Source organism: Tachypleus tridentatus, chromosome 1 (assembly GCF_004210375.1).
Source record: "Tachypleus tridentatus isolate NWPU-2018 chromosome 1, ASM421037v1, whole genome shotgun sequence".
Lineage (NCBI taxonomy): Eukaryota > Metazoa > Arthropoda > Merostomata > Xiphosura > Limulidae > Tachypleus > Tachypleus tridentatus.
In genome coordinates this window covers 76,548,272-76,830,964 of record NC_134825.1, presented here as the reverse complement: position 1 = coordinate 76,830,964, position 282,693 = coordinate 76,548,272, and the positions used below count along the sequence as shown (strand labels likewise).

The window sequence follows — 282,693 nt, the reverse complement described above, 5'->3', positions numbered from 1 at the left end:
CTCGATGGGTATCTGGACTAGCTGCCCCTAATTTAGCAGTGTAAGACTAGAGGGAAGGCAACAAGACATCGCCACCCACCGCTAACTCTTGGGCTACTTTTTACCAACGAATAGTGGGATTTACCGATACATTATAACGCTCCCACCGCTGAAAGGGTGAACATGTTTAGTGCAATGGAGATTCGAACCCACGACCCTCAGATTACAAGTTGACTACCTTAACCACCGGGCCATCTTCATCAGAATATTAGGTCTGCCGACAGACTCTAGAATAACAGGAAAAGTAAAGTACCAACAAAAGTAATGCAAATGTAATATATAAAGCTACGTGAATTTTTTGTTTTTTTAATGAGACATTTAAACAATTGGCGAGATAGTGCAATGAAGTATCAACTTTTACAATGTTTTTAAACTAGTGAAGAATAATATTGGCTATCGTAATGAATTTTAAAGTGGTTAAAGCCTGAAGCAATGAAATCACTATGCTTAAAATTTGTGATAAGAATCATGTTAAATCGTGTTTGTGTAAACCTTTTATATATACACATCTGAAAGGTGTAAGGAGATCTAACATTGTTCATTGCCTATTTATTCTATGCCTGAATTCATTAGGATTGAACCGTGATGACAGTAAGACTAAAATAAACTATATATTCCATTATCAGGCCAGGTGATTAAGGCACCCGACTCGTAGTCTGGGGGTCGCTGTTTCGAATCCCCGTCACACCAAACATGCTTGCCCTTTCAGCCGTGGGGGCATTATAAAGTGACAGTTAATCCCACTGTTCGTTGGTAAAATAGTAGACCAAGAGTTGGTGATGGGTGGTGATGAATAGCTGCTTTTGATCTAGTCTTACACTGCTAAATTAGCTAGCGCAGATAGCTCTCGTGTAACTTAGTGCAAAATTTAAACCAAACCATAATCTATCAAGATATATGATGTGTCACAAACAAGAACAAAATCTGAAGCTAAGATATAAAACTGCCATTAACAGTTCGTAATTAACAAGACTGAAATTATAACTAAAATTAAAAATTTTGCTAATGAGAATTTATAAACAATTCAAATTATTCTTATTATAAGAAAAAAGCTCTAGTTACTCATGCAGTTCAGATTTTAAAATATTTCCTACAACTTTTTGATTTTTATTAAAGTACAAAACTTATGTTTCATGGTAATAGTTGCACAAGTAACACTGTTGAATAAAATATTTAATTTCGTACAAGTACTTTACAACATAAGAAATATTGAAAGAACGAAGTATGAGGAGATCTAAAAATTTGTTTTCTTAGCAAATTTAGGTTTAGCATGCATACAGTCTTCTGAGTATCGAATCCACTAGAAACTATTTCGTGGGGTCAAATGTTTGTTTTGAATTTCAAGCAAAGCTTCATGAGGGCTATCTGCGCTAGCCGCCCTTAATTTAGCAGTGTAAGACTAGAGGGAAGGCAGCTAGTCATCACCACCCGCCGCCATCTCTTGGGCTATTTTTTTTACCAACGAATAGTGAGATTGACCGTCTCTTATAACGCCCCCACGGCTGAAAGGGTGAACATGTTTGGTGTGATGAGAATTCGAACCCGCGACCCTCAGGTTACGAGTTGAGTGCTTTAACCAATTGGCCATGGCGGGCCAGGTGTCAAGTGACTGGTACATTCTGTGGATCTGAGTGTCCACAGTTCATGTATCGTTGTCTGCAAGATCGTCATCCACCGTTTGAGACTGACAGGCATATTCGATTACACTATGTAACAAAATTTTTAGTTTTTCTTGTTCCTGGGCAGAAAATGTTATTTCCCAATTGCTTATGCCTAAAGTAAATGGAAAGACCTAATTTTCTCTTCAAACTTTGATTTTGTGACGTGGGAGCGTATAAGGAAAACATGATTGGAGACAAAATTTGGGGGCTAATAAGTGAAAGTGATCTACATTACAGTCGCAAATCTCGAAAAACTACTCACTTCTAAAAATTTTTGTTCATTTTTGTACAACTTTAGTATAAATACATGTAAATCTTGATTCATATGTTGTTTTATTCAGACCTTATTTAAATGAAAATGTGCAAATTTACCCGTTTTTACATAGAAAATAGGTTTATTTCTAAATTTCATAATTCAGGTCACAAAAGCAAAATTTGAAGGGAATAATGGCCATTTTCTGTACTTTTACAACATAAGCAATTATGAAATAACACACACTATCCAAGAAAAAAATTGTTACTTAGTCAAGAGTGCGGGTGTTTCCTCCCCCTCTGTAGTCTGTCAGTTCGAAATTAAAACACGGGTAGCGCAAATACTTTTGCATAGTTTATCTCTAGTGTTCGAAAGAAAACATTTGCGGAGAAACATTTATGCTGAACTAAACGGACTTCCATATTTTGACCTGCTTGGAGCACGGATCGACCTCGTGGGAAAGTTCTAGAGTTCTAAGTTGATGAGTCTATCGTACGAATTTGAACCAGTTGATGAGTCTGGTTCAAATTCATAGGATACCACGAACTATTCTCCGTTCTTCAAGCTGTGGGTACGTTAAGCGAGTAACAATCATTTCCATAATAGGGGATATGCTGGGAAGTTTGGTGCTGTTGACTGGCTGTTCTTCCCTCTGATCAGAAAGTAGTTTGAAATGAGGAGCGGTGGCGGATAGCCTTAGCAGCTTTGCCATAAATGCAAATTAGAAATCGGTTGGTTTATTATATTAAAATAAGTCTGTTCCAATACATAATCAGAATAGTCTATGGTCCATCAACTGCAACCATCTGATAAAGTTTTTAAAATATTTTTTCAACATGGTACAAATGTTCCTCAAAAATATAGTTGTGTGAAGTTTTCATCGTGATGGATGCAAAAATATGAAGGGGTTGGGGGAAGGAAGGGTCGCTGGGTGATCCAAGCTAAAATTACTGATATTTTATAAGGAAGGGTCGCTGGGTGATCCAAGCTAAAATTACTGATATTTTATACCTTATAGCTTCCTGAAACAGAGAGGAGCATTATATGAAAATTGTTATTAAAGTGCAAAATGTCTGGCAGGGATTTTTGTCAAATGCTAGTGAAAGGGGTAAATAATGAAGTTATGAATTGAAGAACTGTAAAAAGGAACACTTTGATAAAGGCTTATTGGAAGACAAATTAGAACATTTGATAGAAAGTGTGCTAATTTGCAAGTAGGATGAGAGCTTTGTTCGTTACAAGAAGAAGCTGACGTGAAGAAGATTCTGCATTGATTTCAGATAGGTTCAGTGGCCCAGCATGGTCAGGTGGTTAAGACGCTTGATTCGTAATCTGAGGGTTCGAATTCCCCATCACACCAAACATGCTTTCAGCTGTGGGGTCATTATAATATTACGGTCAATTCCACTATTCGTAGGTATATGAATGATTCATGAATTGGCTGCGGGTGATGATGACTAGCTGCCTTCGTTCGAATTTTACATTGTTAATTAGGGACGGCGAGCGCAGATGGTCCTCGTGTACCTTTGCGCGAAATTAAAAAGAAACGAAAAACAAACACATGAGTTCAGAAGATTCACATGATATCAAATAATCATTAGATCTCCAGATATTTTCATACGTCTTAAGGTTGGCCAAGGTGAAAACGTTTGCGTTTTGGTTATAAGAAGGCGACTGGTAAATATTTTAGAAAGTGATGAATGTATCTGTGAGGTTTTCCCTGCAATACATGCTTACTCGCGTTGTGATTTTGGAAGTGCACAAAGAAAAGATCACACAATTTAGAACATTAAATAGATTCATAATATGCTTTGTGATTCTCTACACATATATGATGAATTATTTGATAAATTGTAGCATTTTACATGCTTAATATATAATAAGAACTCAGGAATTTTTGTCATAACCAAGTAGCAGTTTGAGCTATTCTTACACGCGTTTAAACCTACCCCAGATTACCAATACCAGCTTATGACCGTGTAGTCTTAGCATTATTCCACTTTACACTAGACCGTTGAAAACGTATATAATAAGAGTTTATTATTAAACATTTGTTGGAAATGGTTGGCATTTATCTGATGATAAACTTCAGACTAAATGGGCAGTTGGATACCTTCTACCAAAAGGGTTGTCTGGTTTAACAGATAGAATCTGACTAGAAAAATACGCAGAAGATGGCAATAAATATTTGAAAATTATTTTTTTTAGGTTTTAATTTTGAAAACAGATCTCACGATAGCTTTTTTTTGTAATGAATTTTATAAGAGTATCCGTAATAGGACTTGTAATGTTTTAATCTTTTTTATTTTTTGAGTTAAAAATTGATAAGGATTGAAATCCATTGTTATAACTTAATTTTGTTTGTTGAAAGATACCACGATACTATTGTATGTTTAAACTGTACATCATAATTAACGATAATGAATAACATTTAACTTAATTATTTAGAAATAAATTGTATTTTGCGATTTTTAATTAATTGTAGCTGTGATATTCTTTTCTTAGGTGTATTTTTAGTCATGCTGTTGAATACTGTATCAAGAGAAATATGACGTCTATTAGTTATACAAATATCTTTTTTCAACAACTGTAAACATCATTTCATGTATAAAAGAGGAGATTGGGTTGTAAGTTTTAGTCTAGACAACAAAAGAGTTGAAACATAGATTTGTTGAGACGACAACATTCATAGGTTCATTCGTACTGGTTGCAGGGATTTCCATTAATTTTTACGCAGCTTCGTACATGATACGCAATTAAGGTAAATTATGTTCCAAATAAAACTGGATTTCATTACAAATATAAATTTATATGGTTAATCCTAAGGTAATACTTGTGTTTTATTAAATGCTTATCTTATAAAAAATTATCCAAGTATCTATAAACTCCCCCTCTCACCCTACTACACCCACCAAAAGCCAATAATGAGACAATATGGGAATAACAGACAAAGACCAAATGAATACGAAATAATCACAAAACAATCTTCATTAGGGATGTTGAAAGGTCCCATCATTCTTTATCAGTTTCATTTGTTACAGTTAGTAGACTTATGAATTTGTTGTTGTTTTTTAATTCCTTTGCAATATACGTACTTTTATCACTCGCATAGTGTTTATATTACAAACATTTATAAATGTTGAAACTATTTTGAAAGTGCCATCTTGTAACTGGAAATTGTTTTAATATGTAAAGTACGTTACCAGGATAAACAACTTACTTAATTAGCAGCTGACTACAACATAGCGATGGCCTTGATTGTTTTAAAATCCAACGTAAATGTTACAGCTAAATTTACAGTACAAACAATACGACTTTTATCTGGTTGATCATTTATTAACTCCAAAATTACACTATGCTGACAAAAATATGAATACTGACATTTACAATTTCAGTGTTGTAACGGAAAAGAGATAATTATATTATTAATCCTGACAACTCATATTATAACGTGATCGGTGTCTTGTTTGTTTGTTTTGGAATTTCGCACAAAGCTACTCGAGGGCTATCTGTGCTAGCCGTCCCTAATTTAGCAGTGTAAGACTAGAGGGAAGGCAGCTAGTCATCACCACCCACCGCCAACTCTTGGGCTACTCTTTTACCAACGAATAGTGGGATTGACCGTCACATTATACACCCCCCACGGCTGGGAGGGCGAGCATGTTTAGCGCGACGCGGGCGCGAACCCGCGACCCTCAGATTACGAGTCGCACGCCTTACGCGCTTGGCCATGCCAGGCCATGATCGGTGTCAAAAGGTAACTCAAGAACTTTTATCGTTCGGTGTTAAAAACTAACTGTAGAACTTTTACAACAAATCCTTAAATATTACGAATTTATATCCTCAAAGATGACATAGGATGAACAAAAAGTATCCTTATATCTATCTGATATATATAAACAGATATCATAACTAATCATTCATTCATATATGTATATTAATCTATACTTTCTTTCATGTCTGTTCATGTTTAATTCAGTCACATACACTGGTCCGGTATGGCCAGGTGGTTAAGGCACTTGACTCGTAATCTGAGGGTCGCGGGTTCGAATCCCCCGTCACACCAAACATGCTCGTCCTTTCAGCCGTGGGAGCGTTATAATATGATGGTCAATCCCACTATTCGTTGGTAAATGAGAAGCCCAAGAGTTGGCGGTGGGTGGTAATGACTATCTGCCTTCCCTCTAGTCTTACACTGCAAAATTAGGGACGGTTAGCGAAGATAACCTTCGAATAGCTTTGTGTGAAACACCAAACAAACCAAAAATCAATTACATGTACTATACATTAATTGCGATTATCTAATACAGATAAAGTAATTATTTTATCTATGATACATTACTCAAAAGGAATCCAACATCAGTGAACTTTAATAAATCACTTGCATGTTTCAATAGCATTTTTTTTAAATAATCATTCCATGAATGATAAAGATTAAATATGGATCTTAATAAAAAAGACCCTGTAATGAGATCACTTTCATTATATTGCCCCACCCTAGTGGAGCAAGTCCACAAGCTTATATACTGAAACTTGGGCTGCGATACCCGTGATGAGTGGAGCACAGATATCCCATTATGCAGGCTTGTGCTTTACGGGAACAAACTAAGATGTCGATTCTTCCTTTAATGGTTTCTTTATCATTCGGTTATTTTTCTTATTTTCCTTGTTCAGTGGTGCCCAAAGTCTTTTAGTCTCTGGCTTCCTTGATGTGAATAAAAAAGGTTAGAGGTCTCCAACTTCTAACTTTAGCATGGTGATTGAAAGACAGTGCCGTAGTAAAAACAACACATCCTTTTGACATTGAATTAATTCAACATAATTTTTATCGCCTCAGAAGTCATCTTGACTCTTCAATGGCACAACTGTATGTCTACGGACTTCCATCTCTAGAAACTGGTTTCGATACCCGTGGTGGACGAAGCACAGATAGTCCATTGTGTAGCCTTGTATTAAATTTAAAACAAACAAAAATACTAGTCATCCCTTTAAATTTAGCAGACTTACTATACTAATAGTTTATACCTTATTATTTGTTTGTTTGTACTTTCGAAAAGAGCTATCTGTGCTAGCTGTTCCTATTTTACCAACAAATAGTGGGATTGATCGTACATTATAACACCTGAAAGGGCAAGCATGTTTGGTGTGAAGGGGAGACAAACCTGCGACCCTCAGATTACGAATAGAGTGCCTTCACTAGCAGACCATGCCAGACTTTCACCTTATTAATTGGCTTACTTGTAATGCGTTTTTCACTATATATTTTGTTTTACCAATTTCATTTTATTATCCTATCGATCATCATATTACCCGTATTAGTTGTTGTTTACTTCTCTTTCACTAACCTATTTATTTTATTATTTTCACAAAACACACCCTGGCCAAGCGCGTAAGGCGTGCGACTCGTAATCCGAGGGTCGCGGGTTCGTGCCCGCGTCGCGCTAAACATGCTCGCCCTCCTAGCCGTGGGGGTGTATAATGTGACGGTCAATCCCACTATTCGTTGGTAAAAGAGTAGCCCAAGAGTTGGCGGTGGGTGGTGATGACTAGCTGCCTTCCCTCTAGTCTTACACTGCAAAATTAGGGACGGCTAGCACAGATAGCCCTCGAGTAGCTTTGTGCGAAATTCCAAAAACAAAACAAAACACACCCAATTCGTGATGACGAGAAACCTACTTGAAGTAAAAATGTATCTCATGGCGGCTGATGTGGGTAATAAAACTTTTATTAAAATAAAGTATAGAACAGCGTTTCTTAGGTCATCTTCAAGTTTGCAACTGACCGTTGCTGGGCGTGTGTCATAGGGAAGAGAGTATAAACGGGTATGGGATTGTAGGGGGCGTCGCAATATATTCAAGGTTATTAATTAGTATGGGTGTAAAGGTACAGCACTTCATCAGCATCAACAAATTTCCTCCAAAAACCGTTGAAAAAATTACATACACACACTTAGATCAACAACAAACAAACAATAATAAGTCCCAAGAAACAACAAACTATAAAACTTTACACTATTGCACATCATATATTCCCGCTTTCAGTAAAAAAATAACCAACATTTGGAAAAAAAAAACTTATAACAAAACACAACATACTAGTAAACACCAAATTTATTCAAAAACCAGGTACAAAACTAAAGTCCATACTATGTAAAAACTATACTGACAAACACAACACCAACATTATTTATAAAATACAATACAACAACTACCACGACTTATATATTGGAGAAACAAGCAGAGAAATTGAAACCAAATTCGAAGAACATAAAAAGCACCTTCATACGTTTTTGAACTCTGCAAGTCAAATAAACACAACATAACCATAGAAACATCCAGATACTAAGTAGGGAAACAAATATAAACAAACGCAAAATCAAAGAAGCCATACTTATACAGCAACTAAAACTAAAATTAACCAATATAAAGGAACATCTTCATCTTCATGCTTATACTAATTAATAACCTAACATCTGACTGCAACGCCCCCTATAACCCTGTACCCGTTTACACTCTTCCTCCCTAAGACGCCCCCTACTAGTACAGCGGTAAATCTACGGATTTACAACGCTAAAATCAGGGGTTCGGTTCCCCTCGGTGTGCTCAGCAGATAGCCCGATGTGGTTTCGTTATAAGAAAACATAAACACGTAAACCTCCCTAAGACATGTGCCGGCAACGGTCAGTTGCAAACTCTCTTTGTTAACCTAAAGATGGCCTAAGGTGGTCGAAACGTTGTTCTCTACCATATTTTAATAAATGTTCTAACACCCATACCAGCCGTCTTAAGATACATTAATATACACCTAATTCTAAGCATCTCCTTAATCATCTGTTTTATTTTATTATTTTCTCCTCTTCAGAATCCTTTTAAACCTTTACGTTTCATGCCTATCTTAATCACCAGATTAATTTCATTAGTTTACAGTCATCGAATTAATAACCCTTAATCCCTAACTTTTAACCTTCACTTCATCATCAAACTAGCTATGTCTATTATCTCAAAGCTGGGTGTGGCTAGTTGTTAGCTGCCAGACCATCAATTTCAGAGAGCTCGTTGCAGTAAGGTGTATTATGAATAACAGTGAATTACCTCTATTTTATTACACAAGCCTATATACAAGAAATACAACAAGTATTTTCTCAACCATAGCCTTGTTTTTAAGATTCTCCTAATTATTAGATCACTTTATTTATATCCTTATCATCAAATTATTTTATTTTCGTTTCAGTCTTTAGCTTACTGTTATGTTTGTTTTAAAAATTCTCCTGATTATCCGGTTAACTTTATTATTTTATGCTATATTTTGTCTTTTTTATTGCTACTTTTAATGGATCAATAGTATTTATTTGTATTTGCTAGAATGTTTAATTTATTTAATATTATTATTTCTAATTTTTATTATAGAGATTATTTTGCTTGGCTAGACTAATATATGAATTCAGGACTAACCTAAATTTCTTAAGCTGGCCGAACTTCGTGAGATGTTACTGGGTTTACGGCAGAAAATGTCGTTAACAGCGAGGGTACTCAACTGATGGAATGACAAGTTCTAATTTTTATAATGCATGAGAAAAGCGTATTTAGTTAGTTACACTCATTATCAAGTTGATTCTTAGTTTCGTCCTAAGTAGGCTGCCGGCTCTAATAGGAAAAATAACGTTATTTTACTATTAAATCATTTAACATCATATTTTTACTTCACCTCAATTATAAAATTATTTTATTCATTTTCCAAAAATGATTATTTTTCATTAATTTCCAATCATTACGCCAAGTTTATTATCCATCCATTCATAATATAATTTAAATATTTTCACAGTTATAAGTTTGTACTTTGTTGTTTTTTTTTATTTCGTGCAAAGCTACACGAGGACTATCTGCGCTAGCCGTCCCTAATTTTGCAGTGAAGGACTAGAGAAAAGACAGCTACTCATCACCATCCACCACCAGCTCTCGGCTTCTCTTTTACCAACGAAATGCGGTATTGATTGTACATTATAACGTTCCCCTGGTTGAAAGGGTGAGCATGTTTGGTGTGACGGGGATTCGAGCGTTCGATCCTCAGAATGCGAGTCGAGTGCTCTAACCATCTGGCCATTGGGTTTTGTTTTCATGTTCTCTCAATGATTCATTACTTTTCTAATCGGGTGTGGCTTAACGACTACTTTACCTGGCCACAGTTCAGAAGATTTAAGGTACGAACAACGATGTGCAGGTGAACACGCTCTACACCTTCAACTATGGCAGTCCATATCGTTTATTCGGTTAAAATTAGGCGGAGGGTTCTAGTGACTGGTTGCCCTTTCTTTAGTTAGCTTCGAAATTAGGGCCATGTCTGGACAAGAAGAAAGAAGTCTCTAACCGAGTCGATTATCTAACGTGTCGTATGAGGTGTCATTCATGTTGAAAACATCAGTTATGATGGCTTCTTTGAATATTATTATAATATTCACTCAGTAATTACCTGCTTGATATATTGATATTAAAGAGAAAACTTCTGTTCAGTTTTCACAGTTCAGGAGTTTTATAAGTGTTAAAGAGCATACCAAAAAATTGGAGATAATGGTTACACTAGAGCTTGTCTGTTCTCCCGTTTCCATCGTGAGGATTGGTTTGTTTTGAATTTCGCACAAAGCAACACGAGGGCTATCTGCGCAAGCCGTCCTTAATTTAGTAGTGTAAGACTAGAGAGAAGGCAGCTAGTCATCACCACCCACCGCCAACTCTTGGGCTCCTCTTCTACCAACGAATAGTGGGATTGACTGTAACATTATAACGCCCTCACGGCTGAAAGGGCGAGCATGTTTGGTGTGACGGAGATTCGAACCCGCGGCCCTCAGATTAGGGGTCGAGTACGTTAACCACCTGACTATGCCAGGCTCCATCGTGAGGGCAGTGGAGTAGCTACCATGTATACTTATTATTATTAATTATTTCACGATTTTTTAAAGATATATATATTTATATAATATATAAACTAAAACATAAAGAAATATAAAAGTAATGTCTTCTCGTTAATACATTTAAATGTCATTGCAATATGTCACAGGTTATATTACTATCAAACAGCGAATAAAATTTGTAACAACGAATCAGGGCTTATGACATTTTTAAAAATTCTGTTTCCCTTGTTATTGCTAACACTTGTATTGGAAACAGATTCGCATATCATTCTATAAAAGAAATAAATAAAGAAAACTCACAGCGTATACTTTATTCATGGATGCAGTTGTTTATATAAATATGAATCTCATTCTGAAGTATCTATATTATATCTCATGCTGAAAACCCACATAAATATTAAGATAAATAATTCGTTATAACCTGGATTAAACAACGAAGAAAAGTTAAAGTTCAACAGAAAATGATGCAGTTTTTAAATAATAAATTTGAAAGCAAACCACGTGTCGTTGGTGAAACTGTAACGTTACACCACGTCTTCTACTTAATTGAAAGAGTCGCTGACGGTGATAACAAATATTGGAGTGAATATGCGTATACCAAGTTCTGTTTTCTCTTATTGCATCACATATGCTAGTGCCGTTATACATAACTGACACTAAGTCCTTTCAACAGGCCAGTAAAGTGGGCGACAGTTGCCGCCGATACGTCTGGCCTTGAATTGAAATTCTGTTTTTCATCAATGTAGTTGGCCGCAGTTTATGAAGCAACCACATTACCTGTAGTCTTTGCATTCTACAATAAAACAGTGAAAATGTGAAAGGAAATGTACTAGAAGTGTATTTAAAAGTAAGAAAGAAAATAACAAGAGCAGAGAGACCTTCGTCGTTTGACATGCTTATAATCCAATTTACTACAATAACCAAAGTATAATTATGAAAGTATTTGTGTATATAGAAAAGAACGCAACAAACAGTTGTCAAGAAGAATTTGTTTATAATATGTACTGAAAGTGAATAGTGTTTACGTCAAAGTTTACTTATGAGTTTCCCCGTCATACCAAACATGCTCGCCCCTTCAGGCGTGGAGGTGTTATAATGTGACGGTCAATCACACTATTCGTTGGTAAAATACTTGCCCAAGAGTGGGCAGTGGGTGGTGATGACTAGCTGCTTTCCCTCTAGTCTAACTACTAAATGAGGGACGGCTAGTGCGGATAGGCCTCGAGTAGCTTTGCGCGAAATTTAAAACAAACAAACACGAGTTTCATACTTTTTCACACTGTGACAACGAGTATATTACCATTGAATACCTTGATTTTTTAGAGAAACTTTTCAACATGATAGTTCGATAATCATGTTGTTAATTACATTGTTTTCATTCTATTTATTAAGGTAAAGCGGAGACAGAGACTAATGTATAATTATTTATATGATAATTTTAGGATACGTCGAGTCAGGAATTAAACTATGGTTTTGTTACAACAGTTACTTACATTTGTCTCACCACTTATTGCAACTTGTACCTAATAATGGTATGAACCTGAATAACAGCCATTAGACATCATGGTATAAGGTGTAAAAGATACTGGACAGTGTCTTTGGGAATGTTTTCCCATTTAGTTATTAATATTATCATAATTCATGGAGCGATGCTGGAAGAGGATCATGATGCCAAATATTTATTTCATTCTCATCTCACAGATGTTCAGTTGTCCATGGGAGATGCTTGAAGTATCTGTTATATTCTTCAAATTATGCACGCAGAAGTGGGGTATGATGGATGGAAACAATGCCATCTTGGAAGAAGCTGTTCTCATCAGTATATACATGAAGTATCATTAAATTAACTTGATCAGAAATTATGCTAAGGTAACCTATGATATTCATTCTGCTGTCTAATGGTACCAAAAGTTTAGGGTAGGCCAAAAATATGTACCCCATACCATGACTTCACCACCAAAGGCCTGGATAGTTAAAACCACATAAAGAAGTTGAGCTATTATGGCTTTCTCCAGAATTGTCTGCAACCAAGTGTACAAAAAACGGTAAAGCCACAGCCCTCTACTACAGCAGACATTTTATTCACTTTTCGTCATTGCTGATAAACTCGAATAACCAATATTTTATACCAACCTACTTGTAAAACTGTCTTAACCACTGTGAGATTTGGTAGAAGTGCACTCACAACCATATCTCTTTTGAATCCAGACGATACATTTGCCTTTATCTATATCTGTTACACGGACTACAAACGCGCTTACCCTAATAAATTATATCGCTGTAGAGCCATATCACGTCATCAACCAAATTTGCATCTGCAGCTCAGTTCATGCTCAAGTATGAAAGGATGCATAGGTCTTAACAAAAGGGTCAGGATATGTATTAAATTGATAAATATTTTTTTATAAATCTGACAACATTAAGATGTACTGAGACAGAAACTAAAATATGTTTATGTAAGTTTTATGTTCATTTACAAAATACACCGTTAATTATGTGTTCTATGAAACTCACAACTTTAGGAAGCATCAAAATAGAGACTAAACAATGATTTTAACCATGATGGTTACGTGCATAACAGATTGTAAAAATATTGATGAATCTGACAAGTTTAAGGTCTATCGAAATGTAGAATAAAATATCGTCAGCATGTCATGATGGGTGCATCTATAATGAAACAAGTATTTGTGGGGTACGAATATATCATACGTTTCTATTTGTAACATTAATTTTGAATTTACGCTTTGTTTTGTATATGTACATGATTCACAAAAAATGATCTAGAAAGCTGTTAAGTTGGGTGACTTGGTTCTTTCGTTATTCTCAAGTTCATAATACCTGTTCTGTCCAGAAATGATATTGCTACATTTAATGGTAGTTTTTGTAACATCTTGAGGTTACAGCTTCAGCTATGATTGAATAATAATTACCAATAATATGATAAGTACTTGTCGTTTTGAATAATTAAACAATTTGTAACAAGATTTTGAAGAATAAGCTACTTGGGAAAATCTAGTAAAAGTGATAGTTTGTTGTTTGTTTTTATGTTTTGAGTTTTGTACAAATCTGTTTTAGGTCTTTGTGTGATATCTATTCCCAGTTTTGAAGTGATAGACTAGAGGAAAGGCAGCTAGTCAACACCACCCACTGTAAGTCTTGCGTCACTCTTTATTTAAAAAAATGATATTGATCATATTATAATGCCCCCACGGTTGAAAGAGTAAGCACGTTTGGTGACAGAACTCGAGCCTGTGAGAGATAAATTGCGATTCAAGTACCCAAACCACCAGGTTATTCCAGGTTCCAATCCATTGTATCATAAAGTGATACATAAATTTGGTTTGCATTTAATGTTTCCATAAATTTTGTGCATTTTGTATTTCACTTTTTGTCTAATCTCATTATTTAGTTATTCAATGATTGAGCATTATTTTGGAACCAGAATATTAATGAAAAATGCTGTTAATAAGTAGATCAAGGACCTTGGGGTCGAGCAGAACCAGTGGACGAGATGTCGAACACACCTCAGCATTTTTTCGTCCTAGAGTAAGGGCCTATCACATGTAAATATTGGTACCTTACCTTACAATGCCCACAATATTAAGGGAATCTCCATCATGGGATGGATAGTAAATAGTGAACGAGAGCATCTGTTCATGATCATGGTTTCCCATAAGCAACAAGTAAACGGATCACTCTGCCAACATTAAAAAAACAACAAAGAAGTGTTTCAGGCAGTGACTATTTACAATGACTGGACTCCAAAACAGGGTGTAGAATATCCGGTTCTGAGCTTAGACACTTTGGCTCAAGACTTTGTCGAGTGCTTAAATGAGTAGGAATTCTGTAACTGTTAAGACTGTGCTTACGTAATTATTCCAGATATTTGACCCAGTAGAGAATAAAGCAATCCATGAGGCTGAAATTAAGGGTCAAAATAGGGTATCACGGAAAGCTTTGCCATTATATACACCATCTGCACCGTGTGTATGGTTATGCTTACACTATGGTGGCCTCGTCGGATCATGACAAGTTTATTGAAGGGATACTCAATGAAATGATGCACTATCACCTGGGTATGAGTTATCTTTTTACCTTTTTTGAGTTAATATCTGGTATAGTGTGGTACAAAACAGTTTCTTTAATCATACCACTTTAAAAAGAGGAATAAACTTATAACAGTAGCTGCAGTGACTTCACCTTAGGTAAATCATTTTACACAGATGCCAAAATCCCAATAGGTTTGAAGACAGCTGGGAGACAACCCACCACCTATCTTGGTGTTGCATTGCAACCAAATTGGTATCCAGTGAGTGAGCATGACTGTCTTGATTTTCATATGTTTTTATGGTTATATTCTGCAACCTATACTGTCAATGCCTCCACTGAGGTATCAATCTGGGAGAAAAAAGTGAAGCATCTCCTTTGCTTGTGGAATACTGAGTCAGTTTTGAATGAACTGCCTATGTTACAGAGATAGAAAGATAGAGAAAGTTATCAATTTTGAACTATGATGTAACAGGTACAGAAGAGTGAACAACAAGCAGTGAATATTACTGCTACAACTCTGGAAAACTAATGTATCGCGAGTCAAACATGATCTATAGGTAAGGAGTATTGCAAACAATTGTAGCAAAAGTTTGTTAATCGGTCAGCTCTTCTTTCTCGTGATTACGTGTGTCTTGGTATGTGCATAAAACAGTAAGAAATAGAGTTCTTGGTTAATGCAGGAGTAGTATGAAAAATTGAAGACCTTGCACTATATTAATGCATCCTTGGACCAGTCAACAGGTACTTCATTCTTGAAACTTGATGTGAATGGAGAGATCATGCTTCCACTATGTCCAAGAGGTTTCACTTACAGAACAAAGCAATTGTCGACAACCATGATTCTGACATTGTAATTCTTGAAATGAATGTAGTGTAATTTTATCCATAAGTTTTGCCTGTGTAAGTAGCGAACTTATGTTCTGTGGTATAGTTAGCTGATGCCACCTAGACTGACTCAAGGAAACGTGGACTACATAAGCATATGTGGTGTTCGAAGTTAAAGTATCCCATGTACACACGTAGTGTTCCATGGTTTACTTAGACAATTTTTAGTGCATCTATGTATAAAACTCACACATGAAATAGACTGTGTTCTGTTCATTAAACAAGCAGCTTTAGTTTAGAAAATTATTTAACTGGGATGGGATGAAGTCCCAGTATTTTGAAATTAAGAATGTTGGCTATTCAGTTGCACACCGAAATGGCGATAAGCATATTAATATGAAACTAAGAGATGCTAGAATTATTACCAGGGCTGCATCCATTGTGCCATATTCAAGAGTAAATGCATTAATACCAATGCTTTCGATATCGCTAGTTGAAAAGTTAGTGTAGTAGCAGAAACTCAGTGATTTGTTGGTGAAATATTGTAATGAATTTATGGAACTTGGTGGCCATATGAATGAAACAGGAGTCACACAAAATGACGTACATATCATTGTGTGTGTGTGTGTATTTTCGTATAGCAAAGCTACATCGGACTATCTGCTAAGTTCACCGAGAGGAATCGGACCCCTGATTTTAGCGTTGTAAATCCGTAGACTTACCGCTGTGCCAGTGGGAGACAGATATCATTGATGAAAACTTTATTAACTAATCAAACAGATATTCAAATAACACGTTATTAAGATCTTACAATCTTCTTAGGGTGATTGTCATGTAGATGAAAGGTATTCCAGGTTTTGCCTTGATTTTAAATAGGTGAATGCTTTTCCATTACTATAAACAGATGGATTTTTGTATAAGTTGCCTATTGGTTGAATATGTCAGATCTCTCGTTGAGATACTGCCATGTCAAACTGGATGATGAATGCAGAGCTATGACTGCTATTAGCATGAAAAATGACTTATACTAGTCAAGATCATGCCATTCAGCCTGTGTTATGCAGCCACAACTTTTTAAACAAATGGAACTTACACTGAAGAGGCTCCATCTGTGCGAGTAATATCTTGGTTTTTGGTTTCATGTTTGAATCTGTAGCTGAGAACCTTAAATTATATCACAGTAGATAAAAAGGACAGTCTTGAAACTGGAATCAGGAAAATGTGTGTTTATGTACGTGGAAGTGAAACTTCTCAGCCATACTATGGATAGAGAAGGAACCTCTATGGACCCATCTAAAACAGCCGTTTTATGATATTTCCCTCAATCTGTGACCAAATAAGAAATTTACAGTTTCAAGTTGTGTTACCAGCAGTTCATAGCCGTATTCAACAAGATTGTCTTACTATTATCAATTATAAGCAAACATTTCAGTTCCTGAATTATGTTTAGTCGAAGACTCAGTTGGCATATCTATAAAACGATTGTGAATTTCTGCTAGAAACTGATTACAATGATAACAAACTCAAAACAGTGTTGTCAGACTTGCAGGATGGAATAAAATTGTAATCATGCACATTAGTCATATGTTTATGGATCCTGAATACAGATACTGTATGAAAAAGAAAGGGCTGCTTATGGTTTTAATATTTGTGAAACACTTCTAGCATTATTTGTAAGGTAGAAACTGAAGTAGTTGATGAGCTTTATAAACCTTAATGACGTATATTTTAACCATACGTTATCACCTAGGCCTGATAGTGAGACGCTGTCCATTCATTGAATGTCTTAATCTTGGATACAAAGTGTGAGTTGAGATCAATTCTGCTGTAGTGTCACAAGCCATGGAGTAGGATATTTTACTAGTGAATGTAAATTACAATTAATACTTTGGAAGATTAAGTAAGAGCAACTGAAATACCCAAATCTCTTTGTTGTACTGCAAGATAATGTGTGATTAACTCAATTTGAGAAATTTAGCAAGGATGCATGTTATCTACATGTAGCGTGTACAAGCAGTTACAAGTGCAAGAAGGCATGCTGTACTGTTGTCATTAACCAACAAGAAAGGGTTCTCAGTCTCCGTTACAGTTAAGGATCCTTAGAGCTTTGAAGAATGATATTCTACAGACTTTGTGTAATAAAAACACTAGATGGGACTAAGATGTTACACATATTTGTGGTAACATTCATTTACTAATTATTATGTCCATCCATATGAAGGTTGTGATATTCAATGTGAGCACTGTACAGTGTGTGCAATCCAGAGAAGAATCTGGTCTTAATATGGTAAACTCCAGCTATTCTCTGCAGAGAATAATCCTAGATACTGTTGGTCCTGTCCTGGAGACAGAATAAGGTCACCTGTATATATTCATGATCACCAACTACTTTATGAAGTGGGTCGAGATTAATGCACTGGTGGGGCACTGGATAGACAGTTAGGAGAATCTACAGAGGTCTACACTAATCTTGGAGCAAGCTTTCACAGCCAACCATTCTCTGAGTTATGTTGAGCGTGGTGAACATGCACAGTTCACCTTACAGGGCCCTAGTTTGATGTTTAGTAAAATGTGTGATACGTTAACAATACATTTGCTAAGTTTGTTAATCTTGATTGAACTGATTGGGAAAACATTTATCCTACATCATGATGGCATACTCCACAAATGTACAGAGATTAATAAATTGTTCACAAAGATGCTCATGTTTGGCCAAAACATTTTGCTTCTTGTAGATGTGATATTAGCACCTAGAGCAAATTTCATACAATATCCACATTAATATCTGGAAAGATTTAGGTCTGCATCAGTTTATGTGAATGAACCTGTTCTTAACAGCTAGAAAGGGTCATCTTAAAACATAAATGGTTCTAAAATAAGACAACAAAGGAACAAGTGTACGAAAATGGAGACTGTGTGAGCCATTGTATATTATAGCAGCAAGGAAAACTTTTGTGCTCTGATGAGTTGGTCCAGTAGCATAGGTATTACAACAGATGAATAGCACATGCAAGTGCATAGTAAGTACACATTAATCAATTGCATCCTCTATAAGTAGCCACCAAGAAGAGATAGTCGAGTCAAATGAAAGTGAAATAACAGTTTTAAACTCACACTGACTCTAAGTTTGAAGAGGAAAGAGTTGAAAGAACTTATCTGGTTATTTAGGATGAGTCAGATGAATAATCAGTTATCAAGAGGCAAGACTTAACTGTGAAGGCCTATGAAACCACTGTTCACAATCTCCTAATCAATACGTATAGGATTAAATTTAACCTTCAACAGCTAGAATAATGATGGGCTTGAGGAGTTGTGACTGACAGAAAGTGGCTATGCTTACTTTCCAAACTATCAAATGGCGTTCACTGTACAATGTATGCATTACAATATGTGATTTCTACTTGATTACCACAAAGTTTCCAGTTGGACCTAGTATACGTAATGTACAACTGTAATGTACGTAATGTATTTTGTACAACTGGAGATAGCTAGCAGTTGAAAAGTACAAAATCGGATAAGGAATTTTGATTTCTATATTATTGGGTGATATTGTAAGGTACAGTGTATGCACTACATTATATGTTTGCCACTAGACTATCTGAAGTTAGGATGGTTTGTTGATTGTAAGATCAATTATACTGAAAGGGCTTTGCAGTCATTACTTTCTGAGTGATTGAGTAGACTTCACCATAAGAAATATTCTTAGGATATGGTTTGATAACTGCTCATGCCGATAAATGTAATATCCAGTGCACTAACACTTTGTACAACTGAAGACGATAACTTTGAGTTCGAAATCTCAGTTGAAGGAAACCTTGCTTCCTGAGCAACCAAGTGATTTTTTTCAAGGTAAAGTATCTGAGCTATTTCCAAGAATTACTCACTTGATCCAGCTGAATAGCAAGAGTTACACTAAAAATATCATATAATTTTAGATCTTTTCCAGTACATCTGAAAGGCTCGTATCTTCTGCATGTACTGTGAGGGAGCTTTTTTCATCAGAGTAAATATTGATATATACATATTTATATATACTATAATAACAGCTTAAATATTAATCCTGACATATAAGAGCTCCAACTGAAAAATCTTAGTTTAGGTGAATACTATTAGTGATTATTTATTTTTCGATGTCTCTAAAGAAAAACGTGAGTTTGATAATTCATAGGTGGCAACTCTTTGGTAAACCACAACTAATGAACAATAGTTTCTGAAAGTAATCTAAAAAGTTACAAAGTAATGTGAGTAGAAAATGAAGTTTGTTTGTTAAAAAAATTTATCGTGTGTGATGACATGCAAAGGGAATTATGTTTATGTTGTCTCACGTGGGTGAAGAAACATTATATAAATTCATTCATGAGTATTGTCTAACATAAATGGATGTCTTGTCAAATGAACACAAGTATTAAACCACATATGAATGAACTAAAATATTTTACATGGATTTTGTGATACCAGATTAACTGTAAGTTACTATTTGAACATACAGTTTATACGTTATTTTCATTAACACTTCTGAGAAAATGTTTCCATTTAAACATTGAAATATTCGAAAAGAAGCGAATTTTTATTACAGAATGAGAGGAACGAGAGACTATGTCTGAAATGAAACTTCCACGTGAGCCCCATTGGTATCACGCAGAACATCAAGGCGGTAGATGATTTCGTTCCAAACATTAAGCATGTCTTGCATGATGGAAGCCAATGTCTCTTCAATTCAGTGTCTTAATTTTGTGATGTTATGAGAAATCTGCAAACATTTAATCCCCAGTGTGGCGGTACCCCATCTTGCTGAAAGATTACATGGAGCTGCTTATCGTCAAGCTGTGGTGTAACCTACGCTTCAAGAATATCTAGGTAATTTTTAGCTTTCACATTATTCTCATGAAATTAAAATGGTCCAATCACACGGTTATGAGAGAGAGCACACCAAACGTTTATCTTGAGACTGTCACGTTCGTGTTCAATAAATTCATGCGGATTTTTCTGTTTCCCGTATGCAAAAATTGTGTCTGTTGACTTTACTGGACAGATGGAGTGTCACTTTATCACTGAAAAAGACATTGTAAAAAAAAAAATGCTTATCTTCATCAATACAGTCAAGAATGTGGATGTTCTACGAAACACAGAAACATGTTCTTGAGTTGTTTTATTAATTGCTCAAAACCGTTTTAAAATAGGTCATATAATAGAGAATTTATAAAGGCCAATAAAGGAGTGAATACTTTATGGACACCCGGTATATACACGGGATTGTCTATTCACCCAAGAGCTGGAATTTAAGGCTAATCCTTAGACTTCCCATGATGGATTAATGTTTGATGTGGCAGGACTCCTGGATGAAGATGTTTTGCTCAATATCACATCTCATGCAAGAGACCTCACTGCATCAACCATTGGGCTAACCTTAATATTCTCTTGGCTAAGAAAACTCCTTTCAACCATGGACTATTTGATGAAGACAAGGACTACAATGGATGTCCCAGTACAAATACTACAGAAGTCAGGAAGCACGAAAACATTGATAGAATGTTGCCTTCATGTAACTCAAAAGCCAAGGACATCCCCTAAAATTCTGATTGTATCAACAAAGCAGGCGTTAAAGTGGATATATCGACAGTGGAAACTTATCCTGAGGTGTTCAATCAGGTGATGTTTAATAATGGCAAGAACTTTAGATCACAAAGCCATAGAAGTCCACCCAAGAGTTGAAGTTAGCTTAAATGATGGCCAAATGCTGAGAGGGGGAGGGAATATATCTATCTAGCTGTTGACATTCGACAGGCGTACAATCAATGACAGGAGTGATTCCAGGTACCAGCTAGCTATAGTGATCTTGACTTCACCATCATCAACAATGTCATGGATCTTTAGTGTAAGTGGCAGGGCTTACACTTCAATAGTTGGCCAACAAGACCACAGACAAGATGAATTATGGGGTAACAAAGCCATCATCAGCCAACCAACATCCAACTAAAATGTTATAAGGATTGCCTCAATATTCAATAGCAACCAGGGCTGATATGTTGATGACTCAACCCACCACCATTACAACAGCTCTGACAGTGATGCAAATCCAGTCTCTCAAACAGTATTGTCAAGAAATAGTAGAAACTGGAGGAAGACTCAATGGTGCCTTAACAGCTAGAGTACTACTTTGGATTTAAACAGTCTGGAACAGGATCTTGAATAGTAAGCAGCTTGAGAGAATCCAGTGAAATCAGTAGTCTGTGCTATCATAAAAATAAGTATACATACTGTGCTTAGCATTTGACTAAGGATTGGAGACTTCGTATTTCACACTGTGAATAGTCTCATTATTTCATTTAATATCATAACTCAGTCATTCAGAGATTTACTATTGTTTTTAAGTGGGTATTTTGACTGAATATCCTGTTATTGAGTGGACTTATCCATTTGCTCGAAGGTTAACTCGCTTATACCTGAAAATACTACATGTGTATTTATGGCTCACATCTTTAAGGATATACCGAAACAAGGGATAAATAAATTCCCGTTAGAAATTTATTAACATATAGAATATAAATATCGGTAAAGATTAAAAGTTATTAATGAGAAATACAAAATGTTTATCGCAACACAATACACGTATTAAAATAAAATATCACAGTTAAAAAGGAGGCTATGATTAAATATTTTAGTTACTTAGCATCCAAAATATTTCACAATATATTTTGTATGATAAAAATTAAAATAATATAATTAAATTTAACATACTTGTGAAATAGGTATTGATTAACTATAAAGATATTGAACAAAACTGGAGTAATAAAATGAATCATTGGTGTTTTTCATTTGAAAGGTGTTTAAATAACATGCTAATAATTGTTGTTCCCAATCTGGACACATTAACTAATTAAATTTCATAAAATAAAACATCAAAGAATGAATGTTATCAATCGATATCAAAATTTCATACTGAATTTTATAAACTTTTTTTATTTAGAGATGATTAATAAAACTGAATTTTATACTAAATAACGAGTATTACTATCGTGGGTGTGATGAAAGCTCTTAGGTTAATTTTAATATTTGTTGCATTGTATTGCTATTGTATTTATATTGTATAGTATGTGTAAAAATAATAATAAATTTAAAAAAAGATATAAATAGTTGTACATTGCTGTGAGTGCATGTATAATAAAGCGATCGTGTATATAAATGTGGCATATCTAGGGACAAAAAAGGTTTGTTTGTTTTTGAATTTCGCGCAAAGCTACATGAGGGCTATTTACGCTAGCTGTCTCTAATTTATCAATGTAAGACTAGAGGGAACGTAGTTAGTCGTCGTCATCCACCGCCAACTCTTGGGCTACTCTTTTATCAACGAATAGTGAGATTGACCAGAACATTATAACGCACTCACGGGTGAGAGGGCAAGCATGTTTGATGTGACGGGGATTCAAACTCGCTATTCTCTAATTACGAGACGAGCTTCCTAACCACCTGGCCATGCCGGGCCTATAAAGAAGGTGTAAAATATAGTTATAAGTTGAAATGATTACATATATAATAAGTTGTTAAGTTTGTTATAAAACGGAAAGTTCCAAGAAGTACTGAAACATTAGCTTAAGTGTAAGTTACAATTATTTCTTACATAAAGAGATGTTGACTCGTTTCGTGTGTCATAAGTATAACGTCTCTCGGGAGATACCGAAACAAGGTCTAAAGTATAGCTGTAAACTGTAATGGTTACATACATAATGACTTGTTAAGTTATACTTATGACCTCTCTATGGCAGTGGTTTTCATTCGTTTTCGTCCGCAGACCTCTCGCCGGGTCAGAAAATCCCGTGCATCATGTACCGATCCTACCCTACCTGTTTTGTTCTCTAGCATTACGCGTCAGTGACTTGCATTTTGTACCAGCCTACGAGTAACTTGAAGGACCTATCGGAACACACTTTAAGAACTCTAGAATGACACCAAAGCAAAGGCTAAAATACATATATCTAAGCTGTACTGGTTATATTTATACATTTTGAAAAGTGTGCTTATAATAATTTGACAATTTCAATGCACGTATTCTGAGGCAATAATATGATGAATTTATAAATGTGACAGTTTTAGATTATACTGAATCATGAATTGGTCTGGGGCTATTGTCGTAATGGTTATTTATATATTAAATTGTTAAGTGCGTTTATAAATTTGATAAACCTAAAGATATACCGAGACAATGACTAAAGAACATTTAAAATTATTTGTGGTTATTTAAATGATAGATTTCTAAGCACGTTTCTAAAGTTAAATTAACGTATACTGAGACCTCGACAAACTACAAGTGATGATGGTGAAATATACATTAGTACGTGTAAAACATGGATGAATCTGATTAACATTCACGTAACCGAGTAATGAACATTTTAAATACAAAAATGTATCAATACCTACATTATGAAAAAGTATGAAATGAAAAAAAAAGAAAACCGTAAGAGTCTTGAAATTTTAAACAACGAACGTATGAAATGGTAAAGGTTTGAGCTAATACTTTCATGTTATTATTCGGTTCTTCTCGGTGGATTCAGCAAATAGCCCCATGTGGCTTTGCTATAATAACACACATACACACACACACTCATGCTATTAATTTAAAAACTTATTTGACTTCTTGCTTTGTTGATCAATATGCATTTCTCTTCACGTTCTACAGTTTTATCTGACATATTAAAGACACTTTCCCATTTGGCTTGTGTTAAAACATCTTTAGCGAGTTTTGGTTCCTTTGCGAGATTTATGATAGTTGTAAAAAGACCTTGAGAATATCTGAATGTTTTATAAATTTATGTTTTTTTTTATATCACATTATGGCTTATGAATCCGAAAAAAAAATCTGTTTCGAACCAATATATATTTACGTATATAAACGAAAGGGTTGTTATCTTGTAGAAACGTTCGTTTTACAAATTTTGAAGAACAGGCCTTCTCAAAGGTTCATAGAGGCTCAGGCTTCTTCTATCTTTTGGGGGCCCCTAGCTGTAGTACAAATAAAAAAAAATAATGATACATGAAAACAAAACAAGACAATCATTAGCTCAGAAGAAAAGTGAAACGGAATTTGAATATTTAATTTATATACATCATTTGAAACTCTAATATGAGAGTGTGCATGTGTGTGTCACATTTTGGTCTGATTGGGAGACATAAAAATAAGTCGCGAAACTTAACAAACATAAAAAAAATAATAAGTGTCTGAATTTGAGGTCCACTTTGAGCTTTAGGCCCGGACCAAGTGATCCTCCCTCAAACTGGCCTTATGAAGAGATTGAACTGTTTAATTGTGACCTGATTTTAATTTAAAGAATGAATTTTCAGTAATGAAAGGCTTTTGTGTTTCTTATATTTTGTAAGCTGTGCATATAGATACAGTTCATATCTTTACATGAGCGATAAACTTGTGAAAAGAAACGAGCAGCTAAAAGTTTATGATAATATATTAAAATCTCAAGGCATAAAATATATATCTATTCAATTAATAACTGTGATTAACGTTTATATAAAGTTGGATTTCTGAAATTAAAGGTCTCAATCATGAAACGAAAAATATGATACTAGTTTGCTACGTATTGCATCGTACGCCGATTAGTCTTAAAAATGCAAAGGAAGAAAAACGAGGCCAATGACTCCTTCCCCACTCACTTCTGGCGGAATTTCCTTAGCATTATCTAACCGTCTGACTAATGGGTCAAATACAGTATATACAGTTGAGTAGGACTGGAAAACACGTGTTTAAAATTCCTCTACTTTCTCGAATATTTATCACTAATTGAAATTTTCAGATACTGTACTTGTTTAATTTAGGATAAAAAATTAATTCTGGTTCGTTTCGCGTCTATTAAAGTGTCAGTTTTATGAAGAAATTTCGATCTTAATTAACTGATGGTGTCTGAAAGTTTTTGCTTTTGCGTTTGCCCAAAAACACATTGAGAAATAAATTGTTTTACTCAAGTTCAAACGATATACAAAACGATAAACTTGAGGAGAGGGGGTATTCATCTATAGACATGTTTATTTTTCTTGTATCTTGTATATGTGTTTTTGACAAGACGTGTACGGTCGGATGCTTTATAAAGATGCAACACTGTATTGACAATGAATAATCTTAAAGTTTGAGCCCCCCATCCAAAAAAAAAAAAAAGTAAATGTGTCACATCTTGCTTGTGCCTAACGTAGCTATATAAACTCTTAAAGTTCATTTTGAATATTTGGATCTGATACATATTTATAATATAAATAATGTCAACAATTTAATGTCTAGATGAAATAGTTCTTCCAGCAAACTCTTCTCTTACACAAAGTTGGGGGAAGACCACATTTAAAAAATATCTCTGTCCTAGTTATTTCTAATAGCATTAAGATAAGATCATAAAAAAAGAGACACGGCTGTTTCTCTTGCAGGACTTCGTTACACAAAACCCAAGGTATTAAACTGTTGAACTGTGACCTGATTTTAATATAACAAACGTGTTTTTTTAGTGATAAAATAATTTCTTGTTACGTTTTGTTCCAAATGTTTTGATACAATCGAAAAGACTTACTTTTTATGAATGTGCTACAATCACATGACTGCATTCAACCAGAGATTGAATACAACGTGATCTGTAAAGTGAATGTTAAAATTCAGTGAAAAACACGTTTTCATGTTATTTTGTAAACCGTGTATTTTTTATTTCTTGGCAAAATTAAATACAAAAAATTACCCATCGTGTTATAAGTGTCTATAAAGTTTTTCACTTTTCTGGCAAAAACATCTCTTCGTTCAATATACAGTTTTTCTGGGGATGGGACAAAACTGTCTTAATATCACTGAAACATGTTTGTGTATATTTGAACTACAACAAGGCAGTCTTATTTTAATCCATTTAAGGGACATCTTTCATTGTTTTTTGGCCTTCAATGTTCAGCGGTATTACAGAAAGCTTACGATACTTAAAATCGTGTTCGATACCTACGGTGGGAAGAGCGCAGATAGTCCATTGTGTAGCTTTCTTCTTAGCAAAGAAAGAATCAACAAACATTACTTTTTACTTCACTAGATAAAATATTAAATGCCAGCACTTCGTTACCACATTTCATGTATTTCTAGTGTGATAATATTGTCTGTTGTTACATACGGTAGCACCAAATGTTATCATATAACATCCATGGTTAAGAGCGAACCTTTAAAAATAAAATTTTCAAAATGTCCTGTGATGCTTTAAAAGCCTATATGTGTGTGCTTATTGTCAAGCAGTACCGAAGAAGCTCAGTTAATAATAAAACTTTAATACTTTTCTAGTTTTTTTTATGGCCTTTCTCATGCTCACCCTTGCAGCCGTGGGGGCGTTATGTTACGGTCAATCCCAGTATTCGTTGGTAAAAGCGTAGCCTAAGAGTTGGCGGTGGGAGGTGATGATTAGCTGCTTTTCTTCTAGTCTTACATTTCTAAATTAGGGACGGCTAGCGCAGATAGCCCTCGAGTAGTTATGCGCGAAATTAAAAACAAACAAACAATCTTGTTGGAGCAACCTTTTTAACTTACAACTTTAACTATGTTCACAAAGAACCTAACATCAGTTACATGTACTGTTCTGATGTGTTTTTTTATGTTTATAACATGTTACTGCGTCTCTGTCTTAATATCAGTAGGAGGAAATTCTGTGATTTTACAGAATTATAATTTGTTTTGGTGTTGCCTCTACGTACAGCTGAATCACAGAATAACATACGGTGCTGTTATATCACTCGTATACCAATGTATCGTTTCATTATTTTACATGTGTTATTAAATATGACCTTTCACCCGGTAATACATCATGTTTAGATATTTGGCCAAATATTTTTAAACGCTTAATAATACATGAATGCAGATGGTTCTTTATAACTTTGTAGATATAATACAATAGTTATATACCACAGTTATAGTTACCTCCATCGATCAACTAAAATCACCAAGTAGTCAAACGTGACCGTGAGCAACCGAGAAAGCAACAGTCAAGTAAGAGGTAACTGGTAAATAAAGATATTTATGAATCAGATGCATTTCTAGTATCTTTATATCATTAAGAATAAAATAGGTTATTGGATACATCATGCCGAAAAAAACAACGAAAGAAATCAATACAAAAGCTGTAACGAGTAAAAAGCCACAGTAATACTGTGTAGAAAATAAGTTTGTTCAGTTACCTGGGATCTTACATCAGCACATTCGAGATTGCCGTTCCTGGGACAGTATTCCATTAGGTCATTAGCGAACTAAGTGTCCAATAAAATTTTATCTAAGCTTATCTAACATCTAACTGATATTCATTATATTTTTAAAGCTTGACTGTTGATTTACAGACGTTTTGAGGAGTGAAATTTGATGAATATTGGGAAAAATAAAAGTAGTTCCAATATTAAGATAATTTTAACTCAACTACTTGATTTTATATCTGGGTATTAAGAAAAAAACCTGTTCCAACTCCTTTCGTAAATCTACACGAGCGTAAAAAAGCAAAAATGTCTGTTACAATGGATATTATTCATATATATATATATATATATATACAGTCGTCTATGAAGTGTTTCGTATAATCTTAGAACCTTCTCGATTATGCCTATAACATGAGATAATTAAAATCAAACAATCATGGAATTAAAGTTTTCAACTTGAGTGACACCTTATGTGCACATAAGTAGAGACCCATAGGTTTCAGGTACATTCGTCTCTAATTCTGTACTAATGATTAAAGGAATGACAGCAAGCCAACAGCACCCATTGCTATATGGCTCTTTGAACCCAATAATTGGATTAACTGTCACTCTTACAACGCTGAAAGTAAAAAATGTATTTAACAGCACAACATTTCGAACCACGAACCATTCGAATCACAGACGGTAACGCTTACGTTATATTCATGTCCGGCTCCACAGTAGACATAGAGAATCATGTTTCAGACTACTGTATTGAAAAAAACAGTAGTCTTCGATCACTTAAGATAACGTATTTTTTAATGCAATACCAGTTTTGAGCATGTCAAGATTAACAAAAATTATATTTAGACAAACATACATAAGTATTAAGTCTCCAGAGGGCGTTATTCATTATTCGACTGATTTTAAAATAATAACTTGAGTAGTAACTAAGTGGCCCCCCAGTGGCTCAGCAGTATGTCAGCGGACTTACAACGCTAAAAACCGGGTTTCGATACCCGTGTTAGGCAGAGCACCGATAGCCCAGTGAGTAGCTTTGTGCTTGATTCAAAACATCAACGACAACTAAGTGAATATGGTCACCCTTGCAAGACATAAAATAAACTAACGTAGGATCTGAAATTGCTTTAGACTTTATTATTCTTATTTGTATATAAGATTCTCTACGTTTACAGTCTTTAATGAGAATTTGATTTATATCAGTTATTATTTCAATAATTTCAAAATGTTGATAGAGGTTCATGTATGTATTCAACTATGAATTTTATCTATATTAAAAATCTTAACTAAAGTTTGCATGAATTTATTTATCTTGTTTAATATATTTCATATTTTAATCATTTTTCTTCATGTCTATACATTAAATCCCAAGCTATTTTATTTAGTAACATTTATATCTGATGTTTGTTTTGTTTTCGAATTTTGCGCAAAGCTACACGAAGCTATCTGCGCCAGCAGTTCCTAATTTAACAGTGTAAGATTAGAGGGGAGGGAACTAGTCATCACCGTCCACCGCCAACTCTTGAGATACTCTTATACCAACGAATAGTGGGATTGATCAACACATTACAATGCACCCACAGATGAAAGGGCGAGCATGTTTGATACGACGGGGGAATTCGAACCCGCGACCCTCAGATTACGATTCGAGTGCCTAACTACCTGGCGATGCTGGGCCCGAAAATGAAAAACATAAATTATATATGTCAGTTTTCTTCACACTCAAACGTATATGTGTGTGTTATTATCTAGCTTACAACAAGAAAAAGTAGGAGAATAGATAACACAGTTAAGAGCCGCACAAACATAACGAGAGAAATGAACGTGGGTTGGAAACCACTAACAAAATACAGGGCATAGAGTCCGCACATGCACTTGACCGGTCTTAATGTATAGGCTTGCCCGAGTGGTAAACATAGAGTTACAGAACAGACGTTCAATGCATACTAATAATTACCCAGAAGCCTTCACTCAGAATAAATAAACTAGGCCAGCTGTGTTAGAAATAAATATGATTAATATTGCATGAAATATTTCTTTAGAAACAAGTATATATACTGTATTGAGATACCACAAAATTTTTAGCATTGTTTAGTAAGTAATTTTTAATGTGGTTTTTCAGGTAGGAAATATATCCTTCAATTTTAATAGTCGTCGTGAGACGAACGTAAAGTTTGCTTGTTTGTAGTTAAGCATGTGTGTGTGATTTCTCATAGGAAAGCCGCATCAGGCTATCTGCTGAGTTCACCGAAGGGAATCGAACCTCTGATTTTAGCGTTGTAAATCCGTAGATTTATCGCTGTGCTAACGGGGGACGCTTAAGCACAAAGCTACATAATTGTTGGGCTATGCCCACCACCGTCATGAATCTAAAGAACTCTGTTTTTTTGTTTTCGTATTTAATAATCCAACACAACTTTCGTTTAAAACAAATTAAAATGTACTGATATTTGTAAAGCTATTCCCTCACAGCAATTTCATGTCTTATATAATTACGAAAACATGAAAAGTCGTTACAGAGTTGTACACTAAAAACACGAGTGGAGTTCTTCGCCATCTGGTGACAAATAAGCTATATTTTAAATGTTATTATTTTATACATACTCTATCATTATTAATCTTTTCCATGCTCGTGGTACACCTGAAAGAAGAAGTAAAGTCCTTTAAGGACTATAGAGACAGTGAAAATATTGATTTAATTTGCCCCTTTATACAAACAGTTTCTTTTCGATCAGTGAAGCTGCCCCAACATTTATAACATTTATAACTTTTCATACAGGCAATTTCCTTCGAGTAAGTAAAATAATCTAACCTCTAATAGTTATTGGAAAACATTCATGACCATTTAATCTTGAAACAGGTAACAAAATCTTAATGTAAGTTTAAATCATTTCCTACTGTTTATTTCCGTCTGATGAGAAAAACATCGAATGATGAGAAATATTCATGAAAATTAAAAACCGCACAGAATGAACAGATCTACACACATACATACACTGCTGGCCAAAATGTTAAGGCCAATGAACATAAAAAAAAAATATGCATTTTGCGTTGTTAAACTCAACCACTTATTTGAGTAAAGCTTCGAAAGATGAAAATAAGAAAAGGGAAAATAAAAATAAAAAAAAAGTCCTAAACAGGGTAGGAAATGCCCAACAAGAGGTCTCAGTTGGGAGTTGCACGGCCGTCATTGTGAATAACTTCAAACATTCGCATTGGCATGGTCGATATAAGCGTTTGCAGAAGGCTGGCTGGAATTGTATTCCAAGTATTGAAGATGGCTTCACGAAGATCATGCACTGTTTGAAAGTGACGTCCATTTCTATAGACATTCTTTGCTATCCACCCCCAAACATTTTCAATGGGGTTCAGTTCGGGCGAACACGCTGGATGGTCCAAAAGAATCACATTATTCGCCATGAAAAAGTCTTTTATCCTGCGGGCATTGTGGATTGCAGCGTTTTTCTGCTGAAAGATCCAGTCATTTCCACACAAGCGAGGGCCTTTAGTCAATAAGGATGCTCTCTCCAACATGCCAATGTAGCCAGCTGCTGTTTGACACCCATGTATAACCTGAAGCTCTATTGTTCCGTGGAAGGAGGAAGCACCCCAGATCATGATGGAACCTCCTCCACTGTGTCGTGTAGAAAGTGTCTCCGGTGGGTTATCCTTATCGTGTCAGTAACGTTGGAAGCCATCTGGACTATCCAGGATAATGTTTTTCTCATCAGAGAACAAAACCTTCGTCCACTTTTCTACGTCATATGTTTGGTGCTTCTCAGCAATGTTTAACCGAGCTGTTTCGTGTATGGAAGGAGGCGTAGCCTTTGAAGACGTTTACGGTTTTTAAAGCATGTCTCTCGTAGATGCCGTCTTATTTTCTTGAGCTGCATTCTGCGTCCGTAAGGGCCTTAATCTGGTTCGACGATCATCTCGTATCTTGCCGGACAACCCGTCGAATCCTTCTGCTCAACGCCGGCAAAATGTTCTTGGGCCGACCACTTGAAATTCTCGTTCCATATCCTTCAGGATCTTTTAAGAAATTTGCAACAGCAGTTTTACTACGCCCAATCTCACAAGCGATGGCACGTTGAAAGAGACCTTGCTTTTGCAGCTCGACAATTCTGCCACGTTCAAACTCTGTCAATTATTTAGCCTTTGCGATGCTTTTACCCAATGTAACACAGGAGATGTTATTGGGAGATGTTGACAACGCTAATGCTTGAACACAAGTGACTAAATTTCGTTACGGGTTTACCGATTAACGCTTCGTTACAGTATGGTCTTAAACTTTTGACCAGCCGGTATTTAGGCTAATTTCATAGTGTTCACATTATTCCTATTAAATGCTAAAAATGTTTTTTATTTTTATTTTCTCTTTTCTTATTTTCATCTTTCGAAGCTTTACTCAAATAAGTGGTTGGGTCTAAGAATGCAAAATTCATATTTTTTCTTTATGTTCGTTGACCTTAAGATTTTGGCTGGCAGTGATATTATATGGATTTACATGCAAAGAGAGTACTATGTCTTGGAATTTCAGATAATTTGATAGGTATTTTTTATTGTGTTTGACGAAAAGTTTATTATCGCAAAATGAACTATATATTTCCACGCACACAACGAAAACATTCAGAAAGAGATCTTTGACTAAGTGTACATCGAACACAGAACAGTAAAAACCAACAGAATAAACACAGTTACGTGAACAGCACGTACAATGACTTATTGTAACAATACAAAGAGTACTATGTGTTGTATTTAAGATCTTACTGTAACAACAGTATAATAAATATTCTCACCGGCTTCGAATTTCTCATTTATTAGGTGCTTGAGAACAGGAAACATAATGAACAAAGACTGACGGGATTGCGTTACACCATGTTCTTGATAGGTGAAACCCCATCTTAGTGCTGAATTCTATATTTCAATAAAAGGATGAAATTTTTGTAATGTCCATTTGTGTTTCTCTACCCCCTCCTTATTTCAAGGCCTTCCTCGGCTCAAACTATAAAAATTAACTTCTAACGAATCTAAGAGTCTTATTGACACAGTTGTAACTTCCACGAGTCACTTCTTTAGATGGGTCTGGCATGGCCTAGCGCATTAAGGCGTGCGCTTCGTAATCTGAGGGTTGCGGGTTCGCGCCCGAGTCGCGCCAAACATGCTCGCCCTTTCAGCCGTGGGGCGTTATAATGTGACGGTCAATCCCACTATTCGTTGGTAAAAGAGTAGCCCAAGAGTTGGTGGTGGGTGGTGATGACTAGCTGCCTTCCCTCTAGTCTTACACTGCTAAATTAGGGACGGCTAGCACAGATAGCCCTCGTGTAGCTTTGTGCGAAATTCCAAAACAAACAAACGCTTCTTTAGCAATACATTATGACAATTTACATCTTGCACAACCAGAGAAAACTTTTATGGCTATAATACCTACAGTTGTGAAGCATAGTCTGTTGGTATAGTAACTGATACAATAATGTGTCACAATCACATTGATAATACTTTTAATTATATTGTTGATTATTGGCCTGATGTAAGTTTCCAGTAGTAAAAGGTTACAAATAGTATTTCAACCATACTCTCGAGGCCTTTCGCTCAGTACCACAGATCATCAGAGTGGGTGGATTAGAACATTCACATTATTTTGAAATTTGTCTAGTAATTCAAATGTTGGAGAGTTGCGATGGTAGAAGTATAAGCCAACCATTTAGCAACTTAAATTGTTGGACAATTTAAAACGAGATTGTGAAGATAGGCATTTAGGTCACAATTTAGAAAATAAACTGCTGTAGAGTTGTAAAGATAAAATATATAAATTCATCAGTAGATTGAAGGATTGCATGTTGAATGTTTGAATGCACATTTTAACATTTCAGGTTCATGGATACTTCAAAATATAATGATTTAAAGCAACCAGTTAAAAATCAAAGTTGCTAGACAATTATAAAGATGGACGTAAAACCTACCTGTAACTCATAAAATTTGTAGTCATATGAAAAACAATACAAAATCATGACTACAGTTGAGTTATTCTAATGGTTATATGATATACATATATATCAAATGTTGTCGCGATAACTAAAGATAAGACAAATAACTTCGTGACTTGATATATCTTAAGTCTACCAAAAATATCACATTGTTTTACCCGTTTTCAATCGATCCGTAATCCGAGGGTTGTGGGTTCGAATTCCCGTCACACCAAACATGTTAGCCCTTTCAGCCGCGGGAGCATTATAATGTTACAGCCAATCCCACTATTCGTTGGTAAAAGAGTAGCCCAAGAGTTGGCAGTGGGTGGTGGTGACTAGCTGCTTTCCATCTAGTCTTATACTGCTAAATTAGGGACGGCAAGCGCAGATAGCCCTCGTGTAGCTTTGCGCGAAAGTCAAACCAAACCCTTTTGTAACTACTATGAGGCCTGGCATGGCCAAGCGCGTAAGGCGTGCGACGCGTAATCCGAGGGTCGCGGGTTCGCGCCCGCGTCGCGCTAAACATGCTCGCCCTCCCAGTTGTGGGGGCGTATAATGTGACGGTCAATCCCACTATTCGTTGGTAAAAGAGTAGCCCAAGAGTTGGCGGTGGGTGGTGATGACTAGCTGCCTTCCCTCTAGTCTTACACTGCTAAATTAGGAACGGCTAGCACAGATAGCCCTCGAGTAGCTTTGTGCGAAATTTCAAAAAACCAAACTTAACAACTATGATATTTACTTTACATTATTGTACAGGTGTTGTGCATCTAGTTATCGACTCTCTGATTTAAAGAGTTTGTAAACTTATTTTATACTTTACCTTAGATAATGGTCACCTATTGCAAAGCTTGTTCCATTGACGCTTGTATCTGTTTGGTCCTGTTTCTTTGTTGATTCTCTTGAGCGAGGTTATGTTAACTGCTAGGAGAACACAGATACATGTACAAGTTAGTATGATATTGGGATGGGTTCTCCTGAATACGTTCATTTGGAATTATCGTTGATGTAAGTGTTCTGACGATTACACTATAGGATTGACATAAAAACGAGGTATCTACACGATTCCTGATCTCTCTTTCTCTCTTGTGATCCTGTTGTAAACAGATTTAGTTCATGAATTCCACCCCAATTAACGTGTTCAACATGATAGTGGTTGACGAGAAAGTTCCCTCCAATATCCTCCCAGTCCATCTCAGTCAACCTGGGAGAAGCTGGCGCCGAACATGCTTCCCGAAAGGGCTTTCATTCAATATAAAAACTCATAGCTAAGACGGACAAAGAGTTTGCTTGTAGATAAGCACAGAGCTACACAATGGGCTATCTGTGCTCTGCCCAACACGGATTTCAAAACCCGGTTTTTAGCGTTGTAAGTCCATAGGCGTACCTCTGTGCCACTTGGCAGGGGACAAAAAGAAAAAAAATATTAAAATTATGTTTATATTTTTAGTATACGAGTTTCAAATTCATGTTTGAACATGAAAGTTCGAATCCATTGTAATCAAACCGTAACTTATGGAATAACTACATAGTGTATAGCTAACAGTTTAGCTCGAAAACACGTATTGATTGTCTCGTAATTTAGTATGTTTTTATCTACGAACTCAGTGTATAAAACATTACAGAACCTTCACGTAGACTTATTGCTTGTAATTTTTGTTATATAAAAATCAACTTTTCTCCAGAAATCACTTTGACTTATAAAAGATGTACAAAGACCATGGCAGATGCAAAGACACTTTTTGAAGAGATGGCGAATGATGCAAGATTTTCAACCAGAGACTGAAATTTGTCGAAGGTATAAGAAATCCAGGTTTGAAACTGTTAAACACAAGTACAGATGTAAATGGTTTTGAGTAAGCACTTATACCTTGAGATGGAGGATCATAAAGATAGTTGTTTAAATTAACCTCTAAACAGTCAAATTGTTTTAAGATTGTAACAATAAACTTTCAATACAATCACATAACATCTATAACTGTTAGTATCTTGTAACAATAAAGGGTTAACTTACTCTTTAATGTCACAGATGTCCGGAGAATTGAAAGATAAATTTTTAAATTCGTCACAACTCAAATGTTACGAAGATAGACGTTCAAATGAACTACTTAAAAGCTAAAAATACTAGGCGATTGTTAAGATATACAGTTAGAACTGTGTCATATAATATATAACTCTACTAGACGATCATCAAAATTAACCTTTAAGAGTCAGCCATTTAACTGCTGAAAGACTGTATAATAGCCGCTTAAATAAATCGTTTAACAGTTAAAACTACTGAAAGGTAATAAATAAAGACGCCGAAGTCCTCCGTTTGATAGTTTAACCCGCTTGTGGATTCTAATGGTAAGTTTTTAATTAACCATTCAAATCTAAAACTGTTAGAAAATTGTAAAGACAGACAACAGAGTCGATCATTCAAGAGATAATTCTGCTGAAGAGTAATAAAATGAATACACTGAAGTTAACAATATAAAAGCTAAATCTGATAAGGAATATTTAAGATAGGGTCTTATGTCCATCATTTAACACCCTACTAATGAAAAATAGTAAAGATAGGGTCTTATGTCCATCATTTAACACCCTACTCATGAAAGATAGGGTGTCCAAAACACCCTACTAATGTAAAGATAGGGTTTTATGTCCTTCATTTAACACCCTACTCATGAAAAATAGTAAAGATAGGGTTTATGTCCATCATTTAACACCCTACTAATGAAAAAAGTAGTAAAGATAGGGTTTTATGTCCATCATTTAACACCCTACTAATGAAAAATAGTAAAGATAGGGTTTTATGTCCATCATTTAACACCCTACTAATGAAAAATAGTAAAGATAGGGTTTTATGTCCATCATTTAACACCCTACTAATGAAAAATAGTAAAGATAGGGTTTTATGTCCATCATTTAACACCCTACTAATGAAGAATAGTAAAGGTGGAGTTTTACGTCCATCATTTAACACCGTACTGATGAAGAATATTAAAGATAGAGTTTCGTGTCCGTCATTGAACACCCTACCGATGAAGAATATTAAAGATAGAGTTTCGTGTCCGTCATTTAACACTCTACTGATGAAGAATATTAAAGACAGAGTTTTATGTCCATCATTTAACATCTAAACTGCTAAACATCTAAACTGTGTGTGAAAGATAAAACTTCACTCCACCATTTAACAAGTATAAGATTCTAATGATAGACTTTTAAGTAAACCGTAGAACAGGTAGAATCACTGAAGAAATCAAGAATTTCAAAACTTCAGAGAATGCGCACTTTTGTTGGTTTATTTTACCTAATAAATCTCTCAAGTTTAATTTCATTTCAAGGTTTACAAGGTTTAATCAATACAAAGCTAAAAGACAATAAACATACGAATGTACATCGTGTCCATATAAGGCAAACGAGTACAGGTAACTTGTTCTCTTACTCGTTGTCCTTCGTAATGCAAGTATCGCTGTTGAGGCCTTGTGGAAGGTCTCCTAGTTTTTACTTACACTTGATATGCATGACACGCCTCACCTGAAGAGTGAGTCACCTAACGGCAAGAGAAACCAGATTAGGAAACATTGTTTTTATTTGGTTTTGTCAATGAACCCATTTAAAAAGAAGCTGGTGTGTACATATGACTATAAAAGGTATTAAGAGTGTTTTTGATTTTAGTACGTAAACCAAAGTAGAAATGATGATGCGATTCTTAAAGTCTGGAAGAACAGTGAACTTACACATGTAGCATATAGCTGCCATAGATCTAATAATGGCCCGGCATGGCCAAGTGGGTTAAGGTGCTCAACTCGTAATCTAAGGGTCGTTGGTTCGAACCCCTATCGCACCAAACATGCTTGCCCTTTCAGCCGTGGGGGCGTTATAATATGAGGGTCAATTTTACTATTTGTTGGTGGTGGGTGATGATGACTAGCTGCCCTCCCGCTATTCTTACACTGCTAAATTAGGGACGGCTAGCGCAGATAGCCCTCGAGTAGCTTTGCGCGAAATTCAAAAACAAAATCATAAAATATAATGAAATCATCTGCACCGTTATTTAATAATGTGGAAAAACCTTTTCATAAAACGTTTTGGTTAAAATTCTGCCTAAACATTTCAGTTTGGCTTAACACTTTACCAAGTTTGTTACAACAGCAGCAAATTATTTCATGCTGCTATATTTTTCTCGCCACAGAATGGCATGAAATAAAACCTATCTATTCATGGTGTTTCAAAGCAGTCTATTTTGATCATATTAGAGCTAAATATTATTATTGGAGTTAATTTCTAAAGAAAAGGAGAGGGCGGAAGCTGTGCTTTCTAAGTAAGGGTTTGTTTGTTTATTGAATTTCTCGCGAAACTACACGTGGGCTAGCCGTTCCAAATTTTGAAGTTATAGACTAGAGAAGAGGCAGCTAGTCAGCATTACCCACCACCAACGCTGAGACTATACTTTATCAACAAAAAGTGGGATTGACCATACATTATAACGCCAATGCAGTTGAAAGAGCAAGCATTGGTGATGGATTCGAACTGCAAGCCGCAGATAGTGAATTGAGTACCCCATCCACTAAGTTGTGCTCCACTTAAAGTAGATTAAAATGTTTTCCTATGTGAAGTTTGTCCTGAGAATTAACTTCCTATCTGACTAGGTGTAACTTAACATAAGCATGCAAACTGACTCAGGAACTTCAATGCTATGTTCGTTATTGTAACAGCACGTGATTTCCGTTGCATAAAATTTCATTACAGTTTTGAAAGGGAATTCAAATGTCTAAGAGCTACTCGTTTGTTACATAGTTTAAGACTGTTATTGTTGTTACTTTTGGAAATGTAATGCACAAGTTTGGAGTTCTATGAAAGTAAAAACTACGATGCGTTAGAATTTCAATAATTCTTTATAATTAGTTATTTTGTCTATTTTACGTAATGTAATATCTATGGTGAATATCTAATAAAACTTCACAGAGTAAGAACACATCGTTAGTTTACTCCTTAGTTTTTAGTAAGTAGTGTTATAGCTCAAACTCAGTTTCATTTTGGAATTATTGTAATGCACTTTCTTACTGAGTGCCAATCTTTACCAAGATGGTCAGTGAAGACCACTTCTTCCATACTTAGGTTCATATCTAATAATATAATACGTATGAAGATTAATAATACGTAAAATAAAAGTACCGTATCGTCTACCGAACCCAATAACATCGATGAAGCCTAGGCATTACACCAAAGTCGACAAGAGTTATAGATATCAGCTCTACTACCTAGGCATTACACCAAAGTCGACAAGAGTTATAGATATCAGCTCTACCACCGCCATTACACCAAAGTCGACAAGACCTATAGATATCAACTCTACTACCTAGGCATTACACCAAAGTCGACAAGAGCTATAGATATCAACTCTACTACATAGGCATTACACCAAAGTCGACAAGAATTATAGATATCAGCTCTACCACCACCATTACACCAAAGTCGACAAGAGTTATAGATATCAGCTCCACCACCGCCATTACACCAAAGTCGACAAGAGCTATAGATATCAACTCTACTACCTAGGCATTACACCAAAGTCGACAAGAGTTATAGGTATCAACTCTACTACCGGTACAATAGGATCTTTTAAACTCACGTTTACCAAGATAATAACATCCGTGAGAATCTTGTCTTCTGTTCTATTAAATTAATTTCAAACTTAAAATTATTGTCCCCTTTTGTTTATGAAGTTCCACGTCGATAGGGCTCATCTCAAATTGTCTACTTTATGTAAATTCTGAGTACAAGCTTTAAAAAAATATTTCCTGAGCTGCTGTGGCAGATGTAAGTGTTTGAAAGACACGATGAGAAAAATAATACTTCTCCATCTACCTTTTAAAGGTAAGCATAATAAACTTTCGATCAAATATAACATGAAATAAAGCTCTTGATGCGGTGTTCCAGTATTCTTTTTTTGTTTATCTAAACTAACATGATGAGTCAAAAAAGTTTCACGAGTAATATAATTTACACACAAATGATATGTTTTAAATCTGACTTCATCCTGGGGAAGCCACAATGAATGCCTTTATGCTGATATTATAATTTTTTATGCTTATAAATTATAAAAGAAACTGTTTACTGCACTGCGTTAGGTGTTTTGTTTCCCTTGGAATCTTGCGCAACAAGAGTACTTGTACAACACCCTCGGGAACAAATGCACAGTGGGCAGCTTTGATTTGTGATAAAGTTGCACAAGTGTGTTAATCGATAGTCTATGTTGGTGATTTATATTCGTCGTTGACAGGTCATTTTGACCAGCAATCGTGCACGTGTACTGTACGTGTAGGATTAAAATTTTGTGTAGCTCAGTTTAAAAATAAGTTTGTGAATACTTCGTATCCTCTTTCCCTGATGTGAGACGAATGCGTACAAATGTATAATACTAAACGCCCAAGCCAAAGAAACAATAAGGCTTTTAGGCTTAAAAACAAATAAAAAGTAATTAAGACCAATTATGACTACATTCAAACAATATGTGAATATGATGTACATTCAAAAGATCATATTAGTCTATAAAAACTACTATAAAGTTATGTATGGATATATAAAATATACTAAATGGATTCAAATAATCATGGTATTATGTGCAATAAATAAATCGCAAAGTAGAATAATGTATATTAAAACGATTACAAGGCTAGTATTATTTGTCTGTGGAGGAGCATAATGTGAATTAGACATATTACAGGATAGATGTCACATGTATTAAACGCATTACGATGCGGTATAATATGCATTTAAACAAACTGCATGGCTAGTGTTATATGCAGTTTGTGAAATAACATGTCATGTTTTATAATAGGACTGATGGTCGTAACATTGCACTAAATGGATCTAAGAACAGTATAAAGTGCATTAGACATACAAAAAGGTTATTTTATTGCTCTAAATAATTCAAATGACAGTATGATGTGCATTAAACATACAGCAAAGTTAGTTTTATTGCACTAAACAGTTCAAAGAGCAGCACAATATGCAGTAAACATACAGCAAGGTTAGTTTCATTGCACTAAATAGTTCAAAGAGCAGCACAATATGCAGTAAACATACAGCAAGGTTAGTTTCATTGCACTAAACAGTTCAAAGAGCAGCATAATATGCAGTAAACATACAGCAAGGTTAGTTTCATTGCACTAAACAGTTCAAAGAGCAGCAGAATATGCAGTAAACATACAGCAAGGTTAGTTTCATTGAACTAAATAATTCAAAGGGTAGCATAATATGCAGTAAACAGACTGCAGTATACTGTGTATTAAATAGATCGCAGACTCAATTTCATGTGTATTAAATATATCACATTGTTGTACAGTGTGCATTAGATTAGTTGTAGATTTACTTTCGTATTCATTATATCATGCTGCAACAGATGTACATTAAATAGATTGTAAGATCATTGTCATGTGCATTATAAAGATACAGGGGTTAATTAATGCCATATAAATTAAATGCATGTGAACAGGGTTTATGGCATGCATAAACAGATGTGAGGCTACTATCACTTGCATTAAATGGTTGTAATGGGACAGTATGCTGCATATTAAATAAGCTGAAAAGCTAGAGTAATAACAAACGCAAAATAAGACATTGTTTTTTCTCCTTTAGCTGTTTTCTGAAGGGACAGTGATAAGTCTTTGGGTGGACATAGCAAACAGCCCGATGTGGCTTTGCTATAAACACACACATACTCTTTTAGTTATGTTTTTGTAAAACTAAAATGTTTTAACTGAGCTGGCACTGTATTAGACAAACGATACCGTGTTAACATGCTATTATACGAACGTTTTCTTTTGAAAGTGAAGTAAATACGCCCTGAGTTTTTGTGCTGACTACATGTAATTTGAAATACACAGTTCTCTCTCAAGTGTTTTGCTGATGCTTTTCGACCTAGATGAACTTGCGATTATGTTTAATAGGGATCTCCTGAATTTGGGTTCCCCAAAACACGCTCTAACATTTTATTTATAGCTGGGCTCACAGCTCTTCAGACAAGGACAGCTGTGTCAGGAATCCTGTTACATTCCGCAAGGACTAAAAAAAAAAAACAGCAGCAGTAAGACAAACATAAGGTTCGTGTAGAGCACGATACAGAGAGGGTTTATATTTCAGTGCTAATTCTGATTAGCTGGCCACTCCAATCCTCTTTTATTTTCAGCGTTCGCAATTAAAAAGCTCACAGGGTTTATAACTATATTATATAGTTTCTTAAAAACTCACAGGGTTTATAACTATATAATATAGTTTCTTAAAAACTCACAGGGTTTATAACTATATAATATAGTTTCTTAAAAACTCACAGGGTTTATAACTATATAATATAGTTTCTTAACAACTCACAGGGTTTATAACTATATTATATAGTTTGTTAAAAACTCACAGGGTCTATAACTATATTATATAGTTTGTTAAAACTCACAGGGTCTATAACTATATTATATAGTTTGTTAAAAACTCACAGGGTCTATAACTATATTATATAGTTTGTTAAAAACTCACAGGGTCTATAACTATATTATATAGTTTGTTAAAAACTCACAGGGTCTATAACTATATTATATAGTTTGTTAAAAACTCACACGGTCTATAACTATATTATATAGTTTGTTAAAAACTCACAGGGTCTATAACTATATTATATAGTTTCTTAAAAACTCACAGGGTCTATAACTATATTATATAGTTTCTTAAAAACTCACAGGGTTTATAACTATATAATATAGTTTCTTAAAAACTCACAGGGTTTATAACTATATTATATAGTTTGTTAAAAACTTACAGGGTCTATAACTATATTATATAGTTTCTTAAAACTCACAGGGTCTATAACTATATTATATAGTTTGTTAAAAACTCACAGGGTCTATAACTATATTATATAGTTTGTTAAAACTCACAGGGTCTATAACTATATTATATAGTTTCTTAAAACTCACAGGGTCTATAACTATATTATATAGTTTCTTAAAACTCACAGGGTCTATAACTATATTATATAGTTTCTTAAAACTCACAGGGTCTATAACTATATTATATAGTTTCTTAAAACTCACAGGGTTTATAACTATATAATATAGTTTCTTAAAAACTCACAGGGTTTATAACTATATTATATAGTTTGTTAAAAACTTACAGGGTCTCTAACTATATTATATAGTTTCTTAAAAACTCACAGTGTCTATAACTATATTATATAGTTTGTTAAAAACTCACAGGGTCTATAACTATATTATATAGTTTGTTAAAAACTCACAGGGTTTATAACTATATAATATAGTTTCTTAAAAACTCACAGGGTTTATAACTATATAATATAGTTTCTTAAAACTCACAGGGTTTATAACTATATAATATAGTTTCTTAACAACTCACAGGGTTTATAACTATATTATATAGTTTGTTAAAACTCACAGGGTCTATAACTATATTATATAGTTTGTTAAAAACTCACAGGGTCTATAACTATATTATATAGTTTGTTAAAAACTCACAGGGTTTATAACTATATAATATAGTTTCTTAAAAACTCACAGGGTTTATAACTATATAATATAGTTTCTTAAAAACTCACAGGGTTTATAACTATATAATATAGTTTCTTAACAACTCACAGGGTTTATAACTATATTATATAGTTTGTTAAAAACTCACAGGGTCTATAACTATATTATATAGTTTGTTAAAAACTCACAGGGTCTATAACTATATTATATAGTTTGTTAAAAACTCACAGGGTCTATAACTATATTATATAGTTTGTTAAAAACTCACAGGGTCTATAACTATATTATATAGTTTGTTAAAAACTCACAGGGTCTATAACTATATTATATAGTTTGTTAAAAACTCACACGGTCTATAACTATATTATATAGTTTGTTAAAAACTCACAGGGTCTATAACTATATTATATAGTTTCTTAAAAACTCACAGGGTCTATAACTATATTATATAGTTTCTTAAAAACTCACAGGGTCTATAACTATATTATATAGTTTCTTAAAAACTCACAGGGTTTATAACTATATAATATAGTTTCTTAAAAACTCACAGGGTTTATAACTATATTATATAGTTTGTTAAAAACTTACAGGGTCTATAACTATATTATATAGTTTCTTAAAAACTCACAGGGTCTATAACTATATTATATAGTTTGTTAAAAACTCACAGGGTCTATAACTATATTATATAGTTTGTTAAAAACTCACAGGGTCTATAACTATATTATATAGTTTCTTAAAAACTCACAGGGTCTATAACTATATTATATAGTTTCTTAAAAACTCACAGGGTCTATAACTATATTATATAGTTTCTTAAAAACTCACAGGGTCTATAACTATATTATATAGTTTCTTAAAAACTCACAGGGTTTATAACTATATAATATAGTTTCTTAAAAACTCACAGGGTTTATAACTATATTATATAGTTTGTTAAAAACTTACAGGGTCTATAACTATATTATATAGTTTCTTAAAAACTCACAGTGTCTATAACTATATTATATAGTTTGTTAAAAACTCACAGGGTCTATAACTATATTATATAGTTTGTTAAAAACTCACAGGGTTTATAACTATATAATATAGTTTCTTAAAAACTCACAGGGTTTATAACTATATAATATAGTTTCTTAAAACTCACAGGGTTTATAACTATATAATATAGTTTCTTAACAACTCACAGGGTTTATAACTATATTATATAGTTTGTTAAAACTCACAGGGTCTATAACTATATTATATAGTTTGTTAAAACTCACAGGGTCTATAACTATATTATATAGTTTGTTAAAACTCACAGGGTCTATAACTATATTATATAGTTTGTTAAAACTCACAGGGTCTATAACTATATTATATAGTTTGTTAAAACTCACAGGGTCTATAACTATATTATATAGTTTGTTAAAAACTCACACGGTCTATAACTATATTATATAGTTTGTTAAAACTCACAGGGTCTATAACTATATTATATAGTTTCTTAAAACTCACAGGGTCTATAACTATATTATATAGTTTCTTAAAACTCACAGGGTCTATAACTATATTATATAGTTTCTTAAAACTCACAGGGTTTATAACTATATAATATAGTTTCTTAAAACTCACAGGGTTTATAACTATATTATATAGTTTGTTAAAACTTACAGGGTCTATAACTATATTATATAGTTTCTTAAAACTCACAGGGTCTATAACTATATTATATAGTTTGTTAAAACTCACAGGGTCTATAACTATATTATATAGTTTGTTAAAACTCACAGGGTCTATAACTATATTATATAGTTTCTTAAAACTCACAGGGTCTATAACTATATTATATAGTTTCTTAAAACTCACAGGGTCTATAACTATATTATATAGTTTCTTAAAACTCACAGGGTCTATAACTATATTATATAGTTTCTTAAAACTCACAGGGTTTATAACTATATAATATAGTTTCTTAAAAACTCACAGGGTTTATAACTATATTATATAGTTTGTTAAAAACTTACAGGGTCTATAACTATATTATATAGTTTCTTAAAAACTCACAGTGTCTATAACTATATTATATAGTTTGTTAAAAACTCACAGGGTCTATAACTATATTATATAGTTTGTTAAAAACTCACAGGGTCTATAACTATATTATATAGTTTCTTAAAAACTCACAGGGTTTATAACTATATAATATAGTTTCTTAAAAACTCACAGGGTTTATAACTATATTATATAGTTTGTTAAAAACTCACAGGGTCTATAATTTTGTTATATAGTTTTTTTTAATATAAACTTCAACGTTGCTCGAGATTATGTCGTCCAGCTCTGTGTTGTTGTTTCAAGTTAAGCACAAAGCTACACAATGGGCTATTTGTAGTCTGCCCACCATAGGTATTTAAATTAGGTTTCTAGTGTTGTAATTCCACAGACATACAGCAGTGCCACTAGAGGGGGAAGGTGCGTAACAGATACGGATCATGTTTGATATAAAATATTAATCTTCTTGTGTACTCCCAACAAAATTAAGTTAAAACACGCGAGTGATCAAAATGTAAGTTTAAACAATAAGCTGCATGCATGGTTAATAAATTATACACACATATATATACATGTATGAATAATATAAAGTTACCCCGTGATGTTTTTGACAACACAAGTTTACAGTTATATCTATTAGGTAAGGAAGGAAATTACCGCCTTCAATGAAAGAAGTTATAATAGTGAAGAGAAGGTTTAGTTGATTTTTTTAAATATCGTTTAATAACAAGCCCTCTACTCTGCAGGTTTTGATTGTTCATTTATTCCAAGTGACTTTCTTTCGTCATCTAAATGAAGGCCGGGAACAGTTAGTTTAAATAAGTCTCATGGTAGATCAGCAGTAAGTTTATGGATTTACATTGTCCTCGGTGTTTGATTCTCCTCGGTAGACACAGTAGAAGACCTAATGCGGCTTTATTCTCAAACAGAAATACATTTAAGGAAAGAACAAAACAATAATCACGTTGTTTTATTACTAATGGTTGTTTGTCTTGTACATTCACAAGGCTACCTGTACAAGCTGTCCCTCATTTTAAACTAGTAGCCTGTACCAACTCTTGGATAGGTTATCACTCTTATAATTCATTCATAGTTCCAAACTGAGTAGCGCGAATTTGCAGAAATGTGACGCAAACCATACGTTCTAGGATACGTAGTTCGACTTGCAACTAATTTTACGTACATATCCTAGGCCTAAGGATATTTCATAGTATCTACTAAAAGAAAACAGAAAATATCCGTAAACGTATTTTTCGTTACGAAACCAAATATAAATGTAATTATAGTAATCATTAACGAGAAAAAGCCATCAACATTTACAACAAATTATAAGCTGTACAGTAAACAAAATTTGATTAATTATATCGTTTTTATTGTTCTGAGCTACTTTCCGACGTGAAATTCTGCATCTATTATTTAAGTTACTAGTAGTAGCACAGGTGTGTAACTTGTTATTATATGCATAAAAATCTCTATAATAGCAATCGGAAATTCTTGGAAAAACAGTAAATTCATGTTGTGGTAAAGCTAAATAAAATAAAGCGAAAGCGAGAGAAGGTGGGATTAAATAGAAAAGAAAGAATGAAACTGTCGATAATTAAAAATAGATAAAACTTGTAGAATCAAAGAAAGAAAAAACAGTTGATATTAACGTAAAACCTTATAAATTAAAAACAGTGACGACATAGTTAAAATTAAAATTAAAACTGAAAATAAATCCAGATGTAGAAGCAGAAACTGTAGGTTTATAAAAAAAATGAAAGAAAGAAATGGTAAAGTCAAAACAAAGGAGTTAAACTAGAAAGAAATGTAGGTAGAGAGAGTTAAAGTGTTGCTTGAGAAAAGTCGTCATTTATAATGAAAACTGAAAAACGACAAACATTTTGAAAATTTTAAAATATGGATTAGATGGTAGCAGGTACGTGGCACCATCTTATACTATGGGACTTAAAATACTTGAATTTTATAGTATACCTTGCGAACCTATCCTCTTGACTTGTACATTACACCTTAAGGACTTAGTGTTTTTCACTTAAGCAATACCTTTTGAGAATTTACCGGTATCCGTCTGAAAATAGTTACAGGAAAGGACCTGGCATTTATAATGTATGCAATACCCTTCCATCTTTGTACTCTGTAGTATATCTTAAGGTCTTAGTCTTTTTTGGCTTATACAATATATTTTGAAGACCTAGCATTTTAAATTAATACGGTATATTTTAAAGGTACCTCAGGAATCTCAATAAAGTAACAATATATTATTTGTTTAGTATTACTTATTGAAAATCTAGAATTGTTAGTCTATAGAGCACATAACGTATGTATAGAACTTAGCTTTATTGGTCCACGAAGCAAATCTTAAGAACATTCTCTGATCTGTGCAATAAATCTGATAGCCTACCTAATCATTTTTGGCCCATACAGTATGTCTTGACGTTCTGTTATTCTTGGTCTATAAAGCTCATATTGAACATATAGAATTCATGGTACATAGATTAAACAGTTATAGCATAGGATTTGGGAACAATACAGTGCATTTCGAGAGACTAGCATTCTTCGTTTCTGCAGTACATTTTGTGAGCCTATCTTTATTGTTTTGCATAATATACTTTAAAAATAAAAGTAAAGTGGCATAAATATTGGCGTAATCATTTTTCGTCTAGATACTACACTTTGAAAACTTGTCTTTATTGATTTAGGCCCGACATGGCCAGGTTGGTTAAGGCGTTCGACTCGTAATCTGAGGTCACGGGTTTGAATCCCTGTCGCACCAAACATGCTCGCCCTTTCAGCCGTGGGAGCGTTATAATGTGACTGTCAATCCCATTATTCATTGGTAAAAGAGTAGCCCAAGAGTTGGCAGTGGGTGGTAATGACTAGCTGTCTTCCCTCTAGTCTTACACTGCAAAATTAGGGACGGCTAGCGCAGATAGCCCTCGAGTAGCTTTGCGCGAACTTCAGAAACAAACAAATAAACTTTATTGATTTAAATAGTACAACTAGTAGAGCTAGCATTCAAGACATAGTATCATTGATCTAACTTACTTCGTGAAAGCAATAACCTTTGGAACTTGGTATTGATTTAAACAGTAAAACTGAAGTATCTAGCATTATTGGTTTAAATAGAACAAATAGGTGATATAAAGTTCTTGGGTTATAATTGTAACGAGTTTACTGTTATACATTGATTTAAATATCTACATTTGTTTCAGTTTAATACATGTAACGTATGTTGCTAAATGTGTATTGTGCAAGTACCGCTTGTTTTATAAATCTGTAGAAGGTTTTCGAGTGTAAGAATTAACAATACACGTTTTACAGAAACACAAGCATATCTTTGAATATTATTGAACTTTCGAGAATCTCGCCCAATGTGTATGAAAGTTAGCCAGATGTCCAGAGACAGTTTTAAAATATTGTTGGTCTGCTACAGTCAGCATACTATAAGACTCTGAAGCTAAAATTGTGATAAATACTTATTAATCGAAAAACTACAGATAATTGACAAGGACATTTCGAGCATTACGCATTTTCAACTTCAGAAAATTAACTTCTGACGTTAGAATTTTTATGAGGATACTACATTTCTATCTTCCTCTGTAAAAAGTAAGCTTGTAAACCGCGTTAGGCCAACCAAGAACAGAGCTAGCTAGCTAGTATTCCCATCAAGTAAAGTGTATCTCTGTATCAACATAAAATTAATTTGCTCGTCGTGGACCTAGGCCGTCGATAAAATATTCAGTTCCAAATCAGGTAAAAGACTGAATATTGTTTGTAAGTTTGTAAAAATTTTGTACATAAATAATTATTTATAATAACTATTTGTAACAACCGTTATTATAAATTGTATTGTTTGTTTGTTTTGTATATTAAAATACATGTATGTTAAAAAAGAAAATTGTGTGTGTCAATCTTGTTGACAAATATAATACATTTAACACATATTGACATTTAATTAGCTACTAAGTTGAAATTTTCAGTTATTTGAAATCGTAATACGTAACGTACGTAACATAATAAATCGGAGACTCGTCCGCGATAAATTACAATCACAGCATAATATTCCTTGAAGATCTATCATTTTATTACCATAGTATATCTTTACGGCATAGTATTTCAGGTCTGTACTTGTTATAATGAATATTTTTTGCAAAAGTAAGTTTTTGGTCTACATGCTACATGCAGAGAATGTGATATTTACGGTCTATGCAGGATTGTAGCAGTAATGAGATACAAACCACAGAACCGCAATCCAGCCTACTAACTACTGGATCGCGACTTTATGTCTGCGCTTAATTATTGTTTGTTTTGTTTTGTTTTTGAGTTTCGCGCAAAGCTACTCGAGGGCTAACTGCGCTAGCCGTTCCTAATTTAGCAGTGTAAGACTAGAGGAAAGACAGCTAGTCATCACCACCCACCGCCAACTCTTGGGCTACTCTTTTACCAATGAATGGTGTGATTGACCGTTACATTATAACGCCCCCACGGCTGGGAGGGCGAGCATGTTTGGTGCGACCGGGATTCGAACCCGCGACCCTCGGATTACGAGTCGAACGCCTTAACACGCTTGGCCATGCCGGGCCCACGCTTAATTATCAGCGCCACAAAAATTGACAAAATACTTTTAGTTATCAGTGAAACAACAGGATACACCAAGTTCATGAACAGTCACTAAAATATTCAACAGAATACATCCTGCAAACTAGTACACATTGTAAAATGTTTTCTGTATGTTAAGATATGTACTTATACGTCACTTATGCGTGCAATATAGCTCTTGAAATCATATTTGCGTCACAAAGTCACGTACGTTAATTTCCGTTGATAACTTAATGTCCTCTTTCTTAAGTTATAAGGGTGAATATCATATGGCTGTTTGCTTTCTTTCTACTCTAACCCTAAGATTGGAGCAACGATTGTGTTACGTAGCATTTTCGTCTGTACAGTTGCTCAACTTCCGGTTTCTGATATATATATATATATATACGTGTGTAATTTCCGTGAACTGTGCTTCTTTTGGAATTATTCTCATGCATAGTTTCATCAATAACGTTTCTTGGAATGCATACTTAGGTGATATTGGATCTGTTTCGTTAGACTGTTACAGTGACGTTTGCGGTTGGTTTTAGTGGGGTGTCTGTAAATAGGAGCCTTCAATTGTTATGTGGAAAAATCTAATTATTCAAAAATGTTATGAAAAAAAAAGTAAAATATAGACACACATAACAAAGACCAGTTGCGAAAGTATAAAAGAGCTCCGCCCCATAAAAATAACTGGGCCGCTTATATTTAATTCGCTACAATTATAGGGTTGTTTGTTTTTTTTGCTCGCAACTCCAGGGGCATATTTATGCCACTAATAAAAAATATCACAGTGAGACATAACTTGTTGACTCCACAATTATGGAACTAAAATGGAGTTGAGATCTTAATAAAAGTCTATTTTCTAACACTTTAATCTAGGTTTGTTTGTTAAACGCAAAATTACATAGTGGGCTAGTTTTGCTGTGCCCACCACGGGTATCGAAACCTGATTTTCTTTGTCACAAGTCTAGAGACTTATTTTTAAACCACTATAATTCTCAAGTAAGCGAACATTAACAGGATATAGCACAGTCTTAATTGGAAGTGAATTTTTATGCTTTGGTCAACTTGAAACTTTATTGTCTTTTAAGCAGTAGAAATTTCCAATATGTGTTGTGAGAAAAAATGAGCTCAAAGAAATCTATCTTTCATTTTTAAAAACAATTTGTCTCAGAAGTCGAGGGTTCGAATCCCTGTCGCACCAAACATGCTCGCCCTCCCAGCCGTGGGGGCGTATAATGTGACAGTCAATCCCATTATTCGTTGGTAAAAGAGTAGCCCAAGAGTTGGCAGTGGGTGGTGATGACTAGCTGCCTTCCCTATAGTCTTACACTGCTAAATTAGAGACGGTTATCGCAGATAGTCCTCGAGTAGCTTTGCATGAAATTAGAAAAAAAGCAAGCTCAGAGAAAGAATGCTGGCCATTTATCTTTTGAAGAAAAAAAAAACAGTAAGAAAAACTAATATTAACACTACCATTGTGGGTTCCAACCGAATACGAGAAAAATAAGTCTATATTTTTTTCCTGTTATATAGTCTACAATAAATACTCTACATGGTCTATAACTCGCCTAATTCTTTTTATTGTATAATTGCCTCTTCTCTCTTAGTGTAAATAAGGAAAAAAACCAACACTTCGTAACTTATTAACATTTTTAACGTTCTCAGCGTCCCAACCATCTCTATAAAGCTCCCTCAAGCAGCAGGTTACTATTAATCCATCATAGTTTATAATTACGATTTTTGAAGATAATTAAAAACATGTCAGTAGTACTTAATTTTAATAATGCTTTATATAAAATATTAAGTTTATGATTTAGAATAAAGCTACTTCTGTTTTTTGTGATTTAACACAATAAAATATGTTAATGTAGGCGGCGCTTTCTAAATTACTTATGATAAAATTGATTTTTAACTGTACACATAGGCTGACAGCTAAGATGATATAATTAACATATTAGCTACCATGTAACACATCTACATTCGTAATTCGGTTTATTAAGCAGTTAGTAACGGTAATATTAAACCAACAAGGTGATACTTACAATGTGATATTCGTACGGCCATTTAAAATAAGTCCATAAAACTACAAAAACATTTTTTCATTCTTTTGGTAATGTGTAATATGTGTGCTAGTTACTAGATGGCACTTGATATAAGTATTGCGGTAGTTTGCTTACTTCTGTATTTCTCCAGCGTGTGTAGATTGCATTATTATTACTTTAACGCATAGCTTGTGTTATGTGTTATAATTTATCTCGGATGATTCTCTGGTTTATTATGTTACGTACGTTACGTATTACGATTTCAAATAGCCGGAAATTATAATTTCAATTTAGCAGTTAATCTAATGTCGATATGTATTAAGTCTGTGATATTTGCCAACAAGACTGATACACACAATTTCCTTTCTTAACACAAATATATTTTAATATAAATTAATAATACAATTGATAATAGGGATTATTACAAATAATGGTTATTATACAATAGTTTTACAAAGTTACAAACAACATTCAGTCTTCCATCTGGTCTGGAACTTATCTTTTATCGATGCTTCATGGAGAGCGAATTAATTTTAATTTATATGCAAACGTTTTACAAATTTACAATGTGGCCTGGCATGGCCAAGCGCGTAAGGCGTGCGACTCGTAATCCGAGGGTCGCGGGTTCGCGCCCGCGTCGCGCCAAACATGCTCGCCCTCCCAGCCGTGGGGGTGTATAATGTTACGGTCAATCCCACTATTCGTTGGTAAAAGAGTAGCCCAAGAGTTGGCGGTGGGTGGTGATGACTAGCTGCCTTCCCTCTAGTCTTACACTGCTAAATTAGGGACGGCTAGCACAGATAGCCCTTGAGTAGCTTTGTGCGAAATTCCAAAACAAACAAACAAATTTACAAACAATATTAAGTCCATTATCCGTTTTGAAACTGAATACTTTGTCCATAGTTCACGAGGTGCAAGTTTCTTTTATTTTGGCCTGGCATGGCCAAGCACGTAAGGCGTGCGACTCATAATCTGAGGGTCGCGGATTCGCATCCCAGTCGCGCCAAACATGCTCGCCCTTTCAGCCGTGGTGGCATATAATGTGACGGTCAATCCCACTATTCGTTGGTAAAAGAGTAGCCCAAGATTTGGCGGTGGGTGGTGATGACTAGCTGCCTTCCCTCTAGTCTTACACTGCTAAATTAGGGACGGCTAGCACAGATAGCCCTCGAGTAGCTTTGTGCGAAATTCCAAAACAAACAAACAAACAAAAAATTCTTTTATCTATATATTGATATATAGATACACTTCACTTAACGGGAATGCTAGCTAGCTCTTTTCTTCACACGTGAGTTTTTTCTCAACGAAAAATATATAATTTCATCGTAGAAATACTAACGTCCGAAGCAAACTCAGTGAAGTTTGTAATGTTCGAAATATATTAACATTCCTGGTCAAATATCTGTAGTTTTCTTATTAATAAGCGTTTGTCACAATTATAGCTCCCGAGGCTTATAGCGACCAAACAATATTCCTAAACTGTTTCTAGGTGAAGTTCTAGAAAGCTCATTTTGCCCAACAATATTCGAAGATACTCTAGTGCTTTCGTAAAACATATATTGTTGATTTGTACTATCGAGAATCTTCCAAATCTTTAGGGAACCGGCAGGACTTACACAATAGACATTGTTACATACATTTCTAAATATATATTAAACTAAAGCAAGCATGGATATTAAAATAATATTAAATCCGTTACATTTTTTGATGTAAATTTAAGTTTTTACGTAGTAAGTCTCACAAAAATATAGCTTTTGTTCACATATTTTCATGGAAACTTAAGTAATTCAAACAAATTCAATATTACACTAGTTAAAACCACTCTATATCAGTAAATGAGCGATTGCTGGCACCATGGAGAGAACTTCTGTAACTTAATCACCCACAAGCAATTGTTAGGCTGTTAAATTACAAAAATAATTTAGAAAAAGACATAGGCAAAGTTTAAATAGCTCCTAAAAGTGGTAAAAAGTATGAGAACACTAAATATATGATTTTATGTGTAGTATAATTTTGCAAAACGTGAACTCCCCAGGTGTTATCAACTTCTATTTAGAGAATCAAATGTGTTTTTCACAGTTTGATGTTCTTTATGCAACATTTAGTTGAAGCCAACTACCAAAACTGGAAGTGTGAAAACACTGGACATGGGAAAGAGGTGACAAGAGCTTTGAAGGGAGAGCCAAAAACTTGTGATAACTATAGGTACAAAATTTGTTTGTGTTTTGTATAAAGAGAAATCCTCAAGTTCAATTGGCCCGGCATGGCCTAGCGCGTAAGGCGTGCGACTCGTAACGCGGGTTCGCGCCCGCGTCGCGCTAAACATGCTCGCCCTCCCAGCCGTGGGGGCGTATAATGTGACGGTCAATCCCACTATTCGTTGGTTAAAAAAAAAAAGAGTAGCCCAAGAGTTGGCGGTGGGTGGTGATGACTAGCTGCCTTGAATTTTTGAATTTCGCGCCAAGCTACACGAGGGCTATCTGCGCTAGCTGTCCCTAATTTAGCAGTGTAAGACTAGAGGGAAGGCAGCTAGGCCCTTATAATAGTAAATATAAAATTAAAATTGCATTCGTAAGGAAAACGTAAAACTAAATAAAGAAGGTTTGTCAGTATCTTTTGACGTAATAACGCTGTTTAGAAAGTTCCAGTGGAATGTTATCAAGTACTCTAAGAATAAATTGTTAAAAAATAAAATCCAGCAGCTGAAATTATAGATGTACTTAATTTAATTGGCCCGGCATGGGCAAGCCTGTTAAGGCATTTGACTCGTAATCCGAGGGTTGCGGGTTCGAATCCCGGTCGCACCAAACATGCTCGCCCTTTCAGCTGTGTGTACGTTATAATGTGACGGTCAATCCCACTATTCGTTGGTAAAAGAGTAGCCCAAGATTTGGCGGTGGGTGGTGATGACTAGCTGCCTTCCCTATAGTCTTACGCTGCTAAATTAGGGACGGCTAGCACAGATAGCCCTCGTGTAGCTTGGCGCGAAATTCAAAAATTCAAGGCAGCTAGTCATCACCACCCACCGCCAACTCTTGGGCTACTCTTTTACCAACGAAAAGTGGGATTGACCGTCACATTATACGCCCCCACGGCTGGGAGGGCGAGCATGTTTAGCGCGACGCGGGCGCGAACCCGCGACCCTCGGATTACGAGTCGCACGCCTTACGCGCTTGGCCATGCCGGGCCGCGCAGATAGTCCTCGAGTAGCTTTGAGCGAAATTCAAAACAAACAAGCACTTAATTTAACAAAGGTACGTGTGCAAGATCCATTTTTCGAGTTATCAATAATGTTTATAACGAAAATGAAGGGTTTGCTGTGGGATCGCCACTTTCACCGTTGTTATGTGACTTGTATATGGATGTATTTGAAAGCAAGGCCAGAAATGGTGCAAAATGTAAAACTCATATTTGGATAAGATATGTAGATGATACATTGTTGGTGTGGAGATATGGTAATAAGACATTAGTTGATTTTCGTACTATTTGAATAATATAGAACCATCTAAACAATTTACTTATGAAACTGAGAAAAATAATAACTTGCTTTTCTTAGATGTATTAAAAAAAAAGGAATGCACAAAGTAATCAAGGAACATCTATTTTCCGGAATCCATTTTCTGTTCTTATGTTTCCACATTGTGAATCATGTTATAGTAGATCACAAAACATATCTGTGTTTTACATTTATCTTCACAGAATTTTAAAGATTTATACTAAACAAGAAGACTTAAAAATGAGTTATTGTTAATGAAATTTCTCGCAGGTGAAGGAGAAATTAACCCAAGTATTGTAGATAGAGCTGTTAAAAAATTCACTATGTGGTAATAACCCATCAAAGTATTACTTTAAAATCCAGTTATGAATAAATTAAAAAGGAAGCTTTAATTTTGCCACATATTCCAAGTTTAACTGATAATTTGTTTAAAGCGTTTAGAAAACAATATTTTATTCTATTTTGAAATAGATTAACATGATAAAGTTTGTTTGTTTATAGTTAAGCAAAAAGCTACACAATGGGTTATCTGTGCTCTGCCCACCACGAGTATCAAAACGCGGATTTTGCAAGTCTGCAGACATGTCGTTGTACCACTGGGGAGCAATGAAAAATTAGAGTTGTTCGTGACTGAAGAGCAGCACTGTGGGTAATAATATCAGTTCTACCGTACGACTGATGTTCAATTGAACCTTCAGGACATCAGTAGCCTGCATAAAATCACGATGATAATCAAGCTTAGAATGGTTGCTTAAAGTATCACCAAAGTTTACACAATTATTAAATGATTTGCTGAGGACTACTGTTTAATCACACCAACTAGGTAAGAAGAATGGTAGTAGAAAGACCACAAAAATGCCATATAAATTTGATCTGTATAATAACCATTGGTATCTTTTAAACCAAGATATTTTAAACTTGAGGAAAGGTGGTAGGAAAAACGTTTTGTGGTGCTACATACTTATAAAGATAAGAATACTTGTCAGCGTTTGATAGGTAACTCGTAGCCTGGCAGTTTTCATAAAGTTATTTTGTTCGAGGCAATACATTTTCATCATGAATGCGTTACTTTGTGACTACAGAAATAGCATGGAAAATCTCCGATTAATTCGTGATTATTATAATGCAGTGTAATGATGATGGTGCAGGAAGAGTGGAGTTGTCAATATTTGATTCAGTTTGAGGCTTAAATATACCAGTTAGTTATCATTAATGTTATCACAACAAAAATAAATCTCAGTAGTGTCAACCTCACTAGATTCACATTCATCGCTAGTACCAGAGCCATGGTATGCATCTGTATGAGTATTCATGGATTAATCACAAACTTTGTAATTTAAAACACCAGATGTATGCATGACACAACACAAGATAGTTATTCTAATTGCATATCAAATGCTGTAGTAGCTACTAAAGCAACAAAGGTAGGTAGTACTGTAACTTAATCATCATGTCAAGCTTACAAATTGTTTATTGTGTAGTCTCGCAAGCCAAACTATTAACCGTATAGAAGAAAATTTCCAAATGTGTTTACAATTAATACAGTTCTCAACTTTTTCTTCCACAAAAACAAAAAAACTACAAAAGTGCTTAAATCTCAAACTCACAATAACTTTATAGTTCCATTTCTGTGACATGACGAAGCTTGCCTGTGCTCAAAATCCCATGTGGAAGTTAGACATACACAATTGTTTCATTTTAAGTTTAATTCATGCATTATGAAATTGATAGATTATACAGCGATGGTGTCATATTTACTTACTTCCAGAAGAGAGAGTTTATGGTAAGTTTGTTTATGTAATTGTTTAGGAATCATACGCTGTTTACCATATATGTTCAATTCCTATTAGTTAGCGATTGCTATACTGCTGCGTCATATTACTAAAGCTTTTTTAATTAAGTATTATTGTTTTAATTAAGTATTATTGCATCAGAATATCCCTTATTGGGAGGAATGTTCAAGACCTTTTACGAGATAAAAATACGCATCGAAAGATTATTATTTAGACCTTGACTGCGTGATTATGAGTTCAGTGATAAAAAGCATATAATAGCAATTTTTAGGTGAAGTTATCGCAGACTGTATTGTAACAACAAAATAAAGAAGAATACGGCTCTGGGGTTCCAATTACAAAATATCAACAAAAGCCACTGTGTGTGACTATTTCAAGCCAAAAAATCCTAATGTTGCACCAGAAGAATGTATACTATGAAGAAAACGTTAAATACTACAAGCAGCTTCACTTTCACTATACAAGTATGACATTTTACATCACAAAAATAGTGGGTTTGACTGAACCCCTCTTGAGTACCTGCAATAAGCCACTGAAATGAACCACAGATGCTTATCTAGGACTACTAGCTCATACCTACTCTGTGCACAGAGAGCTCATGAATAAGCTGTGAGGCCATAACCACTTACAAAATGAACAAAATTCACTAGCTTCCCTAATGCCTTGAGCATTAAAACTTGTGTTTAAGAGCACTGCAAAATCCATAAATAGAGTAATGGATCCTAATACCTAAAGTTTTCTTCCACTGAATGGGTTTGAATTTGAGAGCAACTTGCACTCTCTGAAAATGACAACCCCAAAAAGTGGTATATGTAGTAGCATAGTATTGGTCTGTTCAAACTTTAGCTCTTATCATTATTACCAGGTTTTAATCAGTAATCAGTGCAAGTTGGTAAGACACAAACACTTAAAATTATATACATGTATATATAATATAATGAAATAGTTATTAAGATCATGAATACATCTCTTTTTTTTTTGAGATTTTCAACTCTGAGTTGAAGCAGTATTCTGAATTTATATACAAAATAATTATCATAAATTTGATTAGTTTTATTGCAACTGTCCTATTTAATTATTTTTTAAGATCAATGTTTTTCTTACGTTGAGATAATCAAACAAATTATATGTTTTTCTATATATTTACTCACTATAATTTTGTCATTCATAAAAGCAAGAAAGTTGGTGTTTGTTATTGAGCAGGAAGCTACACAAAGGGATATCTGTGCACTACCCAACATGTGTATCAAAACATGGTTTCTTGTTGTATAAGTTTGCTGACATACCACTGCACTACTGGGGAGCCAGAAGCAAAAGAAAAAATGTACCTGTATTTCTGTATGTTGTTTTATAACATACTACAATACATAAATATAACATTAACTGTCTTTTCTGATTAGAGATTTAAGTTCAGATTTAGAAATAAAGTCAACAAAATATAAATTGTAATTCTAAACTCAATCCTTTAATTTATTTTTTTATGTAAATATAGTTGTGCTTTGAAGTACACTGAAGGTGTTTTTGCTCTTAGCTGTTGTACAATAGTATTATTTCACTATTATTAATAGATTTGGTAATCTGTGATGAGGTAAATTGGAGAGGCATAACATTTTCTACTTTTGAATGGGTTCTTTTAAATTATTTAGTAAAAATAATGCCAAGTATGGTTCACACACTGATAAGGAATTAATTTATTTCTTCAATAATGTTTGCTACAGGCCACATATGCTTTGATGTATTTTGTAGACCTAGAATCATAAACAAACATTTCATCATAAACTCTTAGACTATTTCAGTCCTAATACATTAAAAATATTTCTTTTATTAATAACAAATACTGACTAACTAATTTGATTAGCTTATTGGGAAAAAACAAACATGCTCCACACTTTGTGCCACAGGTGCATTGTAAGAGTAATGGTCGAATACTACCATTTGATTAAAATAGCCCCAAGTGTTTAAAATATGTAATCCCTCTAACCTATCAATTAAAATTAAGAACAGCCAGTGAAGGTAGCTTTTATGTAGCTTTGCATAAATATTTAGAGTTAAATAAATTTCATATTATATAATTAGACAAGATAGTTAAAAACAGAAGAATAGATATAATCCATGATTTTTAAGTGGTTCGAGAGAAATGATATGATACATTGTCTTTAATTTATTTCTGGAATGTAGGAACATAACTTCAAGAATTTTTTTGGTATAATGTTTCAGAGCATCTTTCTTCCTTGAATGTACTTAATATTGTAAATAAGTACAAAGTCTTCAGAACTATTAAGTTATATATGTGATCTAGTGAAAACATGAAAAGTAAATATATTGTCATATCTATTTGCATATTTGAATAAAACAATATAAAATAAATAAGGGTACAATCTGAGGTAAAGTGCCTTCAACACCCAAATAAAAAACAAACCTGTTAATAACACTTCAGCCAAGGGCTGACATCACAGAGTTTCGGTCAGTGTTTTATTTTATTTAAACATCAGGAACAAAAATTCTGGATTTCTTATCTGTAACAAACAGAAAAATAAATACTTTTATTTTGAAATTTTAAAATAAAAACAAAGTTTGTATTGCTTCTCGTTTTTGCACATATTTTAAAATAATTTAAATTCTGCAAAGATTTTTCCCCATCACACATTTCACAAATTCTTTGCCAATTGTACATATGTAATTTTATTAGCCTATTTCAAAGCTGTGAAAGCATTAATTTTAGAAGTTATGACACAATTTTGATATTTTTGTTTGAAAATACCTTAAGAACATTTCTGAATTTTAGTGCCATTAAATCAATTTGAAAACATTCTTTCTGCTAGAACTTTTAATGCAGATTTATGTGGCATGGGATATTAATATAGAAGCCACTATAGAACAATACAATTTTATATATGTTTTTACCTTAGAATAAAGAGTATTTACTTTTTTTTTCAAAATTTTAATGTTTTGTTTCTACAATTATCACACACACACATATATATACACTTTAAATACTACTTGAATAAAAAGACAGAGTTAGGAATAAAAGTGCTTTTTTTTGTTGCTACTGTTTTTAAATTTCACACAAAGCTATACAAGGATTATCTGCACTAGCCATCTGTAATTTAACAGTGTAAGAATAGACGGAAAGCAGCTAGTCATCACCACCCATTGTCAACTCTTAAGCAAATAGGGGACCAAATGTCACATTATAACCCCCCACTGCTGAAAGGGCAGGCATGTTTGGTGGGATGGGGATTCAAACCTATGACCCTCAGCTTGTGAGTCAAGCATCTGGACTTCAAGAATAAAAGAGATAAGCCATGACTTCAAAGGCACATAGTAAAGGTTTTAATTATTTTGAACATGATTGACATATCCAAGTATGTTTAAAATTAAACAGTTTCTCTAAATATACTTTTTTGTAAATTTTAACTTCTTTGTCTTTTTCTGAATTGAATATTTTCCTTTCTCGAGTACATTATCAAAATCTATGATTCAGTCTTTAGGATTTACTTCACACAAGAAACAACCTCTATTTTCAGCTATTAACATTTTTATTTTTGTGTATTTATGAACAACAATTTTTACTTATGTTTTCAATAATTACATCAGTTTCTTCATTTTCCACTAAATGAACTAAAGACAAAGCTTTTCTTTATAACTGCAGTTACATGCTCTTCATAAGAGTTAGTAATATAAATACACATTAATCACTCTTCGTAAGAGTTAGTACTATAAATACACATTAATCATTCAGTTTTTTAAAGCCAAATGCATATCTAAACATGCATACAATTAATAAATCTGAGTTAACAACTATTCTTATTTTACAACATTTCCAACTTTTATTGTTGAGTTGTACTTATTTAAAAGGTATTATAATTAACACGTTTAAACTCATAAGCTATGTTTTTTTACTTAATAGAGCAGTTTGAAATGTAAAACTTATGTTGTTTTTCTATGTATAACAACAAAAATTTACTTATATATTTGTTACCTAATCTTTAAAACAATGTGATTGAGATGATAAACCAAATTTTCAACTTACAAAAAGTAACCAAAGAATAAACAATTCAGTTCTTTGTGACATCTACAAACACAACCACTTAACCTTGAATTTTGAATATTGATAGCTACAAGAAATATTGTTATTAAAAATTAATGTGAGAAAAGCATATAATATATATACACACACAAACACACACATACACCAAGACACATGCATGCAAAAGGTGAAAAGTTATAATAAAAGTTAAACATCTATAATACTGGAATGTACCTGTTTAACACAGATGAACTCAAATTTCAATATATATATATTATTTCTACAAATGTGATTGTTTTCTGGTTATTTAAAATTACTTCACTTGTGACTAGAGTTGGGTCCTGCCAAACCATTTTCTAAGAACTAAGAGGGAAAACATGAGAAAGATAGTCACTTAAGAATTTAAAATGCCAGTCTCAGGAACATCAAGATGTAGATATTGGGCAACAAAGACTCTGAAGATTTTGTTAAGGTTGTTTATAGTTGGATGATGCAGGTGCTCTCGGTCATCAATATCCCGATGCCAAATATATGGAAAAGGACTTGGGATCAAATGTACAACAGAAACACCTAAGGAAAAATAAAATTGTGACATAATCTACAAAGTCAAATATTCTACTAGTAAATGTTATAAAAACGTACTTCAATAAAATGTAGACATAGCTAGAGTGAGTTAAAATAGCTATGACTTCCTAATCAGTGATTTTTACTAGGATTCTTTAGAATAATATATTCCCAATTTGATGAAACATCTTAATGACATAAATGATAATGAACTAAAGTGTGGCTGTTTCTGGCTCTGGAATATTCTTATAAGTTGAACAAAGATAAAAGATACTGAATAAAGCTTTTAAAGACAGATTTTATAAACAGATTACACATTACATAAAGGAAAACATATTAAATATCACTTTGGAACACTTCAAAATATTCTTTCAAAAAAGTGAGAAACTATATATATTTTGAAGCTAATTTCCAGAATTTATCTAAGTATTCCATTGTGGTTTTGAAGTTATTTCAAAATTTACAAGTAGTTATTGTTTAACATTTTTTAAGTCAGCAACTGTAATATTGATGAGTTATATAGTTTGTTGTGTGACCAAGAGAAATAAGTATACTGAAGCCTGATACAACACCTAGAGTGACATTTGCTATATTATCACTTTATGCTCTTGTAAAAACACTTACTACATTTTCCAGTAAGTCATATATTCTTTAATACATTAGTAAAACGAAAACATATTGTTGCTTAGAGTTGATAATTTACATTTTTTAGTATAAATTATTCCTTATTTATGGAAAACAAAATAAAATGTTTTCAAATACTGCAAAAGCCATCATTAAGGTTTATAAAATTTAAGCTAATACTAAAACAAACTATTGAATAATTTCTGCTAAACTTCAGTTTAGTTGAATGACATAGAAAATTAATATATTATTATTGTTTGAGGTACACTTTTTGAATATTAGAATGTTTATCTTTGATTTGTGACAGTACATACAAGTTTTAATATCTTAATGTTACTGTTATTTGGTGGTGTGATTAGTTTTCTACTGTGTTGTAGTAGAAATTCTAATTTGTAAAATAACTGCATACCATTCAATAAATTGGAAAGATAATTTTTTTTTTAAATCAACTTTAATGAAGACATTTTCCATCTCAGCAACATCATATTCGTTACAACACACAAAAATAAACCCCCTGAAATGAATTCATTGAATAATTTCCTGTTAATATTTCAAATGATTAAAATAATAAACTTATCTTACCTCTTTCTAAAAATGGGATATGATCATCTTGTACAAAAGAAAACAAGTTTATGTTTTTGAAATAACTTGTAGCTAACTGTGAAGATAAAACTTCAAGTTCTTTCATGTCATTTAGACGATTTTCTGCAAGAAAAAACTAAATTAGTAAAATTAAGGCAAAAAGAACTAGAAATGCAGTATATACAATGTGAATGTTAAAAACAAACACTGAAAACATATGACAGAAGAACAGAAACTGACAATTTGATGTCAAAAATGACATTGATATCAAAGATGTAAAACCATTGTTGAGTTTTACTGCACAAAACATCTCAAAAAATGTTTGCTGTCAAACTGCTTTAAAAGTTATTATTCTTTGTATAATTGGATATTATACTGTTTAGAAGCAATGAAGATATATATAACAACTGCATTAAAGTAAAACTTAAGGAATTAGAAATAACACAATTTGAACACATTTGTAGCAGTACCTAACAGATAATTAAATTGTTTATATAGGTTTTACTGTATTTTCTGTGTGCTATGAAAATGACCATGGAGATAAATATATAGATATACTCATGCATGTGGAAAAACAAGGGAGTTATATCCACACATACACTACACTACATTTAAAATTCAGATACTAAAGGGTTAAATAATCTCAAATAATACCTATGTGATACTTCAGCTAAGTCTGTTGTGTATCTTTTGACATGTCACTTTCACCTAATATCTAAAATGCTTATGTCTATAAAAGATAAAATTTGTCTTTACTTAGTAATTATTATGTAAAAGGTAATATTTGTCTTTACTTAATAATTATTATGTAAAAGGTAATATTTCTCTTTATTTACTAGTGATTATGTAAAAGGTAATGCTTGTCTTTACTGACTAATGATTATGTAAAAGGTAATGCTTGCCTTTACTTACTAATGATTATGTAAAAGGTAATGCTTGCCTTTACTTACTAATGATTATGTAAAAGGTAATGCTTGTCTTTACTAACTAATGATTATGTGAAAGGTAATATTTGTCTTTACTTACTAATGATCATGTAAAAGGTAATAGTTGGCTAATGTTAGTCCAATATTTATAGAAGGTGATAAACATTGTCCAGGCAATTTTAGACCAGTTAATCTTACATGAGTAGTTGGAAAGTTTTTGTAGAGTGTGATTAAAGATGTATTGCATTGTCACTTAAAGTAGTTTTATACAGTGTTGTAGAGCCAGTATGGATTCACTAAGTTAAAATCTTGTTCAACAAATCTTCTGATATTCTTTAAGATGTTACTGCAAGAGTTGATGAAGGAAATACTGTGTATTTGATTGAGCTTTATTTTCAGAAAGCATTTGTTGAGATGTCTCATAAAAGACTAGTTTAAAAGAAATTAAATCTATGGGTATGGAGAGAAATGTAATTACACTGGATAGAAAACTGGCTGGAGAGTAGAGATAAATAAAGTTGGATCTGACTGGATTACAGTAACAGACTCAGTGCCTCAAGACTCTGTACTGGATCTTTTGTTGTTTGTGATTTATATCACTGATACTGACTCTAAAATGACTAACAAAATTTTGAAGTTTGAGATGACATTAAGATTTTGGTGTGGCTAACTGTATCAGAGATGCTGCAGAGTTACAGAGAGATTTAGATCATTTGATGCATTGGGTCAGTATGTGGCAGATGATGTTTAGCTATCTAAAATGTAAAGTGATGCATACAGGTTTTCATAGTAACAATTATTGTTATAATTTAAATGGGAATGCAGTAAACACTGTGGTAAGAAAAAGATCTTGGTGTCATGACATCACTCATGTCATCTCAACAGTGTAGCTAACAATAAGGCTAATAGAATGTTAAGAAGCATCAATAGAAATACTGAACACAAAACAAGGAACATAACTGTTTTACTGTATAGATCACTTGTAAGGTCTTATTCAGATTACTGTGTACAATTTTGAGCTCCCTTCCTCAAGAATGACATTGAATTGCTGGAGAAAGTTTACAAAAGAACCACTAAAATAATACTTGGTATGGAGCAGTTATCTTATGAGAAGAGCCTAAAATTTCTAAGCTTGTTTTCTCTGGAGAGTTGAAAGGTCAGAAAGGATTTGATTGAGGTGTTTAAGATTATTAAGTGTATAGATAACATAGAACCATAAAACGTTTTCATGCTTAATGTTTAACAATAAAAACAATAGGATAACAGGTCATAAATTGAAATTTTGGCAGCATAGGAGTCTTCTGCAGTTTAGACAGTATTACTTTTCAAACAGAGTGGTTAGCTTTTGGAATGAGCACATTGAAGGGTTGTGAAGGCAGAATATTTAACTGAGTTCAAGAACAGATTAGATGAATACATGACTAGTAAAGAATGGTTAGAGTTAGGAGCTTGAGTCCCTTTAAAATTTTATGAACTTAAAAGTGTACATGAGTAACTCACTTATCTGTTCAAAATGTCGTGGTATTTAGTAATTTACTGCTTTTCAAATGAAACTAAAGACTGCTTATAAAAGGTTTTCAATTATGAATTATTATAATATAAATTCCTTAAAGACATATTTGACTTATATTAATAGTGAAGCAGCTATCTAATAGTACACAAGAAATTTTAGGATTAAAGAAAACGTCATAAAGATGAAAAGAAATAAAGAAATGTGTACAACGATTGCACGAAAAGTACTTCACTTGTGGTTGATACTTATCAAGAGATAGGCTTAAAATGGTCATGTTTGTCACAAATGTTATCTAATATTTTGGATATTTCAAGACCCTTTTAAATGTACAGAAAAGACATTTAATTTTCTCCTGCTAACTATACTTCTGATATCAAGAGTAAAACCAAAGCTTATTATTTTTAACAGTTATATGAAGATTTGTACACTTGACTGGGAAAAAAAAACTTTAGGAGTAAATGAGTTTCCACAGCAAAATTACTTATTTGAAAATACTCATATATATAAATTACTTATGTCCAAAAATAACTGTATTTGTTCAGTCCTACTAAATTTGGTTCACAATAAGAAAATTATTAAACTAAGCTACAGTTCTTTTAAATTTCAATTTTAAAAATATTAAAACTTAGAAGTATACAAAGTCTTTAGTGAAGAACATTGAGCACAAGCTTCAAAAATACTCTTTACAATATATAAGTATGCAAACAGAACATAAAGGCATAACCACAATAATGTAATTAAAATGAGTGTACTTGAATTATACACATTTTCTCATATTTTAAAGTAATGTTTGAAAACTAGTGATATTTTGAAATACATTTAATTAATTGATGCACCACTTATTTTAGACTTTAACAGCACACAAAATTTTCCCATAAGAAAATTGATTCTGTACCAAGTCAGAAGAGTTGCAAATGTTTTAAGCAATACAAACTTTGATGAAACAAATCTCTTAAGTTTTGACATATTGTTAGCATCTGGAAAATCCAATGGGAGTGGGACAACTGCCACTGTATAAATGCCAGTGAGATAACTGCTAGAAAAGAACACATGCCACCTTTTATATGGTTAACTTTTGACTAAATAGGCCATGCACACCAAACTAGCTTTGATTAGCTATTAGCTCAGCCATTAATTAAATTGCACTTCACTCCAGTAATATTGATTTCAGATAGCTTCAAAAACAACAAAAACTTATGTAATTAAAAGTCCCATCAAATAATTGGCATCTAATGTTTCTTTCTGATACTGTACACAAGTGTAAGAAAGTGTAGCTGTTTTTTTCTTTTATATTAATTTCAAAATATACTTATACAAAATTAAATTATACAGTTACTAATTTCTGAACAAAATTAGTGGAGGCAGGTATAGCTTCTTTAAATCCATGCCTGCTCATACAACAATAGAAATTAGAAACATAACACAGTATAAAAGAGATATACACAGTATTTAACATGTGCATAGCCAATGAGTTTCAATGATATTTTGAATCAAAACCTCTGGCTTAATGAAACAGTTCTCATCTGAGTAAATTTTTAAAATTCACATATTTTGAAAACATTTTACTCATCTTGATTATCAAGACTCAGTGAGCTGAGAATTAGACACCTTAAGAGGTTGACATTACTTTTACAGGACTTTACTTACAATCAGAAGTGTTGTGCTAACTTTTAGAGTGCCAAAATTTACCAGACATGTGATGTCACCATCAGGATAAAAACATCATTTTCAAAACTGGAATTAAACCTTGCTTTCATTTTCACCCTTTTCAACACATTTTCCCAAAAGAAGGAAACTATGCCACCTTTTATAATTTTCTTTTGTCATTGGATGTGTTTTCAGCTATACTGTCTGAATACTGAAATTTTATCTTCCATTTAAGTTATTACTTATTTGTTTTGGATGCATGAACACTATGGAATTTCTTTATTGTAATTCACTGTGTACTTGTATCCAAAATACTAAACACACTACTAAGGTTAAACAGAAGAAAAGCCAGTTTTGTTAGGTAACATAGAGAGATCTTTATAAAAAAATATCTTATAGAAATTTTTGGCTTATTTTGTAACTATTGCAGGTAAGTCGATCACACAAGCAGTGAAAATGCCACAAATCAGTCTACTATACAAGCAAATTTTCACAAACACTGTAAACACTAGACAACAATTAAAAATTGAAATTTTAATATACTGCAACTACCTGAAATGTGGAAGCAACAATATGATCAAACTACATAAAGACTGGAGTCTGATAACTTGACAGTATTATTCCAGTTTTATAAAGCATGGAGTTTAAACACATGCCAACATGGTTCCAATCTCAAGAAGCTTGGAGTTTTGAAAAATAAGTTAAAACTTTATGATATCTGGAATTTAAAATCTTGACAGCATGATTTCAAGCTCAAAAATCTGAAGTTTGAAGATTTGGCACATTTCAAACCCATGTAACCTGAAGATTGAAGACTTGAAAACCTGTTTCAGCTCCCAAACCCTAGATTTTGAAGGCATGAAGCCTGGAATTTGAAAATTTGGTTCCAGTTTAATGAAATCTAGAGTTTGATTATTTTACACGTTTATATTCCCTGTCAGTAGATTTTGAAAATTAGATAACATGATACAACCTCAAGAAGCCTCGACAAAGAAGACTTGACTACAAGGTTTAAAGGTCTGGATGCTTTGATTTGGAAAACATAACAGTATGTTCCAAACTCATGAAGATGACATAAAACTTCTTTTTTAAAACATCAAAAACAGGAACTTATCAGATACTTACCAAAACTCAATCAGGGTAAATATCTGTTTATACATGTTATATGGAATCTTATGAAGATTTTACAGGAAAAGGGAACACGGAAGAAAAAAAAATAGATGCTACTCTTATAAACAAATTAATCTAAGTACATAAAAAGACAACTGTTGACAGATGTAAAGCACTATAGCAGTTTGCCATAGCATAAATACAATAATGTTCCTAAATTTCAACATGTAATTGTTACAACTGTACAAGTTTCTGTCTTGAAGTTAAAACAGCTATTGAGTATCCAACAAATATTAAACTTATTCCTAACACATCAGTAGCATTTTAAACAGAGCATTTGTTTAGATTAAAGCTGGGTGATTAATTTGGTAATAAATTAATTTATGGCCCAATTGATCAGTTATGTTTATTCCTTCTAGTTAACAATTCAACAACAGGAAAGGTTGATTGCAGGTGCTGCCAGCTAGTTGCCTTCCCTCAAATTAGTAGTTCAATAATAACAAAATAACATTTATGGGAGATACTGCCACAAATATGACTCTCTCTAGTCAGCAGTTCTTTATCAGAAAATAGTTAACAGAATGTGCTACTAGACATTAACAATCCTTCTAGGCAGCAGTATGAAAACAAGAAAAGTTGGCAGCAGGTAACAGTTCAAAATAGTTTTAGTAACTGCCACACAAAAAGCAAATTTAGTGGCAATATTTCTATTACATAGGTAGTTAAGATAATAAAAAATACTAACTTCAATTAGTTGATCATTTATGTTACAATCAATTTAATTGTAATTTTGATTATTTGGCTACATAACAATCAATGTCATCATAATTTCAATTAACCAACTGTTGGAATAATAGGAAATACTTATTTTTATTAATCAATTTAATCAGAATTTGTATTTGTTGATTAAATTATGTGACACTAATTGATGTAATCAATGCTTTTAGATAATTCATTATATCAATTAATTAATTAATTAATTAACCCAACTGTGCTTTAGATCTATGAAATTTCAAGTTCGAGCCTATTTAAACATAACGAATTAAGTCCAGGTCGTGTCAGAAATGTTATCAGCAGAATATATGTTATAGGCATTACTGTTCTTTTTGGACAAAGAAAATGGAAACTGAAAAATAATTCAAACCATTCACAAAACAGGTTCCTATTAATTACAGAAGACAGTTTAATATTTACTAAGGGGATATCATTTTTGCTCTTATGGAAAGAACAACTGCCATTTAACCTGTATACATGTATATGTATTTCTATAAATAGGCAAATCTCACAAGAGAACATTAGTAATTGCCTTCATTCCAGCTAAACTGTGTTATGCTAATGGCCTAAAACTTGTTTGTTTCAATGAGACTTTGAATCAAAATCTCTGACTTAATGAAAGAGTTGTCATCTAAGTGAAATTTTAAGATTCACATATTTTGAAAACATTTTGCTCATCTTGATTACCAAGACTTAGTGAGCTGAGAATTAAACACCTTAAGAGGTTGACATTATTCTTACAGGACCTTACTTACAGTCAGTAGTGTTGTGCTAAATTTTAAGTGTCAAATCCCCTGCCAAAATTTACCAGACATGTGTGATGTCACTATTAGGATAAAGATCTCTTTTTCAAAACCTAATTACCATTTTTGTGAGACCAATCTAAGTAAAATAAACATATGCTGCACTAATTATTTAATGTGCTTCACATTTTTTAATGTCGTATTTGTGCGTCTTAATAAACACACAACATATGACACAAATATTTTACCACTTTAATACTCTACCACCTGTTCTTGAACTAAAGCAGTCACAAGATGCTTAATGCTAACTCATGAGAAAGAGTGACAGTGTGTGCTAGACTGCCTGAAAAATCTCTAACAGTGAACAAGGGGATCACAAACAAATGCTCCAATATACACCAGCAGCACTAACACCTTGCTTGCAAGTTACCATATAATTATACTAGAAGGTGAGGAATTTGACAAACATAGTTATTTATATATGAATACTTTCTGATACACTCACCAATGTTGACTAGCTGCTTGTACAAACTATATGTGTCTTCAAAGTAGCTGTAGAAACGTGGGTTTTCTACTCCCACAAGATCCAGTAGCACTAAAGCATGCTAGAAAAACAGAAAGAAACTTAAGTTATAGCAGCTCTCTTATTAAGACATCAAACTCAAAACAGGTTTGTTTTTTTTTACTTCAGCTTGTAATAAGTTTGACCTAAAATTAGTTAGTTATTATCGAAATTAAATAAAATTACATTTTAAGTTGTGGCATAGAGGCAATACAACTATTTTCCATTCTGTTTAGTTCTCAACCTTTACAGTTGCATTATATTCCTCATTGATGTGCACTTAATAAAAGTGATACAATAAACAAGATTTAATATTCTTCTGTAAAATTTTTGTCCAGGATTTCTAAAAGCCAACAGAACATATCTCTGATATGTACACATATTGTGCATTTACTACTCCTTTATCTGATACAGTTTATCACAATTTTCAGTGTGCTTCACAGTTTACTCTTAATTTAATATAAAATATCAGTCAAGTTTTTCTTCTTGTTTATTTACAGGACTAAACAAGTCACTCCAGTTGTCAGTGATGTTTTCCTTTGGAGAAGATCACTATAGTATGAACAATACTGTGAAAAGAAGCAGTGGTCTGTTCTGAAGATGAACCACATAATTACCAAGGGGTAAGAAAGACACTCCCTGTTAACATGAGAGTAGCTCTCAATGACATGGATGATGAATACACCTAAGAAGAGAGAACGTTACATATATATCGTCTTTATTTGTTTAAATATAATGAACTAGCATTATTTCTTGTTGCTAAGCTCCTGAAAGAAATTGCCTTTTGAGACAGATTGCTATTGGATCTTTAGATCCCAGCCAAGGCAAAATTATTGCCCAGCCCTGAATCGGGTTGTTTTACATTAATATTTAAGTGATATTTGCTTGTTGGGCTAGGGCCTGGCTTGCTTCTCTGGTGCTACCTTTGTTTCACTCCCTCCTATCTCACCCATGAATTTTATAATGCCCAACTGCACTTTAACACCTTAAATAAGTAAAAATTAAATACAGGCAAAATTCCAAGCACAGTTAAATAATCTTTCACATGAGGGGATGAAGAGGAACCGCAATGTTCCTGATCACCCTTGTTGGGGAGAGAATTCTTGAGACTTCTCTCTCTCTAAACTAAACCCCTGACAAGTTTGTTTGCATTTAGCCTGTATTATATATATCTTTAAGATAAGCTTTTTTTTGTACTTATAATTTTAATGTATCATAACTTAGACCTAGCATTACTGTAGCATAACAGAGCTAGAGTTACCCTGGTGAGACAGAGTGTAAATAAAGCTCTTTTCCTTTCTCCAGTTTACCACAAGCACTTGTTAAAGAGTTAAACTTGTCTTTGTCTATAATAAAGATTGCGCTTGTTTATAACTCTGTTTCCAGTCTCTTTTTATGTGTAGAGGCTCATTCAAAGGCAGATAAAATACAGGCACTAATTTGTAATAGAGTACCTGATGAATCCTCCCACTTTTGTAATTCCTGTAGACTACTCTATGGGAAATCAAGGCAAACTGAGAATACACACATCCACCTTGTTATATTATAAAAGCATAGGAAGAAACTTTAAGCACTTACTATTCTGTCGAGCTGTGTGGCATAATTCTTACTACAATGTTGGTATTCATCAGGAAATGGTTGATGGTTTAACAATTCAGCTAGATGTCGGGAACCATATAGAGAATCAGATTTACTCCACTGTTTCAAGGCCTCCTCTCCATCAAAAAAAATAAACTGAAGAGTCAGGTCTTTATTCTAATAAGAAGAAGCACAAAAATAATTAACTGTAGATATTATTAACATTAAATATTTGGTTCAAGAATTTTTAGAAGAGAACATACATTGTATAGTTTGATATTAGAGAAAGAAAAAAATGTTCTGAAATTCATTTTTGAAAGTAGCATTACCAGTGAGTTCAAATATGAAAATTTTCTCTTGTACTTCAGAGCCATGTATAATGCATCCAATTTTCACTTCCTTTAGAATGCCTATAACCATGTAATTACCAACAAATCAAACTTTCGTGAACATAGATAACAAAGGCAAAAACAAGTAGTCAATAAATTTCCCACACTAATATCTAAACATACGTAATAATAAAAGATAAGAAATAATAAACCTTTTTTCTTTGTTGTTTCAACTGCTTATCAAGGACTTGAGCCAAGTGAATCATCATTGTACAGGGAACTGCAGAATCAGTGGCCCCTACAAATGTATACTCTCTGTTGTACTTTGAGTCATAATGACAGGCAAGCACCAACTTTTCACAAGCACCAGGATCAAGTGTACTCATGATGTTTGAAAAATGTTTTTTACCAAATGGTGTTGGTGCAATAAAGTTGTCTTCTTCAACATCCCAGTCTAGGGATTTCATGGTTTCAATGATAAACTACAAAAGAAAATGGTATAGAGAAAAACATACCACTAAATAACCAAAACAAAAAACAGCATAATTATTGATGAAACTTTGTAGAATGGACGGCAACTGCCTGTTGTGGAGACAAGTGTAGAGGGCGACGTTTTGAAAGTCTTCCACAACAGGCAAAGTTTCATCATGAATACTCTGTCTAAACAATCTATGAAAGCATTATTATTATATTTTACCTTTCATAATAACAATTATTTAAAAACTGAAATTTAAAAAGGAATTTACTTTTGAAGGTATTTAATATTCTGTCTGACCAATTCATTGTTGTTTGTACATGTTTTTTTCCAATACTTCCCACAAATCTGGATATCACATCATATTTAGACATTCAAGAAATTTCTATACATCATTATCACTATGTTATGTCAAAAACTCACTCTAACAAACAACTAAACTAAAATATTAAAAACAGTGTACAACAATATAATTTTAGAATGAGGTTTAAGTGAAACTCAAAAATTGAGTTTTATATAGAGAACTATTTGATAATTTAAAGGCCTTTGGTGTATAAAGCAAAAACTAAGTCTTATTATGCTTTAGTAAATACTTTCAATCAAAACATCATATAACTCAAGTTTCATAATGTAGACAACAACTAAACATAATCAAAACTTTACACAAGTTCACATTTCTACCTTGGATCTAGTTGGCTTTTCTCTAATCATTTTACCAAATATTTGTTCAATTATCTAATTTAATTAAAGGGGATTAAAAAATGTTTGATTTTGTTAAGTATATAATTGGAAACACAAAAGCCTAGATACTGAACCTGTAATTAGCAAAACTCACCAATAGAAACAAAAGTGCAATCTTTGACTTCTAATTTACATTATTCAAACCTAATAATTTAGTCTCTAAAAGATATTTAATTGTTTTTAGCTAATTTTGGCCTATCTCATCAAATATTAAGCAAATTATTTTCATAAGAGATATCGGTTATCAATTATTAGATATTTTGTATTTAGGATAATTATTACTAAAATTTTATTGAATGGTTGTCAACCTTTGTAACAAATTTGGTTTACCTCATCAAATTCATCTTTCAAAAACAAACCTTCACATTCAGGTAAAAAAAAATAAAAGTATAATAAGACTACTTACAATTTCAATGTCTTTTTTCATTTCAGAATGTACACTAAAATTTTTTTATGGTGTCTAGTGTAAAGAAATATCCATGATACCAATGTCGTAATGCTGCTTTCCAGTCATTCCCTTTTTCTTTTGACCAACAAACTCAATAGCCAGAATCCATTAATTTGTAAACATTTTTATGCATTCATTATCCTTTCATTTTAAAGGTTGGATCAAATTTTCTACTTGCCTTCTTTACTTCCTTGTGACCTGGAGTTCCTGGAACTCTGGGAATTAACAAAACATCTAGGGTAGTGTTGAAGTTTGTATAATAAACAGGGTTATTTTGAGTCAACGTGTGTATTGCTGAATCGGAGAGATTTTTTGATTCATGGTGCCACTAGTAGAATAATAACAATAAAAAAAATCAGTACTTTTACAAATATTAAAACATCGTAGAAATAATAAAATCAGAGTTTCAATCCTGGTTGCTTTTGAGTCCACTAACTTTTTGAAATCCTTTTACACAAATCAAACTGTTAATTCTTATTAAAACAATTATTTTACATCACTATTAATAAATACTTTTCCAACTCATTACTTGTGATTTTTTTTCAAAATTTTTTTGGAATGTTTGGCACAAAACAACAATAAACTATTTACTTATAAAACTAAATAGAGCTAATAGGTGCTTAGGAAATTTAAGACAGGCTGAATAATTAAAAGTGAATATTTTTAATTTAAATATTATAAACAACATGGAATAAAATTATTAACAATATTTTATGCTCAATAATATAAAATAATACAAAAGACATGTCACTTTAATTAATACAAAAATGAAAAACAGAAGTATTAAGAATACTACATACTCAGTAGTGTAAGAACTGCAAGATGTATTATTGAAACCTAGTTACAAATGTCTATTCACTAAAATCTCTTTGATTCAGATCTGTTTCATTCTGTATTATATAGTAAATGCTTAGGTCTTTATCATAATGGGTCTTCTCACACATATTGTTAAAGTGTATACAAATATTGTAATAATTCCCATCACTCAGTTTAATATTTGATGTGTTTTTGATTCAAACTGCTAGACAGCATGCTGTGTAACCAATACAAACCTGTTTGGAACAAGTATATGTAAATTTGTAAACATGGTACAACTGCTAATACTGGTACCAAACTTTTCACCTTGAAAAAACTTTTAATATGTGAATGAGGTTTAAGAATGATTTAGCAAAATTGTGAATATGAAGAATTTCAAATATTAATTATAAGATTATTGTTAGAGGAAATTTATGTACATCAAACAATAATGCTTGAGTAGTGTTCATTTTACACAGATATTTCTCCATAATTTTTCTAATAAAGCTTTCAGGAAAACAGATTTTGATATAACTCTTAATGCTATTAAGTTTTATATGGTAAACCAGTTTTGCTTGCTATATTAAAGGATATATAAACTAACACAAAAATATGATTTTCTTAAAAACAAAATAAGTGAAACTTTCATAGTTATAGACTTATAGTATATACCTGAAAATGTTGGCTTTAATGGAATCATATCAGTATTTACATATATTCCAAAATGTATAACATAACATTCTAAACATGGGAGCTATTGGTTTATCTTGGCTGTTTCACACTCTAAATAAATTAAAAAAAACAACACACACTTGAAGACTGCCTAATCATTCACAGGCATATCAAGCTTTTTCTTAAATTCATTTGAATTTACTGCCTCTACAATACCTTAAAGCAACCCATTCTAAAGGCTAACCACTCTGTTAGAAAAGTAAAACAGTCTTAGCTGAAAATGAAACCTTAAACACCTCAGTCATACTGACCCAACTCTTTCTTTTCAAGAGAAAACAATTTGAGAGATTTCATATGACAAATCTTCCATGCCAGACACCATTCAAGTAACCCTTCTCTGAAACATTTTCAACAATCTATGTATTTTCTAAGGTAAGAAGCCACAACACTGAACACAGTTTTCCAAATGTGGCCTAATTAGTGACCCATATAATGAAATTATAACCTCTTTAAGACTTGTATTCAATATTTCTGTAGATCCTATTTGCCCTACCACTAGCAACAGCACACTGCTTGGATGGCTTCAGAGACTGACCTTAATATCATTGACAAATAAAAATAATTTATTGACTGTTCCTTCATCTGTGTTATTGCTGCAAATCAAAAATAATCAAAAGTCCTTATACTGAACCCTGAGATATTCCATTTGTAACATTAATCCATTTTGACTGAACACCATTTTTAACAACCCTCTACTTTCTCTTATCTGACCACTCTTCTATCCAATTTACAAACTTACCCCCCACACCTACAAAGACAATTTTTATACGATTTTTATGTGGAACCCTGTCAAATACTTTCTGAAAATCCAGAGATGTGAAATTTACACCCTTATCTACATAAGCAGTAACATTTTCAAAGAATGTCAAAACATTTGTAAGGGAAGTTTACCCTTAGTGAAATCATGTTGATTATCCACTAAAATTCTAAACTTTATTAAATGACTTTCCAAAGAATCTTTTAACAGCCTTTCCAAAACTTTTCTCACAACTGATGTAAGACTAATGGACCTATAATTACTGGGACAATTTTTATCACCTTACTTGAAAAGATAAATTACATTATCTGACTTCTAATCCTCTGGTACTTGTCCACTATTCAATGGCTTACATAAAATAATAAAAAGTGGCTCAACATATCCTATGTTTAACTTCCTTCAAAACCCTTAAGGAAATATTATGTGACCCAGGAGCCTTATCGTTGTTTAAACTTACAAACATTTTCTTAATCATCTCAGAATTAATGCAGTAATCTTGTTTGATCTCGTTTCCATTTATCAATTGTTCAAAATACGAAATACTGCTTAAATCTTCGTAAGTACAAATCGAAGAAAAGGAAACATTTAATAATCCAGCCATGTCATAATCATCAGATACTATCCGTCCTCTATTATCTCTCAATAAATGTTGTGAATGAAAGAGACGTCACTAATTACATTTGAGGCCCGGCATGGCCAGGTGGTTAAGGCGCTCGACTCGTAATCCGAGGGTCGCGGGTTCGAATCTCGGTCACACCAAACATGCTCGTCCTTTCAGCTGAGAGGGTGTTATAATGTCACGGTCAATCCCACTATTCGTTAGTAAAAGAGTAGCCCAACAGTTGGTGGTGGGTGGTGATGACTAGCTGCCTTCCCTCTAGTCTTACACTGCTAAATTAGGGACAGCTAGCGCAGATAGCCCTTGTGTAGCTTTGCGCGAAATTCAAGAAAACAAAAAATTACATTTGAAGTCAGACCATAATGGTACTTCGTCTTTTCCGATATGTTCAATAACGAAATGGTTGGTTTCTAAGAGGTCACAAGCTGTTTACATTGAATCATTATTTTGTTGTTTTGTTTTTGTCCTTGAGGCTTGTGAGAAATTCATATATTACTTCATTATAAACTCTGACGAACTATGCCAAGAAACCTCCAGAATTTTTCGTCCTTGTAGGGATAATGTGGGTCATGACAACCAACTCCCAGTAGCTAAGTTCGTTTGGCAAGTCCAACTGAGAAACACCTGTTTAATCCAGATATAAGAAAGAATAAATGAAATATGTATAAAGGATGAAATTCTTAAACTCGGAAACTACAAAAGAATTGTTTAAAAAACAAAAACCTAAACAAGCGAGGTTGTGAGAATGAAGGAACTTAAATTTCGTGCTTTACCTGGATAACTAAGGCTACACTTTTAATATATACAAAGAATATGCTCACATTATATACTTCTATTATCCAGACGAGTTATGCAGTTTGAGAGAAACCCTTCTGCATCATAAATAACCATTAATTTCATGAGCCTCCATATCTACTTGAAGATCAACAACGAAACCATAATTACTGGCATAACCCTAAAATATTTAAACGTGCTAAACAGTTGTTTCTCGATCCATCGCGAATAACAACATTCGGTGTTTCACCGATCTGCATGGTACTGACTAGTCAATCGTCATACAATAAAATCACCTTCTGGGGTTAAAGATCCTTCGTACTTTCAATTACGCTGAGAGTAAATAAATATAATTTAGTAGTGATTAGATAATACCGAGTTGAAACTTGCTTGAGTTCTTCGAGTTCTCGTCATATACATGCAACTCTATCTGTTTTGTAAGAGCTATATCTAAGAAAGACGACAAGTAACAGTGGCGTAACTAGGGCAGTCGAGGCCCGGCGGTTCATAGCATTTGTGAGGCTTTTATAAATGATGTTTTTTGTTCCTAAATGCATAAAGAAATCATGGCATGAAAACACTAGTGTTTATTCAGAACAGAACACACCATAATTTTGAAAAAGTGAAAAAATGTCCAAATTTCACATGATGTGAACAAAATGTCACTTTATTTTATTTAGAATGTTCAAATGTTGAATAACGATTATAGAAGTTAACCCCTTCCGATGGCCCAGTACTACACATAGGGGCTTATATTACAAAAAAATCTTATTTCAATATCCGTGGTGAACAAAACGTAGGTAGCCCATTATATAAGTTTGCACTTAAATAAACACACAGAACTACTAAAACTCGCGTTTTCTTGCTTCTGTATTTACAAAGACATATTACGGACATAAATGTACAAATGTCCTTTAAATACAAAGCAAAGTACACAGCACTGTTATCACTTAAAACACCCAGATAGCGCTTTAATAAGTTACATTGATGTGAGTGAAGCATCAGAATTAACAGATGAGTCGTAGTCTGTGTCTTTGGGGCACTGATTCAGTGAAGCTACTAAACCGCCCATATCTACGCCACTAATTAGAAACGAATCCCCTCTCTGAAAATACTGGCGACGCTTAAGCCATCAAGTTTAAAACCAGGTACGTTCCTAACTTTTTGGAGATGAGGTTCAACTCTTTTAGTCCCGTGGTTTGGGAGCCTGAAAGCCCCAGTGGGCTCCAGTAAGTCGAATACCCCTGAAATTTTAAGCTGATTGAATGAAACATGCAGTCATTTGAAATATACTTTTTGCAACTATCAAAATCATGCATCAGATCGAGAAGTGGGTATGGGTCTAAAATATTTTCCTGACAGTAATGTATGACTCATGTTTTAAAACCGTTACTCGATAATATAGAAGAAAATCTTTATCCTTTTTTACAAACACGTTTGTATGTAGAGTTTTTATATTTCGAGAGAAAATAAACCCGAAGATACATTTTACAAATTTTTGGTAAAACATTGACTAAATTTCCCATATATAAATGTTACTGTTACCTGCCTGACTCTAAAATGGGGTGATTTTTTAAAAAAATATTTTCACGGAAAAACAGCTGTAAAACACACTTTATATTTTTAATTTGAATGAAAATCTTTCCATATTGCTAAAAAAAATCCTCATATGTAATACCCCATGTACATGCAGCCTCCAACATTGTAGGGATGAATAAAGTGACTATACATATATACCGCTTCTCTGTGAGGATATGTTAGAGAAGTTAAGATATCTAGTTTGAAATTAAAATTGTAACGTAATTATTTTATATAACTGCAATTGCAAAAGACAAAGTATTGCCAATTATCTAAGTTAAATTGTGGAAAGTTAATAAATAACTCATATAATTTACACAATAACTTACTACTCATTTCTACGTGTATACAGTTTAAAAGTATTCAAAATATATTCCTCTATATCCGTTTGTGTGCATGTGTTGATATATAAAGTCATGATGCACTACGCTTCTACTTTCCAGGTGTCACTGTTTATTGAAGACTGATCAAAGTCACACATACACATATAAAGATAATTTTTCAGTTATATACATTAATGTTGAATTTTGTAAACTGGAGTCTGTTTTTCTTGAATAGATGTAGTTCACAAATTATACATCATGAATTTCGTTAAGGCAAATTTTCAAGCGGAATGTCTGCAGACTTACAGTGCTAGAAACCGGGTTTCGATACTCGTGGTGGACAGAGCACAGAGAGTCCACTGTGTAGCTTTGTGCTTAACTTCAAACAAACAAGATAGATATTGACTTCTACCTTCAGCCATTTCAGTTCACGGTCGTGATTAGATTAGTTGACGTTACGGTTGAACTTTTCGTCCTACTTTAGCAAAAGAAGTACATCTTCGATGGAATGGTTGTCCTACTTTTAGTTCATGAACTTCTTTATACAACAGCTACATAAATGTTTCACATTCCACGGAATAAAGAAGTACTCACACAAGTTGGCAATCGTTAAAAAACTGATGAAAATCTCCATCTTTGTTTACTTCTTGAACATCATAAAATTGACGTAAAAAACAAAGTTTTTTGACTTGTTATGCTATCTACTGTCCACAAAGTACTAACTTGTTTACTAAAGTTACGAAGCATGCAACCAGTTTTTATTGGAAGTTAAGTACAATGGGCTATTTGTGCTCTGCCCACCAAAGGTATCGAAATCCGATTTCTAGCGTTGTAGGTCCGCAAACATACAGCTGTGACACTGGAGGGTCATGCAAAAAGAATGATGCGCGAACGGCAATAACGGCTCAGCAACTTACACTTTAAACTCATTCGGATTAAAACTTTTTAAATAGATTATTATTAAAGAAGTAGTCTCGAACTGATCTACTAGAAATATTATATATAGAGGATATGGTATAGAAAACACTAAAAGCGTAGTTACAAAAGTGGTGATGACTGAATACTTACATATCACGATTAACCAATCAGGAAAAAAAATGTTTTATAACAGTTTACTTTTAAACGAGATGGAAAAACGTGCTGCAAAAACGGGAATTACATCGATATTTCAACTTACAGAAAATAATGGCACACTGTCATAAATCTTGTATAAAGATATGATGAATACATTGTTATCTGATGTTAAATTTCAGAACACATACACAGTTAATACAATGTACGTTTTTCCGTTGCGGTACTTTTAATCGCACTGGTAACGTTTCAGGTCGTATACTTAAGAGCAAAAGAAAATGTTTACTGCACACCGAAGTTAATACGTGTAAATACAAACAATTCTTGAACATTCAGATGAAACCTACTATCCACTTTTTTAGGCTAAAACAGATAAAACTTATTATCTTACCAAACAATATGCAGTTAGTGTGTATGCGTATGTGTGTATATATGTACAATATCAAATCAGCAACTACGCACGTACTCGGTAGGGATCTCTGCTACTCCAAACCAAAGATGATGCTTCAAGTCTGACGTCATCATATCCTCGTCGACCTCCACTGTCCAATCTTTCATCAAGAACCAGATAAGCTCTATTTTCCTTCGAGTCAATGTTTCATAACTTTTCTCACATCCAAGCCTTTAAATACCGTCTCAACAACCCACACGTTAAAACTAAAATAAGCCCAGTGGCTCATAAATTATTTTGGCATTAACTCTCTCATCGTGTAGGCGAAGGGAAACGAAAAAAAAAAAAATTGAGTTGTCTTTCACGCACACACAAGAAAAAGGCTTGAAAGATGTTTAAGCCTAAATTCTTGTCACAGTTTGTTTCACCAAACACAACTCATCAATAATTCTGACGGGAAGCAAGACTAAATGTGTTTTCGACGTGAGGCATTGTGGGAAATATAATGGAATTCTCCGTTGTGTTCTTTAAAGGCCATTAAATGGTTACTCAGGTAACAGTCGAGTGACGGAGAACAGGAGACATTCAAAAGTTTTTTAACTGTTCAGTCACTTCACTAAACTTGTATTCGTGGCTTCAAACACTCTTATTACAATATACATCGCTAGGTTACCTCATTAAAAAATATCAGTCAGTTCCCCCTGAAGCGTTTCCTAACTTGCTAAGTCTACAAGAGATGTAAATATTATCAAAAACACGAGGCGTTATGTTATCAGAAAATAATCACATTTTGATTTTTACACATACATTGATATCACTTATATCAAAGTATCGTTTCACTAACTTACATAGCAGTGGATATCATATGTTACGTTTTTAAAATACTTGTGCTTTAGATCTTACTACAAGCACGTGTAATGGTATAATTGACAAGTAAAAGTGTCATACAACGTTTCAGTCACGTTGGCTGTTACTTTTATTTCTTATCTATTATTAAATACCGTACTTAGAACATTGTTAGTTTTGTTATTACGCATTGTTAACACTGCTCTTAATGTCAATTGTTCAGCAACAGTTTCTGATGATCAAATACTAAATCAATTGATTCTTCACCGGAAACAGATAAAAGAAAAAAATAAATTTTACATTAATATGCTAGCTAAAACTGAAAACAAGAGCAAAAGGTTATATGTGGTCACTTCTTTTCTGTCACTATCCTCGCAGTTATTCCTTTAACGCTACGGTTAAGTCATAAAGGAACAAAAATGCCACAGTGACAGTTGTTCTCTCAACATGCGTGCATAGGATCGAGAAGTCATGTAAGATAACTTACTGCACAATTCAACCTAAAAATCGACTTATAAGCATAATTTAAAAGTATGGTACCACGTAGGTATCAGTGGACCATTGACTATACATATATGTGAAATTATACACCCTATTTTTTCATCAGGTTGATTCAAAAGTCAACTGACAGGTAATTATTCAAGAAAATAGGAAGTATAGGAAAATAACCACTTGTTGTTGTCACAGGATTTCCCCCACAATGATATCACTGTAGTCATTCAAATCACTTCAAGGTCATGTTCTTTGGAAATTTTCTTAATATGTAATATAAACCCAAAAGTCAAAAGAAAAGGTGTAGAAAATGACAGATGAAACATTTTAAATCAAAACTTGTCAAAGTTTCTCCTGAAGAACATCAGTTATAGTCATAAATAAACCTCTTTCGTGAACATAGTTTTGCCAAAAAAGATCGAAATCTGACACAGCAAAATCTGTTAAATAAAACAAACCTGTTTAAGGTTCAAGATCAGAAATTTACATAAGCTCGTTATTATACCTATGAAAGGTTCAAAAATTAAAGCGTATTAAAACCAAATCCCAAATCGTCTACACAATGGCACAGTATTCTGTTGATAGTTAATGTGTAAAAGTGGCTAGTGTGTAAGCTTATTACAGGTTAGATGCCATGTGGAAAGAACGATAACATCAGTCAGTATTGTAAATGAGTCCATCATACTGGCAATTTGTAACATTTAAGCAGCACTTTGCCACCATTTTGTAACGTTGTTGACATTTTTACCTCAGCTGCATTTTCACTTATAACTACTATCGGTATTATGGAGTCATTTGGATAATGTTTGGTTTAAAATATTTCATTATTGTGCACATCTTTGCAGCTCATATTTGTGGTGTACGATACACATTAATAAAAGTTTGTTTGTAGTTAAGCACAAAGCTACACAATGGGATATGTGTGATCTGCCCACCACGGGTATCGAAAACCGGTTTCTAGCGTTGTATAATATTATTTTGAAACAAGTAGATTATGTGCTACACGTTTATTGTTTGATTTTATCGCCAACGAGTCACAGACACCTACTGTAAAATAATTCCAGTCTTACATACAAAAATCCTGACCTTAGTTTCATTCTTTTACTTGTGTTTGTTTTTCTTGTACTATTTTATACTTCCTGAATTTGGTGTTTATTGAGAATAGTTATATATTTTTTTTGGAATAATGTATACAAATATCACTGATTACGTCCTTTTCAATATTTTTAAATCTATGATTTTACCATAATTTACCAAAAATGATCTATTGCAATAAAGGAAGCAAATCTTGGTGAAAAATATCATTTCAGGTACAGTACCTATCTGATGAATAAATGAAACTGTCATTTGTCAGTGTTGTGTCTCTGCTTGGTTTACAATAGAAACTACGCTATTACAAAGAAATATCTTAAATACAATTGTACTGGCTAAACTTTGAATATCTATAATACTGCCGATGAAGACTTCAGCTTAATATTACAGAGTATAATTACGTTTCAAAATGTTGACATAAATATTTGTGGTTCTGATTGTATCCTAAGCCCTATTTGAGCCAAACGTTCATGAATATTAATGCCAAAATGCCACAAACGTTAATCTGTATCCATGACACCTTAAGACAGCAGTCACTTAATTTTAGTGTTCAAGCTAAATCTACAACAAAAACCAGTTACAACTTCCTGTCAGAGAAAACTTTAAATACGGAGGCTCTCTGTACGAGGGTCATTGGCCTGGCATGGCCAGGTGGGTTAAAGCGTTCAACTCGTAATCCAAAGGTCGCGAGTTCGAATCCCCGTCGCACCAAACATGCTTGCCCTTTCAGCTGTGGGGACGTTATAATGTTACAGTCAATCCCATTATTCGTTGATAAAAGAGTAGCTCAAAAGTTGACGGTGGGTGGTGATGACTAGCTGCCTTTTTTCTAGTCTTACACTGCAAAATTAGGGACGGCTAGCGCAGATAGCCATCTAGTAGCTTTGCGCGAAATTCAAAAAACAAACAAAATGAGGGTCATCATGAGCAAGGCGTACCAGAAGTCTGGACTCAAAAGGTTTTATTGGCTCCCAGTGGCACAACAGTATGTCTGCGGACTCACACCACTATAAACCATGTTTTGATACCCATTATAGAGCTTTCTGCTTAATTTCATACAATTAGTCATAATTTATTATTCAACAGACACAAATCAAATCGTAGTATAATGTGCCATAAACCTGAACACCTGATTTAATTAGTATAAATAACCCTGAAATATATAATGTTATTAACGCTATTCAGTAGAATTAGAAATTGAAAATACTTGAGTAGCTAATGTAGAGGCACATTATTTAGATTTAGTAATTAATATAATTAATAATGATATAAATATAAATATTTTTTGATAAAATAAAATATTTTACTTTTCCAATATATAGTTTACCTTATTTTAATAGTAATGTACTATACTCTCCTGTTATAAGCATTATAACTTCACAGTCATTTAAATTTTGTTTTGTAATAATTATACAACATTTCATTATTAATGTTGAAATATTGATGCAAAAATTGATAAAAAATCCATATTCAATGGATTTAATAAAGGAACTCTAAATAAAATTATTAAAATATTCTATGATAATTATAAGAATGTGTTAAATAAATGCATAGAACTAAAAAATTCTTCAAAGTTTCTGATAAGTATTTTTAGTTGTTAATAAGGTCATTTAAACAACGTGACATGACTTTTATGCGGATGAACACCTTATCACATATAAAGGCTTGTTTAAGAGGCTGAAAATCAGTATTTACAGTGGACTTAATCGGTGGTGGTTTGAAATTATACTAGTTAGTTTAGACAACTGGTTGGGTCCCTTTATATTAATATAATTTGTCTACTGGGCCTAATTAGTGCTTTACCACATTAATAAGGGATGAAATGTCAACTTCATGAAGTAAGTTTATTTACCTTACTTACTTCCAAGTAGTAGTACCTTATTATTTTCTTCTTCTCCACTTCAGAAAGCAATTACCTTCCCATAACTGTCTGCAAGTAGTAAAGAGCGATACAGATGTGGGACGTTGTGGGCTTGAGCACCCACATCTTGCTCTCCTAATTTCTTTTTATATTCCTTTGATTATTTTATTATATAATTATTCTTTATGTGAGACTGGTGAACAGAGGTTAAGACTGATAAATGGCGTATCCCCACCGCAATGTGTGTCCTATTTTTCAGTCACCTCCAAAACCTTGGGTATATTTTATATCTCACATTATAGTTTATATCCTGGGGATTATTTTGATTGGTGCAGTGTTTTTGGTTTTTGTTTGGACACGTTTTTATTTATTACAATTTATAGGATCTTATATATAATATAAACATAAACATTGTCTAAGATTGTTGTTGGAGATGACTGCTGATGTAGAACTTATGTAGCGATGTGGACACACCACAAACTATAGGTATCAACTTCCGGTCGCGAGGCCTAACATGTAAAACGAAAAAAAAAAAAAAAAGTGAAATAAAAAGAAAGAAAGGTAAGAGCGCAAGACGTACGCACGTAGATGCTCACATTCGTGACGTCCCACATTTTACCACCTCTACAGAGTGCAAACAGTTGTAAGGTTACTGCTCACGGGGGAAAAAAGTTTAAAGTAAATAAGAAAAAAGAGAAAGAAGAGGTTATATCACTCAAGTATATATTAAGTTCCTGTGTTTATAATAATTACATTTTTCATATTGAATTGGAATTCCAGTGGGAGTTAACCTTTCTGTTTGTACAGCAAAATTATATCTTTATTTTTGTGAAAACACATTTATTGGAAATTGTTGTTTTGACCAGTAGATATGTTGATGACAATGTATCAATAGTTCATAAATAATTAATTTTATTAAAACTATTTACTCAATAAAATTAAAACGTACTAGTCAATAGTTCAATTTTTACGTTAGAAGCGAACGTGGTTTAGATATGGAAATTAGAATGCTTAATAATAATATTAATTTAAATATTTTTGACGAGGTGGTAAAATGAAGGTTATAAATAAGGAACCCTCATTGTCTGTACAAAATGTTGCCACTACCACATAACCAGGCTTTAAGCTACAGTGCAATAACTCATATATACAAATAGAAAAATAATAAAAGCACAACCAACGTAGTAATTATTTTCTTATTTCTCGCGACGTTTCGGGCAAATATCCTTTATCAGGCTTCACTTCACACAGACTGTTTCCAGCTGCACTCAAAACACCTCGGGTAACGGAACCAGCCGAAGAGATCCCAGCAGCATGGAACAGCGTTCATTAGTTATACGGGGAAATTAATCAGAACGTGTTTGTAATGAACCATTTTCCGGATTAACGGGACACCCGGATAGTCGAACCAACCGCGTTGAATAAAGTAGACGTTATCACTAGCATGCGTATTTGATAGATAAATGAGGGGGTTAAAGCTAATATGGACGAGCATGCAACTTGCATGCAAAAAAGCAACTGTTTGTACAATCAACTAAGAAGTTTAATATTGTATATATCGTCAATAATTATACAAGTATGCATAATCAAAGTGTCATATGATGTCATTATTTTGACATAATTCATCATTTTGTTCAAACCAACGACTTACTTACATAAAATGCACAATTATATGTATTAATTTCATGTAAAAACGTTCGACTCGTAATCCGAGAGTCGCGGGTTCGAATCCCGGTCCCACCAAACATGCTCGCTCTTTCAGCCGAGGAGGCGTTATAAGGTGACAGTCAATCCCACTATTCGTTGGTAAAAGAGTAGCTCAAGAGTTAGCGGTGGGTAGTGATGACAAGATGCCTTTAGCATGGTCTTACACTGCTAAATTAGGGACGCTAGCGCAGATAGCCCTCGAGTAACTTTGCGCGAAATTAAAAAATAAACAAACAAACAATCATGTAGAAACAAACATTTAGTGATGCCGATGTTTCTACACATATTTCTTGTAGAACATTGTGACTTCAAATGACCGTAGTATAAATGGCTTTGACCTCTCAGTAATTGTAATAATTTATGTATACCCCTAACTATGAAGTTGTTTCTTAGAAAAACTGTACTCAACCACTGCGGGTGTTTTGTGGTCGGTAATTATCACATTTCTTGCCGTGATCAAGCACCAGACAGTAAGAATTACAGCTCATGTAGACCTCGGAAACGCACGTTCTTATATATTAGTTATTCGAATTTAAAACAAGTAGATACTAATTTTTCATTAAATTTCCCGCTATTTTAAGGAATTTTCTAGGCTGCATAAATTATTGGTTAACGTGTAATACATTATAACTTCTTTCAAAAGGTGCTTACCTAATTATATAGTTAGTTTTCTATTGTAGGTTTGATTTTTGGAACTAAAAATTTGATTGTTGCGCATAATGAAAACGTTGATTTGTTTGTTTAGAATTAAGCACAAAACTACATACTGGGCTATCTATATTCTGCCCATCAGGGGTATCGAAACCTGGTTTTTACGGGTATGAGTCCGCAGACATGCCACTGTGCTGCTGGAGGGCGAAAACGTTTGTAAGACCGTGCATACCTTGTTATACCAGATGTTCATGAACTGTTACCACAGTTTTAGCGAATGATGCTAAAATCTCTACATCGTATTGTAGCATCTGTTATCACGCAAAAAAAATGTGACATACATTAGTAGAGCCAAGTTGGCACATGCAATAAATGTTATTGTAGAAAACGTTATTTCCAACTGTGCATTGAACTTTTAGAACTCCAACGAGCGTTCACTGTATTTTACTCAAAAACACTGCTTCAATGACGAATGCTTCATATGAAAGAATGTCCTTCTAAGATTTTAGTACAAAAAGGGCAAATATTTCAAATTCAATTGTCGACGAAGGTTTTAACATGTATTAAAGCAATGCAGACACACACGCACACAAGAAGATAATGGATTACTTTACGATGTTCCACTGTGATCAGTAAAACACTAATGCCAGATGACTTTACCCCTTCTTATGTTTTTTTGTTTTTCAATTTTGCGCAAAGCTACACTAGGCTATCTACGCTAGCCATCCCTAATTTAGCTAGAGGAAAGGCAGCTAGTCATCACCACCCACCGCCAACTGTTGGGCTACTCCTTTACCAACGAATAATGAGACTGACCATCACATTACAACGCCCTCACGGTTGAAAGGGCGAGCATGTTTGGTGCGACGGGGATGCGAACCCCCGACCCTCAGATTACGAGTCCATCGCCTTAACCCACCAGGCCATGCCGGGCCTTTTTTTTATGTTATTTCATTGACTTATTAGTAAGAACGAAACCAGACATGTCTACTTCATCTTTAGATCAAGCTTTGACATTTCAAACATTTATGGGCGCAGGTTGGCACTCTTGTAGAGCCTTGAACATTGGAGCTGACAAGCCAGCAAGTATTCCCCACACTTTAATTTCTGGGTATTATTTAAGAGTGATTCATTCTCTTAGTATGGATGGTATTCCTTTGATTATAATCAGGATAGCAGCTGATGGCTTTGGTACTTTTCCAGAAATACAAATCCCAGTACTTGTAAAGCGTTTTCAGGTATTAAATAAAGAAGCATTTCTATTTTTTTTTCGAGCTGACATAAAACTTTTGGTTATCTAATTGTCTGAAGAACATAAACCTAAAGGTAATTCGAACTTATTCCCACCAGAAGAGTAATAGATAAAGTAAATGCAAATAATTTATAAATTAAAGCGAATTCTTCCTTTTTCGGTCAGAAGAACAGTGCTTCTCAACTGACGGATCACGAAGTACTTGTGGGCCGCAATGCAATCTAAAATATGCTGCAAAAAGGCTTAAAGTAAAATGATTATATTTTAAAAACTGTTGCAAAACAGCAAACATATAATGGAGACTATATAAACTGATGTCATGCGCATGAGCTCACCTCAGTAGTCATGAAACAACATTCTCATACGTGACGTGCTTTACAAGTTTTTTTGACGAGCGGCGGGAAATAACTTGAAATTTCGGTTGGCTGTCTTACTAAAAAGGTTGATAAATGCCACACAAGAACACTTTTAATACGTGAATGAGATTTGAATATATTTTTCCCACTTTAATAAAACTCAACGTTTTAAGTGTATCCTTTATGAGAAAACATTTGCAATATTATGGAATATTCAATTTAATCGTTTAAATACATAACACATGAATATATTACAACAATTTTAAAACCAGTGCCTTTTTTTTACATCCAGGGTATTTCTATATATTTACCCCGACAGTAGATTTACGCGTAAAATATGTTCGGAAACAGTGATATGCGTCTAGGCAAAAATAAGGAACAAATGGCGTTCGTTGTTAATTGAAACGGAATGTTACATTTTACCACTGAAAGAGGGATGGGTTATTAAAATAGACAACAACTGGAGGCCCGGCATGGCCAAATGGTTAAGGCACTCGACTCGTAATCTGAAGGTCGTTGGCTTTCATCCTCATCGCGCCAAACATGTTCGCCCTTTCAGCCGTGGGGGCGTTATAATGTTACGGTCAATCCCACTATTCGTTGATAAAAGAGTAGCCCAAAAGTTGGCGGTGGGTGATGATTAGCTGCCTTTCTTCTAGTTTTACATTGCAAAATTAGGGGCGACTAGCGCAGATAAACAAACAAATACAACAGATGGTAATGTTGGCCATAAGTAACGTAAGTCGTCAGGACAATACGAAGCAAAAATACAAGTAAGCCAAAACTGCATTCGTAAAGTTACTGACGAAACGAAACCCAGATACAACTGATGTGTGTGGATACAAATTGTTTACGAGTTCTTCACAAAAGTACAGTGGAACCCCTCTAAGCGGCCACACCTTGAAAGCGGTCATTCAATCAGAGTCCCCTTTTTTTTTTTTTTTTTTTTTACATAATCCCTAATTATGTACAGTGGAACCCCTCTAATGAGGCCAGTTTGTCTCAGTCCCGAAGGTGGCTGCTTCAGAGGGGTTCCACTGTACGTATATACATGTAATACTATATACTCACAAAAGAAACGAAACCGCTTCTGGAGAAAGAAAAACTATCGACAATCTTTGGTTTAACAATCAAGCTTTCTTTCAACTCTGATGTACACATACTAACTATCTAGAAATGTAGATTTGTATTGTAACGAAAAAAATTCGCAATTATTATACCCAAATTCCGTGAGATAACGCCTCAGACATTAAGTTTGTTTAGAATTAAGGGCAAAGTTACACAATGAGCTGTCTGTGCTCTGCCCCCCACAGGAACCGAAGTCCGGTTTTTAACGATGCGAGTCCTCAGAAATTCTGCTGTGTCACTAGAGGGCAGTCCCTTAAGTACTCTCAAACTTCATTTGCATTCAAACGAATATATAACAACGAAAAAGTGTTATAAATTTACAATATATGAAATAATAATTATATCAGAAGCTGTACTTTTAACCGTGCAAAAACATTATTTCAATAAATCTTATATTTTACGTATATCTTCTTTTTTTATATAAAGTTTACAAGGTTTATTTTACAATGTCACGGTAATTTCTCTTTATAATATGCATACTTTAGTTCAAATTTAGTACAATAACATGTCACACGCTGAGGCAGCGGTAAGTCTACGGATTTACAACGCTAAAATCAGGGGGTTCGACTCCTCCCGGTAGACACAGTAGACAGCCTGATGCCCTTCCTATAAAAAAAACACACTCACTTGTTATAATAATATAAAATCTTAGAAACGCAATATCCGAGGTTTTATATTCGACTTGTAATTTCAGTCACGTATACAAAATAGATGCGACAAGTGTTACTTTGTAAGCCATCTAAACTTATCGTAAATACTTCATTTCTGCAACGAATTTTAAAACCGAAATCTGTGAATGTAGTAATTTAAGCGTTTAAAATATTAAACAAACATGTGTACTAATTTACAAATAAATGAAATAGTTGACGTATCCACTGAAAAACTGCTTTCTACATGTTTAACCCGTTATCTAAACCTCGCACTTTATCTACTTTTATTACTTGTGTCCCCTCCAGATAACACGTCATTGTGTATTTAATATCTCCTTGAAATTCATTCAACAACACAGTCATCACCCCTATTATTTTGGTGACAATATTTTTACTAAGCCTTTTTCTATGTATTCGACTGACTCTGACAGGTTTTTAGCAAAATCTAAGCATTTTACTATCAATAACTTTTTGTATATCCGTATAATGTTATACTAGTTATTATTTTAAGCATTATTATTATTTGTATGACTTCAAGTTTCTTTATTTACAAATAAATATACTTATATTTTTGTGTAAAAATCTAATTATTATTTACGTGTGATGTTGGAATTAATACTAGCAAGAAATGAATATGAAAAACAATGAACAATGAACATAAAAAAGAAATAAAAAACATTAATATAATACTAGTTTGATTAGTAACTTCTAACCAGAAGGAATTTGTTGTCAGATTCTAAAACAAAGCTGCTCGAGACCTATTACTGCTAATCGTATCTAATTTTGAACTGATAAACGAAAAGTATCAACGACCAACACTTTTTTTGAACTGTATAGTTGGAAATGTCAACCAAAGTGCGAAGATTGATTTATTATTTTGTTGTTCAGTGGAACTAGAATGTGAACAACAAACAGCGGATCCATAATCCGGCCAAGCTGACCACCGGCCCTTGACTGGCACCATGAAATAAGCAAACAGTGAAGTTTCACGGAAAAAGAAATGTATCGTTCAAATTATCACTTGACTTCAACTCCAGACTCTGTAGTATTACTACCAATAGGTTACTGCTAGTAATGCTTCTAGTAACACTAACCAATAAAGAAGGTATATGTACCTCGTTTGTTTGTTTTCACTTGTCAAAAACCAATACATAACTATCGTACTACTTACTTTGTTATATATTCCAACGGTGTTAATCGCTATACTTACTTACCATATTTTCAGTTGGTACTGAGAGATCGCTCAACGCACTATTAAAGATTTGAATTAGTGCTACAAGTATGTGGAGAAACATGAGCGAAAGAACTTTCGATAGCATGATAGTCGAGAACAGGACGTTACGAGACACCGAATTTGTCGAGTACACCCAACTACTCTTCCCATTTAGAGAACTCTGTGTGACATACTTCGTACCTTAGATATTGGTATGCGATTGGCCAAGCGGTTACAAAGAACACCAAAAATGTTTATGTTACCTTTATTTCTATTGGTCCAAGCAAAGGCAATAAAATTACGTCACGCTAGTTTACGTGGCAGCCATTTCACACTCAGGCAACATCGTGAATAGACCATCTAACCGTTCAATACTTTAAACCTTTAATTACATTTTTCTCTCAAACACACAAACTATGCAGAAAATGTATAGAATTTAATCTATATCAAACGCTATTTTTATTTATTCATCAAAGTATTTTAATCGCTTTATCAAATTATTTTTATAATAGTAAGGTCGAGTACCTTGCGTGTTCTTAAACGTTTACATTCAACAGTGTTTTTTAAAATATTTTTATTCATTATAACGCATATGCTCGTGTATGAAATGAAATTATATGTATATGCTTGAAATATACATGGATTTATATGAATATTTTATTGTTTTCTAACTCGCTGTCATTGTATTAAAGTTTTGATGAAAATCGGATACCAACGTTTATCGGATTAGTGCGACAAATAATATTGGTCCAAAATCGGCACGGCTAGCAACTACTTAACACTTTTTAATGAAACGTCAAAAATCTGGAATTACAGCTGTAAAGGTTCGTGGTTAGCGATGTCTCAATCGAACAGATTATTTAGTTAAAGCTTCAACAGAAAAAGTTGTTTGTGTCGTGATCGGTTTTTGGCGTATTGTGACGTCAGGTGCTATTTTGACCTCTTCTCTCCTCAATGGTTTGTATATTTACTGTCAAACGGTGTGATTATTTTCACAAAATCAGGACATCAAAATTCAATTAGTTAGTGTTATCCTATCTTCCTGATTTATGTATTTAATTAATTCTCTTCATTTGGTCGTAATAAATAGTTTCACACTCACAAACAGCAAAACTTTACTTTTTCGGTTGATAAAATCGTGAGACGCGTATTTCACATAAATACCCTTTCACATATACTTTTGATAACTAAATCTAAACGCTTTATTAAGGTCCAGCAGAGGAGGACTTTATCTTATGGTGCATATTGAGTGAAGAAAGATAGTATGATATAACGATCAATGGCTATTAGAACAATCTAATTAGAACAATCTAATAGTCTGTGGTGAATTGATGGAAATTGTATACTTCTGTTTATTTTGGATTTCGTGCAAAGCTGTTCGAGAGTTATATGCATTAGTTGTCCCTAGTTTAGTAGGGATGGACTAAAGCGGAGGCAGCTGATCAACACCACCCATCACCAACTCTTGGGCTACACTTTACCATTGAATAGTAGGATAGAGCATCACATTATAGTGCCTCCACATTTGAAAGAGCAAACCCATTCACTAATGAGGGTTCGAAACTACGACCGATAGATTATAAGTCAAGTGCCCCAACCACTAGACCAAGCGTTTCTACATAACCTTTATCAACACGATCAGTAATACTGGTCGATAAACGACGTTGTTATCCATTAACAATTAATCACAGTTTCATTAATGAACTGCAAAAAAACAACAACAAAAAAAATTGTGGTGACATCTCTAAATTTTCGTATTATATGTTGGCTAAAACTATTAGCTCTCCAGTCCAACAAAGCGACACTACTAGGGGTTGATAAGGTATGGAAGTACCATAAGTTTGTTGTATGATTTTATTTTTGTTTTATTATTGCCACTAGAAAAGCAACAGAAATTCAGTTTCTTAAAGTCATAGCGAAGCACATATTAACCATACGAGCAAATTTGTAATTTGCTATGCACATTTGTTATTTGTTTACAAATTTGTTTTTTATAGACTTGTGATATATTCAAATAAATCGTGTTAACCCTTGAATTATCGGATAGGTACGCTGAATAATGAAAGATTCAGTCATGATACTGATCGTCGAGTAACGTTAAAGCTCTCATGAAATGCTAAATGAAATAATAAGATCCGAACATAAACAAGAATAATATGTACAATACGAAAATAAGCCCTTCAACACTGATGCATACACACATACATACACACAATAACATAAAACTTTTACAATTATACATTGTTTTTGGCATTCGTATGACTGTGAAAATCGTAAATTGTTTTGTTTGTTTTTCAAGTTCGCGCAAAGCTACATGAGGGCTGCCTGAGACAGCTGTCCCTAATTTAGCAGTGTTACCTAGTCATCACCACCCACCGCCAACACTTGGGCTACTCTTTTACCAACAAATAGTGGGATTGACTGTAACATTATAACATAGATGTTGCATGATATTTTATAATGGTATTTTGTACTAAAGTAGGAGTCATTGATGCACAGGTGATTTTAGACGCAGATTTCAAGGAACTATAGACCGTTCTCAATTGTCGTGTCAATCCTGTAGCATTCTAAGCAAGTTGACCAAGAGCTGTGGCCTGCCTCATTAACTTTGAAGTCTCCAAGAAGAAATAAGTGTTCACTTGATGACATTCCTCGAACGACCTAGACCAGTGAGTCACAAAGCTTGTCTTCACAGGTGGCAAAAGCGTTGGTGTATAGGCGTTGATTGTCTTAACAGTATCACACGTTTATTGCAGTCAGAGTGAGATAATGTACTCAAATGTTCTTACGGGCATATTAAACTGTTCACTGCAAAGTCAAAACCATGGAGTTTGTTTCCCTAGGCACCCTAACATCTCTAGTAAAGACTGTAAATGACCTCTCTGGTGGAATCAGTTTTTGGCAATTTTTTTTTCTTAAAGGACTGCGTTATTGATGCATTGACGTTAAGTTTCTGCAGCTTTTTTATTTATCGTATACTCTATGTTGTTGTTAACTATCATAACCGCACACATGGTCCTAACATTCTAGTTTCTGAGCCAGAATATTCTGTGGTTTTACTTTCTGCCTGATGGACTTATATTATCAACACTACGTGTTTTTTTGTTGTTGTTTTTTTTTTATACAGTCTCTTAAGGTTTTTCAAGAATGGCCTAATACTGATATCTTATGACGAGTATAATGGTCTTCATTACTTACACTTGTTATTCTGATTAATGACTCTAACAATACTTTCAGTTTACTTTAACGTGCATCATCCTATTATATTGTTGTTGTATTGTGTTCCTTTTCGGATACCGTTATTTGAAACTAGTTTTGTGACCTGTAACGTACAAAAGACCCTTGATAAAGACATAAACTAAAAAGTCAGGTAAAAACCAATATTTATTTGAAGTTGTTTGTCATATTTCTTAAATACAAATTAGTGTTAACTGGAAATTGTGAATTATATATTTTAGAAGCAAAGTAGTGAACATTTTAACATAAAATGGTAGTGTTTGTATTTAATTTCAACTGGATTAGTGCATTTGTAGGATATCGAAAGCTCATGACGAAGCTACAATAGTGAAATATTGAGTTAATAAAGACACATTCTGAAGATATAGAGCGTTATTTTATTTAGTTTAGAATAAATGTTCTGTAATAAAACCAAGTTTGCGTTAAACAAAGTTAAGGATAACTAGCATATTCTAACTGTTTTAAACTTAGCGACAAGGGTGGTATCGATCCGTAAGCTATACAATGTAATCTAAAATGTACGATTTATTTATATATATTTAACAATAAATTTGTGTGCGAAATATTTATACCTATTCACATTATATCATATATAAGGTACGGAACTACATATAAGATACTAATTTCTTCATAAACTCTTGTTGTTACTGCATAAATGCTAATTTTTCTTGTTAAACAGTTGTTAGTTACAAAAAAAGAAAATCAACTTTACCATTAAGAATATTAATGTAATCAATAAATTATTTTCTATTACAACAAAGATTTATATTCTAGTTAAACCCGTTGTTTCATTACATAATGGTGGTAATTATAGTCTAATACATGTATATAGTAACTGTTATTTAGCCTATAGTACAATGTAATTCTAATAACTAGTGTAGTAAGAACCATATAAAATATAATATATTAGACAATCGATCGTTGTAACGTTGCCGTTCATTACCGGAGAGGAATATTGGGGAAAGCTCAATGGCGTAGTTACTTGAAACACGTAGTGTACAAACATCAGGATCGTAACAATGGTACACTTCTGTGCTAACTGATGAATGACGTATTGATCACTGGCTTTCCCTTTACGGTTTGAATCAATGCTGCTGTGCTATACATTTAAACTACACAATTCCTTCACGTTTTCTACGTTTACCCTGCTCTACCGAGAGTAAAGGAATTACGACTGTTTGATTATTCTACTCTATTACATAAATTAGGGAGTGAAAAATTTAGACTCGTTGACGCAACTTTGCATTCTTATTCTCGCTCACATAAATAAAAATCAAATATAGTGTGTGCTTTCTTATAGCAAAGCAACATCAGGCTATTTGCTGTGCCCACCGAAGGAATCGAACCGTTGATTTGTAGTGTTGTAAATCCGAAAACTCAGTGCTGTTCCAGCATAAGTACACCTTCATAAGTACACGACAGGAATGTTGTAACGAAAAATCTTTTCGTACCGGTGGAAGGAAACAGTAACTATCCTGGTAATATAATATGATAAAAGTTTCAATTTTGTTATGTTTTATCAAGCAATCAATCGAACATACACGTATATTTTAAACTATTTTCGAGAGTCACCTCATATTCTCTGATATTTTTACACAATCTACTGGCAAGGTTTGATTTTTCTAATGTGTTTCTATGTATGTTAGCAAGTTATTGATTTCAGCCTCCTAACTGGTGATACTGTAACTGGAACACTGAAGCGCTACTTAGAACATTCAGTAACCATGAGTACATATTGGTTTGTATAGCAAATTTATTCTTGTCTTGTTAACAGAGGCACGAATAAAGATTCTGTATCACTTATAAATTAAAATGATGGTAAGATTTAATAAATCTTATAATTTATTTAGTTGAACACCAATTATTTATTATTATTGTTTATTTTTGCTGAATTACCTTTACTCGTTATTCACGAGAAAACGACTGACGAACCGGCAACCAAGCAGTATTGTTCCCGGACCAGGTAAAGCAACCATAGCGTCAGTGGAAGAATACATTAGTAACTCTTAACAACTTAAGCCTGAAAGTATAGAAGAGTGGATAACAATATTTCAACTAATATCTATTATATACAGTGTCCAAGGCCTTTTGCCTAATGCCAGGGCTTTTCAGACAGGCTGGAAAACGACCAACACAGTAATGATTGAGACGATATATGCATTATCTTATAGCATGAACAACAGCTACTTATTATGGTATGATTGATGAAGTGTAATTTGTATCAGTCTTATACGAGTGATGTTCAAGTGAATATTTTAGTTAACACCGTTTAGTGTTTGTGTGAGTTACTTTCTTTTAGGGTAACCATTAAGAGAGGTCGACACGTTAAAACAGTGTGAAAGAGAAACTGATAATTTTGTGAAAAGTAAAGGATGGGTGTAAGTTTTTAATTTTTGATAGCGAGTGTATACCCTTGAATAATCAAATGGTCTCTTGTTGTTCGTAAGTTATGATATATGACTTGCGATACTTCGTGTTTTTATAAGTTGACGGCCTTCTGCTCGAATAACAAGCTTTTTTAAATCTTCAAGTGCTCCCAAACAAACGAAGTATGATAATTCTAGTATGCTGTTCCTGTTATAAAAGCGAAAAGTTCAAATATTGAAGAATACAGATATGGGCTCCGCAGAATTTTTTCCAGAGAGGGAAAAAGTGTCTAGTAGGCGCTATAGTGTGAAATTGTAAACTGAATAAATATTTTACATATACATGCCAAATGAATAAAGAAAGAATTATGTTTCTCATTTTCCAGGGACTTGCCTCCCACCCGTAGAAGGCCCATAAATACAGAAGTGGCTGGGGACACACTAGCTGTAAGCAGGGAGAGACATCTATTTTTAAAGAAGAATATAGATTTTCTTGAAACAAGTTTTATAAGGTAAGAGTATAGATTTTTATACAACAAATTTTAATAAATCCAAACACTAAGCGTAATGCCGAAACTATACAATAAAATCGATCAACTTTACATTTTTGGGTTGTAAGAAAACAACACATATCGATAATTATTTGTGTTGTTCTCGTGTACACTTAATGCTTTTAGTTAAGTCGATAATAAATAACACTTAATCAAGCTATAAATAGCCTATTAGAATACATACTATAACAGAGCCTGCAGAGTCAAAGTATTAGAAATTACAGTGGAATCTAGTACAGGAAGTAGCAATGGTCACAAGAGACTCTAAAGATAATAATCAATCACACAGAAGAAGCACGTGCGCCGGTACTACTGCCAGAAGTAATTAAACATATTCTTTAACTTTACAGTGACAATCTTACAACAGTTATATCTTTCTGTCTGTGTGGATACATTGATAAGAATTTGGACATAAGTCTGGTGTAAAATTGATGGTTAAACCATATAACGTTTTTAAACTACAAATTGTCGTAAGCCAAAACTCTGAGAGTTAATTAAAAAAACAAAAACAAAGACAGAATTAATAAATCTCTGATCTTCACAGACGGATTTATTTAGTATAACTAAACAGTACTAAAAGGGGGGGGGGAAATGCTACGTAAGTATGGAATAAAAATATTGGGATAAAATTCTACACCTTTACATAAGCCTACAGAACTAGGTATATGAAATTTAGTATACATGACGTCACATAACGTCAGTCAAGCTCCAAGAGACTCAATGACGTTAAACAATGAAGAGACTGAAATATGTGAAGCCACTTGACACATTTCTAAAAAATATCGAATTTAGGATTGTAAGGCGTGTACCGTTTGTAATATAGTTAAGATTGAGCTACATTCTTGTTTTAGTCTACTTTTTTAGGGCTTGTTCGACTGTTATCCTTTCAGACGCAATATTTACAATACACCTTCTTATACACTGCTGGCCAAAATCTTAAGGCCAATGAACATAAAGAACAAATATGCATTTTGCATTGTTAGACCCAACCACTTATTTGAGTAGTGCTTCGAAAGATGAAAATAAGGAAAGGGAAAATAAAAATAAAAACCTTTTTAGCATTTAACAGGGAAAATGTGAACACTATGAAATTAGCCTAAATACTAGTTGGTCAAAAGTTTAAAACCACACGGAACGAAAATTTCTCTGGCATTGAGCAGGAGAATTTGACGGGTTGTCCGGCAAGACACCAGCCGATCGTCGAACCAAATTAAGGCCCTTAGGACGCAGAATGCAGCTCAAGAACAATAAGACGGCATCTACGAGAGAAAGGCTTTAAAAACCGTAAACCTCTTCAAAGACCACGACTCCTTCCACACCACGAAACAGCTCGGTTAAACTTTGCTGAGAAGTACCAAACGTGGGACGTAGATAAGTGGACGAAGGTTTTGTTCTCTGATGAGAAAAACATTAACCTGGATGGTCCAGATGGCTTCCAACGTTACTGGCATGATAAGGATATTCCACCGGAGACATTTTCTACATGATACAGTGGAGGATGTTCCATCATGATCTCCTTCCATGGAACAATGGAGCTTCAGGTTATACAGGGACGTCAAATAGTAGTTGGCTACATTGGCATGTTGGAGAGAGCATCCTTGCTGACTGAAGGCCCTCGTTTGTGTGGAAATGACTGGATATTTCAGCAGGACAATGCTGCAATTCACAATGCCTGCAGGACAAAGGACTTTTTCATGGTGAATAACGTGATTATTTTGGACTATCCAGCATGTTCGCCCAAACTGAACTCCATTGAAAATGTTTGGGGATGGATCGCAAAGAAAGTCTATATAGAAATGGACGTCAATTTCAAACAGTGCATGATCTTCGTGAAACCATTTTCACCACTTGGAATACAATTCCAACCAGCCTTCTGCAAACGCTTATATCGACCATGCCAAAGTGAATGTTTGAAGTTATTCGCAATGACAACCGTGCAACTCACTACTGAGACCTCTTGTGGCCATTTCCTACCCTGTTTAGGATTTCTTTTTGGTATGGTCTTAAACTTTTGACCAGCTAGACCAGGCTGGTGTCTTGCCGGACAACCCGTCGAATCCTCCTGCTCAACGCCGGCGAAATTTTCTTGGACCGACCACTTGATATTCTCGTTCCGTGTCCCTCAAGGTCTTTTAAGAAATTTGCAACAGTAGTTTTACTACACCCAATCTCACCAGCGATGTCACGTTGAGGGAGATCTTGCTTTGCAGCTCGACAATTCTGCCACGTTCAAACTCTGTCAACTTTTTAGCCTTTGCCATATTTTTAACCAATGTAACACAGGAGATGTCAGTGGGAGATGTTCACAACGCTAATGCTTGAACACAAATGACTAAATTGCGTTTCGTGTTTACCTATTAACGCTTCGTTTCAATATGGTCTTAAACTTTTGACCAGTTAGTATTTAGACTAATTTCATAGCGTTCATATTTTCCCTATTAAATGCTAAAAAAGTTTTTATTTTTATTTTCCATTTTATTATTTTCATCTTTCGAAGCTCCACTTAAATAAGTGGTTGAGTCTAACAACGCAAAATGCATATTTTTTATTTATGTTCATTGGCCTTAAGATTTTGGTTAGCAGTGTATATATTTAGCAGAAGAGGATCCAAAAGGGTCCAACTTACCATCCCTTTTCCACTGCAAATAAAAAAAAAAACACACGAAGGAAACATTAAATAGAAATACAGTGAAAAATGGGAATAACAACTTGTATTTTATTGTTTTCTTGGACCAGTTATTCTTGTGTTTCGGTATGAAGAGAGCATCTAGAATGTCTGTACTGTGTAGAATGATGACAATAATCGTAAGGAATTTTTCTTCCACCATATTATAATCAATTAAAAACCCGCCACAGGTGTTTGAAAGAGTTCTTTTTATCGAACACATTATTTATTTCCCTGTACCACTAGTGAAAACCGTTTAATATAACTTGATTCCGAGATCTATTAAAAATCCTGATCCTAACAGTTAACTCCGCAAGAAGTCTTCAGTTTTTCAGAGGGGAGATACGTCCTCATTTTATATTATCCAATATCCATTTATTTGGATTTCCTTCCCCCTTTGAATATCCTAGACCATTTCCTTAGTAGAACGGTAAAAACGGTGTTGTGCGCTTTAAAATGCCTGTGCAAATTTTGGGTCAGCTACTTTAAATGTTATATTTTCGGTATTCCGAATTATAGCAATCTGCAATGTAATTGGTTTAACTCGAATGGTACTGGGTTATTCTATATAGTGTATGTGATTCTGGAGGTACAATAAGGAAGTGAAAGTTGTGTACTAGAGGAGAATTTTATGTTGTATCCCACGATTAAAGTGACTTTCGGTAGTTTATACTTTTAGAACCTAATATAATGAAAAATTAATTCTTTTTCTGTTTGGATAATTAATGCGTTGAAGGCAGACAAATCCACTTCCTCTCTCACCTTCCACAGACATACTGAAATGAACCTCTTTGAGAAATTCGTATAAAAATTTCTGAATCTACTAATGCAGAGGATAATATACAGAGGAAGAAAAGTCTTAGAGGAGCTAACACCAGGGGAACAGTTTTGTTGATAACGTACATCAAGATCATCATTCTCTTGATGTTGTTGTTTACCAAGAGGATGGCAACAATTTACGTGACAATAAATGACACGGAGCTAGGTTATGTGTAACATTGGAAAAGTGATGGTTAACGTGTACTTATTAAATGATTTTCTTTACCTTTTCCGACACTTTTCTCCTTCCATGAGCACTACGTTTCTTCAGTCGTTTTGTAATTTTTATAACATTTTTTATCCTTTTATTATTTGTTTACAAACGTCACAGTTTCGATTCTTTAGACATAAATATATGTATGTTTGTGTTTATATATATAGGTGTGTATGTGTTTGTATATATTTGTGTGTATTTTATGATTGTTCGTAACGTTCTTTTATTTTTCTGTTGTCGTTCCCTGCTGGTTTGGTTTATTTTGAATTTCGCGGAAAGCTACACGAGGGCTATCTGCGCTAGCCGTGCCTAATTTAGCAGTGTAAGGCTAGAAGGAAGGCAGCTAATCATCACCACCCATCGCCAATTCTTGGGCTACTCTTACCAACGAATAGTAGGATTGACCGTCACATTATAACACCCATACGGGCTAAAAGGGTGAGCATTTTTGGTGTGGCGGGGATTCGAACCCGCGACCCTCGGATTACGAGTGAATTGCCTTAACAATCTGGCCATACCAGGCCTTCCCCGCTGGAACAGCGGCATTTCTAGGGATTTACAACGCAAAAATCAGAGGTTCGTTTCTCTTCGGTGGATAGCAGATAGCTCGATGTGGATTTGATTTTAAAAAACATATTTTTCTGTCGATCTCGTGATCGTCGTCTGTCGTTAAGTCTTATATTGAACATGGCCATTTAAAAAGTTGCCGTTTACTAACTATACCTAGGCGTTCAACAGTGAAGATACTAATAGACACCGCATGTTTACAGTTAGATACAGAGCGAAACAATGGACTGTCTATGCTATGCCTAGTAGGGGTATCGAAACCCGATATGTAGCGTTATAAGCATTAAGATTTAGTGCTGTGCCTCTAGTGGGATAAGTAAACACCATCTAATTTAGAATGATCTTTTCTAATAAGAGATGCACTGTATATTTGTTTTGATTTTTTAAATTTCTCGCAAAGCTACTCGAGGGCTATCTGCGCTAGCCGTCCCTAATTTAGCAGTGTAAGACTAGAGAGAAGGCAGCTAGTCTTTACCACCCACCGCCAACTCTTGGGCTACTCTTTTACCAAATAATAGTGGGATTGACCGTCACCTTATAACGCCCCCACAGCTGGAAAGGCGAGCATGTTTGGTTGACGGGGATTCGAACCTGCGATCCTCAGATTACGAGTCGAGCGCCTTAACCATCTGGCCACGTCGATGTTTCTGTTTGGAAATGTTTAATTTTTGCTTCGATTTTAAGATTTACGATGTCAATTGAGTAATGTGTGTGTGTGTGTGTATGTGTTTCTTTATAGCAAGGCCACATCGAGCTATCTGCTGTATCCACCGAGACGAATCAAACCCCTGATTTTAGCGTTGTAAATCCGTTGACTTACCGCTGTACCAGCGGGGGACACTAGGTAATGAACAAATATATTGTTTTCCACTGATACCATCAATGATTTTTTATATTAAATAACCAACACATATGTCTGAAAGACAGAAAACGTAATGAATGTAAGGAATGAATCTATTGAATTTTAGAATATAAGTCGTTAATTTTAAACTCATTAGAATACACATAAAATCCTCGAAGTCGATTGTTATTATGTGCTTTCTCCATTGATTTCGCATGTTATTATCTCAGGTCACTAACATCAACAGAGAACACGATCTGATGGAGTGGTTTCAAATATACAAAACGTACAACATTTTCTCATCTTCTTAGGAAACTCATTTCGCGTGGGTTTCCACATCACGATCATTCGAGTGCGTAGGCGGCCACAAGCAAATAGCAAAGATATAAGGTACCATTGGCTTGCAGCTGTCACGAGCGCCAGACGCCCACACGTTTGCCGATATGAGTGTTTTCCTGTTCCACGTAAAATTTATTCTCGGTGCCACTTACGCCAACTACACATCTCCGTAAAGCTACGAGTGATAAGAAGTCGGGAGATCGGCCACTATAAGCCTGAGTAACAGCAGGGTATACCGATATTAGCTTCCACTATCTTAAGCCTCTTTGTTTTTTAATTTGGCGTTTTATAAGACACGAATGGATGTCTCCCGCTGGTACAGCGGTAAATCTACGGATTTACAACGCTAAAATTAAGGGTTCGATTCCCCTCGGTGGACTCAGCTGATAGCCTGATGTGGCTTTGCTGTATGAAAACACACACTCACACACACATGTATGGATAAAGGAGAGGAATCAATTGCGTGCATTTCAATACAGTGTAGAACTACATGGGGTAGGATCAAACCTATAACCACAATTTCCTTCTTAGAAGAGATTTATTCTTGTATTTTTGGCATTGCACATCTAATTTTGCTCCTTTAATTTTCCCCTTTATTTCTTATTGTGCACATGAACTTTGTGTGAAATTTCAAAAACTGGGATATATTACCAAAATATCTTAAGATGCAAATCACAACAGGACACCAGTTACTGCAGCGGAAAATTAAACTAACATCGCAAAGGCTCCCTTTAAATGCATCATACAAGTTTCAAATCAATATACACGAGGAGGCAGGATGTACACGTGTGATGTTTGCAGGTGTATCAGCATCTGTGTTATTACGCGTTTCGTTTATTAATAAAGAACGAAAACAATATAACCCTTTCATCTTCGCACGAAAATATTGTTTAAACATATTGCAACTGAAACCTTTGTTAACACTAAACAAAGACTGGGTCGTTTATGTAATTTTGATATTATAATAGAGGTCATAAGTTAGGCTTCCAACTATTCTATGTATTTTATTTTCTTGTTGAAAAGTGTTTCTGGAAATAATGGCCTTTTTTTTTTTGCGATCCTACTTTTAAACTGTATTTCAATTAGCTCGAATTGAAGATTTGTTTTCTGTTGTGTATAGATACGTTTTGTTCTTATATAAATATAAAATGTAATAGGGCTAAGTCACGATATAAATATAATGTAAATAGTGTTATTTGAAAATGAAGTACAAAGTACATATACATATATTAAACATATCTTTTCACATTAAAAATTGCGATTTATAAGGAATGGGATATGACAGTTTAATTTTGTTCTTCCTACACAAAAAGCTAAGTTTGCGCGCTTGTAATTCACAATTCAATAACATATGTTGTTCAAAACAATTAATTAAACAATGTTTTGGACCTGTAACGTACAGGTCCGTACACAGAATGTTTGAAAGGGTGGTTCCAATTTGTGAAAACAAAAGACAAAACATACTGTACGAAACAGGAGTCAAATTCTGCCGGTACTGAGTACCGAGATTTATCTTAATTGCTTTCTCTTTATATATATATATATATATATATATTCTCTTTCGCTCTCTTTTCCAAAAACAGGCCCACTTCACCCAACTGAGTACCTCTATTTTTGTTTCTGAGAATTTCACATCTTGTGCGAAGCATGCTGATATTACGAGAATCTGGAAGTCATACAGCTATTTGAAACAAAATAAAAATGATAATGTTTCATCAGAAGAATGTGGACTATGTAGAAAATGTTTAATACCATAAGCAGCCGTGCTGTAGCTATATGAACATGTTTTTTTATTGGTTTTTTTTTTACATCACAAAAATAAGAGGTTCAGACTAATCTCCTCAAATTTTGGCTGAGAAAAATCGATGACATTCTGGTCTTCACTCTAAAAGACAATATCCTCAAAGGAGATTGAGTAAATCAAAATCGTGTTTCGAAGTGAAAACAATCACGTTCAAGGCGTTAAGTTTCAAATCTTTCAGTCTTGTTGCATGGTATAATTTGTATTAGGTTAACCATATCAACAGCTGCAAAAGGGGCAATCTCAGTATTGTGATGGATTTATTGTCATACACCTCTTTGAATATTGATCTTTGTTTAAGTTAAATTTATATTTAGTCATATACATAACTTATGATGTTAAATCTGTATATCGAAATTTTCGGCTATACACTAAAATTATAGCAGATTCTCGAGTGTAAAAATCAACATTATACGTGTGTATCTAAACACTAGTGTATCGTCAGTATTCTTATACAAATTCAAATTTCTAGAAACTCTCCGCAGCCTATAAATGTAACCAACGCGAAACGCCAAGAGACGGTAAATATTATTAGTTTGCTAAAGTTGGTATAGTATTAATATCAGAAGTTATAACTGTGATTAAAGTTTATTAATCGGGGATTTCAGATATATTGACCAGGAACGTTTATAGATTTCGAACATTACGAATCATTTAACTTCGGTGGACTCATATCGCACATTTGTATTTTTACGAAAATGTTATATAACTTAAGTGGTGGATAACTCGACGCAGAACTAACTAGCTCTCTGTAAGTAAATCGTACCTATATAAGCTCAAAATTAGTTCACTTATCGTGAGCTCTTGGTATGACCCTCAGATCTAGACCAGATGGAAGACTCAGTATTTTTTGTAAAACTTTTAATATATGAATCGTTATTTGTAATAACAGTTGTTAAAATTATGTTATTATTTTTTATTAAAATATATTCATATTAAGAAAGAAAACTGTGTATTTCAGTCTTGTTAGCAAATAACAAATGTGATACGTATCGACATTTAATAAACTTCTGATTTTAAATCATCATTTAACTTGGTTTCAGGCTATTTTAAATTGCAGTGTGTAATGAAGTGTCTTGAGTTATTCAGTGACTACAAAAGAAAAAGAAAATATTTACGTTATCATTAACAGAACTGTTAAAGACTTTGCAAAACAATTAATGCACGCAACTGAGTTTCAAATGAAATAGAAATCACAAGATGTTTATTCTTGTGTGCAAAAAAAGCAGATTTACCTGTCAAAGAGACAGAAATATGAAAGTTTTGATGAACTTATATTTGATACAGTGTAAAACTTTAAGGTTAAGCTTTTTCGAAGAAATTGTGTTGCAGCTAATCAATACCCAGAAGTTTCAGAAACTACAAGAAATCAGTTCATTACTTGTCCTGTATCAGTGCTATGGTATGAAAATACAACATATCATACTTTCTTATAGTATTTTTATCTACAAAGTTTAAAAATGTTTTCCAAGTTGTAGTACTGGAACACACCAAATCCGCTTGTGATCGTGAGCAAAATTCAGCCTGAGGTATCAGTTTTTATAATTTGATCTTAATATACTGTTTCGTGGGATAGTTTCATTCGTTACATATACACATTCATACTTTATGTGGTTCCATTACGTTTCGCTTTATCTTGCGTATAGAGAATTTTGTTTGGAATTGAGCACAAAGTTACATAATGAACTGTCTGGGCTCTGCCCACCACGGATAATGAAACAGTTTCTAGCATTGTAAGTCCACATACATGCACCGTGCCACTAGGAGCACGTATGAAGGATGCCTTTACGAGTGGTGTGGTTTGTTTTGAATTTCGCGCAAAACTACATGAGGGCTATCTTCGCTATCCGTCCCTAATTTAGCAGTGTAAGACTAGAAGGAAAGGCAACTAGTCATCACCACCCACCGTCAAGTCTTGGGCTACTCTTTTACCAGTGAATGGTGGTATTGACCATTACTTTATAACGCCCCCACGGCTGAAAGGGCGAGCATGTTCGGTGTAACGGAGATTCGAACCTCCAACCCTCAAATTACGAGTCCAGTTCAGTGCCTTAACCACCTGGGCTTGCCGGGCCCTTTACGGGTGTCACATAGAACATACTTCCGCATACCGTTACCTGTTTTGTCAACTGTTAGTTGATATTTCGTCAAGCTTTAATAAATAAATTTTATATATAGTCGTATGAGTTTATGTACGTTTTAGAAGTAAAACTATAGGGGAAGGAATAGCCATAGCAGCACTTGCCATAGAGACAACAGTAACATAAAGAAATAGTTATTTCAAGTTAAATGTCTGGATATAGCTGATTGCTTTCACTTCAAAACACATTATATTAAACATAATTAACAAGTTATAGGACTAATGAAAACACAACAACCAAATAATAATCATCTAATATGACAGCCTTAGGATCATAAAGTTTATGTTTATCTAATAAAAACAAAGTACAAGTGGCAAAATTTAGACCATGTTGAAAGTATCCTGGAAATTGTCATAGTTCAAAATCTCTCTGAAAATAACAAATTCATGTCCCAAGTAATGCGACCTAGGATGTTGCTGTTAACAAAGAAAGAAAAATAAACACGCGCCCTCTATACTAAGCAAACTAGATACTCAGTATTTTCTTTCACTGCTTCGTCAAAACATTCCGAAAATACAATTAAAAGATGGCATACAAGAAAAAATGTTTTGTAGCGTGTAATCGACATACATTCTTGTTGTGAAAATAGTTACAATTAAATAATACTTAAGATCATAATTAAGATTTTAATACATGCTAAAAATTAAAGTAAAACACGTGATGGATAAATCAGACTGAAGTAATTTGAAAATGTATGTTAGAAAGACCCCTGTTTTACTTACTATCTAGTGGCACAACTATATGTTTGCGAATTTACTACGCTAGAAATCGGTTTCGATACCTATGGTGGACATAGTATAGAAACCTCATTGTGTGGTTATGTGCTTAATTTCAAAACAACGAAACGTTTACATATTATTTACAATTTCACACCCAAGAGAACTGGATACTTCAGTTCTACAAGTGCGTTATTTTATTATACAGTTTGAAAACTTTGCACATGGTCTCATTATCTTTTCGGGCCCAGCACGGCCAGGTGGTTAAGGTGTTCGACTCTTAATTAAATGGTCGCGGTTTCGAATCCCCATCGCACCAAACATGCTCGCCCTTTCAGTCGTGGGGGCATTATAATGCGACTGTCAGTCTTACTATTCGATGGTAGAGGTAACCTAAGAGCCAGTGGTGGGTGGTGATGACTTGCTGCCTTTTCTCTATTTTTACACTGCTAAATTAGGAACGGCTAGACTCTCGTACTACGAGTCGAATGCCCTAACCACCTGGCCATGCCGAGCCCATCTAATAGAGTAGATATTATTAGTAAACACATTCGTAGCATTATCGAAGGTACAAATTTTTCCAAACATCCTGACCTTACTGAAAAATTATGAAGAAAATAATGAAATACTGACAGCTCATTTGTTTTATCTTGAGGTAAAAAATCTTACACATTTATCTTCCAGTCACAAAATGTCATTATCAGTTCACAGGATATTACTGTAAAATTACTGATGAAGTAACAAAGAATGACTGGATTCTACTCAGTTCTTGCTGATGAAGTGTTTTTCACAATCTGGCACATTTACCAATATGTCTTCACTATGTAAATGACAGCTGTATAATTAAGGAAAATTTTATTAGCTTTGTTAAGCTACAGAAGTTCAGAGCAAAACATATTGTACGTGCAGGATTACAACTGCACCGTTAAGGATATGATAGAACATTCACCATGGCTGACGAAATATCTGGTGTCCAATAATAAGTTCGAGATATTCAGAGCAAGACCTTGTGAACTCTTTGTGATGGTCACACACTCGATCTTGCTGTTATAAAATTCACGCTCAGACCTTGTGAACTCTTTGTGATGGTCACACACTCGATCTTGCTGTTATAAAATTCACACTCAGTTCCACCAATGCGAAATTGATTTTCTTCTAGCAAAGACTCAACGGGCTGCTTGCTGAGAGGATTCGAACCCCTGACATTAGTATTGTAAATCAGTAGGGGACTACGAAATTGTATCAATCAAGTTAAACTAATAGATAGTTGGATTATCAAAACGACATCCAGTATGGAATAGGTTTATCACGTCTTCTTCTACTTAATGTGGATATTGCAGGCTGGGTTGAGAATATTGAATTATGGGATAGGTTCTGTTTTATGTCATCCATTCTTACTTCAAGAATGTGCGAAATTATTGTGTGTGGAGATGATAACCGAAGTGTTTAATGCAGAATATAATGAAATGTTATGATTTATTTCAAAATATTGTGATTTTTTAAATTCATGTTTTGTTAAACAGCTTTATAATGTTCCCTTTACTTCTGTTAAGTTTGCAAAGTCCAAGTCATACCATTGTTACTCTAACAGAACAATGCTGTAAAGAACTGATCTCAGGAAGAGTAAATGTAGATGATTAATCAGGTCGTCTCTTCAAGCACAGTAGTAACATTACAAACAAACTTAGTATTAACTCTAGCATGCCAAGAGTTAGTCAACGACAAACCAACGTACAATGCAGAATATAGTTCGTGGAAAATTATTTTAAGAAAGCAGTAACCATTCCTTTTCCTGACGAATAGTTGGTTGGTTGGCTTGGCGTTTTATGGCGCAGAGCAACTAGGCTATCTGCGCCAAACATCCTGTTAAAAGTAAAGTATTAAAATTCGTAAAAAGTAAATTAAGGTAAAACAAAACAAAGTTTAATTTTTGAATTTAAAACATAAATAACATTAAATCCAATATTTACATCTAGTTTACAGCAGTAAGAGAAAAACTACAGTAATACAAGTTGTAAAGAACTTTCTGTAGCATAATTTTAATTATCATAACTCGCCAGGATGACTAACGGGTAGGTTCAAACATCAGTGTTAGTCAACTGAAGTTGGCCTTTCCACACCTAGTAGTTATCTGACGTTACGACCATTTTCTAATTTCATATCGAACTAAGTTGTACTTCAAAAAGGAATCGTATTAAAAAAAAGGTCTAAATTATGAACTAAAAACTGAAATAGTGTTAAAAAGGTCAATAGTATTTAAAAACATTTGTAAGGTGGACAGTGTCGCCATCACCAATGACATTATCCAATGTCATGGATAAACCTTGGGACAAAACATGTCCAAAATTGTGCCGCCGTTGAGAGCCGTAACGACGGCAAGACATTAAAATTTGGCTTATTGTGACCTGAGTGTTACACAAACAACATACTAGTGCATCAGTTCCAGATAAAAGAAAACGATGAGTTAAAAAACTGACCAATGCGTAGTCAAGTTGGGACAACTTCCTCTTTCCGATCCTTATGGAAGCAAGACGGCAGAAGTTCAATAGAGGGTATTATCTGGAAAAGCTTGTTTTTACGTTGCTCATTTTAAGTCGACTGCTAACTGGCATGGAACCGAGCTTTGAATACAGGACCATAGTCCATGCATGGAACAGCTACAGCGGTGGTAGTGCCAGAGCAGATAGATTTAGCTGCAGTGTCGGCGAGCTCGTTACCGTGAATATCAACATGGTCCGGTATCCAGAACTGGATATAAGTAGGTGTTAAAGATAAATGGGCCAGTTGTTTTTGAATATCGGCGAGAATAGGGTGAGAACTGGCGTAAAGCGATTTCAGGGCTAACAGAGAGTTAAGTGAATTGGTATGAACAGTACAGTTCGTGAACTGCATATCTTCTATGTGATTCAGGGCAAGAGAAATGGCGTACAATTCGGCAGTAAACACAGAAACTGTAGAGGGGATTCTGTGTGCAACAACCGAATCGCGGCAAACAATGTCAGAGCCCACAGAGTCATCTGATTTCGAACCATCTCTATAAATGGGAATGGAAGGATGGTTCAAAAGATGTTTAGCAAATAGAAGATGATACTTCCAATCAGGAGTATTTGCCTTCTTCAGATGACTCAAAGAAAGGTCACAGTTGGGGATAGTAATTAGCCCTGGTGGGATAGGCTGATCTGTGGATACTGCTATGTCATCCAAAGACATACCCAATTTATCCAACTGCACCTGAATACGAAGGATAAAAGGAACAATGACAGACCATTTATTATGAAAAAGTGTGGCCCACTGAGGAAGGAAAACACAACCCCATGTGAGATACTGTGGTAAAGACTGAAGTTTTGAAGCATACAGTAAAGACAGTTGCAAACAGCAGAAGTGCAAAGAAAGTTCATGAGACTGTGTATAAGCTCTGAACTGGGGAAGTGCAGAAAGCCCTGGTGCAGAGCCAAAGCCCATGATGGTAAACAGAGCCCAACATTTTCAAGGGCAAAGTCCTGGCAGAGCCATAGACCAGAGACCCACAGTCTAGTTTTGATCGAACAAGAGTATTATAGAATTTATCATGGAACATCGATCTGCCCCCCAAGAGGTGGAAGGGAGAACACTGAGGATGTTCAGTAAGTACCCTTGACACATAGCTGCTTGATCTTTGGTATTAAGGTCAGCTTACGGTCAAAGATAAGCTCCAAGAGCTTTGCCTCAGGGACCACAGGAAACACAACTTCACTAATACGGAGCTCAGGACTAGGGTAAATACCCTGTTGACGGCAAAAGTGCGTGAAAACAGTTTTGGAAAGAGAAAGGTTGAAACTTTTTTGCTGTTGTTCATTTCAATAAATGATTGAGGGCAGTCTGTAGCTGCCAGTCAATATACCTCATGTTTGACGACTGTGGAAGTCATCGACAGAGAGACCATTTGCAACTGTAGAGGGATAGTTGTCCACTGATGGCATTAATCTTTGTAATGAAAAGTGTGACATTCAAGATATAGTCTTGAGGAACTCCAAGTTTCCTGTGGGAAAGAATGGGAAAGTGTCGAACCCACACAGACCTGGAATCGCCAATTCATTAAAATGTTCAATAAAAATCGGTAAATTGCGACGCAACCCACATGAGTGGAGGTCTCACAAGATACCATACCTCCACGTTGCATTATAAGGTTCCTCAAGGTAAAAAATACAGAAACAAGATGCTGTCACTTGAGAAAGGCTTCCCTGATTGATGTTTCAAGTCGAATCAGGTGGTCGTCCATGGTGGAGTGCTGTCTTCAGAACCAACACCGAGTGAGTGAGAGGAGGTTGTTTGATTCGAGGAACCAAATAAGAGGAGCATTAACCATCCTCTCTAAGAACTTACAGAGACAGCTCGTCAAAGCAATTGGATGGTAGTTCAAAGGAATCTTGGGATCCTTCCCAGGTTTAGGAAAAGAGAGTACAATAGCATGGCACCAATTACCGGGAAAATATTCTCTTGCCAGATCCAGTTAAAAACAACTAGAAGAATAGTAAGAGATGCAGGAGAGAGATGGCGCAACATCTCGTAATGAATATCATCATGGCCAACTGATGTACTGCCAGACTAATGTTTGTTTTTGTTTTTTTGAATTTGAATTTCGCACAAAGCTACTCGAGGGCTATCTGTGATATCCGTCCCTAATTTAGCAGTGTAAGACTAGAGGGAAGGCAGCTAGTTATCACCACCCACCGTCAAATCTTGGGCTACTCTTATCAATCCATAAGTTCCACCAGTGTAAGAGGCGATTACAGTCATAAAGACGATCAGCTCAAAAGGAAAGAAGCGATCATTCTGTCCGTGTTTTGATGGCTAAGAAGATGGGGGATGAAGCAAAAGTGCTAGACGCATAAGAAAAGCTTTCGCTGAGAGTATTGGTGATGCATGAACCTGCTGAAAAGTGATGTGGTTCGAAAATGTGGGATACTTACGAAAGATATCCCAGGCCCAGTTTTGAGCTTTTCTTGTCATGTGGCAGGCAGAATTCCATCAAGAACGAGGATACTGTGAGAAACGTGTCGAGGTTTTAGCACAGCTGAGCAGCTGTCTGGACAATATAGTCAGTTACTATTGCCACACTGTCATCTATCGATGGCAAGATCAAGTTCTGAGAGAGCGATGAAAGAAGGCCAGGTAGCCTGATCCAACTTCAATCGATGCACGCGGCTCGGAGATGGGGGGAGGGGCATTGACCACGGCCAGACTCTCTCAAAATGATAGGAAAATGATCAATGTCCCGTGGATTACTGTCGACTCTCCAAAAAAAGTAAGTGAAAAGTGAAGGGGAGCAGATAAAAAGATCCATAGCAGTAAAAGACTGACAAGGTGCATGAAAATAAGTATAAGAACCAGTACTGAAGAGAGACAGGTTGTGGTCCAAGAGCATATGCTCCATAGCATGACCCCTCCCATCAAAACTAGCACCATATCCAATACTGCTCAGTGAGGGCATAAAGGTCTGACTGATAATAGATCTCTTCAGGAGGTAGGTAGAGAGAACTGTATGACATAAGGAAACATGGGTGGCTACAGCTTCCAAGGGTGCTTCAAGTAACAAAGACAGGGTGGCAATTACTGATCAACCAGCAATGCCACCCCAACATGCTCTCGTCCGTCACATGACCTGTCGTTTCTGTACAAGGAAAATTGCCGAAGGGTGACTGTATCAGCAGGTTTCAGCATCGTCTCTTGTGAAGAGAGGCACATGGGATGGTAAGAATCAATCCAATCCTTAATGTCATCTATACATGATTGAAAGTCTCAACAGTTCCACTGGATCAGTGTGGTCATAGTTATTTATGCAAAGAAGAATGTGGAGGGGAAATCTTCTGTTTGTCACCACGTTTTTTTCTGTATTGGACGAATATCTATCAACCTCCATGGATTCTATCCTGAGTCAAGTAGGCAGGCCTGTGTCTGTGAATAAAAATTCGAATAACTGAAGGCGTGAACGAATGGTCGATTTACTTCTTGGGGCTGCAGAAGAGGATGGTTTGTTTTTTAATTTTGCACAAAGCTACACGAGAGCTATCTTCGCTAGCTGTCCATAATTTAGCAGTGTAAGACTAGAGGGAAGGCAGCTAGTCATCACCACCCACCGCCAACTCGTAGGCTACTCTTTTACCAATGAATAATGGGATTGACTGTCACATTATAATGCCCCACGGGTGAAAATGCAAGCATGTTTGTTGCGAAGGGGATTCGAATCTGCAATGCTCAGATTACGAGTCGAACGTCTTAACCCACCTGGCCATGCCAGGCCAGAAGAGGATGGACCCGAGGAAACACTTGTACCTGAAGGAAGTGAAACTGGGCAGTCATTGGAAGGAGTGGTAGAGACAGAGATGGAAATAGACATAGATGCGTCAATTCTTTTATGGAGGACACAAAATTCTTAAAATATTTTGCAAACGACTCTGTTGGAGACACGGAAATATCTGTCTGCACTCCCACTGTGGTAGTAGAATGGAGTGCAGCAGCCTATGTCCGAGATGGAGTTGGGGACAATAATTTCTGAGCCTCTGGGTAGGTGATATTATTAAGTCTTCAAGCGTTGCACCTCTTTCTCTTGCAAGAAATAGAGTAAAAGGGGTGTGAGCCACTACAGTTTACACAGTGGTTACAGGTTGCACTAGTATGCATCGTGGTCTTTACTATCACAACGAGCACATATCAAAGAATTACGACAAGATGTTTTTGAGTGACCAAACTACTGACACTGGAAACATTTAAGAGGGTTAGGAATGTAAAACCATACCTTACAGTTCAGATAATCTGTTTTGACTGTCAACAGGAGGTGGTTATGTAAACGTTAACATCAGAACATTGGTAGTCCATAATTCCGTCTTTATGACTGAAGATTTGGCGCACTGCAGAAATGCCTTGGCTGGAGAAACCAGCGAGGATCTCCGACTCGGGAATGTTCTTTAAATCCCTCTCAACTATAACTCCTCTAGAAGAATTCAAAGTTGCATGGGAAGTAACCTCAATGGCCTTTGATTTCAACAAGAGTTTGGTATGTTGTGTTGAATTTGTTTCCACCAAAATGTCTCCACAGTGCACCTTCACTGATTTTGGGAGAGCCAGAAAATCCCTCTCATCCATTTTGAATGAAAAATGGAGGCATCTGCTCCAAGGATTTCTCGGATAAGGTGCAGAATTTAACTGTAATATTGACTGAACAACAGAGTCATCCATGAGTGGTTGTTTTCCAATTATCTTTTTTCCATTTTTTTATCTATTTTGTCAGAAAGATGGGTGTCCATAATAAAGAAGTTACATTTCAGTGCATACTGACCCCACCCACCATGGAGCCCTACGAGGAAACGCACTACAATGTCATGCAAGGACACTACAGCAACGCCAGAGTTTCGTGAGCTCTATACCCAAACACCAGCATCAGATACAATACCCACACAACACCTCTTGAAAACATCCAACATTGGTACTTAGTTGACTCTTGCTCAACTGGGCCAGCCGATTGACCCTAGTGGGGACCACCCCTAGGCCACCCGTCTACAGGAATTCAGGGGCCAAAGTGGTTAGTTAGGGTTGGACCCCTCAACCACCAGGATCCTATACTCCCCTTCACGGGTCGCCACGCACAGCAAACACGTCGGTGAATGTTTAGATCCCAGAGAAGGTAAATCGAAAGAACCTAACCTTTTCTGGGAGGTCCCCTCACCACGAATAGGAATCCACACAGAGGGATGTTGATGAATAATCAATAAACTTTCTTCCAGATTTGGTACACACGTAAAGCAAGTAGCATCAATTAAGAATCCTATGCTATCGAAACTCACAAAAGTTTTCTATTTCTGATATCAGACAGGTTATAGATTTTTACAGGGAAGGTTTGCAAATCTTGGTATTTTTAATGAATAATTTCATGAACGTAATGGCAGAGTTTCAGTAACATGATGGTATTTGGTACATTAAAGCATGTTCATGTGAACGTTCGTCATCTGCCCTCCGCTGGTTGGAAGAAACAGTGCTCTAGCTTTAATAAATAATCATCAACTGCTATCAACAGTAAAACTGTATGTAATGTATTTATGGGAACGTATCCCAGAATAATGGACCATTCTGACACATTATTTCAATAGTGTCCACATTTACGTATATGATAGCCAGTGAGAGAAATAGTCAATATATTATTCTTGTTTAAAGTAGTAATATTATTTAACAATTGATAAAAATACTTTACTATTAATAAAACATACATATTTATACTAATTCAAGTCTAACTCTCCACGTAGCGTTACAACAGAATGATGATTTAGTGACCTTTCATTGGATGTTTGTTGATTTTGTTAAAATCCATGCAATTGTTTAAACTACATTTTATGTAAAAATTATTTTAGATCGAACCTCATAGCACGTTTTTTATACATTTTATTGGGTGTTGGAAGCGCTCAGATCCACATTGCATTAGCAATGTGTGTTGGCTTTTGATCTCAAGAAATGAACCCTCCTTTAAAAAATTCAGTGTACCAGTCCGACTTCATAAACGTTTGAACGCAAAATACGAAACATTATCCACCCCTATAGTCAACTAAGATGCTGCTTTTGAAGAATTGCCGCAATTATTTATTTTAAATCTAACAATTTAGGTTTTATTATATAACGTTTAATATCAATTTATTTTCTGGTGTGTGATGGCTAATGAAACCGAAAATTACTGTGTACTGCTTTTTTTTTGTACTAATGTAAAAAGTACTGTGTTTATCAGAAATTCAAAAGGTTTGTATAATCGCTGTATAAGTATACACGATATTCTCAAACACCAAGTACTAAAACTCTTCGTGCTTACACTAAATGTTAAAGAGATCCAAATGAATGTTTAGATTTAGATCGTACCCATTTTACTTATTTCCTTTTGTACGGCTTAACAAGCAATTCCACACCTGTTACTAAACTTTTACAGGTGTGTGTGTGTGTGTGTGTGTGTGTGTTTTTTTTATAGCAAAGCTTCATCGGGCCATCTGCTGAGCCCACCGAGGGGAATCGAACCCCTGATTTTAGAGTTGTAAATCGGTAGACTTACCACTGTATTAGTGGGGGGCGACTTTTATAGGATTTTTATATTTTCGTCGTTAAGTAATTAGTATTTTTAATTTCATTACACTGTGTTTTTATGTTAATTTAATAACGCATCATCACATTGAAACATTTTGTTTAAATACTGTTTTAATTGCATGATGTCCCTTTTGATGTTCATGCAGATTCTTTAGGTTTAAATGCGTGTCTGTTCCAGTGATTTCATGTAAATCTGATAATACCAGGTTTACCACTGTTGAGCTACTCTTTTACCAACGAAAAATATTTTAATAATCACATTTATAACGTCCCTACGTCTGTGTCTAATTAAGTTCCATCTAAATGATTTCACATATGAATGATGTCAAGTAACAAAATAAATGTGTATTCTCAAGCATACCAACTAAATACATAAAAGGTTCACACCATTAAAAATGAATGGCATAAGATTTAAAGCCTAGATCTATGCTGGTCCTTTTCAATTGTTCAACACTGCACTTTATGAAGCCCATGAGGTACCTTTAGATTAAAAAAAAAGATGTTCTGTGATTGATCAACTGTCTTATCAATCAGCAAGTTAACAGGAGCTTCGATTCTTAATTTAAGTTGAGCATAAAGATTAAAGCAGACAGAACAATCTCAGATTCAGTCTAGTAGTATTACTGCTGTGCTGCAGGCCTCTTAAGGTAAATAGGAAACCTATTCCTGGAGGTGTGATAAATCAAAGCTGTTGAGAAAGATGTACAGTCTATGTCTAGGGGTATGATAGTGAATATTTCTCAAAGTTACCACTATTCTCTATATACATGAGTCTGAGTTGGTAAAACTCAAGCCATTAAATTTGGAAGAGGGGTAAATTTTTCTTTTTTTGAACATATCAGAAAAGTCCATAAAAATATTATTTTAAATATAGGTTTATGATTGGATTTAAAAGAAATGTAAAAATACAGCATATTTTGTAATTTACTTTCCTGTTTTCAAATTTATTTTAACAATCTCTGGTAGGAGTTTTTGTAAATATCAAATGCTCAATAAAGCACAAAGTTCTGTGCAGAGATTACTTTAAACATTTGCTGAATTAGATTCTACAGATCAGAAGCCACATTAAATTTACCAACTGTATAGATACACTACAAGGAAATGGATAAGTTAGTTAAACACACATAATAAAATATGTCTCTTGGTAGAATATATATGTGACAATCAAGAGGAACTAACCAAGGGACTTTAAACATACAAAACTGAAAGAAAAAGGCACTAAAGTTAGTTAACTGTTCTATCAAATATATCTAAGTAGTTTCAGAACACTCACAAAATTTATTTAATTAATAGTTAGAGATTATACCAATATACTAATTTTTGTAAGAAAATTGTATAGCAAAATATCACACTGCCCTATTTAAAATTCATGGTAGCAGTTGAAAATAATGTTTTACTTCTCTTAATATTTGTAATGCTAACCAGCTCAGAATATACCACATAAACATGTTTACTTTGTTGAAAGCATTTATCAAGTATATTTTCTATTTGTATCAAAATTATTTCAGAAATCACAAACAAAAATCACAAAACTGTTTACATGGACATACAACAGTTTGCATGTGGCTGAACTGACTTACATAAACATATTTTTTAAACATGTTAAAGTACTAATTTGTTAACAACAACATTAAAATCATGTATATATTAATTTGTTGTTTCTGATAAGAAGGATAATTTTTTTTTTACTTAGTGTTCTTTATGATTACTATGCAGGCTACCTTTAACATTCCATTTTTATTTCGGGCAAACACTGAAAACAAATCTGAACCTGTAAATGTATATAATTACATTTTACTGAATATAAAATAAATAATTTAAAATACTATTTTCATACTCAGAAAGAAGCTGATGAACACACATCAGTTTCCGATTACAAAAGGTGAATTAATATAACATACATGTGTTTCATCTTCACAATTTTGAGTGACATCCTTCTATCTATCATACAGACATATAACTAACATAAATATATAATTAATTTTATTTACTGATTGTTACATTCTACTTCTCTAATGCTTGAGTTCTAAAGTATTAATCAATAGTGAGAAAGAGTAATACTGTTTGATATTATTATTTGATGTTCTTGTTTTAAAGCTTCATCAGTAGATTACTAACTTTGATACAAGATTCTTAGATTACAGTAATGACAAAGAAGAAACGTTGTTTATATGTGAACACACAATAACTTTAGTGTAAGTTTTCCACACACTTTTGTGCTTTTCATAGCAAAAGAGGTACAAGGCTATGAAGATTTCAAACTTGTAATGGTAAGGTATGGATAAATGAAATGTTTGCTCACATTGTATAACAAATACCTTATAATGACTAGTCTAGTACTGCAGTTTTCAATTGTATCAGATTTTGCCAGCCACATTACACCAGTGAAAAGAATACTAAACAAACTGCAGATTAGTTTTCCATAAAAATTTTGGGTTCTTTCCTATCAAAACTCTAAGACTATACCAGTTTTAACAGACATTTAAATAGGATCTAAAAGTAAAAAACTAAAGCTCATTTAGAAAACACTTTATTATCAGTCTATTCAAGTTTATTTTATCAGTGGTCAATCCAAGTTTATAAGTATGGTTGTAGCTTGAAACTGAATGCTCGACTCTTCACAACACAGGTACAAATTTTATATTTCCACATATAGACAAATAAAATGTTAAACACTTGGAAAATTACTGGAGTGAATAACATTGGACAACAATAGAAATACAGAAGTTACTGGTCAGTTACTTCACTAGAGCCTACAGAAAAAGCAGACAGAAAGAAAGAAATTAGTGGATGTATCACTGAAGTCTATAATACACAGAAAAAGTGAAGAGTAGCTACCAGCAGATAAGTAAAGACTATAAGTTACAAAAATGAAAGGTGAGAAGCTATTGTATCACTGAAGCCTACAATAAACAGGACAAGTGAAGAGTAGTTAATGGCAGATTAGTGCAGACTATACAATATAAAAGTGAAAGGTGAGAAGCTTTTGAAAATCACCTTTCTTTAGATTTTAAAAACATGTTTATCAACATCAGTATAGTTAAAATAAGCATAGCATCATTACATAAGTACTAGTACTTGTGCTACTGATATCATTAGATATAAAATAAAAAAAACAGAAATAGATGAGAATAGAGTGTAAAGCCATGAAAAAATATTTAAAATGGCTACTTTACTTCCTGCATAGCTAACTTAGCTGAGTTGGTAAGATTTTTTCAACAATTTGTTTACATGTAAAAATCAAAACGTTTTCTTGTATGAGAAGGAAGAACAGTGAGTTATATAAATCATCTCTGTTAATAGCATGCTACTACAGTTTTTCACCTGGACATACAGAGAATGCCATCCTGAAGAAAGATCCACTATTTTGGGTTATATTGCTTAAATAAAGTTAGTGTCTAACTCACTGACTTGAATTAAAGTGTCTGAAACATTCGTTTGTACAAATCAACTCAACAGCTCATTTGACTACTCAACAGAGAATTTTAGTTATCAGCCTCCAAACAATTTTTACTTAACCAAATAAATTCCTAGCAACATGATTACAATAATTACAGCTGAAAGTTCTATTACTTGGTTGTTACTTGTTGATGGGAGCTCACAGTGAAACAAGATACAATGAGTTGTTAGACATATGATAATACAGATTTATACACTTTGTTAAGCTTTACTACATGGTTCTTATGCACAATTTTCTTTTATCACATAGAAAAACTAATAAGTTGTTTTCACAAAAACAAAGATTTTTTGATTAACAAGAGAAATGCATTATGACCAATCTATTTCCTATAAATGATTCTAAAGTTTATTTATTGATAAAAATTTTTTTTACATTCTGTTTATTTATACAATTAATAATAAGGACAACCATTTGCCCAGTGACCACGTCTTCCTGAAACAAGATAGAAAAACAAACAGAATATTAGTAGGCAAATCAGCAAGCAATAACATATAAACATGTTCACATTTCAACAGTAATTCAATTAACTGCCCTGCATAACAACAGTTTGCATACTAATGTAGTGATGTCTTGTCACAGATGTAAGGTAGTGAATTCCTGGGCAAGATATTTAACTTGTATATTTTTCATGGTAATTTTTGACCATTCAACAGTGCAATGCTACCATAGATTCTTATTCCTCGAAAATATAATACTTCTGAAAATAAATGTTCATAAAAAGGGATTGTTGAATGATGTACAACCAAAAGCCACACTGAAGAAGGGACATGCCACTGATTTCCACACAAGCAGAAAAGTGGTTAGGACATGAAAAGGATTCAAAACTGTACATAAACCAATCAGAAGCAATGCCCTAATTCTCAATGTAAAGGCTTGGTTACAAAAGAAAATATCCTCCCCCAAAAAAGTCAATTCATTGAAAATAGGCAAAATTCCTGACCATTAATAAAATGATAAACAATGATACAAAATTGGCCAAAATAATCTCAAAATAATATTTTCATGAAAAAGTTTCCTGAAGAAACTCTAAAGCAATACCATTTGACTAAAATCTTGTCAAATCTTGAAAAAAACAATGTACTGAAAGACTCAGGTTTCTTTAAACTGTTTGAATTAGAGATACAGGTTTTATTAAAGTACAAACACACACAAAGTAAATTAATTACAAGTGTCTGTAAATAGAATTTGGAATTTTGCTCATTAATACCATGGGAATTGGCCATAAAAGATGAAAATTTAAGATATTGCATATACAACTGCTTGAACACACTATGTTTTTTTAAATAAAATTTGAATATAATTTCACATTAACAATAAAACAAATTCCAAACTCAGTTACTTGTATTAATTAAAACCTTCCTGTGCACTAGGATTAATAATAATTTGCTTTTGTTTGTTTAAGAATTTTCACACAAAACTACTCAAGGGCTATCTGCACAAAGTTATTCCTAATTTTGAACAGATAAACTCCTGTTATCCTTATCAGACAAATATTGGAATTTGATACTATTATAACACACCAAAGATCTTAGAATGTAAAGCATGTTTTTGCAGCAATAGGATGCAAACCACGAACTACTGGATTCATAGTTCAAGCCCAAATTTTCATTTTATTTTTTAACACACAATTGAGCTAGTTCTATGCATAACATATATTAAACATATGAATTCACTTTATCTGCCTATCCTATCTTTTTATGGTTCACATAGACCAGGTGTTAATTTTTCTAGCATTTTTCCAGAATATTTTTGGATTTTTGAGGAGTATATTTGTCAAAATTGCTCATATCTTGCTTTAAAACTTTAAAGAAAATAATATACAAAATTAATCTTTATGATGCACCAATAACTTTACTTCCAGGTTATAAGTGGATATAATTATTCACACTGTATTTAGATTTGACTTTTTTGTTTTTGTACATGCAATTTCCTATTATAACCCAGTGTTTTTTTTATGAGGTAATGTGTTATTTTTCCAAGGTTGTTCACTTAAAGACAATCTGGTTTATGACGCAGTGATTTACAAAAGAACAGACTTCTGGCTTAAATGACAGCATCAACCATGAATTGGGACAATTCAAATTTTCTTTGTACATTTGAGACTGGCTATTTGTAGGTACGAAATTTCAGGAAATGAAAAAATGAATAATTCTCCTGTAATTTCTCTTAGAGTAAAATTTTGATAAATAATATTTCATTTCTGCCATTCGAGAGATACAGTTTATGATAGGCAGACAGACATTTGGCTATTGCATATGTATACATATATGGTAGAGTTATACTACTGACATATAGAATGTAGAGTAAAGGGCTTATGACGTAGCCCTGAGACACTCTAGCAAATAAGCAGAGAAATTCAGATGTTATCTGTAATTTTTGTTGTTATCTAAGAATTTTGAGATATACTGTTTGTATTACGGAGCTTGCCAATTTATCTGATCCTATCATGCCAATGTAAGTTAAGGTCTTTTTGAACACTGATGAAGACAGTTATTCTTAACTACTGTTCCTATCTTTATGCCTGATTAGTGGTCAGTTGTTTGCCTACTTTTTGGAACTGTTTGTATTTCTGATAGTAATTAAATGTGCTCTATGAAGTATTTCAGTGTTGATTCTTTCAAAATGTTTTCTTATTGTAGCTTACTGGTCTAGTTTTCTGGGTATTGTGCTATCTTGTCAGGTTTGGATATTATAACCACCAAAGTTGCCTTCCAATTTAATGGTATGTTTTCAAATCATAAGATTAATACAAAAACGTTGGCTAGTTTGATAATTTTTTTTATGGGATACTTGAAATATTATCCTAACTAAGTGATTTGTTTTTTAGTGATTTGATGGTACATGTTATGCCATATGTTATTATTTTCATGAGTTGCATTGTCTAGTGTTTGTATTATGTTAATGGCAACTGGAAATTTATTTGTGAACTTTCAATTACTTTCTTAGTTATCTATTGATTCTTTAAAAATATTATTGAAAGTGTGGTGATTTTAGGATGAGAACATGTCTTTTAAGAAGATTTTTATTTGATCTGTTTAGTTATTATAAGTAAATAGTAAGGTAATTGTTTTGCATTCAATTGAATTTGCTTATTGATTTGATTTTTTGCCCAGAATGTGATTGGGTTAATGTCACTGTTTATTACAAAATATTTGTTCATCACTGCTTTGTTAATGTTTCAGTACAAATCATTTTCAGGTTTAATTTTATTTTTTCTATGGTTTATGATAAGGCTTTCCTGATGTCAGCAGTGGTTTGTGCTTGGGTTTTGTAAATTATTGCATAATTCCTGGTTCAATATTTCTCAGGTTTTAATACATTTTCAAGGTTTAATTTAAATGAAATTAAGCATTAAATCATAGGGGGAGGAGTCAATGAGTTTCAAATAATTAGTTCTTTGCAATTTAAGTGTAAACTATAGTATTCATCAGTGCTTGAAGTAGTACTTTAATTTTCCATAAAACTTAAGCACTTAGATATGGAAAATTGAATTTACTGTATGCATTTGAATACCCAAAACAAATGTTTAGCAAAATCACTTGAACAAAATGAAAGTAATGTCTTGGTGTTTAAATTAATATTAACATTCATTTATTATCAAAATAGCAAAGATTCTTGAAGAGTTGTTGAAACTATTATTTTCTTAATTTTGTTTTTTCAACCCCAAAACAAGACATAATTCCATCAACAATGTCCTTAAAATAGTACTGTGGGTTAAGCTTTTACATATCTAGATGTTTGTATCATTGTCTATAGATAGTTATAGTATCACCTTAATGTAATGAGCACTTGAAATCTTATACGTTTGAAAAAGTTGTAGACAGAATTGCAACAATGTATATGAGCACATCAACACTTTTAAGAGGTTATTGTGTTATTCATTGCAATGTTTTTTGAACTAGAATAAAACAAACTCAACACTCTGCTGTGGGGTTCAGAGGTTTCAATGTACTGACCCTTCCATTATTATTAATTATTCCACAACTACCTCAAGTAGGGATCCATATCATAAAAAAAAAGAGAACATTACAACAATAGGATGTATGTACCTAAGCAAGTGTGCTAAGATTGGTACCATTAGATTCAAAAAAGAAGTATCAGAACAGGTTTAAACACAGTGCCCTAAGATCTGAAAACCTACTCATGGACTAATCATGCCTCAGTAACCTTCCACTCACGTTTAACACTTCTTAGTAGTCTTGAATATATATCACATGAAGATACCCTTTGGCTACAGACTCTGACATTTCTGGTCCAAAAATTTTAAAGGAATTCACAGACAAATGGTCAAATTCACATATAACATGAATTAATGTTGAAGTAATGTTTATAGTAACTTAGCATCATGGTAAATTAATCCTAGCTAGGAATTTTAAAATGTGCTAATAACAGATTTCTATTTTTTAAAAAAGTAAAATACACTAAAATAAAACTTAAAACTAGTTTTTATTTCATTGAAAAATTGAAGGACAAAAACTAAGGATATTTTTAACATTCCAGAAGTTTTCAACACTCTCTTACAGGTCTGTATGAATCACACTTTTGTTTCCATTATGATAACTGAAGCACAGTGATTTGCAAATCAGTATATTTTCATACAACATATAATTCATATATTGAAATAAGTGATATTACAATACTGAATACATTTCTAAAAGCACTCAATTATTTAACTCATTAACAAGTAAAGAAGGTAACTTATCATGCTAAGTTTCATCCTGCCATTAACAAACATTCAGATTTGTTCTTAGTGTGAAAAATGGCAGCATTGATGATTAAGTTTTTACACAATAGGTAAGTAAACTTTTAATATCCCAAATATAAAATAAATATAATTAATTTTATAAAAAGATAGTATTTGATTAAAAAATACTGTTGAACATGATAATGAATGATTTACATTTTTTACTTCTTCATAATGCATGTTTTATACCATTTGGGACATTTTCCTTATATCAGGTTGAATGTATGGAATCTGTATACTATTTACTTCATAAGTATGTGACTTGCATATGATGAATTGTATTAACAATTTCCACAATTAAGTTACAGATGCTCATACTTTTATCAAATTCACAAATTTTATTCGTATTCTTATTAAGACATCTAACAGCTATTTAACTTAAATTGCAATGATGTTCTAATTAGAAATAACTATATTAAATCACTTCAGAGATCACTCTCACATACAGATAAAAAACTAAAACACCTAAAATATCACAAGCACTTTCCACATTTTCCAGTTATTCCTCAAACGTTGTATATTATCTGAAACTTACATGGACTGCAATAGCATATGTACATATATGCATTAGCTTTATAAACAAAAATACCACATATAACAATTATTTCCACTAATAAAACATCACCACATCCCAATTCCAGAAAAACAAAAATAAAAGACAGACATGAGATTTTAAATCTAAGAGTTTAGTATGGTTACTGTAAATGAAATGAAGCTATTATTTGTCATATAATTAGCACCCAAACGTGATCCTACATATTAAATATTAAATTTTATAAATGAAAAAAGAGAACACATTACCACAGTTGTAACAATGCCCATATCCACCATAGTATGCCCAAGAATCTCCAGAAACTGATGATTCTGAATCAGATTCCAAACTAACACTGTCTGAGTCTGAATCACTGTCTGTGATGACAATAACAGAATGAGCCCCTGCTGGTAATGCAGCTTGACCTGCAGTACCCTGTTGTGTTTTTCCTTTCTCTACAATATAGCAAATTTCTTGTTACTTAAACTGAAAATTTTGATTTTTGAAAAATAAAATTTGCTTGTTTCTTTTAGAATTTTGTGCAAATCTATATTAAAGACTATCTACAACTAGTCAACCCTAGTTTTTAACAAGGAGACTAGACAAAAGGATATCTAGTCAACAGCATCCACTGCCAACTCTTTCTTCACCGTTACCCTTATGGTACACTCGCAGTGCAAAGAGCAATTTTGTGGGAACAGGATACAAGCCTCAGATTTACAGACTAGATAAACTGTTTTCAGATCAAATTGAAAACAAAATATCCAGTATGAAAGAAATTTTTCTTAGTAATAAAACAATTGAATAAAACTAGCAAAAAAGGGAAAAAGTAGTCTAATGAGTGCTTAACAGAGTTACTTGCTAGCTTTATTCCATTAAAATTACTTTACTTTAAAAAAACATTTGTATTTGTTTCAAAAAGTAATCATTTCTCAAATTTAATATACCTTACAATCACTCTTAGTTTTACATTTAAAGACTTCAAAAGTCTGAACATAAATAGTTAATTTTTAAGACTTACTTAAAAAGATCACATAATCAGTAACAAACACATCTAATTTTATTCTTACCCTCCATAGTTATTTCAGAATGCATAACAAAGAAACTGACATTAATGTAGACATATCTAAAATTGGACAGAATGTATTATGAATAAAACCTCTACAAGTTTTGTACAAAACTGTATAAATAGTTTCAGACATACCTATTCAGATATACGTAATTTTCTCCATGATAACTACGTTTAAAACATATTCACTATGAAAACAAAATAATACCGTATATTAAATTTTGCTAAGTAAGAAAATATTAAAATTTCAGTAACTAAGGTTTTAAAATATTTTTTCCTTCTCTCTATTCCACTAAGTACAGATTTGATAATGTGTAGGAAGTTCATTTAGTTATATATTAAGTGTATACTTTTGTCATAGAACAATATCTGGGTTTTAAAATACTACAGAATGAGTAGAAATTATAAAGCAACTTCCACTCTGAAAGCACTACAGTGGATGAGCACAATCAACCAGGTATTTGACCAAATGCCCAATGGGCCAGTCTGCCTTTGCATGTTAGACTGCATGAATAGTTATCTCACACTTGTGTCACATAAAAACAAACCCAAGGGTGCAACTGACAATTCTTAATAACAGTAGTTATGTCTTATCATAGGAAGAACATGAAAACTGATTATCAGTTAACTTTCTTGAGCAGTATATTTCTGGTTTGAATTCATTACAGACAAAGATAAAATTAGATGTGGCTTACTGTAGAGAAAAGACTAAACTGTTTACTAGTGTTAGAATGAAATATTGACAATGTTAGCTGAGAAAGGAAAGCTTCAAATTAAATTCATTAAAGCACATATACAAACACATATACAATCAAGAAACATAAGTGGTTTTTCAAGTGGATTTAACCAGTGCATTTAAATTTCATGTTTTGCATGAAGCACTGAGAACAGAGTGGTATGTAAGGAAAATCTTTGTATAAATTGACATAAATACAAAAGCATAATACATTACAAAATATAAAATTCAGCTTCTAATTAATATGCTACAATATATTTGATACAATTATTACAATATTTTAGGTACAGTGATTAAAGAGTTTTATCTTCCTCACAAGAATTCAAGTTCATTGTAATCAAATTAAAAACATTGCTTAAATTTTTGCAGAAACTTCAATCAAACCCTACGACAAGAGATACACTTATAATATTTTTTATTTTTTAATTGTTCCCATATTTAATAAACATACTTTTTACTTCTCGCTCCTTCAAAATGGTATTTCTTCTTTCTTGAAGCTGAGGACTAAGTTTTGTAATCATACTGTTAATAAAACTATCTACAACTAGAGCTTTGGTATGAGAAACAATGTGAGTGCGACAAATTGGACACTCTTTTTTCTTTCTTTTCCATTCTTCAATACAGCTTCTGCAGAAGGTATGTGAACACTGAAGAGTTGTTGCCTGTTGAAAGTTGAAGCATTTGAATGATTATTGGATACTCTTGTCAAAATCACATAGGATTAAAAAAAAAAAGGAAACAAACAATATGTTTAAAACAAGTAACAATATCAAGCTTAATACATGAACATCTGCTTTAAAACAGTTTACTTTAAGGGTCAAACTTAATATCAACATTTTATTCACATAGATTTTGTTTACTAAAACAATGTCAAACTTAATAGCTGTACAAAACAGTTCACTATGTGTCAGGATTACCATCAACATCTACATGTTACAGATCTACTCCACTGTAACAATACCAAGCTTAACATCAGCACCTACATTTTACAGATCTACTGTACTGTAACAATACCAAGCTTAACATCAACATTGACATGTTACAGATCTACTGTACTGTAACAATACCAAGCTTAACATCAACAGACATGTTACAGATCTACTGTACTGTAACAATACCAAGCTTAACATCAACAATGACATATTACAGATCTACTACAATATAACAATACCAAGCTTAACATCAACTCCTACATAATGACAAATCTATTGTACTATAACAAATCAAGCTTAACATCTACATTTTACAAATTTACGGTAATAATGTAAAGCTTAACTTAAGCATCAACTTTAAACAAATTTATACTGGCTTTAGAAACTGATATTTAACACAAATATTAAACAACTGACCGTCACAATATCATTTTTAAAACAGGTTTATTGTAACAGGTTAATGTCACGATAAGCACACACACACACACATCAATTAGGCTAAAATAGTGTACTTCTTAACTTAAACTAATTTTTTTTATGTTGCACATATTTTACTATTAGTATGAAGTTATCTTAAATAGTGTGTAAATATTTACCTTATGAACATAAACTTTGTTATACTTTCATCCCAGGTACCAAATAAATGCTTTTTCTTTTAAATTTGTAGAGTAATGATCACAATAAACAGAAAACAACTAACAATTTGATTTCTTATTCTTGAAGCACTTGCTGACACTAATAAAACCATTTTACCAAAACAAGCTAAAATTATATGTTTTTAAATTATTTTTGACATAACAACTGATTGTTCTGTAAACTGTGAAAAACCAAAGCTTATCATGAGCAAAAAGTCTTCTTTACTTAAAGAATGTCTCTTCTCAGCATTAATCCTTGTTCCAGCATTCATTGATGAGAGTTATTTTCTAATAACACTGACAGCATTACTGTAGTAGTTGTTTTAAAACCACATTTCTTGTAAATACTTCATCATTGTTCAAAAACTTCTGTGCTCAACAAATGTCAAATTAATTTCACTTGGTGTTAAATACATCCTTTGCATAAAACTCCATCCTTGACAGGATTTTACATAGCAGAAAAAGTACTGTAATTTAGGAGCTATTTACATCTTATGTTAGTGACTGAATTCAGCTAAAATAGAAATAAGCAATGAGAAGAGGAAGTATTACAGGAGAAAAAAATAGAAATTAACTCATGCAACTCACAAAATTCAGAGAAACTGTGTGTTACTCACTGACTGACCAATTGACACTTTGCTTTTGTGATCAGAATTACTCTGGAAGTTTTAATGTATTAAGTTCGCCGTGTTACTACAACTTTGAAACTTAGATGCATGTGTATTATGCCTAGTTATGTTAAATAAGTAAGAAACAGTTCACTGAGCTGAAGGAGAGAAAGATAAGGTATTACTACTAAGAATATGGCTTGGAAGTACTATAGTATACAGTTAATATAATAGTATTATTTTGAACCTTAACACTTATGATTCAATAGCTGTTTACAGTTTAAAGATATTTTTGACCATTTTTGGGGTGAAAACCTACTTCACAAGACAAGTTTTATTTATTATCTCCAACGGTTTGATATAATTGTCACTTTTTTATTTTCTTCCTTTTTTTCTAGGCAAATATGTTTCTACAATGAAGCATTCATGTAAGATGTTATGGGCTTTTGGCACACACACACAAACAAAAACATACATACACCAGGTAAAGCATGCAAGTTGAGGTTAAATGTGGTAAGTGTTTCCTTACTATTATTTAAGTCCTACTTTTTGTAGACTTATAATTTATAATTTGGTGTTATTGTTTGTGTTGTTCATCTTGGTGCATTTGTTTTAAGCCTGTTTTTCATAGTTTGTACACATACACACACATATATATAAAACATATACACATAAATAAAAATTAAAAACTTATAGTTTTTACTATAAGTAAATTTTTTAATTTACTGACAAATTCAAAACTACAGACTTTCCTTTTGGTTCATAAATTTGACATTTTTTGCTAACTTCTTTCTGTTAGATACTTATATTTTTCACTATAATTTTACCCATGTGATGATAATCAGAACACAATTTTTATTTTTTGTTTTAGATTATTTGAATTATTTTAACCAATGAAAAAACAGTCAAGTAGTGTGGTATGACAAGTCAAGAAAACCTAAAAGCAGTTAATTTTGGAATAGAAGGTTACATTATGGCACAAATATTATTTTAAGTGAAAGCACCTACTGGAAAAAAAATAACCTTTTGATATTTCATACAAACCTCAATAAAGAGCTCCGAACAGATGGAACACATTAGCTCATTTTCAACAAGGTCTTGAACATCTTTCTTGACTTTTACTTGCTCTGCCCTCATTTCTTGTAACTGTTTCTCTAATAGTTGTGTTTTAACTTCTTTTTCAGCCAATTCCTTGTATAAAATGATATACCCTTAAAAAATCAGTTCCATAATATCTAACAAACTATTTTGCAGCATAAATTAATTTCAACAATATCAAACCATGTTAATGTTAACTTGAGCGATGGTAAAGAAATATATAAAAGGGGCTTTAAAATGCTGCACAGTTCTTTTCAGCTATGCTGTTTAACAGATAACACTTTGAAGCTTGCATAACATCTAGAGTTATATTGTACTGAAAAATATTTAAATATGATTGAGTCACACTATAAACATATCCCAAAATCAGATCTGGAAACAATGATTTTGTTTTGATTACACTTGGCTTTACAAGAAACCATGGCTCAGGTTAAACATTTACCACTTGTAATCTATTGCAAAAGCCTACTAACTGAGTACAATGATCAAATATAGCATACCATGTACTACATAGTCAATTCTGCAACTATTTCCAAAATAAACTATAAAAAACTATTTATTAAATAATCAATAATAGTAACATATCAACAGAAAACGAACTATAAACACAACCAGCCTTATTCATATAATGGCATTCTGAAACTACATTTTTGAAATGGCAATTTAATTAAATAGTAGTAAACCCAAATATGATGTAAATCAAACTGTGACTGGTGGTACTGTAGTGTGTTAATTACACCTCAACACTTTAGTTTATACTATTTTAAGTTCAGTACACAAATGTAGGTTGATAAACATCATGACTTTAACTTTTGTCTCTTCTAGTTTTCTGATAAGGCAGTGTTGAAGCAGCCTGTGATTACATACAATAATTACATTAGAACCAAACAATATACTATATATTTCAATGATGTTCAGTCTCCACTCTATCCACTTGATCACTATTTTCTCATTTGCCGAACCTGATATTGAAAAAAATCATTTTGCTTTCACTACAAGGAAAAATGTATTACAAATGGTAAATGTTCAAGTTGAATTTTAACTAAGTAATAAAATGGATAAGATGAAGTGTAGCAGTTCAAACAATAAAATCAATAATAAAATAAAAAGGACAAACTAATAATTTAGTAGGAGTAAAAATCACCCATACAAATGTAAAATGTTAAAAATTAATTGTTGCTCATCTTTTGTTCTACCAACTTCTGGAATTTTTAATGGAGAAATTACACCCTAATCCAGGATGAAGAGAAAATCCACCTGTAGAGAAAATTATATACGTAAAACACGGCTGGTATGGACAGAGAAAGCACTATGTAGAGGAGAGAACAATGTTTCGACCTTCTTCAGTCATTATGAACCTGACGATGACCAAAGAAGGTTAAAACGTTGTTCGCTCCTCTACATAGTGCTTTCTATACCCATACCAGTTGTTTTTACATATATAAATTACATCCTAGCTTTTACTGGAATGTGTTCTTTAGTACAATATGATAATCAACTGGTGGTGGGTTAAACACATTTTTTACATTGTTTGAATTTAATTCAAAATTGTGCACCTGGATAAAAAAAAAGCAAAACAAATCATTTTACATTCCCTAGATAATAAAAATTGGAAAGGGACACAACAGTAAAGTACAAGAAGGGGAAGATTCTTATAAAGAAAGGTCCAATGTATAATATCGAACTAAACATGAAATCAAAAGCTTCATGAATGAAAACAAGTGCATGTTCTGACTTTGGATATGCAACCAAAATAATTTCATTTGAGAGACACAGTCTTAGTGTTCTTTACTGGAAAGGTGTAATTGTAGCAGTGTTGTCGTTTTTAACATAGAGAAGTAGACTGATCATGTAAGCCAAAGTCTTTATTATTTTTTGATTAAAAGTAAAATGACAGCATATCAAAACATATTTACCTTTATTAGTGTATTTAACAATATAAGAATACAAAATATCATGATTTACAAATGTTGTATGTTTATACTATGTACTGATGACTGAATGATGGTAGAATTGGAAATTTTTCTGTAGCTACATCTGGCTTTTTAAGTGCATCATAACTTTAAAAATGGTTTCTGTTGTTAAAATGTTTTATTTTTGTTATTACTCTTTAATTTTTGAATTTATATTTTAAAACAATGTTCAAGTCCACACGAGTGAAAATATTAATAAGGTTATTTATGTTTAAGGACTTTTTTTGTAGATATATTTCTGACTATTATTGATTAGTTCATAAATATTTGATCACAGTATATTTTGGAAAGTAGTTCCAAAATTTACTATGTGATACATAGTATGCTTCTTTTGGTTACTGAATTTAGTTATAATCTATTTAATCTATTAAAACAGTAAAACATTCGGATAGTGAAAGTTTACAGCTTGACATCACTAACTTCAAAAATCCACTGTCTTCATATTATATGAACTAGAAACATGCCTCAAATTAATTCAAGGGCTAACAAATTTGTGGCTTAGTTTTATCAATGACAAGTTGCACCCACAAAGGCAGAAAATTAACAATTTCCATCATTTTAACAATAATTAAAACAGTGTGAAAGAATTAAAGTTAATCAAATCAAAATATTACTTGCCACTACTTGCAAAAGCAACTGGTTGAGCCATATTTTGTTCCAAGTACAGCATGAACCTAGCCATTACTTTTATCCTTCCATGAAAAATTACCTATCTAGTGATTATCTCAATGTTGAAACTGAAACACCCACCCACTGCACAAAAGCCATCAACTTTCCCAACAGACAAAGTCAAACCTGACACCAGTGTAGTTGGTAGGCTTCACTGAAAAGTCATATTATTTAACACCAGCCAAAGTGAAAGTTGCTAACTCTTGTGAAACAATGTTTTTAAAGATATTCCACTGAAAAACACATCAGCCTGAAAATTTCATGAACAAAAAAAATACACATCAAGATACACAAGTGTCAAGTTGAGAAGTGACAATAACATTCTACAGTATAGTACGAGTCAGTTGTGCTCGGAGGGTGTTTCACACTCCTTTTGGTGGAAGATTATTACATGTTCATTTGCATGCTACAGTGTGCAGTTATACCATGTGTAATCATGTGAGGAGAGGAGAGAACATCGATTTCACATATAGAGGGAAGTACAAGTCAAGAAAAGCTATTATATGAAAAGAGGTAAGGTGTCATAATGGAAAAAGTATTCTTTACTCTTACTTTTACATAATGGAAAAAGATATTTCAATGTGGCTTAAAATCAACTTGTTATAACTATTTTAAGCTGAATGAAGCAGATACATGTAGTCATGCTTATATAATATCATCATCAATTGCTGTGTACCCTACATAATCATGTCCCTCCATCCTTCCTAGTCCCAGGTACTTCTGATTACATCAGTAACCCTTCCTTTGAACTGTTGAACTGTCCAGGATTTTCTATTACTGTCTACCTGTACTTTTAAACCCACAAATTTCCCAGTTTTTACCAAGTGTTCTATCCCCTTTCACCTAATTACATGGCCAAAAAATGATGCTTATTTTCTGTACTTTTGTTATCAATATTCTATTTTGTTTCTACTTATTAGAGCAGAAGGAAATTCTAAGCATTCTATGCATGAACCATATCTTGGTCACATTAAGTTATTTTTTTTTTCATTTGTTTGTTTATTGTCTGTGACTTGCAAGTGTACACTGAGATTGGTTTGATGTAGCAGTTAAGAACTATTTTGCACATGTTCATTGATATACCTTTGTTAACCAACACATTTTTCATTTTCATAAATGTGTCTTACCCTGTGCAATTCTGCTCTCCATCTTATTTTGACATCTGCCATGTCCCTAAGTATATGTACTTTAAAATTTGATTGAGATGGCTCCCATTTAATGATAAGGTGCATTTTGGACTAGTTTCTTTCTTTATATAACCATGGTTTCTGTTCCTTGGTGTTTAGGCTAAGTCCCATATTTTCACTTCCTTTACTTACAATGTCAGGTAAGGACTGAAGATCATTTTCCATGCCTGCTATTAACACTGTGTTTATAGCATATATTATATTGTTTACATTGCTGTCTCCAATACGTATGCCTGTATGTCTTCAATCTCTCTCACTGTACAAGGAAAAGAGATCAGGAGATGACACATATCTGTGACAGATTCCTCGTTTTTTATCTTCTGAAATTGGCCAAGCTCATTCTCAACTCTGATAGATAGTGTTTTTTTCTCAATATATAATTCTGACGATACTCGTATCTTTACCATCTAAATTGATATGTTCAAGAATTCTCATTATGGTTTCAGATCTCACTTTGTCAAATGCCTTCGTATAGCCTATGAAACAAAGATACAAATCTTGCTGTTCTTCATTTGCACACTGTGTGACAATCCTCAGGATTTAAGTTGCATCAGTTGTTTGCTTATGTAATATATAAGGTGTTACTTTGTAATAAAAAATATAAAAACCTTTAACACTTGTATCACTATTGATACAATATGTTTCTACATTTTATAAACACAGTAAAATGGAATTTATTTTTTCACAAGCTTCTTAACAGGAACACTTTCCTTGAAATATTTAATAAAGCAAGCCAGCTATTATAAATTCTTAGGTAGAAAATGCTCCAATCTCAAATTTATGATCATTGACCATTAAAGAAGATTAAAAAAAACTAAGTTTATTTGCTTGCTTTTGTGCAATTCAACACAATGAGCTATCTACACTCTGTACACCATATGGAATCAAACCCCAGATTTAGCACTGTAAATCCATAAACTAACTGTTGACCTACCAAGGGACAATAACAACAACCATGTAATACACTAGTAGTAGTAAATGCACTTATAAAACAAGTCTCATGAATATGTTGATAGAAACTAATCTTTCCTCACCTTCTGAACCATTTCATGTTCTTTTTTCAACCTCTCTTGTACATTTTTGTCTTTCTCTTCCAGATGTTCAGCAAGAATTTTCTCTGAATATTCTCTCTCATCTGACAGCACCTTCTGCTGAATGGCCACTTCTTCTAATTGTTTTTCTCTGGTGGATAACATTTCTTTTGCATTTTTCATTAGACCCTCTTCAAGTTGTTCTCTTTCTTTGATTTCTTTTTCCTGACACAACCAAAAACAAACTCTCAAATCTACCCAAATTTTATAATTCACTGAATAATCAAAATTAGTTGTTATAAAAAGATGAAAAAATTAAATATTTACAGTGCTGTTTTATATACTGTACTCAAAAGTATAAGGATTCTACAGTAAAGCTTTTTCTTCTGAAAATTACAGTGTACATCTACAGCCTAAAGCTATGAAGTTACTTAGTAATCACTATTTCACGTTTCAAGTAACACCAATGATATAAATAATTCTCTAATAAACTGAGAAAGTACCAATGTAAAATAATTTATCACTACTTTTTTGTCAATAATTACTGTCTTTCAAAATCTCTCCAACCCTTTGAACTTAGCCATGTATTAGACTTTTGTTAATATTTGTTACAACTTGTAAAGAAGTGTAATCTAGAGTAATGAAAACTGATACAAGCATCACTTGAACCTAAAGTTCTTAAAAATAAAATATAACTTAAAATTGAAGAAGTCATTGACACACAACACACATACACACTAAAAGCAACAAAACAAACAGAAAATCTAGTTTTATGTATGGTTTTTTCAAGAAAAAGAAGGTTAAATCCAGAATATCAGTTTCACCATCCTTTTCTTAAAGGAATCCTATACTGTAGAATGACCAGACTTCAGTAATCAGTTAACTTTTTTTCTCTTAAACTTAAGTTGTAATATCTGTGCACAAATGGATGCATGTTGTTTTTTTATAGTATTAAAATAACAGAAGCCTTTCCCCCTGATTTTATATGCACCAAACCCATACAGTTGAACTGTAAAATAACTGCAGAAATATTTGCAATGTTATTTTTTTAAAAAGTAATAATATACTCGCACTGTAAAGTCATGAAACCTCTGTAACACAGATGAATAATTTTTCAAAACTTTTCTTCATACATTCTGTTGACAAGTTTTAATTTTCTTGGTTTAGTATTATTAAAGTATTTATATTATAAATGTTAGTATTATGAAAGGTTGTTTAATTACACATTTGTAGAAATTAGCTGACAATATCTACACTTTTATGTCAAGTCCTAAAAAGTTACTATTTATCAATACTGAAAACATGTATCCCATAGGTACTTCTTGCACATATAGGTATTCTCCTTCAATGCTACCCCTCTATACACAATTTTTTTTTGTATGCCACAAGCCTCGAATTCTCATCTACTCTATGATCAATATGGTTCAATTGTGTCTCACATATAAATCTTCACATGACAAACCTTCACCAATAGGAGTGCAATACACCATCATGTATGTGATTCTTGTATATCTTGGCTGTACAGTACAAAATTTAAATCCCAAATGGGACATGTTACTGGAGAGAGAAAAATATATGGAAAAGATAACTTATTCAGTCACTGCCACACTGAAGTTTGAAGGGTGGTGACAGGGTGAAGGTGGTACCCAAAGAAGAAAGAAACAGCTACCCTCTGAAGAAAATGGGTGATAAATGTATGGGGTGTAGTCCCGTCTGACAAAAGAATTTCCTCTAATAGATGATGGAGGTACACGCCAGTAAAAAAAATAAGGTGCTTCATCTGATGCAACAATATCTGAAACAGAATTTGGAAACAACAAAACAGCAGGGAGAAACAGACCAATCAAATTAGTTGACAAATCCAATTTGGGAGGGTAGAAGGAGAAAGGTCATATACAGGTGAATGGTACCAGGTAATGAAAAGATGGGAATGAAAACCACTAAAAGAGGGCATCTTAGAAACATAATAACAAAGAACATGTACTTGACATTGAATTCTATCCAGATCAGATGAGGAATAAAAATGAGAAATGTGTATGGAAATGAAATCAGTAAGAAGGAAGAATGTTTCTCATGGGCTGCTGAAGTTTTGGGTAGAAAAATTCATCTGGATAAAACAGAACATATGTCGAATGTGAAATGTTGGTAGCAAATATATCAGACCCATGATATTCATAGAATGAAAGAAGTAGAAATAAGTTTGAATAGACAGGTGAAACATGAAACAAAAGGAGAAAGTTCAGATGGAAAGAGTGGAAAGCAGTAAAGAACAATGTAAACATTCCAATCCTAAAGAACCACACAACAAAGGCCTATGAAATAGGAAGAAACAGTCTTCCAAAAGGTGAAAAACACCCAGAACAAGACACGAAGGAAGACTTATCTGCAGAATATGGTTCTAATAAGGGAATTCTAATGTTTGACCACCAAAGAAACAGGAATGAGTGGCTGATAGTGGAATCATTAGAATGGAGTGTGATGTGTCAGTTCAGTTCCTGAGGAGGTGAATGAACCAAAGCATGTCCATCCTACCATTATTTGCTTCTATAGGTTGTTTAGTCAGACATTTTGATTGAGGCCATTATCCAGAATCTTCTTGCTGATGTACCCATGCTCCTCAACAGTGAAGCATCTGTAAGCAGATGCAAATCCAGACGAGATGGAGGAAGCAGTACTTTCATCATTGTGTTGTCATTGTTCAACCACCAATGCAGATTTTCTGTAAGGCAAAGAAGAGTATTTTAGGAAACCAAGGGATCCTAAGTGAGATTTCATTGGCTATGCAGAGTGGTCAAACCAAAGGAACAAGGGCTTCAAGAGAAGTTCAAGCCTCCAAATGTGAAAGAATCTTTTGTGCATAAACATAGGAAGTAATAAGTATATGGATAATTTAAAACTCTATCAATGGAAATAAAATGGAGAAGGTTGGGGCTGAATAAGGTGTACATTGAAAAATACATCCAAGTGGATAAGATATTGGGTAGGCAAACTAGAGAATTCATACAACTTGAGCTGCATCTATCAGCAGCAGATTTGTGTACTGAGAATACTCCAGTTTAGACTGAGCTAACAGGAGCCAGTCATCCATGAAGTGGTGTAAACACAGCTTTTAAACATGCATAAGTCAAGCAAAGGCCTTGATCATCTGATAAAATACATATGGTGCTAAATCAAGCCCAAAAGAAAAGGGATGAAACTAGAAATTACTAAATAATTCTGTAGTGAACAAACAAAAACAGCATCTGGACTGATGAGAAATAAAAAATAGAGATAGGCATTCAAGACATTTACCACAGTCATAGAAAAAACGACCAAAGAACTGCATGGTTAATCATGTTAGGTAAAGAAATCAGTTGAGGCAGGATAGATGGATCATAGGATGCTAATCCCTTGATCTGTTTTGAGGGCAACAAAAAGCCTAAAATAAGAACATGAAGAAAGCTGGCTGGCAGCTTCAGTAAATCTCTGTAACAGAAGAGTCTGTTCAGCTTCACCCAGATGCAGACAATGAAGATAATCCTGAGTTAATAAAAAAGAAATTTGTACAAAAGACAATGGTGATGAAAAAAAAAAACAACAGATGAAAAATCCTTCTGCCAAAACTAGGATCATCCAAAACTCAGTAGTGAATAACCATCACAGTGGAACAAAATCATTCAAATGTGCTCCTACTTCACAGGTAAAACCTGACAGTCAATGGAACTATTGATAACAAATTTAATGTTGAGACACACAACAAAATTTTTTACCCCTAGTAGTAGGAAATAGTAAAGAATGGGAGGTAACAAGATAAAAAACAATTATGAGAGAGGTCATGGGATCACAAAGAGACAAACCAGCAACAAAGACGAAAGGATCAAATGTGGTCTCACAGAATCTGTACATGATTCTAAATTCAGGAAAATTAATAAAAAAATAATAATTGGAGAAAAGGAGCCACCTGAAAGTTACAATGATAAATGGAAGGTAGATGAACCTGTGGAAAAATGAGATCTTCCCCAATAATATTCCAACAACAATGAAACCACACATGAAGGTATAGAGCTGAACAGAATAATTGAGCCAATGTGTTCTCAAGGAGGAAAAAGATACCATTCCTCCCCAAATAAAACCCCTCAAAAATTGGTGGAATGCTTCAGAAAAGAGATGTATGTTGGACAAGTACTGCTGGAGAGCTGTAAGGGTAATAAAAATCATGGGAGATGGATAGAATTTTCTGTAACAGCAGCTTCTAATGTTAGAAAAACATTGAGCTTAAGAACTCAAACTTCACTTTCTCCTTCCTTTTCAACTTATACTTAACTTTCAAAAGTTGCCTGTAAATCTTATGATTTTTTTGACATCAAATAGTATGTTTTTTTAACTTGTATATAATCTTCTTTAATTAAAGAAGGTCCTTGCTACAAAACTTTGTTCTGGTTAGTTTAATGTATTGATTTTTGATTTGCATCTTTTAAGTAACATATTTACTTATTATTTATTTTTTTTACTTATGTTTTTGCAAACATTTGGTTTGTGATGAAGTAAGGATTCATTTTGGCAATTTTAAGTTATAACATGTTTCTTTTTTTTTCTTCTTAATTTAACAGTTTTCTTATTTTTAAACCTGAACTAGTTGCTTTAATTTATTCTTCATTAAATCTGTTTACCTTATATTGTAACTAGTACATTAGTAGTAATTTGCTTTATACTTGGCACATGCATATAAACTTGTACATCGACATAAGAATGGTCTACCAACTATCAAAGTACATTTGTCTTTTCATGAAATTCTCTGCTTTCTCATATTTAGTGAACTAAAGACTTTGACAGTCTGTTTAACAAACATCATAACTAGAATGTTCTATCAACAATCATCCACATTATAATTTAGGGCCTATACTGCATGAATTAACAAATATAGTGCAAGACAAGTTTATAACAGATATTAGAAAAATCATAATGCAAAAAAATTTCTTTAATTATAAACATTCAGGTATTCATTACATCTACCATGGTCATCCACAGTCCTGGGGAAAAAAGCCCACTCAAGTGTGACAAAGGGCAAATCAAGTAAGATACAGAAATCAGTTGAGGTAGGACAGATGGATCCTAGATTCCACACAATTCTAAATGGGAAAAATTTCTAAAAGCAGACCAATGGAGAAAAAGAGTCATCTGCAAGTCACAAAGATAAGTGAAAGGTATATGAACCTGTGACAAGATGACAGTTTGAAGTGCATCTTCAGCTAGTTACTTCCCAAAATTTCAACGTTTGGCCTTTTTAAGTTAATAGGACTTGAACACATTATAGCTTCCATATAGAGAAAGGTTAAAATTGTTTATGGAATTAGCCAAAACCTATATCATTCAACTTATTTAGTAAATACCACTGCTATGTGTAATAAGAAAATTGCTATATTAAGAAAATAAAGAAACAGGTTTTACAACTTATTTGAAATTGCTAAAATGAGTCCTAACATATATCTCAAACAAATCTTAATAGCCAATGCTTGTTAGTTTGCAATGTTCTGAGGAAACTCCCCTTACTTTCTTACACTATTATCACAACAACTTAAAGAAGCAAAACAAAACCTACCAAAACACAAAACCCCAACTATCTGCTAGTTCTTATTATTATTTTCACAGGTATAGTTTTAAACTCATATCTCAAATTAAAATCATTAACACACTCTATCTGCAAATTAAACCATGTTTAGTACTTAAGTGAGCATTTGAAAACAAAGACACTTTACCCATCTCTATGAACTCATGAACTGTTTATGCATACACTTATAGTAGGCATAAAATAACTATACTGATAAAACTACACTTCCTATATATATTTATGTGTGTGTTAATGGGCTGTTTTTTTATCCTTATTTTTAAATTTATTGCCAACAAGTCAAAGTCACCTATTCTAAAAGAATTCTTAGCCTAAAACACAGATTATTCAATGTATTTAGTAAATACTACTGCAATAATATTAAGAAGAATAAGAGTATTCTTTTAACAACAATGCAATTATTTATACATAAATTTTAATATTTCTTTGTAATGTTTTCTCTTAATAATATTATTAAAAATATTTCTGACAAGTTTTATCATACATTCTGTAGTTTTTTTTTATAACTATTGGTTGTGTAAAAGATTTTTTGCTTAATATCCAATGTTGTTTTTTACAGTATAATGTTATAAATTGACTCCATGATTACAGTTACCCCTGTACTCTGCATGTTACAAAATTTTACCTTGTTACATTCAAAATTTAATTAAACAATTTTACAAACAAAGTATACCAATGAAATTTACATTATAATTCAGTTTTATATTATCTGAGTATTAATTCCTTTATTTCAAAATAAACCTCAAAGAAAAAATTGTAAACTTTAGTTAGTTACTTCACAAAGTTTTAATGTTTGGCCTTTTAAAGTTGAGAAGGACTTGAATACACTAAACCTTCCACATATAGAAAGAATCTTCTAGGTTAATTACTCTGTTTATAAATTTTCAAGTGCCTTAACAGATAGTGGGAGAAAACTTTCTTGGAAGTCTTAACAGATGCCACGCCCACTCTCTATGCACATAATTGATTTCTCAGTTGAGATACACGTTTGTAACTAACAGAAAGTTACATTTTGAAATAATATTTCCAAATAGTTATTTTAAAACTCATGTGAGTAATTCTATAAAAGAACATGCCAAACTCTCTTAGCTACTTGTAATATTGCAAATGCTTTTGTGTTATTTCTCACTGATAAATATATTTTTTAGATTGACAATTACGTTTTATTTTGAAAATACATATTATTAATGTTTAACAACTTTTTTAAAATACAAGCCAAACTGCCTCATTTTATCAGGTTTAGTTTAGTAAGCAAATATCTCAGTGTTCTAACAATGGCTAAAGTTCTACTGTTGAAAGTACCTGGAAAAGACCCATTGATATGTGTTCAATAAGTAATAACGTTACAGGATCGGAAAGGAAAATAAAACATCAAAAATAAACTTTTGGGAAAAAGTAAAAACTTACAATTAAGAATATAAACTAAAAAGGGTTTCAAGATAATTTAAAAAAAATTAAAAAGTATGTATATTTTTAATTTAAAACATTTTACTGCACAATGCATTTTTTATATTACAATATTCAGAGTCTGAGTGCAAATACACACAATATAAAAATGGCAAATTTTAAATTAAAATAATTAAAGCAACCTCATTCTTTATGCACAAAATACTTTTAATCTCTAACATAATCTTACCAATTGTTGTGAAGATTTGTTGTTATTAAAGTGTGTATCATTCTTTACACAAAATGTGTGCCAAAGAGATTCAAACCTTAACCAGAGTTAACTTAAGAGACTTCACTGATGATGGAATTTGAAAAATACTGAAACATCCATAATTAAAGCTGTTTTAAGTATTATTGTGTTTTTACATTTCTCATAAGATAGTTTTGATTAGGAATTTGTGAATAGCACTATTAATGTTTCTCTATTAGAAGGATGACATTGTATTCCTTATGTATTTCTTCATACATAATATGAACCTTCTTATTATGGAAAATACTAAAATTTTATGTTTAGTATTACTAAACTAAACTGAAAATTACAATTGTGTACCATTCTTTTATTTCTGGGTCAACTGTCTTGAAACTTGGAGGGAATGCATACTGATCAAATATGCTCAAACATCTTTTGTAAATTTTGTGGTTTAGATCTCTTATGATTTTCAGGAGTCAAAGTCCAAATCACAAAGACATGTGGAACATGCAGTTTCTCTATATTTACATCAATTCACATGAAACTTCATAAAAAGATGCCTTACGACTTCTACTCATAAATTAAACATGTTTAAGATTTGTGTCTTTCTTTTGATTTTCATGAGGCCAAAAATCAAAATACTTCACAGAATCTGGTATATTACACTGATACTTTGCTGCATTTCAACCAATCCAGATGAGATTGTGCACAGAGGTATGTTACAACAACACACTTTCTCTGAAATAGACAGATAAGAGATTTGTACATTTTTTGTCAAGATTTGTGTTTTTTTAAAAATTTTTATTATTATTTTTTTTTTACATCAGGGTTTTAGGCCTGTAATGTCTTTATATTTCTCACTGAAACAGATAACTGTCTTTCTTGATCTTTTACATGTTAATGGAGAAAATTTTTCACAGAATTAAGGTTTCTGGTTTGCCATTCTTTTATACTTCAACCAATTGAGATGATATTTTGCACAAACATACCTTGCAACAAATCTTACAGACAAAAGCAGATGTGTTTGACATTTGCACTTGTTTTTTAAATTTCCACAAGAGTCAAACATGAAAATAAAAGCAATATATGTAAAAGGGAGCTCTAAACTTAGATACTGTTTATACATGTAAATTTAACAAGAGGCTGTTATTAAATATGTTTTAATTCACACAATGCATGAAATTACATATTTTGTATTGAAAAACAGGTGTTATTTTCCAAGAATTACATTTAAAGTTGTTTTCATTGTAAATAAATTTATTTGTACAGAAACTTACTGTTCTCTGTATTGTAAGGTCACAATTTGGTATGCTCCAACACATCTTTCCAATTAAGTTCATACAATATAGTGTCTATCTCTCAGAAATATGCATGTTGAAATTTGTCTCCTTACCCAATTTTAAATATCATCCTATCTTCTAACATACTGTATTATAAGAATCTTACCAAATAAAATTCAAATAACTTATTACACTTGATTGCGAATTGATAGTTTATTCTATATTTTTATAATAAATTTATCTTTTTGAACATTATTGAACACACAAAATAGCCTACCTGTTTGTTCTTAAGATTCATTTGAAGTTGTTGTTCTGCTGTCTGAAGCTGCTTTTCCAAGTTTTCCCTTATCTCATTCTGATTTTTCAAAAGTTGTTCCAGTTCTTCAAGTTTCTTTTGGAGGGTTTCCTGCTCTTTATTCACATATTCAGAATCTTTAACTCCAGTAAGTTCCATACTTTTTTTGGTAAAACTGTGGTAGTTGGTACATTGTTATATTCTTCACTGATCTGGTGATTAACTTGTTCTGGTTGATAATCAAGTGACACACAGCCATCTACAATTTTGGACTGTCTGTTCTTGGTTTCAGCACACAAACTAAAAATATCAGATTCTTTCAAACTGTTATGATCAATATTTTGAGCACTGTTTAGTTTGTCAGAACTACTATAAACTTCACCTTCAGTCCATTCAAAAGGATTTTCCTGCTCATCTTTCCTATCTTCTTTATTACAAGGTGCAGCTGAAGAATTTGGTGAAACTTTGTAAGATGAGGTATTGAGTCCTACTAGGCCAGAGATTTCACACTATAAATATTTTAAAAAAATAGTGACAATCATCATGTTTGAATAAATATACTTTATGTTTTGTATGTAGAAACAAGGAAGAATGAAGAAAATGTATTATTTTGTTACCTACATACTTATCTGTAAGATGGTCATTCATAAACATTCTTTCTAACATTATGTGAGTACTTAAAACTAGTTTCCCACTCAGAAACAGAATCAAAGTATTCTAACACTACCATGTTAAAGAAATAACAGAATCTTGGAAAGATTTTTAGTTAATATCAGATACACATACAATAAATACAACATGCTTTTCTTAAATATTTTTTGAGGTATTGAACATTGTAAAACAGTCATAGTATCATAATTATGTCTGTTATAAGCCAACATACTGAATTCACACCACAGTCCTGTTTTCACTACTTTGCTATTTGGATCACAATTATAGCAACTTCCCAGTGTAAACATAAATAGCATAATGTTTATGTTGTTTCTTAACCTAAATATATGTGAAAACTTCCTCTTAATTTTCAACTTTATTTGGTACACATAAATGTATATATTTTCTCCTTAAAAAAACTACAAAATCATCAAATTACACCTTAATATGCTCTCTTCTAGTACACTCCTTTGCCCATTGTTTTTAAAAATTACACACAATTGTCAGAAATCCTTGAAAAAAATATTTACTTTACATATGTTTATACTGATTACGTATATTAGCTAGAGTTTAGTTTCTGTTTCAAATTCCTCATTTCACACTCATAACCATATAGCTTTAAGTAAGAAAGAAACGTACAAAGGCACAAATTACTAAGCCAACAAAATACACAGCATGGAACTATACTGTATTATGCCAGGCAGAAAAACATGAGCACAATACCTTTTGTAAGTAAATTACTTATTTAACGTAATTATTAAAAGATTTCAATAATATACACAAGTTTTCATCATGACTTCACTGACTACAACCAAACTTTAGGCCAAGGGTCTAATTTATCAAATTTTATGATAATCACATTTACCTGCAAAATATAAGATTCTGTCAGAGTAGTTACTTGAAAAGTTATATTTAGAGAAAATCAATTGGTTGCAAAACAAATTAAAAAGAATAAATATTTTTCCCTAATTGTTGTCAGTTTATACAACAGAAACGTTCTCAAAGTTTCTTTTGCTTGTGGGCACGAAGGTAATTAACAAAACAATGTAAACTGCACAGAAAGTTAAAAAAAAAACCTATGAAATGCTTTTAGTTCATTACACAGCTCAATTAATATTGGTAGGTATAAACAATTAAGTACAGAAGACTTGGTTAAATCATAACAGGTCATCAAGTGTCTTTCAGTTAAAAAAATATAATAAGAATTAGATATCTTTATGTAAAATTGAAAGTAAAATATAAAAATTATAGTAGTTTCATATCAACAAAGTAAAAAAAAATTGAATATGATTTTCATATAAAACTGATTTGTAAGAACTGTTCATAACAAGCACGAATTTAACAAAAATTATTTAATGAAAATATTAGGTGATTAAGAACTACAAACCATGCATTACTGTACTCCAAAATGAAAAATGTTCTGACTTTTTTTTTACATCAGTCCGGAAATGTTACTGCTTATTATTCTGCATTATAATAAGAAAATGCATCAATAATTGACTGCAAATTAGAGGTACAATTCCCTTTTCTTTCAACTTTTTCATGAGAAAATAGCAAATTATAAGGAAATTCAATGAAACATTAAAAATACAGGACATTTGATGGCTTGTGGTAGCATATTCTTGTGGTGCTTCAGATTATTAATAAGTATTGTTTATATTATTAGAAAGTTCTCAAAATTTTTCTGTTAAATGGATGTGTGTGTCAATTTACTTACAAATTACAGAATATTAAACCAGTTTTAGCTTGCACAGAAACAATGGATTCAACTTATTTCATTCTCTGCAGGCTACAAAAGTTTATCTTTTATCCTTGACTTTAAGTGGATTAACTCTTTCAGCAAGGGCTTAATCCCTGGAACAAACTTCATAACCATTTTGTGCTTGTTATTGTTTTAATGCTATAACTTTTAAATTAGTAAGTGTATTTTCATAAAATTTAGCACATTATCAGTAAACATTACAATGCTTACAGTTATCAAATGTTTCTTAAGAAAAAACTATTTTATCTGTTATTTTCATTAATAAACTTAAGATTGATTTAATCAATTTTGTAACCACCATAAAAATTAGGAAATAAATATAAATTAAGCTTTTTTTCATTCTAGAATTCCTTCACATTATAACATGAAAACATAAATGTTTAGATTAAATAGTTTAAGTCTCATAACATTATATATGCTTATATCAGTCATGCCTGGCTAATAATACACTCATGATACCATATCCAATAATATAAAACTGACCTTTACTTTTTATGAAGCAACTCGTCTTGGCTGTTTTTTAGTGGACTAGTATTTTGTAAAATACAGTCACATTAATTATTACACATTATATATATACAGATTATTACCATTTGCAAACAAGTTCTTAAACTTATTTTTCTGAAAACATGGAACAGTAAATAAAGAAATACACAATTACCTCTTCTATATGACCTTTGTATTTAGTTTCTGCTTGTCATTATGGCTTGCTAAGCCTTAAGAATTTTCATGTGTAGAATATAAAACAAATGTTTCTTTAAAATTTTACATATATATTTGAATAATCAAAAATTCAAAAATTAATATATCAGCATCACAAAATTCCATTATAATTTACCAAGTTTAGTAACTTAACTTGTATTTGGGTTTAAAAAAAAAATGTGAACAGACTAAAGACAACTTATCAGATTGAAGGTTTATTTTGAAAGAAAGATGATGCTGTTATAGTTGGAAATGGCTGTGAAAACCATTAGGGGTACATTCTGAATTTTGAAATGCTTACTGACATCACATATAAAAATGTATACATTACAAGGAACCGTTTCTAAAAATGGAAAGAGGTAAGTGAAGCCAGTGTATTTGATTCAGTACATGCGACATGTGCAATACCTCAGCAAATATGAAAATATTGGAGATTTCTAATTTATATTCTAGTTTGTCAGTATTAGTAATTTGAGTTCCTAATTTATACAAAGCTACAGACTTTGTATTTTGACATCACAAACATGGCTTTTCAACTGTGACCCATCTGGAAAGGGTTAATAAAGCTATAACTAACCAGATAGATAGCAGTTAGTTATCACAAACTATACTGTGTATCATATGTAAAAAAGATGAAGAGCCTAAAAAACACTTCATGCAACATTAAACTTATAGGATTGTCAATAAATTATTTTTATAAGAGCAAATTACATATTTGATATTTTCAAATCAAAAATTATTGTGAGTACCCTGAATATGATAAACAAAGATTATTTAACAGTGACCAAAAGCATACTTGAAGTTGTTAAAAACCTTACACCTATGATAAAACTGAGTGGTATATGAATAATGAAAAAAAGCACAATAAACCCACTTGTTTATCTCTTTGTTCTGGAGATTTCTCTTTAATTCTCACTTTACATGGTTGTGGGTTTCGGTCATTATGGGCACATGCACCCTCTCTTTTGTAGCAGTAAACATACTCTGCTCTGTCAGGTGGACCAAAAGAAATGACATCTGTGTATTTAAGTAGCATATCTTCATTCTTTTCAAGTCTTCTGCCATTAACATACACACCATTTGTACTCTAACAAAAGAAGACAGGTATTCATTAAAGCATATTCAATTACAAAAAAAAAAGAAAAAAATTCTAAAATTGTACTTTAATCAATGTCTAAAAATATGTATTTCATATTCTATGCTAAAAAAACTAGTCAAGTTCATGAAATTTTAAATTTAGTAGTTCCCACACATCCTTTTGATTAGTCATGTGTGTATTTAAAGAGTGAAACTGCATGTGCACATAATTTAATACCTCAATCTTGTACTTATTATATAACACCAAACCTTAAATACACATACCATCCATTATTAATTTTTCTGCTATTTTCATGAGATGCAAATCTTGTTAGACTTGATATTTTACAATGAATTTTTTCTCATGCATTTAACATAATACTGGTGTTCTTGACACTGTCTTTATTTTACAAGTTTAAAAATCAGTCTATCAACAATTTTCAAAAATATAAAACTTAATGTTATGTCTCAACAAATCAGATACACATTATATACATTGTTTTCAGATCTAACCACACTTTTTATTCAAACCCTGATGTCCATCTACCTTTTAGATTAATACTGAAAGGGATCATTACATGATGTTAAAGGACCCCATCAGATAATTGAGATTTTCAAATATAAATTTCAAACCACAAGCTCAATTACATAAGCTTAGGGAAAATACACAGTTCTATATTTATAAATAAAGAAATAAATATGAAATATACATCACTCAAGAATAAAAGGAAACAATAAGACCATAAGAAATCAAGGCTGCTTCAATCCGACTTTCAATTCCAATGTATGTATCATGCACAACATTATGCTACAACCCTCCACTAATAAGAGTGTGACATACTTTAATTGCACTTACAACTCCCTTTATTAAATTCTACTGAACTATCACTTACAGTTTGGGCAGAAATGGAATGAGCAGTTTTTAGTGGGAAGGAAGGATGGGAAGTGTGAGAGGAATGCAAGTACCTATTGGAAATACATTTTTAGTATAAGAAAATTATAACTTCCGACCCTGTACATTATCTTGTCTTACACAAAGAACTAGAATCCCATATTGGATAAGTGGAGAAACCTGTGCAAGGGAAAGAAAGAAAGAAGCATGCTTTGAAAGCATCTGAAGGACACTTCTTAAGATAAGATAGTCAGATTCTAAGATTGAAACCACACCACTTCTGAATCAGGTATACTTGTCACACATAGAATGATGTCACATATATAGGTGGAAAAGCAGAGGAGCACATCCAAGTGGGAGAGAACAATGGTTGGGTAGCAATATAAACAATGCAATATTTATAATAAATTGTAGAAAGTGAAAAAGTGAGTAGAATGAAAGGATGTGCCTCCAGGTGTAAATTGGCCAGGATGCAAAGGACCATAAAAAGCAAGTCAACTATATCCAAAACCCACACTGCTGGGAATCATTATCCATGTGAGGGATAGGATGGAGATCATACTATCAATCCAAAACCTGGATGCTGGGTGCTGACAACAATTTGGAGGTAAGAAAGAGGATCATACCAAAAACAAGTCAACTAAAATCCAAAACCAAGGATACCTAGAACCAAAATCCATGTGAATGTAGGAAACAGGATCATATTGGTAGCAAATCAACTACAATCCAAAACTTACCCTTCTGATAGAGGTAATAAATAGGATCATACTGTCTTCACCTCAAATTCATGAAACTGGAGAGAATGTAATTCCACTGATTCCTGAGCAAGGTAAATACCAGTTAATTGGTAAATTGATCCATGAATTCAACACCTGATATGAAAAAGATGCCTGCACAACGTAAACATCAAATTGACCAGAATCAGCCTATGTGCATTAACATCTTCTGAATAATAACTATCAAGGGATAGCTGAAGGGGAAGAATTGTAATAATCTGCAAGTATCTCCACCATGACCCACAACACTGATGGAGTAGAAAAAAAAGGAGGCATATAGTAATTTGTAATATATGTGCGAGGATATTTAATTGATTCTAAAACCATGTCACTGGGAACTGACATTCATTTGGGGGTAGGATAAGAGATCCCAATCAAAGGGGTGAACTGCAATTTTAACAGCTTATTCCAATTGTTTTTACATGTCATATTTGAGGATATTACATCATCTACATCAGCAGAACATTACAGCCTTACTCTCAACTAAATGTTTATATAATCACTTTTATATAGTTTATTTGTATTTCATTAACACATTTAAGAGGATGCCTCTATAGTCTACTATCCCAGTGGCTTAGAACTGGAGAGAAAAGTAGGAGAAAAAATGTGGTGTAGAGTCTGGAGGAACACCACCACCAAAAACAGTGGAATTGATGATCATGAAACCCTATTTTTAAAAGCAGAAGATAATGATTTATTCAACACAAGGCATGGAAGAGATGGGCAGCTACCCCTTTCTGCTTTACCCACGTAGTCCATGGTAAATATGGTTTGGGATGGGCAAACATATGAAGTATTTTTATTGAGAGGATAAACCTACAAGTGAGCTTGTGGAACATCCCATCTCTGCAGTGTGCTTTGCATGACCATTAAATTGTAATATGGCTTTTCAGTGTGAATTTGAACATTTAAATAATATATGATCAGGCACCCCTGTAAAAAGAAAACAAGGGACTTGCCCCTAAAAAAAAGAAGTATATATATATATATATTCACACACACACACACACACATGTAACTTTCCCAGTCATAGTCTCATGAAAGAGTGAAGAATGGTAACAAGTCGATAATAGTACCACAACAAGGAAGAAACATCTACCCAAAACGGACAACAGGACATGAGATGAACATATGAAATTTTGTTGTAGTGCTCAACAAAGTACCTCAAACTGATGGCAGGGTAGACAGGCAGGGAAAAAGAAAGGTGCATAATAGGATTGAATACACCAGAAAGTGAAGATGGGAAGGAAGGGACAAGAAAGGAAGGGCTAATCAAATCATAATCTAAATCCAATACGTAAGGGAGGAAGAGAAAAACTCAGAGACAAATAAGTGGAGTAGGGGGTAGGAAATGTGTGGGATTTAATGGAAAGAAGTATTTAAAACAATGAAGCAATCCATAATATGTACTGGACTGAGAAGGCCATCCAAATTCCACTGAGAAAATGCATTAAAAAATGGTAAGAAAAGAAAAAAGTTGAAAGAAATATACCAAATGAATATGCTATTAAAATTGATCCAGAAAAAAAAGAAACATATGAAGCTGAAACAGCCGAGAAAAACTAAAGAAATGCTATTCAGGAGAGAAAAGTCAGAAAGACCTGAACCAGAGTTGTAGACATACTAAATTTTGTAGATGACTAGTAGAGTCAAAAACGCTAACATAAAACTGTCTGAATTTGATGAAGCAAAAAAAAAGAAAGAAAAGAAGAAGAAAGGAAAAGGTAACTAAATGTAAAGTTAGAAAAGATCCAAAAACTTCATGTGGAAAAATATAGAGCCATCAAAATGGAAAAAAGTGTCAAGATTAGAAATTAAATTAGCAAAGACGACAAAGCACCTGGAATATGACTTTCCAGGAGACATATGTCAAGTGTATGGGTTCAAAAAAGATCCCTGGGAGCAAAAAGTGTCCCCTTAGCGAATGATATAAGCTATCACCATAAACAAGTCAGAAGTGTGTCTGTATGTAAAATGGATAAAACCTTTCAACTGGACACCATTATTCTGAAGGCTTCTACTGATAGAATCACACCTTCCATTTTTGGAGATGGGCATCTGAGAAGAGAAAAAATTCAGAAGAAGGGGAGGAAGAGATACACCCAAAGTCACAGGGAATATGTTGAACTATCAACATATATAGACAAAGAGGGAAGAATGAAAATAAAATCCAAATTACAGGCTCAGAAAACCAAAACCACCTTCAAATGCATTTGAGAAGGAGAATATAAGGTAACAGTTGAGGCAGTTTGGATAAATACAGATCCCAAAAAGACTAGAATGTGAGGAATGTAACAGGAAAACCCTGTTACATATTTCAGTAAAATGCAGACCAGGGACAAAAGACATACAGAACCAAAACAAGTTTAAAGGTAAAGGCATTAAACTGGTATCTAATCATGTAATGAAAAAATTAAATATAAGGACATATACCTTGTACAGGCATTCTCAGTCCTGCAGAAACAACCTACTCAAATGTGTTCAAAGATGACATTTTAAAACAGGGAAGACCCACAAAGTGATTTCGGTAGAACCAATCAATCCAGAACCCAAATCAGCATTGAACAAACAAGGCAAGTGAAGAAAAACCTTTAAATAAAACAGGTAAAGAATTGGCAGGTGCTACACATATAAAATGAATGAAGATAATAATGTATCCAAATGAAACAAAAGAACAGCTAAAAAAATTGAATACAGTATCGCAGATACCCCATGTGATGCCACATATAAAAGAATAGCCGTAAAAATTGCACCTATGAAGAAAAATGAATTAACCATAAAACTCAATTTCCAGTGGATGGTAAAAAAAAAACAGCAATGTCCCACCACAGAAGATCCTAAAAGCAAAGAAGCCATGTGTTAAGAGAACAAACTGACAATGAGAAATGGCACAAAATGAAGGGAATGAGGAGGAAGTATTCCACTAAAATTATTTAATACAAGTGGAACACCAAAGAAAGGAGATGGAAGGTAAACATTAACTGTAGGAGTGTCAATAGGGTAAAACTAGGTAGGGAATAAAATGGATAGAATCAACCATTTGACTATCAGCTCAGTATAATGTGCACAAGTTCATTTACTCATTTGCACACATTAAGTATTTGCACTATAACTTTTCACATAGCATGTGCATCTTCCTAAAGTTTGGAAGAATTTTAGTAAAGATTACACGTATTTTGTATAAAAAATCAGATTTGTAATAAAATAATTCTACTAAAGACTTGTTTGCAAAAAAAGTGTTTCATTACTAGCTTGAGTAAAAAGTGATTCATGTCATGATTAAAACCTATTCTTCATTCCAAAAATCTCAAGCATTATTTACAAAATCTCTAAAACTTCCTAAAAAACACTTTAGCAATACTTTATATTTTATGTTATTTTCTATACTCTAACTATGTGGGGTCTATCAATTAACCAACCTAGTAACCATCATCAAAATTAGGAAATAAATATAACTTGTTTTTTCATGCTAAAATGACTGTATATTATAACATGAAAGTACAAATGTTTAGTCTAAGCACCTTAAGTCTCATATCGCTAATTGTATTTATATATATATATATATTTTTTTTTTATACTGACTTTCCAGTCATGCTTAGCTAACATTACATAATTTGCATTTAAAAGATGCAGGTGCACTCATGTTATACATCCAGTTGTATAAAACTGACCTTTAGTCTTTCCTGTTTTGGCTATATTTTAGTGGACAAATATTTTGTGATATATAGTCATATTTTAATTATTACATAACATACATATATGTAGTAAGAGTAGACAAAGGAATGTTTAAAAAAATGGAGAGTTGAATGAGGCCACCATGTCTGATTCAGTACATAAGCAATATTGCAGCAGAATAAAAGATATGAGGTTATTTAATGTTCCAGCATGTCAATATTAGTAATTTGAGTTAATAATTTGTATGAAACTACAGAATTAGTATTCCGAAATAACAAACATCTAATTATAAACAGTGTTGCACTTAACATACAACACGACTCACTAAAATCTATATTTAGATGCATTCGTTTAATATTTACTTTCAAATTAAAAAAATTAACTCATATATAATACTAACGTTTGAATTATAATCTACAACTTCATCCCAAACATATTGATGTAACTTCATAAATTAGTAGTTCAATAAAATTGTGAATGCATGTCAACAAATGCAACAACATGGCCTTTGATACATGGCCCATTGCAAAATGGCTAAAAGAAATGTAATTAATTCATTTCAGGAAGAAAATCTGCCTGATGGTAAACTGAGGCAAAAAGAATTAAAGCCTGTATAGCGAGGCTTGCAAGTACTCAATCTCAAAAGGGAAACAAAAAGATCACCATAAAAAAATGTAATGCAAATGGTAATAAACAGAGATATGTGTTGAAAAAAACAACTTAAGACAGGCCTGGCACATTATGCAGTACAGGCTTGGAAGACACTCAATGAGAAGCTGGAAAACAATTGACAAAATCTAGATCTTCTAAAAATGAATTGGTTGATTAGGTGGTAGTTTGGTGTTTTATTGTGCAAAAGCAATTAGGCTATCTGTGCCAAACATCCAGTAAAAAGTTAAAGAAAAATTAGTAAAATTCATAAAAGTAAATTAAGGTAACACAAAACAAAGTTTAATTTTTGAATTAAAAAACATAAATAGCATTAAATCCAATTTTTACATCTAGTCTACAGTGGTAAGAGAAAATCTACAGCAATACAAGTCGTAAATGACTTTCTGTAGCATAAGTGTAATTACCATAACTCACCAGGAAGATTAACAGGTAAGTTAAAAAACCACTGTTACTCACCTGAAGTTGGCCTTTCCAGTCCTGGCTTCAAGTTATTTGATGTTATGGCCACTTTCAGTAAGTAAAGTAAAGTAAAGTAAAAGTTTTAAATGGTTTGTAGCAAAATTTTAATTATAACTCCCCATGATGACTAACGGGTACTTCAAACTGCACTGATAGTCACCTGAAGTTGGCCTTTCCAGTCCTGGTTTTGAGTTATTTGACATTACGGCCATTTTCTAATTTCAAATCAAACTAGATGTATTTTGATTCTTAAAAGGGAATCGCATTAAAAAAGGTCTAATGTATAAACTAAACACTTAAATAGCATTAAAAAGATTAATGGCCTTTAGAAAACTAAAAACATTTCCAAGGTGGATAGAGTCACTATCACCAATAACACTGTCTAACGTTATGGATAAACTTTGGGACAGAACGTGTTTAAAATGGTGCTGTCATTGATAGTCAACAAGACAGTAAAATGTGGCTTATTGTAATCTGAGGGTTACACAGACAACACATTGGTGCATCAGTCCCAGATAAAAGAAAACAATGAGTTAAAACACTGTGCCAATGCATAGTCCAGTTAGAACAACTTCCTCTTTCAGATCCTACCACAAGCAAGTCGGCCAAAGTCCAACAGAGAGTTTTATTTGAAAAAGCTTGTTTTCACGTTGCTTACTCCAAGTCGACTGCCAACTGGCACAGAGCCAAACCTTAAATACAGGACCATAGTCCATGTATGGAACAGACACAGCAGTGATAGTGCCAGAGTAGACAGACTTAGCTGTGGTGTTGGCAAGCACATTCCCCAGAATATCAACATGGCCTGGTATCGAGAAAAATTGGATAGAAGTAGACGTTTAAGAGAAATGGGCCAGTTGGTTTTTGAATATTGGCAAAAACAGGGTGTGAACTAATGTAAGCTAATTCCAAGGTCAGCAGAGAACTAAGCGAGTCAGTATAAATAGTGCAATTTGAGTACTGCTTAGCTTCTATGTGATCCAGAGCAAGAGAAATGGTGTACAGTTCAACAGTGAACACAGAAGCTGTAGAGGGGATTCTGTGCACAACTACTGAACCACAACAAACCATGGCAAAGCCCACAAAGTCACCTGATTTTGAACCATCTGGATAAATAGGAATGGAAGGATGGTTTGAAAGATGTTCAGTAAATAATAGACGGTATTTCCAATCGGGAGTATCTGCCTTTCTCAGATGAAATAAAGATAGGTCACAACTAGGGACTGTAATAAGCCATGGTGGAATGGGCTGTCCAGTGGATACAGTAATGTTACCCAAGGATAGACTCAATTCATCCAACTGCTCCTGGATACAAAGGTCAAAAGGAACAATAACAGATTGTCTGTTCTGAAAAAGTATGGCCCACTAAGGAAGGAAAACATAACCCTAGGTGGGATGCTTTGGTAAAGAATGAAGTTTTGAAGCATATAGTAAAGACAGTTGCAAACAGTGGAGGTGCAAAGGAGTTTTATGAGACTGTGTATGAGCTCTGAGCTGGGGAAGTGCAGAAAGAAGTCCTTGATGATGAATGGGATCCAGTATCTTTAAAGTCAAGGTCTTGGCAGAGCCATAAACCAGTGATCCATGGTCAAGTTTCTATAGTATAAGAGCACAAAATATCTTTAACATAAAACATCAATCCGCTCCCCAAGTGGTGGAAGAGAGGATACAGAGGATGTTCAGTGCTTTTGTACATTTTACCTATATCTGCTTGATGTGTGGTATAAGAGTCAGCTCACAGTCAAAGATAAGCCCTAAAAACTTTGTCTGAGGGACCACAGGCAGCACAACTTCACTGATACTGAGTTCAAGGTCAGGGTGAATACCCCGCTGGCAGCAAAAGTGCATGCAAATGGTTTGCTGTGGTACATTTCATTAAACAACTGAGGGCAGTCTGTAGCTGCTGCTCAATATACTTTATGTTCGACAACTGACATGAAATGTGAAAGTCGTCGACACAGAGCCCGTTTGCAACAGTAAGAGGTAGTTTTCAAGTGATGGCATTAATCTTTATACTGAAAAGTGTGACACTCAAAACACAGCCCTGAGGGACTCCAACTTTCTGTAGAAAAGAACAGGAAAGTGTCAAACCAACACAAACTTGGAATCACCTGCCCATTAAAAAATTTTTCAACAGAAGTGGGCAAATGGCCACATAACCCATATATATGGGGGTCTCACAAAATGCCATATCTCCATGTTGTATCATGAGCCTTCTCAATGTCAAAGAATATTGATGCAAGATGTTGTCATTTGAGAAAGGCTTCTCTGATTGACGTTTCAAGTTGAATCAGGTGGTCCATGGTGGAGCACTGTCGTTGAAACCTGAACTGGGTGGGCAAGAAGAGGTTGTTTGATTCGAAGAACCAAACAACACAAACATTAACCATCCTCTCTAAGCTGAGACAGCTCATTAAAGCAGTTGGACAGTAGTTTGAAGGAATCTTGGGATCCTTCCCAGTCTTAGAGAAAGGTAAGACGCAAGACAATAGCCTGGTGCCAGGCATCAGGAAAAACATTCTCCTGCTAGATCCAGTTAAAAACAATCAGAAGAATAGCAAGAAAAGCAGGAGATAGATGCTGCAGCATTTCAGAGTGTACATCGTCAGGTCCGATCAATGTACTGTAAGACCAATGAAGATCCAGCTTATGTTCCACCATAGAGACAATTAGCCTGAAAGGAAAAAGATGATTGCTCTGCCTGAGTCTTGATGGCTAAGAAGGTGGAGGAAGAAGCAGAAGTGCTAGATACGTGGCAAAAGCTTTCACCTAGAGTATCGGCAATGCTTCGGGTATCAGCTACTTCCTGGCCATCAGAGAGCAAGATCAAGAGAGAGAAAGAATTATATTGCCCACTGACCTTTTGAATCTTGTCCCGTATGATTTTGGAACTCGTGGTAGAAGATATGCTGGTTGTGAACTTAATCCAAGAGTCCTTCTGATTTTGATGTCATACCCACTGAGCACTTGCACTGGCCTGCTGGAAAGTGATGCGGTGTGATAGTGTGGGATACCTACGAAAAGTATCCCAGGCCTATTTCTGAGCTTTCCATGCTAGGTGGCAGCTAGGATTCCACCATGAATGAGGATATCATGGAAAATGTGTTGAGGTTTTAGGAACACATTGAGCAGCTACCTGTACAATACAATCATTTATTGCTGCCACACAGTCATCTATTGATGGCTTACAGACAATGGCAGTATCAAATTCTGTGAGAGCAGTGAAAGATGGCCAGTTTGCTTGATCCAGCTACCACTGGGGCATGCGGGTTGGGTGACATTGACCATGGCCAGTCTCTCTCAAAATTATAGGAAAATTATCACTGCCTCATGGATTACTGTTGACCCTCTATGAAAAGTGGAAGAATAGTGAAGGGGAGCAAACTGAGAGATCAATAGCAGTAAATAAGAAACAAAGTGCATAAAAATAAATATAAGAACCACTACTGAAAAGAGAAAGGTTTTGATCAGAGAGCATACACTCTACAGAGTGACCCCTCCCATCAATATCAGCACTTACCTAGAAGAGATGATGTCTATTAAAGTTCCCCGTGATTAAAAAGGGAGACAGCAACTGTTTAGTGAGAGCATCAAGGTCTGATTGTGTTGAGTGGCAAAGATAGGATGGGCACATGGTGATCAACCAACAGTGTTACCCCCTCCATGCACTCGTCCATCACACAACCTGTCATTTCTGTACAAAGAAAACTACTGAACAATGACTGTATTGATAGGTTTCAGAAATGTTTCCTATAAGGAAATACATACAGGATGGTAGGAAGCAATCAGTGCTTTGATGTCATCCAGATTAAAACGTAAACCTCGACAGTTCTATTGTATCAAGGTGGCCCATTCTTATTTATGTGTATGACCATGTCTTTTTTCTTCATTCTCTTTATTCGAGGGAAGTCTGTAGACCTTTATGGATCCTGTCCTGGGTCGATTGGGCAGGTCTTTGCTGTTGGAATAGAATTCCAGCACCTAACGATGTGAACGAATAATTGTTTTGCATCTTGGGGTGAGAGAAGAAGATGTACCTGAGGAAATACCCAGAACCAAAGGTAGTGGATCTTGGGGTTTGCTGGAATGTATGTTAGGGACAGAGATGTGTATTTAAATTGACTCATCAATTCTTTTAACCATAGAGGTTAAAAGTCTTTTCATCTGGTTTGAGAATGATTCTTTTGGAGGCACAGAGAGATCCGTCTACACTCCCACTGTAGTAGTAGAACAAAGTGCAGCAGCATAGTCCGAGATGAAGTGGCAGACAGCAACTTTTGAGCCTCAGGGTAAGTAATGTTTTGAATTGTTTTCAAATGCTGCACCTCTTTTTCTTCCAACCAGTTAGGGCAAGAACAAAAGTAGAACGGATGAGAGCCATTGCAATTGACCCAATGAGGGTCCATTTCACACTCGTAGGCATCATGGTCCTTCCCACAGCAACAAGCCCATATCAAGAAACCATGACATGATGTCTTCGAGTGACCAAACTGCTGACACTGGAAATATCTGAGAGGGTTTGGAATGTACGACTGTACCTTGCAATTAAGATAGTGGCAGGTGGACATGGTGATGTAAATGTCAGAATGAGGACATTGATCAGCATCATAATTCCACCTTTGCAAGTGGAGATATGCCTCACTGCAGAAACTCCTTGGGTGGAGAGACCAGCAAGAATCTCTGACTCAGGGATGTTCTTCAAATCCCTCTCAACAACAACTTCTCTTGATGAATTCAAAGTAGCATGAAACAAAACCTCAATAGGTATATCCCCAATTGCCTTTGAACACAAGAGGAGTTCACTGCATTGAGATGTGGATGTTTTCTCCAATATGCCACCAGAGCAAAACTTCTTTACTGACTTTGGAGAGCCAACAAGTCTCTCTAATCTCTTCTGGATGAAAAAGGGAAACATCTGCCCTAAAGGTTTGTCTGAAAAGAGAAAGTAGAATGAAAAAATGAAGTACAGGTGTTATAGATATTAAAAATTGCTGCTCAGAATCTTCAAGACATGGTCATTTACCTATTGACTTTTTTTCACTATTTTATTTAAGTTTTTATTTAGAGGATTCATAATAAAAAAAAAGAATATTTTGGTGCTTACTGATCCCACCTACCATGGAGCCCTATGAGGGGGATGCACTGCAATGCCAAACAAGGACACTGCAGCAATGCCAGGGTTTCATGAGCACTATTCCCAAACACTGGCATCAGATACTATCCAACACTGGGACTTGATTGACCCTTGCCCAAGTAAACCAGCTGACTGAGTGGGGGCCACCCCTAGGCTGCACATCTACAGAAATTCAGGGCCAAAGTGGTGTGTTAGGGTTGAACCCCTCAACCACCAGGATTCTCTTCTCCCCTTCATGGGTCACCAAGCACAGCATACACGTGGGTGGATGTTTAGATCCCAGAGGAGGTAAACTGAAAGAATAGAACCTTCCCTATACATGGTCCCCTCACCATGAATAGGAATCCACACCGAGAGATTAAAAATGGGTTCAGCCAACAAAGGAGGAATGTGAGCAATTAGGATGGAACTGGTCTCAGCAGCCTTCACAAACAATATTAATAGTAAGAAGTATAAACTATAAAGAAATACAAAAATGAAATAGTTGATACAGTGGAAATATTAAGAAATTGTGTGGTGAAATAAACATATGATTGTGATGTTATGTATTGAAAAAAAGATATTGATGAACCTAGGAACAGAATTATGGGTAAATTGCAAATGACAGACACTTAAGCCGAAATGAACAAAATGTATAACCTAATTATTGATTAATCCAGAAGAGCTATTACAGATAAACCAAAAATAAACATTTGTGAAGCCTAAGCGAACAATATGCAAGAAAGAATAACACTGTGCGTTCAAAGAAAAACTTAACCAAAAATAATTATGTATAACATTGAGATATGTTTGTGTGGATCCTGGCTCAAGGGCTTAACACAAACCAAGTGAATTGGAAGAGGATAAAAGGGAAATAATAATGAAAATGAAATAGATGTGATTGTACAAGGGTGTAATAAAAGTAACCTATGTATGATATATGATACATGGAAGAAAAACAGTATCATGAAATTAATGATAGATATACTAGTAAGATGAGTGACAGGCAAACCTAAAATAACAAAGACCATTAAATGGTACAGTAGAAATATACAACTAAGACTAATGGCTAACATAAATCTGAGTATGAGTATCAGTCAATCTAACAAAACTTAAGGAATACAAATAATGATGGAAAACATTAACAATAAAAGCATGCAAAAATCACAACAGGATAATGTTCCAAAGTTGGCAGACTGTATTTCATATGTGTGGACCCTTAAACTTGAGGTAAGACCTGATGAAAGTCAGTTGCGTGGATGACCAGTCTCCTAGCAAAGTAAAGCTGAAAAAATGCCTGAAGTAAAGCAACCTGAAACCTGTATAAATGTGCTAACAGAAGATGTGACCTTCAAAGTGGTAATATAGAAGGCAAAATGTAAATAAATAACCAAATACAAATGTGTTGGCAGAAACAATAAAAACATTTTTATTGTATAATAAAGAGTAAACTTGCTGAAAGAAATTAATACAGAGATATGGAAAAATGTTACAATAAAACCCTTGAAAACAGCACAGACTAAACATTAGAACATGGATACTGCCAAACTAGAAGTGATAGTTCAATAGAATTGAATAGGAGACATGTAACAAGAGAGTATGCCACACTTTTATTGGTGGAGGGTTGTCGCATGACGATTTGTATGAAAGACGTATTGAAATAAGTCAATTCTATCTGAGGAGAAATAAAAGATTTGTAGCATGCATAATTGTTTTATTTGCATATAGAGGGGAGCACTGAACAAGCATAGTTGTCTATGTGAGAGGAGGAAATTTACAATATCAGTAAAGTATACATAAGAATTCAAAATAAAAGAAGTTAGTAGAATATTCTAAATAATCAAAACAATGATACATGATGTGCCAAAACCAAGATTAGCAAAATAAATCAAATGGCACATTTGAGTACATATTTTTATCAACATCAGTTTTTCACTAAAAATTTTCAACTGTTTGTGAGAAAATCCATAATTATACATGTATTTTATTCTATTCACAAACTGTTAATTTATCGTGTTTCATTTTAACTTGTACATCTGATAAAGGCTCTAATAAAAAGTTGAAAATTTGTCAATGTCTTTTAATGTGAGACAGAAGACACAAGTAAATTTATTTCTGCCATAAATGTAACAGAATACCAGAGTTTTCTATTGTGGAAAGCAATTTTAATATTCACATATTTACTAAAATTTAATTAAATATGGTCATAAAAGTAAATTCACAGTTTGTATATATGCAACCATTCCAAATACCTTTACAATTAGCTCTAGAAATTACTTTGGCTTTAAAAATAATAATTACCAATGTAATACTTACATTTGTATCACAAATGTGCCAACCATTATTTTCTTTTCTGAAAATAGCATGGCGTCTTGAGATGTTGCATGACAGAAAGGTTACTGTAGATTCAGCTCCTCTTCCCACTACAAGCTGGAGAGAAGTTTATTAAAAGAAAGAGAATAAAAGAGTATTATGAGCACATATATAATATTAACTTTTCATTAAAAACAGGAACATAAAATATTATACATACATAAATATTAACTTTTCATTAAAAACAGGAACATAAAATATTATACATAAATATTAATGTTACTGAACTGTTTGTAAAGCATTAGTAAAATGTACATTTCAAATCTGTTTCAAAGTGATGTTTTTTTCAACATACATTGATTGTTGATGAAAATTTGCTTAGATTTCTTATAGTGTTACTAAAGTGGTAAAGCCATGCAAGTATTTATGCACCGTAACGAATAAATATGAACTGTCTACTCCTAATACTTGGATTTGTTTCATCTTTGTCCAGTTAGTAAGATGTACAAGTGTATTTTTAGGAACAATTAAGAAATGCATCACAAAAGTGGAACTTTAAGAAAATTAGTGTATCATCAGTATATGGTATTCTGGTTTTATTAAGTTCAAGTTTCTGATAACACTTCTGCTTCCTAGAATGAAGATTACTGTGGAGTCAGTTGACTTTTACAAGGCTTTTAAAACTCATAGAAATGATGCTTAACAAATTAGGTAATATGATCTCAAGGTGAAGTTCAGAAATAGATATGTTGTACACTTGCAATATATCAGCAAAGTATAGTTGTAGGTGCCTCTGAGGTAAATTTGTTACTGAAAAGTATGGTATGGAGCTTTGGGAAATACTGTACTCTTCGAGTGAGAACACTTTCAGAAAATTGAGAAGGATTCAGGTGTGATTGTTAGTAAAATTGTAAAGTCTTCTGATACATGTTTAACTGTGGTAAAAAAAAACACATAATTCTTGGTTCTTCTTAAAGGAGTCTTGAAACTATGTGCAAGGCTCTTGTGACAGTAGATTGTGGAAAGGCTTCATTTGAAGTAGTGTGTGCCATTTTAGTCCTGTTGCTATAGGAAGGATACTACCTTTTTGACAGTAATATAGACATATTACTAGAATTATTTAATGTTTAAATCTTTTAATCTATAAAGAGAGGTTAATGTTGGAATTGTTTACTTGTAGTACATAGAAGATTTAAAAGTTTTTATAGATTTGGACAATTTTTCTATGGATAATCTTTATGATAGGTAGAAGGAATAAATCTGAAATACGAACCCAAGTTTTAAGGGTAATACATTTAAGTTTTAAAAGCCTAGTTACAAATCAGTTCTTTGACAATTTGTTTTTTATATAAAAGTTTTGAATTTGTATAATGGTACCCAGTATATGTATTATTATGAATTATTTTAATTTCTGTTAGATAAATATATGGATGTGGAGGACTATTTTTCATATTTCTACAAATGAGGGATGACTTCAGTGGGTTGAACGTCTTTGTGTTCCTTTACTTTTACTTATGTTCAAAGTGAGCAACTTTTAGATACAGCAAAAAGTGTGAAATGGTGTTCATTAGGATTCTATCCTAGTCTATTTTATTTTATACAAACAATACAAAATTTAAATTCATATCTTGTGTTTAGGATGACAAATAGTGATATAATGGGTATGGTTGTCATTTCAATGATGTTTCTATAAAGGAGAATGTTAATATATAGTTGGGCCAAATATTAAGTTAAGAGATCTTAGAACCCATCAGACTGTGTCTTCTGTCTACTGAAGAATCAACAAAATCCTAGAGGCCTGCAAAATGTATACGTTTTCTTACTTTGCACTTATCACATGTTAATAATTTTTAATCATGGTAAAGAGGCTCTTAGAATGTCTTCAAGTTATTTTGTTTTCTCAAGTACAAACTTTTAGCTCATAGGTCCATAATCTCTTGACTGATTGGAGATCTAATTACAGATTTGGACTCAAGAGGTCAAACCTTTCGATCGATATATTTCACCATGCCCAAGACCATATAGATTAGTCCACTCTAATCCTGCCTAAAAGAATTCCAATTTTAGGGTAGGCTAGTAGATATCCTGATGAGTAATAAAACTGAATTGGGTATATGCACACCCCACTCTTAGTACAGCTGATTCAAAAAACATAGCCAATAAAACAGGTATCACAGATTAATTTATTATAATCCTGCCTAAAAGAATCACAACAGCCATGGCTAATAAGAATTCTCTCTCATTCCTATATGTATGTATATATATATATATAAAGTACTGTAAGTGTCATCACAAATCATAAAATGCAATAGTCATGCAAAATAAAAGCAATATAACTTTCTCAAATTATTTACACTTCCTTGTTTAAAAAGTTCACCATTTGTAGAAAATTGAGTATTTGGCTTTCATTCTGTTGAGTTTGTCTGTGTCACAGCTATTACTTTTTTGTGCACATGATTTCAAGAACTGGACATGAGTAATGCTGACAAAGTATTCCAGTTTTACTATTAACACCACGTTACTACTGCTTGAAAGTATCATCAAAATATGAACAGACATCATGGTAATATTATACTGGTCATAAAAATAATGTTAAATCACAAGTAACAAGATATTTGCATGAAACAGAAAAACAGGTCAGTCAGTGGTCACTGTTATATCATTAATTCTAACTACAATGTTTAAGTATATGGTTTTTAACTTTGCATATGGAAACAATAACTGAAAACTGTGTGAATTTTGTTTGGATGTCGCAAATAAATGTTTGTAAATTTACTTCAATATGTCAGACCTAAAACATCACAAATGTAAGACCAAATTTCCAAAATCTTGAATCTAAGTTTCATGGGCTATCTTTTTCTTTGATCCCTGACATTAACTAGTTTTGTCCAAGTTCAAAGAACTGTTAATTTCATCCTTCCATAACTAGAAAAGAATGTATTTATTTTGCCATATTATATTTGGTTTTTTTTGTCTTCCTTCTTATAGTTTTGTGTAGTTCTTCTGCATTTAGTTAGTTAACATCCTTGTAAATAGGATGTAGAAAAGTTACTTATACTAAATCTCCAGTTTAGGCAAAGGTTACATATCACAATCAATGGCCAATACAGTTTATACTTGCTAGGGCACATTTCTTTGTAATCCCTTCTGGTGTTAGTCATATTAATTTTAAAGAGTGCTGCAAAGTTTTGTACATTATAATGAATTGAGCACTCTGAAAATGTATAATGGGAATGGTCACAAAATAAGTAAAGTTCTATATGAATTTATACATTTTCTTTTCTCCTTTGCTGTCATGTTCATTTTATTCCCCATTTAACTTTTTCTACATGTTAATATTTTCCTAAACTGAAAATATATTTCTAATAGTTACCACTTCTCACAAAACAGTTTTTTTTTCAATTTCCACTGCCCTCTGTATGTGCAAAATCTCTGCTTGCAACTAGCCTTAAGACTCCTATTAATTCACGTGTTTTCTACATGGTATAGCTGCATTGTAGTATGCAACAACCCTCCACCAATAGAAGTCTGACACATTTTCCTAGCACAGTAGCTCCCTCTATGAAGTAGATCCCAATCTTCACTTTAAGATTAGGTATGAAACAAAAATACACCAAACACTGGAGGATAAATTGGTAGGATGAGAGAAGATAAATATCTATTGGAAATATATTTTCAGTTCAGGAAAATAATCTTTCAATACTAAAACTTACCTCCTCTTAAAAAATATCTAGAATCCACAATGACCCAGTGAATGGACCAGTGCAGAAGTGACCTAGATGAGTATTCTCCAGAGAACTTCTGAAGAAGACTCAAAGAGTATGACATCTTCAATGGAGAAGTAACACATATGAAAAACTGCAATAGGTATACTCTTCATCCAAAATGAAAGAATGCCATTGGTGTAGAGTGGTTAGGGTGCATCAAACTGCATGCAAAAGGTCAATGGCAGTTCAAAACAAGCTGCACCAAGATTAGCCAGAGTAGGAGGAGAATTCTCCACCATTCACCTCATATGGAGGAACCAGAAGGAAAGAAGCACTTCTCTTCTGAGAACACCAGCCATCATATGTGCATAAACAACACAATTACACTAGTACCCTCTCCCTATGAACCAGCATACAAATGACAGCAAGAAGGTGGAAATGCAATGTGGAAAGTCAATGCCATACAACATCTGGAATAGTACATCAGATATGTGGTAGGAAGATATTCATGCCACGTGCACTGAAAGAGCATCATTCTTCTTCTCTCAACTGAATGGAATAGAACACACTCAGTGGGAGATTAAATTTTCAACACATTAGTACTCCACTAGAAGAAGGGAGGGGGAAAACGTGTAGGAGAGTCCAGAAAAATACATTACTGGAGAAATTGCAGTGAACAAGCATGAAATATTATTCTGAAAAGCAAGCTGCAACCAATTTGTACAATCATGAGAACAGCAGTGAAGGGCAACATTTTCTTTTACTCATGCTAGTCTTTGAGTATATTGTCTGGAGCAAACATAATTATAAATCAAAACACCACAAGGATGAACTGACAAGTGATCTTGCAAAAACCTCATCTCAACAATGAACATTAGTGATAAAACATGCACACAGTGTGAATTTAATAATCAGTATACATGGAAAGGCATCACTTGCAATGAAGCAGGATCCAAATAAAAACTACAAGAAGGCCTCTGTTTTGTGAAAAAAATATGACAAATTACACTTACTCAAAGATAAACAAATGAGCAAAAGACAGTGACAGGAGCTAGATAGTATCCAGCTGAAAGGGAAACCACCAGATGAGGAAGATAATGTAACAAAAGTATGAGATGTGGTCCAAATGCCTTCATAGATAATTTTCCTCCAAAAACCAAAGAAGCAAAGAATGAGCAAACAAAGACAAAGTGAAGTGATGAATCTGATGAGCAAAGACATGAAAAAGGTGATAAGAGTCAGGAAACAAGATGGAATGACTGATACAGATGAGTTGCCAAACCTAACCTTCATGATAATAGGAAAGATTGTGACAAAACAAAGGGTTCTAGTGTGCATACAAACAGGAACAGAAACCATGAAAAGGAGTAATGTAAACCACATATCATCTCACAGCCCTAACCAGGTGCTGGAGATCATTGGAATAATAGGAATATAAATATGTGAAATGGAAGGATGTACTGAATGCCAGTCAGTGAAAACGAAGCCAAGACCAAGTCAACCAAAATACTCAAGTTCCCATGGCTCAGTTGAATACATAAGAAGCCAAAGCAGTGGCAAAGAGGTGAGCTTAAAAGTGGTACACCTGATCCTTGTGAATGAACTGAAGAAAATGCTGAGAGGACAGGACAACTGGAATATAAAAAAAGGGTGTTCTGAGACATCAACCTTTTCATCTATAGTATGAGGAAACAGGACCAACAGTGAAGAAGAAACTCTTGAAACTTGATATGAGGAATCACTAGTCGGTGGTTGAGAAAAGAAACACTGATGTTGGTACACCAGCATTTTTAGATACAACAGAAATACAAGAACAAATACTTGGAGAAAGAAAAAAAGACCCTTTAAATGGCTCTCCTGTCCAAAATATCCAATAACAAGATATTGAGACACAAAGAACACTTAGATTCAGGAGAAGGGGGATAGGGAACATGAAAAGAAAACACAGGAGGTAAGTATACATGCAAAAACGGCTCGTTTGGGTTGAGAAAATATTTTACGAAGAAGAGCGAACAACATTTCGACCTTCTTTGGTCATCGTCAGGTTCACAAAGAAAGAAAGAGGTAACTGACCGAAAGCTGACCACATGTTTGGAAGGGGTTGTGTAACTGAGTGTCAGAATGTAGAGGGCAGTGTTAGATGTTTGAATATATAATTTTATATTATTTATTTATTATATTTAATATAGGTATAAAGGTGTTCCTTTATATTGGTTTATTTTGGGTTTATGTTGTTGTATAAGTAAGGCTTCTTTAATTTTGCATTTGTTTATGTTTGCTTCTTAATTAAGTATTTGAGTGTTTTCTATGGTTATGTTGTGTTTATTTGACTTTCAGTGTTCGAAAACGTGTGAAAGTGACTTTTTATGTTCTTTGAATCTGGTTTCCATTTTTCTACTTGTTTTTCCAATATAGAAGTTGTGGCAGTTATCACACTGTATTTTATAAATAATGTTGGTGTTGTGTTTGTCAGTGTAGTTTTTACATAGTATAGAACTTAGTTTGGTGTCTGGTTTATGAATAAATTTGGTATGAACTGGAATGTCATATTTTGTTACTAGATTTTTGCCAAATGTTGGTTATTTGTCTGCTGATGTCAGGAATATATGGTATGCAGCAGTATATGGTTTCGTGATTTTTTGATTCTCGAGATATATTTACTTTTGTTGGTTGATTTTGCTTTCTGTCTAGGTGTGTGCGTATAATGTTTTCTACGGTTTGTGGAGGAAACTTATTGATGTTGATGAAGTATTGTTTTATTTTGTCTGATTCATCATTAATTTTATCTGGTGAGCATAGTTTTATGGCTGTGTTTATTTGGTTTCTTAGTATGTTGAGTTTTGTTTTGTTTCTTGTGCTGAGTCCCAAGGAATGTATAGTCCAGTATGGGTTATTTTTCGGTGGATTTCTGTTTTAAATTGTGTGTTGGTTCTTGTAATTTTGAGGTTAAGAAATGATATGTGATTGCTTTCTTCCTGTTCACATGTGAAGTTAATGTTGGGATGTATAGAGTTAATGTGATTGAAAAAATTAAGTGTGTGCTCTGTAGATCTTAATCCCGCAACTGTGTCATCTACATATCTGTACCAGTATATTGGTGGATGTAATGCTCTGTTAATTGCTTGTGTTTCAACTTGTGTCATAAAAATATTGGCTAGAACTGGTTATACTGAGTTGCCCATGCTTAGGCCATTTGTTTGTATATAGTTGTGGTTGTTGAACATGAAGTTTGTCTTTATCGTCATGAATTCTATGAGGGTTACTAACTAGTTGCTGGGAATGTCTATAGTTGGGTTAGAGTCTCGGATATAGAGTTCTAAGAGGAGGAAAGAGATGAGAAATGAAAAGAAAAACCAGATGTGAGAAACAGAATGACCCACTGGTCAGCATATGGATTCTAGAGGTCTGCAAACAAAAACAGATGTGCCCTTATGAAGCTTGAGCCAACTAGGTACAAAAGAGGTAGTTGCAGATAGACATGTGATGACCAACTTGGAGAGAGACAGGTTGGTGAAAACAAGAAAGATGAAGACATCAACAAACCCAGAACATATTACGTAATGATAGCAATGTCTACCAAAGTTAACGAGCCTCAAACGAACACAAACAAAGGAAGGGAAGGATTAGCAGCATTACCAAAATCCCAAAAGGAGGTTATAGTCACCAGAATTTATTATTATGAAAATAACTTCTCAGATCAATTCATTTTTAATACAGTAACTAAAAAGTGATGTAGTTTCTTACCAAACTTCAAATAAATTAAAATGATGTGAATGAAAGTTCACACTGGAATAAAAACAGAGGTAAATCTCACTAAATTGAACAAAGTTTAAACTTTGATAAACAAGTCAGTTTACAACAGCACTAAGGAAAAGAATTAAATTTTGCTTATGGAGGTTACTTTGCACAGAAGATGTACTGATTAGTATGATGACTCATGAAAATAATTAATTAATGAAAATTATTGTTTTTCAATTATTCCATTTTTTCATTATAATTATTATAATTAATTTAGACCTAGTGACTGGAGGGGAGAGGTTGACTCACTATTAGAATTCCAGATTTGATTCTCATTACCACACAACAGGCTTGCCCTTTCAGCCATAGTTTCATTATATTTGTTTCTCTGTTTTCAAGTAATGACACAGCTACTAAGGATACCTGTTACTGTTTCTAATTTTGAACTGGCAACTGGACAGGTGGCAACCAGCTGTTTGTACACACCACCAACTCATGAGCTAATCTCTTACAATTTAATAGTGGAATTGTCTATAAAATTATGTTGCCCATACAATGAAAAACATAAATATGTTTACATCCATAGGGTTGGCAGTAGGTACTACTCACCAGATGCTTTCTTTTTGGTTGATAGCACAAAATTAGGAAAGATAAGAGTTTGCTTTAATAGTTTTATTATAACCTCAGACTTGTTCAGCTTCAAATATATACCACAAACTCACAAATAGCATTGGCCCAGCATGGCTAAGTGGGTTAAGGCATTCGACTCGTAATCTGAGGGTTGCTGGTTTGATTCCCCATCATACCAAACATGCTCGCCCTTTTAGCCATGAGGACATTATAATGTTACAGTCAATACCACTATTTGTTGGTAAAAGAGTGGACCAAGAGTTTGTAGTGAGTGGTGATGACCAGCTGCCTTTCCTCTAGTCTTACACTACTAAATTAGGGATGGCTAACACAGATAACCCTAGTGTAACCAATGATATAAAAATCTCAGGTCTGTATGACTGTAATGAGGATGCTATATTTTACAAAAAGACTCTGATCAGTTAGTTAGTTGAATAATCATACAGCAGATGGTATTGCATTATGATAAGTTATGCACTTAAGTTACATATTATATACAAAATTTAGATGGGAAACCTATTAATTATATGTATGAAGAAAAAATATTGAGTATTGGTTGATTAAGCTTTCAAAACAATGTTCTATTGCAAGTGATACAAATCTTGATTACATCTAAAAACACTACAAGTTTGTTGTTTAAGCCATTAGTTGGCTTCATCTAGAGTACTATGTGCAGTTTTAGTCCTTTTAAGATGTTCATTCAGTTGTGAGTAGGGTTCAGAAGAGAACTACCAGAATAGTTCCAGTGATGTATGGGTTGAAAACTCTCCTCTATTGGAAAAAAAAAAAAAAAATCAGGAGTGATCTAATCAATGTACCTAAATTATTAAAAAACTACTATGACTGAGACAAGATTTTTTTTCATGTTAAATTCTGAGGGCACTAGGAAACATGTTTTAAGCTGTCATAAATTTAAGGTTTGGAAATGTCAGATACAAAATGATCAGTTCTCAGTTTATCAATAAGATGATAAACCTATGGAAAAACTGCAATCTAGAGCTTAAGATAAGTACTGAGGAATATATCAGATATCTGGACTGAATATAATAATTAGTTTTTGTTTGCTGATGGAGTTTGGAGGCCACATCCTTGATAAACCAAAAGGCCTCTTGATTTACCATATTTTTCAACATGTTTAAAATGTTTTAATTTATACATAATAAGGAATTTACTATTCATAAAGTAATTTAGACTTATGACTAAATGAATAAGATTAACATTTACAAAACTAGAAAGAAATTAAAATATTTATATCAGAAACATAGAAATTACATGCACTCTTAGACTAGCCAGATAATGTACCCAAAATTAGATCACTTTGCATCATCTGTAAGTGTGTTGAAGAGTTGAATAGATCAGTGGATTTATCTATAATAATTTAGACCTTAAAAACTACAAAGAATTTTGCCACTTTGTAACAGGTATGGTATAAAAAAAGAAAAAAAAAGAAGAGATATTGATTATTGGAATATACATATATCCCAAAATTCATCTTCTGGATTTGCTCTTAACAACGTGTGTTATTTACCTGATTCACAGTCAAAACATGAAATATAAATCTACCATTCCACATATTGTTTTAACTCAACTGCCATAAAGTATTCAATTCACATATAAAAACAGGAATTTACCATTAGCTAAGCATCAAATGATCATTAAAGAATGTTTTTGTTGCAATGATAACTTAATTATCAAATCGACTGAAAAATACATCTAAGCTTTGAAGTTAACTGCTCTAGACATATTCATATATTTCACTAATGTTATATATTTATTTACAGTTGAAAACTTGGTATGAAATCTATAAACTTTAAGCATAAAAAAAAATATAATAAGCAACTTCCTGTGGTATAATTGTAGGAAAACAATTTGTCACCAAATTATCAAGGCAAAAATTACAATTAGAAAGGTATTTGATGAGCAGAAAGTTTAAACAGCTTTAACTAGTGTTACTGCTAACCCTTTTAATTTGTAAATTACCGATTTTTTTGTAATCTTACATATTGCGACACGAACTCATAACAGTACAAGTGTAACCTTATGCTAAAAAGAATTTGAACTGGAAACCTTATACTTTATAGTAACATTTTGTAGTAATACTTTACTATTATTAAAAATAAAAACATACTAATCATTACAAATATATTTCATTCCGTTTTTGTTTTAAGTTATACTAATTTAGTAATTACTAGTTTGAGTTTCAGTATTTTAATAGCTTATCAAATTAAGAAATTGTAAATTACCTCACTGCCTTCAAGTGGTATATTTTTAAATCGTTTTTGATGACCACATCGCGACAAAATATCTACAGCGTCTTTTCCAGTCGACATAATGATTCATTTTTCTTCTATTTTAAATCAAATAACAAATCCATATTCTGCACTTTTATTTAATTTTCGAATCAAGTAACGTTAAAGAAACACATACTGACTGACGCCTACCGGTAAGAATATTACTCTATTCTTGCAGCCATAAAAGTTGCTCTTGTTTTTCTCTCTCTATATATATATATTTTAATTTTTGCGTTAGGCATTAAAATCCTCAGCAATGTCTATAAAATACGATCTGAAACTAACATAATTTACTCAAATCAAAACTCTTTTTTTTGTTGTAAATTTCGAGCATTTTTTTCTTTGCTACTCAAGTAATTTGGTTAATTTTTATAATCAAACATGAAAATATGAACTATAATAAATGATGAGATTTCGTAAAATCGTAAATGTTAGGTTGCCCAGAAATAAATGTTGGAATTCTCACGATGACATTTAGAAGCTGAATATTAAATAATTTATCTTTGATCTCTACACATTCGATCTTTAACATTTGATTTCACTATATTGCTGGTTGTAACGGGTTGCCTCCAAACCCTCTACCAGGGTTTAGCAGGTAATTATCCACACAGATTTGATACTGGCTACGTCGCAGATCAACAAAGACCCATAACTTCATCCAACTAACAAATAAATTACAACATTAAAATTGTAGCTTATAATAATACAGTCGTTTTCTTTAAATTTAAATGCCATATTCTCAGGTGCAAGGATATTCTTTTTGAATAATCATGTAAGTTCTGCAATATAAGTAGAGGTTTGACAGAATATGTTTTGCTGAAATAAATAAGAATTTTCTAACTTTGAATGAGATGTGAAAGAAAGAGACTGATCAAAGGGTAAAATACAATCAAAATAATTTGATTAACATCACAAACAATAAAAGTGAGTTTACTAAGTGAGGATGATGCATTTACTAGAGTGACCTGTATGAAAAAGAAGAATCTGCGTTAAGTTAATGCGATACTATTTTAGACTGAGAAAATATATCATGATATATAAGAAACAACAATGCAACTCTATCCCTGGGATTACCCACAGTAGTACATTTCTTTAAAAATAAATAGGTGGTATTTATAAAGAAATCTTTCGCACATTTACTGATGAGTTTGAACTTTTGAAGTATTACAGAATGATTGGATCAATTGATACGTTTAACACTTACCTGGCAAAACACTTTTAATTATAGTCAGTGCAAGTAGTTAATACATTTAATTTGCCATCATTTAGAACATACCTTTTATATAAATGGCAACTGATTCAATAGTATGACTGAACGAAAAGACATGGGCATAGTGAAGAAAATGTCAGTAATGATCTCTAATTAGTTTAATTTCACTTGAAATACTGTACATAATTTTTACTTATTTAGTTCAGAAAAAATAAACTTATTGAAAATAGTTCAGATAAAGGCTAAGATGATGATTTGGATGATGAAACTGTCTTGCAGAAGTGGGTTGAACTATTTTATTTATCTTAAAAAGTAATATTATTGAAAATTGCAACAGCATTTGGGGGACTTAGGGAATAAAGGCCTTTAGTTTCTTTGGGCCGTATTTGTGGTTGTTTTAAGATTAAGTTATTTTTTACTAAGTATCAGATAGGTCCGCTTTAAAATGGGAAATCTGTGCAAGATAATAATGAAGTAGATGTGAATTTAAAGAAACACTTCATTCCGAAAATATTGTTTTGTTTCTCAATCTAGGTATTATGTTGTGTTATGTTGAAATGTTGTTAATTATATTAAAATTTCATTAATGCTTATTATATTTTATAATTGGCAGACTTCTTCGTGCCAATTTAAATTCAAAGCTCTTGATAATAAAACATGTAACACGTTTACTCTAGGAAATGCCTGATTATTTTATTTATCAGAATTCTATGATAGCCTTTATAAAATTTCTTCTCGTTTAACTTACTTCATATTTAAAACACAGTTTGTGTTTGTTCTAAAATCGTGGTAATATTATTTTAACTGAAGTTTGTTTTTCTAAAACTCAGATATTTCGAATATTCACTATAGTTCTTTATTTTCAAAGTTGTTCATAATTTGGTTAAACTTCATAGTATTTGTATGAAAAATGAATAGGAAAATCTATGTTATTAAGGCATTCGATAATTTTAATATGATGTGATAAAATAACTTCTTTAATTGTTTTCTCTTATTTTAAAATATGTAAGTATTGGGTAGTTGTAACGTATAAGAGCTTATATATATATATTTAAAGTACATATTTGAAATATAGATCTTCTCTGTACTTACGTTTCGGTTTCATTTAAACTGCCTCTAGAGATTATGCATATTTTTCACGATTTTTATATACTTTACGGAAATTTGTTAAATTGTACAAGTGTCTCACGTATTATTTTATATAATAATTACTCCTTTTATAATATGGCATGAACGTTTTAACAGAAGTAAAGAATAAAATTCGAAAACTTAATTCAAAATAACATGTAAGTAAAAGAGTAATATCTGTATACGAGGTCTGTTCAGGATGGTCGACAGTCCATTGAAGATGATGAGCGTCCTGGACGTCCTACCTGAAGGAGCAACGACTCAACTGACGACCCACACGTCGACAAAATCAACACCCTGGTGCAGGCAAATCGACGTTTGACTGTCAGGAGCTTGCTGAAGAGTGTGGGATATCAGTTGGATCTTGTTACGAGATTTTGACCGAAAAATTGAAGATGCACCGCGTTGCTGCGAAATTTGTGCCTCAGAACTCGTGAGTTTTTGGCCAAACACTCGATCGCTGTTCTTCCCCACCCTTCTACTCACCTGACCTTGCTCCTTGCGATTTTTTCTTGTTCCCCAAACTCAAAAGACCCTTGAAAGGAAGAAGATTTGAGACGATTCCCGAGATTAAGGCAAATGCTACGAAGGAGCTGGAGGACATTACAAAAGAAGCGTACCTGGACTGTTTCAACAAGTGGAAACACCGTTGGGATAAGTGTGTGCGTTGGGGAAGAGAGTACCTTGAAGGGGTCCCAGACCTGTAACTTCTAAATAAAGTACATTTTGTTTTATGACGTCAGTCCGCGTATTTTTTGAACAGCCCTCGTATATGTTATGATATGTACAAACTATTAAAATGTTGCTCCTTCTTCAACTTCAGTAATGACGGAAGAAATTACCTAAAATCAGTAAAACTTAATGAGAAATAGTAACTCAAGTTACTTTGGATTTTTTAAAATTAAAATTAAAATTAAATATTAATATTAAATTAATAATAATATTAAAATTAAAAAATTAAAAAATAATATTAATAAAAGAAATAATATAAAATTATATATTCAAACATCTAAGCCCGTCCTCTACATTCCGACACACAGTTACACAACCCCTTTCAAACATGTGGTCAACTTCCGGTCAGTTACCTCTCTCTTTCTTTGTAAACCTGACGATGACCGAAGAAGGTCGAAATGTTGTTCGCTCTTCTTCGTAAAATATTTTCTCAACCCAAACGAGCCGTTTTTGCATGTATACTTACCTCCTGTGTTTTCTGTATATACAGAAGAGTAAATACCTAACCTCTGTATCATTCAATATGTTAGAAAAACATTTAAGTTCAAGAAATCTCGGTAGAAGTGAATTAAACCCTAAAACCCAAGTACTTTCAAAAAGTGGACTTTTCTTTTTCAGGAGCAATTTTGTTTGTTTGTTTGGAATTTCGCACAAAGCTACTCGAGGGCTATCTGTGCTAGCCGTCCCTAATTTAGCAGTGTAAGACTAGAGGGAAGGCAGCCAGTCATCACCACCCACCGCCAACTCTTGGGCTACTCTTTACCAACGAATAGTGGGATTGACCGTCACATTATACACCCCCACGGCTGGGAGGGCGAGCATGTTTAGCGCGACGCGGGCGCGAACCCGCGACCCTCGGATTACGAGTCGCACGCCTTACGCGCTAGGCCATGCCGGGACTTCAAGAGCAAACTCTGTAACAAATATTCTTGTAATTATTGTATAAAGCTGCAGTTACTATGCTAATAAAAGACGCTTCAAAACAATACACATATATTATTCTGATTAAGGGCGTCTGTAGATATTTTTCCAGTAAGGGAGCAAAGTAATGTGAAACTGTGAAGCGAATAAAAATGTTCATATACATATGCTAAATTAATAAAGAAAGAATTATATAATTACGTTTTTCATTTTCCGGGTATCCCCAACCATATTTGTGATAATTTTTAAATTTTGAATCATCCAATAAAGGTATTTTAAGCATTTATTTTTCTTTATCATGCACAGATATTATTAACTACAGGAATCTTGCCAGACTAAATATTTGCAAAACTCAGTTTTTACGCAAAAATGAATCAGATATTGCTGATATTAATAGATAAGTTAACTCACAACAATGATAGGGTCTTTTTTTATGTTTTGTTCACTTTCTTACAGTTTTACTATTAGGTTGTCAAGGGTATTGTTTTAGAGAATATTTACTTAAATGTTCATTTCTATTATTTTCATAATTAAAGGTATGTGCTTAACTTCAGTTAAAACAAGTTATTCGCTGTAAATAGTTAACACAATTATCATTCTTGGAAAAATAATGTTTTCTTTTTGTTCTAAAAAGCACTGACGATTTCTTTTTTCTTAGAAGTAAATAGAAAAGTATCTATTGTATGTAGGCCCGGCAGGGCCAGGTTGTTAAGGTGCTCTACTCGTAATGTGAGGATCGCATGTTCAAATTCTCGTCACACCAAGCATGCTAGCCCTTTCAAAAATGTGGAAGTTACCATGTGACGGTTAATCCTACTAGTCATTAGTAAAAAAGTAGCACAAAATTTGGTGGTGGGTGGTGATGACTAGCTACACTCCCTCTAGTCTTACACTGCTAAATTAGGAACGGATAGCGCAGTTAGCCCTCGTGTATCTTTGCGCGAAATTCAGAAAACGAACAAACAATATTTTGTATTTAATGATTCGGGCTTGTTTTAAATGACATTAATCGTTTATTTTAAATTGACAATCATATTTGGTTTTGATTTGTAATGAAGACAATGTACATTTTCCAGTGTTTCATCTATAAGACTGGTGGATGATAATACTGAATATCGGAATATTAGCTTAGTAGTGGAACACAATAAATTTCTGGAGAGATTTCTGTTTGAGATGTAAAAAAATAAGTAAACAAATCACCACTAAAACCTATTAAGAAGTTGTTGATTTTGTTTTATCTAGAACTGATAGAAATGTCTTTGTTGATCATGTAAATACACAAAGAAATACGTTTTGTTCATATAGACAGATACAACTTTGTTATAAGACAAACGTTCAAATTACCTTCAGTGTTAAATAAAGACAAATACTGCTGTGTTTTGAAAGAGCTACTACTGTAGCCATATAGACTGCAGATGTTGACAACTATTTTTCTTTTTTCTGTTTAACTGTTTTAAAATAGGTATGACTATTTACGATTATTCCATCCTCATACTTTTTTTTTTTGGCTTGCGTGTCGTGTTACATTACGTTCTGGTTGGTAATACCTATCGTCAGTATGTTTAGGCTATTTGTTTTCTTTACGCAGTAAATGTCCGATACTAATTTAAGTTATTGTAATTATATGTTTTCTTCAGTTTTAGGCTAAGTAGTAGTGGTATGAACGATGTAATAAGATCCGTACTGTTCCACAACGGAACGAACTTACAACACTAGAAACTAGATTTCGATACCTATAGCGTGCAGAGTATGAATAGCCCATTATGTAACTTTGTGCTTAACTTCAAACGAACAAGATGTGTATTAGGGATGATTAGCGCCGTAGAAGATTACCTCTTCGAATATCAAAATTTTGAACAATTTTGTTTCTCATATAAGATAAATAATAATGCAAGAAGGACAATTAATATCTTCAATGGTTTGATTGTTTTATTCTCTAAGAAATATAAATAGTGATAAATGTGAATTTATATTAGCCAAAATATGTAGAATGACCAAGTTTCAAAGTATGAACACTTAGTTTTCCCTTTCTTAAGAAACGTTGAGTAAGTAGTATCACTGCTTTAATGAATATCAATTTACAAAACATGTCTTAAGTACATTAGGTTAGGTTTGAAGTTGAGTACAAAGCTACACAATGAGTTGACTGTGCTGTGCCAACTACGAGTATCGAAACCTGGTTTTTAGTATCGTAAGAACACGGACATACCGCTGCGCTACTGGGGTATTTAATATAAAAAATTGAGAGAACAATCTTCATTATATTGTAAAGAGAAATATAGTATGCATACTTGAACACCTTTATTTAATAATTGTATTCAGTGCATCAAACCGATTGTTATATTTCAATGAAAATGGAAATAAAGACAAAATTTGATACTAAATGAAGAAATCTGATAATAAATTACGATTAGATATTTGCCCTTTTGTTTTTTCCCTGTTATCCAGTTTATTGTAATGTGATAACTTATAATTATTTTTTAATTAGGTATATATCGTTTCTCTTGTCTAAATATATTAATCTGTAGATCTTACTGTATTCATAATTAATACATATATATATATATGTGGTAATTTTGTATTTTTGAAGCATTATTATTATTATAGAAATAATAAATTAGATCATTGTATTGCTTGAATTATTAAAGTGCTCTGGTGTTTTAGTTTCTGTCTGTGAATAAACTATACCCTTCCGAATAAATCCATAAATTAACAAGCGTTCATTCTAGTGAAGCGACGTCTGTTTCAAAGATAATTATTGTCGGTGACGTCATTATTTACCAAATTTTACCCAGAACTCTGTTCAGTGAGGATGGTTGTTAATGGCGACCCGCCTCTAGAGTAGAAGATGGACGATGGTCCAGTTCCTCAAAATAACTCAGGTCAAATTGGCTCTTTGGGAACAGGAGTTGGTATCGTAGGTAAAACAAACCAAGATGAATGCAATCAAAGGCCTCACTATTCAATACCTGGTATTTTACATTTTATTCAACATGAATGGGGGAGATTTGAAACGGAACGAACCCAATGGGAGGTGGAGAGAGCAGAGCTTCAAGTAAGTTATTTATACGAACTTTCTTATATGACTATGAGAGTTATAGTTCTAATAATTATTACACTAGTTGATACTAAAGCTCGTATTTGCTACAAGTAAAAGTAAAACAAAAATGTATAAAACGAAGTTATTTTTTAAAACAGAAGATTAGATTTTTTAACTCAGAAAAATGACAAAGTTCATGAAAAGTTTTTTTTTGCTCATAACCTGATAAAGAGTCATGGAAAACTTATTTTTTCCCAGAATTTTAAAATGGGTGAATGTTTTTTCTTACTATGATCAATAAAAAATCCACTTTTCATTTTTTCACATAATTTCTTTTAAAAATGCCCCATTATAATTGTATATAATATATATATATATATTATTTTTATGGACAGTTCATGAGGTATACCATTGAAGGTTACAAAAGACACCTCACTGACACAAAAATTGAAAATTTATAATGTGTGTGTCAAAATGTAAATTGTATTCCTGTATAAATCCAGTAATATGTAAACTTTACGAAATTTACACTGAATATTTTGGATTTTCTACATTGAAAGCTAAAATAAGGAAAATATGTTTGATTTTGAGTAATATATTTTACTTCAAAATATTTTAAGATTACTGATGATGATGAAGATATAATTAATATGTAACATGTGAATTTAACTAACTAATAAGTATAATCTTTAGAGGTAAATAGCAAATACATATTGTTGAAAGATCACTTCAATTAAAATCTTTATAGTCAGCATTTGTATGTAATCTAAAAGAAGGTAGTAATTTGTTTTACAGCTGTTTTGTAATAAAGCTCTCATTAAACCTGTATAAACATTTTAGGGAATTAAGCAATAAAGTATAGTGAAAATAATTACTTAAATTTTGAATAACTTACACATAGTCTTGTATGATACTGCTTTTTTAATTCCTTTTTCTCTTTTTTCATTATAAATGTAGAAAAATATTTCATCTCTAATACCCATATTCTCATAAAATGTACATGTTAAAATCATGAAATGAATGAATAGTCAGTGTCATAAATCAAGCATAATAATAACTTCTGGTAAGTGTAAGCTATGTAGTTAAGAAAGAAACTCAAAATGAACAGTATAAATAATTTAATATATTTTCCTATATTACTTATACATATTAGGATGCATTGTTTCATCATTTGGGCACCCTAACTGTTAGCAATATTTTTAGCCATAAATCCAATAATATTTTTCAAGGTTCAGCTAGCTTAAAAGAATTAGATTAGTCCTAAGTACAAATTCTAAACCAACAATGCAAAATAATTAAGTTTGAAGTACTAGTTGGTATAACCAATATCATCAATGAAAGCAACAATAAATAAATAAAATAGCGTATATTGTGGTCTTGAACCACAGTTGATATACAGGGTGGCCCGTAAGTCCCTACCCATCCATATATCTTACGTACCTAGTGTATCTGTGTGCTGTTTCTCATTCTCGCTGCATAATATTATTTGATGCCATATTCTTTGAGATATTTTCCTCAGCATGGGCTTACATTGGCCATATTTCTCTGAAAAAAAAGAAAAATTTATAATACATGCGTAATTGAATATAACATAATAACATATGGATGGGTAGGGACTTACGGGCCACCCTGTGTGTTTGTTTGGAATCTTTCCCTCTCTTTCTAATATTGCAGTTTACAAAAGAAAATTCATATGGCAACCCATCTTTATAAAATCAGAAACTTGTAAACCGATAATATTGTTAAATATTCCAGAAAATGAAATGAATTTTTTATTTAATTTTTGCACTGAGAAACCTTGATTATGAATAATGACAGTGAGTTTCAGGGTTCTATACACAAAGTATACTAATGATGATCATGTTCTATTGTACGTAATAATCTGAGAATATTAGATATTTAATGTAACTTCTTTGCAATATTTGTATTTAGGATTAAAAAGTTTATAACTTCAAAGTTGAAAGTGTGTGTTGTATTGAAAACTTTCAAATTTAAAGTACAGTTAATGATAGTGATATCTAAATCTACATTGTTTTGTTACAAGTGAATGGCAAGGATATTTCAAGCAAATTGTTTTATAACATGTTCTTGATTTTCTGACTTGATGCTAATACTTGACAGTAAGAGTTATCGTAAGTACCATTGCTGTACTTAGAAAATATTTATATTATTATAAAATATATATTTTATTTTTTTTAAAGTATTTTAATTAAAACTTTGTATGCATTTAAATATATGTTGAAATTGTCGTTTTTTGAAGAGCAATATCCATTTAGTAAAATGCTAAAAATTTATGAAACCTTTTGAAACATCAGTGTATGTTTTATGTTTTTTTTGACCTGCCAAATTTTTCTGTGGTTACAATTACCTGTTTTGTGAGTGAAAAAGCTTGCATAGTAAAATTACAGTTGCCTTTTTATTTAGAATATTTATATATATTTTTTATGAACATTGTAAGAGAAACCAGTTTGTACTCTAATATTGATGGATGAATCATACACAAGTTTAATTGCTCAGCTGTATCTCTGAAATTTGTATTAGAATTACTGTAATGGTAAAAACCCACAAAAACATCAAAAGTACCCTGAGCTCTATTTCTCTGTTGAAATATAGGTACAGTACTGTGCAAAATAATGAGATAATATTTTTTCATTTTTTTCATTTTATGGGGAGCTAATTCATATTAATACAGAACGTAAGTTTCAATACTTGACAACGCTTCACTGATCCATTTTGACAACTGAACAAGTCAGTGTGAGAATACTTATCATTTGTTTGAATTCCCATATACTTGTACCAAGGGTATGGCATATGATTCTGCATGAATGAACATACTGATCAAATTCAGGGTCTGAAATAACTATCATGGTAACCCTTGCAGTGTCTTAATGATACAGAAAGAAGTTAGCACTTGGTATCTGTATATGCTATATGAAGTTAATTTAATAGCACTTTACAAATAAACCTTGATAAAAGCAGTTTTTAACACTATATATTAAGTTTTTTTTTTGTCATGCTACAATCCAAAGCATAGAGAATTGCCAATAGAGCAGAAATTTTGTATAAAAGCTTTAAGTGATGCTGGTTGAACTTTGACAAATTGCTGCAGACTTGAAATGCTCCCCAGATATTGAAGTATAATCTAGATCATGAGACCGAGACAAATAAGTTTTATAATAGGAAAGGAAGAGGCAGGACATCTAAACTTAATGTTACTGATGTTAAATATCTTTATGTAGCCTTTGGGATAGAAAGAAGAGTGCCACTGATCTCAAGTGAGAGATAAATGACCATGTACCAAATGACAGAAAAGTGTTTAGATCTACAGTATCAAGAAGACTCAATGAGAATGGAATATTTGGTTGTGTAGCAGTTAAGAAAGCTTCACTTCAATCTACAATTATTGTCAAGAAACTGAAATTTTCTAAAAAGTACAAAAAGACCTGGATTGTTGTTCAAAAGGGAAGGTGTTATGGATGGATGAGTCCAAGTCTGAAATATTTGGTTCAAAGCATAGGTTATACGTCCATTGGAAGAAAGGTGAAAGATACCACAATGCATCACACCTCTCATGAAGCATGGGGAAGGCAGTGTGATGGATTGGGGGGTATTTTTCTGCTGAGGAAACAGAAGTTATTTGTAAAATAATGGAATAATGGACCAGTGGTTTGCGTATTATTGTTAAAGGATTCTACTACCAAAATGATAATGACTTCAAAACATTTACCCAACCTATGCAGAAGTTACTTAGTGAAGAAAGATGCTGCTCGAATCTTTCAAATGATATAATGGCTCCCACAGAGCCCCAGTTTTAACTGAAGAAACTGTATGAGCATATATCAGAGAGATTTGGAGTAAATATTCCAAGGGCACTTTGATTAAATATGTTGCAGCAATGCCTGAAAGACTGTCTGCAGTTATTAAAATAAAACAGGGAGACAAAATATTAACTGTTTGCTGAACTCAAGCACTTTCACTGAGTTTCTGTTGTACTAAATATGAAAATTAATGTAATTTTACCAGTGATTTACCTTCCATTGTTCTTTGAAAGAAGAATGAAATTTAATTTTTGACTCTGTGATTTCTATTTAGCTCTAAGGTTTTCCTCCAGAGATGATCATCACAGAAAATATATTGAACCTACAACAGGAAAACAACTGTACACACACACACACACACACACACATTGCATGAGTAAACATAAAATAGGGAATATTTTAGAATAAAGATAGATCTACAATCTATGATTAATTTTAATGTTTTTTACAGAAAAAAGGGTGGGTGGGTTTGGCATTGTATGGTGCAAAGCATCTAGGCTATCTGTGCCCAGAAAAAAGGAAACATGAGTTGAATGTTTTTAATTACTAGATATACATGTGGACTCTGATACTTTTTTGTTTTGAACAAGTGTAGTGAGTTCTCAATTACAAGATTGCATAAGAAGTATAGTTGATGATGGCAATGTAATGTAATAAGAGGAAAACTTAATCTAGAGACATAGATTGTAGATAGGCATATAAGCTAAGAAAACCATGCAACCTTCACCTATTTACTTTTCTGAGATAAGTTTAAGGTTAAAATAGGGGAATTTACTTGCTGTTATATATAGCATTTCAAAAGTTATACAAGTTTCCAGTTCTGATCTGTATGTATATATGTTAGCTATCAACGAAAGTGTCATTAAAACTCAAAACATGAAATTTATAAATCATGTCTTTTTGATTACTAAGAATGAAGCACTGGAGAAGAAACAAAACAACAAAGTATGAGGGAATTAGATTTATTAATATACTTTATTTCTACCTGTTTCATTTTAAACAAATGGTACTACTTTAGCTAAATTCTTGTTAGCATAATATACAAATAAATTACACAATAAATTTAAAAGCAGAGATGCTGGAAAAGCTAAACATCAACAATTGATTTATTTTATGTGAATAAGTGTGAAAGTGAGCCCATTCTGTACTGTGCGTTATTTGTAATCTACTATTAGGGTGTAAATAGCGCCAGACTAAAGCTGACACCTTAAGGTTGATGGCAAGAGGTTGACCAGCTGTGTGGGCTGTACACGTGCTTACCACGCATCACTTGCGTTACAGTCAGTCAGTTTCATGCTGTCATACTGGATCTCATTAGGCACACTTCGATAAGCTAAGCAACCTTTGTGATCGTATGCATGGATTGCGCTGTTTTCTGTAAGAGAGCCTAAGTACGTTGTAGATAATTACATAATGAGATACGAATGTCATATAACGTTGCTTTATGATCAGAAAAAGAAATGTTTACACACACACACACACACACACATATATATGTATATATTGTTTGTTAGTTAGGTCACACCTTATATAAATAAACGCAGTTTTCATTTAACGGGCGAAAAAAAGCAAAATAAATTAATCAAAAAGCCCATTTATATTTAATTAAACTACCTAAATGTAGCCCAGTAATGAATATAACTAATATACGGTTCGTATGTTGTTTATCTTGTTTATTACAATGTATTGTTTCGTCAATTGGGTCCCGTTATTGTTAACGAAATATTTAGCTTCAATTCCAGTACTATCTCACAACGTTCAGCTTACTTAGATTAGACTACTTTTTAATCCATATACTAAGCTAACAATGCAAAATTATTATAATAAAAAAAAAGTAGTAGAAACAAGAATATATTAACTTGTCTAACGATTTTACTTAATGAAAGCAACATTAAAGGAAAATAACGTATAATTAATGCTACGTTTCGTTTCGTTGAAATTAGAAATGTAAAATAACTTGTAACATAGAAAAGAGTGCAACTGTTGAAAGTACAGAAAAAGATATAAAAGCTCGAGGCTATCTAAAACACTAGTGACTAGACCATTCTTCGAAGAACTCGAACTTCCGGTTCGTTTTTTGGATATCAGTAGTGACTGTAGCAAACTACGGGTTATTCTTGATGACGAGAAATTCACTTTAAATAAAAATGTTTCTCAGAACGGTTGGTATGGGTATTAACACTTTTATTGTTAAAGAAAGAACAACGTTTCGACCTTTCTAGGTCATCTTCAGGTTAATATGAAGACCTAGGAAGGTCGAAACGTTGTTCTCTCCTTATCAATGAAAGTGTTAATACCCATACTAGCCGCCCTAAAACTACGGGTTACTTTTTCTAGGTCAACTGAGACGTTGACATTTATTTATTTACCTATCTTCTCTTTCGTATGTGTCAGTAGCCTCAACTGTTTTCACTTTAGTTTTAAAATAAGAATGACAGAAAGGTTTAAATCAATTTGCATTTATACCGTTAGCAATTAAAATCTGTTTTTTATCTAGGCCCGGCGTGGGACTCGTAATCTGAGGGTCGCGGGTTTGCATCCCCATCGTGCCAAACATGCTCGCCCTTTCAGCCATGGGGGCATAATAATGTACGGTCAGTCCCACTATACGTTGGTAAAAGAGTAGCCCAAGAGCTGGCGGTGGGTGATGATGACTAGTTGCCTTCCCTTTAGTCTTACACTGCATAATTAGGGACGGCTAGCGCAGATAGCCCTCGAGTAGCTTTGCGTGGAATTCAAAAAACAAACTTTTTTTTATTGGTAAGCACAAATATAAAATTATTTTTATCGAGGTAAAGTCAACAATTTCTTATTGCACAGGTTTAACATAAGTGAGTAGAGTACTTGATTTTTGCGAATTGTTATTATTATTTTATTTTTCTTTGTTTCACGTGCTTAACATTTATCATTACAAAATAGGCCTAAGCCATATGCAAGGAAGTTTATGTGGTTTGAATATCGCGCATATCTACTCGAGAGCTGAGAAGAAAACCCTAGTTAACTAAAAGGTCTTAACACACACGCTGTAGCAGGTTGTGAAATATGTAATGAAATTTTATTTTTAAATTTCTTTATAAATAAAACGATAAATCTGAACAACTGGTGGGTTTGGTTTTTAAGTGTAACTTTAGGCATGGTAGGTTTGAAAACTTTAATGGTTGAAAGAAATGACAATTCTGTTTTTAGACTGTGATCTTCACCGTTGAAAGAGAAACGTCCTGTCCTTTTCTTTCAATAAGCAGTTTGTAACAATTAAAGGCTTTCAAACCAATAGAAATTTTCATCAGAAAATTTTGTATTAATCTTTTGTATTAGTTGGGATAAGGAAAGGAAGGTTTTGCCAATAGGAAAGATGGCTTTCTCTACCAGATTCCACATTTTTACCTTTGTATTAAGCTGACTTTTCATCAGAAAATTTCTAGTAGTTATCTGTCTCCTGTAATTTCTATTTATGTCACTAGAGTGTTGAAAAAAATATAATACAAGGTCATTGGTATACGATACTAATTCCAAACTCACAAGCATTACGCATTTCTTATTTGAAGATCGTTATTTCTGAATATATAAAACAACAACAACAAAAAAAAAAACACATCGTTATGTAATTTGATTGAGAAAGATTTAGTGTAATAAAGTTTCGTGAAATGTTATATTTTGAAAATAATTTGGAAATTGATATGCTGTTTAATTATTTACAAGAGGGCGTAGGTATTAGAATAATGTATATTAATTGTTACGGGTTTTAACTGGAAAATCAATAGTATGGACTCGTTGATTCTTTTGAAAAATCTAAAGCGGTTGTAAAAATATATTCTGAATGTAATTAAAGTGCATACATCCCCTTTTGTTTTTTTTAACAAACAGTGTATAATTAAAATGCGCATTTATGCTTTGTAGCATAGTTCCGTAATAAAAAGCGTAGGTTTGTACATGAATATCCATGTATGATGAATCCAGGATGAACATGTACCGGGTTTCATATGTTCATCAAGCAACTGACCGGCGTGGAGCAACTTCCTGAGGAATTTCATTCCTGTTAGGTTAACTATCAAGGCAAACGTGTAATTGGGAGGGTATGTGGAGGACAGAGTACGTGTTTGAAATTAATGCTTTAATAACCATCTGGTAAACATGTGGGCGTCATGTCAACCGAATAAGCATGCTAAACAAAGAATTATGTCTATGGAAGGCTAATTCTGAGGCTTGATGTAACGAAAAAAGGTACAAGTGTGTATTTGAAATGTTGGTAATTTCCCAAGTTTTTCTTTTGTATTAGTTGGGATAAGGAAAGCAAGTTTTTGCCAATAGGAAAGATGGCTTTCTCTACCAGATTCCACATTTTTACCTTTGTATTAAGCTGACTTTTTAAGGATAATAACATTTGTATATTAGTGAAAACACTGTTCATTTTCATTAATATATCTTCCTTTGTTAAGAAGTTTAAATTGGTTCTTCCCTATTTTCTTTCAGTTTTATTTATTTTTATGACAGCTCTATAAATATTGTAATAGCTGTGTATCAGTTCCTACAGTTATCCCTCGATGAATATGAGAATTTCTTTTATTTCAGTTTCATTCCTTAAAAAGCAGATGTTCTTTAAACTTTTTGATCATTTCATCTCTGTTCTTATCAGATATCTCTCACATTTTAGTTTTTACATTGACTGACCTCAACTGATAGATCATTAAATATAAATTTGTAAAATGCTTCATTTATGCACACACACTAAGTAGGCTGACCATATCATGTGTCATGTGACTGTGTGAATTTTCTAAATGTAAGAATAGAATGAACCACATTATGTAATGCTTATAAGGCAATGTGTAAGAGCAAGGACCTTTCTCACTGATTTAAAAATGGAATTTGTAGTGGAAGGCTGTCTAGCAGGAGCATTTTATCAAAGATAATTTCAAACACTGGTTGTTCAAATATACAAGCCATGAAAGCCTATCAACAATGATAATTGAAGATGAATTAGTTTAGTCCTTTGAAAACCATGCAGTCATTCACTGGCTACTATGGATAGACTATGAAAATACTGAATGTCCTACTGTGTCTCAAATAACTGATTCCTTCAATATTAACAGGTAAAGGAACTTATAAAAACTGCATTTATTGAAATTAACAGTGAATCTCAAAATCTTTCAACCATTTATTTCAGATTTAAATAGGAAAGTTTTGGTTCACTGATGCTTACAGTCAGCAGCATTTCCTCTTTGTGGAACTGGTGCTTAGAGTGTAAACTGTGCACGTGTAATGACTGGAAGTGTGCTGTGGCTTTTGAGTTATATTTCACCTATAGTAAATATTAGAATACAAACATGAGGTGTATGACCCTGTTTGTGTTATTCCAGTTATGCAAGCTAGCTAGAAGTAATGTATAATGTGGGATCATTGTTATAAAGTTTATCTATTCTTTTATGATGGCAAAGAGAATTTACAGTGTATCCCATTGTTATTTTAATATTCAAATAGTATTTAGTACTTTTCATGCCTGTCTTCTTTAGTTTAGTCGAGTGAATATTTCATGCTCTTGCAGAATTTTCAGACTTTTTTGCACTTAAATGGTAGAGCTGTGTGTGTCTATTTAACAGTTGTACATTGGTTATTGAATGTGGCTTAATTCCTTTCACTCTAGCTACCTGTTATTTTAGGTCCTTACCTCATTATGGTATCACATGCACTTTTTTTCATGGAAAATATTGCTTTATACTAAAACACTGTTAAAGTAAAAGTAATTATTTCAAATGATGGCTCAGATAATACCCTGGAAATATATCTTCCCTGTTTTTTCTTTATTAGAATGACCTAGAGTGATACATGCACACTGACATACAGAATCTATATAATGCTGTACATGCTTAATGAGGAACAAGTTACAGTATAGAATAGATCTAGAGTGAGGTCTCTATTATAAGCTTTGTCTGTAATTCATTGTACTTGTAATTTTGATTGATTTTTTTGAACTTTGAATAAATATCACTTTTTCTCACTTGATTTTGTATTTTTTGTGTTTCAAATTCCATTACAGTAAAAAAAAAAAAAAGTTAAACTCCACGATACATTTCTTGACATTCTTTAAGCTGTTTACTTTCTCTAGGACTATCAGTGCATTTAAGAACACTACAGTGTGGTGAAACTTTGGTGCCATGATCACAGAATGTGTTATTGTTTTCATGACAAGTAGTTTTTTTATTCTCTTCTTAGCTAAAGTGACTTCAGTTGGAAAAGTCTTCTTACAAAAGGAATTGACATTTTTCATGAATTGAACTACTTGTAAATAAGATGAAAAATGAATGCATTACTGAACATAAATTACTGTCTGAGAGAGTAGTTGAGTCTCAGGGAAGCCCTCAACTGGGGTTTAGATGTTTATTACTGCTTCAAATATAGAAGACTATAATCTTGCTGTAGTCATAGATTCAAGAAAAGGACATAGATTTATCTAACTTGAACACACTCGTCATGTAGAAAGGTGAAGCAGGGCCAGCATAAATTGAAGATCATTCTACAGGCACACATAAACTGTGGAACTTGTATGAGAAGCTACCAGTTCATGAAGATGTGCTGTACTGTTGTTATAAACCATTGACATGTGAGTGGGGGAATAATTTAGACTTGCATATTACAAATGATTAGAGACACCAGAATGTCGCATATAGCTCTTTCAATGTAAGAAATGGTTATACTATCTGCATTTATGTCAAGACATTGAATGGAGAAGTAAATACTGTGCAGTCTGTATGCTGCTTGGAGTAAAAACTGGTTGAGACAAGGGAAAGCTCTTGCAGAGAGTTGTTGGTTCTCCATTTAAGATGATAACTCCAAATGCTATCTTGTCCTTATTGATTACTTCACTAAAATGACCGAAGCTTATCCATTGGTTGATATGGTTGCTTATCAGAAAAAAGTAATGTAAATCTAGGAGCTAATTTCAACAGCCAGCTCTCCTCTGAGTTGTGTAAAGTGTTAGGTATGATGGAGATGAACACTTTGTCTTATAACCCCTAATTTTCTGGTTTAGCAAAATTATAATACAAACATATCAAGTATATGTTTACAAAGTTTGTTAATCCTGATGGAACCAAATAAGATGAACACTTGCTGTACATCGTACAGTTTATGTACATAAGTACATATTATAATTTTCCTGTGTGTAGGAAAAGTGTTATGTTTTTTATCAATATTGAATGCCTTGAGGTTTCCAGAGACTACCCAGCACCCAATCAATCATCTCTGACATCGCTTGACCTCCAAGCTACCAAAGAAAGTACCACTAACTGGCAGTATAGTCTTCTTCATCCAACATGCACATGTAGCATAACATTCCAGTTACACAACCGGTCTAGTCTACCTGATGCTAGTTTTAATAATGTAAATGCTCAGTGTAGGTTGATCCTTCATCAAGTAACATTAGGAATTATAATTTTTCTTTATCTTGTGACTTCATGCTTGGGTAGGTAAAATAAATTGAACTTATTCTTCTTTGATAACTTACATAATTATTTTTAACTATATATTTTGTTTATATACAAGTGTACTACATACACATACACACCTATGTGTACATAAATTTAAAAATGTAAATGTGCATAGAGTATAAGAAGTGGTCTGATTTGAAAGTGAAAAGTATATAGAATCTGAAAAGGTAAAAGTTATGTGCTAAAATTTGAAAATATAAAATTATGGGTTAAAATTAGATTTTAAAATTCAAAGGTTAGGGATGGTCTGAAGGTAAAGGAAAAAGAAAGTGTATGTTATGCAAAGAACATTTGTTGTTTCCTGTCTGGAATTTATTGAGTTGAATCTTTCATCTTCACCTAGTGTTTTTGGTACGTCTTGTACATAAACACAAATAACTTTTTGTGTAGTTTAATCAATACAATATTGTTCCTGAATTTAGTTTAATTTTTTGTCCTGTCTACCTGTTATACTGAGTCATTCTTGTTTGATATTACATGTACTTTTTTTCGAGAAAGATTGCCTTATAGTAGAACACACAATGTGAAGATGGACAGTGATGTTTTCTACTGCTGGGTGAAGTGATACCTTGAGGATATACGATTTCTGTTTTTACTGTCAGAATAACCAATAGTAATATAAGCACTGTTTGCACACTCAAAGGGATGACACTAAAGCATACTTTGACAAATTTCTTCAGATCTAGGAGCCAGCCCAAAAACTCAGGAGCCAGGTGTGCCTAACCTAACTTCACTATTGTTTATACCAGGAAATAGTAGTTACATTAGTACTTTAATTATCCTACTTCCGTAATTATCAACATTTTTTTTATTTTCCTCACATTTTCTTAAAATAATTATGCGATCATAATTCTTGACAATAATTTAAATGTTTTGGTGAAAGTGTCATGCAGAAATTAATTTTGGCTGCAAAAGTTCAGGTGTTGCATGATATGTGGCACTTTTGCATGCAGGTTTTAATGTGCAGTCAAATTGTAAGACAGCCAGCTCAAATCTATTCTTGTCTCTTATTTTTATCCATTTGACAGGAATACAAAATATTTGTAGCTTTGTTAATTTTATTTGATTAGGGATTAAAAACATAGCATTAAAATTGCAAAATACACATTTAGAATTTTTAAACATTTCACTAAGATTCACTTGTTGTCTGTTGTTCTATGGTGTATCACGGGCATCTTTTAACCACAGATACATGTTTACGATGTGTTGGGATATTGCTCAGTTATGCAGTGTTCATTTTCTTGCAGATTATTGGTATTTTCACTGTTTTAATAAATGAGTTTTGTAATAATTCCCAAGCATAGACTTTCATTAATTTTGTAGGTATTATTTGTATGCATTTATTGAGTGGGAGTACACTTTCATGTCTTTAGCAGAAATAGTGCCAAAATTTAGGAGACAATTATGCCTATGTTAGTGAATAAATTCTATGAAAACAGGAATGGACAATCAAAAGAGGAAGTTTAACTCACAAAATTTGGAGAAATCAAACTTGAGTGATTGGCTGACCATCACTTGACTTTTAAGATTATAATGACTTTTATAATTTTTCATAATAAGTTGATTAAATGACAGCTGAAAAATTATAATTAAAAAAAGACCTGGAATATATTAAATTTTATGTAGATTACATAATGAGCTAACTAGTGAGATACACCAGTATCTTGATCATTTGCTGTTTCTGTTATTTTTTGCTTTCCCCTGCCCAGTGCTGATAAGTGAGGCACCAGTGCAATGAGTGCATTTTGATGACCACATGATATCAAGAACCACTTGAGAGTATTGCCTGAACTAACTGCCTTTGTTCCTGTCTGAGTCTAAACATGTATACTATTTGGTAAAATTGAGAGTAAAATAGTACAAAATTGGTAATGTACTTTGCAACCACAGTGCTTCATTCCTGAAGAAACATGAAGTGCTGTAACTCCCATTTAAAACCCTTAATTTTTAGATTATCACCTAAACGTGTTTTCATGCAGTTTTGCTGCACTGTAGAATACAAATAAGCATGTGACAACCCTTTTCTGTAGGAGCATGACATACCCTCTCTGTGCAGCTTATTTCCTCTTTACTGATGTGTACAATTCTTACATCACAGTTTGGTTCATTTATGCAGACATGCAAAATTTTCACTTCTTCCAGTGAATGGTACTTCACTTTTTGACAACATGTGTTATTTACTTAATTTGTGGAAAGGTTTTGATAATTTTTCCTTTTTACAATATGAACTTACAAGCTCATGTAACTGATACTTCATCCAGTGTGGATACACAAAATATTTTATCCTCCTAGAGGGATTACTACTGTCGCATGTTGGCCATACTGCATCATGAGTTTGAGTCATATATGCAACCTGGTATGTCTCCTGATCCAGGAACTGATATTCCTTTCTCCAAGGAACCTATTCAATATGTTTATGACTTTGATAGTCTTTTTTTCCCTGCCCCATTTTTGCTGCACCTTCCTAGTCCACTACTATTGATCTATCTTAATTTTCTTGACTGAGGTGGATTACCTTTTGTTACTTTCTTGTGTATTTTTTGAACTGATCTATTTAGGCCTGGTTTCTGATTATTTTATTTTTACCTTTTTCAGATATTCTTATCCATGCCAATCAGTTTTGCTTTCACCATTGTGCTAGTGCCAACATGCCTTGCTCTTCTTGTTTGGTGGATGTACATACAATAAGTCTTGATTTTTCTTATTGACTTTCAGGCTTTAAAGTCACTTATTCTATTGTGGGGATCTGATTTTCTTCTCTTTTATTTGCCTTTCCCCATCCCAACTTTCATGTTCTTGCTTGATCCTTATTACTCTTCTGTATTATCTTTCATTTATTGACTGTTGTTCTAAGGGGTTTTCAGAGTATACTCATTCACTTATCTTTTCTATATTGGCACAGTTGTCTTTAGCATTGCCACTTCCTGTATGATTTTGTTTTTGGGACATCTTGGGCTTGGGTGGACTCCTTTTTCATATGCATTTACCTGCTTCTTGTCCAAGAGACCTTTTTTCTGGCTCCTTTTTATCACCACTCTGTTTTCAGATTTGTTCCTGCTTCATTGGAATCTCAGGTAGAGTCTTTTGCCAGTACTTCTCCATTCTTATCTGGTTTCTCAGCTTTCATAATTCTTTCCTGCTCTTATTTCTGTTTCTTGTCTTTAAGCATCCTTTCCTTTCCCTGTCTCCTTTTGTATGTGTCTGCTCCTCTGCATCAGTGCTTTCACCATTGCCTTCTGTAGTGTCTGAGTTGTCAGTAACTAATCTTAGATTCAGGCATGGTGTGAGCATGGTTGGCTTAGTTTGCTAACCTTTGGCACCCATTTATAAACAGTTGTTGGGTCCTGGAAGTGTTGCCAAAGGGAATAGAGCTCCATTTTTACTCTCTTCCTCCATTGTTGCCCATTCCTCTTTCATTTCCTCCTCTTTGCTTCAGGATCCAGTTTGTTGCCAGCATTTATCAGAGGTAGTTTTGGATCTATCAAACAGGTATTTCTTATTTCTTTAGGTTTTTATTTTTGTCTGTTCATCATTCCTAACAATGCAAGAAACTGGTGTTCTGTTTCCAATCGTTCAAGCCTAAATTGCTTCATTGCCTTCATTTTTTCATGCACATATGATCTCTCACTCTGGGTTTGTAGATGTACAAGGTTAACATCTCAGATGCTTACCTTCATATTCCTATTTCTCTTATGTCAAGGTGTTATTTTGTGGATTGTTCATCAAGGTCAGGTGCTTCATTTTTGTAATCTCCCATTTGGTCTTGTGTTGTCTCCTTATCTTTTTTATCATGTGGTCAGAACATTTTCTTGTGACATTCATGACCTGTGTTGCTGTTTTACCATTACATGGACAACTGGCTTCTTTTGGTTCTATTCCAAGAAGTCTTTCATGACTACACCCTTTTCCTTCTTGAGGAATCAGCATGATTGCATTGGCTAGTTAAACTGGAAAGATCACATCTCACATCAACAGGGACCAGCCTTCTTGTCTTTGTTTGTTGTGGAGCACTTGGTTTCCAAAATCATTACCTGTCTTTCTCTCACTGCATGAGAAGTTCTCTTTCTTTTGGAGAATTGGGCTTCCATAGAATCTCTTATTCCTTGGAACCATACACATGTGCACTGTCTTCAATGGTTTGTGTAAGATCAGGGGAAACTTACATGAGATCCCTTAGACATTATACCATTCCCCTTCCTTCTTTCGTACAGGTAGGCCTTACCTGGTGGCTTGACAAGCCAAAACCTCAGCAGATGTTTGTCTTTGTCATCTGGATTTTTATATATTTACAGATGCATCCATCCCAGGGGGCATGTTTAAACTTTCAATAGATTACAAGCCAGTGGTTTAATGTTAAATCGACTCTTCATATCATTCTATTAGAGCTGTTGGTGGTATCAAGCCTTGGAACATTTTCTTTCAATGGTCTGAGGATGTTTTGTCATGATTCATTTCAACAATTTGACCATTATCTCTTATATTAATTGTTAAGGGGCACCTGGTCTCATTCTTTCTGTTTTTACACATTAGACCTTTTCTGTGATTATTTTTAACTGATAAGTTTGTGTTATTGCTCTTCATGTTTCATATGCCCCAAATTTTGTTGCATATAATCTTTTTTGATCCAACAAGAATCTCACAACTCTAACTTAGTAGTCCCTCAGTCCTTGAGTGTTCAAACCATTATGCTCCCAGCCAGGCATCTCCTTCTGGTTACTTTTTCACTCATCTCAATGCAAACTTCACTTTTTCTGGTTCTTGTTCTGTATTATGCAGCTCAGGACTGATCCAAACTTTATCTTGGTGCATATTGTCCCATTCATCTTCTCCCTTTCATGTTTTTCCTTATTCAGTCCACTCTGTGTAAGTGTTTCAAATACTTTGCTATCAATCTTATATTCTACTTTATACAGTATGTGCTTTCCTCACCAAAACATCTGTAGGATGGAAGAGAGACAGTGAGTTTACCACTGTCTCCCTTCTGTCTCTTCCTCAACTTTATTTTTCTTCTGATCTTAATAATCTTTGTGCTGTGTGACTTGTACTCCTCCTATTCTTGATTATAACACCTAGCTCTTTATCCCTTGGAATTTCTTTTACACCTGGGGAATTCTCATTTTTCCAGAACTCTTCTCATCAAATTCATCACCTTTCCCTCCACCTGGCTGATTGCTTCTGTCATCTGTTGGAAGAGGTTATTAAAGTTGGCATGTGGATTGCACTTCCTAATTTTGTTGTGCATTATCTTCATCAGTTAGTCATCTTTTTTGAATTTGAATTAATAATTTTGAGTGAAAGGATAATTCTTATGATAGGACTTACATGCTACAGTAATGTTACACACACACATATTCACACTTTCCTTTTGTAAGTACTTCAACTTCGTTATATGTTGTACTCATCTTTCTTTTAGGAACTAGCTCACACCAATGTAAATATAATAAATTGCTGTTTAATAATGGTAATTAAAAAATATAATTTAGAAATAGAGTTTTAGTTTTATAGTAGGTGCACATTACTTTCTTCTTGTGACTCAGTTTATTAGTTTGTTTATTACTTCTGATTTGGTTTTCCCTTCTTTCTTCTGTTGAATTACTGTTTTTATATTCCTTTTCCAAACACACACCAAATCAATCTTTTTGTTTATGACACTGCACCTTCTTCCTGTATATTGTATTATAGCATTTTAGAATCATAGATGACATTGTAGTTTCTACACCAACAAAAGTTAGAAAAGTGGCCACTGTACCTATTCATTCCAGTCATTTTCCAACAACTTAAAATATTATAACTCCTAATTTATTAGACTGATAACGACCTAGCCACTTTATTGATCTTACTTAGCTACTACTCAATCTGTACTTTCACACATGTAATAGTTTAATTCTTGTTCTATCCAATTATGTATAAACTTTCTTTGTAGTTCTTTTCAAAGTTCTGTTTCATTAATAAATGATCAAACCACTTGATGTGGTACTATAACAAGGTGGCAGCCAAGGTCTTACAAAAACCGACTGATTCAGTGTAAAATTTACAAGTCATATCTATACAAATATTTATTTTTCTTGAGACTTTATAAATTGTTGTGAAAGAATAATTGTGGTTGTCCAATGGGTCACAAGGATTTTTAAGATTAAGAGGTGTTAACAGATTTTATGATAAACATTTATAACTGTGTCATACATAATTGGTGATTCTCAATATACAGAACAGTAATTTAAATAATAAACTCAAAGCTCTATAAAATGATAAAAACCTTGTAACCCAAGCACTTTTTAAAGGTGGACCTTCGTTCCTTCAAAAACAAATTGGGGATCAAAATTAGTATAATTTTATATCAAGACTTCTTGAGCCTATGACTCAAAGTTCTATAGTAATGGTTTTAATTATTCTTCAATATTTTGCTAAAATTGTTACAATCTATTCCCATTACTCTTAAAACCACATTAGTATGTAGAATATAAGTATCTGTTACTTCTCTTTAATAAATTGTGTGCATTTCATTCAAATCAAGAATTAACAATCAGATGATCACAGTAATATTTTGTTAAACACAATTCTAATCCCATACCTACAATGACTAGAATTATGTCAAACAAAAAATTGAATATTTTATAGCATTTTTTTTATGAAGTGTGGGCATTTCAAAAATTGATTTTTCCTGTGAACAACTTATTTTTGTGATAGCTCAGCATTTATCACTATGTATTAGACAAGAAGGAATCAAAATAATTTCTCCAAAAAAACATGAATCTCAATACTTGTAGCTTATTTAAAAGAAGCAGTACTGTTTTATTTCTCCAGTGTATTGTCATAATTAGTTTATCATGACAATATTTTTGAATGACACTTTATTAACTGTGATGAAAATTTTATTTTATTGTTAAGGTTAGTATGTCATTTGGATATGGACATTTAAAAAAAATTTAAACTTATTTTGACTTTGGCTGAAACTGTCTATAAAAAATATGAACTAAGAAGATATGAAACCACAATGGGATTGTCAAAAATTAATGTATATATACCTGATGTCTTATAATGTTTCATTGTATTCTACAGATCTAAGTAAATGAATATAACGATTTTTTTGTATCTGATTCAATTTTTCTTGCAAATTTCTCACATTTAATGAATTGATCATGAGTATTGGAATGACTTCTGAATTTGATTTAACAATATATAGTTACTTAAAACCTGATTAAGTAAAACCAGAGAATTATCTTTATCTCTAAACACTACATGTGTTTTTCTTCAATTAATTTACAAAATTCTGAAACTACATAAACTGTTGAAGAACAAGTCTTATTTGCCTAAAAGTTACCTGTACAATTTTTGTCATTGTAAATCTATTTATGTAGAAATTAACTGTTCTATGCAGTATAAGTTTACAAGTTCACAACATGTTTTTCAGAATTCTAAGTTAAAACTGAATTAACTATATGTTGTATTTTATGCTCTCTTCCCTTTCACCTTGCATCATATTCTCTCTTGAAATATACTGTATTCTAAAGATCTGATCAAATGTAGTATATGGGGTCTACATACATGATTTGAAGTTCCTTACAAATGTTGCCTTTCTAGTTGAATACTTTTTGATCATGATTAATATATGTTTTTCACCACATCTGATGTAGGAAAATGTACTTTAGCTACTACGTAATAAATTTTTTGTGTATAGAGTAAAATAGTTATCATATTGTAAGTCACATCTACCATATCATACAGTTATATTGTAAGTCACATCCACCAAAGATTTTGATGCCAAGAATATTAATTAAATATTTCATACGTTTTACTTAATTTAATATGAAGTTAATTATTTTCTGATGCTCTTACCATGTTTTTCTTGTGAGTAGGAACTACTGTCATACATATACTTTACTATCTGTAACTTTTTGAATAATTTTTATATTTTTAATTTCATATGAATGCTTAGGTTGTCAAATATTTATATCCACAACTAAAAACATAAAGAAACAAAGACTTCATTATTGATACACAGAAAGTTTTAGTAGTTATGTTTAGTGCTATCTGTTTACATGTACCCTAGCTCATCCACAGCTTTGTGCACATGCACATTGATCAGGTTGGTCACCAGTTCATGACCATTATGGAAAATATTGCTTGTTACTGTATAGTAATGGGACTTGAAAGATAATTTAATCATAAATCTTTACCATAATGAAAGAAAAAAACTTGTTTCAAGACATGCATGGATGTATTCAAATTGTTGTAGATCCACACTGCATAACAACTACTTTAATACTGCAGCAATTATTAACTGTAATTAAAGTAATGAATTAAATAAGATGATAAGGGTGTGAGACTGACTTCATTGTGTTTGCATTCAAAATCCTGTAAGATTGTGTTGTAGGTCAACACACATGAAACTTTGTTTATACTTTGTTGGTTATGTACATTGTATTGTATTATTTTTTAATATTTTATAGTTTTATATATACTGAAGACTACTGTTCTTAAGTTAGTAAATATATAGTGTGTATTATAGCTTTGAAAACTGTCTATGAGTAAGTATATTATGTTCTTCCTTTGGTTAAATGTTATAAATGACTGTACATAATTACTCAATGTGATTTATATTAAAATTTTGAATTTTTGTGTCATTCAGTTTTAATTTAGATTTTAAAATTATTAAATATTTACACATCACATTTAATACATCATTTTTTATAGGTTCACTGGTATCTAAGAACAATACATTTTTAATCTGAGTATATTATTAACATTTAAATCTTGAGTTGTACTACAAACTTCTTAATATAAATAATGCTTAGATTTTATAGTTTATGATTAACTCTTTTACAACCTATAAACAAAGAGAGAAAAAAACATCAAATGAGTTGAATGTTTTTAATAAAGCTTTGGTTTAAGTCAAAACTTGTTTAAGTTTGGGGATAATATTTAGCATTATCATCTTATAGAGTTTATTGTACTTAGATATCTATTAATCAATGTGACAATCAAACTGCAAAGGACCTGGTTTTATCTGTGTATGACAATCAACTCATGAATGAAATTAGACATTATTAATATGCTCACACTTAATGATAATAAACTTCATTTTACTGTGTGTTTATTGTTTGTATACTTAGATAGTTACTTATTTTTGTTAAGTTTCATTTTGCTGTACTATATATTTTCTCCCAAACATTCTATGCATACATATTTGAATGATTATCATATTGAATATTTCATCACTAATTTACTACTTGTGTACTTTTAAATCTTATGTTGACAATTACTGAATATAGGATGCCAACATCAGAAGTAAAGTGTTTTTCATCACCCATCAATAGTCTGTTCTTAATAACCCTGTATGTATTGCTTGAACAGCCACCTACATAGATGTTTTGGGCTTTTGCACCCTCATCTGTTCTCTCTTTCCCTAGGTGTTTAAATTTGATGATGAAAAACCACTTTTCAGTAGAATAAAGAAAGGAGATGGCTTGAATGGTGGTGAAAAAACTTCATTACAGGTATACATTGTAACAATCTTAAGGCACCATTATGTACCTGATGATGATGTAAGGCTGTGCCTGACTAGTTAGACATTAAAGCGAGAAGGAATCTTGGATTAAGCTCACTACCAGCATATTGTCTACCACCAGTTTTAAAACCATTTTGGAGAGGATTTGGAAGGTTTATGGAAAGTATACTTCCCACCCCCTTTGTTCTTGCCTTCCAGTTGCCAGAAAGTTGCTGATGTACAAGACATCACCGACACTCTTGGGGAGTACTTTTTCTACCTTTCTAGCACCTCTGTTGTTTCCCTGCCTTCTTGACCATTAAGTCACAGGTGGAGGGATTGCCTCTTTCAAGCAGTTTGTTTTTGTTGTTATAATTGCCTATTTACATTGGTGAAATAAAACTTGCTCTTTATTGGTCTAAAAGTATATAAACCTGATGATATTCACTATGTGATCCTGCACCATCTTCCTCCTGTCTCTGTTACTCTTATTTTGGTTGATTTTAACTAATTTGGCGTTTTTACTGATGTGTGATACAAGACTATTGTTCTTCCATTTTTATAGTCTGGGAAGGATTCAAAGATTCATTCTAATTATCATCATATTGCTTTGACTTGTAGTCTAATGTTTTGGAGAGGACGTTTAATGCTTGTAATGCTTGGTTCCTTGAATCAAATAACCTCTTCTTGTCATAGGGGTGAATGATATTGGAAAAGATTGAGAAGCACACTTCGAGGAGATAAACTTGCTGACACTGCAGCTAAGCCTGTCTGCTCTGGTGCTATTACAGCTCTCTATTCTGTATGTGGACTGTGGTTTTATGATCTAGGCAAGGTTTTATGCCAATTGGCAGTCAATTTGTGAGCAATTTTGTAATGAGCTTTTCTAAATCAAATCTAAAGATGATGCTTAGTTGGCTAATTAAAATAAGGACCTGAGGGAAGAAGTTGTCTTGTCTAGACTATGTGTTTTTTAACTTGTCATTGTCTTTTATGTGGGACAGATCCACTAACATGTGGTCTTTTTGACACATCACATTTCCCCATGTCTTGCTTTTGTGCTGTCATCATGGCTACAAATAGCAGCACAGTTTTAGACATATTTTTTCTTAGGCTGACATTGACATTGGAAAGTGGTAGTGATGGTGAAACTGTTCAGCTTACTTGTGTTTTTAGATTTTTGAGGACCAAATGTCTTTTAGTTTTATTTAAATTTTTACCTGATATTTGGCTATTGTTTAGCTTTTACCTTCATTTATTTTCCTTTTTTGTAATATTTTCCTTTTATATTGGTTGTTTGCACAGATAGCCCAATTGTTTTGCACCAATAAATGCTGAACATCAACCAAACAAGTGAATTGCTATAATTATGAAGTAGAAGATTAGACCTTAGAGATATTTTACTACTTTAAAGCACTTGATGCTTATAGGGAGAAGTTCAAGATAATTCAAGTGGACCGAGGAGGGCATTTGCACATTTCTTTTGTACAGATACCTATTGTATGACTGACATTATATCTAGCACTACAGATAATTCTGATAAAACGGGATGACTTTACTCAGTTTTTTCTAGTAGATTGTTAAAGAAGAAGCCAAAGTCCAATGAAAATAAGAAATACATCAAGATTTGTAAGAAGCTGAAAGATATCACAGACTAGGTTAATCCTAAATCCATATATCTTAGTATCAATGCAAAATTATTTTTGCAATAGAGATAAATAAATTAGGTGTGTGTTTTATAACAGAACCCAGTTGCATTAGCATATTTGGTAATCCTAGTAATGCATACTTGTAAATTTTCCTAATATTATAGTAGTTTAATTTGTTGTCTGTTGCATGATGTTTATTGGATGGGGATGTTTGAATTTGTAATCTTAACAGATAAAACTTCTTTACTGTCTATGCCATTAATTCATTAAAATTTATTTTGCTTTAATTTTGTTTCAGGTAAAAGGATGGATTAACATTTTTAAACTTGAACAAATTCTTGTCTCTATATACCTGTGTGTTTGTGTATCAATGTGTATTCAAAAGCAAATATGCATACCCATGGTGAGTGTGAATTTTCTGTGGGTATTTTTAATGGAATACTGTTACCTGTCTGCCTAAGTACTGGCATGTAACCTGGTGTTGTAAAAATACTGGTGTCATAAAAAAACTAAAAATGTTATGTGGCCAAGACTTATGGAAATGTCATTGGGACTATTAATATTTTATGTACATGAAAAATTGATATTGACACAAAAGAATCTGTGATTTGATGCTGATTGTGGTAATGATATTTTTTTTATTGATCAAAAATGAGTTTTGGTTCAACATGTACTTGTTTTGATCAAAACATGTTTTTCAGAAATACATTATTCAAGTTGTAAACAAAATCAAGACCCCTCCCTCAGTTGAGTAATAAATCAAACTTGTTTGTGACCACTTTGGTTTGTATTCAGACTGTGTATCTGTTAAATGTAAGTGCAGAGCTAATGACTCAGATTTCATAATATCTGTGAGTGTAACCACAAGCATGCATTTCATTAAGCAACTACTACATGTGTGGATTACATTTTTCTTTTTTCAGGCAAGAATAGCCTTTCTCCAAGGAGAGAGAAAGGGACAAGAAAATTTAAAAAATGACTTAATCAGGAGAATAAAGATGTTAGAATATGCCTTAAAACAAGAAAGGTATGTTATATTATACTCTCATATTCTCTGTGAATTTCAAGTTTTAAAAATCCCAAGATTATATATTAATGTTTTGTTATTGGGATGTTTAATGTGGCTTTTGCGAACAAAGTAAGTAAACTATCTGCTTACACTATTTTTTCCAAGCAAATTGTTATAACCAGCTTTCCAGCATTTTGTACTTTGCTTCAAACATTCCAGGATTGACAGGAAAAAGAAGCTTTTATATCTTAAGAGAACTCACTGTTATAGTGCTTAAAAATCAGTATTAAGATCACATCTCAATATTAATAATTGCTACACTTCTCTCTAAAGAATACATAACTAACACCTTGTACCAGCTCTGAAAAAAACTGTGGGTATGCACCAAGCCTTTGAATGATTGTCACCTCCACATGTGATAATGTGTACTTTGCTGTACTATGATGTAATGAGCATTAGACATTGCCTTTCCACCAGTAGGAAGGTGACACATCTTCTATATGCAGTGCTCTCCTTGAGCACTTTGTGTAATCCATTCTTTTCTTTAGCACTGTGGTGTTTATTCATGCTGTTTTCTTGTTAAAGATTTTGGAATTATAGTGATTATTATTTTAAATTCTGCTTAGCATTTCTAGTGTTTATTGTCTTGATTCTGAGAATGAAGATAAACTTTTCTAAATTTATTTCATTTAAGGTATTATGATACAAATTATTATATTCTCTTACATTGATTTGATTTTTACTTCTTAATTGAACTACAAGGTTTTGGGATATTTTCTCCAGAGTCTTTGATATGGTTTCTTTGATGGGAATGCTCCCCATTATCATTACCCAGGGTTTCAGTTTTGACAATTACTTTCAATTTCATTAATGCAAAAGTAACCAAGACCTAAATACCTGCACATGCCTGATCTTCCAAAAAATAAATATAACTACTTTTTATGAATCCAATTTTTGAATCTTATTAAATACAGTTTCTTGTATCCATATTTCTGAACCCTTTTAAAGTCTGGGTTCTTTATAGTAATTGCCTTATTTTCTTTAAATGACAACAGTGTTACCACTATTGTATATTACATGGTTCTAGGCTACATTTATCATCTCAGACTCAGGCCCCATGGTTTCCTAAACATCTAACTTCTGTAGGTTTTGCTTTGTTTGTGGATGTCTTTGACCAGCTTGTTAATGTTTCTAGTTCTTTCATCACTGATGAAAATCTGGTAACACCCAGCTTTGTCCTTCAATTCTCTGGTTACTCAGGTTTATGACATTTGCCCTTTAACTCCTTGTAATTTTGCTGGTCACACAGGTTTTATTTTGTAAACTTTCATTATTGTGTTCCAGGACACAAACTCTTCAACTAATTCTTGAGGATTTTCACACAAATAATGCTCTTGTTGAGTCTGCATTTCTCTTAATGTATGGACACTTTGCTTTTCCTAGCCTTTCCTTGGATGTATTATCTTCTGTGACTTCTCTTTTTTTGGGGTGGGTGGGTTAGGTTTCTGAGTCAGTATTGATTCCCATTCAATGTCTGATTCATTTATGAAGCTTTATTAACATGTTTGATGTGTGGATTCAACATTGTTTTTCACATATTCAAGATGTGGAGTTCTAATATCCAAGGCTCTTATGTCTGTGTTTCTTCCTACTCTTGAGATTCTATCTCTTTTGGAGTCTCTTGCTTCTATTGTGTTCTTTCTTCCTCTGGGAATTTCACCAGATATCTGCAGATTATGGTCTTCCATAATCCACTATTTTTTATTGTTTTTTACCTCTTTTGTTTTTTTTAGTGGTTTAAAAATTTCCACACAGGCAACAGTTTTTCCATCCTGCTTAGATTTACATCTGTTTGCAGACCACACTCTAACCAGGTTTGGTTCTTTATACCTTTACCATTTTTGATGTTTGGTGTTTTGCACAACAATCTTTCCATCTCAATGTTCTTGAGATCTGAGCACTTCAAGGACCCAACATAATCTTTTATTATAGCTGTGTGATCACTCTGTTTTAATCTAAATTGACATCTCCTTTGTCAATTCTTATAATTGATAGGAACTAGATTTTGGGACCCCTGTTTTTTTATTATTTTCACAATAACAACAAACATCTATTGGCCTTTTTTACAAGCTTTGAAGTTCATGGTTGTTTAGCTGTCTTTCCCAGGCCAAATCTTTCTCCCAGAGAGTGATCTTTACATCTTCTTGTTTTTCTGTGGATATGTTTCCTCTTTGGGAGTCCTTTTATCAGTGCAGCTGCAACTCCTTTCCTGTCATAAAGTTTCAATATTTTGGTCTCTAGTCCCAGAATTGAAAGTCCTGGGAGTTTTTACTCCTAGTATGGATTGGTCAACCCTCTATCTTTATGCCTATCCTAATCTTCAATGCCTTCCAAAGGTGCTGTTTTTAATTCACAGCACCTCATGCCATGTTCTTTTTATTGCATCCTCTTTTAATCAGTTCATTCACAGCTTCTGTCTTGGTGGTTCATTTTCAATGTCAGCCCCAGACATTTATTTTCACCATGATGTTACACATACTTATATTTACCAGTGACTCCTGCAAAATGGGCAGGAATTTCTTGTAGAACAATCCATTTTATTGCTTATCTTTATTGGTCAACCACCATTGTAGTTCATCACACAAATTAATTACTTATTGATGTTGGTTTATTCATTGTTCCATTTTTGCAGATTATTAGATTTTTCCCCATCTCACTTCTTTTAAACCTGTCTGAACATTGGTTGCAGTGCAACTCTGTTGACAGTCTTCTGTTTTTCTCTGACCATTCTCCATTTGTTCTCAAGTTTTCTAGATCTTTTCAAAGCCTTTCTTATCAGAATTTTCCTTATCCATTTTCTTTTCTGGAGAGAAACCTCTTTTTAGTTCTCAGGGCTCTTATGTGACATTCATTGCAACCTTTGGCCACCTATTTCTGTATTGTTTGTCTCTTAAATTATATCTTCTTTCATGCTTTCAGAGATGTCAATCTGGTATTATCCCCTTGTATTTCTCCTATGCTCTTTATCACAAGGAGTGATTGATTTTATTCCCTGACTCTTTCCTTGTCTTCAAGATAAGGCTTGGCTATCTGTGAGGGATATCAGATATATTTTTTTAATTAACCTCTCTTCCCTTTCATTTCTGCATGATAAATCAGATCCCACTTGACTCCCTTGTTTTCCTTAGGCAGTTCACTATTATCTGGTGTGCATCAATTGCTTTTAAGCCAATCAACATAGTTTTTGTTTTTTTTATTTTGCCATGGAATATTCTTTTTCTTATGAATTATCTCATTTTACTTTAACTTGTTAGCTTAAACAACTCACTAGCATATCTCTTCCTCTATGGGAAATGACTTTTCATTTTTTTCCTTTTAATGCCATCTTTCATAATGTCCATTATCTCATGTCTTCATTCTCTGAATTTGATACTGCAGGCAGGAATGTAGGTGATCTCTGTTTTTGTCACAATAGTTTCACCACATTACAGTTTATTCTGCTGATCAGTTTCATCTCCCACTAGTCATTATTCTTCAGATTCTACAGAAGGTCAAGGAAATGAGTTGTTTGTTATTTGCAGATTCTGTAAAGAATAAATACATATATATACTGGAGACAATGGAACCTACCATGTGGCTGGTGTTGCTTCACAAAAACACTTTTCTGTACCAAAATTTGCATCAAGTAGGGGATAACAGAATTTTAAGCCCATCTGCCTTTGCCCAGTGCATACTGTTGAGATGGGATTCTCTGTAAAATTACCTTAGTAGCTTATATAATGTACTTTTAAGCTGTACATAAGGTAAAACCTTCCAAGTGTCCTCACACTTGGCCAGCTCCTGCTATTCCTGTGTGTAGTAATCCATTGCACAGTCTATCAGTGTGGGATCTTGTGCAGATGATAGATAATTCTTGTTTGGCCCATGTACCTCTCTGAATTTTTCCATACAATTTTTTTGGTTTTTCCAATGGAGACAGAGATCCCTTGCTTTCCCTTGTCCCAAGCTTCTGGAGAGGTCAATATGGTAATTTCCCCCACAGGTTACTATAATTCTTCTGGTATTAGCTCAAGTAAATGCACTTCTCATTTGGTTGTAGGGCATGGATGTTTACTTGAAAATCTGGTACAGGCTACTTCCTATGCAAAAAACAGGTTCAACTATACACAGACTTAGGATAATTTATCTTGATACCTTCTTATTCAGTTAGTTATTTCAAGTAAGTATTTCTTATGAATTATACGGCAGTAGTTATTGCTCTAGCCACACCACACATATATAGTTTGCTATTTCCTGAAATATATTGGTCACTTGAATGGCCTTTACCATTTTACTTACCTTTGTTACATGTTGGAAATTCTACTGATTTTAAGTTTCTGTACTGCCCTGCATTTCTGAAGCTGACATTTTCCTTACAAGAAAATTTATTTCAGATAGATATGTGCACCTCCAAAAACCACCTATCCTACTTCTTGATTTCCAATTTCTCTCTCTCTCTCTTTTTTTTTTTGCCCTTCCTTAATGAGGTTTTTCTGGTGTGTGTGTGTGTGTGTATATAAAGTATTTAAGGGGAGTACTGCACATACAGAATGTGCCACTCTTTGTTGCTGGAGAAGTATAGTTTAATACTGATTTGATTATAGACTAACATAGTGTGTGTTACTACATGAAAGGATGGGAGTTTCATTCAAAGGCTTGGCATATGAACAAATACTTTTCCTGAATAGTTGATTATCTATCTGTAATATGTTTTCAGGTAAAGAAAACCTTCATATTTTCGACATGGAAATCAAAATTGTTGACAGTGCACTTGTCAGCAGTTAAAATGTTTTGATTGCTTTCCAAATTAGAAATCAAAATTGGAAATGTTTGATATGAACATATCTCTAAACTACTAACAAGTCAATCCTGCAATAGGATTATGTTCAATTGGTATATGAGGAATTAACAAATGTAATGTTTTTTGGTGGTCATCATATGGTAATGAGGCAAATTAAATTATGTAAAACTATTAAATCCATATTACATTTAGTTCCCCACTTGTGCATTTATGTGCTGTCAGTGACTTAGAAATTTGATTTAGCTTTAAGTCCAGTTTCAAATGTTTGATTAGTAGATTTTTTGTAATCTTTGACAAAAGGTTATTAGTGGTTTTAGACACAATGAAACTACATACAGTGTTTTACAAATCATAACAAAATTAAAATTTACAATTTTATAAAATAAACACATTATAGGAAAGTTTGCATGATTGTAAGATGTGTAATTATTGATAATTGAATTCAACTATGGATAATATGAAAAGCATGTTTGCCCATGCATGGTGAGTTGTACAGGTTGGAAAGATATTCTGTTCTCTTTTTCATTGATTTTAATGCACATTTTGTGTGAAAAAAGAAATGTAGTGATAATTCGTGCTGCCAGGAACATCTTAGAATTAAAATAATCATTGTGTGGTGTAAGTCTTCATGATAATATTATAATATAATGCTTTGCAGGGCTTACCTTTCACCTGGTGTATGTTTTCTATAATAATACTTTAACTGTACTAACTAGTGAATATTAGAGCTTGGTGATTAGTGGTATTTGCTAATCAGTTAAGTGACAGTTCATTAATTTAATGAGTTTTATTATGGATTAGTATTGTTTATCAAGCCATTGTATCTACCAAAGGGAAAAAAAAAAGTGTGGCATGTACTACCAGTTGTCTTCACTTTAGTCAACAATTCAAAATTAGAGATGGTGACAGATAGTTTTAGTAGCTTTACAATAATAAAGACAGTGCTGAATAAGTTCGTGTGAACAAATTTTATTACTAGTATAGTTTGAATCATCAGAAATGGTAGCAGTTGGAAACCCTAATTTCAATTATTTGGTTTTTCTATTAGAATCAATTTAATAAGAATTTTGGTTAATTGATTGTTGGAATAGTAATAATCTGAAACTCTAATTTTGATTAGATGATTATTTTTGTGAAAATGAATTTAATCATAATTTCAATTAATTGCTTAGTTAACTTTACAATAATATATACAATTGCTGTTCATAGGCTATAAGCCCAACTATAATTAATACACTGTACCATTCAGCACTGTATAATTTCCATGGGAATAGCATAACTTAACTCTATGATAAATGTACTTTTTATCTAAAGTGTAATCTCTACAATAATTATATAAATTTGACTCTTTTGATGAACTGACTGGTTATGTTATGTATACTTTCTGTGGTAATTCTGTAATGTAATCATCTCTTAAATGTACTTTTCATCTTTAACAAGGGTTCTCAAACTCTTCTGATTCATAACCCATCTTAGTAGTCAAGCAATATTCTGGAGCCCATGCTTTAGTTTAATATACAGTAAGACCCCACTTTAAGCTGATTTGTTATAGAGCTCTTGTCTCCTTAAGAGATTATATTTATTCACAACAGAAAAAATTAAGAAAATTCATAACTGTCAACACTACTTTTTCATACTAATGGTAGTAGTGTGCTAAATAATTTTTATTTAATAAAATAATACAATAAAGAACATAAAATAATAACATGAAAACAGACAATGTCCTGTAACTATCACAATTCTTCTGCTATTTATAGTGATGTGATATGAACTGTTGAAAATGTCATTCATCTACACACTATTGTTCTTGTGGGAAATAAAGAAACATGTTTTTAGGAAGCCATCTACAAGTCTCAGTATAGAAAACAATGTAATGTGATACATTATTTAATATACAGAAACCCTGCCTTTCTATTAGTTATAAATAATATAGTCATAAATATAGGAGAGGACTACATATATTGACAAATCCTGAAAGAGAGGATGTGTGGTAGGTTAATAAAAATTTGTTTTCTTCCAGAAATGACAACATTATAGTGAGAAATTTGCATTAAATTTATCAGTATCTAAATAAAACTTGTAGATCATTTACAGGAAAGAAATAATGCCTCCATTCACATATCTGTTTGGAGTACTGTTCTAACAAACTCTTCCTGAGCACTAAATGGGGTATTACTGTACTTATGTGGAGCCTATTAGGATTTTTAAATTTTATTTTAGTTCTTAAAAATATATTGAGATAATTATTTTATAAACCAGCTTAAAATACCATGCTACGCTGCAGGGTTCGAGTGATTATTCTTCATTCATGGGTACTGAAGTGTTTCTTTCATGCTCCACTATTAACCCCAAGTAGTTCTATAGCTAGCCCAAAGGGTTTCTGTACTTGTAAAAAAACTGTGAGGGTAACTGTGTGGGTGATACCTGAGCATGTGTAGTAAGTTTGGTTCTGGTAGATTGTAAACATAGTTTCAAAAATGGCACTTATGTAATTCTGAGGATCACCAAGAAGTAAAAATATGATCTTGTATGTGTATTTTTCAATCCTCAGCACCTTTCCCTTAGACCCTCATCATGCATAGGTGACATTCTGGCCATAATATTTTTTTCTTTGGTAAGGGGATATGCCACATAGATGAGGGCATGTCCAGACTGCCCATTATTCTATGCTAGTAAATTAAAATTAGATAATTGAGAAAATATTTTTTTTTTACTGTGTCTTGTTCTGCAACCCACAGTATGGGAATCACTGATCAGTGTATAATCCCTGTGATAATAGTGTAACTTGACTGTCTGATAAATGTACTTTTTTTTTACTTTTTTATACAACAACATTTGATAATTCAATAACTTGGCTACCTTCTAAGTGTGCATTTTGCCTAATGTATGTTATTTGTGCTAAGTGTATTTTTGCTGTGTGATAAGTGTGAATGTTACCTAGTATGTGATGTTTGTGATAATTCCGTAATTTGACTTTTTGATTTTGAAACAAAATTACTTTTATCCTGTGTGTAGTCTTTGTGATAGATCTGTAATTTGGCTCTTTGATAAGCTTAACTTTTATTCAATTTACACTTTTCCTAGCATATAATCTTGCACAATAGTTCTATAATGTGACTGAAAAATATGTGCCTTTCACTCTGTATATCATATTGTGATAGTACAATAACTTACAACTCTTCCTTACACTTAGTGTATGTTCTGTGATAATACTGTGGTTTTCGTTTGCCTGAAATATATAACTTTCACCAATTATGAACTGTATAATCTTTTTGAAAATGTGTTAGCTTAACTGCTGATAAAAATGTATCTTTCATCTGTTGTATTATCTGTGATGTAACTTTAACTAGACTATATGATTATGGTATCTTTTGTCTAGTATATAATATGTGTAAGTTAACTGTTTTACCATTGTTCCTTTCTTCTAGTGTATAATTTTTTATAAATACATATTTTATGTTGTTTTTTTCTAATTCCATATGGTGATTTTATAAACATACCTTTTTGCTTAGTACTTATATTTTCTTGATAATATAGTCTCTGATAAAGTTACCTTTCACTTAATCTTTGTAATAGTAAATACTGTAAGTTGACTCTGTTAAACATGCCTTTCATTTCATGTCTTATCTTTGTGATAATACTATAACATTACTGGTTAGTAATTGTAATTATTCACCTGGTGTTTAATTTCTATGACAATACTGCAATTTGATTGCAAGTAAATGTAGCTTTTATCTAATTTAGGGCCAAATTTCACAAACTAAGGTATGGAACAGAGCTTAATGTAGCAGATTTTAAAGGAACAGTGTATGATGATTTAACAAAAGGTCAGTGAATTTTTTTTGAAGTTTCAGACATTTTGGTTTTTACATTGTTTGTGTAATGTTCAGGTTTAAGTTAGCTTTTGCAAATTGTGTTATACCAGACATAAAATTCTGAGTCTTTTTTTATTGTAAAGATTGCTTAAGTTTTATATAACTAGTGTTGTTATGTAGTAGAGAAGTTCATTGCTTATTCTAGATTTTATGGGAACTTATTGGTTTAGAACTTTAATCAAATAATTCATGTGCTAACCACTTTTCTCAGAAATTTTCAAGTGTTGGAAATTATTATTTGTTTATAAGGGCTAACTTATAAAATAAACAAATTGATGTTTTTTTATGTATACAGATCGATGTGCTTTCATCACTTTATGGTAATATGCTTTTATATGTGCAAAGTAATGTGAATTTATCAGCTAAGCTATATACTGTTATTAGTGAGAATTAATGTGGTTTTACCAGTAATACATGTTTTATTCTGTTTGAACAATTTATTTTTTTTTCTCTTAGATTAATGTACTATTATTGCTGTAAAATAATTTTATTTTTTGCTTTTATTGATACAAATAAATGTTATATTATAAGCAAAATTATGTTTTTGTTAGTTAAAATTGAAATGGTTTAACCAGTGAACCTAATGTGATTTTTTCAGTGCAAATGTCTTATTTTACAACAAACTATTTTGATTTTATCAGTAAAAGTTATGTGCATTTATTAGTTGAAGTTGAACTAATTTTATTATTACAACTAAAATTAATCTCTATATCCTCAAAGTTAATATACGTGCTTTTATATATAAAACTTATACCTTTATCAGTGAAAATTAATATGATTTTATAAATAAAAGTTAACAGTTCTTTTAAAGTAAAACCAGTGTATTTTTGTTAGTACAAAATGACGTACTTCTTCTGAACAAATTAATGTCCTTTTAGCTGTATAAATTCCAAAGCATACTTAGCTCCAAATGTTGGGGTTTCCTTCTGCTAAGCATTGGTCTTTTTATTTTTTTGCTTGCTCTGTTGGTACTTATAATAAGTTTTGCCCATATCTGCAAGGTTTCTTTTCTAGCTTAGAATGTCACCAGTGCAGCTGGCACAACCACATGCCTTTGGGGTCTGTAGAACTTCTGGACATGTGGAAAACTTTTACAATGGAACCATCTCCTCCACCATTACTTCCTCAACCTGTAGTATTCTGCATTACTCAGATCCTCAGATTTTGGAACTTTGTTCTTGGTCTATCAGGGATTTGTTAGGCATGGTGGTAGCAAAGAGAGTCATCCCAGTTTTTTCAGGTATTTATTCTCATGTGTTTGTTGTGTCCAAGAAACCAGGAGATTAACAATCTGTTATTGATCTTTTGCATCTAAATTAATTCCTAGGTTTTCCAGAACTCACTCTGCATTGGAATGTTTTTGTCATGATTGTGGATAACCAAGTTTGATTTTGTTGATCAATTCTTATCTAAACACTCTTGCCATTATTTGCATTTTATGCATAAGTATCAGGTGCTTTAGTTCAGGGCTTTACCCTTCAGACTAGCATTGGTACTATATGTGTTCCTGTGAATTGTTTGAGGTATTTTCTTGTCACATCTGTTTCTTAGGTCTGTATATACACCATTACATAGACAGTTGGTTACTGCTTACACCTTCTTATCAGCTGGAGCAACATCACACCCAAATTCTGCTTTCAGGAGCAACAAAAGCAGGCTTTATTATCAGAACTGAGAAACCTATTCTAACTCCAACTCAATAGTTCATCCATCTGAGTATCTGTTTCAACACATATCTCAGTCAGGCCCAGCTGACTCCTATATGACTCTATGCTGTGGAAGAGGCAGTCCAACATGACAAGTCATGTCTTGTCCCACTCTCTCCCATTTCTTTATATGAGCACACATAAGATTCATAAGGGGTCTCTATGTGACCAATGGATGATGTATGCTGGTCCACTGGATTCCCCATTCTCCTTATTCAGACTTAACATCTTTTGATCTCAAGTTATGGTTAGATCAGAACAATAATACAATAGGTGTTCTTCTGCAAGTGTCTCATCCAGGGGTCACTCCCTTCCCAGATACATCATTTTAGGAATGGGGTTCATATCTCAATAGTTAGGAATTCTAGGGCTTATATACATATGATGAGGCTACCTCTAACTTTTCGCTTTTCAAAGGATGGCGTCTCAAGGTCTGAGGAGAAACATCATACTTTACCCCAAAAGTTCCATGGGGTTGTCTTAGAATTCCTATTAAAAGGACACTCAGTCCAGATCTCTTTGTTTTCGAACATTAGATTTTCTTTATTGAGCCAACTCCCATTATACCATCCTACTAGCTTACCATGTTCTGGGGGGGGGGATGAATATCAGTTGTCTTGATCCAGTTAGGATGGATGCTGCATCATGAGATTTTTTTGTTGGATTTGTTCTCAGCTTGGAACATTAGTGACTGATGCATTTGCCACTCATTGGAACTCTCAACTTCTGGCATTTTGGTCATTGGTATGGCAGTAGATGCATTCAGTTAATACTGTACAGGATTGCACCTCTGTGCCTTCCCACCAATTTTTCTGTTCCTCAGAGTGCTAACTATGATTTGTGAACTCCTTGTTGTGTTCTGCAGCACCTTCATGATTGGCCACCTCTCCCATTTTCTCTTTGGCTGACTTTGTTGAGGCTGCCATGTTTGAAATCATACACCAAGCCATCTCAAGTCTCAAGCTTTTTGCATGGAAGTTATGTGGTTCTTCTTTTTGGGGATGTTGGGGACCTTCCTACCTGGACCTTGGATGTTTTTTCCCTAATTGTTGGTAGGAGAGGCACCAGCCTATACAGGAGCTTACTTATAATACTGGTTCAGATTTGATGCTTGGCTATTTGATGGATTTGAATATGGCCTTTCTTTTTTATCAGTATTACTTCAGTACATTGTTCCTGGTAGAGGGTCCATTATCTCCTCATAATTCCAAATACAGAGTGGTTCCATTCTGGGTCCTTGGTTGAGCATAGCTGTTCCACTTCCTCTATAATTTTGGGGTCAAGTGGAAATTACCTTGCCCACATGGTTGGGGAGTAAGGATGAATGTTCATAATTCCAGAGAAGATGAGTTAGGATGTTGCTTCAGGTTGAGTGTGGCATACAGAATCCTGCCATTCAGAGTTTGGGTATGTTGCCTTTCAGACGTCTTTAGGTTGAAAAGAGGGTTTGTTCACTTTGGTGTTGCTTATTTTCTTGTCGTGATTCTAGTAACATGGAATGCATTACTCTATGGCTACAAGTTTGGATTCATTTACAAGCATATAGAGTGTGGTCCAAGTGTACTATCTACCAGGAACTGTTGTCTATAATTACAACCCAGAGTAGTGGAACCTTGGCTATCTGGTTGGGGCCTGGTCAGTAATAATGATTAATCATTTCATATTCCACTTGCAGTGCGTGAATTAGGTTCCAGTTAAAGAACATACCTTTTTTGGATGTGGTGTAGATCCCCTAATAGAGTGTTACATTTCAATTGGCAAGACCATTATTTGTGCAAACACATTCTGTGTGGATAATACTCTCACTGGTCCATCCTCCTTATCATAGTGGGATTCTAGCTGTATTTTGAAAGGAGGTAAGTATGTTTGGAAAGCCAACATTTTCTTAGTTGAAAATGTATTTCCAATAATACTTACATCCCTTCATCTCATACTCTCCTGCCCTTCCTCTCTACTAAGAGTCATTGTTAGAGCCAGCTGTTTGGCTTAGTGTTGAATGAGGTGCTTATATACAGTACCAAGATAGAGGACACATTGATAGAGGTAAAGAATGTTATGAGACAGATATTGCTAAGGGCAGTTGAATGGAGAATAAAAAGCTGGAGCAATAAAAAAAAAATCCAATGCTTAGGTGAGCAAAGGAAAGGAAACCTTAGCAATTGAGTAATAGCTGTAGTGTGATAGGTGGTAAGTATTACTGGAAATAGATTTTCAATTTAAGAAAATGTTAACCTAAAGTTGCTTATCAGTAAGATCCTAGCACTTGCTATAATTCATATTTATGTATTTTTTGCACTATAACACATGTTCTAAAAATAATGAATAAAAGAACATAGTGAGAATAAAATGTGTAAGATAATTATACAAAACCTTAATAAGTTATACCTATAGGTTACTTAATCATACTTGTACTGAGAATAAACTATGAAGTTAATGTGTAAATGAGAAACACACACACACACACACACACACACACACACGTGTGCGCGTGCGTGCATGCATGAGTGTACCTACACATGTGCACACACTCATACACACCTGTTTGTGTTATGATAGAGCTGATAAATTTAGTTGAACTAAAAATATTGTTTCTGCTTATTTGCTGCGATTTTGTATCTTTGGTGCAATAGTATCTATTATAAATGTTATTCATGCATTTAAAACATTTAGGAGCGTTATTTGTATGAAGTATTTACTTGTAAAGTTTGAGCTATAATTTAAAACAATTCTTTGTTATTAAACATATGCTGATAAATTATGTGATCATTAATAAATGTTTTTGCCAATTAAATACAACAATATAATATTAATGATGATGCTGTTTTATCACAAAGCTACACAATTTCCATGGCAGGAAATTAACTCTGAAATTTAGCATTGTAAGCCTGTAAACATACTGTTGATTCACCAAGGGTCTGTATTATTGAATTTTGTGATCATGAAGAAATACTATTCTCAATTAAAGCCAATGCTTTGAGTCTGCTCTTATAGCAGAGCACACATAGAAGAGCAAATGTTGGCTGGATGTACACAATGTATGTTTAAATTTGAAGAGTTATGAGTACTACCACTTGACTGCAGTAGTTTGCAGCTTGTAGATGGATATGAGATATTTTATAATTAGCATTTATTGTGTATTTGTATATATTTTAAGATAATAGGATTTGGCTCTTCTTCAGGCTTTTATAAGTCCATCAATTTATGCCATTTTTTAATTAATTGTAATTTCATTATTTCCCAGACTCATCAACTGTAGATATTAGTTTTGATAAGTATTTTTTATCATTAAAATTTTAAAAGGCTGTAGTAATATTTTTTAAAGATATGTTTTCAGTAAGAAAAATTATGTGAGTATATTAGAGATATAAAATTGTTTTTAAATAAAATGTTTTACAGATGAATTTGTAGATGGAGATTTGTCCAACAGTAATGTGTCATGGAAACAAGGTAGACAACTTCTGAGGCAGTACGTAACTTTTAGAAGTAGCAACTTTTTCAGTAAACATATTTGTGTATACATTAATTTCTACATAAAAGGAAAGAAAACAAAAATAATTGTTTCTTTTTAACTCTTTTTGCAATGGGCTTGGTACAATACACGAATTTGTCTACACGTTTATACACGTTGAGTATTTGCTCTATAACTTTTGATACAGCATGTATATCTTCACAACTGTTGGTAGCTTTTTAGTAAAGTTTACAAGTATTTTGTATACAAAAAATCAGATACTTTAATGAAATATTTTTACTAAAGATTTGTTTCTGGAAATAGCGTGTTTGATTACTTGTCTGAGTGCAAAGTGATTTTCTGTTATGATTACAGAAACAAACTATTCTTTGTCCCAAAAATTTCAGATATTTGCATAATCACTAAAACTGCCTAAATAAGTTTCTAACATTTGTTTTTAGTAAGATTATATTTTATTTTATATACTCTAACAATGTGGAGTCTGTCACTTGACCAACCTTGTAACCACCATACAAAAAATAGGAAGTAAATATAAGTTATGTTTTTTCATGCTAGAATGATTACATGTTATAATATGAAAATACAAATGTTTAGTTTTCATAGCTTAAGTCTTGAAATGCTACATATACATTATTTATTATATTGACCTTCCAGCTGTGCCTAGCTAATATTACATAGCTTGCATTGAGGCAGTGCACGTGCACTCATGTTATGCATCCAGTGGTATAAAACTCACCATTAGTCTTCCCTGTCTTGGCTGTGTTTTAGTGTATTTTGTAATATACAGTCACTTTTCAATAATTATATGTTATATATGGATATAGATTATTATTGTTATTATTATTATTTAGAAATAAATTATTAAACTTATTTTTACTAAAATATAGAACAATAGATCAAGAAGTAAAGCAAACAATTATCACTTCTTGCTATGACCTTTGTACTAGGTTGCTGCTGGACATAAGTTGCTAAACCTTTTAAAAATTTACACGTGGAGGATATCAAACAACATTTTTTTTAGGTTTTATATAAACAGTTGAATAACCAAAAAATCATAAATAACTACACTGATACCATAAATTCCACTATAATTTATTAAGCTTATTATTTACTAAGACATGTGTAGATTTAAACAAAATATGAATCTTCAAGCAGACTAAATACACAACCTACCTCTTTGAACTCTTGGCTGAAAAGAATGTGGTATCCTTTTCACAGATTAAAATGGTTGAGAAGCTCACTTTGGGGATGTTTTAAGTTGTTAATTGGTTATTCACTTGTCATACATTGAAGTAAGTGTATATTTTCAAAAATGGAAAGAGATGAATGGGTCTATCATGTTTGATTCAGTACGTGAGCCATATGTCAGCAAAATAAAAAGCTATGAAGTTCTTATTATATATTCTAGCTTTTCAACATTAGTAATTTGGTTTCCTAATCTGTACAAAATTATAGACTTAGTATTTTGACATCACAGACATCTAATTTTAAACAGTGCTACATTCAGCATACTATGTGACTTACTAAAATCTATATTTAAATGTGTTCTTTTAATACATACTTTTAAATTAAGAAATTAACTCATATATAATATTAAAGTTTGAATTATAATCTATAATTTGATTCCAAACTTATTGATATAAATTAGTAAAATAGTAGTTCAATAAAATTTTGAATGCAAGTCAACAAATGCAATGATATGGCTTTTGAATCCTAACCCATTGCAAAAGAGTTAACTGATTTGCTTAACATTTTTTGTTTTAAATGATTCTATTATTTTGAGTAGCATAATACTACTTTAACTATTAAGGCATTGATACTGGTGTTAAACCTCATTTCAGCATCTTGTTTCAAATACAAAATCCTGAAACCATAACATTCAGTGATATACTATTATTTTATACCTTTCTTGTTGTGTTAATACTTGACTGTGTGATTTAGATTTTCCATTTAAATGCACTGTCTGGCAAGTTTTATGAGAAAACTTCTAACATTTTTCACACACAAAGAAAAACCAACCAGATCTTTGTGTTAAATTAGTACTTTTAGCATGATTAAAGAAGGCTACACAAACACTGTTGTAAAATTAATTAATTTTAATAATTTATGATTTATATGTTATGTAAATTGAATACATAAATTGGAAATGCATTTTGACTATGATAAGTTTTTTCGAAAATGCATGAGGACCATAAAATATCGATTAGGGTTTAAACAGCTTGAGTTTATCTGAAAAAGATTTTCTCTACTAACTGTTTTATTAAAAACAAGACTAATTAAACAATTCAATTCAAGGAAAATTTCAATTTTTAATAAACTTAATTTCAAAGATTTTTAGTGTACAGTTATGAAAATTAATATTGAAAGATTTACAAACTGTATAAATTTTGATAGAAATATTTTTGAATTAATAATCACGAGATAAGATGTACTTTAAGCTAAAGAAGGAACTTTGAAAGTAAAAAAAATAAGCATGGATGTTATTTGGGGATGGTCCCATGCTATGCACCAAAACTGTGTTTTATTAATGGTTAAATTTTGTATTTTATTGCTGCTATTTAAAGCCTTATTTTGTGCAGTAGGCTATTGTCGTATAAATAACTTTTGTGATATTGTTTGTCACTTGCACATAATGTTCAGTCTCATTATTAACCAACATCTACCTCTTGCATTGTTATTTAGAAGGAAAATTAAAAGAGATGACTTTAACTATCATATGAGCTGCTAACCTTTAATTACTTTACAAGTTATTAATTCAACTGCTGTACAAGCTCTGTAAGTATTTTGCTATTTAGTTAGATGTATGTTAGGTTTATACCATTTGAATAGCTTTACATTTGGGTACAAGGTGCACAATGGAATTCCATTTGTTTGCAAGGAGTAGAATGGTTTTATGTTCTGTTTAAAATATGGAACAGATTTACATTTGTATGTGAGGTAGAGGATTGTTTTACTTTTTCGTGTGAGACAGAGGACAGTTTTACCTTTGTGTATAAGGTATGAAACAGTTAGATGTTTTTATGAGGTATTGAACAATTTATTGTTTCTATATTTGAGAAATGGAATAAATTAATAATTGTATATGGGTTACAGGAGAGTTAAACCTTTGTGTATGTGTTATAAAATGGTTCTCATTTGTATATAAGGTGTAATACAGTTTTATGAATTTTTGAATATTTTAGCTCACAAATTATTTTGAAATTAATTTTTTTCTGTTTTAGATACCTTCAAGAGATTGGTTACACTGATACTGTTATTGATGTCCGATCGTCACGAGTGAGAAATCTATTAGGCTTAACTCCACATGTTGCAGAATCTGATGATAAAAGAAATACATCATTAGTCAATGGTGAACAATCTTTTAACAGGGTCACTGACACACAAAGAAGGTTGGTTTGGTTAGATTTTACTCACAGAAAGGAAGTGTAAATAATTGTTAACAGTGAAACTATGTATAGTTAGTTTTTACATGAAGAAAGCCATTACAGTTTTTCACAGTAATATAATAGTCAATATAGCTGGTTTTCATGTAAGGGTCATTATGGTCAGTTTTTATACAGTAATAGTCATTGCAGTTAGTTTTTATCTAAAGAAAGTCATTAGAGTTAAGTTGTACCCAAAGAAAGTCAGTATAATGATTTTTATGCAAACAAGGTAAATAGAATGCATTGCACACAAGTAAAGAAATGTAGTTCAGGAGTTTAACACAAAGTTGGCCAGTATAGTAAAGCTTACAGAGATAGGTAAACATAGTGAGTTTTATATAAACAAGTTTAGTATAGTGAGGTTTACATAAACAAGTTTGGTATACAGGGTTTTAATTAAATAAGATTGGTATAGCATAACGAGTTTTTTCACACAAGCTTGATGTAGCTAGTTTTTACAAATATCTTTGATTGCATTCTATGTTAATATATTTGGATGTTAGTTTTATTATTATTAATATTGTGAATTGTATAGATCAGTTTGTTTACTGTTCAATTTATAAACCATAAAGCAAAGTAAATACCAATTATTGGCTTGACTGGCATGAAACTTCTTCAGAAATATTACCTAGCCATCACAACTTGTTATGATGCTTCTATACTTCTGAGATTGAAAACTATTCTTTTTAAATTATGTTTCTTATGCTCCCACTGTAAAACAAAACAGGACACATTGTTTTTTTCTCTTGCCATCTGTCTTGGTTGTATGAATGGATATCTGAAGGTTAGATGGATGGATTTTGACCAAACTAATACATAAAAAGTTCTAGTTGTGATTAACTTTTGAAGTTCATAGGTTAAAAGGTCAGTGTCATAGTGGGACATTGGTGTTTTGTAAATACAGTTTACACTTGTTGGTGGGTAGTTGTCTTATCTTGTAAAAGTATGGCTATAAAAATGAGGCATATGTGAATTCTCCTAAAATAAAACTTGTATATGTATTTCCAGTAGTTCAAAGAATTAGCAAATATCCTGTATCTTGTAATACTACTAGTTAAAGTGTAGAAGTACTTGTTAGGTTTTTGGTGAATATTACAAGGATTCACATATTTCTGTCTAGAAACTAGGAATTGTTTCTACATAGTTACAGTATTAATGTTTTTATGATTTTAATTATTTGGATGTACCTTTAAATTTCCAATATAATATGTAACTTCTGTTTACATCTATCTTTTTTGCTTGTTACTAGCTTTGAGGCTCCTACATAATTTCATGTGTTTCTGTGCTATATTGTTGTGTTGTTGCATGCAGATGAGCATGTGACACTCTTCCACCAATAGGAGTGCAGCACTGTATCCTAGCATAGTTGACTTTCTCTATACTGATTGCTCAACCATCACTTCATGATATGGCACTTGTGTCTCTTTTTTTTAGCTCATGTGAGATTTCTCAGTATCAGTTAAGTTGTATTTACAAAACCAGTTGTTGCAGAAATATTTTTTGTTTTTATCTTTAAACAGCCTTGTGGCTCTTATTTTTCACAACATGAATTACACAGATGTAGTTATTATTATGCTGCCTAATGCTGAACATCCGAATCTTTTTCACTCTGGACAGACTACTACAATGGTACCAGGTACATCTCTCTCTGTCAGGAGATGTAACAGCTGTTGTGCAGCAGGTGTGTTGCATTATGGGCCTTTGTTAGGCCTTGACATGAACTTCTCTCCTCCTATAATTTCCATTTGTTATGACATGGATTTTGACCATTTCACAGTGGATGCCTCTTTGAATGCTTTTCTGCTCGAGCCACTGTGTTACATTCAGAATTTAATTCAACATCTTTACTATGAGTGTAAATAAAATTAACGTTATAATGTATGCTATGATTAAAAGTTTTATGTAAGTTTTAACTTCTTTATTTTCATAAAACTTTGAAAAACAACTTAAAATTTCAGATGTATTGTTATATGACCGATGAGCTAGGAAAACACTCTAATTCAGGACTCTGTATCTTCATTGATACAGTGGCAGTTGCATAGGTGTATGTCTAAACTGTAAGATGCTTTCATAACTTTTGACTTGTACATTTAAAATTTCTCTGAACAAATGGAGTTGAAGTAATAAATTTTTAACTCCTGACAGATTCCATGTCCACCTTCAACAAATGTGTTTAAGCTTTATATAAATGATATATACACATGTGCATACTCATTAGAAAAAAACCTCATTTTACTCTATAATCTAACAGTGGTTATTTTGATATTGGTTTACAGTCATCATCACAGAGTACATGTATCTGATTGTAGTATTGTTGGCTGCTTGACTGACTATAGCATTTATAATTCTTTCGTACCTAAATATATTAGAGATACAGTTTAAATTGCATTTAGGTCTTACTTTTATATTTTAGTTACTTATGTGTTAGTTATGTTTTAAAATACATAATTGAAAAGTGTAAACATGCTTTAAATATGTTATAATGTGTGTGAGTTCTCAAGACAGTGCAGGCAAAGTTTGCCCAAGGATTGTGTATGTCTCCCAAAGAAACTGTAATATACTTCTAAGGAACCACTGACTTGTGCCAAAATGAGTAATAGGTGGTGAAGGAGAAGAAGTAATATAGAGCACCAAATATTTAGTATATGAGAAAAGGAAAAGACCTCTAATTATAAATTTAGCAAAAGGCAAATATTTAAAGATATTCCAGAATAAATAAATATTTTTTTCTGTTTCCTAATTTTAGTTATTTTGTTGTATTGTACATGGATTATAATAGCTAGCTAGTGATATGGTAGAGAAAAATTAAAATATAAACAGTTATTTAAAAAAAAAACTTTTGGTATTAGTTGAAGAGGCCCTAGAGGTTATGGAAGTGAGATATGAAACTATAAGATGAATAAAAGCATTTTATACTTAAAATGAAAATCATCTTGCACTCAAACTATTTTAACAGTTTGAGTGCAGCTAACAACTATAGGCAGACAAATAACCTTTTTATTAGACAGGTGTAATTAAAATGTCATTTTCTGTGTACATGATACTTATAACTTTAACAAAACTGAGTGAAGGAATGCTCACAGTTACCATATGTTGTTTGCATAAATGTCCTTTCTCAGTTAAAGTGATAGAAACTGTAACAACCTGAAGAGAAAGTATTAAGCTTCTTTTGTCACTGTATATATTTGCAATAAATTCTTCCAGAGCAGACTTGGATCTACCTCAGCTTTTGTATTCTTCTGTGATTCTGCTCCTCATGTATGTTACAGTTGTTTTTCACTCTGCTATTTATCATTATTTTTTTTTCTTTTTCTTCATTCTGCCCTTTCTGTAAAATATTTTGTCCCCCCATATACGAGTCTATGCAGAAAATATTTTTGTCTTAACTTCACCCTGGTGCCAGTATGCTGTATTCTTCTAGACCAGCTACACATATGCCTTTACTTATAATTGGGCTGAAGCCCTTTTCTTGGACTCCCAGTTTCTTGAGTCTTCTATTCATTGCCCTCTTTTAGTGTTTCTCAAGCTCAGTTTTTCACCTTTGCCTTACCTTCACTGTTATTTGACATTATATGTTTTCCAACCATCTAAGTTTGGAATCAATCAATCACTGTCTGAGGGTTTTTTTTCCAAACATTTGTTTCTCTACATTAGTCCCTTCTCACTTGGTTACCCTGTTGCTGGGATTTGCTGTTGAGGAATGACTTTATGGTGGGGTACCTGCTCTTTGTAGTCATGGGCTGATGCTATGTGCCAAACCTTTTTCTTGACTGTGCTTTTGTTCAGTGTTTCCCAAGCTCCTTATTTTCTATTTGCTGTCTCCTGTCCTCCTGTTTCCTTTCCATTGCTTGTTTTGGGCTCAGGAACAGTGGAGGCTCATGTGGTTTGATTTCTGGATTCATGTTTTTTTTTTGTGGCTGATTGTTGGAGGTTGCATTTACTATTCATTAACTTTATCCTTTTTGGTTTTCCTCATTTTTCCCTTTGTCTCTGTTCATATTAATTTCCTCCTGTAGGGGATCCTGTCACCTATAGTTTTGTCTGAGAAGGTGTCAGGCATTTTGGTTGTGGATGTATTCCAAAGGGTTTCTCACCCTTTTTTGAAATTATCTTCCCATCTCTTTGTTGTTCCCATGTATACTGGAGATTTGCATTTCATCATTGTTTTGTCACATCTCTGTCAATTTCTTGATCTTTCTCAGTGATGAGTTTTCTTACATTTCAATGGTAATTATTCTCTGGAACTTTAGGTTATGAAGTTCAATATCTGATGCATATCTTCACATTCTCATTTCTTCACTTTTTGCACTTTATCTTTGGTCTGTAAATCATGGTTGAGCTTATCACTTCTGAACTATTTCCTTGGCTTGGCATTGGCTGCATGCATTTTGTGTGTGTGTGTATACTTTGGTTATCACATTCAAGACTTGAGATTCCACCATTGTATGGATGATTGGGTTCTTTTAGCTCCATCCTCACAGGATTTCTTCAACCATACTCTTCTTTTTCTCAACTGTATGAGTATTCAACATGTTTGCTACAGCAACCCTACATTAGTTCAGGTGCAGAATTTTAGTTTAAAAGGTTACAAAATTAGTGTAATGGTCTTTTTGGTGTCATCATTGTGATTTAACTTCAGAGTAAAGGAATGTGTTTAAACTACAGCTGGCATAATGATATGACCAATCAACCATGAAGACCAAGGAGCTGTCCAAACAAGTCAGGAATAATGTGGTAAAGAATCACAGATCAGGAGTAGGTTAAAAGAATCTTTCAAAAATGCTGATTATCTGTTTGAGTACAGTGAAGTGCATCATTAAGAAGTGGAACATGCTTCATACCACCCAATCACTATCCATATGTTCTTCCAAACCAACCAACCTGGCAAGCAGAAAACTGGTTAGAGATGCTTCTGTGAAACCAACAGTAACTTTGAAAGAATTACAAAGATCCACATCTGAGATGGGAGTTTATTTTCAGACATCGATAATTTTCTGGTTTCTATGCAATATTGGCCTGTATGGGCGAACTGCAAAAAATAGGTCATTGCTGAAAAAGAATTATCTGAAATCTTGTATGTAGTTTGCAACAAAGTGTGTAAATGATACTGCAGATATGTGGTAGAAGGTTTTGTGGTCAAATGAGGCAAATATTGATCTTTTTTGGTCCAAATTCAAAGCATTACATCTGATTCAAGCACAACACACTATGTCACTCAGTCAGTGTCATTGCAACTGTCAGTCATAGTGGTGGCAGCATCATGGTATGGAGATGCTGCTCATCAGCAAGGATTGGGAACTTTTTCAGGACTGAGAGGAAGATGAATGGTGCAAAGTACATGTGAATTTTAGAGGGAAACCTGCTTGAGTCAACTAAGTTGAAAATTCACACTGCAGCAGAACAATAACCTGAAGCATAAGACCAATGCCACAATGGAGTGGTTTTAAAAGAAGAAAATAAATGTCCTGGAGTAGCTCAGTCAAACTCCTCACTTGAATCTAATGAAAGATGCATGGCAAAAGTTGATTGCAGTGCATTGACAATCCCAATGAACATGTCAGAATTAGAGCAATTTTTCCAGGAAAAATTGGCAAAAATTACACCTTCCCTACAAAGCTCATAGAAACATGCAGCACTAAATACTGCTAAAGGTGCTCCAGCAAGTACTGACTTAGGGGGCGGAATACCTATGCAGTTAGCAAATACCAAATTATATATTTTCTATCTCCTTTACAAATAATAGTGTATGACCATCAGAGTTTTGAATAAAAACTAGTTCATTAAAGCAATTGTTTACATTATTTGCATTTCATCATAATATGAAATTTTTGGTAGGAGTGGATACTTTTGCAAGGCACTCTAGAGTTGGCTAGTCAAGCTAGAAAAGTCTTATCTTGCACCTACCTAGTACCTGGCTCATTTTGGTGTATTCTTTACTTCCAAGCTCAGCAGGGCACGATCTTCTCTACTGTGTTTGGGGGCTGTTGAGGGTTTGGTTTCTGCAGCTCTCTCTTCTTCTTTTCCTGTATGAGAGGTCCTCTGTCTATTAAGAACTTGGGCTTAATTGGAACCCCTTACCTGTTTGATTGTGCTTACATGCATCTTCTACTGTGAACTCTACACAACCAGTGGAACCTCTCTCAATGTCTCTTTACTGAAGTGGTTCCTCAATCCTAGTGTTTTTCAAGAGCTTTTTTGTTTCTTCTCTTGTGTTATCTCCCTCATTTATTTGGGACACCCTCTGTTGGGTCCTTCTGTTGGTAACCTATCTAGCAATATTGTGGTTTTTCTCCATTTAGCCTTGTGACTTCCTCCCCTTCTCTTGCTCTTCTACTTTCATGGTTCTTTGCTGGACAGTTGGGACTCTTTTTACATGTAGCCTTTTTTCTATCTTATTCTGTTTGCTCACTCTTATTTGATGTTTCTCAGCAGAAATGGTGTATTTATCATTGCTGGTTTTGTTGTTTCCCGTCTCTGTTCTTCACGACTTTTTTTTTTTTTTTTTACCAGGGTTGGTCTATCTTCACTATTGTTAGTTACTGAGCAGCTTTTTGGGCTAATTTTGGGTTTTCTTATTATGTGTGGTTTTTCCTTCCCAGCCCTTCCTATTCTTCTAGTGTATCTGACTGAGTTAGTAATGTGGTTCTCCATGCCTTTATTCCTACCTCATTTCAATTATTTGTTGTTTATACCATCTAAAAAGTTATTTCCCCCTCCTTGCCTGTGGTAATTGGTGTTCTTGTGTAAGTGCTATAGATTTTTCTCAAATTCTATTCCATTGCTTCTGTGTTCTTTATCTGGATCTTGCTTTTCTCCTTAAAATATCTGAGGCATGTAGGGGTGACATTGCATTTACCTCTATATATCTTTTTTCCAATCTCATATTTATTTCTATTTGGATCCCAATCTTTTCTTCTGTTATGTTCTTGCAGTCTGTTGATGTTTGGCTTGCACTTCTTCCTTTTGGGTTTCCAAATCCCATCTGTATTTTTCAGTTTTTTATAATCTTTCTCCTGTTACTGTCACTGGATGGGCCTATCAGCTTATCTGTTGAGCACAGTTTTTATTGGATAGAGAAAAATGTCAGCATTTCCATGTGGCATGTTTTGCTTGCCAGGGCATACCTTACAAAAATACACACATTGTTGGGTCATCCTATCCTAGTATAGTGCTTATCTATGAGATAATATGTTCCAAAAGACTGCTTGAAGTATCTGTGTGGTGTTCCTCTTCTTAAACAAGGTCCAGTCCATATTGTACTTACTCAGGGAATAACATAAGTAAAGTAGGCAAGGGAATCCAGCCCATCTTCCATTCCTAGTTTAAAATATAGTGCTGACTTGTTTTTATAAGTGGGTTTTTTGTGGCTCCCCCATTGCACTATCTTATGATGATGTGCTCCTCTGGATTCTCCAATTCACTTTCATCCCCTTTTTTTTTTTTTTTTATTCTAATGGAACATGGGACTCCTTGTCACTTGCCAGTTTATAAGACACTGAAGTGATGTCTCCTCATTGTGACCAATTCCATTTAGTACAGCAGAGTGGTGGTGTTCTGCTGGCTTAGTACAGTTTACTTCAAAGGCTGGCTTTCTTCCATCCTATTGCTACCAGGAAGTTGAGTTTCTGAGTGGTCTGCTGTTGGATTGGTGGAGGATTAATCAACATAAGTTCTCATTTCATTGCAGAGTAGAGGCTAGTTTTCTTTTCTACCTCACTGGGCTTGAGATGAAAATGGTAGGAACTCAAGGAATGTAGCCAAGAATCCAAGTTCTTGATGATATCTTATTTTGGACTGGTGTTCAACCACTACATACAGTCTGATGCATATGGCACTTCTGAAAGTCTGATGTAGGTTCTGGACTATGCTTGTATCTTCCTCCTGTTTTTGTAATGCTTCCCTTCCTTTTTGGATAAAGAATGTACCCTGGTACAGATTGAGGTTGCACTCCATGGGTTCTCTTTGGAACTTCCCATAGTAGGCTCATCATCTAGGTAATATTTTGTATCAGTCCATTCATCACCATAATGTGATTAGATGTGAGAAGTATCTACTTATCCTAATGGAAGTTAACATTTTCTAACACTAAAAGTACAAATAAATATCCACTGTTGGAAAATATTAACTTCATACCCTCATTCCCAACTCTGGTGAATTATACTTTCTTGCCTACTCTCAAAGTAATGATTGAACAATTAGTATAGAGCCAATTGCAGTCCTATTGGTAGAGGGTTGTTGTGTTCTATTTGCAGCAGTATCATGTGAAATTAGTTGATTTCTCAAGGCTAATGGTAAACAAAAGCTTGTACGCTTATAGAAGGCAGCATTTAATTGGTATAGCTAGATTTGAGTAGAGGTAAGTATATATTAGAAATATATTTTCAGTGTTGGAGAATATTAACGTTTGAGATTTAGGCAAATTATGAACATACCTTTTTTTTAATCCATCTCCATTAACTTTTAACAGAGGTGCAGGAAAAAAAGCTGCTAACTCAGTAGCAGAAAATGCACTTAAAGAAACAGAAGCTTCTGTTTTAGCAACATTTGACTTTCTCTCTTCTGAAAATCTAGATGTTGATGATGATGAAGAAAACTTGAGGTATGACTGCTTCAGCAAATATTGCTTTTGTGATTAAATTTTTCTATTAATTGATTCATATGTAATCTAAACCCTGCTGTTTAAATTGAATTTTTGAGTGATAGATGGTTTAACAATGTAAGTTTAAAACAATCACCTTCCACTCAACATTTAAATATAATGTTTCACATAATGTAGTATATTTTTTATTGATGGAACACTACCTAAATACCAGAATTTACCTGTGAGACAAAATAAATTTTACTTTTTCATTCGTAAAAAAAGAGTAGGATTTTGTTTTCTGATGCTTAGAACTGCACATGCATCAAATAAATTTTTAAATTAGATATAGAACTTTTATAAAAGTTCCAGTTCATATCCAAATATGAGATATTAATCCTCTTTGATATTACTCTGAATTTCTAGATTTAGAAGTGAATTATTTACAAATCTTTAGTTTCTTTGAAAAGTTAGTACTGATTTCTAATGTCAAATCACAGCATTATTTCTAAGGAAATATATTTTGGAAAGATAAAAAAATTACTCAAAAATGATTATAGGTTTTTGAGTCCTGAATTTAACTTGTAAGAAATAATTAGATTATGAAATGTAAATCATATGAAAAATTCTAATTTATAACTGAACATTAAGTTTTGATAATGAAGATTCTCTCATGTATACTGTTCTAAACTACTGTTTCTAAATGCTTCATATCTTGTTGAGGTTTTTATCAATTTGCAAATTCAAATTTCTTAATTTTTTAAGATAACAATGTCAAATTCAGCTTCATTTATATGTAACCTACTTTAGAAGAAGGTAAAACAAATCATTAAATACATTTGAGTAGTGTGCCAAATTGTGTCTAAATTTCTTTTCAGTTATTTTTAATAATGTTGCATTTTCATTTTGAACATAAACTTGTCTATGTTATATTGGATTTTTTTCAAAAACAATAATTTTTATATTCATTTACAAAAGAAAATTCCAGAATAATCCTTGAATTGGAAAGGTAGGTCTAACATTATAATCTATAATATAATTACAAGAAAATCATACCTTTTTGTGATGAAGATTTTGTTTTAAAGTATTCTAAGGATTAAATATTTAATTTTGTTAAGAATTAGACCTGTATATTATGATTCCCCATATGGTGTTAAAATGAGTGTTAGGTCTTTCTAGTGATGAAGTGAATGTAGATAAGATCTTTTTTCAATTGAAAAAAAATTAAACTAAATTTATATATTTTTTATTACTGTTTTTCTTACTCAGTAATTTGTTTTTCCTTGAAGCTTGTTAACTGTATTTCAGATGTTTCAATTTTGTTTCTAATTGTTATGTAACTTTATATCTGATAGTGATGAAGATGAAAGAAACATGGAAGGTAACAAAAGGATAAAATCTCAACAAAAGGTTAGTCACTAGGGTTTGTATGACTCGTGTTAGTTCAAAAGAATTTAGAAACAAAATTTACGCCAAAGATGGCATTCTTTACGTAGTAGTGGGCCACAAAATCCACCAAAGAAGGCTTAAAATCACTCATCAAGAGCTTGGTCCCAGGGACTGACTTTGTAACCATTTTGTTTGTTATAATTTTTTTGCACTGTAACCTTTAACAGTTTGTGTATCTTCAGGAAAATTCTCAGAATATTTGTAAGTGTTACAAGGTTTCCATACTCAAAATATCAGATTTTTTTTATTAAGTTTTAAGGTTTTTTTTGAAGTAACGATTTGCTTGTGCAATTTTTATTTTTGAATGTTGACTGTTTGACATGCAGAGTAATTTTGATTATAAGATTAGAAATATTTTTATGCATCATAAAATTGTCAGATTTTATATACAAAATTTTTATAATCTCCTAACAACCTGCTGACAATTATCAAGCATTTTGTTTAGCAAAAACTTTATATTTTATCAGTTATTTCAATTTTTGTATCTCTGTATAGGTTTTGACAATTTGATCAATTTCATAACCATTGTACAAATTAGGAAATGGATAAGTAATACACTGTTTTTGTGTCAGAAAGACTACAAGTTATAGCATGAAGCCAGAAAGGTTTAGTCTAAATAGCTTAAATATATTTATTATTTTTGTCTTATTGACCTTTCAGCTGTGTCTGACTAACATTTTAGAACAAGACACGTGCTCTCATGTTAAGAGGCTGAGAGAACCGTGTAGGGCAAATCCTGAGCTTTTGTTTGGTTACAAACATATGACAGAGCAAAAGTGAGTAAATGTAAGAAAATATCTCTAAAAATGGAAGAGGTGAGCTGAATCATTGTATTTGATTCACTAAATATAGTGATATATCAGCAAATAGAAAAGATAGAAGGTTCTTATTTTATATTCTTGCTTGTAAATATCAGTAATTTGAGTTTCTAATTTGTAAAAAAACTGTATACAGTAAAACTTATCTAAGTTAGAAACTGCATAGGACAGAAACCTGTACAAGCTAGAAATATGATTTTGCAGCATTATCTTAAGATTTCTCTTATAAAAGCCCCTCTATATGGCAGAACCTGCGTAATGCGGATGGAAAACTATCTTTCACCTACCTCATCTATCAACAAGTAGGATTAGAACCTAAGTAAGGCAGAAAAATGTTTTTGATTAAATATTAATTTCTTATTTAATTAATAATTTCTGTAAATATTAATAAATTCTTGTTCAATTAATAATTTGTTTAAACTTTCAAATATTCATTTAGTCTTTCTACCTCCATTCTACAACCATTAGATAATGGAATTATACAGTGTATAAAATTGAAATACAGAAAATTGATGCTTCAGCATATTATTTCAAACATGGACGAATGTAAGAGAGCATCTGAAATGACCATGAAAATTGACGTGTTAGATGCAATTGCATTTTTAAGTCATTCAATCAAATGCATAAAAGATGAATGAATAAAGTGCTTTCGAAACTGTGGATTTATTCTTGATAATAGAAGAGGTTGTGGAGAAGTTGTTGTGACAATTTAAACTGTGAGAAGATTGGTGCAGATGATTGTGGAAATGCAGAAAGTTTTGTGAACATTGACAAGAATGTTTTAACAGAAACTGATGAAATTGATTTAAAATCTATAATAGAATCACAAGATGGTAACAGTGTGAGAGATTCAGAAGATGAACAAAATGGAAAAGATAGTGAGGAAATAGAAATGTCTACTTCATCACAAGTGTTATGTTATATTAATTCAGTTGAATTTTTAATTACTCTAGTTGCATAGTTAGAAGGCCAAACAAACTGTGATAGTTATAGGACATGTCTGTATTTTGCATGTTATTATTGCACATTGTTTGTACATTATATAAGTAAAAAATTTTAAGTGCAGTGGAGCTTTTAGTATGAAAAGTAGGGTTTAATTTCAATGAAAGTTGACCTAAGTAAGTAGTGTATTCCTTCTTTTTCATGTGTATTATTTATTTACTAGTATTGAAGAAACTAAAATGTAAAAATTAAAAACTTTTATGTTAGATAAGGTAAAATAAAGAATAACAATATCAAAAAGAATCATGATGCATGCTTGAGTAACTTCTGAGTAGGATACACATTATGTAATTAGATAGGGTAACATGAAGTACACATTCACTAAGTGATTTTAAACTTGTGTTATGAGAATGTTAGCTAGACACAGTTCAAAGGATAATAATCAATAACATTTAAGTAGAAACATATTTGATGTTATGAGTTTAAAGGTATTTAGGATAAAAAAATTGTAGTTTCAAGCTACAAATTGAAGTAATTCAATAAAGAATAAAAGGGTAATATAGAAAAAATAGCAAACAAAATATAAAGTTTTATTGATAAAATGTATAAAATTTACATAGAAGGGTTGAGGGATCATGCAAATGAGATTTTCAGTCTTAACATGAAAATCACTTTGTACTTAGAGCAGTCAACATTTTAACTTCATATATTCATGGCAAAGTGTCTAGTGAAAATACTTTATTAAAAATTCTGTTTTTTTTTTTGCTGTGAAACACTTGATCACTGATAGTTTGCAAAATTTCATGAAGGCATACAAAACATATTAAAAGTTATAGCATGGAAATTATAAAGGACAATTTGGAGTCAGTTTTAAATTGATTATTGAAAGAGATTAATTTTTCAACTCTAATCTTAATTATGTACTACAGGTAGTAGCATATTAAAAGTTACATGGAAATTATAAAGGACAATTTGGAGTCAGTTTTTAGGTTGAATTGATTAAGGTTGTAGCAAGAGAGTTAATTTTTCAACTCTAATCTTAATTATGTACTACAGGTAGTAGCATATTAAAAGTTACAGCATGGAAATTATAAAGGATAATTTGGAGTCAGTTTTTAGGTTGAATTGATTAAGGTTGTAGCAAGAGTAATTTTTCAACTATAATCTTAATTATGTTTTATATGTTTTTATTTATGATATTTACTGTAATATGATTGAAATTTCATAGCATATATGTGTCTAAACTATTTTTGTTTTTGAAACATTTCACTATATCAAAGATGATAAACGTGAATTGGGCTTTTTTTTTAACTAGCTATGTGAAGGAGAATGCCATAATAAATACTTTAGTTTTAGCACACAAAATATATTGGTAACTAAATAAAAATGTTTTATAAACAAATTGTAGATTACAGGATTGATATTGTAAATAGTACAAAACAGAATACAGTCAGGTGTGTTCTTCCTTTAAGTGTATAATTGTTATAAACAACAGATTTAAGTTATGAGTGGTACAAACTAGGTTGTGTTTGTTATTACTATTGATGTATAATTGTTACTAAAGTTAGTATTTTTGGTTATTTTTGTTCTTATTGTAAGTGAATAAAAGTTACAAAAATAGAACTGTGAGTATTGATTTGTTACTGTATATAGATCATTGCTAAAAACAACATAACAGAAAGAATGGATGATCTTATGATGGAAGATGCAGAAACAGAAGAAGTGTTATCAGAATTTAGTTTCTTGGGACCAGAATCTGCCAATGGATCAAGAGAAGGTAGAAGTCTGGAGGATATTGGAGAGTGGGGTAAGTCGATACTTTACCTCTTAGAGTGAAAATATGGTAGTTGTTATCAGTGAGACTACTAATTTCTGTATAGGATCTTACAGGTATGTATATCATTTTTGTACTGTTGCTGGTGTGGACAAAACTTGTATTACTTAAACAGTAGTTAGTTCCACAATATTACACAATTCTTTGATCTTTGCCAGATGTGATGCTAAAGTGTGAGTACTTGATATAATAAAAAGATAAATAATGTTTTAGTTTGTGACTGGGAAGAAGCTTTAGTATACTACAAGGTGTTTGGAAAGTCACTGTGCACTTATATATTTATCAACAGACATGTTTCAATATAGAATACAGGAGGTAAATATGAATGACAATTATAAACAATGTTGAAAGTGATCCCTGTGGCATCAATACAGAACTGGATCCTTCTTATTTTGTTTCTAAACACTGCTATCAGTTGCTGGCTTGAAATAGACTGAATAAAATATGATTACAAAACTGCACAGTTAATTTCCGAACACCCTGTATATGATTTTTCACTTTTCTTTTATTTAGACTTTTAACAGTCAGGTTTATGGTTATGTTCTGACAAGAAAATTTTGCAATATGTTGGGTGGGATTTGAGAGTTGAAAATATACAATTAAAAAATCTGAGTTATTAAATTGCCATGACAACCAAAACATTTGCAGTAGTTTTCATGGTCTTTGCTTGAAATCTTCGTATTATTTCATTTCTATGCTCACTGTTTAAGCCACATTTTAATGCAGGCATTATGAGTTAGGTTAATAAATCCTAGCTTATTTAAGAAAAAGATACATGTTCAGACAGACACTCACACAGATGTAATTTTATTTATTAAAACTACAAGTAAAGTAAACAGTAAAGTATGGTAATGGTATTTATAATAGTAATGTGCAGAATATGAAACACTTTTGTATGTAACACAGTTTTACAAGTTGAAACAAAGATTTACAACAATGAAGAATAAAACCTGTACTAAAGTGAAAAGTATCTGAAAGGTATTTATAGCAATCAACAAAATGAATTGAAAATATATTGCAATGTAAAGTTGTAATGAAGACAAACTTAGCTGAATATACAGACAGGTCTAAGTGCATATTCGCAAAGTGATAAGTGTATGGTTTTGAATGAACTGTGCATGTGTATTTTAGATCTAAGCAAGTAGAGAAAGCCTGTAGAAATTGTATTTAGTGTAATGTAAGTTTTATTTAGGAAATTACACATTGTTTGTGTTAAATACATTGCACATAAAAATTGAAATTGAAGCAAGTCATCATATGATTACAACAATGCTGTGTACACCATATACTATATTTGTAGCATTGAAAAGTTTTACTGAGCAAAGAAACAGGTAAGGTGCTTCTGAATTGAAAAGCCAATATGCAATCCACGCTTCTTGTACATTGGCCCTTTCAGTGATATGGGATTTGTTGTACTTAATCAAGAAGTTTGCAAGAAAAGTTCTGAAGAGACAAACAATTAAATGCAAACATTTTAATTATATAGATTTTAAAATGTACATTTCTTTTACAAATCTGTAGCAAAAAACGTGGATTAAATGATTTTTAATTTTCTGAAGTTTTTTTAATAATGTTTGAGTCTGATTTATGATGTTTTATGTTTTTATGATATTTTTACATGAGATTAGGGCTTTGAAGAAATGATAGTGTAGAATAATTGTATTTTATTCACATTTGTTATTTGTGTTATTTTATGTTGAAAGAACTGTAAGGTAGAATTGGTTTTATGGCACATTTTATGAGAGTGAGGACAAAATTAACACCAGAACTCAAAATGATTTTGCATTCTTGACATTTTTTGGACAGACTTTATTTTTCAAGGATAAAAATAACTTACCATTTCAGTTTTTACGAATTAAATGTCTATATATAAATAATTAGTAATAAATTAGTGGTTTTTTTTTCACCCGAGTGACATTTTACTAGTTTTTACTTTACAGTTGTTTCATATTTAGCACGTCTCTCTAATGTTAGAGAAGTTATGTAATATCAGTCACGGGAACAAAGTATTTATTCATTTTAGAATGATGTTTTCATTTATTTACTGTTGTTGGAAATTTTATTTGATGTTTGTTTGCATATTGCAAGTAATAAAATTTTATACCATTTGCATGAGATATGGGCATTTTATATAATATCAAGTCATTGATAAGTGTGTTACATATTTCTCATCCTTGAAAAAACAATTTAAAACTATATGCTTACCTCTCTGAACAACAAAAGCTATTCATGCCAGTGCTGTGAAGTTTTTTTTCACATGATGCAAGCCTTGAATGTGAGGTTCTTGCATAATAATAGGTGCTGTGCCAGTCTGTGATGCAAACAGTAATAAAGTCCTCCACCGACAGGGGAGTGATACAATCTTCACATATAGTAATCCCAACAAGTACTAACTTGAACAAAAGCTCATTCTTACTTCAGCATTTCTTTGGTCAAATGTAAGAATTTTGATACTTCTCAACAGGAGTCATCCAATACTGTAATGCAGACTGTTGGCACTTTTATAAACAGTGATGTTACCTCTGTTGTGCACCACTAGGTTTGTTCTATTCTAGTCTAGATCCAGGACTTGCAATGTCTTTCTGTTACTTCAGCTGAGCTTGCTTCTTCTTTGGATAGGTTTCATCATTGTTGTTTCCACTCTTGCTTTTTTTCTTCTAGTTTCTTCTTCCCAACAAAGAAGAGATAATTCTACCTTTTTCTTTCACTTCATGTATTACACAGATATGTATCTGTTTTTATTCAGTTATTTTTTTTTTTGAATCTCTAGCTAACTTGTTGAATGAACCTACACCATTTTCTTCTTGGCGGTCTCCTCTGTATCGTCTTTTGTTTTCTCTCACTCTTCATTTATTCATCTTTGTTTCTTATTTACTTGCTTTTTTTATACTATCTGTGTATACATCACTTTTTTTGTAGGGACTTTACATCATAACAGTATCAGTTTCACTGAGGAAACTTGTTATTACAGGTTTTCCATGTTGTTCTTAATTTTATTTTTACGCTGTATTCCAGTTGACTTGATTTCTTTGTTTTTGGACTTACTTTATGACATTTGTTTTCCATGATCTTTCAGGGACCTCTGTGTTGCACCTTTCTTTGTTGTGAGGTTTTTGGCTGTTTCTTAGGCTTTGAAATCTTGAGCTGTTCATCTCTTTAGTTGTCATTTTGGTTAATTTTGGTTTCTTTCATTTCTGGATCAGGTGCTCCCACCAGGTTTTTCATCCTATACAACCTTGTGTGGTCATCTCTTCTTCTAATCCTAGCCCTTTTGTTGCTATCCAGTATCTCTCTTCCTTAAGGACTGGTTGTTATATGTCTTAAAGACAACTTTTTTATAGAGCAGTCACTCAGCTACAATCTGATAGGAACTTATCCTTCCCATGTTGTAAAACTATAGACTTCTTTTGCCACAGACTGCTAGATTCAGTGATGTCGAGAAACCCACTTGTTGAGAAATTTATATGCAAAAACGGCTCGTTTGGGTTGAGAAAATATTTTACATAGAAGAGCGAACAACGTTTCGACCTTCTTCGGTCATCGTCAGGTTCACATCGTCTATGTAAAATATTTTCTCAACCCAAACGAGCCGTTTTTGCATATAGACTGCTAGATTACTCAAGTGCTTTTTCAGGGATTTTCTCTGTCCCTTCGTTTTCCACCTCATCTGATTAGAAGGCCATAGAACAGTTCCTTAGCTTCAGTATGGAATCTTTGGTCTTTTCTCAGTTCAAGATGGATGATTTTCTCATTCTAAAGGTATTTTCTCAGAATTTGGATGACTGACCCAGATCAAAAATTTCCCTAGATATACTTCACATTCATGCTCAGCTGAACATCTAAGAAATAATGACTGAGTTGAGCAATTTTATATTCTTCCCCATTTATGTGACACCTCAGCACCACATAGAAGATTCTTTTGACAACATCTTTTACTTCATCACCATTATCAGTGAAGAATATTTCCTGCATAAGAAGGATGCAGTCTCACTAAGTGATGATACACCAGGATACCTTCCCATTAACCCCTCAACCAACTTAGTGTGGGATTTTGACTCTTAGTTGTGCAGAGAGGTGAGTATACATTTCTGAAGATCACACTTTCCTTATCCAAAATTATATTTCAGGTATGTATTGGCTTTTCTGTGCATCCGCCTATCCTTCCTCCCCATTTCCAGTTTATTTCTTTTGCTTCATAAGGAATGAATTTCTGTTCCAATGCTAGTGTTTATGGGGTTATTGTGCATGGAGTATGTGGTGTACCCGTGTTAGTGGAGAGCTATAATGTAATGTTGATTACATTATAGGCTGGCCCAGCATATGTTCATACTTGTAGGGGTGGGATTTTCATTCAAGTTTTATGGTGTGCTCAAACATTTTCATGGCAGTAACATGAAGTAACAGATCCATGTTGTGTAGAGAGATGAGTATCTGTTGATCTTAAATACATTTTAAGGTTAAGTATATGTCATAATTTTTGTTTCTGACTTATTTTTATTAAAGTATTTATTTGTAAAAATATTTTAGAAATTTGTGAGTTGAGGAAAAAAGTCTTAACATACATTACTTATTTCTTACAAACATTTAACTGAAAATGAGTGAATGTGTAGCTATTGTAAAGTAAACTGGAAAGTGTGAAATGCATTCAGTGTAATGTTTAAGTAAGATTTTTGAACAGTGTGAAGCATCTTTTCTTTGCACATAGTTTTGGTTGACTTAGTGACAATATTGGTCTGTGTACAGAGAAGTCGGAGAGTGGTTGCGATGAAGAATGGGGCACAAGCCCTCAAGCCATCTCTAAAATGATGGAAGAATTTCGCAGGGAGAGGAACAGGAAAGACACCTTCCAGAGTAAGTGGCCTTACTTGCTTGGGGTGCATTCTTCGCACAATAGCTTTTGTTTATTCTTTAACTTTTTCCATTTATGGGTGTCTGTCACAAGCAAAATAGGCATGACTTTTGACTGTTATTTTCAAGTTGGTGGTGTTTCACTTTCAGAAGTTTAGGTTTTATCATGCTTTTTAATGCATTATACATTGGAAATTGCCTTCTTTCTGCCTTTAATAACTCAGTAGGAAAATGTGCTTTATTTCATATTTCTTGAATAGTGACACTGAGGTTATTAATATGATTGAAAACAGATCATTTATATTAAATATGCTAAATTAATTTAGGATTCTAGGTATCTTTTGGAATAGTCATTTGATGCACTGATAGTCACATTGTTTTCTGATATTTTTCTTTTTAAGTTCAGAATTACCAACTTCCTCTACTTTATTTTCTTGGCATTGGGTTTCTGTAGTGAAGTTCTTATATTGTAATAACTAACAAATATTCCCAGAATTACATGTGTTACAATTTCTGTTTTAAACGACATGTTGTTTTTAAATATATTTTGATATTTTTATGTTAAAGCAAACTGCTGTTTTGCACTTTGGAAGAAAAAAAACTAGAAAAAATGAAACTAAACTTTTTTTAAGTTTTTCATTTATCCTGAAGTTTTTACTATTTATGGCATGCATATTTTATTTCTTGTGTGTGGCTGTTAAGAATGCAGTTTTTTCCCCATGCTTGTTTTTTTTTTATTTTGTTTGAATGGCATGTTCTTCACTCTCCTTACTAAACATATCCTTTAGGGCCCAAACGGTCTGCATTGCAGGCCATGTTGGCTACTTTATCAAATAGTAGCAATGAGGAAAACAGGCCATCATCTGTTGCCCCTGATAACTCACCATTCACAACATCACCTTCCTCCATGTCACAGTCTGGCAAAGGGTTCTCTTGTGATACCCCCAGTGGAGAGAATAGGTTTGGGGAGGGTTTGGGTTTGCTTGCCAACTTTGACTCGCTTCTTGGGTATGGAATTCCACCTGAAGTGAATGCAAATGGTATGTATTGAATATTTAAAAATTACATTTTAACAGGCATTTAAATTGGTTTTTCATTACTGCTCACAAGGAAAATCTAATTGAGATATAGAAATATCAATTCTTTGTAACCTTTAATATTTATTCACCTACATTAAGGTAAGTGTATCATCAATATTTAATAAAATTAGTTTTTTTGAGTACAGTAAAATCAAGAGAAATATTTCGAATCGTACAGAACCTTGAACTTGAAAATATTTATGTTGAATATATAATTACTTTAAACCACTTGTTTTTATTTGCTGATTACCTTGTTTTCTTGTTTCCTAGATTTTCATTTTTGTGCATCTGACTTGCTAAACCAAACTGAATATATGAATTTGATTCCAGATCCTTTTAAATGTTGTTACAAGTATGAAAAGTCTTAATTTCAACAGTTCTGCTACCTCATAGTTTATGAAGTTTCTTTATAATAAAAGAACAATGATAAGGTTTTGCCATTTAATGACATAACCTGGTATAGTACTAGTCAAAGTGTTTACAAGAATTTTGTGAAAGGTAGTTTGTTTAGATATGCATTTCTTTTGAGAATTCTTATTTTCAGACTTTCCAGAGTTAAAGTTTTGTATTTGGAAGATGTAGTATCAAAATATAAAAAAGATTTCTACATAATCTGAAATATTGCATGTTAAAACACAAAAGTTTTGAATATCTGAGTAATATTTTGAAGAAGTCAGTTTTGTGAAAGTGCTATATTATTTTAACTTTTATATCAAATACATATTTATTACAAAATGTGGTAATTACTGGGGGCTAATCACACACTTTTAGATCTACTTCCTTCTTTTTCAACCATTTTTATTCTGTGTTCAAGGTTATGCATTATTGGTCAGTTCTGTGATTTTTTCTGTATTAATCTATTGTGAAGGATGACAAGAATAATTGCAGACCAAATGTATTGATAATTTCCTCTGATTGGTAGATGCTGGCTTTCAAGGCTTTATTATATTAGACCAAAGGTATAAAATTTCATTGGGTTGCTTGACAGGTATGTAATAAAATAGAATTGGTGTGATACCAGTTTCTTCAACCACCATTCTCATGAACAGCCATTTCTTTTTATGTCTGGCTAGAAATGTGTGATCCTTTATGAACTTCAAACCATTATTTGTTGTTCATGTGGATGGTTTCAGGAGATATGCTGAACTTCATTGCAATGGATTTTTTTTTGGAGGATGGAGGATGTTGATATAGTTTGACTTGGGGTTGGTTGTGGAGACTTTTATTATCTGAAATGTTTTGTTGTGGGATATTGTCACTTATCATTTAGACTCTTATGCTGTGTCGTTTGACTCTTAATTATTTAACAATCTTGCTCCACAGATATCCTTATCAGGACAATGGCTGAAATATTCTTCTAGCTACAAGTATATTTTAATGGGATTTCACTGCCGGATGGGCAGGAAGTTGTCATGAATTAGATGTCAAATGTGTGATGCTCATGGCTGTATTTGCATTTTCTGAACATTCTTACAAAGAGTGATTAATCCTCTGTATATTGCAGTGCTCAGAAGATTTGAAATCAGTATATGCTCTTGTGACAAAATAGTTTTTTTAATGCAATTTGATAATGCTATGATAGTAGCATTGTTATATAATTATTAGGTATATTTATTGTAATAAATATTTATCTTGGATTTTTATATCTGGTTTTACCTATTGGTGTTTAAGGTAAAAATGGTTGTCTTGAGATTTTATAAATTTGTTTGAAATAGGTGTAGTTTAGAGTAATTTGATATTAACATTAAATTATATTTTGATGTAATATGTGCAGTAAATAATACTGTGTGAAAAACAACAACATTTTGAAATGGTACTACCATCCCTCACTCAAAGTTATCTCAGTTTTAGTTAAGAATTGTGAGGCTTCATTGCTAAAAAGTGTTTTGCTAATAGTGCACCAGTGTTATTATACTCCTTTATTTTTGCACCAATTTAGAACATATGCATATCATGTGACTACTCTCCACCAATTATACTGCTCCATCTATACTAATATTCTTACCATCTGGATGGCAAAGTTCATGCAGTTCCATGCATTGTCTTTTCAGTTGGCATTACAATGTTTAGATGTGTGTGTTGACTTCATTCCACGTGCTTGCTTTTTCATTGTGATTGCATGCCAGTCCCTTACCAGTCTAAACTTGAAATGTTTGCTTTTGAATTTTAGTTTTGTTTTTCTAAGAGGTCATTCATAATTTGAATTCTAATTTAAATATTAATGTCACTAGTTGCCAGCATAGGTTGATATTTACCAAGGGAGTTCAATCCTTAATTTGCAGGGAGTTGGACAGTCTTGTTTGGCAGTTGTTTTGTTTTCCTTTTTCACTTGAACAATCTTCTGAGGAAGAATTTATTTGGGATGAGTATAATTTAGACTCTTTTTTTTTTTTAGCTGTCCTTTTTTGGTCAATTACATAATGCTGACTGTCAGACGAATTTGCCAACCTCATAGTTCCTGCACTTTATTGATCACATGTGTTAATTTTAAATGTTTCACCCTTAGCCCTTGATTATTTTCTTATCTTGTTTTGATTGTTATGTTTTTTTTTCCTCATTTGACATCTGAGTTCATGCTTAGCATTTGACTGTTCAGTTGTTGTTGGATACAGGTATACCCTGACCCCTCAGTTGTTGGACCAATATTTTTTGGCTTTTTTTTACCAACAGGCCTCAAATACCTTTTTGGATTATTGGTGTTTGGATCCTTTGTGTATTTGTGGGGCTTTAATTCGGGAGCTTTGATCTACTTTAGTCAATCTCAGTTTTCTACAATTAATCTTGCCCTGACCACACTTTTGTGTATTATTTTCTCATTACAGTTGTTGTTTCAAGCCTTTTGCCAATCACAGGATCAATTTTTGATGAACTCAAGACACTCCTGTGGTCTGTTCTGACACATTTATCAACATCTGTGCTGTCTCTTAATATATAATTATTATGTTGTAGGAATTTGCTGAGGAGAGATGCATCACTTGAGGGGGTACATCTCTTCCTGTCTTCTTTGAGAGATCTTCATCAGGCCTTATTTTGGGGGTTGTCCTAAGTCTTTGGAGTATAAGGTTGATGTAGTGAGGCTACATTCCTTCTCATCCTCCCTGGCATCTTGTTTGTCTCATCTGGCTGTGCCTGCCCAAGCTTCACCAGTTTGAGTCCCCAGTGTCCCTTCTTCCTCTCTCAATCTCTTACCCTCTTCAAGGCATTCCCACCCTTACTCTTATTTCTCCCATGCCTGTTCTTCCAGGGGTTAGTGGTATAGTGATGAGATGTATTTTCTTGGGCAGGTGGGGGCCAGGTTGCAACAGTTCTTAACCTTTTGGCATGTCCTCACAATGGATGCTTGGGTTCTGTTAGAGGGTCTTTTCCTTCATTTCAGGTCTCCTTCTCATATCCTCTTCCCCAGTTTTCTTCCCTCTTTCTCATGGTACTGCCTCATCTGGTTGTCTCATCAAGTCAGTTCAGGACCTCTTACACATAGGAGCTGTAGAAGAGGTTGTGCCAACTCGTTTATGATTTTACTCTCATCTATTTGTTGTCCACACAAAGATGGGAGATTGGAGACTCATTATATATCTGAATAACTTTCTGGATATATCTCAGTTCAGTGTGGAGTCCTATCTCTCTGATGGGTTTTCTGCCTGGAACTTTGGATGATCAAGTTCAATGTGGTAGATGCCTATATTCATATTCCCATTGCCCTAATTCTTCAGTTCATCCAGTAGGGGTGTGTCTGTCAGTTCTGTGCATTGTCATTTGGTCTAGCTTCAGCTTCTTATTTGTTGTGTCAAGTGGTTTACTCATTTGCTTGTCATTATCACTCATTAGCACTTCAGACTCATCATTATATCAAGTTATCAAGTTAGAGAAGTGCTAGTATAATTTGTTTACTGGGTTACTAATTAGTGCCTTAATATTATAATGGGGGCTGGAATGTCAACTTCATTTGCTAAGTTTACTTAACTTACTTATCCCCAAGTGGTAGTTTCTTATTACTATTTTTCTTTATATTTCTTCTTTTCTGCTATGGAGAGCAGTCACCTTCCCACAATTGCAGTGAAGGGCAATATAGATGTGAGATGTTGTGGGCTTGAGTACCCACATCTTACTTTCCTAATTTCTTTTATTTCTATTTCTTTTATTATTTTATTGTTTAATTATTCTTTCTGTGAGTTTGATGAACAGAGGTTAAGACTGATAGATGGTGTATCCCCACTGTATCTTGGGTCCTATTTCCCCAGTAACCTCCAAATTCTAGGGTACATTTTTATATTTAACATTATAGTTTGTACCCTAGGGATCCTTTTGATTTGTGCAGTGGTTTTACTTTTTGTTTGGGCTTGTTTTTATTTATAACAAATTATATATAATAGTGTATCTTACATAAAGGACTGTACTTGGCATAATTCAATGTATCCAACAGTGCTTTCCCAGGATATTTTTTTCACAGGTGAACTGCATTTGGCCCATTTATGTATAATTTATAGTTCTTTAGCCCTAACCGCTTATGCCTATGTCGCATTATTTGGCATCTTACTATGGCTATATTACATGCTATTGTGATATGACCTATTGCACATGTGGATGAATAATGTACTACATATTGATACCATGCTCATTTTGAATTATCAGTCAAAGTTTCATCTGACTGTATTTATTTATGATGCTTACTCTGGTATTTCATTTTTTAAAGGAGAAGATTGCTTTTGATGCTACCACTATCCTCAACAAGACATCAGTGGACTTGCTTTAGTGTATCCCAGGATTCCTTTCTTGGCATTTATTTCTTCAGGTTCATTGTTTTTCCATAGTATACATTTTGTGTGTCCCTTCTGTGCTGATTCACATCATATGTTTTACTTCACTGCTACATTGCAAAATGATGTATATTTTTCTTGAGTATATGATGTCTGCCCTCATATGTTCTGTCCTATATGGTGTGTGTGTGTATGTATATTAATTCTGTTTCATTACAGGGCAAGGAGCATACCTGTACCAGAAGTAGTACTGTACCTCACAAGTGTACCTTACTGCTTTCTTCTGGTGCATCTTTTCTTTTCAGGCAGTTGTTATTTGCTTCTTTGAATATTGTCATACCTTCACAGGCCCATTCCACTATTTCATGGTGTAATTCTAACTTTGAGTGAGTGGAAGTAGTACAATTTCAAAAGTTAACATTTTCCTAGTCTTAAAATGCATTTCAAATAGGTATTTACTTTTGCTCACCCACTTCCCACCCTTCCTTCCCAATGGTATTCTGGTATTTTAATTTGTAACTTTCAATTTTCAAAAGTGAGGACTGTGGTAAAAATGTGGAGTAAGCTGTCTGTACTAGTATAGGTGGTATAGTATGATTGGTGGAGAATAGTCACATGATACACAAATTTCCTTAAATGGCATGAAATTAAAGGGGTATGTTAGACTGGTGTGCTGTTAGCAAATATTTTTTTAACAATTCATTGAAGGCAAATCAAGGTCCAGATAGTTTTGGGTGAGTAGAGGTAAATATGAGTCAGAAATACATTTTCATTGTGTTAGAATAACGTTACTTAAATGATTACTATACCGTTATTGCACTGAATGTATGTTTTACAAAACTCTATAGATTCTTACGCATATGGATGCTGTTTCAGTCCTTTATGAATAGATAGAAAAGTATGTGTAACTGAATAAAGGTAATTTTTGTTTAAAATATTTCATATAAGATAAATCTAAAATATAAGGAGAAACACTAAATTTTGTCAATAAAAAATGTGAATAAAAAACTAATAATGATATTCCATAAGACTTCTTTTAAAAGTATATGAAAACAAGTAGATTTGTTTGTTTTGTAGGTGTACATGGGGGAAGTATAGCATTTGGATCTAGTTCAAGATGTCCTCTTCTTGGTTCGAAATGTGATGACGAGAATATGGACACAAGTTTAGGACTTGGTGAACTGGCAGGAATAACAGTCAGTAATGAAGCTGAATCTTGTTATGATGTAAGTATGTAGTAGTACTTGTTAGTGTGTTTATACGTGCTTTGAATAAGTTTGTGTTTTCTTGTGATCTTAGTAAGTCGTACTCTTCCACACTAAAATGTTTGTTTATAATTTCATAAAATACAGACTGATGGAAGCCATTTGGTTTTTCTTTACATTTTGATAATATGGTAGATAATAGGCTATTGTTGTTTATGTCCCACTTATAACATTTTTGACAGGCAAATGAAAATAATCATCAAACTGAATAGTGACATTGTTAATGAGCTGTAAACAATATTACATTAACATAAAAAAGTGCACCAATATTGACTGTTGGCATTTATTTTGTTTTGGTTTAAAATTGTCAAGAAACATCTAATGTGCCATGATTTAAAAGTAAGGCATACTAAATAACACAAATGAAATGCATCTATAGGTTTATTAATCCAATACAATATTTTTTTAATTCAAGTGTGCATTTCATTATGATTGAATGAAACTATCTTTCAAAATTAAACATTAGTAAAAACTTTGTAAACCTGATGAAATGTTGGGAACAAAATAGACACAATTTTACTATATACAATCAATAAAAAAACTTGTGTGTCTTTGAATATTTATATATTTTTTCTAAACATTTCCTTGCCCTGAGAGTTAACATTCTATAAAACTACTACCTATTTATTAATTCTCTTAAAAATATTGATTTTGGTTTCTGAAGATAATTTCTGTTTCACCAGATGGCATAGCTAAATGTTGATAAACATTGTTGGTCAACTATATATGTGAAGTATTTGACTGTTTATTTGCATTTGTTTTGTGTTTAATTAGAATATTAGTAAATGACTGTTGTAAGTAGCTCATTGACCACTTTTTATAGTAACATAATGAAATGAAAAAATATATTTTTTAAAGTTTAGAAATATTATTTATAATGTTTTGTGTAAACAATTATGATAACAGAATTGTTTTTACTGCATATCAACTTTTATTTTTATAAGATTTCAGCAAGTAAAGAAGCTTTTAGAAAAACATGGAATGCAAAGTACACACTTCGAAGGTAAGCAACATAAATCCTCATATACAAAGATGTATGCTTGTTGTCTAAACTTTATTTCAATGAAATACTCTCGTAAAGTGTGTAATTTTTAACACATTTACTCCTAAAATCATATTTGTGTAAATTAACTCTGACTTAACTTCATTTGTTTTATACCAAATAGTATTTTTTTGCCAAATTTAGAGTCATTAGTTGTAAGTGTAGCTTTTGTTAATTTAAAAAAAAAAGTCACCTTCATGAAAGTCCATTTATTTTTAGGAACATGTCATTAATGTTTTTGTTCTAACAAGAGGCATATTTCATTTTTGTAATAAATAAACCAGTTAAGAAATAAACAAAAGAAACAAATTAGTTTTGGCAAGGGTTTACAATTGAAATGTTAAAATGTATCTCAGAATGGCTGGTATGGGTGTTAACTGTTTTCTGATAAAACAGAGAACAAGATTTCAACCTTCCTAGGTCATCTTCAGGTTAACAAAGGTTCTCTTCATCAAGAATTCAGATGTTTGTTTTGTAATACATACATACATACATATGATCACATTTCACGTTCTGATATAATATATGTGAATACAAGTAAGTGTTTTTCTGCCTGAGCCTTATTTTAAGACCATAAATAAAGCTTAAGAATAGTTTCTTCTTCTGAGAGTTAGGTGATAATGCATGAACCACCTGTATACCATGGGTGGGTCCCTCTACTCAGTGTGTGCTCTTTATAGATAAACCATTTGTGTAAACGTAGTAGTTTCTTTTCCTTTGAGGGTAGTCTTTATACATAGACCAACTGTACATAACCTGAGTTCCCTCTCCTCAGAGGATGATGTTTACACATGTACCACTGCTGTGTACAACCAGTATTTCTATCTGCTCGGAGGATGGTGTTTATACATTATGTAGAGTACTGTGTGTATTACTAGCTTCCCCAGTCTTTGAAAGGTGACCTATAAACCACTTCTTTACAAAATATGTTCCTACTTTTCAAAGTTAGATTTTTTTTACATAGTTACTAGTTTATTAATGGTTAGATTGGCATGTCTAACCATTTAGTTTAACTAGAGAGGCTAGTATGTATGTGTTGCCTTATCATATCAGCTTACTGAATGTTCTTCAATGTTTTCAGCCACTTTGATGGTGTAAGAGCTTTGGCTTTTCATCCTGAAGAGCCAGTACTAATCACTGCTTCTGAAGATCACACACTGAAGCTGTGGAACCTTCAGAAAACTGTGCCAGCTAAAAAGTAACTTTTAATTACTTATTATAACCCAAAGTAACAATAAATCATAATTATGAAATGTTTTTTGTTTAGAATCTTGTCTTTAAAATAGAAAAAAACTTCATTTAATCAAAAATGTTTGTGAGTTAGGATAGTTTTAAGTGAGAGATTTTGTTGAAATTAAAGTTACGATAATATGTCTAAATGAGTTTTTGTGCTGTCGTACTAGGAATTACTTAACATGACCTTAGTAAAATAAAGAACCATTTAGTGCTTACTGACAACTCATTACCTAAGACAATCATCCTTGTAGAAAATAAAACTTTTAATTTGAGCATAGCTTGTCTTTTCCAGATCTTAAACTTGTATCTTTTCCTTTTTTTATCTTTGTAATATAGTACAAAGAAATAAGAGGAATATCCCAGATAAGTCAATATTCCTTATAGATAAGAAGATTAGAACTCTGCAGAGTATTCTTAGTGAGGCTTAGTTATTAGCTTTATTACTAGCATCAAAATATTGCCTCAGTAGCTTGAATTATTTATCCACCACCATGCCATATCCTATTCTTCAGTCATGCTGTTGAGCTGATTTACAATAACTGGTAATGCACTATAGCCACTTGCAGTATACTGTTAAAAAAACTAAAACAAATGATGGTTTAATATTAAATGTATCAAGATAAGTTTGAAAAGGTGTTGAAGATTATTTGTAAAAAATCCCCTCTTCCCCATTATGGAATGAGAAAATTATATTTAAATATTGGATTTCGTGTGAAAGCCACACAAGAATGTGACTACATATATATGTTTATAATTGATTTTATGATACTGGTTATTAAAAACTTTTTAGAAAATATTTTTTCTAAACTTTTAATGTAAATGACAATTTTTTCTTTAGAATTTTATAAATGTATTTTTGATTACAGAGACTGCTGTCTCTTAGATTCCTAAACTCAATTGTAAGTGTAACATGTTTTGTGTATTTTTTAAGCTATATGTATAGAAATGATCTATAACAATTAGACTAGCACAGAAGGTCAGTTTTTTCAAATTTATTGGATCTGCAAAGAAATGCTGAATTTTTTTTTGACTGGGTAACAATATAAAATATAGGGAAACTGAATTTTATATTGCATGTGAAAAATATTTTTAGAAACAATAAATACTATAATTTTTATAAAATTTGTATTTCTTTCTTTTAGAACAGCATCTCTAGATGTAGAACCAATTTATACTTTCAGAGGTCATAGGTAAGTTAAATAACTAAACATTAATAAGATATACTAGTTATGTATAACTTTAAACTAATGAGAAATGTTGAGATATAATATGATGTTTTGGATGATAGAAATATTTTTAAGAAAGGATAAAACAATGTGTTTGAACAATAGACTTCATTTTATCGTTTTCTGAGAACTTACAGATATGTAAAGGATATTTACGATAATGTAATCATCAAAGTGTTTTCTTGATACATATTAACAAGTTAAAATTTTGTAAGTTTGTATAACTAGTCAGTGGTGTAACATTTTGATTTAGAATGTAAACATAAGTTTGTTATCTTTCACACACGAGTCTCAGAGCTGTTACCTGATAAAAAATATCAAATGGAAAAACAATAGCACTTGATTGTTTGCTGTAGGGATTGACTAGCTGTTGAATATTTCATGAAAAAATACATTTGTTTTACAGTGGAGCTGTTTTATGTGTAACCATGAGTGCTACAGGAGAACAGTGTTTCAGTGGTGGTCTGGACTCAACAATCAAGTGTTGGAACTTGCCCAACTCAAACATTGATCCCTATGATTCATATGGTATTGTTCATGTGTAATTAATGAAAAATAAATACAAATCAGAACAGCTCTGAATCAAATATAAACATACATTGTATTATGTCTGTTGAATTCATTAGATAAAGTGGTTCAGTTGTATGTTTCTCTGTATTGACTTTACCATCTACTAAATGTGTGTTGTTTGTAATATATAAATTGAATTTCAATAGTAAATGTGGTCCTTTTGCATATTGTGTAAAATTACAACAGATGTTAATATGTTCTGTGATTTTATGTATTGGTTTTGTTAGGTATGATGTGGTTACTTATTGTGTATTTTATCCAGGATGCTATGACTTTACATGAATTTAATTTTGTTTTATTTAGAATTCATCAGACAGTAACTGCATTTAGATTGAGTATGTTGATATCCATCACCAGGTATTAAAATGTACTGTGATTATGTATTGTGCTTTTATTTGATAAATCAGGAGTGTGTTGTGATTGTTTCTGTGTATGGTGAAGTCTTGAAGAATTGAGGAATGTGTCAAGTATTGCTTATATCAACTTTATTCAGCAATAAGTCTGCTATGATTGTATATTTTTTATATTCAGATTTAATGAACACATGGCCTTTTTGTATTTTATGTGCATAGTCAACAGTTATTTGGTTTTGTATTTGTTCATTTATATTAAAGATGTTGTGTTATTATGGTTTTACAAAATAAAATATAAAAGTGTTTAAAGTTAATTTAATAATTTACCCTAGATAAAATATTTTCTGTGCAGACCCAGGCGTAATAACCAGTACACTGAAGGGCCATTCAGATGCTGTTTGGGGATTATCTGTCCACAGCGCAAAACTACACTTATTGTCATGTTCTGCTGATGGAACAGTCCGACTCTGGTCTCCACAGATCAAGGCTTCACTTCTTCATACATACTATGCTGAGAAAGGTTAGACTGTTAAATTTCTTAGAAATACAAAATTGTCTGTTTATTTTATGGGTTTTTTATTATTATAAGTTGCAAGCATCTGTTCAATGCCAGTTTGTATTTTTGCAAGTTTCTAATGAGACTGGTAATGGCCTAATGGTTAATTGTGGCTTTGAGGATTCATGGTTGAAATATGTTTTCACAAAAATGAGCTCAACACTTTTGGACTGAAAGTGCTCTTTAAAAGTGATGATCAAATTATATCATTTAATCAAACAAGAGTGGCCAAAAGTTGGTAGTGGATGCTGTTTAGAAGTTGCTTTTTTTCTAGTCTGTCAGTTCAAAATTTGAAACAACTATTCTCAGATAGCCCTTAAGTTGCTTTGGACAAAATTTTGAAACACAGATAAACAAGTTTATGAGGTAATAATTCCATTTTGAAACCCCAATATGTAAATAAAGCCTCATATGGTGTCTTTCTTTATAAATAAAAATTCTGATAACCACATTTGAAATAAACATTGTGTGTATCAATTTAAAAAATAAAGATTCAGATATTCCAGTTAAGGAATAAAGATTTGAATATTCAATTTTACAAATAAAAATTCAGGGTGCCCACGTTATAAAACAAGGTTCTAAATACCCACTTTATAAGTAAAGTTACAGGCATTCCACTTCACAAATAAAGATTCAGATATGGAGCTTTACAAAGAAAATTTAGTATTTTCTAAATTATATTAAGGCTAGAATTTTATTTATCACTTCATAAATAAAAATTCATATATCCCACTTAACAGTTAAAAGTTTGCATTAAATTTCAAATGTTTCACTGTATAAGTAGAAGTTCAGATAACTTGGGCACTGGTCACTGTCATGCTCTCAAGGAAGGAATTGACAGCTTGGGGTCACAGACAGGTTATGGAGTAGTGTAGATAACACTGCATTCTGTATATGGTGTTATATACCAAATTTCCAAATAAAGTATCATTTTTACTTAGTTACTTGGTTTAGAATAAAAATTAAGATTTTTCCACTTTATAAATAAAGATTCAAATATTCCATAGATTCAGATAACTCATTTCATAAGAAAAAATGAAGGGATGTCTCATTTTATTTTTAATATTCCAGATTTTTTCTACTTCTTTGAATAGTTCAGTGTTCCTGAATTTTTGATTATATATTTCCTTTTCACTAATAAAGGTTTATACTTTATACCTCAGATTTCTTATGCTGCAAACAAATATTTAAGTAATGGTTAGCCTGGTTGTTAGGGCTGAAATAGCAATCTGTAAGTTATGAGTTTTAATGTGATGCTTGGTTCAACTATTCTTTGATAAATACTATTTACGTTCCTTCTAGTCTTTCATTTCTAAATTAGGGATGACTTGTGCATTTAGCCTCTAAGTAGCTTTGCACAAAATTCAACAAACAAACAAGATCATAGTTCAGATATTTTACTCAACAAGTAAACATTTTGATAATGTTTAAGATTTAATGTATAAAAATCACAATAAATAATTGTTTAATTAATCATTAAAATTTCTTACATTAAAGAGAAAAGATCATAGACAGAGTTATAGATTTATCACTTCATAGGTAAAGTTTGAGATAATCCTTAGAGCTGATAAGCAGGTAAGTGAAAGAATCATTAGTAGGATATATTGTAGTCTACTCTCCACTATTATGCCAACACTAAAATATGTAATATTGAAGTATTGGGTATATTGTAGTCCATTTTTTCTGTGTGAACACTAAAATATGTTACACTGAAATATCAGAAATACAGTGCCTTGCAGAAGTATTCACCCCCTACCAATAATAACACACTTTGAAGAAAGACAAATCATGTAACTAGTTTTTTTTAAAAACTTGTTTTTATTCAAAACTTTAATGATCACATTTAACACTGTTATGTGTTAAAGAAATTGGATGTTAGCAGAACTTGGAAAGAAGATATAAAATTGAAATTTGCTGATTGCATAAGTATTCAGCCTCTTAAGTCAGTACTTGTTGGAAGCAATTACTGATGTGAGTCTTTTGATAGGTCTTTACCAGCTTTGCACAATGGGATGATGTAATTTATGCCCATTCTTTGTGACAAAATTGCTCCAATTTTAACAAGTTTGTTGGGTATCATTGATTGACTGCAATCTTTAAGTATATTATTAAATTTTCTATTGGATTCAAGTCAGAACTTTGGGTCACTCCAGGTCATTCACTTTCTTCTTTTGAAACCACTTCAGTGTTGCTTTGGTCATTGTCCTTCTGGAATGTGAATTTTCAATCCTGTTTTAGATTCTTGGTTGACTCAAGCAGGTTTTCCTTTAGGATTAGTTTGTAGTTTGCACCATTAATCTTCTCCTCAACCCTGATAATCTTTCCATTTCCTGGTGGTGAGAAGCAGTCCCATAATTGATGCTGCCACCAACATGCTTGACAGTTCAAACAGGGTTGACTGGGTGATGTGCTGTGTTGGGCTTGTGGCTTCGAATTTATACCAAAAACTCAATTTTTGTCTTGTCCAACCACAAAATCTTCTCCTACACATCTGCAGTATCATTTACACACTTTGTTGTAAATTCCATACAAGATTTAAGATTATTCTTTTTCAGCAATGACTTATTTCTTGCCACTTGCCCATACAGGCAGTTTTGTATAGAAGGTAAAATATTATTTATGTCTGAAAATTGTCTCCCATCTTAGATATGGATCTTTGTAAATCTTTCAAAGTTACTTTTGGCTTCATAGAAGCATCCCTGACCAGTTTTCTACTTGCCTGGCTGCTTAGTTTGCAAGGATGGCCTGATCTGACTAGTGACTGGCATATTTCATTTCTTAATGATGAACTTCACCTTTGAAATTTTCTTGTAATCTTCTTTTGATCTGTGTTTCTCTACCACTTGATCTCTGACTTGTTTGGAAAGCTTTTCAGTCTTTTGATTGTTTTTTGTATCATTGTTTGAGATGTGGCATGAACAGGTATCTTTACTCAGAAGTCAAGTTAAACTACTTTCATTACACACAGACAATTACACTAATTTTGCAACATTTCAAATTTATCTTTTGCACCTGAACTTATTTAGAGTTGTTGTTACAAATGGGGTTGAATACTTATGAAAGTGAGAATATTCTAATTTTTTTTGAAATTCTAACTTATGTACATAATATCAGCATTTTTTACCCTTCTCAGTTTGTAGTAGATTGTATAGATTCTAAATATAAAGTTCCATTTGAAAGTTTCATTATTGAAAGCTCAAATGGAAACAAAATGTGAAAAATGTCCAGGAGGTTGAATACTTTGCAAGACACTTTATTGTAGTAGTTTTTGTCAGTGTCAACACTAAAATATATAATATTGAAATACATTTCTGTTTATTATATTTCTGTTTATTAAGTTTAGAATAAATTATTTCAGATGACGGTAAACCTGCATCTGTAGACTTTGTTCGTTGTGACCCTGCACAGATGGTGGCAGCCTATGATTCTTCCAATGCACTAATATTTGACTTGGAAACTGGAAAAAGTGTATTACGTTTGGACACTGTTAATAGTTCAAGTAAAAATTTATCTTTTTCCTTTACATATCTTGTTACACTATAAAAACATGCAACTCTTCCTTTAGACAGCATACAGAAGAAAAAACATATGCAATTGGTATGATTTGTACAACACAACAGAAGTAAAATCTTATCTGGTTATCAATATGATTATATCACATTCTGCTTAGAATCAATTGTACTACTTAAAGTTATAATAATCAGGTATTTTGTGAGTTTTCTTAGAAATGTGATATCACAACATTTACTGAGTAGTTAACCTGAGAAATTTATCAGTGCTTATTGACAACACTAAAGCTATGAAAGTTATTGTTTTGAAAATATTCAATAGATAATAGCTTTTACAGTGTTACTTAGAAGTTATTTATGGGGACATAGTCAGTTTTTATTGTTTAGTCCAGCATAAATAAAGCTGTTGCTACACATATTTAATGCAATAAACTTTCAACATAAACTGTTAGATAAGTGTAACCATTATCACCTACTAAATGATGTGGAAGGATTTCAGTTTGTAGTGCTAGGTAAGTGTAAATATAACTGTTATCATGCATATTTAGATGTGATAAGAAAATTTCATGTACACTGTTAGGTAAGTGTAAGTATATATGTTATAATACATATTTGATTGTTATAATAAAATTTCATTGTGCACTGTTAGGTAAATGCAAATATAACTTTTATCATATCTGTATAAATATAATGAGAATATTTTAACCTGTAGTATTAGATAAATGTGTTAATATAGCTTCTTAAGTATATAAATATGATAGGAGCATTTAGATTAAGGGTAAGTTTTGCTTTTGCCATTAATACTGTCCTTTATATTTGTTTCATTCATGAAAAGTTATATTCAGTCATGCATTACTTTACAATCTTCAGTACACAAGAGGAAAGTGGAAATGCTATCTATGAATATCCATAGAGTAGTATGATAAAAGACTTTTTTTTAAGTCATTAAGTCATAGTCATTTATGAAGCAAACAGAGAAATGGCACCCAAAGACAGTAAAATTTAATTGAAAACATTTCAGGGTTATGGGAGATCAGAGATTATTGGATACAAAATTGTAGAAGAAGTAGAGAGAACGCATGTGGCAGTCCTGAAGGTTCTGATGAGCACTTTTTAGAAGTTAAAGAAGAAAACCCAAATTAAAATGAACCTTTTAAACATAGTGTTGTTGTGTTTGATTACTTCTTTTATTTTCGTTTTGATAAAATGTATAACTAGTTTTATATAATTTGTAATGTTAAAGAGTAAATGCTTGTGTTTTCCTTGCTATAATGATTATTTTAAGCACCTGTGTGATCTACATTATTTGCATTCACAAATTAATATGTGCATGTGTGATTTTTCTCATATTATTTATACAAGTACATGTGTGTGTGTATAAATATGATGGAAATGTATGTTTCAGTTTTTGTTATATTAAATACTAACTGATCTATGGGGTTTTTATAGCACCTAATTTTTTAAAATATTTGTATAGTGTATTTGAGATTTTGCAAATATAAGTAGGATAAATGTTCTTGCAGGTATATGTCCATTAAGTAAACAGATAAATTGCATCATTTGCCATCCAACGTTACCTCTTGCAATTGCAGCATACGAAGATAAGAATATTAGATTCTTTGATATCACTACTGGTAAGTTTGGAGCTTTTAGAAATATTATGGACTGATTTATCAGTTTCTTATATAGTAATAATTAAAAAATTGTTTTTTTAAATGATTCTCCATTAACTTACTGTAGCTGAATGTTATTAAAATTACATTGTTCAAATTACATAAGATAACTCATGTTGTTATCAATGATGGTCATTTTGGTTTGTTGTTGAATCCACTTTGAATGATTGTTCTTTGAGTTGTCATGGATTGTTGTTTTAACTTATTTCAAATTATTGTTGAATTTTTGAATGATTGGTATTTAATAAATTTACAATAAAATTGTTTCCATGAATTGAGAATAGTCAGTATAATGGTACAGGCAATGTTTAAATTGGACCTCTATGATATAGAATTGTTTTCAGTTCATTGTACTAAAAAAATATGTGACCTATTTTCATTAGGATGAAATAGTATGGTATGTTTTTGTTAAAATTGTATCTTTGTAAAATAGATCTGTTCTGAATTTAGTGCAGTAAATGTGCTTAAAACTGGACTTCTTTTTTTAAAAAAAAGGTTCATTGTGAAATAAACCCCATAAATGTGTGTACAAGCTTGACCAGTTAAAATAAATTGATGAAGTTAATACAGTAAATATGTTTTTCAACACAGACTTTTGTAAGAGAGATTTCTTTTGAAGTAGTTAGCAGAGTAAATAAATGTGTAAACTGATCCAGGTAAGAAATTAATGTTCTTGTGATGTTGCTAATTTTTATAAACCTTTATATTTAGGTAAAATTGTCCATTCAATGGTGGCTCATTTAGATGCAGTGACATGCCTTGCAATTGATCCTAATGGGCTGTACCTTCTCTCTGGAAGTAAGTTTAATGAATCAGTATACTTATTTCACAAGTTTGTAGAACAAAGTAGAATTGAATTTCAGTTTCTAGTCCTTATAAGTAATAATAACATAAGTTTTATTAAATTGTATGATAGTCAGTTGGATAATAACCATTGTTTCACTTTGTTTAATGCATTCATTTCTGAGTGAGAAATATTAGCAAACTCCAGCTTTCAGAATGTTTAGAAGTATAGAGTGTATTAAACTACAGTTTACTATTATTTTACGGTTTGTACACATTGCCTAAGTCATTGTTTGTATATGATCCTGGATCTTAAGTTTCGAAGTAGAAGCAAAAAGTTTGAATATTTGTGTAGGTGCTTGCTGGTAAATTATCATGGATGTAGTTTTTCACAGATAATTAATAATATAGTTTTTTGAAGATCACAAATAAGCATTTGACGGATTATTAAACAATGTCTACATTTACAGTGCTTATAACTCAATTTCTGAATAGAAGGATATTTCTATTTAATCTTTTACATGATGAAGCTCATTAAGTGCTCCGGAATGAGATGTTATTAACTGATAGCCTTCAGAGGGACCACCACATTGTTGTTATTATTTGGTGACATAATCTTGAGCCATGCCATCAAGTGTTATTAGGTGATGATTCTCAGTGTAACTTTGGTGTTGATGAAGATCCTTACTGTACTCATTGCCTGATGTTAGTCAGTGGAGCATTATTAAATAAGTGCTTTTTTCATGATGATACTTGGTGGTAGCATGGCATTGGGTGTTACTGTCAGCTGATGCTCAAGGAAGTTATGAGATTGGGCATTATTTCATGATTAAATTTTCATTAACGTTATATCATTGGGAGCTGCTTACTGATTACATGTAATGGTAACATTGGGTGTTACTGTGTGATGATGTTCAGTGAAGCCATTCTTGTGTACTATTTTAAGATAAAATTTTCATTGGAGTCTCGACATTGAGAGCTGCTTCTAGACAATATTCAAGGAATGATAGCGTTGGGTGTTATCATCTATGATGCTCAACACAATTACGTGTGAATTGGAATTACTGTGTGAGAGTGCTTATAGAAATAGTTTTAAAGGCTGCTACCTTTTGATTCTCAGTGAAGACATGACAGTTATTGTTATTGCCTGTTGACACCTGATAGAACTGTTCTATTCATTATTATTTTCAAATGAATATCAGTGAAGTCATGGTACTGGATATAATTTCTAGAAGACTCATGAGGGAATATTGATATCTGGCATTATTTTCAGAAGATGCCTGATGAAGTTGTGAAATTACATCCATACAACATCCAGTAAAATCTTGTTAACAAAGTTGAAAACAAACAATTATAAATACTTTTATTGTAATATAGGTAATAATAGCTACTATAAAAGAACCTCCTTGAAATCTAAATACAAGTAATGTTTTGTAAGCATTGGATAATGAAGTTTACTCTACTAGTTATTTGTTTTTTTATAGGTCATGACTGTTCTATACGACTTTGGAACATGGACAACAAGACTTGTGTCCAAGAAATTACCTCTCATAGAAAGAAATTTGATGAATCCATTTATGATGTGGCTTTTCATCCATCAAAGCCCTATATAGCTAGTGCTGGTGCTGATGCTCTGGCTAAAGTTTTTGTGTGACAAGAAGCATGGCTTCTTAGTGGTGGACCTTTAAGTAACTTATGCACAGGTGAAATTATTTGAAGTGTATTAGGTATTGTTCTGGAATAGTGGTAATAATAATGGTAAACTAACCGATTGCATTAAAAAAAAATTATTTTAATCTCCAAAATCTCCACTGTTTGAGAACAAGACATTAGAACAGAAAATTTCTGGTTATTTGTAAATTGATTTAATACAATCCATATGGTGAAAAGCACTGATTTTAATTCTTTAATTTTATGTCATTATTGGTGTGATATGTGTAGAGATAGGATTTTAATAGTTCTAGGATGCTCTTTTTTCTTCTACATTTTAGATTTTTACTTCTTAATGGATTAATACAGTAAATTCTTATTATTTGAGAAATGTTCCTTATTCTTATAGTAAACTTTCAAATCATTTTTACATGTTAAGTTTTAGAGCCAAGTTTAAATATTTACAAGATTTAGCAAACATCTTGTAAAACCTCAGTTTAGGAAAGCTTACATCTCTACTGAGGCAGTATGTTCCTTGACATTGTCCCACCCAAGAGCTGTGTTTTGTGGACTTTCTTCCAGATCTTGTATTATAAGCTTTTTCTGTGTTGTACATATATACAGTTGTTGAACCAAGAGCATACTACCTACCCCTGTGATTTACTAGTATATGATATTTACTGTTTTTTCTTGAAATTTCAGTGTTTCAAATGCAATACCCGTGAAAGTCTGTTCCAGTTAAGTTTGTCTCAATTTGTACAGTGTACAGTGTAGAAAGTGAATGTTTGTTTAATATCATGTTTGAACTATCAAGTGAGATATGTGAAGTTTTTTATGTCCTGTGATGTTATTTTGAATGACTAAGGCAGCAAAAATCCTCTGTGCATCTGTTATTTTCGTAGTTGGACAAAGTGCCCATGTTGGTTATGAGATAGAGCATTTTTTTCATTTGATGTATATATGAATTGGTAGAATGTTTTATTAAAAATTATATAGGTTGAATTTTTTTTTATCTTAACTTTCAGCTTTACATGTTGTACATTTCATTCTGGAATGTTTATGGCTTAAAAGTGTGCTCATAATGTCCTCTGTGTTATTTTTGTTCTCTAACATTTTAATACAGGCTGTTTGAGATACTATCTTATTATATTTGTTTTTAACTAATAAAATCTTAAACATATATGTATACACTGAACTTAATCTTTATTTCAAAACCTGCAAATTTCAAGCATAAATTTATATAAGTAAAGGTTTTGAATATGGCATTGTAAAAATGTATTGGTTGTGCTAGTACTAATACTCCATCACAATATGTTGATATTAAATGTATTCCTTTCATTTTAATATTTTCAATAAACAAATTATGATCTTTATTATTTGTATATTTGGTGGTAAAGCAGAAGTATATTATTTGTGGTTCAAGTACTAGTCATCAACCTGTCAAGACTTGAATAGAAATAAACTTTACAACAATTGGTGTGTTCACCAAATCTTAAAACAGCCTGTACGAGTTAGATATATAACAGTTTTACACAAAATAAATTAACGTTGCGATTGTTTTTGAATGTATGTAGTTAACCACAGTAGTAACACCAATCCTTTATCTCAATGTTAGAAAACACTAGAATATTAAGACATTACTAACATTGAGTGAGTAAAAGATATGAAGTGAGAACTTCTTTTATTTTAATAAAGTTATTCCTACTAATTTGTGCTTGATGTGAAATAATTAAATATTTTTTAGCCATTCCTAAATTTATGTTCATATCTTCAGAAGAGATTACTGAGTTGTGTTCACTTATGGTATACAGTGACAAACAAACATTCAATTATCATAGCATGGGTATCAAAAATAATAAAACTTTTAATACTGGAGTAACTTTAAAATATCAATAATGAAGAGGACAAACCTGCTATTAGGCTTCTGTTCAACAAAATGTGATACTAGTTGTGTGATATCTACATCACTTACAAACTTAAATGTTTTTTGTGAACCATTCACAGGTTCAAATCCCCATCACACCAAACATGCTCACCCTTTTTAGCCATGGGGGTGTTATAATGTGATGGTCAATCCCACTATTCATTGGTAAAAGAGTAGCCTAAGAGTTGAAGGTGAGTGGCGATGACTAGTTGCCTTCCTTTTGGTCTTACACTGCTAAATTAAGAATGGCTTTATATAAAATTCAAAAGCAAACCTTGTGAACTATTACAGTCATACTGTATACCATGTGTATAATGTTTTCAGTAGTGTTTTAAGAGATTTACTGCATCTAGTAATGTTCTAAATTATGCAGGACACTTTGAAGATAAATTAATTAAACAATTCATTTAATAAACCAATCAAAGTAAAAAAAAAAAAAAAAAAATGAAACCACCATAAAGGTAATCTCAGAACTTGTAATTGGCTGTAACACTGCCATTATCTGGAAACTGTTGAAAACATCCTCTACATCTATGTGCATTGTAATGAATAGTTACTTGTTTATAAAACGTTACAAACCAATTGTAACACTGAAAATCAAAAATTACTTTTAGTTTTGTTTACCATTTCTAGTCAGTACGTGCAGTCCTTACTTTGGATTTCAGCTGAAGAAACATTATTTAATATACCTGTAATAAAAATGGAGCAAAAATTACAAAAAAGTTAAACTATTACAAGAACAGCAACTGCAGAATATTTATAAATTTTGTTACAACTGTTGTAAATTAGCTCAATCTTGACATACATTCGCATACCTTATCCCAACAAATACTGATAAAGAATTTCCACGTGTTGTCTGCAGGTCGAAATCTTTGAGTCTAGTATATTTCTTGATGTACACTTTAGGCACATAGCAGAGTAAATTCGTTGCAGGTATTTCGGTTTGAAGCAATGTGATCCCAAATAGAGGTTTGAGGCAAACATAACCGGGGGTATTCAGTAATTACTTTCTCTTCGCCCCGCTCACGTTTTAAGTAACATGGGGGCTTGATGTTGAGGCAGCGGCTTATAGAAGTATTAAAAAATAAATTAAATTTAAAAAAGAAATATTTAATTAGGCACATACATAGATACAGGTGGAACTCTTTAGATTTCTACTAGATGGCAGCACAACTATGTCGGATTTTATAAAACAAGTTTTCGTTATTTAATAGTGGGATGAACTAATCTTAGTAATTGTAAACTAAAGTATTGCGAAATATGTTGGGCTAAATGTAGAGCATAAAAATCAGTATAATATATTTTAAAACTTTCATGCATACACAATGAAATTCCTTTTTGATTGCGACTTATCTTTGAATGGTTGTACAGTTATAGTTTTTTTTTATTGTCTGTGTATCACGAATATTAGTGATCCCACCTTAACATGTTTGTTACATAAAAGGTTATGAAAATAGAATGTTAAAGAAAGATACTTATCATATTCTAATACATTAAAATGATAAACGGACTCGGATATTTTAACTAAAGCAAGACGTTTTGATTAATTTACCATTCAATGAATAATCGCAAATGAAATAAACTATTATTACGATAAAATAAACTGTAAAAATAAAACTAAATATAGAGTAGAAACAGAATAATAAAATAGGAATCATAAATATAAAACTAGACGTTGTTCAGGGAAAGCAACCATCCATTCATACTCGACTTTCACGAGAGTTTTTCTTAATGTAACTAGGATACAGTAAAACCAGATGCATTGTAAGATTCAAAAAGGGGGCGCTGTTGGTAGGACCACATAGAAGAGTCTGTCGAATACGTTAAAGAAACGACCTCGTCTTAAAATTTTAATGGAGTATCAAAATATGCAATGTTCAAGAAGAAAGAAAATGGAGCCCATGAAAGGACAAGCGCAGTATTTAACTTTATTGAAGAAGTATTCATGTTTTCCTCTCTTTTTTTTTTTCAATTCTTATCTAGGAATAAGCTAAAATAGTGGTTTCAAACTGCCTCTCTGCAAGACAGTTAAATTAAAAAATGTATATCTTAAAATCGAGCTCCTGAGCTGTCTTATTTTACAGTGTAATGTTCGATACTCTAAAACGTTGGTATTGTACGAAGGTATCCCTAAAGGCTCCCAGTGGCTCAGCGGTATGTTTGCGGGCTTACAACGCTAAAATTCGGGTTTCGATACCCGTAGTGGGCAGAGCACAGATAGCCCATTGTGTAACTTTTTGCTTAATTCAAAACAACAACAATATACCTAAAATTTTGGGATTGAAACTAGTTCGTCCTTAATTGGCGAACGATTTGGAACCACTGTACTGAAGGATATGCCTTATATTAAGAGTAGAATAAGTGGGTATTAAGATATGCCTAATTTCCACAATTTGCAGCTGAAACAGTAATCTTAATTTTGAACTTGATAGAAACACATTAAAATATTAATTTCCAAATATTTTTATGTTCAATGCACCAAAGGAATACCCCAGTATTGTGACTTGAACAGAGACATATTAAAACAAGTGTAATTTTCAAAAGTTATCTTTGAAGAACACTAAAGTACTAGTCTCGAGTTAATAGTAAATCTAATTTCAAAACTTTTTGAAATAGAGTAAACAAAAAAAAAAAGATTTAAGGTCTGTTCTGAAACTTTAATAAAACGGTGTTGATATGAGCTATTTCCAAATTTTCCCTGAAATACATTGAAGGATTAACCTCGTCTACGACGTCAACAGATGAGTAATGAAATAAATTACGTATTTTATGTGAAGAAGACACTAAATAGTGAGTAAGTTCTTTATTTAACATCCATGGAATTTTGAGGGAAGTAAATATATATACTTTATGTGAGGAAGACACTAAATAGTGGGTAAGCTCTTCATTAAACATCCTTGGAATTTTGAGGGAAGTAAATATATATACTTTATGTGAGGAAGACACTAAATAGTGAGTGGGTAAGTTCTTCATTTAACATCCATGGAATTTTGAGAGAAGTAAATATATATACTTATAAAGTGTAAACCACGATTAACAACAACAACAAAATTGCCATTTTTGCACTTCAAAGTAAAAACTCGGGGTACGAAAGAAATTGAAATAACATTTTTACTAGTAAATATTAATAAAGTAGCTAACAATTGGTATTGAGTGATAATCTAATAATAAAAAATATTATTGAAATAACATTTTTACTAGTAAGTATTAATAAAGTAGTTAACAATTGGTATTGAGTGATAATCTAATAATAAAAAAGATATAATAATCATAAAGAACGATTATATCAATGATTTCGACAATATGTAAGGTATTAGGAAGTATGTGTAATATTTCAGATTTGCGACATTAGAATTTTGTCGTCGTTAATGAACAATACAAGAAACTATGTCTTCTAATTTCTTCTGACAGAGAAAACAAGCAGTCAGTTTCAATACATGCTTACTTGTTGCTGGAGCATAGTCGCTTCATTTTCTACTCAGTTACACTAATGGTTGTATCCGATTATTGTCTTGAAAACGTATAATAATTATCTCTAACAGTGATGTACCTGCGGTTTACTCTACACACTCTTGTGCACTTTGATTGGATGATAGATTTTTTAAAATTTCGTTAGGGCGTTCAAATCGTAATCTAAGCGTTGCGGATTCGAATCTCCATCCCACCAAATATGCTCGGCCGTTTAGCTGTTGTGGTGTCATAATGTTATGGTCAGTCCCACTATTCATTGGTAAAGAGAATAGCCCAACGGTTGACTAGCTGCATTCCCTCTAATCTTTTACTGTTAAATTAGAGACGGCTAGCGCAGATAGCTCTTGTGTAGCTTTGCTCGAAATTCAATTTTTAAACATCACAGACTGACTATTTGAATCTTAAATCATTGCATCGTGATAACTCAAAAAATAAGTGATTAAATGCCTTTTCATCAACAGTATTAATATAATACATTTCATTTCTTTTTAATTCCAAATTTGACTTAGTTTTGTACATCATGTCGTCAACTGAGCACCAATCACGAAGTTTTTTTACTCACACTTCTTTCAATTTGTTTATTTCGGACTACAAATAAAAGATGTGTAAAAGTACATTTCAGATCAAAGAGACATTTTGTTCAATACCAGAACTCGTCAGTGACTGTTGAGAAATAAGCGTGATTATTCTTATTTTCTTGGCTTGCCTTCGAACCATAGCTTTTCTCATGCCACAGGCGAGTGTTCCATCAACTGAGTTTAAGAGTTAATGCAATTAGCGATTGCTAAGAAGGATATTTAAAAAAAATCAAACTATCATAAGAAATGAATCTGACTTGTAATAAGAAAGCGACAGACTGAGATGAAGACGACAAAAGCATCACTATTGCTCTGTGTATTATGTTTCCTTCATACTGTGTAATTATGTGCGTTCTTGTAAAATAAGTTACTAAAGTTTTTAAATAAGTTATTATAAGTTATTATTAAAATACTTACAAAATTTGTTTCTTTTGTAAGTATAGTAGTTTCTGCAGCCAAATAAGTCTTGCAATTCTTTTAACGTACTTTTTTTTCGATTTGTTGAGTAGAAAATAATAAAAGCATTATGTCAAAATGTGCTAACTTTTCATTACTTCAAATTTTAATTTCCAGAAATCAGCATTATCCAAGGACTATAGATCCAGCATGACCAGGTGGTTAAGGCACTCGACTCGTAATTCGCGGGTTTGAATCCCCGTCACACCATACATGCTCGCCTTTCTAGCCATGGGGGCGTTATAATGTGACGGTCAGTCCCACTATTTGATGGTAAAAGAGTAGCCCACGATTTTGCGGTGGGTGGTGATGACTAGCTGTTTCCCCTCTAGTCTTACACTACTAATTAGGGACGGCTAGCGCAGATAGCCCTTGTATAGCTTTGCGCGAAATTCACAACAAACCAAATCCAAGGACCATAAACTTGCGCATGACTCTCCTCTTCTGACATCCAATACACTTTTCTCTTTACCCCACTTCCACTCCAAGAAAACCAGTAACTAGAAGCGCAACCTGATGTCAACGAGCGTTGCTTTGTTTGCAGCAGAACGTTATAATAGCTGTCGAAGTTATAAGTCGTGGTGGGTGTGGTGTTGAAGTCAAACGGTGCCAGATAGTGTGCCGTTTTTCAGTGTAAATATGCTTAAAATTCTGTGTTTGTACAGGAGTAGGAATTTCTTAAAATGTATCCCATTTTTGCATTAAAATTTGTAACTATTGTGGTTAGAAATTACATTTGTTCATCGTTATATAACACAATCTTCGATGTTTCTGGACTTTATTGCTGGATATCTTGGAGGTAAGGTCATAACTTTCCAACATTCCTTCAGTTAGTGCACGATTGGAATTTGTTCGTTATTATTTTAGACGTCTACTGACCAAATGTGTGACAGAACTTTAACTTAAGGGAAACCATGTATCCGCTTTCGACAGTTTTGTGCATAAACATAAATTTTTTACTTATTAGATATCATTATCTTCAGTAAAACACATGAAGCTGAACAAAATTTATTTGTTTCTCGGTAACATAAACTATAACGTTTAGTTGTGTTGAGTTAAACTTTTATTTAAGTATACGTACTTGTTATTGTTGTAAAACAAGTTACCTTAGAAATTTTAAATTTCTAGTTCAAAATTCAGGTTCCACATTTCTTTTATAATTTTATTATATTTTTTCTGCTCTATATTTTGATTTTTTTGTTTGTTTTGAATTTCGCGCAAAGCTACTCGAGGGCTATCTGCACTAGCCGTCCCTAATTTAGCAGTGTAAGACTAGAGGGAAGGCAGCTAGTCATCACCACCCACCGCCAACTCTTGGGCTACTCTTTTACCAACGAATAGTGGGATTGACCGTCACATTATAACGCCCCCACGGTTGAAAGGGCGAGCATGTTTGGCGCAACCGGGCTTCGAACCCGCGACCCTCGAATTACGAGTGAACGGCCTTAACACGCTTGGCCATACCGAGCCCTATATTTTGAAGTTGGAATTGTTGTTCATGGACGAGTCGTTCTTTTTTGTAGGACTCATTATGGTGAATCCTGAGAATCGAGACGGGGCCCAGTTTAAAGTGATTCTTTTGATTCACCAAATCAACAGATCACGTGCCAGGAGAAATAACTAGCCTTATAATATAAACCAGAGGTCTCCAAACCTTTTTTTGGATAAGGGCCAGAAGGTGGATCTTTTTAGGCTTCACGGGCAGACGGGGTCGTGGTGAAATTAAGTCGGCTTTCATACAATATCACTAATTTATTTCTCATAAGAGCACATATTGAAAATATTTAATATGCACAATTGTTTTTTTCAGCATTTGTGAGAAGCATGAAATTGTTACTTTTCTGACAAAATTACACTTAATTGAGGTTCAAAGTTAGTGCTCTCTTTTATTAAAAGTGATTGTAAATGCTCATCAGATAAGGCTGATCTGTGACTAGCTTTCATGTACTTCATCTTTGAACATATCTTCACAGAAATAGATGGTGCTAAAAATTGAAATGAATCCATGAGCAAAGGTTTTAAATGAACGTTTTGATCACTTGGAAGGCATTTATAGGAGTCTATCAGGTTCCATTTTTTTTGTATTTGTCCTTCAACATGTCGTTAGGTTGCATATCAGTCACTTCCATTTGAACTTTAGGTGGCGGTTCATTAATAACACAATCACCAGTTCATCAATAACATAATCAAATAGGTTTTTGGAAAATCCTTATTTTTGTTGCACTTGCATCAAGATCAGGAAAACGTTACTTGAATCGTAGTTTCAGGTCAGAAAGGATATACTGCAGGAATGGGGATTCCACTTCTTGCTTGAATTATTCACAACATGGAAAGTGTGTGAAGCAACGACTCATCAACGGGGACTCAAAAAGAATTAGATTTTGCCGAAATGCTTTCACCTCGGTGTATATTTCGTAGATAAGCACGGTTATGAGATTGAATTCATTCAGGTAGATGGTCAAGTATAGAGAAAATAAAAGCCATTTACTGTTTGTGAGTAACGGTTGAGGGCGGTTGTTTTCATTTAAGAAAATTTCGATCTCAGTTCCAAGCGAAAAAAATCGCGACATAACCGACTTGCCATTCCACAGCTAAGCCATCGAACTTAAGTGTGGTAGGGCAAGATATCGGGATATCTTGATTTTATTTCCGCTAAAAATTCAGGGAATTGAGGATGATTGAGTCTGTGAGAGCGAATGAAGTTCGCTGTTGAAACTACAGGTTCCATGAAACATGACATATCCAGATATTCTCCACACAGTCTCCGCTAATGAATAATGCAGTGAAGAACTATAGGCTTGGAATAACCTGCACTTTGAACAACATTGTAAATTTGCTCAACTAAACCTTTTCGTGCACCACATATTTTTACCACCATCTGTTGATTAACGCACTTCAGCTGTTTCTATTCCAGGTTGTATCGAGTTACTGATTTTTCGACCTCTTTGAAAATGTTTTCTCTTGTGATTGTTCTCTGCATACTGTTCACAGAAGCTAATTTTTCAATCACTTAAAAGTTAATAATGACTCCCCGAATAAACAACGGCAACTGTAAAGTGTCGGACACGTATTGACTCGTCAAGCGCAATGGAAAAACACTTGAACTCTTTTGGCCTTGACTTTAGCTGAGACACAATAGTGCTTCCAATGTCCTCGACTCTATAAGGAATTGTATTCACCAAAAGACTAATAGTCTTAAAGAAGTCTACTTTTTCTTGGCACATTTCTTTGGATGCTTCAATCATACATAACTTAATTAGCTCCCCATCGGTAAATGGTTTTCCTCGCTTGGCTAACAGATGTGCCACTTGGAAACTTGCTCTTGTTGCAGCTTCATTCTGGGTTTTCGTCCTCTTAAATAAAAACCGTTGTGACGATAAGTTATGTTTCAAGGTTTCGAGTTTGTCTGAGCGTTGCTTTCCCATGGACTGAGAATAGTTTGATAAGCGCTTGGTTTGGTAATGATGCATTCTTTTAGCACTTCAATAGTTTCGTTATTGAATTACGTAACAATACGTTCACTCTCCACTGTTCTTTAAAAACACGATATTTGGAGTCAACTTTTCTCTTCTTCTCTTGTCCTGATACAATAACTAGGAATAGCTATAAACTTGAACATAAAGTAAATAGCAGCATTCACTGATACACACTAAGGTACACGAAGCAGGCGAGGGAATGAAACACGCTGCTTCAGGGCAGTAGGATCGATAAGCGAGATGATGCAATACTAATTATTATGACGTCTTTCAGCAAATAGAAAAGTATGGTTAGGCTTGTGTTAAATTTCGTGCTAAGCTACTCGAGGGATATCTGCGATAGCCGTCTCTAATTTAGCAGTGTAAGACTAGAGGGAAGGCAGTTAATCATCACCACCCACCGCCAACTCTTGGGCTACTCTGTTACCAACGAATAGTGGAATTGAGCGTAACATTATAACGCCAACACGGCTGAAAAGACGAGCATGTTTGGTGTTATGGGGTTTCGAATTTGCGACCCTCGGATAACGAGTCGAGTGCTTTAACCACCTGGCTATGCCGGACCTAATGAAATAGTGTATTGCACCTAGATTTGCTTTTGCTCAATTACGTTTTATTTTTTTTTTATTGTGCCAAAGAATAATGTTATTTCTTTAATAAAGTATTGTCGGGCCGGATAAACGAAGTCACGGGCCTGATGCGGCCCGCAAACCGTCGTTTGGAGACCACTAACATAAACTAATAAAATGATTCAAAATCTCGTGAATCTGATACAATAATCATTTTGGAATTTTCAACTCAAATCTACGTACAATATTCACATCACCATTATAATAACAAATAATAATAGTTATTATTATCACCTATATCGTCATCTTTGTTTTTATTATCATCATTATTAAATTACTTGTATTTTGATTCGTCGTTTAACTAACATGGCTGTTTCTCTTGTCTATTCTAGTGAATGAAATTTAATTTCTCATACCTTTAATGAGTTGGTTTTGAATTACTGTAATCAATGCCAGCATTGTGCTTTGGCAGAATTAATATTTGATTTTAGGTAACATTTCATTCCTAACGGGAAAACTAACCCAGTGAACAAGTACGACAGTGGTCTTATTATTCGAGCCTGTGAGTTGACAAAGACTAGTGAAGGGAATAAAAAAATGTAAACGCACACAGAAAATGTCAGTAAAAGCATTAGTGGAACTTCCCTCCTGGACGTCTTGTGTTTAGATAACACTGTGCAACAACAGACACAAAGAAAGAAAGTCTACATAATCGATGACATCGCTGTGAAGTAGATAACACATGTTTTGCAGGAAATGTGATACTCTGGAGTTTTTTAACTTTCAGTCCTGTAAGACGTAAGTAATTCTATTGAATATCACTGGGGTGGGTGGTTGATGTTCATATGGTTTACTTTTTTATTTAACTTTCCTCAGCTTCAACCGATAGATTTTGTAAAGTTGTTAAGCTGCTGACTAAATTACGAGTAAGTAGTTCATTTTGTGATGTTTTCTCCAGGATTTTTTTTATCAATACGCAATATTTTGTAAACCTGTATTTCATGTTTAAGAAACACAATTACTGAAACAACCAATTGTATACCTAGCACTTTCTGTTTAAATAATCCTTCGCAACCACGTGCTTCAACTTAGAAGTGAAGTTCTCGTTTCAGCAAATCAAACATAAATCTTTTGAATGGTTTCGCAAACTAAACTGAACCAAATGACCAAACTTAGGAAAACGAATCAATAGTTTGAAGTTTAACGCTGATTACTGGAGAATTTTTTTATTCTTCGTGTTTTAAGTTGTTCCTGCGATTTTCTTTGCCTCACATAATTAATGTACTAATAAAAATATTTGATTTCAGATAAGATTTTATTGACATGTTGTTTTTATACTAAATTTGGTTCAGGGCCATATTTTCGCCACCATTTGAAATATATGTACAAAACTACATTATTTACAAAAATAAACAGATAAATCTGTCAGACCACATACATATATGGGTTTGGGTCAAGGATTCTTCTACAGTCGGTGTCTGTGATTTGTTGGCGATAAATTAACAATAAATGCAGGCCACTTGTTGTAGAATAAATTAAACGTATATACAAAAATTCTTTACACCTTGGATATCAAAAGTCCACATAGGCTAATTCAATTGATTTAGAATCCACTTGACAAATCAAACTATTTTTCTGTACGTTTATCCCAATAGTATCAATAAATAATTCACTTAACGCTGTCTCTTGAGTCACAACAATCGTATTCTAAACTAACAATAATTGTCTGTTTTCTTCAAAGCACATAAAAGCGAATTCAGTTAGTTTAAAACATCCTTTGATAAGACATATTATTATTCTCATCTCCATCAAAATGTTAATTTCTTTTCAAAATATCAACATTTACGGCTATTTATGCCCGTGAAGGCAAATTTCAAGTTTTATAATTTTTCTCTGACTCAACTTCACTTTCATTTGACTTTATTTTTACACTGTTCCTGCTATTTATGTTTGTCAGTGAGGCTTCTAAAAATTTCTGTAGCTTCGGTACCAATGAATTACAAACGTAAGGTACGACTCTTATCGAGTAACATAACCATACCTGTAAAAATTATAGCCTTCAAAATAATTTAAGTCTCTTGCTAGAGAAAACTCAATAATAATTAAATATGAATTCCCAAAATGAATTAAATAACAATGCCCACATTACACAGTATTGTACATCCAACAAAATAAAAATAAGCATTATCCAAAATGAAAATAAACACTTTTATATCAAGCCATCAATTTACTATCCATGCTGCCAAAATGTATCTTTGGTGATTAGCCATAAGACACAGCTCTGCATCCAGGGATGTAGTGCTAAATAAAGAAGTACCAGAATACAAAACCTACTACATAACTGAGTAAGGTGGGATTTATTCAATATAACAATGGTATATCGTTTAAGCTAAAAACGTACAGGCACTCTGTGCCCATTTTTGCCCACCCCACCTTGGATTTGCTATGCCTAGAAAGGGATTAATTCTGTCTAGTGAAATATGCCACAATTAAAATGAATTTAATACGTAGACTAAATGATTATTTTCGGCAACGAAAAACACACATGTATTAAGATGAAAATATACTCTTCGGTTAAACCAATCTTTAAACCAATCTTTGGACTGGTTTCTGAAATTAGCAATGTAAAACGAGAGGGGAGGCACCTAGTTAATAACCATCTACTGCCAACTCTTGGGCTACTCTTTTACCAACGAATTGTAGGATTGACCATAACACTATAGCGCCTCCACGGCTGAAAGGGTGAGCATTTTTGGTGCGACGGGGATTCAAACCCTCGACACTCAGATTACGAGTCGAGCGCCTTAACCACCTGGCCATGCCAGGCGCATACATTATGATAAGACGAAACAATTTTTATGTTACTCACGCTCGAGGGCTATCACGTCGTTTGTTTCAAAACTTAGCACTTGTAAAATCTAGTTACACCAGGATTTTTACAACTAACTTGTGTTTTAGGTGGGTGTCTTAAATTGTTCAGTGGAAGTTTTGTTCTTAAAACGCATTTTTGGTGACTTTTGATTTGAATTATAAATGTTTTATTATATTCTAGAAAATGCGTATTTGGAACTTAAAACGGACTGTTTATAAAATATTAACTTTTTAAAGTACTTTCAAATTACATTGTAAAACTCTATAATGCAGTAGCTATATTTTCAATCGTCTTGTTGACTAACTAAAATCTCTCTGTGGAACAACGGTTGGGGTTGTTTCAAACTTAAGACACATGGGGCGACCTGTTGTGTACATCGCGTGGAATCGAACCCCAGATTTTAGCGTTGGAAGTTTGTAGACTTACCGCTATTCCACTGTTCTAACTAATCATAATCGAATTGGTGGCGCAAAGGCCGCATCCTACTAGAAACATAACTTTATTTAGCCACGCATACTCACTTTGGATCACATGTTGAATTTCAAGTTTATCCATAATAATTATTTTATTCACAAATAAAGTTTAATAGAAATGTTCCATTCATTAAGTCATATAAGTATTAAGTTATGGTCAGAGGCGGCATCAACCTCTTCCCGTTGAAATAGCTGATATGGGTTAGACATAATGTTTAGGAAGCTACAATCTACACCTACTGGAAATGATTACTGTAGTTATTTCTCAAGTGAAGTACTTGTCGTTGGTTACGGGTGTTACAAAGATGGATAAAACATATGTTTCGGTAGCTTCAGGCTCAGCAAGTCCTATACCCCACTACCTATGCTCCTGGTTACAATCCTTCAGTGTTTTAATTATTTACAGTCTGGCCTTCTATTGGTGTCCCCGTCGTGAGCAGAGAACAGAAATCCTATTGTGTAGCTTTGTGCTTAATTCGAAACAAACTATCTACTGGTAAAGGTTGGATTACCACACTCTAGTTGTTTCACATAGAAACTGATACTGTATGAAACACAGTCTTGTTAATAAAATGTTGCCTCTGAAAACAATACACAAGTCGCTAATGTAATATATAAACGAACCACGACAAACAAAATTGAATTATTAAATGAACAACGTATGATAAAATTATTTACTGAGTTGAAACTAAATTTTATGAAATAATTCGTTTTTCAGGCGAATCTGGTGAATCAACGAAAGCAAATTATTCTCATGGTTTTGCTTTATTTTTTTATCTTATGAAAAAGGTATGGTATTCATATAACCAATTTTTATTATTATTATTATACAAACTATTGAACAGTCTTTCTACTGACATTTTATAACTATTGATATTTGATACTGTTACAACAGAAGAAAGCAAGACGTCGGTTGTTAGTATGATGCACACTGTGCTATTAGCGTGGTTTCGTCTTGTCATTGTACTTGAATATCTTGGTGATGCACGAATTCGTTATCGGTTTCCACTTGCAGCTTTTTACTTTGTTTCAAAAAGGGATTTTAGAATTGCGGCGAAGATTTTTTATTGATCGAATTAAATTGTTAATTTTTGCTTGTTTTTTAATTCGCGCAAAGCTACTCGACGGCTATCTGCGCTAGCCGCCCCTCATTCAGCAGTGTAAGCCTAGAAGAAAGGCCACACCCACCGCCAACTCTTGGGTTACTCTTTTATAGAGTGATTGACCGTCACATTATAACGGGCTGAAAAGGCCGTTGGTTGGTGCGACCGGGATGCGAACACGCGACCTGCAGTTTATGAGTCGAACGCCTTAACCCACCTGGCCATGCCGGGTCTTATTGATTTTATTTGGAATTATAAAGTAATGCTCAAGCAGCAGATTAATTAACAAAGTCAATAACGAAATTGTATTTATACTACCAGAATGAGATGTCTATTAATATTTTCTAAATTAATAAATTCCACAGTATCTATAATACTGTTTTTATACAATGATTAGCATATATTGTGAAGAATGTATTGTCATCAACTCTTAAAAGATGGAGTAGAGGCCTAAACCTTCATTCGCTACTCAGATTCGCAGATTTTACGGCTCATTAGAGACCGAACGAAATAAAGATAGGCCTTAGTAGTACAAATGAAAATAGTTTGGGTAAGATGTACAGGCCTCAATTCGTCACTGATAACCTAAAATCCATTAGTCTCGTGTTCCAAATAATAGTGCAGGGTAATAAAATTCAGATTTCAAATTCAGTGATTGTTCAAGTCGAAATCATAGCATGAAACTGATTTTTTTTTTTTTATCAAAGATGACCGAAAAAATAACAATCGTATAGACCCAAATAAATATCTTAGAGGGTTAAAAATTATTCAGAAGTAATAGTCAGTCGTACAGATACGATTATTTGGAACGTGAGAATAGGATGTTCGATGAGTAGTAATGAATATTTATTTATCGTGACACAATGTTACACGTTATGTAAACACTTAAGTTTTATAAATTATTAGCGGCCAGTACGAGGGCTGTTAAAAAAATACGCGGACTGTTTGAATTGCGCGGCTCCAGTTGGTTTCAGGAGAATCCGCTTGGTGTCGCTAGGTTTGCACAGATCAGCTGATTACGACGCCATTTCCCGATTGCAGATATCTTCATTTGTGTATTAGCTACGCGGTTTTAAGTGAAGTGCGATTTTTTCGTTTGGCGGATTTCAGAATGAATGACCTGAAGGAGCAACGACTTGCTGTGAAATTTTGTGTTAAACTTGGAAAATCTGCGGCTGAAACTTTTGCTATGCTTAACACGGCTTACGGTAATGTTGCTATGAATCGTACGGCATGTTTCAAGTGGCATGAACGTTTTAAGGATGGTCGACAGTCCATTGAAGATGATGAGCGTCCTGGACGTCCTTCCACGTCAATTGACGACCCACACGTCGACAAAATCAACACCCTTGTGCGGGCAAATCGACGTCTGACTGTCAGGGAGTTTGCTGAAGAGTGTGGGATATCAGTTGGATCTTGTTACGAGATTTTGACCGAAAAATTGAAGATGCACCGCGTTGCTGTGAAATTCAGCCCTCAGAACTCGTGAGTTTTTGGCCAAAGACTCGATCACTGTTCTTCCCCACCCCCCTACTCACCTGACCTTGCTCCTTGCGATTTTTTCTTGTTCCCCAAACTCAAAAGACCCTTGAAAGGAAGAAGATTTGAGACGATTCCCGAGATTAAGGCAAATGCGCGAAGGAGCTGGAGGACATTACAAAAGAAGCGTACCTGGACTGTTTCAACAAGTGGAAACACCGTTGGGATAAGTGTGTGCGTTGGGGAGGAGAGTACTTTGAAGGGGTCTCAGACCTGTAACTTCTAAATAAAGTACATTTTGTTTTATGACGTCAGTCCGCGTATTTTTTAACAGACCTCTTATGTCTAACCCAAAATAACCAGTTTTAAATTAGATCTAACAGGATGAAAGGCGTGACTGGGAGGGCGCAACATGAAACACTCTGGAAGGGGTCGAGATTGGTTGTTAAATTTGTCTGCTTAATAAATATTTCTATAATATAGTTCACAGCAAGTTAAGAAATACGCCAATTAATTAATTATTCACAAATAAATATTTGTAATGGACGTCATAAAGTTTATACGAAAACCAGTGAATTATTATGAATCACAAGGTAAAATATTTGTTTTACTAAATTCAGGGAATACGTAAACTAAGTATTTACAATGGTTATTCTCAAGATGTTTCAATAAAAGTTTGTTTTTTATCGATATCAAGCGTTACTTTTAGGGGGAGTTTAAAAATCGTTGACTATTTTTGTATTTGATTTGTTATTATAAAACAATGATGTAAAAATATATATAAACTCGCCAATAGAATCAGGTATGCTTTCAAACTGTTCTTAGGTTTAAGTGTTTCCCACAAATTTTGTATATATACATATTTCGCCTTCTCAGGAACTATGTTTTATCGCGCATTAACGATGAAACCGTAACTCTGCATTATATACGATATTAACGTCGTTATTACTCTTAATTAGGCTACAATTAAAGATATCTCCCTTAATGTTTTCTTCTCCACCTTAAGATATATTAAAATAGGAACATCGTACAAGTTGATGAACTATGACGGTTATTAAAGTCCCAGATGTAGAGGTCTAATTATAACATGATGAGTTTTTTTTTGTTTTTCTGGTGGGTTTCAAGTTTTTAAATTAATAATATTCGATCTTACACAATTAAAATGCCCTCCACTTCCTGTTTATAACTTATCTTTCCTAGGAGAAGAACACGTTCACTTATTTGTAAGCTCCCGTCAACGACCAGGTCATTAGGTTATTCATTTAAGAATTTAATTTATAATGTTTCTGAGACGGTGACTTGTCATTAGTCTACAAAGATTTAATTTATTAGTTAGTTTCCAAGAACTGAAAATGTCATCCACGTAGTGCATAGCGCTATTGAGTGCATCGGGCATAGTTTATGACTCAGTTCGTTTGAACTGCTTGTCAATTGATTGATGTTTCCCGTCCTTTGCTGTAAAAAATGAGGCCATGAGTGCGCTATAAGAGTAAGAGTTAAATCATGCTATTTGGTGAGACAAAAGTAGCATAAAAATTGGTGGTGAATGCTGTAAATAATCTGCCTTCCCTCATATCCATTCAAAATTATAGACAGCTATGCGTAAATAATTCTTTCTGTAGCTTTGCTTGAGCATCCGAATGAAAAACAACATATAATTGAGGTTAAAATATTAAGTAAAAATGTTATGTAGCGAAGGTTCTACAAACTGTTCCCATTTCGTTCAGTTGCATCTGATGACGTACACGTGCAGTAAACATGATGATTATATTCCGTCCTTTAATTTGACTAGAAATTATGTCATAGCAGTTTTGAACTGAATACCGTATTTTTCAGCATGTTTACAACTGCACGTCTTTTAACTTTCTAAAACATTGTTGTCGAATTTAAGTGCATTTTACTTTCTAACTAAGGCTCAAGTTTGAACATTTTTCTTCACAGTTTGTTATTTATGTCGAGGAATGAATTTTGTTCGCGTTCATTAAAACAACATAATGTGGTCGTATCAGTGTCAACTTAATTCTAATAAAATCGATATAAAAGCACAAAAAACAGTATCTTATTTATATTTAAGTTGATAATTATATCGTTTGTGTTTAAATGTTTTGATTTCAAAAACAATTAAAATGTTAATGTTAAACAAAAATTAAAAGATGGAAGTGATTAAAAACACACAACGGGGGTGGGTGAGATAACTGAAAAATCACACGATTGTTATCATGGCCCGGCATGGCCAAGCGTGTTAAGGCGTGCGACTCGCAATCTGAGGGTCGCGGGGTTGCATCCCCGTCACGCCAAACATGCTCGCCCTTTCATCCGTGGGGGTGTTATAATGTGACGGTCAATCTCACTATTCGTTGGTAAAAGAGTAGCCCAAGAGTTGGCGGTGGGTGGTGATGACTAGCTGCCTTCCCTCTAGTTTTACACTACTAAATTAGGGACGGCTAGCACAGATAGCCCACGAGTAGCTTTGTGCGAAATAAAAACAAACAAAAAAAAACACACGATTGTTATCATGAGGTTCCCCCAGGAGAAAGAGGTGAGTCTATGGATTAACAATGCTAAAATCCGGGGTCTGATTCCTGCGGTAGATACTGCACATGGCTCCATGTGGCCTTGGTCTCAAAGGTATAAAGTTACCCCTCATTTCTAAGATAAATCAGACGACTGTTAACATCTAGACACTGATACCTCGTGACAATCAAACAGCAGTGGCTTAAGCACATAAATGGAATTGCTCTGAAGATAAGCACTCTTATAACTGTATTGTACGTTTCAAAAAAGCCTTTAAAAGGATTAACAAATCATATTGATATGGGCCTTTGTATGATATTTCGTTTTTTCCTGCCCATTAAGCATATTTTAACCTCTCACAATATCGCGCTTTGCAGAAACCTTGTGAACCAAACACATTAATTTTAATTAATTGAATATGGGTGTTCTCTAAGACGTGATTTTCTGAGACGTAAAAACGGCCATTCACATAGTGACATATGAAAAACACCATTCTTAAGAAGATATATCATGGTAAAAATGTCCAAACATAACTTGACATATCAAAAGAACGTTCTTAGGAAGATATTGTAGAAGCGCCCGAACACAATTTGTCACTCACATTGACGCCTTTCGTAGAAAGGTATTTTCCCGTAAAAACGATTAAACAGAAAGTGCTACATCCAAACACAATTCTTAGGAGTACATTTTTGTTGAAATAGTCAAATACAATTTCCCACACTCACACAAACAGTAGTTTGAAACCCAAGCATAGACTACTTATATTTTGTCTTTTATGACGTGTTTAGTGAAAGAAAATGATTTAGATTGATAATTTCACATAGTTTTCCTTTCTAGGTCCATCTCCAGACCCAAGATGTTCGTAAGCCTAAGCGTTTAGTCGCAGAAACAATTCTTTGTTTCTGTTATATCGTTAAAATTGAATCGGTAAGATTAACTCTAATTAGCGTATTAGTAACAGGTACTTCACTTATTTTTTTTAATAGACCACAAGGTATTCATATCAAAGGAATAGAATTATAGGAGAGACTCAATACTTAATTGGAGAATAACAATTTTGTTTTCGATTTAATAATGTTCTTCCTGTTTCGCAGAATTTTTATTGCTGTAGTTTTGTCTGAATTACTTGTTCATTTTTTCTAATCTAACGTTTTTGTATGTGAAAACTAAATAGCGAGTTTGGTTCCAGTAAAGATTTTGTTTTTCACACCCTAGATTTTCTGCTGTATTTCGTATAATATTTTTGATAATGGGGTGTGTTTGTGTGTTTTTCCGTATAGCAAAGCCACAAAGAGCTATCTGCTCAGTCCACCGAGGGGAATCGAACCCCTGATTTAGCGTTGTAAATCCGGAAACAAACCGCTGTACTAGCGGGGGACTTGATAATGGTTGAGTTGTTGAACCCCAAGACGATTATATTTGTATTATTAAAACAACCTAGCTAACCTAACTCAGCTTAGTAATTAAAGATACCTATATTATGCTACTTTAAACACCACAGTAAAATTATTATTTGTCTCATTGATAAGTCATCTTTGACTGAACGGCAGAAAATGACTATTTTAGTAGGTAATGGGAATGTCCAACTGCATCTGGAAATCCGGAAGTCAAACGTATGGTACATATCTGTGTAGAGTTATGATCCAGACATAATTTTTCCATGTTATTTTTATTGATCCAAGTACTCGTTACGATGTTTCTAACCTACCAAAGTGGGCCACCCTCACGCCATGGTCATGCTATTCCGCCTTCATTTTGGTGTTCCTGTTTCCAATTATCTCTGTGGTACATCTTCATGTCGGTATGAAAAGCTTCGTATTCTCCGCTCTTTATCAGATCTTTATTTGTTCTCCGACGTATCGTCTTTGTTCTCTTCCCCAGTTGAGGGCAAGACATCGGATACATACGTAAGTTTACCGCTCCAGTTCCAGACTATTTTTCTTTGGACACTCCTCCATCCAAGTTACTTTCACCTCACCCGTTTTAATATTTATTTGTAATCTGTTCTCGTTTCCATCGCGACAAGAACAAACACTCGGTGACCTTGACTCACTGTCTCAACAGTTACTCTCGGTTTTTGTAAAAGTTTGGAAATGGTGAGCTTGTCATAGATAATAACAATGCCATGACCACTGTCTGAATTAGGTTAAGAGATCACCCAACTCTACTGACAAAAACTAATAATCGCTTCTTTGCTTGTTATCCAGTAATAGCTGGTACTATGAAATAATTAACCTAATTTTTTTTCAATTCTCTTGCCATCACATTAGGTAGGGTTTTTTTGTTTTTTTTGTTTTTGAATTTTGCACAAAGCTACTCTAGGGCTATCTGCGCTAGCCGTCCCTAATTTAGCAATGTAAGACTAGAGAGAAGGCAGCTAGAGCTAGTCATCATCACCCACCGCCAACTTTTGGGCTACTCTTTTACCAACGAATAGTGGGATTGACCGTCACATTATAACGCCCCCACGGCTGAAAAGGCAAGCATGTTTGGTGCGACGGGGATTCGAACCCACGACCCTCAGATTACGAGTCACACGCCTTAACTCACCTGGCCATGCCGGGCCCATTAGGTAGGGTAAATGATTTAAGTCTCAAACGCTTGAATTTCTTAAAATGACCCAATTTTTGTGTGGTTTGTTTAATTGTATATTTATATCTGTGCTAATTGCATGAATTGTAGCTTTTAAAAATCAAAAATATTTTGTTACAGAAGTTTTGTTTTTTAATAAACAAAATTTCTTATCGTTGTGTTTTATTTTAATACCGATTTTGATGTTTTCTTATATCCTTTTAAAACTATCCCATAAACTGCTTTTTTTTTATAAAACTGTAAAGTTTGTTTTTAGTTGTGACATAGTGGCTCATAAAACGGCTCTTAGTTTTTTAATGTTTCAAGTACAAACGTTTAGCTCATATTTCAATCATTTCTTGACTGATTTGAGTTCTAATTACAGTTTTGTTTCAGGAGTTCAAACCATTTTGATTGATGTATTTGATCACGCTCAATGTTTCGTAGATTAATTTACTCTAATCCTGTCTAAAATAAGTTAAAGTGCCACGGCTATTGGGCCTGGCATGGCCAGGTGGTTAAGGTACTCGACTCGTAATCCAAGGGTCGCAGGTTTGAATCCCAGTCACATCAAAATATGCTTGCCCTTTCAGCCGTGGGGGCTTTATAATATTACGATCAATCCCACCATTCGTTGGTAAAAGAGTAGCCCAATAGTTGTCGGTGGGTGGTGATGACTAGCTGCATTCTCTCTAGTCTTACAGTGCTCAATTAGGGACGGCTAGCCTAGATAGCACTCGAGTAGCTTTGTGCGAAATTCAAAACAAACCAAACCAAGCCATGGCTATTGAGGATTCCCTCTTGTTTATTTTGAATGTAGATCGATTAGGTCTAATGGAAACGCAACAGGGGAACGAAACATGATTTGTTGAGTGCAAAAAAGTTGTAATTAATTCTACTTCATCTTGTCCAATTAAAAACAAGTATTTTTCAACCATATAATATCATAATTCAAATAAAGTATAAAACATATGCATCACGTTTTTGAAAAAACAACCAGAAAGAAGAAGTTTTTCCCAAAGTTACTTTCTTCTGCAGCATATCACCGAGATGTGGCATACACACATGGGGACAATACCCCTTCCCGGAGACTGTTTGTAAAATTAATTAGATATTTAAAGAAAAAACTTACGACTTAAACGTCAAAAACCGGTGAACTATTGAAATTCAAAAAGGTCTGAAAATTGTTATGAAAGTCAAGTTAAATGCAGACGTTTGTTTCTAACAAGAAAAAACAGTTTTAATTAGATCACTAGTTAATTTCTTCTCAAAGCTGAGTTTCAAGTAATTACGTAACACCAGGATGGCCGAGGTGGGTAAACAGTAAACTGACTGAAATCGAAATCTACTTTACGTTGCAGTCACATTAGCGTTACTTTGTTAAAAACGTTTATTTAAAACTCTTTAGAAGAATCTCCTACTGTAATATGACCAGAAACAAATCAAGATATTCAACAAAATTAATGTTTTCGTTCGGAGTGTGCTGAAATCAAATTAAACAGAGGACCGGCATGACCAGGTGAGTTAAAGCGTTCGACTCGTAAGCTGAGGGTCGCGGGTTCGAATCTCCGTGACACTAAACATGCTTGCCCTTTCAACCGTGGGGGCGTTATAATGTTATGATCAATCTCATGTGATGTTCTTGAATTT

General features: G+C 33.1%; 3 protein-coding genes and 2 long non-coding RNA genes across 16 annotated transcripts; 2 read left to right on the top strand and 3 right to left on the bottom strand.

Annotated features, from left to right (window-relative positions):
• Positions 1-19,683: 19,683 nt before the first annotated feature.
• On the bottom strand, positions 19,684-23,658 carry LOC143251146 (uncharacterized). The gene is made up of 2 exons (XR_013028525.1): positions 23,352-23,658; positions 19,684-20,784 (listed from the first exon to the last, which is right to left on the bottom strand). It is a non-coding gene; the product is annotated as an uncharacterized LOC143251146 (long non-coding RNA).
• A 35,385-nt stretch (positions 23,659-59,043) lies between these two features.
• LOC143252836 (glutaminyl-peptide cyclotransferase-like) lies at positions 59,044-92,497 on the bottom strand. Of its 5 annotated transcripts, XR_013029194.1 has the most exons (9): positions 92,303-92,497; positions 74,192-74,341; positions 72,562-72,831; positions 72,021-72,197; positions 70,386-70,485; positions 63,168-63,290; positions 61,792-61,967; positions 59,787-59,883; positions 59,044-59,115 (listed from the first exon to the last, which is right to left on the bottom strand). XR_013029194.1 is itself a non-coding variant. In XM_076505605.1 (8 exons), the coding sequence occupies exons 1-7, from the start codon at positions 92,405-92,407 to the stop codon at positions 61,792-61,794; spliced, it is 1,101 nt and encodes a 366-aa protein (XP_076361720.1). In that variant the 5' UTR covers positions 92,408-92,497; the 3' UTR covers positions 59,044-59,883. The 5 variants fall into 5 exon arrangements, 4 of the variants coding, with proteins under 4 accessions (XP_076361720.1, XP_076361706.1, XP_076361727.1 ...); XM_076505605.1 differs by having other exon boundaries at positions 59,044-59,883; XM_076505591.1 differs by lacking the exons at positions 59,044-59,115; positions 59,787-59,883 and having other exon boundaries at positions 60,894-61,967.
• Positions 92,498-120,171: 27,674 nt separating this feature from the next.
• Positions 120,172-173,770, bottom strand: LOC143252832 (uncharacterized). The gene is made up of 9 exons (XM_076505586.1): positions 173,555-173,770; positions 163,240-163,353; positions 149,134-149,346; positions 145,127-145,653; positions 136,332-136,553; positions 131,415-131,561; positions 128,647-128,857; positions 126,660-126,845; positions 120,172-121,546 (listed from the first exon to the last, which is right to left on the bottom strand). Exons 4-9 carry the CDS (start codon positions 145,301-145,303, stop codon positions 121,506-121,508), a joined length of 984 nt encoding a protein of 327 aa, XP_076361701.1. The 5' UTR covers positions 145,304-145,653; positions 149,134-149,346; positions 163,240-163,353; positions 173,555-173,770; the 3' UTR covers positions 120,172-121,505.
• A 6,585-nt stretch (positions 173,771-180,355) lies between these two features.
• On the top strand, positions 180,356-261,265 carry LOC143252799 (striatin-3-like). Of its 8 annotated transcripts, XM_076505516.1 has the most exons (21): positions 180,356-180,648; positions 203,992-204,095; positions 212,662-212,744; positions 217,895-217,964; positions 221,189-221,356; positions 229,860-229,991; positions 230,947-230,979; positions 231,326-231,380; positions 234,833-234,986; positions 239,757-239,864; positions 240,650-240,901; positions 246,772-246,920; positions 247,904-247,962; positions 249,083-249,199; positions 250,380-250,427; positions 250,870-250,991; positions 251,739-251,906; positions 255,301-255,441; positions 256,975-257,085; positions 257,836-257,922; positions 259,392-261,265. In XM_076505516.1, the coding sequence occupies exons 1-21, from the start codon at positions 180,442-180,444 to the stop codon at positions 259,559-259,561; spliced, it is 2,538 nt and encodes an 845-aa protein (XP_076361631.1). In that variant the 5' UTR covers positions 180,356-180,441; the 3' UTR covers positions 259,562-261,265. The 8 variants fall into 8 exon arrangements, with proteins under 8 accessions (XP_076361631.1, XP_076361640.1, XP_076361649.1 ...); XM_076505525.1 differs by lacking the exon at positions 230,947-230,979; XM_076505534.1 differs by lacking the exon at positions 240,650-240,901.
• Positions 188,534-190,443, top strand: LOC143252827 (uncharacterized). The gene is made up of 2 exons (XR_013029163.1): positions 188,534-188,672; positions 190,254-190,443. It is a non-coding gene; the product is annotated as an uncharacterized LOC143252827 (long non-coding RNA).
• Positions 261,266-282,693: the final 21,428 nt, after the last annotated feature.

What these genes read in the sequence shown, in the direction of transcription:
- LOC143252836 (XM_076505605.1), bottom strand. Translation starts at nt 92,407, where the DNA reads ATGCTATCGAAAGTTCTTTCGCTCATGTTTCTCCACATACTTGTAGCA. An exon ending in CAGTACCAACTGAAAATATG is followed by an intron (nt 74,342 to 92,302) that starts GTAAGTAAGTAT and finishes TTATTCTACTAG; the next exon opens with TGGCACCATGAATCAAAAAA. An exon ending in TGAAACAACAAAGAAAAAAG is followed by an intron (nt 72,198 to 72,561) that starts GTTTATTATTTC and finishes TCTTCTTATTAG; the next exon opens with AATAAAGACCTGACTCTTCA.
- LOC143252832 (XM_076505586.1), bottom strand. Translation starts at nt 145,303, where the DNA reads ATGGAACTTACTGGAGTTAAAGATTCTGAATATGTGAATAAAGAGCAG. An exon ending in GTTCGGAGCTCTTTATTGAG is followed by an intron (nt 128,858 to 131,414) that starts GTTTGTATGAAA and finishes AACTTTCAACAG; the next exon opens with GCAACAACTCTTCAGTGTTC. An exon ending in GAAGGAGCGAGAAGTAAAAA is followed by an intron (nt 126,846 to 128,646) that starts GTATGTTTATTA and finishes GCTATATTGTAG; the next exon opens with AGAAAGGAAAAACACAACAG.
- LOC143252799 (XM_076505516.1), top strand. Translation starts at nt 180,442, where the DNA reads ATGGACGATGGTCCAGTTCCTCAAAATAACTCAGGTCAAATTGGCTCT. An exon ending in AAGCTGAATCTTGTTATGAT is followed by an intron (nt 246,921 to 247,903) that starts GTAAGTATGTAG and finishes TATTTTTATAAG; the next exon opens with ATTTCAGCAAGTAAAGAAGC. An exon ending in TACATACTATGCTGAGAAAG is followed by an intron (nt 251,907 to 255,300) that starts GTTAGACTGTTA and finishes AAATTATTTCAG; the next exon opens with ATGACGGTAAACCTGCATCT.